The 269,875-nt window shown below is 38.6% G+C and overlaps 6 protein-coding genes across 13 annotated transcripts; all 6 read left to right on the forward strand.

Moving 5' to 3' along the window:
- The first annotated feature begins 32,358 nt into the window (after positions 1-32,358).
- rpl38 (ribosomal protein L38) lies at positions 32,359-38,316 on the forward strand. The gene is made up of 5 exons (XM_067430042.1): positions 32,359-32,409; positions 32,589-32,614; positions 32,933-32,993; positions 35,089-35,211; positions 38,170-38,316. Exons 2-5 carry the CDS (start codon positions 32,612-32,614, stop codon positions 38,193-38,195), a joined length of 213 nt encoding a protein of 70 aa, XP_067286143.1. The 5' UTR covers positions 32,359-32,409; positions 32,589-32,611; the 3' UTR covers positions 38,196-38,316.
- A 1,368-nt stretch (positions 38,317-39,684) lies between these two features.
- On the forward strand, positions 39,685-117,372 carry ttyh2 (tweety family member 2). Of its 5 annotated transcripts, none has more exons than XM_067430153.1 (15): positions 39,685-40,120; positions 70,413-70,588; positions 86,369-86,480; positions 98,289-98,509; positions 99,749-99,844; positions 101,575-101,647; positions 105,201-105,270; positions 105,874-105,929; positions 107,226-107,330; positions 107,974-108,066; positions 108,185-108,327; positions 109,621-109,806; positions 110,080-110,158; positions 112,947-112,973; positions 115,062-117,372. In XM_067430153.1, the coding sequence occupies exons 1-15, from the start codon at positions 39,992-39,994 to the stop codon at positions 115,140-115,142; spliced, it is 1,647 nt and encodes a 548-aa protein (XP_067286254.1). In that variant the 5' UTR covers positions 39,685-39,991; the 3' UTR covers positions 115,143-117,372. The 5 variants fall into 5 exon arrangements, with proteins under 5 accessions (XP_067286254.1, XP_067286256.1, XP_067286255.1 ...); XM_067430155.1 differs by having other exon boundaries at positions 112,959-112,973; XM_067430154.1 differs by having other exon boundaries at positions 107,238-107,330.
- Positions 117,373-117,488: 116 nt separating this feature from the next.
- dnai2b (dynein, axonemal, intermediate chain 2b) lies at positions 117,489-125,090 on the forward strand. 3 transcript variants are annotated; one of them, XM_067429734.1, is made up of 14 exons: positions 117,489-117,600; positions 117,998-118,018; positions 119,244-119,431; positions 119,601-119,762; positions 119,906-120,033; positions 121,069-121,211; positions 121,309-121,422; positions 121,793-121,932; positions 122,018-122,140; positions 122,221-122,444; positions 122,578-122,713; positions 122,995-123,141; positions 123,928-124,152; positions 124,745-125,090. In XM_067429734.1, exons 3-14 carry the CDS (start codon positions 119,249-119,251, stop codon positions 124,805-124,807), a joined length of 1,788 nt encoding a protein of 595 aa, XP_067285835.1. In that variant the 5' UTR covers positions 117,489-117,600; positions 117,998-118,018; positions 119,244-119,248; the 3' UTR covers positions 124,808-125,090. The 3 variants fall into 3 exon arrangements, with proteins under 3 accessions (XP_067285835.1, XP_067285836.1, XP_067285834.1); XM_067429735.1 differs by lacking the exon at positions 117,489-117,600 and having other exon boundaries at positions 117,963-118,018; XM_067429733.1 differs by lacking the exon at positions 117,489-117,600 and having other exon boundaries at positions 117,965-118,261.
- Positions 125,091-126,812: 1,722 nt separating this feature from the next.
- kif19 (kinesin family member 19) lies at positions 126,813-179,458 on the forward strand. Its single transcript, XM_067429353.1, has 20 exons — positions 126,813-127,121; positions 129,379-129,459; positions 159,083-159,193; positions 159,354-159,441; positions 161,173-161,309; positions 166,064-166,189; positions 166,953-167,147; positions 167,913-168,059; positions 168,144-168,266; positions 169,029-169,185; positions 169,697-169,871; positions 170,046-170,244; positions 171,261-171,531; positions 174,607-174,728; positions 175,024-175,187; positions 175,436-175,529; positions 176,765-176,888; positions 177,114-177,499; positions 177,772-177,937; positions 178,940-179,458. Exons 1-20 carry the CDS (start codon positions 127,083-127,085, stop codon positions 179,071-179,073), a joined length of 3,039 nt encoding a protein of 1,012 aa, XP_067285454.1. The 5' UTR covers positions 126,813-127,082; the 3' UTR covers positions 179,074-179,458.
- A 2,468-nt stretch (positions 179,459-181,926) lies between these two features.
- Positions 181,927-223,173, forward strand: abca5 (ATP-binding cassette, sub-family A (ABC1), member 5). Its single transcript, XM_067430152.1, has 39 exons — positions 181,927-182,063; positions 187,276-187,424; positions 196,824-197,013; positions 197,202-197,369; positions 198,114-198,211; positions 198,646-198,872; positions 198,976-199,117; positions 199,799-199,987; positions 200,215-200,362; positions 204,681-204,858; positions 205,906-205,964; positions 206,196-206,306; positions 206,428-206,603; positions 206,853-206,972; positions 207,065-207,203; positions 207,286-207,376; positions 207,468-207,607; positions 208,012-208,131; positions 208,277-208,478; positions 209,274-209,440; positions 209,551-209,678; positions 209,876-210,013; positions 210,107-210,220; positions 210,472-210,642; positions 210,772-210,885; positions 211,123-211,260; positions 211,348-211,416; positions 211,498-211,589; positions 216,590-216,713; positions 216,795-216,912; positions 216,995-217,086; positions 217,192-217,367; positions 217,966-218,041; positions 218,142-218,236; positions 218,383-218,502; positions 218,613-218,765; positions 218,910-218,989; positions 219,074-219,129; positions 220,164-223,173. The coding sequence occupies exons 1-39, from the start codon at positions 182,051-182,053 to the stop codon at positions 220,302-220,304; spliced, it is 5,022 nt and encodes a 1,673-aa protein (XP_067286253.1). The 5' UTR covers positions 181,927-182,050; the 3' UTR covers positions 220,305-223,173.
- Positions 223,174-226,673: 3,500 nt separating this feature from the next.
- Positions 226,674-242,663, forward strand: LOC137056241 (uromodulin-like). Of its 2 annotated transcripts, XM_067430263.1 has the most exons (9): positions 226,674-227,095; positions 231,094-231,176; positions 236,060-236,170; positions 236,861-237,045; positions 237,147-237,292; positions 237,387-237,632; positions 240,440-240,599; positions 242,207-242,312; positions 242,423-242,663. In XM_067430263.1, exons 2-9 carry the CDS (start codon positions 231,128-231,130, stop codon positions 242,524-242,526), a joined length of 1,107 nt encoding a protein of 368 aa, XP_067286364.1. In that variant the 5' UTR covers positions 226,674-227,095; positions 231,094-231,127; the 3' UTR covers positions 242,527-242,663. The 2 variants fall into 2 exon arrangements, with proteins under 2 accessions (XP_067286364.1, XP_067286363.1); XM_067430262.1 differs by lacking the exons at positions 226,674-227,095; positions 231,094-231,176 and having other exon boundaries at positions 235,458-236,170.
- Positions 242,664-269,875: the final 27,212 nt, after the last annotated feature.

Consider the following 269,875-nt stretch of genomic DNA (forward strand, 5'->3'; position numbering starts at 1 on the left):
CACAAACCAGTGTTCATGATATAAGCACAAAATGCACAAATGCTGTAAATAAAGAATCGCCTTCCTAAACATGCAGACAGCATTTAACAGGAGTCAGTGTTAATGTCTTCAGACAGTTCATGAGTAGCTGAAAAATGTCTCCCAGTTCGTTTGACTTTAATATGAGACCAAATTTTCACTAGACGGTTCAAACCTACCCAAATCATGAGCCTGCATAGCCTTGTTCTCAAGCTGCTTCTTGGCTGTCTTTGTAATTTGAGCAGGAGCATTGTCTTGTTGAACAATAACACCTGATCGTTCCTCAATAAAGGAAGCCATTCTGCAATATTCTCCTGCACTCCAAAATGAAACGACTTTTCACAGCGAAGTAGCTCACCAATACCAGCACAATGACACCTCTTGCTTTATGCTTGTGGTAGATGCATTTATTATTATATTTCCCAGCAGATTTTCAAAAATAACCCTGGGGCATCAAAATGCAACGCTTGTTTCATTGGGATTCATCACTCCACACAAAACTTCCCATATTCTGAAATAGTTCATTTTTTTTAAATATCCTAATTTCTGGACCAATAAATTGTGGTGAAGACTTTTTAAAAGCTTAGTGTTTAGCCATTTTAGACTTGTCCCAAAAAAAAAAAATTTTTTTTTTTTTAAGGAGTAAAATATGACTTATTTTGCTGTCAAGTTGCATAGTTCAGCAACCACTACTGGAAATCAACACACGAACACTGGCATCACTGGGATTTTAAGTAAGGGATAATGTACCCAGCCGGTTGTTATCGCAGAATAAACCCCGACAGAGTGATCAGGACCCCGACGTGAAGCGGAGGGTTTTTGCATCACTCTGAAGGGGTTTATTCTGCGATAAAAACCGGCTGGGTGTACATTATCCCGCTTATTACACGGCTACTAGTCTCAAATAAATAATTATTAGACACAAAACATTGTCTCGAGATTAAATATTTTATCAGCTCTTACGCAAAGCTTCGGCGAAGGAAAACAGTTCCAACCTGCTTTAAGCCTTTATCTATTGCTGAAGATTTGCCATATGCCCTTGCTAAATGTTGAAAATGAATGCTGAAAGGGTTAGTTCACCCAAAAATGAAACCAAGCCTATGATTTCCTCACCCTCAAGTCATCGTAAGTGTATATGACATTCTTCTTTCAGACAAATACAATCGGAGTTATATTTAAAAAGTCCAGGCTAACGTTAATCCAAGCAGTTGTTGTTGTTGTGTTTGAAGTCCATAAAAAATGCAGCTGTCCGTCAAATAACGTGCTCCACACGACTCCGATGCGTTAACAGAGCCTTCTGATTCGAATCGATGCGTTTGTGTAAGAAAAAGATCTATATTAAAAACGTTATAAAGGAAACCTGCCTTGAAGTCTTCCATTGTAACCCACGGCTGTTTAAGCCACAAGATGGCGCCAGCGTTAAGAATAGAAGTAGTACCGGTCAAGATAACTCGTAGTACCCGTATGAGCGGGTGTTATCTGGAAATAACATACCGCTGGAATGCGCGATTGGCCAATCAGAATCAAGTATTTCACAGAGCCGTGTAATAAGAATCAATATCAAGACCATTCAAATGAAGGTCGTTTTACCCAGCACTGATATTTTGATACAGCCAGCAATCTCCCCTATTTTTACTAGCCTCTCTTTTTTGTAGGATCCTGGGCCAGCCAGTCCTCTAACATTATCTACACAGGGCCATCTGTTGGATCACTAGCTCAAGTAACAGTTCATTCCAGAGTCTCGTCCTCCTGGCCTGTATGGGAATTGCTTTCCATGATCTCTTCAACTCTGTCTGGGTTGACTGAAGTGCTGAAGATGAAGAGCCACTCTTCTCATCCTCTCAGTTTCTACTTCTTCTGAAAGTGTCTTAAGGTAAGACCGGCTAGTGCAGTTTAGCAAAACAAGCAAAAAGTCCCTCATGGCTATTAAAATCATATCAGGTCTGAACCATTAGCCATAGGTTGAATTATTCATTTATTTATTTATTTATTCCTTTGCAAAGCTGTTATTAATAATATTTCGTATTATAATATGTTTTTAAACCTGCTGCATATTATATTTTATGGAAATTTAAAAACACATATATTCAGATTTTAATGTTTCTAAAGTGATGTAAATACTTTCAGGTTAGCTGCTGTCAGTAGATCCATAACTATTTATGCTATTTTTATGGGTAGATTTTCTTAATTTATCCACCACTATCCAAATGCAGGTTCAAATCTAACTGGTTATAGCCCAATGCCATTTCAGATAGTTATTAAGAGAGTTGAAATATTAGTTAGTGTAAAAAATATTCACAATATAACCAACATATAATTCATCAAATAAGTAGAAAACGTCTGGCAGAGATGAACATTTCAGTGGGTTTGGAAAAAGTACAAATTGAGTATAAATGGAAACAGATGTTGCAATTAAAAGTGAAAATTTCTACTTGGCAGCAGATATCGGACCATTGATCTACATTTAGAGGACAGTAACTTTATTTATGTATGTGTGTGTGAGAGAGACTTCATGTGTGTGAGAGAGAGTTCCACATAGTCACACAATCATCAGTTTCATAAATACAGTTTCTCCACAACAATTAAACTGAAATTATCTGCAGCATGTGCATTCCCCAATCAAAAATGTGCAGTTGGGCAAGTCCATTTCTTTTATGACTAATGAAGTTAGTGATTAATGAGTGTGAAGTGGGAAAAGTGTGGCTGAATTATAATGCCTTCTCCTGATTTTGACCAAATGCCAAGGCAGAATTGCGGGCATCCTTCAACGAACAAAAGGACAGGCAATCCGGTTCATTCAAACAAGCTTGATAAAAACAACTCCATTCAAAGGAAGAAGAGAAGTGCTGTGTTGCACATGCAGGCGAGTAAATGATGACAGAATTTTTGTGTACTATTGTTTTAAGGCAGCCCACAATTTTGAATGCATCTGACGAATTTTGCAATTGAACTGAATCAGTTTCAGCCCGACACAATTATCATCTTCACATCCAGCACCACGTTGTTTAAACAGCAGAAGTATTTGTACCCATCTGTTCGCCCATGGGCCTGCTGGTCGCATTGTTACGTGCTGCTATTTTGAGGCTGAAAACGACTGCGCCATTGACCAACAAAAACCTGTTCTAAAGTCTTTTTTTTTCAATAACATTTTGGTTTTATTTAAAGGGTGCGTTAGTAATAGTCGCCTATAGGTGGGCACACAACACGTGTACACTCGGCTTATTACACATTAATACGCAGATTAAAAGAATTAAAACGTAAAAGATTATTATTGTGTACATAAATATTAAAATGCCTACATGTCATAATGGATAGTTATTGCATGTATCAGAATTAGCCTACCTATTTGCAGTAATGGCGGGAGTGCTGCTGGCTTTTAAAGGGAATGGGAGATGAGACTCAGTTGGGCACCGGGTTGGCTGACTATTTTTGCATTGTTAAACTAGCAAAAGTAGATTCGGACAAGTCCTAAGTGTACTTGCGCCATACACTTTAAACCACGCGCTTAGAACTTTATAATAACAACGGCCAAACTGAATAACAACAGTATTGTTGTCTCTTTTGCTGCTTATAGCTGAATGGAACAACATGTCCTCCAACCAATATGCATAGTATATAGGTCGTTTGTCCCTTTCTTGAAATACAACCCAAATCAAAATCCATAACATAAAACAAAGAAAACAAACAAAAGACTTGACTTGACTTGACTTGAACAAACACTCACCAACAATGGTTACACATACAAAATCCAACACGATCTCATGGTCATGCGTATAAATAGTACGAGTTTGCAATCTCGTGGAATGGATACGCTAAAATGAGTTTTGGCGTGCGTATGGTACGCGGTTTTTCGCGTGCATATGATACACACTTTATGGCGTGCAAATGACACGCTCTTGGGTAGGTTTAGGGTGGTGGGGTGGGGGGTTCGTATGTATAATGCGCCATAAAGTGCGTATCATATGCACGCGAAAAACCGCGTACCATACGCACGCCAAAACTCATTTTGGCGTATACATTCCACGAGATTGCAAACTCGTACTATTTATACGCATTTTCGTGAGATCCGGCTCACAATATCAGACAAAGACTGGCAACACGAGGGCTTAAATACACAAGGGCTAATGACAAGACAAGGGACACTTTTGAACAATGATCAAACCATGAACCAATGACAACATGACACAGGAACACATGGCAGGAACACATGAAGCCATGGAATCACATGACAATAGACCACATGACAAAACCAGGAAGTGCATAATAAAACATGACAGTGAACATAAAAACCTTAAAACATGAAACATGGACCCAACACCAAAACACCCTGTGACACATAGAAGCGTTTACTAAAGTCTCGCCCCTATCGACAATATTTTAAAGCTTCAGTCCGTAACTTTTTTGGGTTAAAAATTATCCAAAATAAATTTTTGAGCAAGTACATAACCAGCCAGTGTTCAAAACGATCTGCTTACCGTAGCTCGATTTACAGCAGTAAGCTTGTAATAATGTTTTTAATTCCAGTGGTACTGGTGGATTTCCCCGGGAAATTCAAGCATATGTTTGTCATTACGTCACATCTATTAAGAAGGAGTCCCGGTTAGCAGGCTATCGCATGTGAGGATGTTGGAAGTTTCAAACGACAGTCACCAGTGACAACTGGAGATTCATCCGTTGTAAAATGCAAAAGTTTTCGGACTTTGTAGTAAAAAAAGAGACTTCACCCGGGCGACGCGAAAACAAGGATAATTAAAGGTGGCGTGAAAGGTGGCGGGGTTTTTCAGCTTTTTTTCTGCTGAACAGGTAAGACATTTCAATTGTTGAATTAGGCTATGTAACAGTAGCACACCTGTTCGCTTAATTCATGCAGATAAGGAGTTTTCCTTTATTGTGCCTTTCTCGTTTTGCTATGTGCATTATGGTAACATCAGATATTTTGTGCTTGCTATGAGAGGGAGCTTCACATTAATGTGTTGGTATATGACGATTAGAAATTAGACTGCACAGAAATGGAAACTGTAGGCTACTACAGGTAACCCTAATACACATTAAATGTAGTCATGCAATCCTGATAACATTAACAATTTGAAAAAATATAATTTGGAGTTTGACGTGATGTGATAAACGATTGTTAGATATCATTGCGATGGTTAATCTAACGATCGTTTATCATATCACGTATTGCAATGCTTTTTTCTCCTTAGTTGGTCAGAACAAAAGTGGATGTTAGCTACTTACTTGTTCAGATGACATTATAATGTCGGTCATACTTTCAAACAGTAAAGTCTGTGATTGTGAATAACAGTATCCACACCGGTGCGGTGACTGACAGCCCTTCTCCTGACAGCTGCACATTCTCCTCAAAACATTTGATTCCTCCGCGCTGTGGCGACCGGGGCACTACTCATGTAGAGTTGATAATTCCGCCAATAACTGCAATTGCAGTTTTTGAACAGAGATGGCGACAAAGAGGAAAAACTACGGACTGCGGCTTTAATTAATGAAATATGAAACATAGAAGCAATTTCTAAAGTTGTGCTCTTATTGACAACAGGACACTTTCATTTTAAAGCAGTTTACCCTTTTATCTCCGTAATATTTCATGTTTTGCATAGCTCAGTTGATAAACCATTGCACTATACAACAGCATGTGATCATGCAATCATGAGTTCGATCCCAGGGAATGTGCTAATGAAGTGTGTGTGCACTATAAATCACTGGGTAGGTTTAGGAATGGGGTGGGTGTAGTTGTACATTAAAAAAATATATTCTTGCTAAATGGTGACAAATTGTGGTAAAAAGTCCACACATTGCATTATAATGAACACGCATTTTGATTGGTAATGACAGTAATACGTAAATACAAATGGAACACGACATGCACTGTCATTATTTTGACGTAAATACGTATAGGTCGTAATAAGGTGCTTGAAAAACGACCTATAGTCATATTTTTTTGAAGGACAGTTTGGAATGGAACTCGTTTCATATTTGATGAACTTTGCACAGATATTAAACTGAACTGAATCAACACTGAACTGACTTCAACTAAATAAGGACACAGTTGTCATCTGTAGCGCTGCTTTACTGCAGATATTAAATTTGTCTCGATATTTGATGATGTTTACATCATTGATCGTTATTTTCTTGTTTATCACTGCTTTGAAACGATCTGTATTGAATGAAGCGCTGTAGAAAATAAAGGTGACTTGACTTGACAGCCGCAAACCGACATCTAGGGCTGCACAGCTTTAGTTCCAGAAGTTATGACGTGACAATGAATCAGTAGTTTAAAATCCTTGAAACATTTATATTTGATAGGGCCTTTTGATTCTTCAGATAGGCATGTCTCATTGCTCTTCCTTGTGTCGGGTAATATCAGATGCTCATGCCATTCTTGGTGATGAGTTATTTTTTTGATATGTGCTTCCTTGGAGGTCAATGACAGGCTTTTGTGTTTTTACATCAAACATTGTGTCATGAGCACTGAATGGCATGACTTCTGTACTGAGAGATTAATAGCCTTCTCAGAGAGAGCTATTGAGCCCATTCACCTCAGCCATGACACGGCCATGGCATGAGAGTCCTTCTCCATAATCGTTTCCTTTTTCTCCTGTACAAAGCACAGACATCGCGGCAATCAGGAAACTCATTTTCTGCAGATTGGATTTGACATTTGACATGGGTATGACAAATCTAATAAATACGCTCTTTATGCATGTGACGATTTCACTTGTGCATTCAGAGAGCATCGGCGAGGTCAGCCAGGAGAGGGCAGAGAAGAAATTGATTGTGAAATGTTTCTGGAGACTGTAAGAACAGTGGCTATTGCCACATTAATTATTGAAGTAATTGCAATTCCAGTTCAACATCGTGTGGTTCTTAGCCAAGTTGGTTCGGTTATGGTTGATGCACGATTCGCAGTAGATAAACACATAAACAAAGGTGTAATCCAGACTGAAATTATGACAGGGAAGGAGAAGGAAAGGAGACAATAAAAAACACAACAGCTTTACAAACATACATGTTAAAGGAACTGAATGTAAGAAATGTATTTCAATTAATCATAAAATGGCCCTGATATGTCACTAGACATTAAGAAACCATGTTAATTCCAAATACTTATATCACTGACAGTAGTCCGGCCAGGATATTGTCATTGTAAAGTTATTGTCTCAGCCCTCAACTGATGTTGATGTTTTGTTTTGGCCTGAAGCTCCACCTCCACCTATCGACCAATCACGAAGTCAGTAGTGTTTCAGCATCTGGGTTACCACAGCTGCAGCTACAAACGCTCCTGCTGGATCCTTCAGCCTATTTGGCAACCTTGAGTCAGGGGGAGGGGGAGAGGGGATACACCGCTCTACAGTCATTTGAAAGTGATCGCAGTACCAGTTTTGGCCACAATCTACATACACTTCCTTTAAGACAGTAACTGACAAAAGGCGGCAGTGGTTCAGTGGTTCATGTAGGTTGTCTGCAAACCGGAAGGTTGGTGGTTCGATCCCCGTTTCCACCTGACCAAGTGTCGAGGTGTCCATGAGCAAGACCCCTAACCCCAAACTGCTCCCGACGAGCTGGATGGCGCATTGCATAGCAGACACCGCCGTCGGTGTATGAATGAGTGTATGGATGGGTAAATGTGAGGCAACATGTAAAGCGCTTTGGATGGCCATAGGGTCTGTTGAAAGCGCTATATAAATGCAGTCAATTTACTATTTACAAAAGAACTGAAACACAGGATGGTCACTGTGATTTTTCCAAGGATGTTCCTGGATAAAAATTATTGTCTGAAAATTCAGTCCAAACCATATTCCACCCCCCCCCCCCCCCCCAAACTACCTATAAGTTATCCCGAAAATCATAGAGCAAATTGTTTATTTGTTTATTTAAAAGGATCCCCATTAGCTGACGTCGAGACAACAGCTAGTCTTCCTGGGGTCCAATACATACAATTAATAAAAATGTATACGTGAATAACCCTGATGAAGCACCTAAACCTGGTTGTAAGCCTAACTTTGACATGAACTGTAAACCTGTCCCTCAAATCTGATCATCGGAACATGCATTTAGTAAAATCATACGCTAGATAACGAGGCTAACAAGGAAGCATGTCCTGATTTTGCCATTTTAGATGAGTTCCTAGGTCAACATATTTTGTTGATCCTGGACATTCCTGTTAAATCATAACCACACCCATAACTCTAAACCTAACCCTACCTATAAATTATCCACTCTTTCCAGATAAGTGGATATTTTATATTTATAAATAATTACAATCCAGCATGTTGTCTTTGCCTATATTAGTCATTGCCATCTTGGAAATTACAAACTTTACAAATTTGATGTCCCACCCTGAGTGATGTTTAAATTATTATTTTAAAGTATGAGGTGAGATGGAGGCAGATGATTTGCTGTGGCGACCCTTGAAGGGAAAAGCCAAAAGAAGAAGAAGAAGAAGAAGAAGAAGAAGAAGAAGAAGAAAATATGAGGTGAGATCATTCTGTCTGTACTGAACTATCACTGTTACAACTTCTGTGTTGCGTGGAACTGCACCTAAGGCTTTCACTCACTTGTTGAATTTATGTATATGGATGCGTGATGTAATTTTTTATTTTTTTTTTATTCCTTGCATCATGTGGCGGTGGTTCATGGTCAGTTCAGTTCAAATTCCAATACATGCAATGAAGGAAGCTAATTCATTAAATGCTAAATTTTACCCAATAATGATCCGAAAATATGTTTCTCAATAGAGCATGCTGGTCGTGGTTGTTATAATACAGTTGGTATTCAAGAGGTTCATCTTGGTTATGAAAGACTCCAGACAAACAAGCTCCTCTCTACTGCTTAGCTTGGCCTCAGGCTAAAATCTCTAAATCTAAAATGTTCTTCTCATTTCTTTTTTGGGTTGCTTTCATTTTATTTTCACAGTTTGTGGCCATTGAGTTAGTCAGACTTCAAACTGCAGGGTGTGGATGAGCTCATGGGTTGAGTGTGATATAAATTATTATTTACATTTGCAATCATTGAATTACAGTGCATGAACAAATATAAACTGTGATGCTAAAGCAAGCCCATTAAGTCTGTGGTTATATCACACTGAGCATGTTCACTGTAGGTATTACCAGAAGTCTTAAGAGAGGCCTCACTGCTATCAAGCTCTTTTCTCATTAAGAAAGAGATGAAAGCATAATGGCTGCTCCGTGCACACACTCCTAAGTGTAAAAAGAGGCAAGGCATATCAGAATTAGTAGCCGATGGGAATGTGGTCTCTGTTTCTCAATGCTGCATTGTGGCCTTCCTCTGGCTTGTTCTTGCACATAGCTCCCATTGCTCCTGTTATATATCTGTTTTCTTTTCCCCTGATCAGGACAGAAGCCATTATGTTAACACTCTAAATGGATGTTTAATCCCACACTGCTATGTTTCAAAATGCCATACGGAGTGACGATCTTTTGAGCCGTCTCATTACACCATTGTGTCTTTAAGTCTATGAAAAGTAAGACACATTGAAAAGACCAAGGGGGGCATAGAGGGGGACCTGGGATTAAAATTCTCACTCTGAAAATGCATTCAAATTATATGCTTACACTTTATTTTGATGGTCCACTTCAGACGTTCTACTTACACTGAAAAAATATATATTTTTACTGGTTGTTCAAATTGGTTCATTAAAATTAGCTAAAGCAACAAAATTGCTATACATTTTGCCCTAACCTAATTTGATTGTGTTCAATCCACTTAAATCTAAGTCAAATTGAAGTTTACTTAATCGGTTTGTGTTGAGATTACATTAATGTTTTGTGTTGGATTAACTGAAACTGGACGGGGCTTGTTTGTTCCCAGTGCATTTGGTTAAATCAAGAGAGAGTAAATGTTGTTATTTTATAGGTAAAAGTGTTATTTTATGTATTTTTGAGCAAGTTGAGACTTGATTGTGTTTAATAGCGTTTAATATTCAATTATGTTTGAATTAACAATTTAAATTACAGTGGGTTTCTATTTTGGAAAAGAGTGAGCATTGATACAGCTAATGCCATAACGGATTTTCTGAAGGAGCCTTCAATGCTTATAGCTTTTAAGACGCTGATGTGTGTTATTACTTGCTAAAAGTGCGTCAACTAGCTAGTGAAGTATTATAATTCACTTGTAGAACATTAAAGTATTTGAAATTGAAGTGGATGAATTAATATATGAAATTGAAGGCCCGAATCATGTCAGGGAAACATCTAAAATTCACTTTGAGATTACTTAATTGGTTCACTTAAAATATGTTCATTTTATGATGACGGGCAACATCGGGCTGTTTTTGAGCATCAATCATTTTTTGAGAGTTGACGTCATTCACCAATGTCGCTTTTTCAATATCGTACAACTGGCATTGACGGGATTATCCGATCTGTTCACTTACATGGCAGACACAAATACACGTATCCGATTGATCTCAGATCTATTTCCATATATGAATGAGGCCTGGGGCTGGAACAGATCTGAGAATATCGAAATCCATGTGCTTTTTTCCTGCTTACACATTTGTGGATCATATCTGATCTGTGCATGGGAGGAAAAAAATCTAATTGGGTCACTTGAATCATGTCATTTAAATGTGACCAAATAGCAACTTTGCAACTACATGTCAACTAACTCTCATTTGACTATTAGTAGACTATAGTAGACTGTAAGACTAGGGTTAGGTTGTAGGATTGGGTTAGTATTATAAGTTTTGCAATGTTACTTTTAGTCTGTAGAATGTCTGTTGGGGGAGCAACAAAATACAGGCCCTATCATACACCCGGAACAATGCGACACAAGGCGCAAAGTGCTTTTTTTATTAGTTTCAGCCCAGTGCAGTTATCATTTTCACATCCAGTGCCATGTTGTTTAAATAGCAAATGTTCCCCCATCTGTTCGTCCATAGGCGTGCTGGTCTGCATTGTTTGCGCGTTGCTATTTTGAGGCAACTAAAAACAACTATGCCATTGACCAACAAAAAACTGGTCTAAAGTCGGTGCAGTATTTTTTTTTTGTGTTGTTTAAAGAGCACAGTCTGATTATTAAACACACAGAGATGCTCAGCACACTACATGTTTAAATATTAAAAATAAAAGCATTCCTCTCTGGTGAAGCGTTCAGTCTTTAGTATTCCACCATGTAAATAGTGAATCTGCCATGGTGCAAGCTCAACTGGCCTTTAAAAGGGTATGGGAGATGAGACTTTAATTGGTTTATTGCCCATTACGCCCAAAACACACCTATGACTTGGGAGACTAGGTATAACCATCTTTGACCACGCGCTCATTCGCAAATGAATAACGTTGTTTTACACTGTGCAAAAGTCAACCAGTAAGTAAAGCATATATACATAGACATATACTTTGACAGAATGTATATATTAAATGGACAGAAAAGTCAATATAATATTAGTGATTTATGAGAGTCTCAAAGGTCAGGGCTAAACTTTGAGTCAGTTTTTACTCTTGAAACATGCAAAAAGCATCTGCTTTCACACACAAGCAGTGGGGTCTACACTATTGAGTTAAACATCAATGAGTCACTTCTCCTATAATGATCCAAAACGTGTTGTGAATCCCCATCCAAACCCTGCGGATGATTTGAGAAATTGCTTCCTCTTGCTTCTCTCTTCGAATCCACGAACGAGTTAATTACATATTAGTCAGCCTCGCTGTCATGAAGACACTGATATTTGCCTCGAAAAAGCCATGCTGTGGTAATCCCTCTCTGTGTATGTAGCTGGGTAATGATCATACCGAGCCGGCTAATCTGGATTTAGAGTTTGAAACACTGCCACTTGCGGCGAGTCCAATCCGCGGCTGTTATTTTTCACCCAAAGCTCCTCAGAAGATATTCACCTGGCAAAGAGGGGGACAAGACAACTAAAGGGATGCCAGCTGAGAGACGTCTGGCAGATCAGACTTTCCCGGATTGAGACGGATGTCAGGATTTAGTGAAACCTGCTCGAGGAATTATAGACTATTTATCCCACCAGGTAGACCAATGGTTTTGTGGGGTTCAACCGAGTTGCATTTTTTTACACAATGCAATTTGAACCCTTTAAATGTGATTTTTTTTTCAGCACAATTATATCAGTACATTTCTTTGCAAATAATCACAAGCAACCAAGAATATTGACACCTATTCAGAATATGCTTAATACAATGTAATACATTTTACTTATGAGAAGCTTTCAACAACAAAGAAATGAAAAAATGCTTTCATTAAACTGTAATATATTGCAACATTTTGAAAAAAAACCTGCGAAGACCTTGTTTGGTCATTATATTATGTACATTGTGTTGTGCATAGATTAACCCCCTTTTTTTTTTACTTAGCACCTGCTTATTTATTTTGAATGCATGCACACTACTTTGAATTGATACACTTTCAACAACAACTAATATTGAATTACATGTGTGTGAATGAGAGAGACCCAAGTGGAACAGTGAGGTTACAGAGAGAAGATGTAAAGAAGGTGCAGGATTTTAAGTACTTAGGGTCAACAGTCCAGAGCAATGGGGAGTGTGGAAAAGAGGTAAAGAAGCGTGTCCAGGCAGGTTGGAATGGGTGGAGAAATGTGTCAGGTCTGTTGTGTGATAAAAGAGTACCAGCATGAATAAAAGGAAAGGTGTACAGGACAGTAGTGAGACAAGCGGTGTTGTATGGTTTGGAGACAGTTGCACTGAGGAAAAGACAGGAGGAAGAGCTCGAGGTAGCAGAGCTGAAGATGTTGAGGTTCTCTTTGGGAGTGACGAGGATGGATAGGATCAGGAATGAGTACATCAGAGGGACAGCACATATGAGATGTTTTGAAGACAAAGTTAGAGAGGCCAGGTTGAGATGGTTTGGACATGTTCGGAGGAGCGAGAGTGAATATATTGGTAAGGATGCTGAGGTTAGAGCTGCCAGGCAGGAGGTCAAGAGGAAGACCAAAGAGGAGGTTTATGGATGTAGTGAAGGAGGACATGAAGGTTGTCGGTCTGAGAGAAGAGGATACAGAGGATAGGACTAGATTGAGGCAGATTATTTGCTGTGGTGACCCCTGTAGGGAAAAGTCGAAAGAAGGAGAAGAAGAAGAAGATATATATACACTCACCTAAAGGATTATTAGGAACACCATACTTATACTGTGTTTGACCCCCTTTCGCCTTCAGAACTGCCTTAATTCTACGTGGCATTGATTCAACAAGGTGCTGAAATCATTCTTTAGAAATGTTGGCTCATATTGATAGGATAGCATCTTGCAGTTGATGGAGATTTGTGGGATGCACATCCAGGGCACGAAGCTCCCGTTCCACCACATCGTAAAGATGCTCTGTTGGGTTGAGATCCGGTGACTGTGGGGGCCATTTTAGTACAGTGAACTCATTGTCATGTTCAAGAAACCAATTTGAAATGATTTGAGCTTTGTGACATGGTGCATTATCCTGCTGGAAGTAGCCATCAGAGGATGGGTACATGGTGATCATAAAGGGATAAACATGGTCAGAAACAATGCTCAGGTAGGCCGTGGCAATCAAAAAATGCCCAATAGGCACAAAGGGGTTAAAGTGTGCCAAGAAAACATTCCCCACACCATTACACCACCACCAGAAGCCTGCACAGGTAACAAGGCATGATGGATCCATGTTTTTTATTCTCTTTAAAACAAATTCTGACTCTACCATCTGAATGTCAGTTACTGGGATTTTCACACAAAACCATTTCTAGGGTTTACAAAGAATGGTGTGAAAAGGGAAAAACATCCAGTATTCAGCAGTCCTGTGGGCGAAAATGCCTTGTTGATGTTAGAGGTCAGAGGAGAATGGGCCGACTGATTCAAGCTGATAAAAGAGCAACTTTGACTGAAATAACCACTTCTTACAACAGAGGTATGCAGCAAAGCATTTGTGAAGCCACAATACACACAACCTTAAGGCAAATGGCTATACAGCAGAAGACCCCACCGGGTAACACTCATCTCCACTACAAATAGAAAAAAGAGGCTACAATTTGCACGAGCTCACCAAAATTGAACAGTTGAATACTGGAAAAATGTTGCCTGATCTGAGTCTCGATTTTTACATTCAGATGGTAGAGTCAGAATTTGGCGTAAACAGAATGAGAGCATGGATCCATCATGCCTTGTCTTCACTGTGTAGGCTGCTGGTGGTGGTGTAATGGTGTGCGGAATGTTTTCTTGGCACACTTTAGGCCCCTTAGTGCCAATTAGGCATTGTTTAAATGCCACTGCCTACCTGAGCATTGTTTCTTACCATGTCCATCCCTTTATGACCACTATTTATATCCTTCCAACAGGATAATGTACCATGTCACAATGCTCAAATCATTTCAAATTGGTTTCTTGAACATAACAATGCTAAAAGTCACCACAGTCACCGTTACTTGACATTATATAATGTAAAGCTTTTAAAAATCAAGTAACGTTTGACACAGGCCTTATTTTACTTTTTACATTTTTTTAAAAAACTGTCTAAACTCCACGGAGAAAATCTTTAGGGAACCAGTGGCAAACAAGTCTTCTAGGTTACCATCACCACTCTGTTTGTTGCTGTCATCAAATCTGATTGGACGAGTGCCGTTCCAAAGCAGCAATATACAGTTCAACAGCACTGGGAATTTTCACTGTTAGTATTACATCGCTATTACATCTGTGTTTGCCCAGTCAGTCCCAGTCTGTGCATTAAGGATCTCAGCGCTTCTTTCTGCAGGTTACATCGAGTTATTTGAAACACTTGATCGACCAAAAACCTTGTGTAACTCATTGTGCTTTGGCTTAGTTTAAAACGATTTTCATTTGTAACTTTTTGCATCAAATTCATTTGTGGCACATAAAAATGTTTCTGAAAGATAACAGTTATAGATTTGTAGTAGTCTGTGTTATCAAGCACTGTGTAAAAATATTGTTACAACTGCTTCACCAGTCACCGCTAGTTTTTCAAATAACTGTCACTGATGTGCCTGAAATGTTTATTATCTACCATATGAATCACCAATATATCCTCCTCTGACTAAATCACATTTGAGTACCTTATAATAGCTTTTAATGTCTCTGCACTGTAAAAATAATAATAATAATAATAATGGTTTAACTTACAAAATTTAACCTGGTTGCCTTAAAATTTTGAATTTATTCAAATTAAAAATTGGAGTTCATGCAATGAAGGAAATTGGTTTAAGAAATAGAAAAATATATATATTATTGTATCTGAACCACATACAAATTTTAAAAAAATCTAAAAAATAGCACAATTTGGCATGTTTCACTGCGTCATCACAAATAAAACACACACAATTACCCAATATGCTTACAAAATCTGGTTATCGTTTCTCAAAATTGTTCATCGCATTAATTTAAATTTTTATTTCAATGAACTCAAAATTTTAAGGCGGCCAGGTAACTTATTATTAAAAAAAAAAAAAATTATACTGTGTAGTTCTCAAATCATGTGTCAAATTCGATAGCTTGCAATAACTTATGCAAGCTTAAATGGCCAGTGCAAACATCCCTAGTAACTTTCCCAGACGTGTCATTTTATTCTGTTCAGGTCAGGAAACCTGGCTCTCTGACACACACAGGTGAGCTGCTTTTATTGCAATCACTGTAACATTGGAATGAGGAGGTTTGAATCCTGCTGGATACAGAAGCAGGGGTCTCTGGGAATTAAATCAAAGTGAGAAATGAGGAAGGAAATTGAATTAGATACTTCAATTAATTTCCCATTTCTGAATTCTGTATCTTAATACATTTAAAGATGACTAATGGAGTGATGGACAGATGGGGGACTTTCATTTGTTTCTCCTCTTCATCCTCAATTAATGATAGATGTATTTAAAAAAAAAAATCTTTAATTAAACTAATGTAGAATGGGATGCAGCTTTGTACATAATGAGGCCTGGAAATATGAAATTAACAGTAAAAACTTCATCTCATGTTAACGTAATTAGAAATAACTAAAATCTCATTATGGTAAAACCAACATTGGCAGTGGCAAGTGAAGTTCTGCAAGTGTTATTTAATCAAAGTATTAGATTTGCATACATTTGCTATTACATTCCCCATCCACCAAAAGGATAGGCAAAAGGACAGTAATGTAAATTGAGTGGTCTTCAGATCCAAACTTTGCAAGGTTGTCTCTTTTTTAAAGACAAGTTTTACCATATGAATATGTAACCATCTGATGCAATGAATGTCGGTAAAATGTCAAGGATCAAATTTGCTTCGTTGAAGATGTCTTGAAAGATTTATTAGAAACCAGTGGGGGGAAAAAACCCTGAAATATTCATTAATATTTTCTGAGATGGCTTTTTATCACTTGCCTTACCTTTTGGAACAAATTTCCTTTTATGTACAGAATTGTGCCCAACGGTATAAAGTCTCTTATACTAAATAAATCATAACTTTCTATTTGATTATTTCTTCTTAAAATAACAGACAGAAAGTTACATGTTGGAAAACTCTTGTAGAAGAAGAAGATATCGTATGACTTCAGAAAACTTGAAATGCAACATGAGTTAATACTTTTATAATGTTTTTGCTCAGTTTTGCAGTTTTGCTGTGTCTGTACTTTATTTGCCTGTTACATGTTTTATGTTGTTGAAAATTGTAGGAGAGTAGGAGTGGGGTCAGTTGCTCCAAAATATGAAAGTAGTCTATAATTATTCATAAAATCATGTCTGCTTTTACAAATGCAAAGAATTAAATGTCTTGATCTGACCCATTGGCAAACAATTTAAAATAATGGATTATTTCTTCTTAAAAATAACAGACAGAAAGTTACATGTTGGAAACCTCTTTTAAAGAAACTTCCAATTTCAAATTGCCACACATACACTGTCACACCGTGCAGAACCGTTCAAATCCAAAACTGATATGCTCCTCTTGATAAAGGAAAGGCTTACATTTTTCTATATTTTCCTGAGATGTTTCAATACTCTGAGAGAAATCACGATAAAAATAAAATCAGACACAAGGATAATCAATTGCGGAGGTTTTAAGAACGACAGAATATTTCTGCTAGGCGCATTCTCAGAAGGGCAATCCTGCATAATATCTTCATCTAATAACTGCCATTTCTTTAATGCGTGCTCTTCCCTACCAGGCTTCTCAAAAAGGGCTTGAATAACTACCTTTCGAATTACCTGAGAGAGTCGTTTCTGTAATGGCTTTTTAATCACCTTGAAAATCACTATTCCATCACAAAACTTTCTCGCACGGTTCTGAAAAAAAGTTTCCTTTGGATTTAATGGTCTTGGCAAAGTGTCTGCTACATCTCTTCCTCTCAATCCCTCACTTACAGTCGTTCCCTCCCTGTACCTCCATCAATCTGCATCAATTCGCAAACCAATCTTTTCAATTTTTGACAAATTATACTGCAACTCCATTAAAGACAAAAGTAATGAAGAGCAGACTATGGATTCAGTCCGTTTGGAGTGCGTGTCTTTGTTTGCGGCTGTCTAACACACAATGCAATTTGAGTTAAATCCATAAATAGATGTTATTCCAATCTCAAAAATCACCAAACTTGTTGATTTGAATCCTCACATAAGGGAAAGTAATAGCCAGTGTGCCACTCTTCACAGATCTCTTTTCTTAATTTCTTTTGTTGATAAACACTCAAACACTTTAATCAGCCCACGGATAAAGAAATCAAGAGAAGAATACCACCGCTTTTGCTCACTTCCTTGCTTTTGGCATTCAGTCAGGGATTTTCTTTAAGATTAGCCTTTCAAGGCATATTTTTTTATGCCGAGCCCCTGAAATTTGCTCTGGTCTTCATTCGCTCATTTGGCAGTCTTTCGACTCATCAGCAGTTTGATCATGTTATGTGTAATTCTGATCAAATATGCTCTCAACATCTTGCAACTATACATATTTAACCAAGCAAACTCTACTGGATTAGAAAAACCGGACAACTGTGGAATGTAAATTGCTTGTTTACTCTGCGTATATGCATATGCAGCATTAACCCCGTTCCTGCCTTGCTTAACATCTTGAAGATGACCGCGGTTGCTCCATTTTTTATTTATTTTGTTATTCTGAAAGAGAATAATTTCATGACATTTGTTTCCATTAACGTTCAAAACGTCTTGTGCTCTTTTACTGAAACTGATGGATCACTGTACAGAAATACTCTGAATATTCTAAAATGTGTTAGTCTGAATTAAGTTTGTTCTCACTCACAATGCATCAAAATCCGTTCAAGTGCCTTACGTGTCACAATAAAGATGTGTGTGTGTGTGTGTGTGTGGGGGGTCTCCATTGATTTCAAAGGGAAACCTTTGGCATCATACACAGACAAGTTGGGCATGGAAACATTATAATCATGATGAAATTACATTGGGTTAAGATTTTGCCATTATGATATGTTGGAGAGTGATTCTCAGTTTAATCATCCAGCATCTTTTTATTTATGCTATTTAGACACGTTTAAACATGTAAACCAATCCCATCCCTAAACCTATCCATTTGAGTATTATATGATATAAAATACATGATCAAACTGCTGATGAGTCGAAAGAATTTCAGGGGCTCCGCATTAAAAAAATATGCCTTGAAAGGCTAATCTTAAAGAAAATCCCTGACTGACAAGGAAGTGAGCAAAAGCAGTGGTATTCTTCTCTTTTGAGTTCTTTATCACGAAATTTTCCTTTTCACGCCCACTTTAAATGTATGACCAATCACACAATAGTTCTCGGACACCCGCAATAAAAAAAATTCTGCTCAGGCGATGTGTCAAGAACAAGCTGCAAGAACTCCCAAACCAGGGCTGCAAAATGACTTCATTTTGTTCTCGCAGCCTTGGGAGCAAAAACTTTACTCTCATTTCTTGCGAAGTATGTTGTAGCCGTTACACATCACTTTGAACTTCTGCAAGAACCAATGAGGTTCATTCTTGTAACGCATCACGTTTAAACTTTCGCAAAAAAAAACAATATGGTTCACGCTCATGTTACACAGCACATTTGAACCTCCACAAGAACCAGTGAAGTTTTTTCTTGTGTGTCAGATATGTTTGCAATGTTTATATGTGAATAATAGCCTAAATTAAATCTGTTCATAATAATAATTTTCTTCAGAAGATTTGGATTAAACTTCTCCATTCATATGGATTTATTTAACAATCTGTTTATTAATTTTTTGACGAGTCAAAGTGTCAGTTGCTTAGCATGGAATGAAGGTGAGTAATTAATGACAATATTTTTAGGTGAACTAACCCTTTAGGAACTCGTAAAGAATTGATCATTTTTATGAGAATGAGCTTTCCTCACCACCTGTCAGTTTTAAAAGCTAACGTTGTTAAATTGCTCATTATTGGCAATATTTCAGATGAGCTCAAAAGCTTATATGAGGTTTACACTGGTAAAATCAAAGAATTTAAGAGTAAAAAAAGCACTACAAACTTTGCATGCACCTTTAGTTCACAGACTTAATGGTAATACAAAAAGAACACTGTCTCCCACTTTCTCTGAATCCACCAAGTCACTGTTGACAGGACAACCTTTGAACATTTTTGGGAGAAAATGATTCTGCCCCGGGCTTCAGCCCTCAGAAGTTTGTGCGAGGGAGCTGAAGTTTGGAAATTAGTGTGTCTAGTGTTTCTTCCCCATCATCCAATTGTTAGTGGGTCAAAGTTTGCAGGTTAGTTTCAGAAAGTTAACCAAACCAATGCCACAGAACTAGCCCCCACCACCACCACCACCACCACCAAACTTTACACTTGGCACAATGCATTCAGGCAAGTACCATTCTCTTGGCAACTGCCAAACCCACACTCAGCCATCAGATTTCCAGACAGAAACGGGTGATTCTTAACTCCAGAGAACACGTCTCCACTGCTCTAGAGTCCAGTGGCGGCATGCTTTACACCACTTTGCATTGCACTTAGTGATGTAAGGCTTGAATGCAGCTGCTCGGCCATTGTAACCCATTCCATTAGCTCTCTATGTTATTGAGCTAATCTGAAGGCCACACAAAGTTTGGACGTCTGAAGCTATTAACTTCTGCGCACTGTGTGCAACCCTGATCACTCTGCCATCTTATCATAATGCCAACATACAATATTAAACTATAATGCAGACCAAACAGATTGCAAATCCATGTTATGCCACTAATGCTGCTAAAATGACACAATTCTATTTGAAACGGTTTAAAATACCTCAAAATCAATGATTTCTCACTGGAATACTTATAGAGTTTCCATTTTCAATCAACTTTTCAAACCCAAGGTCATCGCTCCAGGTTGTCTTATGGAGTGCAATTCACCAAGCACTAGAAGTCAGAGACTGTGGGACTAAAGCTGGTAAATAACATTCTTAAAGACCATAAATATTTAAAATGTTAGTTCCTGTGCAGCAGAGTAAAACAGGGTAAAGGTTCAGCTGGGTTTGGAGATGATGTGGAGACGGAGATTTGACTGGCTCAAAGGAGCGGCAGGCTACAGCCGAATGCAGAATTACCCCGTGTGTGATATGGAACACTATATCAGAATGTCAGCGGCCACCACATCACAAGGCTGTTTTTATTACTGCAGCACAGTCCTTCTGAACTAAATGATATGCTTTCCAGTCTCCAGTCAAACGTAATAAATGGTAGATATGGTGTTTTATTTTGAGTATGAGGAGACTTCTTAAGTAAATGTGAATCTTGACTTTTCAGAGAGGGGTTGCATGCCACATTTTATTGACAGAGATTAGGAGAGGGGACACCATTCAGGGAGTCTGAGAGGTAATGGAAATGGGACACGACACACTGCTTTTCACTTTAGCACCAATGTGCTCAGAATTACTACTAAGCCACAGATCAGCTCAGATTAAATATGGCTTTCTTTTGACTTGAGTTAAAAAGGTATATTTAGACAAGATCGAGTTCATTTTCTACTTACCCATAATCATCAGCACAAATATGTACACTGTAAAAAAAAAATGTTGTTGGTTTTTGTTGGTTTAACTTAAAAAAGTAAGTAACCTGGTTGCCTTAATATTTTGAGTTTATTGAAATTAAAAATTTGAGTTGATACAATGAAGGAAATTTGTTTAATATATAGAAACTCAAAATATTATTGTATCTGAAAATGTATCTAAAAATTGTGATAAATCATGAAAATAGCACTATTTGGCATGTTTCACTGCGTGATCAGAAATAAAACATTATCCAAGATGCTTACAAAATCTTTTAATAATATTTTAATAAAGGTTGTCGAATCTCAAAAAATGTTCATTGTATTAACTCAAAATTTTAATTTCAATGAACTCAAAAATTTTAAGGCAACCAGATAACTTTTTTTCAAAAAATTTTTTTACAGTAGAATAATTGCGTAATGGTGCCAAATACTTCAAATACAAGGAAATGGATTTCTTAATAAATGGCAATTTTAAATATATATATTTTTAAATAAATAAATATTTTTTATTTGATTAAATGTATGTATTTTTTTATCACAATAATGAAAAAATATATAAAAAATGTCTTCCTGCACACAGTAATTTTAATGCAAAATATTTTTTAGAATGCATTTTAAATAATTAAACAAAATATGTTGGCTATATAGTATTTTCACATTTTATATATAATCAATTTATTTATTTTTTTATTTTTTATTTTTTTATCCTGTGAATACATTGGCTTCAAATTATAGTTTTACAGCTTTTACCAACTGCACTTTTCAAGGCTATGTCTCCAACTCCCCTCACTCTGTTGCTTGCATCCATTGTTCAAAACCTATCACTTGACCTTTGGCCTATTCTAAAACCATGATTGGTTGGTGTAAGTAAAGCAATGATGAGTTAGTGTGAGGCACTGATGAATTAGTGTGGCATTTTGATGTGGCTATGTTTGAAAAAAGAAATCAAGAGACTTCCTCTTAGATTATGTTTGTTGCATAGAGAATTAGTGTATGGTTTTGCAGATTTGGTGTGTGGTCCTGTTGTTTGAGTGTCAGGTTTCAGAAATTGTGTGACAAGTACGGATTTTGTGTGTAAGCAGCTGGAAAAAAACATAAAGTATGATAATTATGAATTTTAATTTGAATATCCCAGTCCTCAAAAGAAAGCCCTGTTATAGTGCAATACATTGTCCAATTAGAGCATAAGTATGCCCAGGAGATGCCTGGTATTACAAGGAGTAATGCTCCACTATATGCTATAATGTGAATGATGACATATATGGATATATGTACATATAAAAGTCTGATTAGCTAAATGGAAACCTGCTGGCTCAGCTCCCTGGTTCAGGTAATAAGAAAAACACTTAGATGGGAGACAGTGATTCAGAGAGGCAGTCAGAGAAAATTCAGGTGCCTGATTCCATTAGAGCTGCAGTTTCTCATCAGAGAACAATAACCCCAACACTTTTCATCTTTTTAAGCTCTGATTCAGCCAAATGGATGATAAAGACGGTAAATGTGGCCAAATCTATCATCAGATGTCTCCGGCGTATGTCAGTCCAGTGTGTCAGATGTACTAATACAGTATAAATTCTGGTGCATACTATATATTCAGCAACTCAGGCATTCCTTTTTACATTAAGTGGTGCCGGCAACAGAACGCTCCATTTCAGCCAAGAGCGGAACAGACAACTGAAAAAGTCCTGCTGTCGACCAGAACTGACAAAGTGGGTAGAAATGCTGGAAGCCAGGTTCTGGAAGACTGACAGGCACATGGACGGTAAGAAAAGCCGGCAGGCACCAGCATAGATGGGCGGCTTCAGGTTGGCACATGGCAGACAGCTAAAGACAGGAAGTGAGGAGAGTGTCACTTTGAGAAAAGGATGCTGACAGGATGCTAAAATACTAATGTGTGGAGAAGTGAAAAGTAGCAACTAAAATGTGATGATTTTTTAAAAAGATGTTTTTTTTCCTTGAGTAAATAGGTGCAATATTCTTTAACATCATGTCTTTCATGTCTTTATGGTTAACATTAATACTGCGGAACACATATGGAAGACTCCAAATTTGCATGTAACAACTATTTCTGTATTTTACACAAGAAGAATGTAAACACCTTGGCTTTACCCGTGAACATCCTGATGTGATGACAAAACCATCACAAAAAAAACAAAAAAACAAACTCCTTTTGGGACGCAAAAGTTTCGCGAGGAAACGTCAAGTTTTATAGTTCACCACATGAACGATATCAAATACATCTGTGCAATTTGTTAACAACAAAAAAGTGTTGATTAATGATTAACATCCTAAATTTGAATCATACAAAATAAAATGTAAACTACTGTCTTAAAGTTTAGGGTTAGTATACATTTTGTAATGTTTTTGAAAGCTGTCTCTTATATGCTCACAGACGCATTTATTTGAACAAAAATACTGTAAAAAAACTGTTATATTATGAAATATTATCACAAAATAAAATAAAAATCTTTTTTGTTAAATATATTTTAAAATGTAATTTATACATGTGATGGTAATTCTTCAGTGTCACATGATCCATTAGAAATCATTCTAATATGCTGATTTTCTGCTCAAAAAACATTTTTAATTAGTTTATGAATGATTAAAAAACGTGCTGCCTAATATTTTTATGTGGAAATGTATTTTTCCAGGTTGAACGAATAGAATGTTAAAAAGAACAGCTTTTATTTTATTTTTCGTAACAATATGAACATCTGTCACTTTTGGTCAATTTGCATCCCTGCTGAATATTTTTCTTAATGTTTACACTGAAAAAAATTTGGAGTGACATTTACTTAAAAAAAGCTAGGAAACTTTTTCCACACAGAAAGTGCTTGTAATATTTACTCGGGCTATTCTAAGTAATATTTATTTACTAGAACCACTTATTTTTTATGTAAAATACACAAGTAAATTGCACTGGCAATACTCATCTATAGATTGTAACTTTCGCTCAGATTACCATTGCATCCAATTACAAACCCAAGTGAATATTGCTGATATTTCTTAGTTTTGCATGATGCTCCCAGAATGCATTGTGGCATGAAGCATGTCACCATTGATGAGATTCTTAGGCTGAATCTTGATATCTGTGTGTGAGAAAAGCTTGCAGATGTTCAAAGTGCTTAGTGTACAGTCTGTTATAAATTGTATTCAACTTTTCTGGTTAAAACTGTGCTGGATCTTTTCTAGAATAAAACAAGGTTAATAGTATATTGCTCATATTCACGTATAAGATTGGTGAATTAAGCCACTACACAATGATCATATTCTGATCATCAAGCGGCCAAAAGCATCTGATCATGTTTTCTCTGCTTTTCTTGCCATAGCAAACTCAGTCACAGCAGTGAGAGAAACATTAACATTAAAAAGTCGCCAAACTGCCCAACTAAAGAAAACACTAATCGCCATAATGGTGACATAAAAAAAAACTCTATTAATTCTCAATAAGAACTTATGTAGCATTGGCTACCTTTATTGTGATTAATACTCACGTTCAGTGAAAAGTTAAAACTTATTGAGAATAAGTCAGCCACATAAAAGCAACATCCCAAAATGACCATCTCTGCCACCACTGAACATGTTGGATCTTTGCGAAAAATCTGTGCGCATTTTCAAATGCACTTTGCTTTTCAGAGTAAAATTTACTTACTATTTTAGGTGAATGTGCTGTGACTATAAAACATTAAATATTATTTGTAAATATATGATAAAATTTACTCTTTTTTCTCAGTTAAGTTATTACATGAATAGACTGTGTACATTTTACTTAAGATATATAGTTCCAACTTAAACTTAATTTTACAATGTAATAATTACATGAATTAATGTAATAGATTTTACCATACCACAAAGTCATTTTTTTCAGTGTACTTGGTTCCAGCAGTGATTGGCTTGTGATGTTTCATCATCACATGATGAAAAAGCCTTTCCTGTTCCCTTGCAAAAATTACGTCATTCGTCCTCTGAAGTCAGTATGATTGCTTTCAGATAACATCTTATAATCCAGGATGTGAGAATCAATACTTCCCGATCGATGCACATAATGCATATAAAGATGAGGGAAAATCCCTTGTCAAAAGTAGTGTATGAATTCATCCCTGTTGTGGAACTGTTTAAATATATACGGAAGAAAATGTGCGTGTAGGCCAAGAACTCACGGGAACGCTTACATTTGGTTCGATTCCGTATTTAAGTGTAAAATCCTCAACCGATCCTATGCAAACCTAATTGAGAATTCCATTCCACCAGTGCTATTTCCACTCCAGGGGCTCTTGTCTTATTCCAGTTCCAGACATATACATTACCATCCCAGTGTAGCCCTACAGCGCTACAGGTTTGAAATTAAGGATGAAATTAAGTTGAGCAAAACTAATGATGGTTGGATGAACCCTGCTTCTTATTCCTATTTATGGTTCCAGCAGAATCCAAACTATGATTGATGCTGGGCCAGCACCACACATTACTTCTGGCTATACACACTGTAAGCTTGTGTTTGTCTCACCTGAATGGCTGAGTGATGGACTGCGTATCATTACAGACGATGTACGTTAGTCAAAATGGAGCCTGAAGACTTGGCACGCATCTTTTCTAATGGCTCAGACGGTGTGTAAGGAAAGCCCCGTGCTGCTGTGGTAGTCAATTGTGAATAATGCCTAAGGAGATTATTTTGTTGCAAAGATTCATTTTGAAAAGTGAAAAATAAATGGCAAAAAAAAAAAACATTGGAATTGAGCACCATGCTAGCTATACAAAAATGAAATGAAAGGTAAAATAAAGGATTAAAATGGATTTAAGTGAATAAAGAAGTGTTACGTGCTTATAAGATGTAAAAGGAATGATGACGCAACATTTGTGTGAGATATGACTGTTGAGGTGTAGGCAGCAGAAACAGCCACAAATAATGATATAAAGATAAGGATAAAGTATTTAACAGGTATAATTGTCTAATTATAGCCCAGTTGTGAGGTCATCCATTTAAACTCTTTGCTAATAATATTTTGCATCGCTGTTACTGTGGGTCATTAAACATTTCCATCGTAAAACAGTTGTTAAATATTAAATGCTTACGCTGGAATTCACACTCGTCTTCAGTGAACATTAAGCCCCAGTGTGTTTGATCTGATTGACCATGATTTTGACATTGAAGAGCGCTGTTAGATCGCTGAGGCAGACTTTTTACTTTTTAAACTGTCTGCCATCCTAACAACAACAACACAGTCTCATTCCCTACTCGTCAAATGTCTGACACTGGGTCAGGACCCCTCTGTGTCACTTTTTAACGCATGGGGTACCCATTTAGCGTCATTTTTTTACGTGCAGGGTGTTCCATTCATTTCAATTGTTTCCCTATAATGCTCAGATCAAGACGCATTTAATTCTTTGCATTTGTAAAAGTAGATATGATTTTAAGAATGTTTATTGGCTACTTTTATATTTAGGAGCAACTAAACCAACTCCTACCCTAAACCTACTCACTTCTCAACAATATAAAACACGTAGCAGGTAAATAAAATTAGGTCGCAGGTATTGATTTCACTATTAAATCTGATGTAAAGTTTCTTCGGGGCGCATATTTTAAAAATATTGATGTGTGCATGATCTTCAGTGGATGGAGACGCTGATCGCATTTGAGGATTTTCTTCACACAAATCAATAGTTTTGTCCTTGGAAAACTTGGAATATTTGCACTTTTTGAATAAATTATGCATGCAGTCATATCTGCCTTTTATAGCCTGTGTTTTATATCATATAATACACAAATGGGTAGGTTTAGGATGGGGTTGAGTTACATGTTAAAACGTGTCTAAATAGCTTAAATATATATATATATATATATATATATATATATATATATATATATATATATATATATATATATATATATATATATATATATATATATATATATATATATATATATATATATATATATATAAATATACTCAAACATGTCATGATGGCAAAATCATAACCCAGTATATAATTTCATTATGATGGTATGCCCAACGCGTCTATGTATGATGCCAAAGTTTCTCATTTAAATGAATAAAGCATCCTGCTCATCAACAAAGGACGCTAAAGGGGTACCCCGTGCGTTAAAATGTGACGCAGAGGGGTCCTGACCAAGTGTCAGACATTTGATGAGTTGGGAGTGAGACTGTTGACAACAAACAAAGCTGTGCATAATGGAGAGCAACATTAAGAATTGTCAAATATTGGGAGGACAGTTTGACCATTTCTAATTATTGGGGGAAAAACCAGTTTCGTGTCCAGAGATCGGGTCGTGGGGGGCCTCGTCTTCAACTGTCGCCTGATCCACTACGCACCGACCCCATACGATCCCTCCTCCAGGTGGTTAGCCCACGGGAGGGTGGACCCACGTCGCTCATTGGGGCTGAGCCCGGCATACGAGCCCCAACCCCGGGCCTGGCTCCAGGGTCGCGCATGCTGGACAACATCTCAGTCCTTGTTTTTATTTTAATCATACTGGTTTTGTGAACTTTTTATGTGGATATATATTAATGATCAACTTTATTGGTGTTGGACTCTGGCAGGGCTACCCTTTGTCACCGGTTCTGTTCATCCTTTTTAATGGACAGAATTTCTAGACGCAGCCAAGGGCCGGAGAGTTTGGAGACCACACGATTTTGTTGCTGCTTTTTGCCGATAATGTTGTTGTGCTGGCCTTCTCAGACCAGGACCTTCAGCGTGCACTGGGACAGTTTGCAGCTGAGTGTGAAGCGGCTGGGATGAGAATCAGCACCTCCAAATCGGAGGCCATGGGTCTAAGTTGGAAAAGGGTGGCTTGCCACTTTCATGAGTGAAGGAAGGATGGAACGGGAGATTGACAGACTGCTCGGTGCAGCTTTTGCAGTAATGCAGTCGATGTACCGGTCTGTCGTGGTGAAGAAGGAGCTGAACTGTAAGGCGAAGCTCTCGATTTACAGATCCTTCTATGTTCCTACTCTCACCTATGGTCATGAGCTGTGGGTCATGACCGAAAGAGCAAGATCCCTGATACAGGTGGAATGAGCTTTCTCTGCAGGGTGACTGGGCGCTCCCTTAGAGATAGGGTGAGAAGCTCAATCACTCGGGAGGAGCTCAGAGTAGAGCCGTTGCTCCTCCACATCGAGAGGAGCCTGCTGAGGTGGCTCAGGCATCGCTTTCAGGTGCCTCCTGGACACCTTCCTGGGAGGTCGTCCCACCGGGAGGAGGCCCCGGGGAAGACCTAGGACAGGCTAGAAGGATTATGTCACCTGGCTGGCCTGGGAATGCCTCTGGGTTTCTTCTGGAAGAGCTGTAGGAAGTGGCTAGGGAAAGGAATGTCTGGGCATATCTGCTTAGACTGTTGCCCCTGCGACCCGGCCCCGGATAAGCGGAAGATGATAGTTAGATGGAAGGATGGGGGGGGGGGGGGGGTTTGTAGCCTTGTTTTGACATACAGTATATTTGAGTGACACAGGATTCTTGAACAAGAAAAAAATGTAGTGCTGGACTTGATTTAATGGGCCTAATTTTAACGATCTGAGCACATGGTCTGAAGCGCATGGCGCAGGTGCACTTAGGGCATGTCAGAATCAACTTTTGCTAATTTAATGACAGAAAAAACTGTTGGCACGCCAGGTGCATGGTCTAAAAGGGTTGTATCTAGTCTCTTAATGAGTAATGGGTGTGTTTTGGATGTAGCGTGCAAAAAATTAAACAAAAAAATCAGAGTCCCATCTCCAGTTCCCTTTAAAAGCCAGTTGCGCTGGTGCCATGGAAAGACTGAATGCTTCTTCAGAGAGAAATCCTTTTATCCTTAATATTTAAAAATGTTTGTGTGCTGCTGCCCTGTGTGTGTGTAATAAGCAGAGTGTACACACATTGTGCACCTAACTATAGGTACATATTACTACGCACCCTTTAAATAACACACACACAAAAAAAATACTGCATTATTGTCTTTAGACTGGGATTTTCGATGGTGCAGTTGTTTTCAGTTCCTCAAAATAGCAACGTGCCAACAATGCAACTGAACACACCTCCTTTTCTGACCAGCATGCCCATGAACGAACAGATGGGCGCGAGGAAGTGAATATTATAACTGCATCAAGCTGAAACTAGCAACAAACACTTGCATCACGCTTAGTGATATATTAGGCCGGGTGTATGATAGGGCCCAATTTATCCATGGGGATTTGATGATTGGTGGACCTGTGAGTGAAGGTTGTCCCACCCTCAGACCAGTAAACACATCATCAGAGAAGAGAAGAGGCCACTGTAAGAGGGAGGGAAAGTTATTTGAATTAAAAAAATATGAGGGCACATGAATAAAAAAAAATCTGTAGACGGATATAATAAATACTGCTATATTCAACAAAAAATAATTTATTGATGGTGACATTTCAAGCTACATACCGCCAGTGACACAAAGCTACAAAGTGGCACGGTTCCATTTATATTCAATGGAGAGCTGGAGACTTCTGGTGACACTCTCCAAATCACCCCCTATACCCTAAAATAGGGCACTATTTGAGGGCACAGCCATAGTGGTATCCGAAAACCATAGTGGACATTATCAAGTGCACTCATTTAATCCCATAATTCACCGCTATAATAAATCTTGGGTATACAACTAATAGGCTGCATCGCATACTTCCCTAGTCAAAAAATAGTAGGCTATGTGACAAAAATGTATGTCTGAATTCACAGTACTCATAAAAGAGTAGGCAAAAATACCCAGATGACCTACTTTTTCTGGCGGAAATCCGAAGTGTGCATACAATGGATACTTTACTATCCCATGAGGCAACAGGAGAGGAATAATGAATGGCAGTGAATGGCAGCTGACTCTGGTAGGTCACTAGTAGGTCACGTGATAATGACAGCATGGCGAATGTTGTACGTCTGCATTACATACCCACACTAATACTGTAGAACAAACTTTTTTTATTGGTCGTGAAGTGAATACTTATTCAAAATAAGTACCTATTTAAGAGAGAATGCGATTTTGGACGCAGCCATGTACATTCAACATGTACCCATAATGAGTGTTGTGCCGAATGAATTCCCACACCTCACCAGAAGGCTGCGCCCGCAGCTCAATCATCCATACATTCATTTTCCAAACCGCTGGTCCAATATGGCTACAGCTAAATATCATACAGGTATAAATTCTTTCTTTATTGATTATTGTTGTTGTTTGGTTTATACACTAGACGTGACATTGTGAACGGGGCTCAATTTTTCATGACGGTATACGCTTATGGCAGCTTCATGTAAGTTATTGGCTATTTCATGCAAACACATTCAGAAATCTGACCCTGAAGTCTGTATCTCTCTTGTGGGAATTAAAGATTCCCAAGGTAAGCATTTTGAACAGGTTGCTCAATGAATTTTTTTTTTTTTTCTGAAGAAAATATGCCTGCCCATGCAAACCTTGCTGCCAAGATGATCATTTCTAGTATATTGGTCTGATCCCTCGGGTCCCTGTATAGCGATTCAAAGGAACGTTATCATCAGCAATTGAAAACGTCTGATCCAAAGGGTCAAGGTCTGCAACTGAAATGAACGAAGATGCTAGCAAATATTTTTCTCCAGGTATTAGACATCCTTCCATAATAGCACACCAATCAGAAATAATCAGCTTTCATTTCTTTAAAATTGAGGAATGGAGTCAGATGACTGAAATGAATTGTGGAAATGATGGAAAATAAAGGCTCAGTAACTGGTCAGAGAGTGCCCTCTCTCCTCTCTTGCTCTCACGCTTCATGCAGCACTCGTTGTTTCATGAGCATAATCTGCCATCTAGTGCCATTGCATCAAAGTGTCTGCAAAAAATATGGAAAGGTAATATAGAATGATAAAATATAGTATTGTATAAGCCTGCGAGCACTGTAATCCAAGACCAATGAGGACTTTTGCACCTCATCAACCATCTGATGCTTTTCAGATTTTAAGTTTTAATGCAGAACCTGCACCAAACCTTCGTTAACATCTGACTGAGGTCAGACAGGCTTTAATAAATTCCCTGAATGGAAGCGGCAAATAGACTGAGCCAAATGAACCTAATCAGCATTCTGCTCAGTGGAGGGAAGCGAGCTGTGGGATCTGCCCTATGCCTTCTACGTGGGCCGAAACACATATGAGCCATTGGGACAGTAATTAGAGTGTGGAGGGCAACGGTGGTGTCTACCTTTATTAATTAAGTGCAAAGAGCTGCAGATGTCACTCAAGAATTCAGCAGATGAGGTGAAATGAATTCAAAAGCCAGATGTGTGAATTATAGATGCATGCGCATGCATGACAGATGTGCTTAACTTGTTTGAACTGAAAAAGAATCTGATCTCAAATCAACGATTCACTCGTTTATGTTGGTTCTTCTAATATGAATGGTCTATAGGCACAGTACCAGTCAAAAGTTTGGAAACTATTGTTTTTAATGTTTTTTTTCTCTTTAAGCCGTTTATTTGATCAAAAATGTCTTCAGTGTCACATGATCCTTCAGAAATCATCTGATACTCAGTTATTATCAATGTCGAAACAGTTATGCTGCTTGATATTTTGTGGAACCTGTGGTATTTTTTTCAAGATTCATTGATGAATAAAAAGTTAAAAAGAACAGCATTTATTTAAGTTAGAGATCTTTTCTAACTAAATATTTAATATCAATTAACTATTTACTATCAAAATAACATATCCTTGCTCAATATTATTTTATTTCAACAACAAAAAAAATGAAAGAAAAAAATAGTGCCCCCAAACTTTTGATATTGTTACAAAAGATTTGTATTTAAAAAAAAAAAGTTTATTCATCAAATAATTCTGAAAAAAAGTATCACAGGTTAAAAAAAATGTATTAAGATGCACGACTGTTTCCAACATTGATAACAAACTATCATATTAGAATGATTTCTGCAGGATCAAGTGACACTGGAGTAATGATGCTGTAAACTATATATATATATTAATGATATGTGTAACACACATATGAGATTTAAGGAATAATGTATACATGCCTCTGCCCATACAGGGGAATGTAGCCTACCAATTATTATTATTATTATTATTTTTAAACTATTACTATTATTATTATTATTATTATTATTATTAATATTATTATTATTATTATTTTAAGTGATCTACAATTTTAATTTTCTCTTTTTTTTTTCAAAATATGCAGTGTAGACATAGCAACAACAATATAACAACAGCAACAATAATAACAAGTTTTTTAATATACATTATTATTTAATAATTAGCCTCATGGTGACAACTGTTTTTTTATTGTTCAAAATTCAAAATAGTCTCGATTAATGTCTAATGTACAGTTAATATATGACATGAAAATATATCCGTACTTATCCAGTAGATGTCACTGTGAGTTTTGATTTGCTGTACAAGCGTCCCTCTCGAGCCACCGTATGCTGTTTATAATACGGAATCACGCGGAAGTCCCGCCCCTTTTCCCCCCTCGCTCGCAGGACGTGTAAGTGTTAGCATTTTAGCTCTGTCATAACAATCCGTGTAAATCTGCTTCCATCCATCAATATACACATTTAAAAAATGTACATTGTGAAAAAACATGTATAAGTTTGTCATTAAACGGAATATTTGCCGGAAGTTCTGTAGAAAAGTTACAATAAAGCCTGTTTTGTTCCATTGCAGGGTCGAGCCGCACCTGAAACAAAATGGTGAGAATGTGTTTGTATTTGCATTTGTAGTGTTTTACAAATTGATAAATTCATATTTGTATCTGTTGTAGAGGCCATTTGTTTAAATTAATCTGCTAATATTGACTTGAAAGTAGTTAATAGGATCTCTGCAACGCAGAAGGTGGCTAATGGTTAAAAAGATTGTCGCGCTCATGGGTGATCTAACGTAACGTTAGAGATGTTGGTGAATGAGAAGCAAGCGGGAAAGCTGAAGTTGTTGAGAAACCGTAATTAAGATTCTAACACATTGAGAATAATTTGACTGCTATTATATGGGAATGTTCTCTTTCTTTACAGCCACGCAAAATTGAAGAAATCAAAGATTTCCTGCTTACAGCAAGGAGGAAGGATGCAAAGTGTAAGTTTAGTTTCAGATAAAGTTCACTAGTGAATTTATGCTCTCTGAGGAGGCTTTTCATTTCATGTGTTTCTGGTTTATGACTGTATATTGTGACTATACGCCTATGTGGACTGTTGATATCTCAAATCTGATGGCAGTGTATCTCATTCATGGTGGACTTAACATTTTGAATGTCTGACCCTCCTCTGTTTAAAGTTAAACTAGCCAAAAACCACAAACAATGAGACTTCTTCTGAACTGTGTACTTCCATCATCCCAAATGTTTCCAAGAATGTTTAAATCCTGAGTAATAAGCCATTTAAACCAGTACACAGACCCTGTCTGTGTGTCCCCTATCAATGACATCATACCTGCGTTACCCTTGCTTTCTGGTTTTATTTGGTAAAAACCATGAAAACACCAAAGATGCTTATATATTTTTTTTTATTAGACAGGTGAGTCTATGCTGCTTTCATGCGCTATTAGAAATTTTGTAATTCCCACTTTTGAAGCTGTGATTATGACTTCGTTGCATTGAAGTGGGTAACTCCAAAAGGCATTTAGATGTAATTATTATTACTAATTTAAGACCATTATGAAAACTTATGCCGACACAAACATGAGATGTCTATGCAAATACATATGACTATTAAAAATAGCTACTAGATTATGATGCATAAATGTCTTTGAAAAAGAAACAAAATAACCGACTCTAACCTCTAAAAAATATCGGACATTGTATTTGAGCTGAAACTAAATACACCACCCTGCATAACTTAGCTAGCGGATTAATAAACTCCAAATACGTCCTATATGAGATTAATCAGATATACACAATTTACATCTGCACAAAAGGATGCAAATGTGCACGTGAACTTGGTCATGCTAGTATGTTACAGGCTTGATAGGGAAACTCATTTTGAATGATCTCTTCCCTTAACATTATTTCTCTTTAGCAAAACTGACAGGAAACTGCTGGCACAACAATGCTGGAATAATCATAGGTATTTGTGTGTGAGATCACATGACTAAACGTGTCATTGTTTTCACAGTCCTCACTACGTGAAATCAACCTTAATATTTATCCACAAATTACAGACAAAAACAGCATCTCTTTGTGGACAGAACGCCACAACTGAGAGAAAGATGAAATTGTGCTAGTATGGTCAAGGCAAGGGCCATAGTGTGCAAGATGTCCAAACACTTTGGGCTTGTTCTGTGCCCACTGTGCATTTACACGCTTGCTAGATCAATGATGGACCAAGTGCTGATTTTCACATTACTCTTGAGATTTCAGTTCCACCGGTTCACCAACACTTATAGCTGTCTCTGTTTAAAATGAGCATGTTAAATAAGATAGACCTTCAAAATGTGCAGTACTGGGATCTTTCAGGAGCTGGGTAGACAAGCACTGGCTAAGGATTGAACAGATTTTGTACTGTTGGTCTAAGGGTGCTTTCACACTATAACTTTTGGTGCGCACTCAGGTTTGATTGACTTTAGAGTTCGGTTAGTTTGGATGATTTGAACGCTGTCTTCTGATCTCTGGTGTGCACCTGCGAACCGTACCAGAGTCTGCTTAAAAAGGTTGTCTGGGGTTTGGTTTATGTGAAATCCAGTAAGGTTGCTGCTGGTGTGATCGTAAAAAATCTCGGAAGTGAACCGCTATTGATGACATGATTTTATTAAAATGTGTTTTAATCATATACCTAAAGTCACTGACATACTGCAAGCAGAGAGCTCTATCTCATTTCTGCTCGCCTTCAGCTACATTATGCATTTTGCTGCCTTCACGCTTGCTGTGATTACTAAGCAACGGTGTAAACAGCTGCTGCTTTGCAAACAAACCCCGGTTTGGACCCAAATAATATATGACCACAATCTAGTGGGGGCAGAGGAAGGGGCGAGCAATGGAACCAAGTGTGAAAGCACCCTAAAAAGTCCTAATGTACAATAAGGACTGAACTGCGGATACCTTGAGTTTGTGACGCCTGATGGGCAAATGATTCTGCACCTCAAACATTTTTGAGCATAATCAACTTCTGCATTAGCTCTTAGAACAATGTTCAATATTATTTAGGACTTCTCTAAAAATCACGCGTCGTTCCAACAGCTGTCAAGATCAAGAAGAACAAAGACAATGTGAAGTTCAAGGTCCGCTGCAGCAGATACCTGTACACATTGGTCATCACAGACAAAGAGAAGGCTGAGAAGCTCAAGCAGTCCCTGCCACCAGGTCAGTCTTCAACACCGAATGAAATTACAGTGATGAAATTTAAATTTGACAGATCTAATAGTGTTAATGGTTATTGCAAAAAAGATCTGAATCCATAATCTGGTGCTTAAGTGCAGCATGATGTTTTTGCAGAAATGTTATATACCAGTGGATAAACTTAGCCTTTGACTTTATGGCACATTAAGTCATCTTGGTGTTTGTGGCCCCCTGGTTTAGAATCACAGATTTAGGTAACACGTTTGACTGTAGGAATGTCATTTTTGTTGGATATATATTATGTATTAGGGCTGGGATAAACGATTATTTTTTTAACGATTAATCTAGCGATTATTTTTCGGTTCATCGATTAATCTATCGATTAATTTTCCCTGTCCGATTCGGTTATAATTCGATTATCTCCCCATTAATTGCCTAATAGCAATTTATACATGTTGATTTAATTATCTGAATGAAAAAAACTAATTCCTTAACATTCCAATATATGTTGATTGCTTTTAAAATTCCAAAGTAAAAGACTATACAAGAACAATGCATTCAATAAAATCACAACAAAGTGCACACACACAAATAAATAGCTAAGTATAAACCAATAACAAAGAAACACAATATACGATTTTTCTATGTATGCAACTCAGCCTACAGGCTATGCCCATCGATTAAATATCAACAAGTTGGTTAATCAAATCCGGGGACACTGAAGCGTGCCGTGAGCGTCTCGGCTGCGTGGCGTGTCCGTTTTTGTTTCGGCTCCCACGTAAACAGGTTGGAGTTTGCACACTGCTTGTGCCGTCAATATCATAGATATATGGTATATATGATATAGGCTACTGCCGACGTTGTCTTTGCTGTGTCAGTAGGCTATTTATGTTTAACATTAAGAATAGGGCTTCCCTCCGCATCAATAGCAGCAGCAGTGCCGCGTCAGCCAACCCGCAAGCCTTGCACTTCTGAAAGTCTGAGGAGCCACTCGTGTTGTTACCATAGATATACATAATAAAAAATATACTTAATTACATAATATACTTAATTATGTATATCTATGGTTGCTACTACTCTCCGGCGCCACCATCTTTATTTTGAGTCTGACGAATTGACGCGCATATTTTGCGTCTATGTATTTTTTGCGTCGACATCATCGATGACATCGACGCGTTGTCCCAGCCCTATTATGTATCCAACAAATTATGTATTGCCAGCAGCCATATCACCCTGCAGCCCAAGACTGGTTTCCCACTGAAGCTAAGCAGGGCTGAGCCTGGTCAATACCTGGATGGGAGACCAACTGGATAAACTAGGTTGCTGCTGATAGAGGTGTTAGTGAGGCCAGCAGGGAGTGCTCACCCTGTGGTCTGTGTGGGTCCTAATGCCCCAGTATAGTGATAGGGACACTATACTGTCAAAGTGCACCATCTGTCGGATGAGACGTTAAACCGAGGTCCTGACTCTTTGTGGTCATAAATCCCAGGATGTCCTTCGATAAAGAGTAGGGGTGTAACCCCGTCATCCTGGCCAAATTTGCCCACTGGCCCCTGTCCATCATGGCCTCCTAATAATCCCCATATCCTGATTGGCTTCATCACTCGGTCTCCTCTCCACCATAAGCTGGTGTGTTGAGCGTTCTGGCGCAATATGGCTCCCGTCGCATCATCCAGGTGGATGCTGCACATTGGTGGTGGTTGAGTAGATTCCCCCTTCTATGTAAAGTGCTTTGAGTGCCTAGAAAAGCTCTATATAAATGTAATGAATTATATTTATTTTTTATGTAGTAGGGCTGTCATTTCGAGTTCGAACAGAGATCCAATATCAAGCAATGTATTCGTATACATACGTGACAACTTAAACAGCAGCAGGAGTACGGCCTATAGCCTAGCCAAATTAATTTTTATATTGTTTGATAGAAACACATCGATCTCCTTGATCTGGATCAAGTGTGGCTCACGCTGTCCTCTCCAGCAGCTGGAATGTGTTCACAGATGCCATAGCAACTCTCAATGACCATCAGTACTTAAAATGGTTTTATAAAAGCTATTTATTTTGTTGTAAAGTGCAATAATCATAATAAATAAAAATAAAAATCTGTCAGGCGCAGTTGAAGTAAAAAAGTGCCTGGGACAAACGCCTGGAGAGCCAGGTTGTGTCTGTCATTATTCCAACATTATCTTCCTAGCTTACGAAATAAAAAGTTAACCCCTCAGAAAAATGCACTTTCCCCTTTTGTCAACATTATAGCCTGGTGAGAGCGCATCACTGCTCTTCAGTGGTGAAGGCGTGCGCTGTGTATCACGTCATATAAGGACACGCACTGAAAAGCAATCAGCTCAGGGCGTTTACATAGTAACATTTTTCATTTGATCGGTTCATGAAAAAGTTTATCCCACCCCTCTCAAACCGATTACGATTTCATTCGGTTTGGGCGTTTTTATTCAGAGATGTTTATATGGAGCATTTTCATTCGGATTGGATTTTTAAACTGATTAGACGCACCTATAGACTGTAAAAAAATTACGCTATATGGCACTTTAAAAACTGGATAGTTTATTTATAGTTCGATTATGGATATTTAACGTCATAAATCACGTCAAATAAAAAGTGACAGCCCTAATATGTAGTGGACCTTGTAATGTGAATTCATCATTGAACCCAGAGTTGAGTCATTTCATTCAAAAATTGGTTTGCATTGTATTTATTTATTTAAAGATCCATTAAATGATCCCAGCTGACTGGAAACATCTGGTGTTTGTGGGGTGTGTGCAAGTTGTCCAAACACTTTGGGCTTGTTCTGTGCCCACTGTGCATTTACACGCTTGCTAGATCAATGATGGACCAAGTGCTGAGTTTCGCATTACTCCGAGATTTCAGTTCCACCGGTTCACCAACACTTACAGCTGTAACACCTTGACTCAGTCCCCTCACCAGAATTCCTGTTAATGTGACTGCTCTCTCTTTCTCTGGTTTCAGGTCTGGCTGTGAAGGAGCTGAAGTAGATGTCTCTCTTGTACAAAATGTTGGAATAAAATTGAAAGAAAAAAAAATGAATGCGTTCTGTGTTTCTATACTGGTCACAGTTTTTGATCTGTTTGATAAAAATAATAATGGTTTAGGTTGTGTAAAGTACACACTCCCATGAAAAATGTTATGTTCAGTATGTGTGTATATATAATATAAATAATATATACATGAAATGGGTATTTAAGGACACATTAAATTTGTCCGCACATACTAGCATTTTTACAAAAGCAATCTTAATACTACTCTTTTTAATTTATCTAGTTTCTTTAAACTTAACAATGTTTAAAATATTTTTTTTGTAAAAAAAAAAAATTAAATGTTTCTAAATTGATCAAATACATGCTTGTCTTGATGAGTATAATAGACTTTTGTACTTTGAAATTAAGCCCAAATGCTTTAATTAAATTGTGAACGTTTCAGCTGAGTAATCACGTGCTGTATACCCTAAACTCCTAACACAATTGCAATCTCTTATGATGTTTAGGTAGACTTTATACCAAATACTATTTAGTCTAAACCAGGGGTCCCAAGACTCTGTTTTGGAGGGCCGCTGTCCTGCAGAGTTTAGCACCAAACCCAATCAAACACACCTGAAACAGCTAATCAATGTCTTACTAGGTCCTAAAAAGGAATTGTTTAGCTCGATGGTTCTCAAACCTGTCCTGGAGTACCACCAGCCCTGCACATTTCGTATGTCTCCCTCATCTAACACACCTGATTCAACTCATTAGTAGAGACTGCAAGACCTGAAATGGGTGTGTCAGAAATAGGGAGACATACAAAATGTGCAGGGCTGGTGGTAATCAAGGACAGGTTTGAGAACCACTGGTTTAGCTGTTTCAGGTGTGTTCGATTGGGTTTGGAGCTAAACTGCAGGACAGCGGCCCTTCAGGACCGAGTTTGGGGACCCCTGGTCTCAACATTTAGAAAACTGCCATAGATGCAGTGAAAATGAAACTTTCCCTCATGTCCCTGATCATGGACACTTCAGTATGTCTATCTTTGAAATACACAGGTTACTTTTTATGGGTGGGTCATTGGATGGAATGGATGTAATTTCCATATCTATGTATTGTAAAATATTTAAAACGTTGATTCTAAATAGCATTAAATCATCTTAAACTAAATAAAAAAATAAGATTCATTAGCAATTACTGGCCTTCTTTTCAAGTTCACTGCTGATTTGACAATGCAATAAATTTTGATCTTGTGTACTAATGTCTGCACTTACTTGACTTGCCCAATAGATGGCAGCATTGTGTCATTTTTATTTTTAACATTTATATATTTTTCAAACAAGTATTTTATAGCAACTCCAAATCCAATAATATATTCAATGTCTACTTAATCTCGTTTATAACGCTAATAAACCACCACAAAAAAAAAAGAAAAAGAAAGAAACGATCCTCTTTCTATCCAGGCGCGGCCCCGAGTCCCATTCGTGCGCTCATTCAAGCTCGCTCCCGCGTTACAAGCCGAGAATGAGCGTACAACACGCGCAGGAATGGCTGCAGCACGAGACCAGGATTTAATGAAATAATTCCACTATTCCCGTGAATTCCCATGGGCTACGATTTGGGTGAAGTGTTTAGAGGTCTTCTTTTGTCCCTTTCAGCACTTTAGTTTCAGTACTCAGTCTCTCTAATGCCAAAACCCATGGCTTTTGTTTGAGAAGACGAGACAGCGGAGAGTTAACGGGAAAGAAACACCCAAATTGTCCGACCGTCTCTATCTGGGAAAGTGATTTATTCGTCTCCTTGACTGCTGAAGGATGTCGTCTGCACGGGTTGATTATATCGCTCCTTGGTGGACTTACTGGCTTCACCAGTTTCCTCATGTGAATCTACGGTTTCAGCCGCTGGATCACACATTTAAACCGCAAGAGGAGAACTACCAGCAGGTCAGACCTTCTGTTTTTACTATCTACAGAGATTTATGGTTCAAACACAGTCAAGATGAGCTTTACGCACCGTACTATTGTACTAGTTTATATTTTGGGACTCCATGTCATAGTTCATAAATCGAGCAACTTGATAACATGTTTCAGAAGTCCTCAGTGAGAGTGGTGACCCCTTAACGTTATAAAACATTACCGTGCACAATACACTCTTGTCAGTTTGGATTTGATTATTTCGATTATTTTTCCAGTGTGTTTTGGACTCAAATTTGAGTCCACAAATGCTACTATATTGGACAACATTTTGTGGTTCAACAGATGATTAGAGCTTCAATTGTATGTAGTTGTCATTTGGGTTTTGAGAGAGAGCCCAACCATAAAGTTAAGTCACCTGAATATAATGAACTCTAGACCAGTGTTACTGTAGTAGCCTATCATTAAGATCTACTTTGTATGACTATTAGGGATTCGTTTTTAAATGTTCCGTTTTGTACAGTTTTATTTTTACATTTTAATTTCATCCATTTTGTTGCTGACACAAAATAAGACTGCATTTTATGTAGCTACACAGAGAAAAGGGGTGTCACAATTGTGCCTTTTAAGGGTAGCTACAACAGCCTGTCACTGGGGCAGTATAGTCTTCTTAAAAGGACATATTTTGTTTTAACGACTAATATGCACCTTTTTAGGGGTAAAAGAAAAGCTACAAAGATGCCCTGCCCCAGTCACAAGCTGTTATACCTCTAAAGGTACAATTTTCACTGTGTGGCCATACTTATGAGAGAGGTTATAAATAAAAAAATTCAGACGTCCTTGATTAGAGAGCCCTTATGCAATATGAACAATGAATGAAATGGAATGCATTTTCACATGGCGTTAAGCGTCTGATTTGTTTGCACACTGAACACAAGTCATGTTTCTACCCTGGAAAACAGCCTCTCTGAAAAGTGCATGCTTTCTGTTGCAACGTGGTTAAAACCTCAGTAATTTTTATCTGCGGGGTTTTGATGGGTTCGAATAGCCGGGACAAATTAAGTAAACTATACCTGCCTGAAAATCACAGTCATATCCAAATTTCACAGCACAACTGGATCCTATTTTGAACCAGATTCTTCTGATCGGGTCACTAAAACACCCATTTCTCACCCAGACTAAGTTGCTTGAATCTCGCCTCACATGTCTTTGTTATCATCAGGATGTGGTTCTTCCACTGACCTGTGTCCATATCCAGTTGATTAGAGAATGAGTGAGGAGAATGTGTGAGAGGATGGAGCGGCAGAGTGCTCATTTCTGTAGCTGTCTGTTTCTATTAAGGCAGATGGTGTAAATGGAGGCAGAGCGAGACCAGATGCTGTGGTGTGAAATCAGGCGCTCGCACTGGGTCCTCCGCCGTCTCGGAATCAACACCGGGGCGTATTCAGTTGGCCCGGGGGATCCTCCTTCATAACCCATTTCCCCCCCAGTTTATGAATCTAAATGCTCTGTTCCCGCTGACACTGCTCTTTGAATCCTAATATGGATTTTCAGAAGCACAGGAAACTGGTGGGATCTCTCTCTTATATGGGGTTTTAGGCATGGCCTGGAAGACCCTGCATATGAGCTCTGCATGGCTAAGAGACTGATGTGCTTGATATCTAATTGCAAATGTTTATTATGAGCACCAGGCAGATGATGTTCTCTCTTTAGAGACTCACTGTTTTATAATTTCAGAAATATAGCCAACACTAAATGTTCCAAATGATTAGGAGAGAGACAGACTTGGTAAAGAAAATTCTGTTGGGACCATTTCTGTGTTCCATTGCTTCTTTTGGAGACAGATTATAAAAGGTTTCCATTGGTCTCAATTAATTTAATAAATCACAACAGTAACTTAAAGAATTAGTATGCCAAAAAAACTTTTTAATAAATCAAAACTACAATAATAAAAAAAAAAAAAAAAAAAAAAATATATATATATATATATATATATATATATATATATATATATATATATATATATATATATATATATATATACACACATATATATATATACACACATATATATATATATATAGATATATATACACACACACATATATATGTGTGTGTACATACAATATTTTTTATATAAGCATTCTATAGAGTATAAAATCAGTATTTTTTATTTTAATAATCTGTTAAAAATGTTAAAAAACATTTCAGAGTGTGAAATAATTGTATTTGTGCATATTTATTTATAATTATTTATGTATTTGTTTCATACATTTATATTTCAAAAAATATATTAAAGTATAAAATGTTATTTTATTTGTTAATTTAAATTAATGGAATCATTGTTTTAAAATATATTAAACTCTTGTGAGTATAAAATCAGTTATTTTATTTATATTTATTGAATTTTTATATTTATTTATTTGATGTAATTAAATTTAAAACAATATATTAAAACAGTCTAGAGTATAAGTTCTTTTATATGTTAATTTCTATTTAGATTTATTTAATTATTTAATATATTTAAATTTCAAAATATATTAAAGCATTCTAAAGAGTATAAATCTGTTATTTTATTTATGAAATATAATTTATTTTATACAGTTTAATTAGTTTGCATGCTTTCACTCCTTATTTGTCGCCGACCCAAGTGAAAATATTTTCTGCTCCATGTTTAGACCTTCCCCAATGAACAGGCCCAGATGGATTCTGCAGATGGTTTCTGTGCATTTTCTGTGTTGATTTTGGGGGTAAATTTGTGGAATACATTTAAATATGGATATTGTCCAATATCTTAATAAATGCATGCTGCTGCTTTTGTGGGGGGTTGTTGATGCAGATCCCTTTTCGGTCGGTCACTGAGTACAGCAACTAAGTAGACGTCAATTCTAGAAAGGACCAATCGTCAAGTTATGCCTGGGTGGATATGTGTTTGTGCGTTAGATGTGTTTAAGGTCATATGTCCATATGATTCACTTATTTCCTGCGGGAATGAATTACTAACAGCTGTTTTTTCTCCCCATCCCAGACAGAGGATGCATCTGTTTGATTCACACCACAAAGGGCTGTTTGCCCATGCATTTATTTAAAGACACCATATGTAATTGCTGTTTTTGTGGTTCAGGCTACTGTAATCTGCAAGAAATTTGACTTTTTAATATACATTTTAATTAATATGTTTACTCTGGGTGATTGCCAGAGGGTTGCTATGCAGTTCCAACTATGGTCTGAGTAGATTTTAGTGTGTTGCTGTGAGGTTGTGGATTCTGGATGGTTGTTAGGTTGTTGTTTACTGGCCTTTGTCAAAATAGATGAACGTGATGTTCCTTATAGACTTTTGATGACCTCTCCTAATCAAGCCGCATGATTTGAGGTACCATTCATTTCTGTATGAGTCAATTGCTTGTTTAATAAGTTCAAATCCATGCGCATGAGCAGCAGTAATATTGATGCTTGCCTTGGCAAACACTAAAATGATGAGAGATAAGGGTTATTAATTTTAGATGCAGATGGAGATCTGTGCTTTAGTGACCTCTATACTGAAATTCCTTTTAACTTGACTCATCTGACCCTCAGGTGTTGTAGCCTATTTCCTGACTTTTGTTGTTGTCGCTGTTTTCTCTTTCATTAATTTGTTATACATATAAAGACACAATTGGAATGATATGGAAAGAACTCAATAAAATGTATCAGTAATCTCACATGCTGCATTCCATTCAAATTGGAACGTCCAACTTCCTGCTTGGAAAAGTTCAATTGAACGGCACTTGACATCAGGCTACAAACTTGGATCAAGAGTTTAAACCCTTACTTCAAGATGTGACTGTATAATGAACATGGCCAGGGACTTTATGGAGTTAAGGGTATGACTTGACGAAGAAAAAAAAACATTTAAGAACTGTCGTTGTAATCCATGCAGTTGCAAAAAGTAGAAACAGATTTTGGAACTGAAAAAAGTTGCAAACACATCATAAAGTTCTTTCAAGTCATTTGTGCATTTAGGCTAGCAGTAAACAAATCTGTAAATACATTTCCATCCTACCTCATCTCCTTGTTTCATAGACCATAAGACATCTTTACATCCCCGTAAATGAACATTAAGTGGAAGGAGCAGTTTAATGATCATAAGCTGTTGTTTTTAAAGCGTGATCCTCAAAAGAAGAGGCACATTAGCCATCCAGTCACACACCGACAAGACCATTGTCTGACTTGATAAAAATAGAAAACACTCGCTGGAAAACAGCCACTTGAAGATGATCGTTCACGGCGTCTTTTCTGTTTGATTTATCCGATCAAAATAATAAATAAATAAATGAATTGTGAGGAATTTTTCCTGAATCCTCTACCCATTTTCATTGTTTTGGACAAAGAGACAATCAGGCTGGTTGGGATGTTGAAATAAACAGAAGAGTTTTATAGCACCCTAGTGTTTCACTTTTGAACCTACAAATGACAAGCACATTGTAAGTTGTGATGTGGGATTTTATTTTAATATATTGATCAGGTTTTATATTATGATGAACAACACAGATTATCTCTTCATCATGGCACCTATAAGCAAACATCATGGCACCAATAAGCAAACATTTTGCCCTCAAAGTTGATGTGTTAGAAGCAGAAAAAATGTGCAAGCATAAGGATTTGAGCGAGTTTGACAAGCCAAATTGTGATGGCTAGACGACTGGGTCAGAGCATCTCCAAAACTGCAGCTTGTAGGGTGTTCCTGGTCTGCAGTGCTTTCTATCAAAAGTAGTCCAAGGAAGGAACAGTGGTAAACCGGCGACGGGGTCATGGACGGTAAAAGGTTAATTGATGCACGTGGGGAACAAATGCTGGCCCGTGTTGTCCGATCAAACAGACAAGCTACTGTAGCTCAAGTTGCTCAAGATAATGGGCAGGATAATGTGCCCTGCCACAAAGCAAAAATGGGTCGAGTTGTTGACTTGATCTCGATCTTGAGCATCTGTGAGATGTGCTGAACATACAAGTCTGATCCATGGAGGCGCCACCTCACAACTTACATAACAAACACAATAATGTTATCCTTGATTTAAAAAAAACACACTTCACCTTTCTTTCTTGAAGAAATATTTGCTCAAAGGCAAAGTCTTGTGAGAATAAAACAATTCTTTGTGATTTATTTTTCTTAGAGTAAATATGTGGAACTTCCCCTGTGTTCATGTTGATCATTACTTTCAGAAGGGCGGTCGATATTTCAGTTTGGACAAAAACCTGTCATGCAAGATGAATCGTCAATTTTGCTTTGTTTTTCAAAGTCATCGCTCGGTTTATATGAATAAAATGGGTTATGGAGCATTTGAGGTACATGTAGAGGCCATCATTTTTCTAAACGGCCATTTATATTCAGTGCTTAACACTCACATTTACCCTTTTTCTAACAAATCTGATGTTTGGGCAATATCTATTGCTCAAGTCTTGACTTTGGTGTGTTTTGTTTGCTGATAGTCTTTATTTATGGTCTCCCCTTAAGGCTCTGTTTTATCACTTCAGACCTGAACCATGGTGCTGCACTTCAATATTAGATGTAGTATGAGCGAAAAGCTGTGCTCTTGATTTATCAGCAGTCTCTTTCATTATTATTTTTTCAAGTCTGGTTATGTCAGCACCCCTTTTAAGTGTTTTATGCAGCCAATTCTGGGTGGGCCAGGTTGCTTAAAAGTTAAAACCACAAAGATTTTCTCATCAGGAAAAGGTTAAAAAATCTCTAAAAGGATGTGAAAACTGTGACCACATTACTAAATCAGGCTGATCAGATATTTCAGAGATCCACAGTTTGCTTTTGGGTAGTGTAGAACAGAAGTATCTAGTTTTTGTTTGACATGTGGTAAGTTAAGAGCTCAGTGATCTTTTGCATTGCAAATAAGCAGTAAAACGAATGGCATTACATCTTGACCATAATTATACACATAGTATCCCAGGGTCACGTAACAGCCATAAGCTGTGTTTCCACCGCACAAACTTTCCCCAGGAACTAGGGACTTTGGGGTGGTATTCGGTGTGTTTTGACTGCAGACACCAGGGTCTAAATGAAGCTCCGGGTAAAATTTTCCCCCTCCAAACGGCCTTGCTCACGAGGTAGTACTTTTTCAAATTTCAGGAGGTACTTTCGAGGTTGGGACCTGGGCGCGCTGAACATGCTGATTGGTTTAGCTCACTGTAACAAAGTTCGATAATGGAAGGAAGGAAGAGGACACGGGGGTCGGCTGGACGGTTGATGCTTGTCTTTTATTCTTTGTATAACTCAAATCACAATGTTCACACTCCAGTGTGTATCTTTCTCATAAGCTCAATGTTCACTTCCGGGTCGGCACTTCCGGCTTCCGGTACTCAGTCTCTGGGTTTCAGCAACAACCGTCCGATCTCTCTCTCTCTCCTTGATCTCCGGTTCCACCGATGTTTTATACCCTCTCCGCGCTCATTACTGGAACGAGAGACAGGTGTTATTAATCTGCTTCCAACCCACTCACTTACCGCTTGTCCCGCGGCTCTCTCTCCCGCTGCAGACCTCGCTGAACCACGCCCCCCTTGACACATACCCCCACCGCCCGACTCAGGCCGGGGAGCCGTCCGGCCTGCAGCCCCCCCCCCCCCCCCCCCCCCCCCCCCCCTTTCTGGAGAGGAAGTCGGCCACAGCCATCTGAGCACCCGGCCTGTGGACCACCTGGAACTTAAAAGGCTGAAGAGCTAGATACCAACGGGTGATCCGCGCGTTGGTATCCTTCATGCGGTGGAGCCATTGGAGAGGAGCGTGGTCCGAACAGAGGGTGAACTCCCGCCCCAGAAGGTAGTAGCGGAGGGTGAGAACGGCCCACCTGATGGCAAGGCACTCCTTTTCGATGGTGCTGTACTTAGCCTCTCTCTTCGAGAGCTTACGGCTAATGTACAGCACCGGCCGCTCTCCCCCCTCCACCTCCCTCCTGGACTGCGCCCAGCCCCCTGTCCGACGCGTCAGTCTGCAACAGAAAAGGGAGAGAAAAGTCAGGGGAGTGTAAAAGCGGCCCGCCACATAGAGCAGCCTTAACTCGGGTGAAGGCCTGCTGGCACGGCTCCGTCCATTGGACCGTATCTGGTAGCCCCTTTCTAGTAAGGTCAGTCAGAGGGCTGGTGAGGTCCGAATAATTTGGTATAAACCGTCTATAATATCCCGCCAGCCCCAAGAACTGCCTTACCTCCTTTTTGGTCTTGGGTCTCGGACAGGTTGCAATTGCGGCGGTCTTATCAATTTGGGGACGCACCTGCCCATGACCCAAGTGGAAGCCCAGATACCTTACCTCCACCCGCCCAATTGCACACTTCTTCGGATTGGCCGTGAGCCCCGCTCCCCTCAGCGACCTCAAGACCGCCCTGACATGCTGCATATGCCGCTGCCAATCGTAACTGTAAATCACGATATCGTCCAGGTAGGCAGCAGCATATGCGGCATGGGGACGCAAAATCCTGTCCATGAGGCGCTGAAAGGTAGCGGGTGCCCCGAACAAGCCGAAGGGAAGCGTGACGAATTGGTGCAATCCAAACGGCGTGGTGAAAGCTGTCTTTTCTTTGGACAATGGAGACAAGGGGATCTGCCAATAGCCCTTTGTTAAGTCCAATGTCGAATAAAATCGAGCCGTGCCCAGCCGATCAAGCAACTCGTCAACCCGCGGCATTGGATACGCATCGAATTTCGACACTGCGTTCACCTTGCGGTAGTCCACACAGAACCTGACCGAGCCGTCGGTCTTAGGGACCAAAGGGATCGGGCTCGCCCAGTCACTGTTGGACTCCTCTATTACTCCCATATCGAGCATTGCCCCTAATTCTTCCTGAACTACTTTTTTCTTGTGTTCAGGTAAGCGATACGGCCGGCTGCGAACTACCACGCCCGGCTCGGTCTCGATATGGTGCTGAATTAAGTTGGTACGTCCCGGTAGGGGCGAGAACACGTCGGCGAACTCCGCCTGTAGTTTAGAGAGATCAGTGAGTTGGGACGGTGAGAGGTGATCTCCCCCAGGGGCCAGCGCGACTAATTGTGCTTTGATGCTCGCCTCTGGCCCGAGATCATCCTCTCCCCCGATCACCGTCGCCAACAACACTGATTCCACCTCATTCCATTTCTTAAGGAGATTGAGGTGGTATATTTGACGTGCCCCGTTCCTATCGGACCGTATCACTTCATAATCGAGGTCTCCAACCTGTCGTGCGACCTCAAACGGCCCCTGCCACTTCGACATTAATTTAGAGCTCGATGTAGGGAGTAATACGAGCACTTTCTCTCCCGGTGTGAATTTGCGTAGTCTCGTACCCCTGTTATACGACCGGCTTTGGCGGTCCTGGGCTTGCAACAAATTCTCCCTAGATAGCCGCCCCAAGGTGTGGAGTTTTGTTCGCAAGTCCAGCGCATATTGAATTTCGTTCTTGGCCAAAGAAGGCCCCTCCTCCCAAGTTTCTCGTAGGACGTCCAGCACCCCCCGGGGCTGCCGTCCGTAGAGAAGCTCGAAGGGGGAAAACCCCGTGGAGGCTTGCGGGACCTCCCGCACAGCGAATAAGAGGGGTTCTAACCACCGATCCCAATTTTTGGCGTCTTCCTGTACGAATTTACGGATCATGGATTTAAGAGTGCGATTAAATCGTTCGACCAAGCCGTCTGTTTGTGGGTGATAGACGCTTGTTCGAATGGATTTAATACCCAATAATCCGTACAATTCGCTTAACGTGCGTGACATAAACGCCGTGCCTTGATCAGTGAGGATTTCCTTCGGAATCCCCACTCGGGAGATTAAACGAAACAGTGCGTCCGCAACACTCTTCGCAGAGATGTTGCGGAGAGCCACTGCTTCCGGATATCGTGTTGCGTAGTCCACGATAACTAGCGCAAAACGATGTCCGCGTGCGGATCGCTCTAATGGCCCGATGAGGTCCATCGCAATTCTCTCGAAGGGGACCTGCATTAATGGTAGGGGGCGCAATGGCGCTTTTGGAGCGGCCAGTGGGTTTACCAACTGACATTCCGGACAAGACGCGCACCACCTGCGCACATTGTCATGAATGCCTGGCCAAAAAAATCGGGTCATTAAACGATTCAGCGTGGCCGCCTGTCCCAGGTGGCCCGCCATCGGGTTAGAGTGAGCCGCCGGGAAAAGCATTTCCCGGCGGCTCTTTGGTACTAACAACTGGGTTGTATCCACTTTTGTCTGAGCGTCTTGGGTCACTCGATACAACCTATCCTTAATTATGGCAAAATAAGGATACGTGACGGGCAATGCGGGTTGGAGGGACTGACCGTCGATAGTGCGGACCTGTTGGAAAGCATGTTTTAGAGTCTCATCTTGGGACTGCTCCAGAGGGAAGTCATCGCGGTCCGAGAGAATCAGTCTCTCGACCCCGCTCTGTTCCTCTGAAGCGGTTCCCAAGGGCCCCGTATCAGTCTCGCCAACCTGCACTTGCACCGCCCCGTTCCTAGCCTTGTTCTCCCAAGCGGCATCCGCGCATAACGACCCCAATAACGCCGGAAAGGCGGGCCAATTTGTCCCCAGAATTAGCGGATGCCGGAGGTGGGGACTAACCGCCACCTCAACACTATGATTTTCTCCCCTAAACTGTATCGTGACTGGGACAACCGGATATTCCACCACATCCCCGTGCACACACCGCACCTTAACCATGCGGCTTGTATCCAATGCCCCAGGCTGCATCAGGCTTTGATGGATCGAGGTTTGGTTACATCCTGAATCCACCAAGGCCTGATATGTACCCCCCTTGATACTCACAGGAATTTGGTACTCTCCTGCTTGATCAGGGGTGGTCCGCTGGAAGTCCGGGACCCGGATCATTGTCCCGATGTCCATCATCGGACATCGGTCCACAAAATGGTCCGGGTCGCCGCACCGCCAGCAGGCCAGCCCAGGCCTGCCCGCCGCCCCTGCGGGGAGTGGGTTGGAAAATGAGCGCGGAGGGGGGGTGGAACCGGAACCGTTATCCCCGCCCGACCCCAGCAGCCCCGCCCCCCTGGGCGGGGCCCTCGAACTCCCGTATTGCCCTGGGCCCATTCCACCCCGGCCTCTGGGGGGAATACGAGGGGGCCCTGGAGGGCGGGACCTAGGGAGAGGGACAGGGCGAGAAGGAGAGACAGAGGGGGGAGAGAGAGAGGGAGAGGTTGGTAGAGGCTCGCCGACCCCCGGGCACGCCACCAGATGGTCCTCCGCCAGGTTGATGGCCGTCGTCAGCGACGTGGGCCGGTGGCACTGGACCCACTCGGCGGTCTTCTTGGGTAGCCGAGCGATAAACTGCTCCAGTACCACCAGATCGACGATGTGGTCCACGTCGCTTCCACCGGCCAATAGCCATTTGCGGCACGCGTCCCGGAGCTGTTGGGCCATCCCGAAGGGTCGGCCGGCCTCGCCCCACTCCAGTGAGCGGAACCTCTGGCGGTGCTGCTCTGGGGTCCGGCCGACCCGCTGGATGATGGCCCTCTTCAGGTCTTCATATTCCAGGAGGTTCGCCACCGGCAGTTGTTGGGCGGCCGCCTGGGCTTCTCCGGTCAGCAGAGGAATGAGGCGCACCGGCCACTGTGCCCGGGGCCACCCGCAGGCCTCCGCGGCCTTCTGAAATAGGTCTATGAAGGCCTCGGGATCGTCCTGTGGCCCCATCTTGTGTAGGGGCACGTGGACCGGTGCGCTGGCGAGCCCGGCGGCTTCGGTGCGAACCTCCCGGTCTATCCAGCTCCGGAACCTCTCGCGGTCCTCTTGCTGGCCGCGGACGATGGCCTCGAAGCGGCGCTCCTGGTCCGCCCGCAGGTCCAGCATGGACTGGTGTTGTTCCTGGTGGAGGGCCGCGAGAGAGGTGATGATGTCCGCAAACGGCGAGGCGGAGGGCGTTGGTGTTGTCATGGCGGCGGCGCGGTCCTACTTCCTTCCCGGGTTTCAGCACCACTGTAACAAAGTTCGATAATGGAAGGAAGGAAGAGGACACGGGGGTCGGCTGGACGGTTGATGCTTGTCTTTTATTCTTTGTATAACTCAAATCACAATGTTCACACTCCAGTGTGTATCTTTCTCATAAGCTCAATGTTCACTTCCGGGTCGGCACTTCCGGCTTCCGGTACTCAGTCTCTGGGTTTCAGCAACAACCGTCCGATCTCTCTCTCTCCTCGATCTCCGGTTCCACCGATGTTTTATACCCTCTCCGCGCTCATTACTGGAACGAGAGACAGGTGTTATTAATCTGCTTCCAACCCACTCACTTACCGCTTGTCCCGCGGCTCTCTCTCCCGCTGCAGACCTCGCTGAACCACGCCCCCCTTGCCACACTCACGCAGCATTTTATTTCAACCAACATTATTAAAAGTCTTTTGCAAGGTTCATTCTGCGTTCAGTAAATAGTCTTGCTCTCACTGTCTGATGGCGCGCATTCGTCCCAGCCATCTCATAGTCAATAATGTTCGTAATAGCCGATAATAACATAAATCTAGCTTTACAAGCTTTCAGAATACCCTTTAGTATCAGTGCTCTTTTCTGCGGTTTTGTTAATTACCTCTGAGTAAACCAATACATAAGCAGCAAAGCTTGAATCTCCTCTATACTTGTTATTGTTGCAGTGTTGCGCAAAAATTATTACTGTCCATCGCTGACTGGGAGGAGCAGTCGCACGGTCGTACATCACCGGACTAATTTGCCAAATCTTCACGGTAATTTAGACAGCGGTGGAAACGCAGACAGGAGCAGGTCTGGGGAGAAAAAGTTCATGTAAAAAGTTCCTGGTACAAATTGTTCTGGGTAATTTCGGTGGAAACGGGCCTCAAGATATTGAGGGGGATAAGTCCCCCTGAATAATTTGAAATGGAAAAATTTCCCAATTTTCAACCTGAAGCTTTATTTATAGCAGTGAAAGAGTGCGTCTTAAGATGTAAGTATAGCTGAACGTTTGACAACTGTTTTATAATATAAACCTTCAAGCAAGATTTTTACATATTAGGCAGATAAAAGTAAGAGTGATTATGTGCATATTTAAAAAAAAATATTAGACATGGTTTCAAGCTTCTAGTAGCTAGCTAGCTAGCAAGAGAAGATTTCCAGCAGATATTGTTAGATTAATGATTATGTTGTGGCCACGTTAGGAGAAAAGATGATTGTCAGCTTTTGGAATGTGGGTCAGAAATGTTAGATAGGACCCGGGGGTCTCTGTGAATAGTGTTATTGTACACGTAATGGAATGCATTTCATGTTTTCCAAACCCACTCATAGTCATCATACCATTACATCGGGTGTATGTATGGCTGCTTGTGAAAAACTAAACTTCAAATACTAATATTATTACTAAAAATACATACTTTTAAAGTTAGTTAGTCATTTTTATTACTACTCTGGGCATTTTAATGTCAGTGCATGGGAGCGTGCATGTATTGCATGGCATTTTCATTTTCCATACAGCTCAGAGGCAGAGTGTTTCATCAGTTTTGTAATCCATCACTTATAGTTCATGTCTATATCAGGTCCTCATGGCATTTTTGATGGAGTGTTTTCTTCAGATGTGAAAGAAAGTTACTATACATTTTAGCCAATTAAATGACTCCATTTACATACCCTTTTTTATTTATTAACCTATTAGCATATTAATAATATACACTGCATGATCATTATATATAATTAATAAATATTGTGCCTTTATTTCATTTGGTCTTTTTTTCATAATAACTTGAAGAGGGTTTACTACAGATATATATTTACAGAATATCCATTTTCAGTGTCACATGATCCTTCAGATTTGTTGTTGTATAGAACTATTACTATAAACTATTATTATTAGTAGTAGTATTACAGTTGAAAATGGTTGTGCTTCTTAGTACTTTTGTGGAAACGAACCACAAATTGTTTAATACTAGTGTATATAACAGTATTCTACAGTGCACTTATCTTTCTTTCTTCCTCTCTGTGTCTCCTTCCTGTTTCTTTATTCACCCAAAGCCCATGACCTGCTCTGCTCAGAGTTAATGATGTCCCAGCTGTGAGGGTGGGACGGTTCATCCGAGCGCACTGTGTTGGAAAAGCCCCCCGAGGTTGCCCCCAAACCTCTTACTCCTTTTCAAAAGCAGTGTAGGAAAGATGAGGACAGATTCGAGTGAGGTTGACTGCTCTGTTGAAGACCTTCCTAAAGGCTTGCCTCTGCTTTGCTGTAAACTCTGAATCGTCCAGGCCCCTCATGGCTTTGCCTTGATCCAACCCTGGAATCTTCTCAAATATGCTGGTACATTGTTCACTGAAACTATTGAAACTACAGAGATCTTGGAAATCACCTGGAGATTGCGTTAGCATACATATTTTTTTCATTGACGTTTAATTGCTCGTGTTCCCACAGTTTTAATACATAATGCACTGACGTTCCCTGAGGCATGTTACTCCATTTTATCATGTAAATTATGTAATTATCTATCTCAAAGAGCATAAAACTGTAAAATTGTAGATTTCAGATCAAGAGGTTGATGTGTCACTCTTCAATGAGTCTAGTTCTCTCACGACTCCCAGCAGATGGACGCCAATGTGCTCCACACAGCTGTTCTCCACCTGCTGTGATCAGCTGAAGTTTAGCTCAGAACTTCCACAGGAACCACATCCCTACTTAGCTCTACAAATGATGGCTACGTCCCAATTTGTACAGAGGCATTTGATTAATGCTTTTTTATCACGCCTCTTGTGTATAATATACCTCCATACTTGTGTATATATTACCTCCATACTTGTGTATATACCTCCATACTTGTGTATATATTACCTCCATACTTGTGTATACCTCCATACTTGTGTATACCTCCATACTTGTGCAGTAGAAAATACAGAGCAGACTTCCCAGACCAATGTTCAAATTTAAATTGAGCTTGGTCTGGTGATAGCAGACAACCATTTGATTGTACTTTTAAATGAGAAATAATTGCAGTACTCTGTTCAACCAATATAGAGTTAGTATCGCTATAGTGTTAGAACCGTGAATGTGGTTTATAACCTATAAACACATTCACCGGTAGAGAGAATAATGTCACATGTAAAATTTAATATAGAGAATGATGTGTGAGCGGCAGCGATTCATGTTTGCTGTCCAAATAGCTCAATATGAGAGCCAACGTGAAGAACTTAAAGAAGAGTGGCTTAATTGAGAGACATCCACATTAATTGGTGGAAAAACGGATGTTGGGCACAGCACCGTAACAGAACATTTACACAAGTGTAGCGTGTTCAAAACTCAAAACCCCAGTAACACATCAGTTTAAATGTGTGTGTGTGGGTTGGATTTCAGAGATGTTTAGATAACTATAAAAGAGTTCAAATGTTCCCTTCAACATACTTGGCTATTAGATCTGTTTAATTACTTCAGGTTTTTTATTTATTTTTCACAAATTGAAGCATTTAAACTGATATAATAGTCTATATCAGTTACAATACTTAAATTAGTTGTTATATTATATTATAGGATGTTATAATTATATTATATTATATTGTAAGCCTAATAAAGAACTGATCTCACAAGGTGATTGTTTTTATGGATCCTTGCAATTAAAACATTTTTTTTCTAAGGGTTTATGTAAACACAAATTTCTCACTGAAAACTTTTTGAGAGACTTATATTTTTCATGACAGTTGGAGATTTTCAGCAACGTGAGTGAAATTGACCATTGGAGATGAGAACTAAGTTGAACAGCTCGAAAGTTTGGCAACCTCTAGTGCTGTCAGTGTGAATGGCGCTTAACTGTTTTCCTTAAAGGTGGGGTGAAACACTCGGTTTCAGTCAATCTCACATCAATCTTGAGTACCTATAGAGTAGTATTGCATCCTTCATATCTCCGAAAAGTCTTTAGTTTTATTATATTTATAAAAGAAAGATAGGCTGTACCGAGTCTTTCTGGGGGAAAAAACGAGCACATGGAGGCGTATCGTTTGGGCGGAGCTAAAGAATGACGAGCGCGCAGCTACTACACGAGAGATTGCTGAAAGCTGTCATCCTCAAGCGTGGAAAAGAAAACGTTACTCTCATAAACCATGGCTATCAAACAGATTCAACTAATACAGATATGAACCAGAATCAGATCCGGAGGATGAAATAAATTGAACAGGAGAAACAGCAACAGCAGGACGTCCGTCTCTGTGGTATGTACTGCATTTAGTGGCCTGTCAACTTTTGTGTGCGTTTACTCGCGGTTTGTGATGACATGATTCAGTTTATGGACTATTGTATGCGACTAAACCTTAGCAGTAGCAAGCGAAACGGTTTTGCACGTCAGATAGTGTATAAAAAAACAATGGAGTAACGTTAGCGCATTTGAATGAAGAAGCACACTTTGTGAGAACGTAGCCTAGCTTTATGTTTGGGTGGTAAACAAACTGACAAATTAGTCAGCTAAACAAATGTATTTAAACACACACCATACGTTGCATGCTCCATTGATAAATTAACTATACACGATCGTGTTGTTTACTGATTACTTACACGACGATAGCCAACATAGACATGATTTGGTGAAGTCCTGTGACACCAGAGACCAGAGATCCACTATTGCGACACAACCGAAGCGTGATGTGACGCTTCCCGTCATTTCTGCGTTCAGATCGGTTCAAATGCAGCGCTGCCTTCCCGGAATGCTGTGTGGGCACATTAAAGTCAGTTGACGTCACCCATAGGAATAAAGTGGAGCGCAGCGCGACATAAGTGTTGCACGGACGAGTGAATCTGCACCTGAGAGCAGTGTTTATGGGCGTGCATTTCTTCTCTCGCTCTAGTCACGCGCACGCACCCTTCTGGGAGAAGAGCCGTACGGCCCATACAAGGACCTCCCGCTCTGTCGATGTCAAGCCGACCCATACTCGAAAAAAACTCTCAGAAACTTGTGAGAAACCGGAAGGAGTATTTTTGACACACAAATACTCCATCAAACGTCCAACTTAGGGTGCATTCACACTTGTCATGTTTGGTTCGATTAAAACGAACCCTGGTGCGATTGCTCGTTTAGCGCGGTTCATTTGAACATATGTGAACGCTGCCATCCGAACCCTGGTGCGCACCAAACAAGCGGACTGAGACCGCTAAAAAGATGGGTCTCGGTCCGCTTCCAGACGAACTCTGGTGCGGTTCGATTGATATATGAACGCAACACGGACCAAAGACATGTAAACGGACCAAAAACCGGACGCAATGTCACAAGATGGAACGCATAATGCAGCTGATTTGACGACGCGGAAAGATCGGTGTATCCAAAATGAATAACTTTAACGTTAGAGGGCAAACGTGGAGCAACGAGGAAGTGCCTCATCAATATTTGGTCCGACGAGCATGTTTCGAAAATGCTAGAAAAAACACACAAAAAGCATACCTGGCTCTTCTCATCAAAGTTCCTGTGTTGCCCATTATTAGTCGGTACAGACGACAGAACGGCCGTCTCTTTTCTGCACAACGGAGGAAATCCTGCTGCTGTTTTGAATGTTTTGAACATTTTATGAGCTCTTCATGAGTTCTCAGCGGGTAAAAATAATGCCACATGTACACGCATAAAATTGTCGCGTTTAATCCAGCACACAGCGTTGTTTTGAATATTTTGAGCATTTCATAAGCTCTGAGTTCTCTGGTAAAAAATAATGCCATATGTACACGCATAAAATGCCTGCGCGTGTAATCCGCGCACAGCGTTGTTTTGAATGTTCGGTAAGCGAACTCCTATGTCATATAAGCCGACCAATCAGGTTGTTACCGTCTCCCTATGCCTTTGGTTCGGTAACTTTAGGTTCGCTGTTAAAAATGCCTGTGTGAACCCTAAGCGGACCAGGACGATTATGTTTTGTTTTTGTTTTTTGGTCGGGACCAAACGAACCAAACTAACCGAACTACAAGTGTGAACGCACCCTTAGTGTTTGAAACTAAGAAAAATGTTTAGGGTGGGAATCCAAGTCTTTAAAGGGGGGGTGAAACACTCAGTTTCAGTCAGTGTCATGTCAATCTTGAGTACCTATAGAGTAGCATTGCATCCTGCATATTTCCGAAAAGTCTTTATTTTTTTTATAATTATATAAGAAAGATGCGCTGTTCCGAGTCTTTCCGAAAAAAGCCGAGCGGGTGGGGGCGTGTCGTGTGAGCGGAGCTAAATAATGACGTGTGCAGCAGCGCGCTGCAGTGAGGAAAGTGAGCAAGTGATTCGCTCTGTGAGGAAAGTGATTCGCTCTGTGAGGAAAGTGATTCGCCCGCCGCGTGAGGAAAGTGATTCGCCCGCCGCGTGAGGAAAGTGATTCGCCCGCCGCGTGAGGAAAGTGATTCGCCCGCCGCGTGAGGAAAGTGATTCGCCCGCCGCGTGAGGAAAGTGATTCGCCCGCCGCGTGAGGAAAGTGATTCGCCCGCCGCGTGAGGAAAGTGATTCGCCCGCCGCGTGAGGAAAGTGATTCGCCCGCCGCGTGAGGAAAGTGATTCGCCCGCCGCGTGAGGAAAGTGATTCGCCCGCCGCGTGAGGAAAGTGATTCGCCCGCCGCGTGAGGAAAGTGAGTCGCCCGCCGCGTGAGGAAAGTGAGTCGCCCGCCGCGTGAGGAAAGTGAGTCGCCCGCCGCGTGAGGAAAGTGAGTCGCCCGCCGCGTGAGGAAAGTGAGTCGCCCGCCGCGTGAGGAAAGTGAGTCGCCCGCCGCGTGAGGAAAGTGAGTCGCCCGCCGCGTGAGGAAAGTGAGTCGCCCGCCGCGTGAGGAAAGTGAGTCGCCCGCCGCGTGAGGAAAGTGAGTCGCCCGCCGCGTGAGGAAAGTGAGTCGCCCGCCGCGTGAGGAAAGTGAGTCGCCCGCCGCGTGAGGAAAGTGAGTCGCCCGCCGCGTGAGGAAAGTGAGTCGCCCGCCGCGTGAGGAAAGTGAGTCGCCCGCCGCGTGAGGAAAGTGAGTCGCCCGCCGCGTGAGGAAAGTGAGTCGCCCGCCGCGTGAGGAAAGTGAGTCGCCCGCCGCGTGAGGAAAGTGAGTCGCCCGCCGCGTGAGGAAAGTGAGTCGCCCGCCGCGTGAGGAAAGTGAGTCGCCCGCCGCGTGAGGAAAGTGAGTCGCCCGCCGCGTGAGGAAAGTGAGTCGCCCGCCGCGTGAGGAAAGTGAGTCGCCCGCCGCGTGAGGAAAGTGAGTCGCCCGCCGCGTGAGGAAAGTGAGTCGCCCGCCGCGTGAGGAAAGTGAGTCGCCCGCCGCGTGAGGAAAGTGAGTCGCCCGCCGCGTGAGGAAAGTGAGTCGCCCGCCGCGTGAGGAAAGTGAGTCGCCCGCCGCGTGAGGAAAGTGAGTCGCCCGCCGCGTGAGGAAAGTGAGTCGCCCGCCGCGTGAGGAAAGTGAGTCGCCCGCCGCGTGAGGAAAGTGAGTCGCCCGCCGCGTGAGGAAAGTGAGTCGCCCGCCGCGTGAGGAAAGTGAGTCGCCCGCCGCGTGAGGAAAGTGAGTCGCCCGCCGCGTGAGGAAAGTGAGTCGCCCGCCGCGTGAGGAAAGTGAGTCGCCCGCCGCGTGAGGAAAGTGAGTCGCCCGCCGCGTGAGGAAAGTGAGTCGCCCGCCGCGTGAGGAAAGTGAGTCGCCCGCCGCGTGAGGAAAGTGAGTCGCCCGCCGCGTGAGGAAAGTGAGTCGCCCGCCGCGTGAGGAAAGTGAGTCGCCCGCCGCGTGAGGAAAGTGAGTCGCCCGCCGCGTGAGGAAAGTGAGTCGCCCGCCGCGTGAGGAAAGTGAGTCGCCCGCCGCGTGAGGAAAGTGAGTCGCCCGCCGCGTGAGGAAAGTGAGTCGCCCGCCGCGTGAGGAAAGTGAGTCGCCCGCCGCGTGAGGAAAGTGAGTCGCCCGCCGCGTGAGGAAAGTGAGTCGCCCGCCGCGTGAGGAAAGTGAGTCGCCCGCCGCGTGAGGAAAGTGAGTCGCCCGCCGCGTGAGGAAAGTGAGTCGCCCGCCGCGTGAGGAAAGTGAGTCGCCCGCCGCGTGAGGAAAGTGAGTCGCCCGCCGCGTGAGGAAAGTGAGTCGCCCGCCGCGTGAGGAAAGTGAGTCGCCCGCCGCGTGAGGAAAGTGAGTCGCCCGCCGCGTGAGGAAAGTGAGTCGCCCGCCGCGTGAGGAAAGTGAGTCGCCCGCCGCGTGAGGAAAGTGAGTCGCCCGCCGCGTGAGGAAAGTGAGTCGCCCGCCGCGTGAGGAAAGTGAGTCGCCCGCCGCGTGAGGAAAGTGAGTCGCCCGCCGCGTGAGGAAAGTGAGTCGCCCGCCGCGTGAGGAAAGTGAGTCGCCCGCCGCGTGAGGAAAGTGAGTCGCCCGCCGCGTGAGGAAAGTGAGTCGCCCGCCGCGTGAGGAAAGTGAGTCGCCCGCCGCGTGAGGAAAGCGAGTCTCTCTGTGGGGAAAGCGAGTCTCTCTGTGGGGAAAGCGAGTCGCTCTGTGGGGAAAGCGAGTCGCTCTGTGGGGAAAGCGATTCGCCCGCCGCGTGAGGAAAGCGATTCGCCCGCCGCGTGAGGAAAGCGAGTCGCTCTGTGAGGAAAGCGATTCGCTCTGTGAGGAAAGCGAGTCGCCCGCCGCGTGAGGAAAGCGAGTCGCTCTGTGGGGAAAGCGAGTCGCTCTGTGGGGAAAGCGATTCGCTCTGTGGGGAAAGCGATTCGCTCTGTGAGGAAAGCGATTCGCTCTGTGAGGAAAGCGAGTCGCCCGCCGCGTGAGGAAAGCGAGTCGCTCTGTGGGGAAAGCGAGTCGCTCTGTGGGGAAAGCGATTCGCTCTGTGGGGAAAGCGATTCGCTCTGTGAGGAAAGCGATTCGCCCGCCGCGTGAGGAAAGTGAGTCGCTCTGTGAGGAAAGTGAGTCGCTCTGTGAGGAAAGTGAGTCGCTCTGTGAGGAAAGTGAGTCGCTCTGTGAGGAAAGTGAGTCGCTCTGTGAGGAAAGTGAGTCGCTCTGTGAGGAAAGTGATTCGCTCTGTGAGGAAAGTGATTCGCTCTGTGAGGAAAGTGAGTCGCCCGCCGCGTGAGGAAAGTGAGTCGCTCTGTGAGGAAAGTGATTCGCTCTGTGAGGAAAGTGATTCGCCCGCCGCGTGAGGAAAGTGAGTCGCTCTGTGAGGAAAGTGAGTCGCTCTGTGAGGAAAGTGATTCGCTCTGTGAGGAAAGTGATTCGCCCGTCGCGTGAGGAAAGTGCTAATACAGATCGACCGCCGGCCTATCAGTGGGTAAGTCAGTAGCTACTGGTTATATCACCTGTTTAGCATCCTACAAGCCAGCGCTTTGATGGGCGTAGCCTGTTGCTTTCACTCTCTCCCTCGCTCTCTCTCACGCGCTTCCGGTAGAATTGTCCATAAGGCCCATACAAGGAAATTCCGCCCCCGTTAACGTCAAAGGGGACGCATGATCTCAAAAAACTTGCCGAAACTTATGACTAACCGGAAGTAGTATTTTTGACAAAGAAATACTCCCATCAAACGTCCACCTTAACTTTTGAAACTTTGTCTATGTTTAGTATGGGATTCCAAGTCTTTAACAGTGTAAAAAGATCAGTATGCATGAAACAGCATTTCACCCCCCCTTTAGTCACAAGTTATGAGTGATGAGATAATCTTAGTTTCTCTCTCTGGAGAGTTTGGTTGCCCCAACCACAGTGGAATAAAAAAAATTGTTCCACATGAATGCATGTTTAGCAACAAAAAAAACAACTCATTGTCAGATTATGTTCAAGAGTAGACAGAAAGTTTACATTTCACTAAAAACGTGTTTTTGAAAGAAGTCTCATGTTCACCAAGGGTGCATTTATTTGATCAATTATATTAATTGTTGAAAAATAATTTGAATAATTAAAAATATTTATATATTTAAATACATTTAAAATTGTATTTCTTTCTTTTGATTTTCAGCATCATTACTCCAGTCTTCAGTGTTGCACGATCCTTCAAAAATCATTCTAATATGCTGTTTTCATTGCTCAAGAAAAGTTTTTTTTTTTAATGATTTCTTGCAAGGATGCGCACTTTAAAAAATACACTGGAAATGGTACACAATCTGGTCTTTTTTCACATACTATTCTTAACGTGCCATGAGTTGAGACACACTAATGCTAATATTTCATTCTATATAGGACACAACATGTGGGAATTAGGATTCTGCCTGTGTTTCTTATAGTGTTCATGGTTTGTGATGCTAGGATAGATACATAATGGTTTAACCAACACTATCTCACGCGACCAATTCGTACATTTGTAAGAAGTCTCTAATTGGTATGAATTTGTACAATCTCACTCGTATAAATTTGTACAATTTGTTGAAACCGCAGTGAAGGGTTTCGGGGTGGGGTTACAGGGAGGTAATTCGTACGAAATCATACAAATTGGGCAACTCGTCAAATATGTACGATTTAGTAAAAATCATAGTGACATCGTACAAATGCGTACGAATTAGCCACCTTGCAAATTAAAATACCGGTATGTACAAATTGTTGTGAGATCGGCTTGATAACACAAGTCTCAATATTGTCCTAAACCTGTTTGGGCTCATCTCTCTTTCTCATCATATCATGTTGGAGCAGCTTGCTTTACATTCTTAGAAACCTGACTTGGGATCCATCATCCGTTTCCTTCAGGTGAAAATATTCTGTCCAGGCTTGTTTAAAGGTCCCAAACTCCAATGTTATTTGACTATTGTTGCTTCAGTATAGCTTTCCCCTCAGGCAGCAAACTACTTGATTCTGCCCAGTTTGTTCCTCGAAGCTTACAGGCTTTGTCTGTGGAACCTCATTTACGTCCAGTTTTACAGCCTGCCTATTCATGGCTACGGTGTGATTGGCATTTGAAAAGCGTGTTTTATCCAGGCCTGTAGCTGGCTATGCTCAGGTTGAGCTGTATGTCGATGACCCCAAGGGAAAATCATTCTGTAGTGGACACTCTATGCAAACAAGCCAAAGAACAGGACAGGACTTTACTGAATCACTGAACTGAAATAACCCAGGTCTGTTTGTGTTGAAAGGAATGAAAAGTATTTGTACATGAGAACTGGTGTGGTTGATGTTAATGTTTGTATATCATTTTGAAATCAGATCCATATATCCGTTTCCAGAACTGCAACAGCATGCGAGATGGAGAAAACTGCCATTTGTTTGTATTATGTATCAGGTTTGATGCAACTTTTTTAATGACTTAAACAGAAGCATTTTGTAATTGGTTAATTTGTTGTCAATAAAAACGCAACAACAATCATTTATTCATTAACTTGATCCAAAATTTAGACATTGGACAGCATATGGATGGACCTATTGAGGGTCAACTGCTATACAGTCTTCAGAAAGGATGCTGAATGGGCATATAGTATATATGACCCTGTCATCACATTCTGAATGAATAAGCTATCTTTCAGCAGTCATTTCAATAAGGCTTCAATTAAACTATATTATATTGAACAAGAGAGATGCTGAGCATTTAATTCCTGGAGAAAGACAGCAGTGTTTTTGACCGAGTGGCGGTGGGTGGTTGTGAGTGAGGATGTGAAATTACATTCACATGGGCTGTCCTTTGTTCTCTTTGGTGGAGATTCCACGCCACTTCATTCCCATAATCCTCTGTTTGAACCTCTTTCGCCCCTCCCTTCTCCTTCCCATTTTTTCGTTCACACTATCTTCTCCACCCTCCTTCTTAGCTCGCTACTTTTGTGTTTCCCCACCTCTTTACTGTCTTTTCTTCTTCCCCCTTCATTTTCTCCCCAGGCGCCCATCTCTCGCCTGTCCTCTTTCTGTCTCTTAGACGTCTCTCTATATGCCTTATGGATGCTATAAGATGGATGGACTACAGAAATGAAATTAAAAAAGCATAAGAAAAAAAAGTGTATTTTTTTTAACTACAGCAGAGCAGAAACGTATTACAACATTATGGAAGACCTGTCAGCAAAATTTCCCTTATTTACATTCAAAGTCTTAACAAGCACAGAATAGCATAGTGCTTTCTGAGGGGCTTCAGGGTCAGCCCTCGCTCATCCGGATTCAACAAGAAGCACTGTTTGCAACCCATTTTCCATTTTATAATCTAAATATTTCTTGCGAGTGTGACCTTACAATTTTGATAACTTTTGGACATGCACCCATTATGAATCATTCACATTTTTTTTTTTTTTTTCATTTTTTTTTTTAGAAATAAAAGTAATTCAATGAAATTTAGTTTTCAAAATCATGTTGACTTTAAAATGCCCCTATTATGCTAGCTTAGCTTAGCATAATAAATGGAATCCTATGTTGCCAGCTAGCATGTCCCAAGTAAAAGTGATCCACATATAGGAAAGAAGTTAAATAAGCCCTATTTCTAAAATCGGTGGAGTTTTCCTTTAAAGGGCACCTATTATGCCCTTTTTTTTTTTTTTCAAGATATAAAATAAGTCTCTGATGTCCCTAGATTATGTAAAGTTTTAGCTCCAAATACCCCACATATAACTGTTCTATCGCATGTTAAATTTGCCACTTTTTGAAGGGGTCAGCAACAAACACTGTTTTTGTGTGTGCCTTTAAATGTAAATGGGCAGCTTGTTCTTTGTCCACATTTAAGAAGAGGGCAGGGCTTCAATAGCTCATGCAACAAACAAACAGGTTTCCATGTTTCATGTTTCCAGCGGTGCTAAGCCTTATATATTCAAGTCAGACAATGATAGAGAGCAGGGAATATATACTGCACTGAGTTTTACATGGGGTATTCCAGAAAGCAACATTAACTTACCATCACACATATACCTTGAACTTAAATTTCAAATTTAAAACCAAATGTAAAATGCGCGCTGCCACTCTGGCATTCATAACGGAGCAGTGCGGAGCAAAGCGAGTGTTTTTAATGAATTCCTAAAGTTAAGCCTCCATAGGCATGAACTTAAAACATGCCAGACTGGACTCGCACCGTGAATGAATGCCCTTGTGGCAGTGCTTGTTTTACTTTTGGTTTAGAATTAGCACCAATTTGGAGGCGGATTGCTTGAATGGGTTCATTAGCCTCTTGTGAGTTGCAATGGCTATATACCATGAAAGTTACCGTTTTCTTGGAACCAAAAGTTGAGTTTATCTGTTTACTTATCCTTAAACATGTCACATAACCTGCTTTCTGGAATACCCCACAGCTAAAGTTTAGTTTAATTACAGTTTTAGCTTCTGTTGTCATCTTGCTTTTATCCACTATTAGTATAAGCCTGATGTGGACCCTGTCTGAATGATGGCCAAAACTTTGCTTTTGAGTCTTATGAAGTTTATTGTACAGCACACAGAAGATGATGTGTCTGTTTTTAGAAAATCACTGTATGAGCTGAATAAAAGGCAGTACGGAGAAGTGCGCACTAATCTTATCCATGAACACTCTCTCTCCTTTGCATTATCATCAGCATAACAAACTACACAACTTTACTTACAAATAACAGTAAACAAATACCAGTCCTTCTCAAAAAATTAGCATATTAAAAATATAAAAAAGCATATTGTGATAAAGTTCATTATTTTCCATAATGTAATGAAAAAAAAATAACTTTCATATATTTTAGATTCATTGCACACCAACTGAAATAATTCAGGTCTTTTATTGTTTTAATACTGATGATTTTGGCATACAGCATGGCACCCCAGACCATCACTGACTGTGGGCACTTGACACTGGACCTCAGGCATTTTGGCATTTCCTTCTCCCAAGTCTTCCTCCAGACTCTGGCACCTTGATTTCCGAATGACATGCAAAATTTTCTTTCATCCAAAAAAAGTACTTTGGACCACTGAGCAACAGTCCAGTGCTGCTTACTTGTAGCCCAAAAGTGGCTTGACCTGTGGAATGCGGCGCCTGTAGCCCATTTCCTGCACACGCCTGTGCACGGTGGCTCTGGATGTTTCTACTCCAGACTCAGTCCACTGCTTCCGCAGGTCCCCCAAGGTCTGGAATCGGTCCTTCTCCACAATCTTTCTCAGGGTCCGGTCACCTCTTCTCGTTGTGCAGCGTTTTTTGCCACACTTTTTCCTTCCCACAGACTTCCCACTGAGGTGCTTTGATACAGCATTCTGGGAACAGCCTATTCGTTCAGAAATTTCTTTCTGTGTCTTACCCTCTCGTTTGATTTTTTTTAAACCGTTTTATCTAAACAACCTAGTTGAGCTGTAATAAAGTGTGCTCACCCTTTATATCTCCATTATAATGTATGCTCATGAGTCATAGCAATAAGTAAAATCATGACAATTCACAGACATTTTTATATACAGTATTTTTACTCAGCCAAGACATAAATGCTAGACATTGCATAGACAAGATTGCATAGTGAAATCTTAAAAATGACTTCATACAGTTATCACAAACGGATAGAAGTGCCATGGAAATTAATTGATTAAAAAAAGGTGTGGGAACCCTGTGCTGTAATTCTGTGAACATTTGTAAGTATCAGGGGCGGCTAATTGAAAAACAGCTCTCAGTCTTGTTGTGTCCTGAATGTTTGTGTGTTTGAATGACAAGGGAATAAGGGTGGGTGGAAATGACTTGGTGAAGAAGTGTGGGAGTGTGTAAATAATTCCTCTTTGCTTTATTTCCATAGAGGATAATGCAGGTGTTCCATTATTCATGTCTGCCTGGTATTAATGCACACTCTTTGTGTGTGCGTGCACATTGTATTTGTTTGACTATTATAATTACACGCTCACTTTTGCTGTGCAAGTGTGTGTGTTTGTGACAGAGAGAACATTGGTAAAGCCAGATAAGGCTGCAACAGGGGTTGTTGTTTATGCGCTTTTGGAGTCTATTCCAAATGTATTCTGAAGCGATTCATAGTATTCATCATAATAATGCCTCTGAATCTTTATTGCATGATTTATCTTCTCTGTCCGTCTCCCTCTCTTTTGCGCAAACACATGGAATATTTTTCTCTCCACTTCTTATCCTCCTTCTTTACACTCTGCATCATTTTGTGGGCTTCAGTTCTCGATTTTATTACCTGTAAATCTGTGTGTAGGGCATGTATTATGCAACGGGGGAGATGTGTCAAACTGTATCTTACTGCACTAAATATATTGGCTTGGAAATAGGCAGGACTGCTTCATTTAAACAGGGGTTGTCTTGTGACCATCCATTTTATAATATTTGTTTTATTGTTTTGATTCTTACATAATGTGAAGGTGTTTTTGCACTCATGCCAGACATAATCATTGGTTGTGACTCATTTTATCTTTTGGTCTGCATCCATCAGACTCCAGTGAGAAGGACATTAAATAAATATACTCTTATGAGTATCAAGGCTGTATTTATTTGAACTCAAATAAAATAAATATTGTGAAATATTATTACAGTTTTAAATGTAGTTTATTCCTAAAATGGCAAAGCTGAATTTTCAGCAGTCATTACTCCAGTCTTCGGTGTCGCATGATTCTTCAGAAATCATTCAAATATGATGTTTTGAAGCTCAAAAGCATGTACTTTTATTAATGGTGTTATTATGTAAATGTCTTTACTGTTACTTTTGATATATTCACTGTGTCCTTGCTGAATGAAATGTCTATTTAAATCCATTCATCCATCCATCCCTTTTGTTAATTTTCTGCTAAAATACCAGTATTATGGTGAATGTAGACTATGCTGCCATGATATAGGATTTTGCTTATACCACCCATCGTTAATCTCTTAGGCTTTTCCCAGTTGGACAGTACAAGTTTCCCGTAGTTCACGAAGATCAGTGGATTTAGTCATGGCAATTCCAGTCATGTAGTCACACACTGATTCATTAAAATAGTCTATGATAATTCCTCTTTTCATTTTGTCCCAGGACTTAAGTACAAGGGCAGTGAGGACCTGAAGGTTTCCATGGTGATGTTTATTTGTGTGTGTGTGTGTGTGTGTGTGTGTGTGTGTGTGTGTGTGTGTGTGTGTGTGTGTGTGTGTGTGTGTGTGTGTGTGTGTGTGTGTGTGTGTGTGTGTGTGTGTGTGTGTGTGTGTGTGTGTGTGTGTGAGAGAGAGAGAGAGGGGGGTTTTTTTGTTCTTTTTTTCCTGTCTGGCCAAAAGCAGTAAACATAATGCCAGTCTCTCTCTCCCCTTGTTTCCACACCAACTGCTACACACACACACTCCATAAATGTGCCCGACCCCCTCCCATAAGACCCCCCTGTGGCAGTCTGTGTACCTCCTCCCCCCATTTCCTCATCACAGTACCTTCATCAACCCCTATTTACCCTTCACAAAGGCCTGATGGGAATTCACCATCCTCAAAGTGGAGGAGGGGTTTACACAGACTCATCTTTTCAGACAGTGTGACTGAAATTAGACACTGGGTTTCTTCATTGCTTTTTGCTTATATCAGACATTTAATAGTTAAATATTGCTTCTGATTGTTGGTCTACTACAGCACCGGTCAAATTGTGTTTGTGTTTGTTTTACTGTCTCTTATGCTCAGTGGGGCTGCATTTATTTATTATCAATAATAATTTGTTTGATATTTTTCAATATAAAATAAATGTTTTCTATGTTAGTTTTCTTTTTTTTAATGTAATAATTCCTTTGATGGCAAAGCAGAATTTTCAGCAGCCTTTCCTCCAGTGTTCAGTGTCACTAGCCTAGGAATCTAGATGCACCCTAGTGGCAGCAAATCTAATCTGCCACGGGTGTGTAGCAACTCTCAATACACGTCTGAGCTGTGAAAACTAATCTCTGGTCGGGCCAATTGCATCGTGTATAGAGTCGGTGGGCGGAGCTTAACATGATGATGGCAGAGTTGCGCTTGTGTGCTACTAGTAAACACAGAAGCTGGCGAACGGCGGTCTTTCGAATCAGCTTTGACCGTGACTCTGGAAGACTTGGAGTTAAGCTTTTCTCTGAGAAAAGAACAGCACTGAAGTCATTCTTAAAAAGGGAAGATGTGTTCGGAGTTTTGTCGACCAGATAGAGTGAAAGTTTAATCTGTCATCGAGCTCAGCTTCACGTTACTCTGGTTGTTTGTAGCGCTATCCAATCACGTCCAGAGGGAGTTTGAAAGACAACCATTTATCCCGCCGCTCGGATTGAGCCCTGTCAATGGTGAGTTTCCAGACCAAACATCTTGATGGATCTGGCTTGTCAGGCTAGTGTCACGTGATCCTTCAGAAATCAAAAACAGCTTATTAGAATTTTTTTAACAATGTAAAAGTTTCTACTGTCACTTTTGGCCAATTTACAACATCCTTCTGAATAAAATGAAACCCTAGTGACCCTAAACGTTTAAACAGTAAAGTATATTAGCCAACTGATAAATTATATTGTATTATAATTTTATTGTATTATAATTAATCATCCATTTTGATGGCAGCACTATTAATTACACTGGTGTAGTCTGAGTAATCATTATTACAGAAAAACAATGAAATAATTGTTTAACTAAGTTTCACTGCCGATGACGCTGCCTATTGAGTTAGGCAGTACGACCAAGTCAGAGCTCTCAGACAAATCAAAGTTTACAAGTTGTAATTAAAGTTCTACGAGGACATAAACACCCTTTACAACTACAAATTGCAATGTTGTAATTACGGTAATTTCAACATGCTGTAAATGCACCTTTATGATCATTGTGTTTATCAATGGCCAACGCTAATTGAGTACTGGATGGGTCAAGATGGATCCAGCCATTAGTTATAATTTTTACACGTCTTAAATAATCTCAAATTAAATTCTATTGTATAACATAATTCTTTATTTTGTCCATTGTGATTTCTGACTAGTTTCTCTCACGCAGTGGATGAATGCAGCTACTGGAATTGTAGGTAGAATGGTTGACTTATTTAGTCTTAGCGTTAATAGATGGGGGTGAAGCAGATGGCTTAGGATGTCCCACCATCTACAGGATGAAAGAGACCGTGTTGAATGTAACCAAGAGAGACAGACAATGCAAGAAACAAGGATGGTGATGCAGCAAATATAGACTCTGGGCTGCTTGCTATAGCTGTCCTACTTTCTCCATCCCCTTCAGAGCAGAGAGGAGGATGGGATAAGACATGGTGTGTGTATATGAGTGTGACGTTGTCGAATAATTGTACTGCCCAATCAGTTGTCTTATAGTCACTGCTTAAAATCCAGATTCCTGTCTGTGTAAATGTTTTTTTAACCCAGTTAAGACCATTTTCAGTGCCATAAATGACATCATGCTCCTTTAACTATGGTGTGTATGTAGTTCTAAGCATACCCAACACACTACCTTGTGCCCTCATTAAAGGCTGTGGGACTAAAATAGCTACAACACACTATATGACAGTGTGTTACAACCAGAAATGACCTCTGTGTTATCAGTGTATTGCATTTGTTTGTGTTTGGAAAAAATCTCAAGAGGTCATGACTTCATTGTGAATTTTACCAAAATACTTGTCAAGGTCAGTCATGGGATTAAGAGAGATCAATACAAGGTCACGGGTAGTAGTACAAATGGGAGCTTTATATAAAGCAAAATGTATTGGCTGTTGTTAAAATTGTAGTAGGATTTAGCTCCATATTATGCACCTTTATAATAACTTTTTTATTATAAAAACCTTGAAGTAACGTTATATGGTTAGACAAGGTTTTTGCACCATCATTTCTTATATTTAATTTTACATGGCCTCTCTTCCTCTGAATTATTGTACCTGTGAACAATACAAGTTGACACCATTATGCTAAAAAGTATGCATAGAAGTATTTCCTACTAAAGCAACTAGTGGTAACCATATCAGTAGCAGACTGAAAAGAAAATATCAATAGCCGACTGGTGGGAGTGGCTGTGGGCGACAACATGCCCAGTGTATTATGGTTTTCTGACCTATTACCTTACCTATGAGGCAAGACGACAAACTTGTTTGCTGTTTTCTCTAGTTAAGGGTATTTGATAATCCATTATACTTGCATAATCAGACAATTTCACAGTGAAACTGGGAAATCAATGAGGAAGATATGTTGGATGGGGATTGATTTTATCCAGTAGAAGTTGATTGGAAATGTTTTTTTTCCGTAATGTCGTAATTCGTAACCCATTTTGTCAAATCATCAGCATACATAACCCATTATACTTGCATAAACAGACTTATTTCACTGTGAAATAATGAATACGGGGGAAAAACATTTTTTCATCTGAATTTTTTTTGTCCATTTAGGTGTTGATTGAATCATGGAAAGAAAGAAAAAAAGCATGGATAATTTGTACACAGTTGTAGAGACCAATTTCTGTTGTTATATTATGTAAATATGGTTGGTCATTTGTTGAAGTTCAGATATCACACCAGTGACACTTTCTGAACAACTCAGATAGTAGTTTACATATGTGGTCTGATAAGGGAGCTTTGTGTTATGAATGGCATATGATAAACTCTTATTTCAAATGAACAAGAGAAAAAAAATCATTTTTGCCTCAAATGTCTCTCTTAATAAAGAAATTCATATTTTATGTATTTCTGTGTTTCAGTCGCTGATCTTCCTGGGCTGTGTAGCAGCAGCTGGGCTTGGTGTGAATCTGCTGTGCCTGGCCATCTACCTGAGCTGCCTGTGCTGCTGTCGGAAGGATGAGGAGGAAGAGGAAAGTAAGAAATCCAACTCTTGCTGTGTCACTTGGGCTGCTGTTGCTGCCGGACTCATCTGCTGGTACGTACCACCCACTGTTCTCACACTGAGAGGATAAACCCGCTCAAGATGCGGGCAGCATAGTTAAACACTCAAGTGCGGGTGTAAGAAGTATATGGGAGAATTATGTGGTTATATGTTCGTGTTTATTTATTTCTGTCATGGTTAATCAGAATTTAAAATGGAAGATTGTTGTCATCTGTCACACAAATTGAAATGAGTGATGAATCAAAATGGCAACTACTAGCAAAATCCCTTTTGGCTAATTACCTCACTTCTGGCTGACATATCTACTTCATTATGTCCCCACCTCTTTTTGGTTTTTATTATTATTTTGCTTTGTGTCTCTTCCATCCATTTCCTCTCTTCATTTCTCTGTCTGAGAATTGGGATGTTTTCTTCTTTATCGGTTCCCCTATTAGGCCGGAGACACACTGCAAGCGTGGCGTTTCTGTTGCGTGTCAGTCGCGGGGCGGCTGCCTGGCGTTTTCTCCTTCTTTGCACACCAGAAGCGTGTCTGACGCAGCGCTGCTGCTGGTATTGATGTACAGGGAAGCCCTATACTTCATGTTAAATATAAATATATTGCCTATTGATACAGCAAAGACAACGTCGGCAGTAGCCTATTGACCATACATATCTATGGTATTGACGGCAAAATAGGCTATTTCGTTGTGTATTGACAGGTTTAATATTTCAAAATCGATAATTATGTAATTTTTTATTATTGCAATTAGGCCTATATCTGCATTTAAGTTAACCTACAGACTTTCAAACATGAAAATGTCATTTATTAATATGTATTCGTGTCAAAATGGCATATAAACATCTTTTCCTATGCTATTTTGCCTAGAAACGCTTCGAACACTGCACGCTTGCAGTGTGTCCCCGGCCTTATGCGGTTTGCCCCAAGGGTCAGTTTTAGGACCTTTTCTTTTTTTCACTTTATATGCTACCCTTAGGTGCCATCTTTAAGAAGTATACGATCTCCTACCACAGCTGACAATACACAATTTTATCTGCCAGTTAAATCTTATAATATTTATACTTTGATTGTGCTTTGCAACTGTTTCAACTTTTGAGGATTAAATGTTTGATGGCTAGTCATTTTATGTAAATAAAAGCGAAATTTAGATTTTAGGCCCCCTTTAGATGTCCTTCTGTGTTTAATTTGGGTTATCTTTCTGACCGTGTTCAACCTTATGTAAGAAGTTTTAGGGCACTATTTTAACGGTCTAAACACATGGTCTGAAGCGCATGGCACAGGCTCACTAAGGCCGTGTCCAAATCCACTTTTGCAACAGTCTGCGAATTAGATGCATGGTCTAAAAGGGTTCTCCCTAGTCTCTTAAAGGTGCACTATGTAGTATTTTTGCAGTGAAATATCCAAAAAACACTAGGCCAGTGTTATACATTTTGTTCAGTTGAGTTCTTACAATATCCCAAATGGTTCCAACTATTTGTAAATTGTGAGAAAATTGCTATTTTAACCAAGGAGCCGGGTCATCTGAGCATAGCGTCTGAGGTAAAAGCGCTTTACTCTTAGCAGTGTGAAATAAGTGTCACAGCAGCCACTGAGCAAACGCACAGAGTAACATCATAACATCATTTTAAACACACTTTAATGTATCTAATATGATAAACAGAGCTACATTACTGTCCCGACTGTCCCGTCATAATAAAAGTCCCGCTGCTTGTGTGCCGTTCATCTCATTAATCACTCCAGCGGCCTTGCTTAGCTCCACAACACTCGGTCCTGCTCTGCTTCACACTACAGTAACGTTAATGACCACATCCATCAACATGATTTCTGCCTGAGCCCTATTTTCCACCAGCTGTGAAGTGAAGACCACATGTCCCAAGATTCTGAGCTTAAACTTGGCGTCATTAAACTATGGCTTTGTTTTGAATAGGTGCCTTCTAGAGGACGGAAAAATTGCATAGTATGCCTTTAAAGAGTCATGGTTTTGTTTTGAAAATAACATGCAATAAACCCACCAGAGTCTCATCTCACATTCCCTTTAAAAGCGAGTTGCATTTACACAATGGTGGATTTGCTATTTACATGGTGGAATTTGTTAGCAGAAAGACTGAACGCTTCTCCAGAGAGGAATCCTTTTATTTTTCATGCACTGCGTGCAGAATTATTAGGCATACTGATTTTCTGATCACAGTTTTTTTTTTCAGGCGCATTTTACCAATTCCAAACGACATTAATCGTAATGACTATTCATTTTGAAAAAAGCCTTTAGGTTTTGTTTACTTATTAAGGTGTGCAGAATTATTAGACATGTTTTCTTTTACAGATAAAATGAGCCAAAACAGAGATTTAACTCAGACTGAAAAGTCAAAAATAATTAAATGCCCATGAGAAGGATACAATAATGCAATACTAGACATTGCATTTAAGGTATGACCCTTGGACAGTGAAATGCTCAGTAGGTCAGTAAGGTCATACAAAAACAGGTGAAGAAAAGACAAATGTTAACTGCAAATTAATTAAGGTGAGGAATTGAGTGTGAAACCATCAGGAACCGTTTGGTCTCCAGTGCCACCATTTTCTAGTACTGCAACCTACCTGGAGTGTCAAATAACAGGAGAGTCTCAAATAACTGCTCCATTTTTATTGACTGTAGAGATTTAACAGGACACCTAGTAAAGGGACAGCCTCTGTTTCTCCCTCACTCTCATTTGCACTCAATTTCTTTCTCAGAGGTTCAGTTTATTCTCTTGCTCTATAAAAACGATGGTTCACTTGTTCACTTCGGGTAGTGCTGCTCTGATGCAGAGAGCAGTCTACATTCCTGTCTAAACACCATACCCCTGACCGGCGATAGAAACAATCCAGTTTTGTTTTGGGCCACATTGTCCGTCAGGTCTGAGTTGGAGGAGGGGTTGTGGGAACGCTCAGAGTTTGACTAGTGTTTAGGACTTTAACAGGGGGTTGAATAGCCTTGGACATACCGAGACGGCCCTTTGACTTCTGCTCAGACACGGTGCAGTTTTCTGCCTCCGCCATCCATTAAGAGCAAGTGGTATTCACTTCTTCACAGCTTCTGTTCTTGGTGACCATGGCTGTCAAGCTCCAAAAAGGACCAAAAAAAAAAAAACAGGTTAAAAGTACTAAGAAAGAAGTCCATATGACTTAAGCCATATTATAATTTTTTTTACAGTGAACAGAAACCGTTGATACTAAAACTGTTTCAGCTCGTAAATATCTTTCTCCCTCTTGCATTTGTAATGATTTGGCAGTGGAAAGTATCAGTGACATAAAGCTATCTTATGACTTCAGAAGACTTGAAATGTATAGATCACTTCATTGCTTTATGTAAGAGGTTTTCAAATCTTTTGATGGCATATACCCCAACATTTTATGACCTTTTTGTGAGGGGCCATCTTTGTCAAAACTATGTATGTGTATATTTCATGCATACATAACATTTCATGCAGGAAGAAGAAATGGAGCATGATTATATCATAGACGTGTTTACACATAGTTTACATAGAAACTAGAGTAAGGTTTTGTTTCATGTTCTGAATTGGTCAGCACAAATGGATGTCTTTGCAGACAGCCGAATTCACAGTCTTTCAAGGTCTTAACTCTTGGGAGCTTTCGTAAAGGAAACAGTTGTTACTTTGACATGCTAATAGCAGAAGGGGAGTTAGCTAATCTAACTCTATGCTCCAGTGTCCCAGCAGGCACTATCCCGGTTGTTACATCACCCAACTCTGCTAGAGAAATGCTGAGGCCTAAAGTACTAAATTGAATTAGTGCTGTATATGAGTGTGTGTGTATGTTTATGAGGACACTATCCTCTCTCTTAATCCCATGACACTCATTTGTGCTGATATTAAGTTAGCGTTATGACTGTCAGTATTCTGAAACCTTCGGTTGTGAAACAGAGCCCACTGTTGGGTTAAATGCAGAAGCATGATCAGAGTTTAACATCAGGAATTTATTCAGGATGTCATCATCTTAGGTGTTGATGCAGAATTAATTTAGTATACTTGGATTGGGTGATCAAAATCTCATGTCACCTGTAGTGATATATATTATAGCCCGTTATAATATCCAATATGGCCATTACCATATCTGAAATTTAGCACTTGTGTGCGAACAGTAACTATGGTGTAAGTTTTTCATATAAATTCCAGCGCAAGTCCCCATTGTTTGAAAGTGTATGTAAAGTGGGTTTGCTACTCTTTCAAAGCAACTAGCAACTCTTTTCCAGACCTCAGCTACAAATACAGTGTTTGAAGGCGAAAGTGTTTGAAGGGTCAAAGTAGATGCAGCCTTGCTTTCAGGCAACCAATGAAGACAATATGCTGGCATTGTGCAAATGTGTTACATTTTTATATACAGCTATGGAATAGAAGTGAGCTGATTATTTGTTTTAGCAGTTCAGAATCGATTCTTTCTTTTTAGGGGCCAATACTTTTACTTTTGGATTACATCATGTGTCATTCACCGATTAGAAAACTGTACAATGTTGCTGTTTGCAAATAATATTTAATGTATAAATCTATATTTATATTTTTGCATTACATTTCAGTGTTAAAATTGCTTAATTTTATTTTCCCAACAATCTCATTGTAAATAGATATTATGAATATTAAATATATCACCTGCCACTAATACATTGTAGCTTCATATGAAATCATCTTAAATTTGAGTTACAAATTTGAATACAGTCATCTAACCTCTAACCTCTACTTCTATTATTTATGTATGTTTGCTCTGTCTCGGTGAGAGTCTCAGATCATGCAGTATGACATGATGGAGCTCTTTAGGGTCTTAGATTGCTCTCAGGTGAGATGTTTCGGAATGATTCGCTAATACATTTGGTTAGATATCAGATCAATATAAATCTTGTTTGGCTAAAGCATCTGTTTTTAAATGATATTAAAGGGGTCTTTCAATGTTTTATTTTTAGGGGTTCATATCATGAGTAAATAAGTTTTCCTTTTGAGATACAATTTTATTTCAGTATAAAAACATACTGTAGCTCTCAGAACTCCTTTGCAATAACACCACAATTACTAATATTAACTAGCCCTAATCGCAGATGGTGCTTTCCAAGATGCCACTCTAGAAGTACAGTCATTGTGACTACATAATGTGAAAATCTTTTTTTTTTCTTCACCATTATATTGCTGAATACCAGGAGTTGTGCAATAGCTTCTTTAGTATTTAGATGTTTTGGTAATCTACAGCTTGTGTTGCCATGGTTCCCTGGCGCTCGGATATACTACTCCTGCTCCAGTGCCGCAGGTGCCATTGTTTTTGAGCCTCCATGTGTTTCACGGTCCACCTCATGACATGACCTCCACATATCTCATAGAATCTATTACTGACAGGTAAAAGAGAAGAGAGAGAAATCTCACGTCCTGCTGTGCTTCAACTGCATATGCGCATGTGTACGTTGACACCAGTGGTTTTTTGGCATGCACACCTGCTCTCTGACATCTGTAACCTATTTTCAGCTTCCTGTTTGACGTGTGTGAGGGCCTAAGTCAGACACCCACTGTTCAGCTTATGGCTGATGGCCGTGATACTATATCAGCACACTTTAGCCTAGTCATTAATTTACTCTTTATTGACTGTTGCTTCGTTTCACAACACTTGTCATAATAAACCTTTCATAGTTTTCATAAAATTGTTACTATTTTCAAATCAGTGGTTCCTATTCGTATTTGACTTTGTAAAGTGCATACGCAAATGAACTTGTTCTTAACCTTGTTTTAATGTTGATGAGTATTCTAACCGTGTGCCCAAGGTAAGTAATTTACATAAAATATGCCCAAACCATATCCATATAAAGGCATTCCGCTAACCTTTTGCTTTCTTTACTCTCGGTAAACATAACGCTCTCTTAACTTTAGAGAGCGATATGTTTACCGAGAGTAAAGAACACATTCTCGCCTCAGCATGCACAACAAGAGCCTTGAGCAGTTCAAATGCAATAAACACCTTTTATACAGACATTACAGAACTCTGATTAAGCTGTACACATTCACATCAGCTACCTCACAGTTGGATTTATAATGCAACTTTTCTTGTTTTATATATATATATATATATATATATATATATATATATATATATATATATATATATATATATATATATATATATATATATATATATATATATATATATAAGGAATGACATAGTCACCCAACATCAATGTGAAATTTGGGGAAAATGTTGTCAGTAGTTCATAGAATAAAACAAAAATGTTAATTTTACCCAAACACAGACTTAGTAAATTAGTAAAACCAGAGAAACTGATAATTTTCCAGTGGTCTCTTAATTTTTTCTACACTGTAAAAAATTATTTAAAAAAAAAAGTTTTAAAATAAAATTTTAATTAAAATTAAAATTGAGTTAATACATGCAGTGAACATTTTTTGAGATTCGACAACCTTTATTAAAATATTAAAAGATTTTGTAAGCATATTGGGTAATTGTATGTGTTTTATTTCTGATGACACAGTGAAACATGCCAAATGGGGCTATTTTCATGATTTATAAAAAAATGTATGTGGTTCGGATACAATTATATTTTGAGTTTCTATTGATTAAACAAATATCCGTCATTGTATCAACTCAAATTTTTAATTTCAATAAACTCAAAATTGTAAGGCAACCAGGTTACTTACTTTTTTAAGTTAAAGGGTTAGTTCACCCAAAAATGAAATTGATGTCATTAATGACTCACCCTAATGTCGTTCCACACCAGTAAGACCTTCGTTCATCATCGAAACACAGTTTAAGATATTTTATATTTTAGTCCCAGAGGATAATGCAGTAAATGCCCACTTCACTGTCCATGTCCAGAAAGCTAATAAAAACATCATCAAAGTAGTCCACATGTGACATCAGTTGGTTGATTAGAGTCTCTTGAAGCATCCAAAATACATTTTGGTCCAAAAATATCAAAATCTTTATTCAGCATTGTCTTCTCCTCCATGTGCCTCCAAAAAGAATCAAACGGTTAACGAATCAGTGAATCGATCAATGATTCGGGATTCCAATGTCATGTGATTTTGGCAGTTTGACGCGAACCGAACTGCTGAAATCACGTGACATTGGCGACCTGAATAATTGATCAATTTACTAATTTGGGGTGAACTAACCCTTTAAACCAACAAATACCAACAAAAAATGTTTACAGTGTAGAGCTGTATATCAGAGGCTTAAGGGCTTTATTTCTCAATTCATCACCCCTTTAAAGCAGGTACTTAGGTATCCTATTGCTATTGTATGGAAGCTTCTTTCACTACAATAGCTTGTTGACTGAATAAAAAAAAAAAGGTAATTGTGACTATTTCGAAATGCAGAATTGAGCACTTTTAACGCACTTCTAACACAATACTGGAAAAAAAGGAAAAAGTTCTGACTTTTTTTTGTTGTTGCAAAATTTATATTCCACAATTTTGAGTTTATATCTTGGGGGGACAAATTTGAATTGTGAGATTAAAAGACATAAATATCTTTTAAATTGTTTTATTTTGTGGCGAAAACAAGCTTCTTTTACTATTGTCAATAAATATGTAAGAAAAAAAAATCCTCAATATTCCTTTTAATCTCGTAACTTTACAATTGTATTCCGGTAACTTTATTTACTTTATTCCCAAAACATTGCATTTGTCTCTTATTTTGTAAGAAAAATGTACTATTTTACAGTGGCATTGTGTTGATACTATATTTTCTCTGATGTAAATATCACCAATTACTGTAGATTTCATGTAAATGATGATTTTGATAGAAGTTCTTTAAAAATCAAATAAAGAACTTGATGAAACAGGAAGTTGTGGCCTACAGTTTGAGGGTGAGTGACCAATATGGTGTTCATCAGTCATGTTCTAATGAATCATGCAGGACCAAGATGGCTTGACAGATGGTTACAGCTTCAGCAAACAAGCCTGCCCACCCCCTGCAAAGTAATGTGGGGCTCTTGTCGTTTTGAAGCCCTGTGGTGGCATGAACAAAGAACCCAGCGAGAGAATAAACGAAAGCAAATCTATCGTAACCAAACACTGCCCCCTTCAGGAGAGGAGACATCTAAGGATAAACTGAAATCATATTCTGTGAAAGATATTCCTCTAATTTACTTTATTTAAAAACACATACTTTTCTCAGTAAAGCCACCTTTTGTTTTTCTCCATTTAGTTAAAAGCACAAGCTCAATTTAGACATTATTTATGTGCCTGCTTTCAGACCTGGTTTTTGAGGCCAGAGTAGAGCTTTTTAAGGCTCTGTGGGTCTTGTAAAAATATACAGCATTAGTGCTTTGGTTCTATTTTAAGGGCTCTTAAGTTTATTATTCAAGCTGTTCAAGCAATTTTTAACTGTCAATTTGCCATGCATGCATTTAGTGGGTGAATGTTACAATTTACCATACAGGTTTTTTTAAATGTTATTTTTGTTTTGTTTTATAAACGATATACACTGCCGATCAAAGGTTTGAGCTCAATAAGAATTTTATTTTATTAAATTAATTAATACTCTTATTCTACAAGGATGCATTAAATAAATTGATGATAACCGACAATAATGGCATTTATAAAATTACTCAATTAATACAGCAATAATGGAAGTAAGAAATGTTACTTGAGCAGCAAATCAGCATATTAGAATTATTTCTGAAAGATCATACGCCACTGAAGACTGGAGTAAGGATGTTGAAAATTAATTATAATAATTTAGTTTTTGTTGTATTTTTGCCAAAACAATTCAGCCTGAGTAAGCCATTAAACACTTAGAAACGGTTGTATATAATTAAATTTTAATGTACTTTTTGGAGCCCAGTCTGCCAAGATTGTCTCATGTAATTTAAGGACAGTCAAAGTCCATTTAAGGCAAGTAATTTCACTCTGCAGGCCATCTTTGAACTGCCTCTCAGGAAGCAATAATTCAGTCTTGCAAGTACAACTCATCTCTTTGAATGGGGAAACATCCAATTCTCCAAAGCTGTTCACCAAGTTTAAGATTATATCTATGACAAAAAAAAGCTTGTCTCAAAAATGTTGCTTAAATGGCATTTAAAAATGCGAGTAAAATTTTACGATGCTCGTGATAACTTTTGTTAACTCTACATTAAACTATGTAACTTTTCTGTTCGCTAGAGGACACCTATTCAAAACAAAGCCGTAGTTTGATGACGCCAAGTTTGAGCTCAGAATCTTGGGACATCCTCGCAGCCGGTGGAAAATAATCGGGATAGGGCTCGGGCTGAAATCATGTTCATTGATGTGGTTATTAACGTTACTTTAGTATGAATCAGAGCAGGACCGAGTGTTGTGGAGCTGAGCAAGGCTGCTGGAGCGATTGTTAATAAAATGAACGCAACACACACCTCATGAGCAGTGGGACTTTTATTATGCCACAAACAAAATACTGTAAATAACACTGGCCTAGTGGTTTTTGGATATTTTAATGGGAACTTTTTTTTGCATAGTACACCTTTAAGTAAAACTTCTTCGACAGCGGCGACGCCATATAATTATACAGAACTACCACAAAAACAAAAGTTCAAACACAAAATTCTAAAGATTGCTGCACGTTTGTTACTCTGCCGCATAAGGTCTATAGCAGGCAGAGCTGGACAGTAACAGAGTACATTTCCTTGAGTACAGTAATTAAGGAAAATTTATAGGATCTGTACTTTACTCAAGTATCATTTTTTTAAGGAATACTCATGACTTTACTCAGTACATTTGAGAGGTAAATATTGTACTCTTTACTCTACTACATTTCTATACATTACCGTAAGTACCCATTAATTCTTCTTCTTCTTCAAAAAAAAAATTAAATTACATTTCAGAAACCCTCAATTTGTTGTTTCCCTCTCAAACGTGATTTGATCGTGCAGGCTCCATTAATTGGGACAGCCTATCAGCAATCAGCTTCAGCTTTCGCCAAAGTCAACTCCATGGTCAGATTTAGATAAGAGACGAAACCATGGACAAAACAATGGATAAAGACGCAGCAGGTCCATCCAGGAATCTGCCAACCTGTGATGTTCTTGAGTATGCAGTGTGTTTAACACGGTCAGGTTCAAATGTGATCCATTAAAACTCTAGCAGAGGTTTGTCAGAGTGTTGCCATCATGCTATTGACTTGTGAGCAAGTTAGAAATGTCAAATAATGCAACATGGTAAAAAGATGAGAGAGAACTTGATTTTACTTCAATTCCTTTTACATTCTCCAAGGTATTAACATTAACATTTTTCATAACTCCATGTACGATGTTTCTCTACATAAATGTAAGCAGTGTGGCAGTAGTAATGCAATATCTAGAAAATGTACTCTTGTACCCTTGATACTCAAGAACTTTTAAAAACAAGTACTTCAGTACTTTTACTTAAGTAGACATCTTACTTGTACTTGAGTAAAATTTAGCAAGGGGTATCTGTACTTTTACTCATGTAGCATGTAGGTCCGCCTCTAATAGCAAGGGTGGACAATTCCAGTTCTGGAGGGCAACTGTCCTGCATAATTTGGCTGCAATCCTAATTCATGTCTTACTAGAAGGCTGCAGGCAGGTGAGTTTGATCAGGGTTGGAGCTAAGCTATTTTACATTGGCTGTCTGAAGACCACGGGATTTTTCATTCTGGGCTGTAGTAGCTCTGCTGAGTGTTTCTGATTCAGTTATTCCCCGGCAGCCATCTACAATGTTAATAATTTGGCTAATTCATCTTGCAGAGTGCAGCAAAAAGAGCTGTTTTCTTCAGCTGTCTCTTCCAAACAGGTCGAGACATTTGAAGTGTTTGGTTAAGCACTGAAAGATGAAAGCGCTTTGTCTCATGATTTGTCTGTGTGTGTGTGTGTGTGTGTGTGTGTGTGTGTGTGTGTGTGTGTGTGTGTGTGTGTGTGTGTGTGTGTGTGTGTGTGTGTGTGTGTGTGTGTGTGTGTGCCCTTGTTTATATTACATTGTGGGGACTGGGGACCAAATGTCCCCATAAGAATAGCAAATCCTGAGATCACCTATTGTGGGGACCAGCCATCGGTCCCCACTTTTCAAAAGGCTTATAAATCATACAGGATGATGTTTGTTTGATTTTTAAAGTAAAAGAATGCAGAATGTTTCCTGTGATGGGCAGGTTTAGGGGCTGGGGAAGTATAGAGGGATAGAATGTACAGTTTGTACGTATAAAAACCATCAAGTCTATGGAGAGTCCCCACAAAGATAGTGAACCAGATATGAATGTGATCATATGCGTGTGTGCGTGCAGTGTGAATAAATCTGTGAACAAATCCATGAAAGGTTTCAAATTTTGGTGTTCTTAGGCTGTGTTTATACTTGGCATTAACATGCGATCACCGTGATCCGGATCATCAGCCAATCAGATTACGGAGCATTTACATTTGTTCACATCAAATGGTTTCTGTATCTTGATAACAGATTGGATTTCTGTTTCCCGGAAAATATTTAAATTAGGTCTGTAAGGGCCCTTTATTGTAGAAAGTAAAACAACTTTCACTTTAACCTCTAGGCAGTGCCTATATAGCACAGGATTTTTATAATTTATTCATATACACTCACCTAATCTACCAGTTTAAGTTTTCCAACATTTATCTTGTATGATGAAACAAAGAAAAAAAAATCGACACGAGTGTGCAAGCATTAAATAGGTTTTTTTAGGCTATGTATAGGTCTATGCAGAAAATGTTAGAATCTGACCACCTTTTTACCAAAGAAATACAACATAACACATCACAAAGCATTCATTAGAACTAAACAAGGTTAGGCTAATATATATGCAACACATGGTTTATTATATGATGGTACAAATTAAACATTGCTATGCTTTCATTCACTTATGCTAGGCTACAATCTCTAGTCTTAGATCTGTAAGTTGTTTAAATGAAGAAATATTTCCAAAGTTGATTATTTAGCTGGGTTTACCATGTTAAATGAGTCATTTCAGGTTTTAGTGCTAAGATTATTAAAATAACTTGATTATTTCATATAATCTACAGTTAAGCCTATATCTAATTAACTTACTAAGCACTTTCAAATGTAGTCTTCCCACAGATTGATCCATTAATTTTTCCTCAGAACTGCTCATTGCAGCAGGCCGATAACTTGTAAAACGACTTTAGCTGCATGCGTGTGAATATATTTACTTGAGCTTGGGAAAAACAGTATGTGAGCCCAGTAGTATGTCAGTCATTCATTAAACAGAAGGCGGATCCCTACTATTTCTGTCAAGATTCTGTAGCATTCAATGGAAACTTTAGTCATTTGTGAATGGAATTGAAGTGACGCAACTGATGGCGTAGGTTACATGACAGTGACACTTTCTTTGTATATCTAAAAAGTGAGTTTAGATATACAAAGACAGTGTTCTCGTATCACATTTACAACTACATCGCACTATTCTCATTAAAGTATTAGTATACTGTAAAGTTAGTAGAATTAGTTGACATGTTTACATATTTTAGCATTAACAGTAATAACATGCGCTATTAGTCAGCTCTCACCATTTGTATGAGAAAGCTGACATCTCTTTCTGTCTCTGTCTCCTTCCTCTCCCCAATGCAGCTACATTCATGCACTTTTTTTAAGTCATGATCAGGAGAATGATGCAATTTGGCTAGAGGCATCCAGCTAATGAGAATTCACTCTTCCCATAATTTTAATAAAGTCCCCTGTTCCAGGCCGCACACATTCTCATGCGTGTCGTTTCGGCGTAAGACTGCACACAGCCTCAGGGCACTGTGCATTCTTTATGTATTTTTTTTGTGGTTGTGTGTCTTTATGACTCCACACCCACTCCAAAGGCAAGAAGCTTTGGAGGAATCATTACACTTCACTTTTTCCCATGAGTCTCACAAATCAGTCTCTACTCTTCAGCTGACACAGGACAGAGAACAGATTTTGCATTTGCATTACTCTGCTCGTTATGGTCCCAAACGGTAAATTCAAGTTTAACACAAAGGAGGGTGGGTCAGGGATAGACTTTAAAGGGCACCCTATATTCACAATGCAATGCAGGATATGACCTCACTTCCTGTGCTGTGTTATTGACCTCATTGTCCTCTGGGGACTAATGAGCCAAATACCGAGAACAGAGATGAGCCAGGCCATTTTGATGATATCATTCTTTCTATGAGAGATGCTTCCTGTTCCCAGTGGGGAGAAGATTGCGGCTTGGTGTGGAGGGAATGGGATCTCTCACGCTGATATTCTCTGTTTCATGCCAAACACTCATTAACTTGTTTCTCTGATATTGGAGATGGGCTGCTCAGTCATGCTTTATCTCAAATGGGTTGTATTTGGACCATTGTCTGAATTTGAATAGCTGTTTGGGAGAAATTGGTTTGGAGAGAAGACTGTTGTTTGCAGTGAAATATCATGAGTATATCTTCACCAGTGCAATATTACTGGATATGTCAGGTCAATTACTTTTAATATAAAGCCCAAATAGTGGTAGAAGCTGTCTAGAACTTGCCGTTATGATACTAGTGTGTTGTGGGTGGTTGGTAGGTGGTTGTTTTCCAGCTTGAATACTCTGACATTCTAGTATCCAGATATGGCCGCTCTTTCAATGTAAGTTTTATGAGATTCCCACCCTTTATTTCTCAAATGAAGTCAAACAGGAAAGAAATGCAAGTTTGAAACAACATGAAGTTATGATAGAAATAAAACAATTAATCTGTGTTCACAAGGAATCATTTCAGGTTGCTAAAATGGTAAGGACTGGGTTAAATGCTAAAGTTCTAAAGTTATATATATATATTCCGTAGTTTACTCACTCTCAAGCCATCCCAGGTGCATTTGACTCGGAGGACATTCTTCCACCACAACTAGACTCGCATACGGCTCGCATATGAAAGCCAGTGATTTATATGGATATTTTTCTTACAAAAACGCGTAATCCATATGGCTTACTTTTATGATGGATGGATGCACTTTTTTGAGCTTCCAAAACTTGATCTATTCACTCCCATTATAAAGCTTGGAAGAGCCAAGATGTTTATTCATACAACTCATATTTATTCATATAAATAAGAAGGAAGTCATATTCACCTAGAATAGATTGAGGGTGAGAGAATTATGGGATAATTTTAATTTTTGGATGACGTAACCCTTTAAATGTATGGGGTGTGTTCCGAATAGTCTATTTTCTATTTCACCCAAAAATGACAATTGTCATCAATTACTCACCCTCATGTTGTTCCAAACCCTAAGACTTTTATTCATCTTCAGAGCATAAATCAACATATTTTCAATGCAATGAGAGATTTCTGTCCCTCCATAGAAAGTATGTTCACCCAAAACTAAATCCATATGAATCAAGTGGTTTAATCAAAGCCTTTGGAAGAGACGTGATTGCTTTATATAATGAACTTTTCATTTAGGCTTTTACTCGCATATAAACATTGATCAGCAAACATAAACAGAAGCTCAACCAAACATGCTTGGTGTGAACAGACCTGACTGGTTCTTGCGAAAGGTCAATTGTGCAGGCATGACACAAGAATGAACCTAACTGGTTCTCGTGCATCAAGCAAACATGCCTGAGCTGCTGTTTACAAAAATGTAATGTTATATGCTATGCATGTTCTCTGATTATTGTTTATATGTGAAATATAAATGAAACCTTTTCATCCTATAAAACGATCATGTCTCTTCAGAAGACTTGGATTTAGATGCTTTTATACAGTCTACAGTCTATTTATAAATGTTTTGAACCATTAGAGTTTTGGGTAAATAGACTTCCAATGGAGGGACTGAAATCTCTCAGATGTCTGTTTAAAATATCTTGTGTTCTGAAGGTTAACTAGTCTTCTGATTTTAAATGATATGAAGTTGAGTAATTGATGACACAATTTTTATTTTTGGATGAAATTAAAGAAAAATGTAAGAGTTGTGATCTAAATATTAGTGATTATATTATTGTTCTGAGAACTTGGTTATCTTTCCTCCGCTTTCACTGTGCTTGTGTGTTGTTCTCACAGGCAGAAGGCACCATCTTTTTGTAATTTCCTCAACCCTTATGTTATTTGTGTCTGGTGAACATTAGCCTCTGGCTCAGCATGGCTCCTGCTGAATATTAAAGACCTGCATGTGGTGTCGTGTGCACCACCCATCGTACCACAGTGCCTTTATTTTCCAGTCATTTAACTTTAGATCCATATAGAGCCTCTTCGGTCCAAAATGATATTTATCTAAGCTAAGGAAACATTTTCTGACATGGCTTACTTAGTGGCTGGCTTGTCCTAGATAATGACTTGAATGCATTTGTTACTGTTAAAGGTGCACTATGTAACATTTTTCAGTAAAATATAAAATAAAATAAAAACACTAGACCAGTGTTGTATATCACAAATGTTTCCAACTATTTGTAAGTCATGAGAAAATTGCTATTTTAACCAATGAACTGGGACGTCTGTGGAAGTTGCCTGTCAATTGCATCATATCTGCGTTACACGGTATCCGGTTTTATTCTGCAGAAACGCTTTACTCTTAGCAGTGTGAACAAGTGTCACAGCAGCCGCTGAGCGAACACACAGAGTAACGTCATAACATCATTTTCAACACACTTAAATGTATCTAATGTGATAAACAGAGCTGCATTATCTCATACACATGACCAGAATAGCGGAAATGGTGCCAGCAACTGTGGCATAATAAAAGTCCCGCTGCTCGCGAGGCGTGTTGCGTTCATTTTATTAACAATCGCTCCAATGAGTAAAACTCCCTCTGCAGATTTCTGCATGTGAATATTCTGTGAGTGCCTGATGATTACAACTAATTGTAACTTTTCACCTTTTGACTTTGTAGTGTTGCTGTGGGAGTTGGTTTCTATGGGAACAGTGAAACCAATGATGGGGTGTACCAGCTGACCTATTCCCTCTACAATGCCAATCACACACTGGCAGGTGTGGACAGTTTGGTAAGTACAAATATAGCAGCACTGACTATAAATAACACATTTAGTCTGTTTTCGAATTACTAATCAATTTTAGTCTTCAGCTGAAATGTCCCAATAGTCTCGCTGACTTTTCCCAACCATATGTACTCCTTCGAAATGCTCTAACATTCTCTTTTCCTTCCCTGCAAATAGTTCTGCACTTTCTATCAAAGCGTTCCTTCCAACCAAACCTCAGCCAGATGGTCCCTATATTCTCTGTTCAGTTGTCTGCTTCTGTTTTTTTTTTTTTTTCCTGCCAATCAAAACTGCTAAAATTTCATGGGTTCCCCCACTGTGTACATGATTGATTTTCTGACATCCTTTGCAGTAGCAAGGACACCATTGAAAGAGATATGCAGTTACATGACACTGCATGTCTCTTTGGAAAAATGTTCCTCCCGTTAATGACGTGGAATGTATATGTGTGTTAGAAAACACAGGCCCGTTTTAGTGTGTTCCTGTGATATGGAGTGGTTGGAGAAAATACCTCAAATTGGTTTTTACAGCCTTTTATGTTTGTGCAATTATTAAGGCCTTTTTTCCTTTTGTCATTGTCCCTTTCAAGGCCCTGAAGGCTGGGGCTTGAATGCAACCTAATTCATGCATCTTCAGCCAGACCTATTTATATCCATCTCCGGTTTTCTGATTCAAATGCGTAGAGCTGACAGTGACACTAAGACGCTTTAATCCTGCTTCACGCGCCAATTTCATGCACTCGGTCGGGCCTTTCATGCCTCTGGTTGTGAGTTTTAGCTATTTCATTGCCTGGTGGACTGAAAGACTGCAAAATCAATGATTTGTTCAACTATTTCTCCCTTTAAAGGTGAAGTGTAATTTCAGCAGTAAAAGTATAGTCTAGTCTAGCAAAAGTAGTTTATCTGTCGCTTGCTTTGTCTCACTTGCTCACTCTATCTGTCACTCGTTCACTCTGTCTGTCTGTCTGTCTGTCTGCTGCTCTATTGTTGGTTATGTCCATCTTTCGTTTTGTCTATCATTCTGTCTGTTGTTCTCTCCTGTCTGGCATATCTGTATATGTCAATCCCTGTTTGTCGTTCTTTTTGTCTGTCTTTGTATCTATATCTGTCTGTCTAATGTTGTGTCTGTCTGCCTGTATATATATATATATATATATATATATATATATATATATATATATATATATATATATCCAGATATCTGTCTAATTGTCTGTTGCTCACTCTGTCTGTCGCTCGCTCTGTCGCTCGCCTTGTCTGTCTGTCGCTCGCTCTGTCCATCCCTGTCTGTCGCTCGCCTTGTCTGTCTTTCTGTCACTCTGTCTCTCGCTCGCTCGGTCCATCCCTGTCTGCCGCTCTGTCTGTCTGCCTCCCGCTCTGTCTGTCTGCCAGCCTCTTGCTCTGTCTGTCTGCCGCTCACTCTGTCTGTCACTGTCTGTCGCTTTTTCTGTCTGCCATATCTATATCTGTCCATCTCTGTCTGTCATTCTGTTTGTCTATCTTTGTATCTATATCTGTCTGTCTAATGTTCTGTGTGCCTGTATATATCTATCCGGATATCTGTCTAGCTGTTTGTCGCTCGCTCTGTCGCTTGCTCTGTCTGTCACTGTCTGTTGCTCTGTCTGTCTGCCGTATGTATATCTGTCCATCCCTGTCTGTCTGTCGCTCACCTTGTCTGTCTCTGTCTGTAGCTCTGTCTCTCGCTTGCATGGTCCATCCCTGTCTGTTGCTCGCTCGCTCTGTCTGTCTGACACTGTCTGTCGCTCGCTCTGTCTGTCTGACACTGTCTGTTGCTCGCTCTGTCTGTTGCTCGCTCTGTCTGTCTGACACTCTGTCTGTTGCTCGCTCTGTCTGTTGCTTGCTCTCTGTCTTTCACTGTCTGTTGCTCTGTCTGTCTGACACTCTGTCTGTTGCTCGCTCTGTCTGTTGCTTGCTCTCTGTCTGTCACTGTCTGTTGCTCTGTCTGTCTGACACTGTCTGTCGCTCGCCTTGTCTGTCTTTCTGTCACTCTGTCTCTCGCTTGCTCGGTCCATCCCTGTCTGCAGCTCTGTCTGTCTGCCTCCCGCTCTGTCTGTCTGCCAGCCTCTTGCTCTGTCTGTCTGCCGCTCACTCTGTCTGTCACTGTCTGTCGCTTTTTCTGTCTGCCATATCTATATCTGTCCATCTCTGTCTGTCGTTCTGTTTGTCTATCTTTGTATCTATATCTATCTGTCTAATGTTCTGTGTGCCTGTATATATCTATCCGGATATCTGTCTAGCTGTCTGTCGCTCGCTCTGTCACTTGCTCTGTCTGTCACTGTCTGTTGCTCTGTCTGTCTGCCGTATGTATATCTGTCCATCCCTGTCTGTCGCTCACCTTGTCTGTCTCTGTCTGTAGCTCTGTCTCTCGCTTGCATGGTCCACCCCTGTCTGTTGCTCGCTCGCTCTGTCTGTCTGACACTGTCTGTCGCTCGGTTTGTCTGTTTCTTGCTCTCTGTCGCTCGCTCTGTCTGTCTGACACTCTGTCGCTCGCTCTGTCTGTCTGACACTATGTCTGTTGCTCGCTCTGTCTGTTGCTCGCTCGCTCTGTCTGTCTGACACTCTGTCTGTTGCTCGCTCTGTCTGTTGCTTGCTCTCTGTCTGTCACTGTCTGTTGCTCTGTCTGTCTGTCGCTCGCTCTTTCTGACACTCTGTCTGTTGCTTGCTCTGTCTGTCACTTGCTCTGTCTGTCACTGTTTGTTGCTCGGTCTGTCTGTCGCTCGCTCTTTCTGTCTGACACTCTGTCTGTCGCTCTGTCTGTCTGCCATATCTATATCTGTCCATTCCATCTGTCATTCTGTTTGTCTGTCTTTGTATCTGTATCTGTCGGTCTGATGTTCTGTCTGCCTGTATATATCTATCCCGATATCTGTCTAGCTGTTTGTCTCTCGCGCTCTCTCGCTTGCTCTGTCCATCCCTTTCTGTTGCTCTGTCTGTCGCATGCTCTGTCTGCTGTCTGTCTTTCTGCCTGCCGTATCTATATCTCTCTATCGGTGTCTTGTCGTTCTGTTTGTCTGTCTTTGTATCTATATCTGTCTGTCTAATGTTTCATCTATCATTCTGTCCACACAGACATACAGCCACTCCTGCAAACTGTTGTATTAACAGGACATTTTAAGAGTCACACCTGTTAGTAAAACGATCTTCAATCCTGAATACAGTGAGTTTGAGGTCTATTGGATATTAGCCCAGCACTAGCAATGGCTTCATCAACCATCACCATATGTTTATTTCCAAGTGTTTGTCTGATGCATCTGTTTTCATATAGAATTTAACAAAAAAAAATTATAGATTTGTGTGCAAACATTCCACAAGCTACCTGTTCACCTGTTCAGCTCACTTACGCCTCTTAAATGAGCCTTCAGGGAAGCTTTTATGCTGTGGTTCTGAACCGAACAGAGTCAAAAGGCGCTCTGAGCATCTGCCTGCTTACACCATTGAGGAGTTGAGGATTATCTACCCATCTGCACTAATGGAGATTAATGCATCTGTTTCTGTCTCACTCTGAATTATGAGGCACACACTTGTCTGAGGTCAACTTGATCCTCTCAACACACAGACTGAGTCATCCCAAGCCAAAAGGCAAATCTGACCTAGGAACTGCACTTTTGCGGTAGGAATCAGTCATAATTTTCATTAGCATTCTGCCTAGGTAAGAGTGCTGTGGTGTGAAAAAAAAAAAAAATGATGTAATGGTGCTCGGGAGGGCTGGAGATTTTTTTAGGTCTTCAGGTCATGACCTCGGATTAATGTACACTTTGATAGCTTCAATAATCATTGATACGTTTATCTAAGCCTGCCATTAAGTAAAAGAGATCCTCCATTCTTGGATTGCTCCTTAGAGACCAATGGCACAAAGTGTCCACTGTCTGAAAACCCTGCATGCAATGCACATCATTAGCCATGAACCTTGCGACAAAGGCTTTGATGAAGTCACTTGTGAAACCTTCGACTTCCTGATTGAAGCTCTTCAATGGTTCTGCCTGCCTGAAAACAATGACTTAATTTGGCATCCATTGCACGCAGATGCTGAGCCTCACACACACACACACAATCTTTTTGTTTGGAATCACTGTGCAGCCCTTTCAAGGGAGTTAAGAGAAGCAACTGATTTTTTTTCTTCTTTTTTCTGGAGTGTTGAGTGGTGACTGCTTGGTTTTAGGGTTTATTGGTTCTGGGCCATAAGGTCTCCTGTTCACCTCCTCTCAACACCCCCCTCTGTGCTTGCAAATGAAGTGTGTGGTTTCCTGTGGGGATCTGTTTTATGTGTACAGAGACACCTAAGGATTAACAAGGGCATAAATTACTTGGTTTGTGTTACAGAAGAGGAGAACCATAATGATTTAGATACATTTAGGCGCAAAATTTTCTGTGTACAGTTGTATACATTTATTGTTTAATAATTCATCTTTTTTGATTGTACTATACTCTCAATAATATAGAATATGAACATTTTAAAACAGATTAATTCATTTAATTTAAAAAAATAATTAAAATTTGTATTATTATTATTTTTTCTATTTATTTTATTTATAATTTGTATTATTATTTATTCATACAGAGATTCATACAGAGTGATGGGAAAAAAAGAGATTGGAAGAGAAATTATATGTCAAACCAACATCAGTTCTCATGCAAATGTTTTGCCTTTACGATAAACTTTGCATTCACTTGAAAAAACGTTGGCGTATTTTGAGAGCGTTCTATATATATATATATATATATATATATATATATATATATATATATATATATATATATATATATATATATATATATAAATATTATTATTTTTATTTATTTTTCCTTCCATCTCATATTTTATCCACCACCATGTCTCTTTAGGCGCTCCATAAATTCTCTGTATTATTGTTTTCATATTTTATTTTTCTAAAATCAGTGTCAGTAAACAACATGGTCATGGTTGTGACAACATGCCCCCCACAGTTAAATTAACTGTATTTTTGGAATAATTGTAGAAATGTCCAATAATTTTGTAGTAAGTAGAGGATAAGAAAATATTTTCCTTATTTTTCTTTTTTTTTTCTTTTTTTATGAAGGTGGCTATAAAATAACAATGTCAACCCAGAGCTCTGTTTTTCCATAAATACCCGTTTGTTCCCTGCTCGGGTGTGACATGATGCAGAGTGCTGGGTCAGTTTGTACCGTCCTCTCAGCTTGTGAAGGTCACTTTTTTATGCTTTGAATAGAAAGCAGACGTTTTCTGGACTCATGCCAGCTGCTTAACCATAAAAATGTTTTCCTCAAATGTAACTATCCAGATGTTGAATTTTGAGTGAGAAGTAGTTAGTGAAATGTTTGACAGCATAGATTAAAATGTCACATTTGTGGACATTTCAGCTTAATCTAAAGGCTTCAAAATGACTTGCTCAAGAAAACCTGGAGGAAAGTAGTTTGAAGGCAGAGTCTCTTTGACAGGGTTGTGATTTATAGACTACCTTTATTTTAAATCTGTGGAATGGAGGTTGACTGAGCTCTCTGTCGGCTGGGCTCCAGGTGCAGGAGTATGATCCACTTTAGTGCTCTACATGTATATATTAACCTGCTGTCTGCCCTGACTGTTCAAGGCAGACAACATAACTTATTCAACTGTTTATAGAATTGTAACTTTTTTCTTTTCTTTTTCATTTTTGATTCCATTTTTTTGTTTCTTTTAATTGTATTGTTAATGCTGGTAGGAGATCAGACTGTAAATCATTTGATTATTAGCAGTTCAAGTGACAAGTGGCAATATTAGACCACTATAATGCTAAAAGTTTAGGGACTCCTGGCTTTACATGCACATGAACTTTAATGGCATCTTAATCCGTACGGTTTACCACGGAGTTGCACCCTTTGCAGCTATATCAGCTTCAACTCTTCTGGGAAAGCAATCCACAAGGTTTAGTGTGTTTATGGGGATTTTTGACCATCCTTCTAGAAGCACATTTATGAGGTCAGACACTGATGTTGGACGAGAAGGCCTGGCTCACAGTCTCCACACTAACTCATCCCAAAAGTGTTCTATCGTTGAGTTCAGTAATCTGTGCAGGCCAGTTAAGTTCCTCCACACCAAACTCACTTATCCATGTCTTTATGGACCTTGTTTGTGCACTATTGTTGGGACAGGAAGGAGTCTTGGTATACTGAAGCATTAACAGTTCCTTTCACTGGAACGAAGGGGCCAAGCCCAACCCCTGAAAAACAACAACACATCATAATCCCTCCCCACCAAACTTTACACTTGACACAATGCAGTCAGGCAAGTACCGTTCTCCCGACAACAGTCAAACCCAGACTCGTCCATCGGATTGCCAGACGCATAATTTGTCGCTCCAGAGAACACATCTAAACTGCCCTAGAGTCCAGTGGCGGCATGCTTTACACCACTGCATCCCACACTTTGCATTGCACTTGATGTAAGGCTTGGATGCAGCTGCTCGGCCATAGAAACACATTCCATGAAGCTGTTTGGGGATAACAGTTTAGGGCCCAAGACCAGTAATGAAAAATTAAGACCAAGAGTCAGGAGTGCAATTAATTAAATAAAAATTGACTAAAGAATAGTTTGCAGTTTTATCAGCAGGAGCCAGCTTCAAGTCTCACAAGGAGCACGTAGGCCACGCTCCCTTTCTACCGGTCTCCTCCTCTGCTCTCTTACATACAATTCTCCCAACAGTTATACTGTTTTCATGTTCTATCACAGTCAGGTGGATGATTCTGATTAGCTCCGTGCAAATGAACAGTCATGGTAAATTTCCACACATTGTCAGTAAATCAGATGCATGTGTCCATTAATCACTTGTTGATGCTTTCACGTCGGAATTAGGCACGTAGTATCAAGTGCCAGCTTGCCCAGAACAAGAAATCCACCCACCTCTTAAGATTCCCGTAATCCACCTCCGATCTGTAACACAGAATATTGCACACATATACAGTCTCTCCACGGTTGGATGAGCTCTGGGCCGATTCAGAACGTTTTTCAAAACATACTGATAACGTGATTTCTATCAATGAGAGGTATAGACAGTTCATCTCGATTCTTTAGTGTTTTGGTAAAAGGAAATATAAAATGAATAAAAAACGAATTAAAGAGAGGCAAATCCATATTTCATATCTGGAAGCCTGGCTAAGTGAGCAAGCTCTGTTTCTGCACTGATACTAATAGCTCCAAAACTCAAACACACGACAACATGTTGCTATCCGATCACACATTCTTAGGCCAGACCCTCAGACCAAATACATTTACATTTATGCATTTAGCAGACAATTTTATCCAAAGCGACTTACAACTGAGGAGTACAGGAAGCGATCTGTCATGAAGAGGCAAAGAAACACAAAAAGTGCCCTAAATACAATGATTTGAATACTACTAAGAGTAACAAAAACCAGAAAAGGGAGGGAAAAGAGAAATATATATATATATATTTTATATATATATATATATATATATATATATTTTATATATATATATATATATATATATATATATATATATATATATATATATATATATATATATATATAATAAGATTAAGTGCTCATGGAAGAGATGAGTTTTTACCTGTCTTTTGAATGAAGCGAATGATTCTGTCGTGCGTATGGAGGACGGAAGATCATTCCACCAACCAGGAACAGTGAATGAAAAAGTTCTGGAGAGGAATTTCGTGCCTCTCTGTGATGGTACTTCAAGTCTCCGCTTGCTAGCTGAATACAAGCTTTAGAAAACAAGAAACAATCAGTGGTTTCTGATTTAGTATAAGATCATACGTGGAAAGAATCATTAAAATCATTATAATAATATAGGAGGATAGAAATTGATTAAGGTTTTGATTATGAATTTAATTAGGATATATACAGGTATATAGCATGCGCTGACCCTACTCTGTGATTGTACGTGGTCTACCACTTCATGGCTGAACATTTGATTGTGGAGTAGTGAGTAAATTTCACGAGTGGACTTTCTGCACAGGTGGCAAGTTGCAACCTATGGTACAATGCTTGAATTCACTGAGCTCCTGAGAGCGATCCATTCTTTCCCAAATGTTTGTTGAAGCATCTGCATGCCTAAGGGCTTGATTTTACACACCTGTGACCATGGAAGTGATTGCAACACCTGAATACAATTATTTGGAGGAGTGTCCCAATACTTTTAGCAATGTTGTGTGTATTTAATAAGATGGAACTTGAAATGTTCAAAGATGCAAGAAAGGTGTTTTTCTGAAGAGTTTTGAAAGTTTTTGCTAGTGGTTTGTGGAAAAGTTGTGGGATGCTTACCATTTCAAACATCCCAAACACTCACTGAAAGTCTCACCCAGGAAAATAACCGCAATTCTCTTGATATTCTTCACACACATATCAGTTAACTGTGAGAGACAACTGATAGAGAGTAATATACTTTTGTGGAGCTGAGAGCTGTTTATCCATCACCCATGAGGCAGTTAATCAAACGTTTGCTGAAGGTGAATTTGATTGTTGAGCTTGAGCTCCTGAGATTGTATTTTTTTTCTGCTTCAATGTCAGACAGGTTTTGAACCCCAAAAGCTCAAGTTTCAACCCCCTGCTGCTCGAATCACATCTGATTTGTATTGTAAAACATCCTTGTAGTCTTTGTTCCATTGCAGGTTTTTATATGTTCATTTTTGGTTCTCAGTAACTATCTTGAGAACCTCTGAACTAGTTCCACCAGAAAATCCCCAGGCATTGCCAAAGCCATTATTAGAAGACGACCTGTAAGCAGTAAGGTCATAATTCCATTTTGTTCTCTCTCTCTCTCTCTCTCTCGCTCTCGCTCTCGCTCTCGCTCTCGCTCTCGCTCTCGCTCTCGCTCTCGCTCTCGCTCTCGCTCTCGCTCTCGCTCTCGCTCTCGCTCTCGCTCTCGCTCTCGCTCTCTCTCTCGCTCTCGCTCTCGCTCTCTCGCTTTGCTCCCTTCATTTTTTGTCTTGCACCCCCAACCAATTTAATAAGAGAAATAGAAAATCATAATATCTGGATATAGGGCAGGCAGCACCACTTAGTGCTTGTGTTCCATTTCACGCTTCAACTCTCCCATTCAAATTTAATTGCAGAAGCTCAGTGCCTGCAGAAACCAGAGACAATCAATTAGAGCTGCAGCGCTGGGAGAAAAATCTTGGTCTCGTATCTTAACCACTTCCTCATATGCATTACAGCTGTGGCTTAAGAAATACAGCTCGGATGTCTAGCGTTTGTTCATTAGCTGGATTATTGGATTATGTTCAGCTGAGATATTAAGGAGGTTTTTGCAGTAAATGGTAAATGGTAAATGGACTGCATTTATATAGCGCTTTTATCCAAAGCGCTTTACATTTTTGCCTCACATTCACCCATTCATACACCGACGGCGATGTCAGCCATGCAAGGCGCCATCCAGCTCATCGGGAGCAGCTGGGGTTAGGTGTCTTGCTCATGGACACTTCGACACTTGGTCAGGTGGAACCGGGGATCGAACCACCAACCTTTCGGTTTGTAGACAATCTACATGAACCACTGAGCCACTGCCGCCCCGTAGTAGTGGCCACACAATAAAGAAAACATACAAAATATTCAGTGCAGGGATATTTAATCTGAAACTGTCACCCTCAGACCTTAAACCAACCCAAAACATCAGGACTTATGTATATCAAGAAGATAAAAAGGTTCAGGAGAATGCAGCGCTTTTGTGAGATCAAAGATCTTGTGAAAAACGAGTCCGATCAAACTAAATAATCAATGTGGAATTGAGTTTCTCACAGCTTTGGGCATGAGATCACTACACTGGAGTAGTGATGTCATAACCCAAAGAAGGGCTGCTGGGAATTGAGTGTGGGCCATGAGTATTTGATTTCAGGATGTAGAGCATTTGTCTGGGAATCCCCTGATCCTGTGCTGTTTTTAGCTTTTATTGAACTTTAAAAAATGCTGTATGTACACGCACCCATCTGCACTCATCAGTTTTCTTTTTTCTAACATAACCCACTATTTCAAAACCTATTTGCTTGGTTTCTGTTGTGTTTATCTGACTAGTACAGCACTACTACGGTCAGTCCTCCTCAGACGGTTTTTAAATGTGATTTATAAGACTTGAACTAGAACTATTTAATAAAGATTTTGGGTGGGTCCATGAGAGGATGAGGGAGCACAAATTTGGTTACACACAGGCTAGTTTCTTTGTGGCTGTTTGCACAGAGAAAAGCTCTTTTTAGAACTGGCGCTTTCCTCGTGCAGTATTTTCTCACTAGCCTACTTTGACTTTTTCCATTGCAAAAATAGGAGTGAGTTTATGTAAATAAGGACAACATGTTAGCCTGACGTCATCATACTCAATTCTAGTCAGAATATGAGTCTGATACTGTTCCATTGGGCTGTAATTATGGGACGTGTTTCAACTGAACCAGGAAAGATTTTAGAATTACCTACAACCAATCAGAGCAACGGAGCGATGCATAACCTTAAGGCTGCAACATACTCCGCAAGAACAGAGAAAAAGTTTTTGCTCCCAGGGCTGCAAGAACAAAATTGTCATTTTTTTTTTTTGAACTTTTTTTTTTGCGGGTGTCCGAGAACTATTGTGTGATTGGTCATACATTTAATGTGGGCGTGGTTAATGCGGAGAAACGCAGATGATCGGCACCGGCTTTTCTTGTGAGGTATGAATGTACTGGTCAAAACAAACTTTGTTCTTGTTCTTGCCACCTCGAGAAAGCGAACACATTTCTTTGTTCTTGCAGAATATGTTCCAAGCTTTAGTTGCCAAATGTCACCAGATCTCAACTGCACTGTGTTGCCATGTCTGCTGTTTTCCCACGGGTAGTTTTCCATGTCCGCGGGTTGAAGTGACCTGAATTATGTGATATATATAGAGCCAGGAATGCAAATTTTGGCAGGCAGCCTTGCCAAAATAACACACTTTTTACCCCCCAAATGCAATTTATTATCCGGAGAACCCCCTCGAAAAGCTATTTGGTTTGTTTTGGGCTAGTAGTTGGTGGGTTTTGTTGTAAAAACTTGGCAACCCTGTCTGCTTGCACGCTGGAATAAGCAACATTAGAAGAAAAAGATGTGTAAACAATCTTTGCCAGTGTTGTAAAAAAAAAAAAAAAAAAAAAAGGATACACAGTGTACTTACGGAGCGTTTTTCTCTTTCTGAGAGAGATAGTAAAGTTGAATGCATATACGAATAGTTCTCTCGTTTAAGATTAGAACAAATATAATCCAAGTGCCTTTGATGACGTGGAGGATTATGTTACCGTTTCTCATCTGTCCATCATCGTCTAAAGCCCGCCCTGACAATTTGATTGGTCCGAACAGTTTCTGTTCGAGCATAAATACTCCTCTATGGATCAAGACCGAACTGCCCGAGCTCAAATGTTGTGGGCGGCGCTGAGTTCGGCTGGCATCCAAATTAACAACATGTATTTTTGTGTTCCTATTCGTTCTGCATTTAATGTGCATGCCAAATAGACAAACATATTGAAGTTACATGTACAGTGTGACCTCTAAAAGCTTTCAATTTAATACATTCTTACATTTTAAATTGATGATTTTCAGTAATGAAAAGTAAACAAGTATTCTGACATTTTGACATTATCCAACCTTCAGTGTCATCATCCTTTAGAAATCATTTGAATATGCTTATTTGCTGCTAAACAAACTTTTCTCAAGTTAATGCATCCTTGCTGAATAAAGATATAGAAAATGCATTAAAAAAAAGCTTACCCTTTTTGAATGGTAGAATATGTCGTTTATAAACCCACCAAAGTATTTCTGATTGCACTAACAATGATATTCACCTTCACAGGTGACTGGTACAATGGGCGGCATGCAAAGAGGCCTAAATGAACACTTGTCTCGACTGGGTGAGATCTTTGCCGCACGGGGAGACTTTGTGCAGACGCTGCAGTTCATGCAACAGATGTCAGACAACATCATTAAGCAACTACTAGGGCTTCCTGACTGGGAAAAGGCAAAAGTAGACCTGGCCGCCATAGCTGATCAAACTGCATATGTGGAGTATTACAGGTAATGACGAGAGCTGCCACCTTGAATTCTACCTTTATGTACCTCTTCTATATTACATTATCTGTGGAATGCAGGTCTATCTTCCACCCTTGCTTTGTAGCAGGAAAAATCTTGACTCCTCGTATTCTGTGGTTAAGTAAAGTGCCATAGTAGTCCATCAACTGCTAATGCATGACTGCATGTGTGTACAGTCTGTTTTTATAGTTGCACTTAAAGTCACAGTTCCTTGTGTTAGGCACTGTATATCACATGTTATTTACTGCTGCAGCTTCACCGCTGGTCATTCATCAAAACATCCGCCAATGCTGGTTTTATATTCCTGTCATCATTCCACATTGCAGATGACAGGTTGATAAGTGATGCCACAATTCTTTAGTTTAGGTTGCCAGAAAAGTTGATCTTTGATAGGAAGCATATTAATATTGCTGACATGTGATAGTGATAATGTGAATGCGTGTCAAATGTGCCTAAGAGTGGTTTATAGGAAGAGACACGGTCATCTTTTCTCCTTTGACAACGTTTCAGTGTATGAAATATTAATACATATAGAAGTTGTTCATCTATTATGAATTATTTTCAGAGACGAAGAGTTCTCTTGAATGGCTTCGCCAGCACACACACAACAAGATTTGATCACTTTTGTAGCTCAGGAGAGTCTGTCATTTTTCACTAAAGTATAAAACTTAAAATGCAAACTAACATTTCTTAGGAGAAATAAAAATGACACATGAAACAATTGTTGCCATAAAATATGAGTATAATGTAAATGTGGATAGCATAAAGAACTTGGTCTTGAATCTGATAAACAATGTTTGAGTTCGTATTAAGAAATGTATTTTATTGCAGACTTTGAGGTCGATTTGAGAAAAGTTTGTTGAAATATCTTCAGAGAATCAGGAGCCTTCTTTAAATGCCTCTATTTGGTCTATGTGAAACAGCAGAGAAAATAGAGATTTCATGCGTCTTTTTGAAAAATAAAGCTTAAAAAAAAAAGTCTATTGAAAGGGCTTTTCACACTTCGCTTAACCCCAGGTTGTTGTTGTTCTAACCCCCGCTTTTAACCCTGGGTTATAAATTCCTGGTCCAGAGCAGTGTTAGCATAATTTTTGATCAACAGTTTCTAAACTTGGTAATATATTCTGTGAATTCTCTCCAGCATCTCGGATCACGGCATGTAATGTTTTTTTCATTCATTGCTTATAAAAAATGTCCATCTGTTGGTTCCTCTTTTTTCTATAGGTGGTTGACATACCTCCTGATACTAATATTGGATTTGGTCATCTGTCTTGCTGCTTGTCTGGGTTTGGCCAAACAATCCCGCTGGCTGCTCACTACGTGAGTACATTACATTACACTGATAAAAACTATAATTAAAGACATCTTTGTTTGAGAGATATTTTGTAGCCTGTCATAGAGACGCACAATTTTTTGAAGGGGTTATATTTCTTTGATCTTTTGAAGTTCATTGTACTATCAAGATATCCTTTAACATTCAGAAAACATTCTCTCAATGACCGTTTATTTCATTTTAAGGTTCAAATCGGGCAAGAAAGAACTTGATTAACTTTATCTGTAGGAGAAACTTTATCTCAGGGAAAAAAACTATAAAAAATGTATGATATTACCCCCTTTAAACAAGTTAATTAAAATAAAGATCAAAGCGAAAAGAACAGCAAATAAAATGTTCTCCTCTTTTCTCAAAGGATTGTCTGAAGGAATGCTGTACACCTGGAAATATGTTGAGTTTCACCACAGTTCTCATTTAAATGACACATTTATAAGGAAACTAATAAGTAAGGCATGAGTAGTTGTTTAATTTATCAGATGGAATAATTTATTTCTAGTGGAAATCATTTTGCACAGTGCATTTCTAAACAAAGAAGGCCTGCTGTCATGACTCATGCTCAATATAAAGCATTTCAAGTGTTCTGCAGAGATTATGTTATGAGAGAGATTTAAAATTGAGTTTAGTGATGGTATATATGGTACAAAATCATTGTTTAGAAAGGGGGACAAAATCTGTGGAATAAGCCTAGTTGTCCAAGAGTGGTACTGTCCATCTAAATGTCCTATACCTGCACTTGGTTGTATCTCACCAAACAAGGCCAATTCACCATCCAAAAATAGCTTATTGAATATAGACTATGGCGGTGTAATTAAATGCAGTCAAGTCAGCCTTTTACAAATGCTGTGGGTACGTTCAAATGTAATTTTAATGTGGTTGTTTTGAACACCATTTAATTTGACAAATAAAGTGACATGCATAAGTAGTAATGTATCACTAAACATTACAGTACTCGCAGCTAATTCATTCAAATGAAATAAATAGTCGATAAAATGAATAATTATGATCAAATTTTTCATTACCTCATCCATGAAGATGATTTGTGTGTCCCGTCGGATTGATTTTACATTGGCAGTGGAGGTACAGATAACATCTACCATCATTTCACGCTCCCTCAAAGTGTCTTCAAGCTACGCCTTTACTGTTTTCAATATATGGTGAAAATTACATTCTGTGCCTTTATTATTTTGTTTCTAAAGTGCATTCATTTCCAGTAGTTTTATGACAATTAAGTGCTTTAACACCCATAGGGCCAGATTTACAAATAGCTTGCAACAGCACAAACCCTCTTGGCGTTAAAAAAACTGCTGTCAGGATTTACTAAAGATGTACAGTGACAATTTAGAGCTTAAAAGACGCAAAATTCATGGGAGGAGAGTATTTAAAAGAATCACGCAAGGTGATTTACAAAGGTTTGTGCTTGTAAATTTATTGGGGTTTGCTCCATTGTTTACAGCTTATGAAAAATGAAACCAGACACGATGGATCTGTGGTCATTAATTTGCTTGTCATCAGTAGTTCTTGCGCAGAACTGTCCTCTCCCTTCTGTGCTTTTAATGAATCATGCTCTCATATTAATTTGCCCTGTTCAGTAAATTTGGCCCATATAGTCATATTTTATTCTCAACTGGTTTCTCAGCTGGATTTTACATTGGGCGTCAAGTGGCCCAGCACAGTACCCAAATTGTTTATCATACTGTATTATTTATTGTGTGTGCAGGATGATGGTGTTCGGGGTTCTGACTCTGATACTGAGTTGGGCGTCTCTCGGAGCTGATGTGGCCACTGCAGTGGTGAGTGTCAGCCATCAGCCCTGTTGTTCAGTTGGTTCAGATCATTATCTGAGGTATAGAAAGTTCAAGATAAACACATTATCAGTTGTGTTTCAATCCAGAAACACTGCATGTCATATAGTGTGTATGTGACTTTTTTTTTTTTATATGCACTTAAGGGGGGTCAAAGTGAGTCCATCCCTATCTAAAGCTTGTTGATGTGGCAAAACATGACAAATACTAGTCAAATGGTATCTGCTTGCCTGAAGAGGGTGATAATCTTCCAGTTTATTGTGTATGATGTGGGTGTGTGTGTTATCAAAATCACTGTGGTTTTTGTGTTTATTGGGAAAAGGGTAAAATCCGGCAGATTTCATTAAACCGCATCAATGAAGGAGGGGGGAATAAAAGAGTGTGCAAGGAATGCAAAACCACTGTTGGATTTCTCTCTTTACAAATCACACATTGTCTCTGATCTTTTCCAATTTAGTAAAACCAAACCCTTTTACCTTTTCATTTTGTACTCTAATAGTTGGGTCTCAGTAAACCCCTGGGAGAGAAATCTTAGTTTTTGTCCTTTTAGATATGAAAATAAAAAAACATGTCAAACTGTGAAAGCTGAGCTCCTCAAAAGCATTGTCCAGATCTCTTTTTGTCATGCTTAATGTGACAGCATGCAATAACCTTCAGCTAAAAAGACCCAGTGACTTTTTTGATTCAGACATTACTTCCAAAACAACATTTTTTGACAGCCTAGATGAGTTTAGTTTATTGCAAATCACATTAATTGCATACAATCTGGCTGTGTGGATGAGCTGTTCATAGCTGCTGCTTCTTTTTTTACTTTTAGGCTCTTATTTTAGACTCAGAACTCTGGAAAAGTTCCCAACACACTACAGTAAAGATATTGTAGCTTTTCCCTTTCAAACAAATTCTCTTACTCACTCACCCACTTATTCTCCTAGTCTAACTCTAATTGGCAGGTTATTAATACATTCAAATGGCTACCCACAAACCAATTCAATCCATCAATAAAGCAAACAGTATGGAAGAATCGTGTGTGCGTGTGCGTGTGCGTGTGCGTGTGCGTGCGCGTGCGCGTGCGCGTGCGCGTGTGCTTGTTATATTACATTATGTGACCAGCCAGCGTTCCCACAATATAAATGCATTCATAATTTTTTTTTATTTATTTATTTTTTTTAATGTAAAAATGCAGAATGTTTCCTGTGATGGGTAGGTTTAGGGGCAGTGTGGGGGGATAGAATGTACAGTTTGTACAGTATAAAATCCATTACTGGAAAATCCCCATAATTCACAAAAACACAAAGCGTGTGTGTCTGTGTGTGTGGCAAGAGATTTTTCTGTGTGAGAAAATACTATTCATGTGTTATACTTACCAATATATTTCCAAATACACAGCAAAGGCTGGCCCATGTGGTCCGATCAAACAGACGAGCTACTGTAGCTCAAATTGATCAAGAAGTTAATGCTGGTTCTGATAGAAAGTTGTCAGAACACACAGTTCATCACAGCTTGCCGTAGACCAGTCAGGGTGCCCATGGTGATCACTGTCTATCGCCAAAAGCACCAACAGTGGGCACGTGACAATCAGAACTGGACCACGGAGCAATGGAAGAAGGTGGCCTGGTCTGATGAATCATGTTTTCTTTTACAACGTGGTTGGATGGATGCGTATGCCTCACTTACCTGGGGAACACATGGCACCAGGATGCACTATGGGAAGAAGACAAACTGGTGGAGGCAGTGATGTTTTGGGCAATGTTCTGCTGGGAAACTTTGGGTCCTGCCATCCATGTGGATATTACTTTGACACATACCACCTACCTAAGCAATGTTGCAGACCATGTACACCTTTTCATGGAAACAGTATTCCCTGCTGACTGTGGCCTCTTTCAGTAGGATAATATGCCCTGCAACAAATGTTATGGTCTGTGAGTTAGCAGACTGAATTGAATATTATGACAAAGAGAGACGGGAAAGGAATGGAAACTTTCCATTGTGCCCTTTTCACTGGCTGTGTTTAAAAACAAACAAATATTACTTTTATAGTCTGATTTTAAACTATCATTTGACTCATTTCCGAATTATAAGCTATTTAATAAAATATGTTACAAAAATATATTTTTTGATTGATAATGTTATTTGCAAACACTGAAATGCACACTCATTCACACAACACACGTTCTGTTTACAGATATACCAATCTATGTTCCTCTGTGTGTGACTAATTTAGTTTATACTTCCAGGTAGCAAATATTTCCCCTATCAGCTCATTAAGAGAGAAATGTGGATGTACCACCTCTTCAGCATCAGTGGACACGCTCAGTTCGCTGTAATGAACTCATCTTTCCTGCAGGCGTTAGACACAGTAGCATAGGGCTTTGATCCTGTCTTCACAACTAATGAATTAATGCATAACAAGGTATTGAGCCTCAGGAGTTCAACAGGATGTGGACTTGACTTTAAACTTCCCTGCTCTGAGACAGGATGAGGGGAATGATTTCAAGTTGATAGATGTGTATTACTGAATGAAAAAAAAATACTCTCCTAAGGAGTCGCCATGTGATAAAGGCCTAGATTTCTTTGTACCTGAGGAATTTCCCATTTAGAAGGCAGAGGCATTATTTATACTGTGGACTTTTGAAATGAGGAGGCAAAGTCTGAGTTGGTTGTCTCACTTTTTGTAATATTTATTGTATCATTTATTTTTGTATCTATGTATTCCTTTTTAGTATTATAATATATTTTTTAGCATTTTGCATCTTTTCTGTACTGTCAATTTCTCATCTGATTTTTATTTTTATTTTTTTTTGTAATGTGTTTTTGAGTCTTTTCTTCAAATTTATTGTTGACTGAAATATATGTTCCTTTCACCGCCCGAGGATGTTTATGAGCAGACAGAGAGTGTGTGCTTTGTTTCAGCATCCTTTGACACACTGCTATAATGTCTATCTGCACTGCAACACACTTCCCGGTGCATATACAGCATGTGTGAAGACTGTGATATGACTCGTCGTACATTCCTTCCTTTCTGAGAGATAGCTGTTTATTTGGACCTCTGAGTTTATTCTACTAGTAACATATGAGCGTGTGTTTGCTTCTGTGTATACTTCCTGTCTGTGTCGATTTATGTCCCTTTACCTATTGCACCAAACATCCTGCAGTAAGATGAGTGTTTAGCTGAAATACAACTATACAAGCATTTTTAACTCTGTATACACTTGACGTGTTGATGCATTCATTGGTCAATAAGTGACAGTAAAGACTTTTACATTGTAAATTTAAGCAAATCAGCATATTAGAATGATTTCTTAAGGATCATGTGACATTGAAGACTGGAGTAGTGATGATTAATTCAGCTTTGTTAATAAATTACATTTTAATATATATTAAAACAGACAAGATATTGGAAATTGAAATGTTTCACAATATTACTGGTTTTGCTATGTTTGATCAATTCAGTGCAAGCTTGGTGAGCATACTATACATTAAGTAAATTATGTAATATTTTATGAATTATATTTTTTTCTTTTATGTGTGTTTTGCGGCCTAGGGCACAAGTGATTTCTGTGTTGCACCAGACAAATTTCTGATGAACCAAACAAAAGATGTAATCAGCTCAGGTGAGTGTATCTCTTATTCTTAATGTCTTTTTGTTTGAAGAATAAACAGACATGAACATATACACGCACGCATGCAGCCATGGCGGGCTCATTTAATCTTATTTTATGAATGGGGATTATGGTTCTTCAGTGAACACATTTGCATGAAATGGCATTTTTACACTATCAAGTGCTTGAATAGTTTAAAGGGTTAATCTGAGAGACCTTTAATCCTGCTCCATAATCACTGTGACTGAATACATCTGTAAAATGGCCATTCCTGTGATTATGTAACTTTAATCTTGTTCTCAGCCATAATATGTTTCTGCACTACCAGACAGACAGAAGCTCCCTCAGGTGCTCGAGGACAGAGTATCTCAGAGGAAAAAAATCATTCCTCAGAGGCTGTTTTGTCATAGCTCACAAGACTTAAAGGAATAGTTCAGCTCAAAATGAATAAAACACCACAGCCTGAATGGTTCAAGTGTCTTGTAGGTATCTGTCAAGTGTAGTCATGCATCAGAAGGGACGTTTAATCTCAATGATAACCAGAAGAAAAAAAGATTTTGGTCTGTATGTCATGCTGTTCATAATGCACTTCACTCTTCTTTTCTCTTCTTCTAGATATTGTGCATTATTACCTGTACTGCAGTCAGACTCTCCCCAACCCGTTTCAGCAGGTACTATGGTTAATTGCACTTTATGCTCTTTAATTCTGTTTTGCTAATTAATTCTGTTTAATTATTGTTTATCATGGGAAAGTGAGAAAAGTGCTTCGTAACAGTTTGTTCACAAATCGGAGTACACTTGTTTCAATATGCAGTACAATAGAAAGACATGCATTTTGTTATCTTTTGTATTATTCTTTCTCATCAGGTTCATTTCAGTCTGCAAAGTTGCGAATCATAATTAATTTTATCCATGGAAAAAAAAAAAACTATGATGAGCGACCAATTTTGGATAAAGGCCTAAAAATGAATAGCACATACAAGTGTTGGCTAAAATAATAGATATTTAAATAGCTTAAACCATTTTTAGCAATAATTTTCTATTCTGAATTAATTATAATTACATTTATCGCACTTTAGCCACCATTGTGGATGGATTCCTTTTTCCTTTTTTAAACAGCCAACAGGAATCAGTTCTGGATTCCAAACTGCAACTGCCCTCTTCTCGTACTTTACCCTTTCCCTTACTCTGTGTCTTTCTCCCTCATGTATCCTGTCTCTCAGCATCTCTCAGGGTTTTTAGGTCAGGCAGTAAAAGGCCAGTGTCCTACATCTTAGCTTGCTGCAGTTCAGCTTGACTTGCTGGAACAGAGTAACTGTAGACATCTCTCTCAGATCGATAGAGTTGTCACAGGAAAAAGAAAAGAAAAGCAAAGATGTTCATAACAAGAGCTCAGTTGCTTGACATTTATTTACACACAGACAGAAATGTCAGTCCGTAGGGCATCATCAGCTCCCTTCTCTTCGTGTTATATTCTTGGTCTCATCTGTTTAATTTCTAATTGGTGTTGATTCAGACTTGGACAGTCTCTCATTCTCTTTTTTTTTTCTTAATTTTTTTTTGACTGAATAGTTCTTCTGTTTTATGTGTTTCTTGCCTCTCTTTTCACATTGGGTCTGGAATGGAGATGTTTTCACGGTGTATTAATTCACTCACATCAAGACAAGAGGGTGAAAATTGTACAAAGTGGATTAATCTAATCACTTTATAGATTTTTTTTTAATCTGATGTTCCACCTGCTGGTGAATCTTGTGAACAAAAGTCTGGGTTATATTTCATCACACAATTATTTTTCCATGCATTATTTTCATATAGATTTGAGAGCTGTCAATAATGATACCAGCTCAGTTTGTCTGTGGATGGCACAGTTTCTCTCTCTGCTGGTAGGGAGTGGAACTGCACATCAGAACCAAACCTGTGACTGTTAACTTAGCCCTTAAACAAAAAACAAACTGATCCTGAATTAGTTTGTTTTGCAGTCGCTGACTGTCTTCCAGAGATCGCTGACCACCATGCAGATCCAGATACAGGGTCTCCTGCAATTTGCAGTGCCTCTGTTCCCCACAGCTGAGGTGAGTGTGCCTGAGGACAGAGAGCATACGATTCTATCTGAGGAAATTTCACATAAAAAATATCTAGGTTGAATTTCACACCCTAAATAACAATTATTTCCATGACCGTTAGGACAGTTTTTTTTATTATTATTTTCTATTTCATACTGTATTACACAATTTGTATGTATTATAGTTAAAACGTAAAAATAGAAATACATTTATGTTTTTTATATATATTTATATATATCTCAATCAAATTTGGGACCAAAATTATTCAGACACTTTGACCTGACTCGTGTTTTTCCTTTAATTACTAACCTTTTACACCACAGTTAGGTAATTGGTTGACCTAAATTGGTATTATCTAATTGTGTACTTACATTTAACAGCTGATTGGTTAATTGTAATCCATGAAATACATTTACTATCAAAGTTATCTGACATTATCAAGATGAATTTGTTCTGACACAGTTTAACTCTTGTTCTTGTCATATGTTATTACCGTTTTATAAACTATAGCGAATAAAATGTGAGAATGTTGACCTGTCTGAATAAATTTAGGTTTGACTGTATACAGTGTGTCTATATATACGGTAATAACATGTATATCTTTTTTTTTCTTTTTTTCCCTTTCATATATGTTGTGTGTGGTTCTTTTCAGAGGGATTTATTGAGTATTCAGCATCTATTGAATAATTCAGAGGCCAGTTTACATCAGCTCACTGCTCTACTAGACTGCCGAGGGCTCAATAAGGTAGCGGGCACACAAACACACCCCACCTGCTTCTCATTAATCGCACAGCATCATATTAGACAGATTTCCACAATTAGTCAAATGCGTCTAATCTCTTGTGACGCGTGTGTGTTTGCAGGACTACCTGGACGCGCTAATGGGTGTGTGTTATGATGGGGTGGAAGGTTTACTATATCTCTGTCTATTCTCTCTGCTGGCGGCATGTGCCTTCTCCGTCATGCTGTGTGCCATCCCGAGAGCGTGGCGACAGATTGCCAACAGGTAGAGGACACACACAAAATGTATTACGATAAATTCACAAAAATTGGTTATATTGACTTTAACGCTAATCAAACATCCATAAACAAGCAAATTAAGTTATTTGGCAGTCAGTTGAAAGTTACAGACATGTCTCTTAGAGCTTTTGCATGAAGAAAGCAGGATTAATTTGATCAAAAGTGACAATAAAGAAATGTATAATGTTACAAAAGATACATATTTGAAGTAAATGCTTTTCTTTTTAACTATTCATCAAATATTCCTGAAAAAAATAACATATTAAGCAGCAACACAACTGTTTTTCAAGTAATGATGCTGAATATTCAGCTTTGCCATCACAGAAAAAAAAAATAGTAAAGTTGTTTTAAATTGTAAGTATATTTCACAATATTACTGTATTTGGGATTAAATAAATGCAGCCTTTTATGAGCATAAGATGCTTCTTTGAAAAACATTCTTTTTCATTCAACATTTTTTTTAAGTTGCCAGCCACTCCCAGCAGTTTTGTTCAATTTGTGCTGAATGAAAATATGAGCTTATATCAACAACAAAAAGTCTCTGATTTTAAAGAATTAAAAGAAACTTGTTCTAGTTTCATACATTCTTTTTTATCAACACTCAAATGCAAGTATTCATAATTAAAAAATATATAAATGTAGTATACTTGTTTCAAAAACTACAACGTACATAAGTACTTTTCTGCCGCTTTTTTATGGGTGTTGATCCGGAGATCCTGTACTCTTTCAGAAGTTGCGTAATTGCAACTCTACCTTGTGACAGTGAAACACAGAAAGCTGGAAAATTCTTTTATGAGCATAAGATGCTTCTTTGAAAAACATTCTTGCCAGAGTTTTTTTTTTTTTTTTTAAGTTGCCAGGCACTGCCAGCAGTTTTGTTATTTTTTGTGCTGAATGAATATATGAGCTTATATCAACAACAAAAAGTCTCTGATTTTAAAGAAATTAATGAAACTTGTTCTAGTTTCATGCATTCTTTTATATCAACACTCAAATGCAAGTATTCATGATTAAAAAAATCTATATATTTTTGAGAAAAAAATGTAGTATGCTTGTTTCAAAAACTACAACGTACATAAGCTATGCTTTTATCGCTTGTTTCTACCGCTTTTTTATGGGTGTTGATCCCGAGATCCTGTACCCTTTCAGAAGTTGCGTAACAGCAGCTCTACCTTGTGACAGTGAAACCCAGAAAGCTGGAAAATTCTGTCAATGGCCCCGATTAAAAATCTTTCCGGCCCCAGATGTTTGAACAATGCTTCTCTTTCTCTTTCCACAGAGATCGAGATTACGATGACATCGATGACGGGGACCCTTTTAACCCACAGAGTCGACGAATAGCTCCCCACCATTCACACCAGGCCAACATGCACAGCTTCTGCAGCTACAGCAGCAGCATGGGCAGCCAGACCAGCCTGCACCCTCCGACACAGGCCGTGTCCAACGCACCCCTGTCAGAATATATGTAAGTGTCTCCCTTTAAACATGATTTATTCTTTTTCATATTCTCCGATTTCCTGTTCTCAGATGGATGCATCTGAATTTTGTGTGAAAGCTCAACTCAATAGCATCTGGATGTTATAAATGGGAGCTGTTGATTGATTTCTCTCTTAAAAGAATATTAGATGAAGTTCACTGTATTACTTCTAAAATACTTATTTCTTTTCTTCCTCCTCAGTTTGTCTTGAACTCTCCTCATCACTTTCTCTTTTCATTCATCGCTGTCTTGTTTTGTCAGGAACCAGTCTGCGCTGTTTGGCGGAAACCCACGCTATGAGAACGTGCCTCTGATCGGGAGGGGATCTCCTCCTCCTTCGGTGCGTTGGGCTCCAGAGGCCCAGTGCTTTTCATGACCACACATACACTCATGTTTACACAATGCCAATAATTTACACCAAAGATTTAACCCTTTATTCAAAACAAGGATGCAATATTTTAAAGCCTACATGAAATCCAAATTGACCATCTTTATACTACTGTTTTGGGTTGGTAAGGTTTTTTAATTAATACTTTTATTCAGTAGGTGCACATTAGATTAATCAAAAGCGACAGTAAAGACATTTATAATGTTACAAAAATAACTGTTTCCACACAAAAAAAAATTAAACAGCTCAGCTGTTTTCAATATTGATAATAATAATAATGCATTTTTTTATAATACAAAATTCAACATTTCCGTCAGAACCAATTAGAGCAATTGGCAATTAGCATATACTTTGGATTAACGGTATGGTTCTTGGCAAGAACTCCCTGCGCATTCATGCAACCTAGCATGGGTGAGAGCAGCAATAAACCCCCTTAGGGTAAACAAAACAGAACCAGCAATGTATTGCAGATATCATTAATTTCAGTATTAAAATGTACAGTATTAAAATTGAGGGATTTAGTCTGATTCAGGGGGAATTAGAATACCAAATCCTGACTGACAAAAGAAGGAGCTGGGGATGGAGGAGGGTAAATGAGCTCTGGAGAAATGTGATAACTGCTGATAATACTGAAGGAACATACAGTGCCTTGCGAAAGTATTCGGCCCCCTTGAACTTTGCGACCTTTTGCCACATTTCAAATCAATTCGGTTTTTGATTTTAACAAATCAGTTTTGCACATCGAGAGACTGAAATTTTGCCCATTCCTCCTTGCAGAACAGCTCGAGCTCAGTGAGGTTGGATGGAGAGTGTTTGTGAACAGCAGTTTTCAGTTCTTTCCACAGATTCTCGATTGGATTCAGGTCTGGACTTTGACTTGGCCATTCTAACACCTGGATATGTTTATTTTTGAACCATTCCGTTGTAGATTTTGCTTTATGTTTTGGATCATTGTCTTGTTGGAAGACAAATCTCCGTCCCGGTCTCAGGTCTTTTGCAGACTCCATCAGGTTTTCTTCCAGAATGGTCCTGTATTTGGCTCCATCCATCTTCCCATCAACTTTAACCATCTTCCCTGTCCCTGCTGAAGAAAAGCAGGCCCACACCATGATGCTGCCACCACCATGTTTGACAGTGGGGATGGTGTGTTCAGGGTGATGAGCTGTGTTGCTTTTACGCCAAACATAACGTTTTGCATTGTTGCCAAAAAGTTCAATTTTGGTTTCATCTGACCAGAGCACCTTCTTCCACATGTTTGGTGTGTCTCACAGGTGGCTTGTGGCAAACTTTAAACAACAGTTTTTTCTTCTTGCCACTCTTCCAGAAAGGCCAGATTTGTGCAGTATACAACTTGTTGTCCTATGGACAGAGTCTCCCACCTCAGCTGTAGATCTCTGCAGTTCATCCAGAGTGATCATGGGTCTCTTGGCTGCATCTCTGATCAGTCTTCTCCTTGTATGAGCTGAAAGTTTAGAGGGACGGTCAGGTCTTGGTAGATTTGCAGTGGTCTGATACTCCTTCCATTTCAATATTATCACTTGCACAGTGCTCCTTGGGATGTTTAAAGCTTGGGAAATCTTTTTGTATCCAAATCCGGCTTTAAACTTCTCCACAACAGTATCTCGGACCTGCCTGGTGTGTTCCTTGTTCTTCATGATGCTCTCTGCACTTTAAACGGACCTCTGAGACTGTCACAGTGCAGGTGCATTTATACGGAGACTTGACTACACACAGGTGGATTCTATTTATCTTCATTAGTCATTTAGGTCAACATTGGATCATTCAGAGATCCTCACTGAACTTCTGGAGAGAGATTGCTGCACTGAAAATAAAGGGGCCGAATAATTTTGCACGCCCAATTTTTCAGTTTTTGATTTGAAACAAATGAATGAAACAAAAAATTACAGTTTCATATCATTGTTTGAAGCCTGAAATGTGGCAAAAGGTCACAAAGTTTAAGGGGGCTGGATATTTTCGCAAGGCACTGTAAATATGCATGCTGTGATAGACGTCATATTCCAATAGGTAGACGTAATCAGCTGATGCGAGCTTGACTAACATGACCTGCCAGAACAGTATTGACTATCACAGGAATAAGTGTGTGTGTGTGTGTTAATGTGTATACTATATACATAAAATCAGACAAACTATACTATATACTATACATACTATATACATATATAAGACACAAAAAATCAGCTTTATATATATATAAACTGTATGTATATATATATATATATATATATATATATATAATATACACATTAACACACACACACACACACACACAATTTAAATTACAATATTACTATTTTAACTGTATTTTGGATCAAATAAATGCAACCTTGGTGAGCATGATACATTTTGCTCACCAAAAAATAGTTTGAACAGAAGTGTATTTTATTAGTACTTATTCCTGATGTTATTGTTCACCGTTGATCTTTGCTCATAACAAAAAAATAGACCACAGAAATGTATCTTAATATATTAGATGTATTGAGTAAATGAGCTAAAGGTTGATTTCATGTCGACTTTAAACTCTTACCATGATTATTTCTATTCTTAATCTTCTATTTGCTCTTAGTGGCTTTGTACTGTCTTCTGCTAATAGCTTCTTTTACGTTTTTTCTTTGTTTGTTTGTATGTTTCTCTGTTTGTATGTTTCTGTTCTTATTTTTTCTTCCTTATATAAAAACCACAAAAAAACAACAACAACAAAAAAAAACAATTCATTTTGGAGCTTTACTCTCAGCCATATATAAACCGCGTAAGTTGCTGTATGATTGCAGTATTATTATCCCAGTCCCTCTGTTCTCTGATCCTCCCACCGAGTTTTCTGTTATTTCATCCCTTGTTTTATAATACATTTTGTTTGGGTGAATTTTTTTTTTTCCTTTTCACTTCTGGCATGGATCCTCATAGACACACCCACACATGTTGTATGTTAGAGACAGATGAGTTATATAGAGCACGCCCCTGTTGGTAGGAGGTCGGAATGTATTTGCAAGAGCAAGTTTTCTGTAATTCTATGTCTAATTGTAGTGTTGTCTGGTCACTAGCATGCCTTTTCTCGGCTAAAAACTTCATACAGGTTTAGAGTGACATGCGGGTGAGTAAATGATGACAGAATTACAACCTTTCAGTTATTAATTAGTTAAATACCCACCTTGGTGTTATAGTTAATCTTTGGAAGCTTCTTTTCCTCCAGGGAATATAAAATTAAAAAAGGTAATTGTGACATTTTAGGCTTTTTTTATTGCAGTTGGGAGTTTATACAGTATCTGACAATTCTGACTTTCTCAGTTTTGTGACATAAGTCAGTTTGTCTTTTGTGGCTCCTCGACGTCATCATGAACGTTTACACTATGAAAGCCGTCGGTTTTCATTTTTGAATACCTCTGGAAGTGGGCAAGCTCAAAATGTTTTAGACCCCATTTACACCTGTATTTAGTTATATATAATTAATTTCAAGTTATAATAAATATAAGTTATAATGTGTGAATTGCTACTCGCAATTCTGAGAATTTTCTTGCACTTTTCTGACTCTATAACTCTGTGGCAAGCTTATAGCTTTCCGTTATGAGTAGAAAGTCAGAATTGTGAGATATGAGCAATACTACATGAGTTAGCAGTGCAATATGGCTGTATATCAGCCCGACTGAAGTCTATTCACTATCACTAACATACCAAATATGACATATTTATATAAAAAAATATTTATTGAACAACAATATTTAAATGGCCAACAATAGCCATCATAAAAGACACTAGGAAAGCAAGCAAATAATTCAGTCAAATGTACAAAAGCAGCACTCTAGTACAGGATTTAAGTTAAAGCTGCTGTCCCTAACTTTTTTGTGTTCTAGATTTACAAATATTATACAATGACAATGTAGAACATGAATCCATTTTCCAAACCGCGTTTTTGCCTTACCCTGAATCATTATGGTACACTTATAATAAGTGTTTATATTGGGACTATTTCAGGTCAGACTGGTAGGTACCGCTGCGGAGGAGTACAGTACCTGCGTAACTCGCCATAGACATAAACAGAGAGAAGTAGCTCCGGCTGCAATGCTCCTCAGCAAGACGCGTGCAGTTCTGTTTATTAATCGCTAAAGTGCAACAAGTTACGGACTGCAGCTTTTAAAATACCCTAAATATAAAGTTATGAAAAGTTATTAATAAGACCATAGATTACAGTTTGATATATCCGAAATTAATTATATCTCAAGTTTAACCAATATCTATATAAGAGCCAGTGACAAAATCCCGAAGGACTGCTGAGATAAAACAGGCACTATATTTATAAATGAGTCACATATTTGAGGTCTAAATAACTATTTTCGCCTTAAAAAAAAACTCTTAAAGTTACATTTTGTGATGCAACAACAGTTACAACAGGTTCAGTGTTGACACTGGGGTAATTGCACGGCTCTCAGCCAATCAGATGTGAGAACCAGAAAGAACTGTACGTAAATAGTCAAATTGTGGGATATAAACTTGCAATTGAGAGAGAATTTTCTCAGAATTGAGATAAATAAACAATAAAATTAACTCCTGACATTTAAATTGCAGTTGCATGTTTTTATCTTGCAATTCTGACTTTTTGTTTTGAACTTTTTGCAACTATTTGCAAGTTTATATCTCCCAGTTGTGAGAGGTCACAATTACCTTTATTTACTTTTTATTCTGTGGCAGAAACAAGCTACCGCAGAAAACACTCGTGTAGTCCACAACGAGCACAAGAAGTGCAGTTCATTTTCATTTCACTCTTGAGAAATGATCCTTGTTTGCTTCAGTTAGCCATCTAGACATTGTGAGTTTGTGACTCCTGTGTTGATGTTCTCCGCAGTACTCTCCAACCATGAGAGCCACCTACCTCTCCATGACCGAAGACCAGATCAGGCACTTTGGGGAGGATTTCAGAGCGTAGAACTGATCCGTTTTCTTCTGTCATGCACACGTTTTGTGTCTGGTGTGATTCTTTACACGCCGGAGACATGGACACATGAAAAACACTCACGCCAGCATGTGTGTGTGCGCATCTTTCTGTTACAGGACCACAGTCTGAGAGGAAAACACCATGTGTGTCCGTACGGGTGCTTGCATGTATGTATGAATGTGTGTGTTTGTCGATTTATGATGATGGTGCGATGCATCTTTTCCCTCACTACTGACGCATTTGTGAGGTTCTGAAATATCCTCTCTATAATAATCTGAATTATTTGTATGTTTACATTATATTTTTCATCAAATAGACTGTTGGGCTTCCCTATTGCCTTTCAATTGCAGACACTGTTCAGTGTGGGTAACAAAAACTATTTTGGACCCACTTTATATTAAGTGTCTTTAACTACTATGTTCTAACTTTTAAATGAATCATTTGATGCAATGCACTTATTGAATACATACATTTTGCATTGTCCTTATTTAAATACATGCATGAAATTACATCTATTTGTAATATCTGTAACTACATCTATTACAATGTTGACTTAACCTACCTTTAAAACTAACTATACCACAAAACCTGTCTCTATAGTTGCCCGTATCCCACTTCAATAGCAGCAAAAGTACATGGTACCTACAATCACTGTTATTGTGCTATTATTTACCATTTAGGTTACACTTTATTTTACAGTGTCCTTGTTACACATAGAAATAACAGTACATTATGCATGCAACTAACCCTCAACCTAATCCTATAGTAAGTACATAATTTTACGCAGCACTTTAATATATAATTACTCTGTAATAATGACACCTTAAAATAAATTGTAACCCTTTATTTTAGGGTGTTTACAGTGTAATTATACAATTTAATACTGAGTAATATTGATTAACTGCATGTACTTACTATATAATTAGGTTTAGGCTTTGTTGCTTTAACTAAGTTACATTTAAATTATGCATATTTGCATGCAGCCAACCCATATTCCTAACCCTATAGTAAGTATATGTAGTTAATTATTACTTAAATATATAATTACACTGCAACATGGACACTTTAAAACTAAACTGCTAAAAGAATAAAAATAATATTGGTTTACATAAGTGCATTAGAAGTTTAAGACCCCTAATATCAAGTGGGACCTTTTTGTTTTTTTGCATAGAAATTGAGCTTTTTTTTTTTTCTTTTTTTTTTTGACCGGAGTACCTTATAAAGGTTACCTATTTGTCATGTTAAAGGTTGTACATATAAGTGTGGACACTGGTTGAAGTATTAATATTCTGTCCATTGGACATTTAGTCCTACATAGTGTACAGCATTTCTGGGGTCAACATAGTAGGTTTGCTAGGTACTTTTCCAAGCGATTGTTGCTCATGAAAAGTTGTCTTATGTTGTTTTTTTTTAGCTACTGTGCAGTGTGAATTTCATGAACATGTCATCACTTTTTATGATGGCTTACTGTACAGATACTAATGCATTTGGTCTTCTTATTTTGAAGTAAAGTCTTTTGTTTCTTAAATGTCTTATGTGCCAAGAATGGAAGCATGTTTTGTGCCTCTAAAGCCTTTGTTTTCATTCCCTTTCAGTGCTTTATTCACTGTGTGTATCTATGATTAGCAGGGATGGGACATAGAGAGGGGATAAAAGCTTTTCTGTTTGTTTTATGCATGTAGAGGCATTTTAAAGCACAACGTGATCACTTTGGGTTTATATTGACCAAACACAGTCACTTTGTACCACAAATGATGTTTCTAACATACTGAGACTTTCACCCCATTTCCAGCCAGCACAAATGAGGGGTCATTTTACCTGGACCTTAAAAGACCTTCTTTTCATACCAAGTGTACAAAGCACACTGAGCCAATTTTCTCCATGCTGCAAATGCATAAGCTTTGAAATAACATGTTGAACAGCTGTAAATAACTTGTATGGTAACAGATGTTGTGTGATTTATTTGCATTTCTTCCTTTTGCTCCATTCTTGTGTGCCATTATATTTGATAAAATCAGCTACTTGGACAGATGCTCGTGTCCTCATTTGAGACTGGTGGCTTTCGTCTGGTTTATTGCATAGTGTTTTTAATAAAAAATTTAAAAAATGATTTTAATACTTGGTGCATGAATGATGCTTTTGCAGACACTGAGGTGGTTCTTGATTTCTGTCTAACTTCGAGTACAGAAACATGGATATAATAAAACTATTTTTAATTGACTTTAGGCCTTTTGAGTGAAATATTTATTTTAAACGTATAGATATAGTAAAGTGAATGTTTATGAACATAAAATATCCTCCTAAGACCCAGGAAAATGAAGTCTTTTGAAATTAGTAGTTTTTCATATCATTAGGCCTACACTGTTTAGAGCATAAGAACCAAACATGTTCAGGCAGAAACAATGGCATTTTTTTGTCTTTCTTTTTTTATTCACCAATCAATTTTCAGGTTTTGTTTAAATATTATTTTTTATTTATTTAAATGTAATGAAAGATAACAATGCATTTATAAAACATTTTTCTTCATGCAATAAGTGGGCAAACTTGTCATGGGTTTTCCCATTCAATGCAATGTACAACGCATATAATTTGCATATTGTGTTCTTGGAGCAGCATGTTATCTTTATTATTTTCATAATAATACTCTTGAATACAGTTCAACGTTCTGGTTAATAGCTAGGCCTACTGTTATATAACTATAGGCTATGTTACATTTATTTAGCCCTCTTATGTTCCGCTTAATTCATGAAAAAAAAGTTTTAATCTTGTTTTTGTTGTTTTTTCTCATTGAACCGTATGAGTGTTGATACATGGCGTCCTCTACTGGCTTTGTTGTCGAATTTCAGTAGAAGAGCCGAAAGCCTGAGGTAAAACAGCCAACAATGTCAATTTCATACTAGTTAAACGTTATAAAATAGCGCACATGTACAATTTCCTAGTAGAAGCCAGTGCTGTTATTTTATAGAAGCATTAATATTAGCATTATTGAGGAGAGTAAAGTATGTCTGCAAACGTGACGTCACTTGGCCGCCGCTGCTAGGTTACGGTAAACTACTACAGACCACTGCACCCCTAAAACCATCAAAGTCCAGAAAGCGCCGCAAAATCAGGTAATATCCATGTCTTATTTAGAAAAGAAAAAAAATCCTTCATACGGGTGCCTGTCAGGGATTGATGCATGCTTTTATATGTAATGTTTGTGTGCTGGAGTTTGGTTGGCTTCCCTAACAGTAACAGTAACCCAGCTGACAGGGACGCTCTCTAGAAGTTTGGCTAACATTTTCTAGCAAGGTTCTCTCAAAGTTGTGAACAAAAGTTTTTCTAGTATCTAGAGAACGTTCGTTTAAAATTACGTTATCAAAACATCAGCAGATTTGTTTTATTATTTACGTCATTCATGGAACGTTTTCTCGGATACATTTTAGAACGTTCGTCTAATGTTCTTTTAAAACGTCACATACTAACGTTACTTTTTAGATGTAACAAATGGCATTCAAATGTAACGTTCCCATAATAATGTCTTGGAAAAATGGTAAAAAAAATAAAATAAAATAAAACATTTAAAAATTGGTTCTGTGAACATTCAGAAATAGCCTAGTGTTGTTGTAACTGAGGAAAACGTTACTGCAACTTATGTTTTTATTCGCTGGGAAAGAAAAGGAGGTGCTCGCTCCTATTATAAAAGATGCAAATCAGATTTTATTGAGGTGTTTGTTTGTTTGTTTTGTTTGTTTTTGTCTAGTTTATTAGTAAGCAGGCAGTCTTGTGGGTCTTTGGTAACCAGCTTAGTATTATTATCTGAAATAATTAACTGTAAAACATCTCTTACAGTAATTGTTTTCATCATTACAACATAATGTTTGTTTTCAGAGTTTCAGCTTGATTGTCTCATCATTAAGTGCGTGTGACGCACACAAATACAACTTTTTTAATGCAGAAATCTTAAATCTTGATGTATAATAACAATATAAACATTTTGTGTCACCCTACTAGATCATTAAAAGTGTACTTAAATAAAATATCATTTTAACCACAACTTTTTTTTAAATGTATAAAAATGTGCATTTGATCATGAAAACTGTTTACTTTTAGCTAAGATGGAGATTGTGTACGTGTACACAAAAAAGCGCAGCGAGTTTGGCCGCCAGTGTAACTTTTCGGACCGTCCGGCTGAGCTGCATGTGGACATTCTGCCTGACCCTTCCCTCGCTGCAAACTTCACAGTGAGAGATCCCTGTAATGTAAGCGTGCAGTGTGCAGACGACATGTCAGAGCATGAGGTGAGACCAGCATTTAACTAACACAGCAAAGGATGACATGAACAAAAAGTTTTTTGGCATGTTTTTTTTTTTATCTTCATAAAATATCATGAAATGTATATATGAGAATTACAATATTTTAATGAAGAAATCATAGTCTGAATTAACTTGAAATTCTTGTCCTGCTCAGGTGAACACAGAACGCTTTGAATCAGAGTCACGAGGAATAAACCACGTGGAAGGAGGGTGGCCGAAAGATCTCAATCCAGAGGACATGGAGGCAACCATCCGCTACAGGAAGAAAGTGGAGAAGGATGAACACTATCAGAACACAATTTTGCAGATTGCTGGTGTGAGTGCCTTAAATTAGGCATTTGAGATGAGAAATCATGTGATGGACTTCTGTTTAATCATGTGTTGTGAGCTTCCTCTCAGAAGAAGACATAATTTTAACTTCTTTATTGAAAAAAATAGCTTAACTTTTACCCATTGCAGCTCATGGAACACTGTAGCAAGCAAAACAATGCCACTGACATCTACCAGGATTTTTTTGAGGATGAGGGTGAGGAAGAGGTGGAGGAATCTGAGGAAGAACCATCAGCGAAGACAATCAATGTCTTCAGGTGAGCGCACTCACCTCTAGTGATAAAGCAATGTCAGCCAGGTCACTTGCACAAGTTTTGTGAATGAATAAAACATTTGAACTTTTCAACAGATTTTTTTAGGACATTTTGGGTAAATATTGTGCTCATTAAAAAATGTATACACGAATCAGGCACTGATTATCTCTTCATCACGGCGCCTGTTAGTGGGTGGGGTATATTAGGAAGCAAGTTAACAGTTTGTCCTCAAAGTTGATGTGTTAGAAGCAGGAAAATGGGCAAGCGTAAGGATTTGAGCGAATTTGACAAGGGCCGAATTGTGATGGCTAGTCGACTGGGTCAGAGCATCTCCAAAACTGCAGCTCTTGTGGGGTGTCCCATGTGAACTGATTAAAAAGACGAAAATTTTATCTTTGCCATCACAGAAATAAAATACATTCAAATTTGCCTCCTCATTTTAAAACACCACAGCACACCAAAAAAAAAACAATAAAAAAAAACATATTACAAAAAAGAAAGACCGAATGCAATTCTATTTTTACACTAACTATGGAATGTTCAATTGATCAAAATCTAGTTACTGTTTTTATGCATTTTAACATTAAAATAATAACTAAAGTCAGTAACAATTTAAACAGTATATTTAATTTTTAAACGAATGTTCAGCTTTTCTTTATAATGGTCAACCTATTTTCAACAGTCATCAAGCTTGTAAACTCTGGTCACAGACACAGAAACGAAGATGTACCTTTAATTTCCCCAAGCTGATTGCACACTAAAAACCCAACAGTCATCATGTTTTCAGGCCATTTCAAGTTTGATTTTGACATGACATAAAGCAAAGATATTTAAGTGTGGCTGAGCTGTTTACTTACATTTTATATTAGTCTTCCCATTGTCTTCATTCAGGCTGAAGAGAATGCGCACGGAAATAAGAGGCGGAATTTATCGCACAAACCAATCTTAGCGCGATTTCTTTCTTTCCATTTAAAGACTTATTACTATTGAGTCATGTAGTACTTAATAATTTAGGTATCTGTGTTTGTTTTTTTCTAGAGACCCCAATGAAGTGAAGCGCACAGCCACAAGTTTATCATGGCACCCCGATGGTAATCATAAACTTGCTGTCGCCTACTCTTCCTTGGAGTTTCAGAAGGCACCCAATGACATGAGCTTCGACTCCTACATATGGGACATTGGTAAACCATAAAAAACAGCACTTTTTTTGTGACATAAATGAGTCGCCACACTTAGAAAGGACAAAAACATTGAACAAAAAATTATTTTCACTTTCAGAAAATCACAATAAACCTGAGATGACACTGAAACCTGTATATCCACTTGTTTGTCTGGAGTACAACCCAAAAGATTCACACATTCTCGTTGGAGGAAGCTACAATGGACAAATTGGTAGGTTTTATCGGCCTGAGCACCTCTTTAGAGTCACAATTAAACATGTTCTATTCCAGCTACCAAAACACTTATGACCATCCGAACTCTTTCGGTGGCGTAATTAAATTGGCCTCAGTTGCTCTGGGCATTTAAAGTACTCAATTAATCATGGGTGATAGATAAAAAGTACCTTTGACCTTGTCTAAATAGTGTTTGATAGATGTGTCTCTTTTGTAAAGTCGAATAGCTGAACTAAATGTCTTTGCATGCATAGTTAAAATGAGTATGCACTTTTGAATGGCAATGTTGTCATGGTGTAATTGTACACGAATGTCCTTGTGTGTTTTTGTAAAATTATGCATGACCACCTTGTTTACCCTGTTACCAGCATACTGGGACACACGTAAAGGCAGCCAACCAATAGAGATGTCCACCATTGAACACAGCCATAGAGATCCTGTCTACAAAGTCATCTGGCTGCAGTCGAAGACAGGCATGGACATCTTCTCAGCTTCTACAGATGGTCAGGTTTGTGTGCAATGACATATAAGTCCAAAAATAAAGAAATAAACCAGTCCTCATAGATAAAAGATACTCATGCATCTGACACCAGGTGCTGTGGTGGGACATCCGCAAGATGAGTGAGCCTACTGAGAGACTCGTGCTGGACCCCAGTAAGAGGGGGAACCTTGATAATGCCCTTGGTGCAATCTCACTGGAGTTTGAGACCACTATGGTAAGACTGCACTTTTTTGTCCCACTGCAAGGAGAAACCTTGTTGAGAACTTAAACATCCTTTGTTTTTGATTACACAAGCCTACTAAGTTCCTGGTGGGCACAGAGCAGGGTCTTGTGGTTTCGTGCAATCGCAAAGCAAAAACCCCAGCTGAGAAGATTGTATGCACATACGGTGGACACCATGGTCCCATTTACGCTTTGCAGAGGAACCCATTTTTTCCTAAGAACTTCCTGACCGTGGCTGACTGGACCGCGCGCATCTGGTCAGAGGACATCAAGGAGTCCTCCATTATGTGGACCAAGTAAATTATGTTTGTTGTTCAAATATAGCTAAACAATAGTAAAAAGTCTCAGTGTTATGTACAGTTCCATTCAAAAATTTGGGCTTAGTAAGACAGGTGCTAATTTGGTGTTTCTAATCTATTATTTTTTCAGGTATCACATGGCCCATCTGTTAGATGGCTGTTGGAGTCCAGTCAGACCCTCAGTGTTTTTTACAGTAAAGATGGACGGCACCTTGGACGTGTGGGACATCTTGTTTAAACAGAACGAACCCACTCTCAGCCTCAAAGTTCGTGCTCATTGTCTCCTCTTCGTACTGAAACCGATTGTACTGAAACGGATTATGATCAGCTTTCCTATAGCTCAAACAGTAGAGCGTGGCGCTAGCAACGCCAAGGTCATGGGTTCGATTCCCAGGGAGAGCAAGAACTGACAATAATGTAAAAAATGTGTACCTTGAATGCAATGTAAGTCGCTTTGGATAAAAGCGTCTGCCAAATGCGTAAATGTAATGAAACCATCGCACAGTCGAACATTGCAGCATTATCTGTTTTTTTCCCTCTCTTACAGGTTTGTGATGAAGCCCTGTACAGCATCCGGGTGCAAGAAAACGGCCGTTTCCTGGGCTGCGGCTCTCAGCTGGGAACCACCACACTGCTGGAGATTTCATCAGGCCTGTGCACACTGCAGAAGAATGAGAAAGTCCTGTTGTCAGAGGTGAGACACAAACACACCTGAACTCGTGGGGATGGTAAGGTTTGTAAATGTTTTTTTTTAAAGTCTCTTAGGCTTGCTAACTCTGCATTCATTTGATCAAAAATACTGTACAGTAATATTGTAAAAGGTCATTTTGAATCTTCAGTGTCACATGATCCTTCAGAAATCATTCTAATATAAATATTTCTTATTATGATCAAAACAGTTGTGCTGCTTGATAAACCCCATGCGCATTAATTTAGATTATTTGATAAAGTTCCACACCTGTAAGACCTCCGTTCATCTTCAGAACACAGCTTAAGATATTTTATATTTTAGTCCAAGAGCATATGCAGTCTATGCACACTATACTGTCCATGTCCAGAAAGCGAATAAAAACATCATCAAAGTAGTCCATATGTGACATCAGTTGGTTAGTTAGAATCTATTGAAGCATCGAAAATACATTTTGGTCCAAAAATAACAAAAACTACGGTTTTATCCAGCATCAGTCTTCTCTTCCACGTTTGTTTTCAATCCTCAAATAAAGATTCAAACGGCCATAATCATAAAATCCCTTTCTCAAGATTTCTTATCTCAAACTTTAAGCTATTTTTTTGTCAAATGAAATTAAAAAGTAATGGAGCTCTGTTGGATCGTGTTGACGTGTTTTGTTTTCTTCAATTTATTCCTTAAATTTTCTTTAATTGGTCTTAAAATGATCTTAAATTTACCTTCATAAAACGGACGGACGGACAGACAGACAGATGCACTTTGCTCTTTTTAAGCCTTTTTCGTTTTTTCTAGATGTTTGAACGCGAGACCAAACGGGAGAAGATTCTAGAAGCTCGGCACAGAGAGATGCGTCTGAAGGAGCGCAGCCGCTCCGAGCAGAGCCGAGAGGATGATTCGAAAGACGCAGACGGGGAGGAGAGCCCAGAGGAGCTGGTGGCCCGTGTAGAGAGGGAGTTCTTAGACATGTTGGAAGCCGAGAAGAAGAAAGAGAGCAATGAGGAGAAAGAAAGAGATAAGGTTAAAGATGTTCCACTTCTAACATCTTTATGCTTTTGTTTTTAAGCGTCAGATTTGACGTCTGAAACCTTTAATCGAGGTTTTTAACCACACATCTGTGTGTTTTGATGGGTGTTGTCATATGTGTGTGTTTCAGAACGGCCTGTCAAAGGAAATTGCCCCCCTTTGTGGAGCTTAAACAAATTGTTCCCCATGTTTGGACTGTTGCTCCAATAAGATAAGGGTCCTGAGCGCTATATATAACCCTGATAGCTGGGGTAAAAACGTTCTATTGTCAAAGACAAAGAAAGAAAAATCAATAAAGTCTACTTTGTCTGTACCCAGAATGCTTTATGCTCCTCTGTGATTGGTGTGGAGAAGTGTATTGCATCAGAAGTGTATCGCTATAGGTCCAGCCACTCAAAGGCTCATGAGATTAATGGTTTTGGCCTTTTCAAGCACCCGAGTTATTTGATAATAAAGAGGGGGTTTATAATTAGGTTTGTCTCTTGTGATTTCTATGGGAAAATAATTTGGCAAAAAAAAAAAAAAAAAAGTTTGACTGGTCTCTGATCTGACTTTTCTAAGATGATGTGTTTCTTATTGCCTGCAGGAGAAAGGCGTGTGTGAAGAGAAAGATTTCCAGGAGGAGCAGGAAAGAATGTATTTATCATGAATTGTTTGGATTGTAAAGTAGGCATTACACACCAGAATGGAGTCAGGCGGTCGGAGTGGAGGTCTGCAAAGTAGTTTCAGAGGTCGAGCATGTTTGCAAGTCAGATTTTCTAAAAGGAATAAATACAACTGAATTTCCTTATGTTATATATCTCAAAGTGTCTAATTAAATACATTATGTTGGAGAATTGATTTGGATTTAAATATGCATGATTATTTCAATTAGTCCAACACTTGTCAGTGTTGTTTCTGATGTTCTACTTTGTTCTGTTTTATATCCTCAAAACAGCACCAGATTATGTTCTCTGAATTTTTTAGTTGTTGTAATAAAATGTATACAAATGTTCATAATTTGTGTCACTATATTCTCAACATGTCTTATCTTAAAATACTGGTATTGCGTGAATAAGTCAATAATGTGACAATCATATATATATACACACACAAAAGCCTCTAAGCTCGTCTGACGGTTTTCTTTAAAATAAGCATTTTTGTTTATTCTCCTATTGGTTTCTACCTAAGTACTGGTAGCAACTTCTGAAAGGGCTGAGGCTGGGATTTGTGGACAACTTTTTGAATTTGAAGGTCAAGATAAATTTTACTTAATTTTGTCTTCCCAGAAAACATTTTAATATCTTCTGTTGTTTATAAAAGAATTTTTTTTGTACATCTTTATCCTGTTTCAATGTTTTCACATTCCGGCTCTTGCTGGGATTTTTCTGAAGGAAGTTGGGCCGTTTAGTTACTCAGGACAAACAAAAATGAACATCCATCACGAAAAAAAAAAAAAAAAAAAAAAAAAAAAAATATATATATATATATATATATATATATATATATATATATATATATATTATTATTATTTTTTTAATTTAATTTTTTTTAACAGGATCATTTTTATGAATATTTTATTTTTCTGGACTATATTTGAGAATGTGTTTAAATGTGTAATTGTGGATAATTAAGTTTAAAAAAAGGCAGACATTTTAGAATTAAAAATAGCAACAACAAAAAAAGTAAAGAAAAAAAGAAATCTTAAAAATATATTTAAAAAATAGCAAAACATGTTGTATAATGCAAGCAATATATATTATATTAGTTATATTATTTAATTATTATTACAGGGAGAAGAGGTAAAGAAGGTGCAGGATTTTAAGTACTTAGGGTCAACAGTCCAGAGCAATGGGGAGTGTGGAAAAGAGGTAAAGAAGCGTGTCCAGGCAGGTTGGAATGGGTGGAGAAAAGTGTCAGGTCTGTTGTGTGATAAAAGAGTACCAGCATGAATAAAAGGAAAGGTGTACAGGACAGTAGTGAGACAAGCGGTGTTGTATGGTTTGGAGACAGTTGCACTGAGGAAAAGACAGGAGGAAGAGCTAGAGGTAGCAGAGCTGAAGATGTTGAGGTTCTCTTTGGGAGTGACGAGGATGGATAGGATCAGGAATGAGTACATCAGAGGGACAGCACATATGAGATGTTTTGAAGACAAAGTTAGAGAGGCCAGGTTGAGATGGTTTGGACATGTTCAGAGGAGGGAGAGTGAATATATTGGTAAGGATGCTGAGGTTAGAGCTGCCAGGCAGGAGGTCAAGAGGAAGACCAAAGAGGAGGTTTATGGGTGTAGTGAAGGAGGACATGAAGGTAGTCGGTCTGAGAGAAGAGGATACTGAGGATAGGACTGGGGCAGATTATTTGCTGTGGTGACCCCTGAAGGGAACAGCTGTAAGAAAAATAAATCATTTAAATATTATATTAGTATTATATTATATATAAAAATTTTGCTACTATCTGTCCAAATGCTATTAGTTAATAAAATAATAATTCTTCACTTCAAAATGTATCGAAATACACTGGGAAAAAACGTTTCTTTTTCTTTTTGTCTATTTTTCTATTTTTGACATAAAAAAGCACAAGGCCTGACCAGCAGGTTTCGCTGCTGCCTCAGAGTCTGCGCGTCCGCCCACCTGAGTGAAGCATCAGCCGCGGTGAATGAGGCTCCTCTGTCGGTGCGCACTGCACTACTGCTCATCTCTAGGGACATCACAAACACAACACACACGCGTGCGCGCGCTCGCGCACTCAGGGTTTACTGTAGGAGGAGAGACACACATCCTGCTCAGACATGGACTGATCATTCACTGTGTTTTATATGAGAGAGAGAGAAGCGCAGGTGAATTAATAGATGAACCATGACTTCGCGGCGTCTGTTGCGCGCTCTTCACGTGACGCGCATGTTTTAGTTTACGAATAACCGCTCAAACGTCCAGAAAAACATTACGATGAAGGACACGGCAGAATCAAAGGATCAGCAGCTGACAGTGAGTCCACTGACTTATTATTTACCTGCACTCGCGGCTGTTTGTAATTTCTGTTCAGCCAAAAAAGTGTAGGCTATTCATGTAGAGTTTGTAGCTGCATAATTTGTGTGCGTATCTTCAAATATGTGCTTAATTGATTTATATCATTTTCAACCATTAATACTAATAATTGATGTCTATTATCATACATGTAGGCCATACAATACATATAATCTACATTCTGAAGCACTTGTGTAGTTTGCATAACGTATTATGAATTATAGATTATATTTTATCTGCGTAAAGTTAATCATTACAGTTTTTAGAGTGTGCTGCAAGTTATTGTATACATGACGTGTGTGACGTATTTAGGTAGTTGACATGAAATAGTTTTGTTGACATTCCATCTCAACTCCATTTGAAACAGCATTTTGCCCGTAGCTTTTATGAGCTTATATTGAGAGACTATATAAGTATTTCTATTTCTAAAAAATATATATTTATTAAACCACAGGACCATTAACATTAACAATGGTATTCTGAGGCAAAAATGTGATTTCAAAGTTGTGACAGACTTAATAGAAATGGTTTCCAGTTATAGGAACTATGAAATATACTCGGTGTTAAAAAATAATTAATGAATGCATTATGCATTAACAACTCACAAGTGCATATACTTTCATACCACATGGAAATGTCAGTTTAGACTGTTCAGCCAATAATGTTAAATGCAAATATTTAGTAGACATACATTATATATATATATATATATATATATATATATAATGTATGTCTACTAAATATTTGCATTTAACATTATTGGCTGAACAGTCTAAACTGACATTTCCATATATATATATATATATGCATATAGAATGACTATAGAGTTGAATAAATTCTTAATTTCATTCCCTCACAGCCTGTCTACTTAACCCCAGGACAGATTTCAGTCTGACAGACTACACTTGTTATATTTAGATTCTCTGGGAGCTTAATACCTGTTTTCTAGTGATCTTTTGCCCCCCTCTCAATAATTCACTGGGGCAGTTTAAGTTCCCTTTCTCTTCTTCCACTTTAAGACATCATTCCAGTGTTTTAGGGAATGTAAATGTGGGACAGTGATGTATATTTCTATTCCAGATTCTCCATTATCATAAAATCAACAATATGAAAAAGAAGTGAAGAAATTTACTGTGACTTTATGCAAGTATTTGCTGAGAGCAACAAAACCGGTTTAGCCGCGTCCTGTTAAGCATATATTAAATGTTTAGACAGCATTTTTACTCTACAAGCAATAATACCTTCCAGCTATAATATTCATACTTAGCTGCCCAGATTTGTGAGCTGAATCGCTGCACCATTGCCCTTCAGTGTTTATTTCAGTGTATTCCCCTGCAGGCCAGCTGATTTGAACACAAATGTCCTTGACATACAAATTAATATGAAAATTGTACTTGTATTAGATAAATGTATCCTGCTGCTACTATCTGTCCCAAGGATACATTAATCACTGCCTCTTAAAGGGATAGTTCACCCCCCAAAAATGTCAGATGCTAAATTTAGTAACTCTTGGAACAATATAAAGTTAAACTTGATCAGTTTGAAATGTATTACTGAATTGCACGAATGTTGCTTTGGTAAAAAGTATCTGGAAAAAGAATAAATGTACTTTAAGCAGAACTTGATGCTAATAATATGTGGAAATGTTTTATAAAAATTTGGCTGATCTGGCGGAAGCTAAATATTTTTCTTAATAAAGTTTTAAATATGGATAATTTCTTAAACAAAGCCAGCGATTCACTACAGAATGCCTTTATTAACCCCCCGGAGCCGTGTGGATTATTTTATAATGGATGGATGTGCTTTTTTGGGCTTCAAATTTTGGGCTCCCATTGCCATTATAAAGCTTGGATTAGCCAGGACATTTTTAATATAACTCTGAAAGAAGTTTTGTATATCTGTCTGAAAGAAGAATGTCATATACACCTATCCCTTTAACGACTGTATATCACTTAATATTCTTGATTCTATAAAACATTGCAGTTGTCTTTCACAGTCAAGTTCTGACTACTCAAGGATCTTTTTTGTTGCAAGGGCCTCATTATTAGTGAAGATAGAGTGACCGATAATGCTGTTAAGCTTTGTTTTGAATAAGCAACCTCTAGTGGCAAAAATGACATATTGTGGCTTTAATGCAGTCATTCATACATTTTAAGTGTAGCTTTAGGGTTCAAATACTTTTTGAGGCCAGAGCATTACCTTCTTTTATTACTTCCAGGTGGCCCTGCGGATTCGGCCATTGAGTGATGCTGAACTGGAGGAAGGAGCGACGGTTATAGCCCACAAAGTGGATGACCAGGTCAGAGGAGACAGAGGAGTGAGTGTGTGTGTGTGTGTGTGTGTGTGTGTGTGTGTGTGTGTGTGTGTGTGTGTGTGTGTGTGTGTGTGTGTGTGTGTGTGTGTGTGTGTGTGTGTGTGTGTGTGTGTGTGTGTGTGTGTGTGTGTGTGTGTGTGTTTGTGTTTGGCACAAAAACAGCACTGCATGTTACCATGCATTCTTCTCACTGAAGAATATGCATAACTGCTTCAACATGTTTGGGATGACAATTGCTTATATGTGTATTTGTGTACCCAATCTGCATTGAGTACATTTTGTGTACTCGGCCTAGATTTGCTTTCTGGTCTTTATGTGGATATCTGACGTTTTCAGTCTAGGGGCTAAACAGGTGACTCAGGATATTAAAATCAGCCAGGTTCTGGATACAGCATTACTTTAATAAGTCCAGCGCTCACATTATTCTGAAAAAATGCTTCAATCAGGTATGCATGTTTTGTTGGTCATCTAGTCTCTTCCTGTTTAAGAGGGCGGTTCTTGGCCAGATTAAAATGTGATGAGAACTAGATTTTATGTAGTTTTTGCTATGCAAGACTTGTGCATGGTACCATACCTGTATGCATTTGTGGATTTAAAAATTTAACTTTTACATTTTATGTATGTACATATAAGAAGGGCTTAGATGGTGTCTGTTTTTCCTCCATTGTCTAATTTTAGGAGTCTTGTTCTAAAATTGGTTGGAAAATAAAATGACAACTTTGAGGCTTCAAAAAGTTCATAGATTCTGTAAAACGAATCCATATAAATTCAACGAATAAAATCAGTGTTATATTATAAAAGTCCTGGCTAATCCAAGCTTTATAATAGTAGTTGTAAAGAAATTGTTGCTCTGTTTTTGAAGTCCATAAAAATGCCTTTGTCCGTTAAATAATGTGCTCCACACGGCTCCGGGGGTTAATAAATGCCTTCTGAAGAGAATCGATGCGTTTAAGAAAAATCCATATTTCAGACTTTATAAAGAAAAGTTTCGGCTGATCACCTTCCGTATTCAGTTTATGGGAAAAGTGTTGAAAGTGCCTCTGCAGTTCAAAGGCTTATGCGACCAGTTGCGTTCTTCAGACGTCGCGTACACATCTTGAACTCTGAAAAGGCACTTTAAACACATTTAAAAAATCGCGATCGGAAATATGGATATTTTTCTTACACAAACGCAACAGTTTGCTTCAGAAGGCCTTTATTAACCCCCCGGAGCCGTGCTGAGCATGTTATTTGACAGACAGATGCATTTTTATTGACTTCAAAAACAGAGCATCAACCCCTGCCATTATAAAGCTTGGAAACATTATAATCGCATCACGTTTGAGCTTCTGTGAGAACCAATGAGGTTCATTCTTGTGGTACTCATCACGTTTGAGTTTCTGGAAAAACCAATGAGGTTCATTCTTTTGTTACGCATCATGTTTGAGCTTCTGGAAGAACCAATGAGGTTCATTCTCTTTATATTTCGCTGATTAATGGGGGGGGGGCTGAAATGCTGTTTCATGCATACTGAGCTTTTTACACTGTTAAAGACTTGGATTCCCATCCTAAACATAGACAAAGTTTCAAAAACTAATTTTTGGCATTTGATGGAGTATTTCTGTGTCAAAAATACTCCTTCCGATTTCTCACAAGTTTCGGAGAGTTTTTTTCGAGTATGGGTCCGCTTGACGTCGATAGAGCGGAAGGTGCTTGTATGCGTGTGACTAGAGCGAGAGAAGAAATGCACGCCCATAAACACTGCTCTCAGCTGCAGATCCACTCATCTGAGCAACACTTATGTCGCGCGCCGCGCTCCACTTTATTCCTATGGGTGACATCAAACAACTTCAACGCTTCAGCACAGCATTCCGGGAAGGCAGCGCTGCATTTGAACCGATTTGAACGCAGAAATGACGGGAAGCGTCACATCACGCTTCAGTCGCGTCGCAAAAGTGGATCTCCACGGTCACTGCTGTAACAGGACTTCACGAAATCAACAGTTACCAAAGAAGTGTGTTTTTGACAGAGCGGTCCCAACGATAAAGGTTCATGGTCGTGCGCGGTGAGTAAAACTGCTTCAAATGTCTGTGTTGTTGGCTATCGTCGGGTAAGTAAACATCAGTAAAAAACACGATTGTGTATAACGTTAGTTAATTTATCAATGGAGCATGCGATCTATGGTGTGTGTTTAAATACATTTGTTTAGCTGACCACTATAGGTGTCAGTAAAACCACCCAAAATAAAACTAGGGGAGGTTCTCACAAAGCGTGCTTCGTCATTCAAATGCGCTAACGGACTCCATCGTTGTTCTCTGTATAACGTTACACTAGTCTGACGTGCAAAATCGTTTCCCTTGCTACTGCTAAGGTTTAGTCGCATACAATAGTCCATAAACCGAATCATGTCCTCATAAACTGCGAGTAAACACACACAAATGTTGACAGGCCACTAAATACAGTACATACCACAGAGACGGACGTCCTGCTGTTGCTGTTTCTCCTGTTCAATTTATTTCATCCTCCGGATCTGATTCTGGATCATATCTGTATTAGTTGAATCTGATTTAGGGTAGCGTTCTCTTCTCCACGCTTGAGGACGTCACCGCTTTGTGAGCAATCGTCATTCTTTAGCTCCGCCCACACAATACGCCTCCAGGCGCTCGTTTTTTTCCGGAAAGACTCGGTACAGCCTATCTTTCTTTTATAAATATAATAAAACTAAAGACTTTTCGGAGATATGAAGGATGCAATACTACTCTATAGGCACTCAAGATTGACATGAGAGTGACTGAAACTGAGTGTTTCACCCCCCCCCCCCCCCTAATGTTTCTGTGAGTAAAAGCCTAAATTCATTGTGTTCATCCTATAAAGTGATCGTGTCTCTTCAGAAAATTTGGACTAAACCGCTCAATTCATATGGATTAGTGGATTAGTTTTACAATCTCTTTATAAACTTTTTGAACTGTCAAAGTGGATGTTGTGTAGCTGTCAATGGAGTGACAGAAATCGCTAAGATTTCATTAAAAATGTCTTTATTTGTGTTCCGAAGATGAACGAAAGTCTTACGGGTTTTGAGGAACATTCGGGTGAGTAATTAATTGCAGAATTTAATTTTTTGGGTGAACTATCCCTTTAAGAGTCTCTAAAGCTGGCATACACAGATGCTAACCTGCTGTTATGGGTAAATAGGTACGGTGGTAGTGAATGAGGCGAGTACGGTCACATATTCAGTCTCAAGGGTCTGAGTCACAAAGACAATTAGCCAGTGCTGTGAGACCCCAGCACAGCGTGACATTTCATTTACAGTACCCACGTCTGCAACTGCAGAGAATCATTATAATTATTTGAACCCATTTAAATCTGAGCATGGATTGATTAATTGTTATATTTATTACTTTATTTGCTGGCAAATAAATGAAGGATGACGTTAAATTGAGTTGTGCAGTTTAAAAGTCATCAGATTGAAATGTATTACTGAACTGTATGAATGTTGCTTTGGTCAAAATATCTGGAAAAAGAATAAATGTACTTTAAACAGAACTTGATGCTAATTATATGTGGGGATTTTTCATAATTTGGCTGTAACATGTTGCTGTGCTAATGACACTCTAACAGGCACAAAACTACACAATTTTAACAGTAGTAACACATTTATATGAATACATTTTGGTATTTAAATAACTAATTATATTTCAAAAGTACATTTTTCCAGCTTTCGCCGCCACCATCTTTTATTATGTTTGTTGCAAATGCATGATAGTATTGTCAAAACACATTTTATTATTGTATTTACCTGCAGTGTAGCATATTAGCAAGTTGTTGATGATGTTAGATGCTAACTTAAAATGCTCTTCCTCTGTGGCCACTGGTTGTCAGTTTGATGTTGTTGAATGTCTAAAGTTGACTTTAGGTCCATCATGGACTGTCAGCTGACTGAGGTGGTCATGTTTACGTTCAAGCACTTGGACTTAACAATGCAAACTGGTTATACAAGTGCTGATGGGATTAGTAGCATGTAGAGAAAGGGTTTTATGCTGTGTATTATGTTTGTGCACTCATCCTCCTGAACAGGGAAAGAGAGAACAAGACTGCCAATACCAACATATAATGAGGCTGTGTAAGTATAGAGAACGTTATAAACAGGCGCTCAAATTCCCACACGCATGTTTGCTGGTGACCAGCAAGACCAGTTCATGCTGGTCTAAGCTAGTAAGTAATTATCCAGATTCGCTGACAAAACAAAGTAACCACCCTTCTTATCTGTTTGCGGCCAACACGGCATATGGCAGCACCATCTACGAGTAGGTTTAGGTGTGTTTTTTTATTAGTGGTCCCCGATGGCAGACACTGATGGAAGAGTAAACCTTAAGAGGATGAGCTCACCGACAGGGGCTTTGGGTGGCTTAGACAGCAGCCACCTGCTCTTCTGTACTTCTAGCCACCTGACGGCTATAGGATCATGCCAGCGTTGGTGCCAATGTGTCATTTAAAGCTAAATCTGATGGGTGCATAATGTTTTCAAATGATTAATTGGATGCGTGTGCATTAGCTTCTTTCATTAGTCATTTAATGACGCCTGGATTGCTTGTGCAAATCCTGCGCTAATTCTCTATTTTGACATAGCGATAGACTTGGACAAATTGGCATTCATTAACCTCTCCACATTAGCGTGTGGGTCAGCATTAGTGTGTGGTTTAAATAATTTACCAAGAACAACACCCTAGGATCTCACGGTTCTCTTTAAGGTGAGGCGCTTGCAATGACGTCTGTGTGTTGCCAGACATGTATACCGATTGGTTGGCGCAAGACTCTCATACATACATAAACACAGAGGCACAACCTTGCCGTAACCTCTCCTTTACCTGTGTGTCATTATACATTGATGATACATATCAATGAGGCAACTCGGCACCTTGCCGGTCTACAGCAACTTTTTTTTCAGTAGCATTACACTAGGGTTGCCAAAACGATGGGGTTCCCTGTACCAATTTTGGTTCCAGATCATAAACTGTTTGAACTTTATTCCCGGTTTGTCTTGTCCATTGTTTTTCACGGTCAATCATCACAGTTTCCGATTCAATCACGTATTTAAATACAGTTGGCAATCTTGAGAGAAGAGCCTCCCTTTATAATCACTGAGGCTGTCAATCTCTTAAGCGCAGTTCTAATAAAAAGTTGTCTTAATTGTACATCGAATGTCTTTACATCGCGCTTGTCGGTTATAATGGAAGGATTCTCGAGTCTGCAGCTCACGTTGAGCAAACAAAAACTTGTGCGTTTTTAGTGGTGACCAGCAGATTCTGACTAACTTACTGATTTGCCTCTATAGGCCAGTGCATTCACGCGCTCAATAGATATGTTCGTGATGTTCGTCCACTGTGAATAGAATGCGTTGACGCTCATAGAACACTCTCTAATAAATATGAACAAGAGCATTTGAAAGCATTCGGTACTGCCGGTGCAGAAATGCTGGTACCGGTGACTTGTTGCAATTTTTTAATTTTTTATTTAAAAATTTGTACCGGTGGTATGTTCCACAACCCTACATTACACAAAAGTTTTCATTAAAAGATGGATTTATGTTAATGTTAATGTTAATGTTAATGTTAATGTTAATGTTAATGTTAATGTTAATGTTAATGTTAATGTTAATGAAAGTATCCCCGTACTAAACCTCAGAATGCAATGCAGATAAACATTCATGGCCGCCCGTGACAAGAGCCATAACGCTCTCATAATCGCATAAGCTCATTATGGAGCATAAGCGATTAAAGCTTCATCTTCAACTTGACTGTTCTCTTGTTATTGGTGAGACGGTTTTGTTTTTCTGTGTTAAGCCTGATGTGTCCGGTATGCTGCAATGACCTCACATTTGGTCGCTTTTGACAGTACATGATAATGCAAAATTATAAAAGTACACTTTCTCAACAGTTATGCATTGAATGTAAATGTACTCAGAAATATTCCCTAAATTCCTTGTGTGAAATTTTCTCAAATATTAAGCTTTAGTAAAATTAATAAAATAACAAAACTGTTTATTTTATTGTATTAATTTTATTCTGTAAATTAAAGGTTTTAAAGTTACAGTAAAGACGTATAATTTTGCAAGGAATGCTGTTCTGTTGAACTTGCTATTCGTTATTCAATTGTTGAATCAAAGTTTACACTAAAATATTAAGGTGTTTTTAACATTGATATTAATAAGAAATGGTTCTTAAGCTCCAAATCATATTAGAATGATTTCTAAAGGATCATGTGACACTGAAGATTAATGATGCTGGAAATTCAGCTTTGATAAAAAAAAAACTAATTGTCAAAATACTTTTGAATAGCAGTGTATTGTATTAAAGTACTGCTGTTTATGCATTGATATATATATATATATATATATAAATAACTTTATTGTGTTTCAAGCAGCGGGCATAGTCGCAAAAAACGAACATATCTATTGTGCGCGTGAATGCACTGGCCTATCAAAGCAAATCAGTAAGTTAGTCAGAATCTGCTGGTCACCACTGAAAACGCACAAGTTTTTGTTTGCTCAACGTGAGCTGCCCACTCGAGAATCCTTCCATTATAACCGACAAGCACGACGTAAATAAGACATTCGATGTACAATTAAGAAAACGTTTTATTATAATTGCAGAAAAAGCTTGCGCTTAAAGGGATACTTCACTGCCTTTTCATATTAAACTATGTTATTCCCTTAATTTAAACGAGTTGATACATAACTCTCTCGTCTCAGTGTGTGCTCTTAATCTCTCTGACACGCAGTGACGATCTGATAGCATTTAGCTTAGCTCCCTAAGCCCAGTTCATTCAGTTCGTTCATTCACTATGGAACCACACAGAGATCAAGTTAGAAGTACCAAACACCTCAACGTTTCCCCTATTTAAATACAGTTACACGAATAGTTGAACGATCAAGTATGGTGACAAAATAAAACGTGGCGCGTTTCTAATCGGATTAAAAAGGAGAACTATAATGTATGGCGGAATAGCACTTCTGAGAGTACTTCGGCTCGGCCCAGTAAAAAGTCCCGGCCGAAACATCTTCCCTCACATCTCCCTATTGACAGAAATGAGAGAGTGAGGGGGAGGTGTGAGGAAAGATGTTTCGGCCGGGACTTTTTACTGCGCCGAGCCGAAGTACTCTTAGAAGTGCTAATCCGCCATACATTATAGTTCTCCTTTTTAATCCGATTAGAGAAGTACTACGTTTTATTTTGTCACCATACTTGATCGTTCAGCTATTCGTGTAACTGTATTTAAATAGGGAAACGATGGAGGTGTTTGGTACTTCTAACTTGATCTCTGTTTGGTTCCATAGTGAATGAACTGGGCTTAGGGGCCTAAACTAAATGCTATTAGATCGTCACTGCGTGTCAGAGAGATTAAGTGCACGCACTGAGACGAGAGAGGTATGTGTCAACTCGTTTTAGTTAAGGGAATAACATAGTTTAATATGAAAAAGCGGTGAAGTAACCCTTTAAGAGATTGACAGCCTCAGTGATTATAAAGGGAGGCTCTTCTCTCAAGATTGCCAACTGTATTTAAATGCGTGATTGAATCGGAAACTGTGATGATTGACCGTGAAAAACAATGGACAAGACAAAACGGGAATAAAGTTCAAACAGTTTATGCTCTGGAACCAAAATTATATGCAAAATTATATGCATTGATAATTCATATAAATTATTAAGCACTATATATATATATACATATATATTTATATAGACACATGTTGAGAGTTTTAAGACAAAAAAGTCATATATATAAGGTTATATTTTTGTCTTTAAACTCTCAACATGTGTCATGAATTCTGTTTTTTATATTGTCATGTAAAAGGTACAGTAACTGGCAGAAACTGCAACAGGAAGTGTTGCAGGAAGTCTAAAAAATCACTGTGGCCATAATTAAACACTCAGTATGTTCCTGACAACATATTGGCAGTGAATGAGACTTGGATGTGTTGAGGGATGTGTCTCGTGTTGCTTTTAAAGGCTGTTAACTGTTCTGCTTACTAGCGTGTCTGATTCCCCCTCAATCCCACCAACAGTGGGCTGTGCCCTGTCACCATGGCAACCCACAGACAAGGTCAGGGCCATTGTTAGTTTTCCTTTACTCGTTCCCCTTCATGAGAGAACTAAGTGGTGATGGACTTGAAGGATGTTGGGTCTTAGATTGCACACTAACAAAAACAGCTAGTTATTCTGATCAAATGCACTTCAGATTGTTGTTACATGGGTTCATTTGTAGATAACCGCTGGCTCTTGAATTTTTTTTATTGATGGTACAATATTTACCCATGATGCATGTCTTTTAGGGTAGCACGGGTGGCTTGGACACTGCTCCCTCAACAAAGAAAAGTAAGCAGTGAGAGGAAAAATAGACCTCAGAGTTTCCCTTTAAAGACCTTAGCGGGTAAACAAAGCCCTGCATTCATCCGAGCTCGGGTCGTACCTGATAACGTGGCAAATTCCCTCCATTGTGCACAACAAAGCCGCCGCTTTGGCCCTTCTGTATTCAGTTTCTGCCATCTTTCTCCTCCTCGTGTGTCCGTGAGGACATTCAAATTGCTCTCACCTTGAGTCTTATAACGGAAAAATCGAATTAGCCGAAACAACCTCCCTCATGGCGTCGCTCTTGCCACCCCACCGCTCCACACGGATCAAAGATATTCATCTCCGGTGTAATTATGGTTATGGGTTTTCAAAGCGCTCACCGCTCCCTAGGTCCTTTCTCCTAGTGTTCTCAAGGTTTGCACTCGACGGCCGGGCTGTTGTTTTCTAGGCTAATTTTTGGAGGGAGGATAATAACTTTAGGGCCAGTGAGGGCTGAGGGAAGAGTCTCACAAAATAGTGTTTGGTGTCTTTTACAGGCCTTCTGTTTGAATAGGCTCAGAGCTGGGCCGAGAAATAGTTCTCCAAACAAAACCAGCCTTCAACAGACAAGATTTAGGCGTAGCGCTCCTGGGGAAAATGCCAACTGTTAGACTCAGCTCTTTTACAGGTTGACTCTCTGCATTTGTGTTTTATAGTGTACGCACCCTGGCCTGCTCTGTAAATGTCCATCACTGGAATACAGCGCTATTGGCCAAATACAGGGGGCCATTACAGCCCATATAGTGGTTTTCCACTCACAGGTTTTATTAAGACTCTTATCTTTATCCATGAAAAAGTCTTTTTTTTTTATTCCACTTTATTCATAAACCGTAAGAATAAAAAAGTAGATTTTAAAGTTTTAGAACATTCTGTTAAACTGTTTTTCAGCCCAAGCAACTTCTTAAAAGACTTCATGAAACCATTTGATGAGCAGGTTTCTTTCCTTTGTTAATGTATTTTAAGTAGGACATATTAGAGGGCTTTTCCTTTTAAAGGTACAGATGTAGTGACAGCTCATTTCCTCTGTATTGTGACATATATCTTATATGTAGATATAAAAATATGTAGATAAAGGCAGATTTGAATACGAGCTTGCAGTTGATTGTAAGAAAGGGGCAGGTTTAGATGTATATGGCATGAAATAAATAGGCATACACATGAAATATACATAACTTAAAGAATCAATAATAAAATTAATTTAAAAAATGTGACAAATAGTGCAAATTTCGGATAATATTTTTGACGTGCACCGCAAACAAGCCTGCGGAGAAAGAAAAAACCCAGAGACGGCAGAAAGCGACATTCCTGTTTGTTTTCTTTATTTTACAAACGCAGAGTAACAAGACTTTACAAGAAGTTTCAAATGATGTCTGTTTTTGCTGTTATAATGAGAATTTTTCTTCTGGCATTGTGCCGTAGAAGTCTTTTTCTTTAAGTCGGTTTAATATTATTTTAGTTTAAATGACTTGTACAGCCAATTTGATTATATTTAAAAATAATAAGAAATAATAAGGTAACAACTGAACTTGAAGTTTAACTAAGATGACTTTTTTGTGCTATTTCTTCCAAGTGGATTGTAGAAAACCAAGAACCAAATGAGCTAAGTTGTTGGTCTGGTCTATTTGAAATACTGACACTGAAGAGTGTTAAAAATATGCCATTGTTTACATCGTGAATTGAGAAGATGAGCGGATGGGTAATGCCGCACTAATAGACTGTCTGACCTTAGAAAAGCTCTTCCTGGCGACGTGGGGTTTCTTTAAGTGGTTTAACAAATGCTCTACTCATGTATACAGACCCATCTTTCTCTCTTTCTCCTTACCTCTCCTCTTAATCAGGTACGGTAGGCTCTGTTGTTAAGTCTTGAGGTTGAAGAGGATTGCAGTGTGCTGAAGAGGTCTGGAAAAGGCAGCATGTGAGACCTCCTCGGCCATAGTCTTGATTGCCTCTGTTTCTGAGCGCACCTTTGGCCTGGGAGAAATGTAGGTGGCAAAAAGCACTCAATTGAGTTCTCATGCGCTAAAAGTGCAGTGGCTTCATGTCTCGGAGAACGCATGCTTATACTGAAATGAGTTGTCTTTTGCTACTAATTGTGCTTCACTGGTTTAAAGTCACCTGTTTTTTAAATCAGTGCTTAAAATGCATGCAAACAATGAGCTTTCGTGACCATACATCACAGAAACTTTGCGATAGAGACGATCCAAAATCTCTACCAGTTGCGAAAAAAAAATCTACCGTTTTATTATGTCCCCCCGTAAATCGCCCACCCCTATTTCCCAGAGTGTACTATCTGTGTTGAAATTCCTCTTACTGTCTGTCTTTCTGAATCAAATTTAGAACAAAATTACAAATCAGTAAGTTATAAAAATGTGTTTTGTGAATGCACATGTTCTCATTGTAAATGTTCTATTCTTTTGGACTGTGTCCAGATCTCTGGCTTTGGGGCAGCCAGTGAAATGTAGCTGGATCCGTCTTATCCCATGTGGCACTCAATACCTGTTACACAAGCTATGGTTTGGCATAGCTTCAACTAAACTCTACCTGAGCTCTTATTCTAGAGAGAGAGAGAGAGAGAGAGAGAGAGAGAGAGAGAGAGAGAGAGAGAGAGAGAGAGAGAGAGAGAGAGAGAGAGAGAGAGAGAGAGAGAGAGAGAGAGAGAGAGAGAGAGAGAGAGAGAGAGAGAGAGAGAGAGAGAGAGAGAGAGAGAAAGAGAGAGAGAGAGAGAGAGAGAGAGAGAGAGAGAGAGAGAGAGAGAGAGAGAGAGAGAGAGAGAGAGAGAAGAGGAACAACTGGGAAATCAAGACAAATGTAATTAAAAAAAAAATGAAGGGACAGAGAGCGCATAAGCTGTTGATCCTGCAATACGCCAGAGAACCTAAATGTCAGGCCCAGGACAGCAAGACCCCATAAACACGGCCTTTTACACCATCAGCAAAACTCATTTACAAGGTTTTTCAATTATGAGGTTTCAAAAGTTGGTCATAAGCAGCCTCATTGCAAGGTTGCAATCTATTGCATTTAATTTAATTGATGGATGGTTGGATGGTTGGTTGGTTGGATGGATGGATGGATTGTAGTAAATTTTCTAAACCCAATTTGAGATAACAGGGAGCACAACTCAGCGGTGTTAGTCATTTCTATCTGGGGTAATACAGCTATTTTGAAGCTCTCTATGGTCTAAGAGGACTTATTATGGGCTGTTATTATTATCTTGCACTGGACTCAGTCCCACTGCACCTTGCTGACCTGCATGCTCTTAATAATGAGGCTCATGTTTGTCTCACACTTTTGCACTTGTTAGCCAAAATGAGCGTGAGGCAGATTGCCTGTTTGTTTTTTTCTTATCATTTGCGTCCCATAGGGAGGAAGCATGTTGATTTCTCCTGCTGATGAGTTTTGATGAAAGGGGCGTGAATTGACCTGTGCATGTGAGAGGGATATTTTCAAGGTCAGATATCCTGGGTTGGGGAAGAGGTTATGCTAGTGTCCTTTCACCACGTGGAAGATGATAATCAACATTAAGAGTTCTGAAGATTTTCTTCCAACATGATTTTTATATGATTCTGGACAACTTTTTTCACAAGAGCTGTCGGGTAATGTCACACTGACCGAAGCAGACAGGACAAAACAGTGGTGATGGAGCCATTTCGTACCTGCTCAGCCAAGTACAATAACTCAACACGTTCCAGATTATACTTGATCGGGGCCCAGAGAAACCCAGCTGGACCGTTTCAACTCAGCTATGAAGTTTTTGTTTTGATTTGAGTTCAGATGTGTGTGTTCTTGAAATATTTGAAATATTTTATCAGCAGGTAATTTTCTTGGATTGCTAATGGATTACTGGTCAGTATTTGGTGATAACAACACAATTGAATATATCTTGAAATGTAATTATTAATCTAGGATCTCGTTCGGGAAAAGAATTTGCCCATTGTTGTCTGTCCATCATGGCCTCCTAATCATCCCCATACAAACTGGCTTCATCACTCTGTCCAGCTGGTGTGTGGGGGGCACTGTGGCACAAGATGGCTGCCGTCGCATCAACGAGGGGGTTGCTGCACATTGGTAAATTTGTTTCACGTAAAGCACTTTGAGTAACAAAGAAAAAGCACTATATAAATGCAACATTATTATTATTATTAATCTAATATAAGTATAAAATAGCAGCAACAGTAATTTAATAAAGCACCAATGCTCTTTATTATTATAATTGATTTAATATTCTATGTATATTTAAATTATAAACATTTTGTACGCATCACAAACAGATCCAATCAATGCCAAAGATAAGAGAAAAATACTCTTATCAATCAATGTTATACTTCTTTTGTTTTAATAGCATTGGTTTCTAATCTCATACCTAACTTTCTCCATCCAAAATTTCTTGCCACATAAAGTGTGGTCACATAATTGACAGTGATTTCTTATCGATATAATTGTATTCATACTGGAGCATTGTTATAATCCTGTATGATAGGCTCCAAAGTTGGAATTCCTTAACTGCCAGTCGTACAGTGTTATGTGGAAATGTTGTATCCTTTTGTGTTAATACAGCCTGCGCTGCTGTTTTTGTCTTTCACTGCACTTTGTACAACAGTTTGTTGACAATACACTTAAAGTGTCCAGGCCTCAGGGTGCAAATCTCTGTGATGTGTTCTCAGCCATCGGTCATGTCTCACTTTGTTGTGCAATGCTGACCTGAAAGTGGCCTATGACCTTGTTCTGCACTGAGTGGATGCCGATCATCCCCGCTGGGAAGTTGTATAAATGCCAAAGTAATCTCTGGAAAATAAGGTACAATACAGTATGGGACGTCACTTAGTGTGTGCGTTTCCGGTTGTGTCTTTATTTTGATCATCTTTAAAGTCCATCAGTGACCATGGAGATGGAGACTCTATTGGCTGTTATCCTTCCAGTTCCAACAAGGATATTTATTGTTTTTCAGAGATCGTTAAAAGGGTGGTTCCGTGTTTTTTTTCTAGGCTTGGTTGTGTTTATGGGCCGCATTATAACATGTCTTAATACTTTCTTTTTTTTAAACGCCGTATTTTTCTTATATTTGACCTTTATTCCACACCGCTGTTTCCACTATCCTTTGAACGGCTCGTTTGCTTCCTGCTTCTATGAAGCTCATCCCTCTGAAAAACGCAATGGTCTTAGATTGGTTAGATGGCCAGATGTAGTTTCATGTATTTTTATTGGCTGAAGTGCCAAGCACAGTTTGTCCAGAAACGCCACGCCCCTTACCATTACGGGCAGAAGTCACATCTGCGCTGACTAGCAAGGGTTTATGATGTCACCAACCCGGAAAGAAGCTCGTTGTGATCCAGATTGGCCGTTTTTGTAGGCAATAAACTGCCGTAACTTTAAAAGACAATATCTCTGTTTGCATTGAACTTTCAGCGCTGTAAATTTGCAGATACCGTTTATGCTCACGCAGCAACATTACACACTAACTAAATTCTCATGCAACCACCCCTTTAAGTTTATGAAGTTTTCCAAGTTTAATTTTTATCTCTGCTTGGATTGTGTCGGTGGCTCCCCTGGCCATTCCCAGGCATGTCAGGGCCTGCTTATTTGGTGATGTTTTTCCGCCTTGATGTGACCTGATGCATTGGTGTGTAACACAAATGTTGATGCACAAGTAGAGCAGGAACTTCTTCAGTGAATAATAATCTTGACCACATGATCTTGATTTTTGAGTCAGTGCCAATGATATTGACATGGTATTCAGATTAGAAGTGTTATAAACTCCATCTCTATAGTGTTTTGACCAAGTTGCCAGGAAACTGAATTCAGGTGAAGGACAATGTAAATGCATGCACATGGGCCAAGCCAAGACAAACATAAACCAAGACTCCATTTCAGTCCCTTTGCGTTTTGACAAATGGTCAAATATTACACAGTTGGCTTGTTTTAGTGGAACAGCCATTATTTCCTTTATTAACATTTGCTAGTTTTAGACTATACAACACTATCTGTCAATTTCTCAACCAATACAGAAGTACACTATTTTGTGAAAGTATTGGGACACCCCTTCAAATCATTGAATTCAGGTGTTCCAGTCACTTCCATGGCCAAATGTGAATAAAATCAAGCACCTAGACATGCAGATGCTTCTACAAACATTTGTAAAAGAATGGGTCGCTCTCAGGAGCTCAGTAAATTCAAGCGTTGTACAGCTGTTTTTCCACAAGTCCATTCATTAAAACGTCCTCACTACTAAATATTCCACGGTCAACTGTTAGTGGTATTATAACAAAGTGGAAGCAATTGGGAACAACAGCAACTCAGCAAAAAAGTGGTCGGCCACATAAAATCACAGAGCGGGGTCAGCGCATGCTGAGGTGCACATTGCGAAAAAGTCGCCAACTTTCTGCTTTCTGAGTCAATAGCTACAGACCTCCAAACTTTGTGCTGCCTTCAGACTACATCAACAAATTGTCAAAATGTCCCATAAACACACTCCTAAACCTTCCCAAAAGAAGGGTGGGCCAACTCCATTAGGGTTTACACTAAGCAGCACGGCTGCCTTGTACCATGCCCGAGCGGGATTGTCCCCCCTCCCTACTCCCCCACTGGCTTGCACTCACACTTGCAACTAACGTTCTGGGCCGGAGCACTGTTTATTACATATTATGATAGTTGTTGTTCATATTGCAGAGGTTCGGAAATGAAATATCTGGTGAGTGGCACTATAACTTTAAAACGTGTTTAAAAATAATGCCAAACCCTATTCAAACCAGGTGTTAACAGAAGCAAATGTGAGATAAAAATGCATTTGCTGAAGCACCCATCATGCCATTTTAGCTTGCTTCTACAAGTATTTGAGATTTTGTATTATGACTTTTGGGTTTAGTGCTGTACCAGGTGAGCTAAAGAGCAACTTTACTAAAAATAAAAATAAAAACTTGCAAAAATAAGACTTTATTAATTGGTTATCGGTCCCGTAATCACATTTTGTGTGAAAAAGAATGAAAGGTTTTACTGGAAAAGATGGTGAACTGTATAGGTACATTTTTGGCAAACTTTCTTGGTGTCTGTTGTCTAAAAACACTAAATCTTGAGCTGCCTAGCTCAGAGTTTTCTACCTATTTTAAATCAACTGTTTGAATTCAAAACTTCCTTTTTAATTCCTCTTGCAGGAGGCAAGTAAAACATTCAGGTATTGTTTCAGGTGCCTGTTTCTTGATAACTAAGTATTTGGACACCCAACTTATTTGACCTACTGTGTTTTTTCCTTACTTGCAGGGACACGAGTATGTTTACAGTCAGCTAGCTTAGCCTTGCGTAGCCCAGCAAAATGGAGTTTAGATGGGTGACATTAAAAAAGTAAAGGAACAAGCACCACCAAGTAGCATGTATCAGGTTGGCAGCACTAGAACAGAGGAGGCACTCAAGGCCCTTGTAAGAAGAGACACTATTGTTGGGGTACCGTGTCGGAGAAGGGACGAAGGGATGATGAAATGAAAGAGTGGAATGAAGGGGGTGGCTGGCCCATCAGATAGCTTTCACCTTCTCAAAGCACAGCTCTTGGCTTTGAAAGGGCCACTCAAAGGTCACAGCCTTTTCAAGACTCAGAGCTGCACGGTTTGTGTTTGGATCTATTGTTTGACGCTGACTTGTACGTCAGGCCGCAGACGTCACGTATGCAGAGTGGACGGCTCGGTGAATTGTTTGATTGTGCTATCTCCAGAGTTCAGGAGGAAGCGGTAACCTCGTGTTCAGGAAGGTGTCTGCGCTGTTTCACAGAGTTTCTTGGTGAAGGTTAAAGAGATAACTATTGATTCTGTTCCTTAGGAACAACAATGTTAATATTTTTCTCAATAGGTCAACCATATATTTACACATCACACTAACACATTTTGTTTTATTTTATTTTATTGTTCATTTGTCTTGTAATGTAGTTTCACATAAGTTGTAGAATAAGTTCCCTGTCTTTGAGCCAGATAAGTGAAGCTCATTGGTGAGGAGAGTGATGTGTCGTGTTGAAGTGTGAAACTGATCCACCTGATATAACACATCACACCTTCAGCTGCTGTGACCAAACTCATTAAGCATCATTAAAGGTGTGAATGACATATGACACGTTTGTCTATGTGTGTGTGTGTGTGTGTGTGTGTGTGTGTGTGTGTGTGTGTGTGTGTGTGTGTGTGTGTGTGTGTGTGTGTGTGTGTGTGTGTTAATTAAATGCAATCTGAAGATCCTACCAGGGTGTCTGTCTTCCTATTAAAGGAATGAAGTCGCAAAATGAGAATTCTGTTATTTACTCACTCTTAAGTTGTTCCAAACTCAAATTACTTATATGGTGTACAATGGAACTATTCTCTCATTCCTGCATAATAATCCAGGAACTTTGCTGCAGTACCATGGGTATATTACGCAGCGCCTGAAAGTAGTCCTCAGCACACTCCCTGTGCAAGCAGGTTGTCATGTTGGTTATGTTGTAATATCATTGCCCTGCTGCACCCATGGTACGGCAGCAACATTCCTGGATTATTAGCATAGACTGTAAAAAAATATGGATGTAGTGTCTGTGACGTCACCCGTAGGATTCTGAAGAGCAGTTTTGAAGCGTAAAGTACACTAGGAGCTGGCCTTTGCCATCTTAGCAGCGTGTCATCACGCACCACGCCCGGATAACAGAAAAAGAGGCGGTATGTGAGTGGAGCTGAGGTGACGTGATGGGTAAAAGACAGCGGATAAGTGGCTATCCACCTGTCAATCAAAGTGGCCACGCCCTTAATTATGCAAAACTTAAGGCATAAAGGGGTGGCTCTGTGTTTTTTTCTAGGTTTGACTGTGTTTATGGGGAGCAGTATAACATGTCTTAATATTTCTTTTTTTTAACTGTGTATTTTTCGTTTATTTGACCTTTATTCCACACCGCTGTCTCCACTGTCCTTTGAGCGGCTCGCTTGCTTCCTGCTTTTATGAAGCCCATCCCTCTGAAAAACGCAGTGGTCTTAGATTGGGGAGATGTATGTCTGCAACACTCTAGCCTACTGCAACAGCTCTCTCTTCCGTAATGGCTGTGACGTGGCTTCGCCCACTTTGTTGCATGTTCGCGGGGGCAGTGCTTATGTTAATAGCAAGGGTTTATGATGTCTTATGATTGTCTTTATGATGGTTATGATTGTAAAGATATTTTATTCTGAAGCAATATTCTGACCAGTGTTCAGTCAGTTTTGACATATTTTAAATCTGCATATCTGTGATATTTTCACCTTTTCTAAAGGTCATTTACCCCTAATCTTATTAAATATAGGCTATGCATCGGCTTTCATTTTAGATTCTTAAATTTGATCAATAAAATCAACTAGAATAAGAAACTATAAAACTATTACTAATCATATGAAATAATTTACATTGAAAAATGAACACTGCATTAAATAATATTATGAGATTGTTTGAAATATTTTTGGAATATTCAAATAAGAAAGGTTGGCAAAGAATGTTTAAACATGAAACCCAAACTCCAGTGGGTGGCGGCAAGTGACCGTCTTGATGTTAGTTAGTGAGTCATTGAGTCGATTCGTTGAAATGGTTAAATCATTCAAGAATGAGGCAGTCGTTTATTAATGAGTTATTGAATTCAAAACACTGAATCATTTAGTAACACACACTGTTGCTATGAGATGTTATGGTTCTGCTGTGATCTTTGTTTGGAACTATTTATTTTCGCTGCTGAAATAGAACAAAAACAGTCAATATTGCATCTAAAATGTAAGTGACTTGATGTTAATTAATTGTTTGTGGAACTGTCATATGAGCATTATTGTCGAGGCCTGCAACTCTCTTAATTCTTCTATAATGGTGCTTTCTATTCTTTTTGGAGCTTGACAAATGTGGTTTTGTTTTCGTGATCTAACATAAATAAAATAATGCAGGTTTGGAACATACATGTCAGTCAATAAAAATGTAAATGTTAGGGTGAAATTTTCATCCAAAAGTTTTTAATATTAGATAGTGAATGGGGCATGACTGAAGATACACCCTTTTAAAGAACACATCCCTTCTGCTCTCCTCCTCTTTCCTTTCTCTTCGTCTTGCCACAAGTAAGGGTCTATTCTCCCATATCCCTAACCATTGGAGCAGGATAGCCATCTGTCAGTGATATATAGCTTGCAATGTATGTGTGAGAGTGTGTGACAGTGTTACAGTGAGTTACAACCCTGCCTGTGTGTGTGTCTTCTCCCATAGAGGCCCCTCTTACAGCTACCCCCTTCGTCGCCATTCTCCATCAGGCTAATAGCAACAGGTGTCGGAGTTGGTCCACACCCGCCTTTCCGTAGCCATGACAACTAGCATGTCACGGGATGCCACACCATAAAGGGAGGGGACATAGTATCTGACATACACATAGATGTCAGTGCAAACACACCAGCATTCATGCATGCTTTATCACCACCCTGCACACACATGCATCTCCATGGGTACACGAGCAAACAGTAACCTGCGCATGATGGAGAGAGACATAAAGACAAACATCTGTTGACGGATCTTCAGCATGTCAGATGGCAGAGATCTCACTTCTAAAGCCTGGCTCATTCACCATATGTGATTCGCCTGTCTACAAATTAGCTTGTTTTGCTCACTCTTTAACCAACAATATAGTGACATTTCAAAAAATATTATTTGTATGCCATTCTTTTTTTTAAAATAAATATTAAATAAATACTATTATTTATAATAGTTTCATCCAGATGCAGATTTCCTCTTCATGTCCAGCACCACGTTGTTTAAATGGCAAATGCTTTTGTGCCCATCTGTCCGCCCATGGGCTGTTCTGAAAATCAGGTGTTCAGTTGCATTGTTGGTGCGTTGCTATTTTGATATTTTACTTTATAAAGTTTTAAATATGGATATTTTTCCTACACAAACCCATCACTTTGCATCAGAAGGCCTTTATTAACCCCCCGGAGCCGTGTGGATTACTTTTATAATGGATGGATTCACATTTTTTGGGCTTCAAATTTTGGGCTGCAGTGTTTTCAATGCCATTATAAAGCAACTCTATAAGTGTATCCGTCTGAATGAAGAATGTTATATAGTATACTGTAAAAAAAATTACAAAAGGAAAATGTACTGGTAATTTTCTGCCAGTACATTATCCAGTAATTTTACGGACATTTCCGTTGACCCTTAAAACACAAACTAATGCAATGTGTAATTCAAAATATAGGTAAAAGACCTGTAAAAAAAAAACTGTGGTGTGGCAAGCAGCGGGGCGAGGGACCGCGAGAGGGGGCCGGTGATGAGTGGTAATGAGTACCAGCTGCGTGACACACCGGTCTCGTCTCGCGGCCATGTGACGGGAGCATAAAAGGAGGAGCCAAGGCAGCGGAAGACGAGAGAGGACCAGGCCTGGACTTTATGTTGAGTTTTGTTTACGTTTTATTGATGTGTGTTTGGGCAGTCGTCCGTGAGGGGCTAGGTCAATACGGAAAATTCCTTCATATTTATACAGTACATTGTGCCCTATCTTTACAGATTTTTTTTTTTTTTTTTTTTTTTTACAGTGTATAATGGCTTGAGAATAAGTACATTTTTGGGTGAACTATCCCTTTCATTTTCCTGTAAAACACATTCCCATAATCCTTTTTACAACTTCAAAAAATAATTTCGTAGCGTTTATACTTTATAATAAGTAACCTAAAATAATGCTATTTAAATTAATTTTAATAAAAAAAAAAGTATCATGTATTAAATTTACAGATTTTTTTTATTTTTATAAATTATTTCTTTTTTTTGCTTCTTTTTTTTTTACCATAGCAGTGTTTCATTTATTAATCAAAATAAAATGCCATATTTCTTTAATTTGTTTTTGTTTATTGGATTAATTTAAAAGTCAGCAATTGGCTTTGGTAGCAGTGTAAACAATGAAAGGATACCTAGATTTGCCACACTTCTGTCTTTTCCGCTAATTTTGTTTTGTGCATGTTTCAGTAGTGCCTGGCTGGTGTTTTCATATCCCTGAGCTGTGAGAGTCAGCCTGACTTCAGTGGATTTGCCGCTACGGGTTTTATTTCCCAAGGTAACATTGTGTGGGCTGTATTACATCACAGCTTTATCAGTGATGATGCCATGGGGAACCAAACTCTCTTATGATAAAGCATGGCTGAGTTTACGCACATCACAATGCCTGGATCAGTAATATGAACAGATCGTATCGCTCTGTCTGCCTCCGTCAAGTTGTTGCATAATTGTGGGGTCAATCTGACACCTGCTCATATGTGCGTTCTCCTCATTGGCTTCATGTAACCGCACAATCAGTCGCAGTCGGTAGCTCATCTTTCTCTTTCATTTTCTCCGTCTTGTTTTTCTCTCTGTTCCTCTCTTTGCCCATCAGAGAGAGTTGAGTTTAATTCATTAAGAGGCCTGCCATGTTCTCCCCTATGGTTTATACTCAGTCAAAACACAAAAACAATTGGAGCCACGTGGTTGGTGCATGCATTTTAAAAGCAGAAAAATGTGTTTGCAATTTGTTTGAGCATGCAGAGAAAAAGAAAAATTGCCTCCAACAGTGATTGAGTTTGGGGAAAAACTGTTTGTGTGAATAATGGAAGACGGAAGGGAAGGAGGAAATTTTGGTGTAAAAATTAGATGCTTTAAAATGACCGAAAGCCACTAAATTGTATAGTATTTAAAAAAATGGTAATATTACCAACAACACCTTACACTACAGCAAAGGAGCTTATTATCTATAACTTTTTCAGTTATAGAAAAATGGCAACATATGCATGACACTGCATTTTTTTTACTTAAACAATGAAAATCCTGTCCTCCTTTACTCACATTTACATCAGTTTCTTTCTTCAGTTTCTTTCTTCTTTATTCAGTATTTAATTTTTAATTACATTTATTTTAATGTATGTCTTATGTAAATGTATTTGTACACTGTAAAAACATATTGTTGGTTTAACTTAAAGTAAATAACCTGGTTGCATTAAGTTTGAGTTTATTGAATTAAAATAAAAAGTTGATACAATGAAGGAAATTGGTTTAATAAATAGAAACTCTAAATATTATTGTATCTGAGCCACATAAAAAAAGATACATTTGCACAATTAGGCATGTTTCACTGCGTCATCACAAATAAACACACACAATTACCAAATATGCTTACAAAATATTTGAATAATATTTGAATAAAGGTTTCGTGATTCTCAAAAATGTTCATTATCTGAACTCAATTTTGTTATTTCAATGAACTCAAAATGTTAAGGCAATCAGGTCACTTATTCTTTACAGAATAATTTACTTTTTGTCACTTGACAGGATGATTTTGATTTGACATATTTAAACTTTATTTGCTTGTTTGTACATCTGACACATTTTTAAAGTAATGGGCAAAAATAATAATCTAACCCAACATTGGTAAAGTGCATACATTTAGTACATAATAAAATCGTGACAATTGATAGTTAGCTCATTTTAGCTGCCTCTCGTTGAATATTTTATAAGCTGAATAGGTTTAAGAACTTTTTTTAAGATTTAAAAATATTCAATCAGACATGTTGAAGAGATGCTGATATAATCATGTCTTTTGTCAAACATTTGAATAGACATTATTCAGAGCTATGACAGATATGAAAGTGAAGCTGTGAGGGATAGATAGAACGTGTTTTCAGTGGCATCCATCCTAGATCACTTCTAATTTTTCACAGCTCATGTTGTTCGGAGTTTTTTGTCTACTGAAATTTCTTGGAAAGATTGTTCTGCTGACAAAACACAGCACAAATCTTCTAAATGCAAAAATACCGTAAATAACAGTATAAAAGATGCCGCTCTTGAGAATAAGGTCTATAGGAAACATTTCTTTTCTGAACAACCACAGAAGAAAGAATCCTATTGACGAAAGCCTCGCCTTTAGTATAAAAGATTCTCTACTTTTATGGAGTACACTGACTGAATCTGACCTCAGATTTTTGTGTTACGGAGTCACAACAGTTCATTGAGTCCAGTGTCTGTTTGACAAAAAATAATTTTTAGTATCCGCCCACACAAGCCCCATCTCTTTTATGATACATTACGACCACTGCTGTGTTTTAATCACTTGGATAGATCCCAACATTCACCTCCCTTTGCTGCTAATCTTCCCCCCATGGTTAATTGGTAACTCAACCCGGCTGGATGACTTGGACTGTCGCCCCCAAACGACCATGCCTTTCTTTGTGCTTATTTAAATAACACCATATTGCTAATTGATTTCATGTCGGTGCATTAGCAGGCTGTTGCAGAGACCCTGGCTGATCTTTGACGCCATTTAATATTTTACGATCACTCTCCGCTTTTAATTTTAGCACCCTTCATTCACGCATGGCTCGTTTTGTTTTTGTGCACCGGCTCGGTGAAACCTTTCATTCGAGCAGATGTGCTTGTTTCAGATAAGTGCGCTTCAGCAGCATCTACAATGAAGGCGCTGGCTTCTCAAACAAATGGGGGATCATTTGATTGCCATTTCATAAAGTATTGTGCACTGTAATGATGCCTGAAGGCTTTATGAACTTATAAATTAGTAAGTGGACTAGTCGAGCAGTTAATGTCGGGCCAGGTGAATGCACTCTGTCTTTTATGCAGGTGGAAACCAAAGATGGCTTTTCCGAATAACCTGCAGCCCTTTAATGGGGCCTCTTTTGCTCGCTCCTTTAATGCAGTGAGAATTAGAGGACAGGCCTCAGGAACAGACTGCTGGTTTCAGATGGTTGACCAGTGATTCTCATCAGTCACAGACAGGCTTGTGTTTTTCGCCAGCATTGTGACACAATTTAACAAGATTTAGATTTTTTTAGACATGTTGTGTTTGTGTTGAAATGGTTGATTTAAAGGGTTACTTCAGCGATTTAGCATATGGCTCTCTGTCAGTAGAAACCCAGGAGTATATTCAAATGATCGACTGAGACAAGAGATTTATGTATTTTATTTCTGGAAAAAATCGTCTGATGACACAAATATCGTCATTTTGTGTCTTCTGAGGATTTTTAAAGACTACAGCCAGTAGAGGGAGCTATTTCCTCATGTTTTCAACCTGTCCATGGGGGAGGGATCGCACTCACAGCGCTCGGCTCGGGCAGCTGCGGGCATTCATTTAAGCGAAGCAGAGCAAAGTGAGTGTTTCAACTTTTCAAATGAATTCCTATGAAATTTAAGCTTCCAAAGGCATGAACTGAAAACAAGCCAGACTGAAGGTGCTGTGAATGTATGCCGCGACCGCGCTTACCTCAGCTCTCATGATGAATGTAATCTGACTCCTGCTGCGACGCTCACATATTGAACAGACACGTTCAGTTTTGAATTGTAGTGTCTGTTCTCTAAATGCGGGCATACATGGTGCGATTTTTGCTGTCGTACGTACTCGCAGACGATTTATTTTCTCGGGAGAAATCGCGTGGACATCGTGGATGCTCGTACGGTCGCAGCTCGCACCATATGAGAGGACATACGAGACGAGCCGAGCATGTTAAAGGTCCACTGAAATCAAAATTTTTTTTTTTTTAGTTATGAATAAGCTGGTATGTTCCAAAACTATATAAGCATTCAAAATTTACAGTCTGCCACTTACGCTAAACCGAATCTCAGATTTTGGTGACATCATCGCAGACTTCACTTTCTCGTCAAATCTTCTGTCCAATCAGAATGCGCTCTAGAATCTAAAGCCCGCCCCCTACACTGCTGAAGCTGAAATCGGTCAGTTAACACACATTTACTCATTTCTACATGGTGAAAGGCACATAGCACACTATATATGTGATAGGAAACGATTCAGTGTGCTTTCATTTGAGGCGAATAAAGTCTGTTTTCACGTTAGTTTCACGCAGCCGCGCACACACCCCAACGGCTCTGGTCTAAATTTAGACCACAGACACGACAGCACAGCGCGGATCTTATGTGCGAGTCTGCGCAGACAACAAATTTGAATTCCCATTTGAATTCTGCACAGAATGCTGCATTTTAAAGCGATATGGAGGAGATTATGATGGTAAACAGTGTTAGAGGAAACTGGCTTTACCAAAAAGAGAGAGAGAAGGTCTGCTCTTGCGCTCTAGTCAAACTGTATATTAACAAAACGCTATTGGCTGTTTCAAAAAAGGGGAGGAGCTGCTAACAGCTGGAGCCGTTTCAGGGGAAATTACGTCAACACATTGAATAATGCGGCGAGTTTCAAGGCACTTCAGTGGGCCTTTAAGAGCACCTCCCGACCTTACGATAATTTTGAAACACAAAAAGTTCGGGGAGTCGGCCCGATTTTTACCAGCATATGACTGTCCCCTATTGCCAAATCATGCACAAGCTCGTCACATAGGCTCAATCTATGAGTATTATTAGCTCAGTGGCTGCAAGCATACTGCGTTCACACACACACACTTTCTCTCTCTCACGTGCACCCTTCTCTCTCCCTCTGGTTGTTTCGGTTAAAAGGAATGGCTACTACTGTTCTCTGCTTTTCAACAAATCATTTGCACGCATTTTTTCTTTATTTTTTTGTATCTGAAGCTATAGCAGCAACATTGAAAGCTCCGTTGTCTGTGTTACACGAAAACTCGTGTGATCGCGGCTGGCTCACGGTGCAAACAGTCGTGCCGTGTACCAGCTGATTTGATGCGATGATCAAATTAAATGACTCGTAGCGTCTGTAATATCTCACGACCTTCCAAGTGTCCGAATTCGCACAGTGTACGCCCGCCTTAACTGAAATGATTTGATGAAAATGATCGCGGTGGGAAAGTGATCCAGTAATCCAGCGGTGGCTTTGGGAGTGGCTTCATAGGGCAGCGAAGCAAGTACATTCTGGAAGTAGTTGTCTTTTTCCCCATGAGAAATTTTATCCATTAATGGATAAATTATATTAATGACCTAGTTTAAATACAAAGCTTAAGCCCCTTTCACACTGCGATTCCGGCAAATACACGGATAATGTGTCCATTCTAGATTTGGTCCATTCACACTGCCAGCGAAATACCGTAATATTTGCGCTTTCACACACAACCCGTAACGGTCCCGGATCGAGTTGACATGTGACATCCGGATGTGACGTATAATGGCGAGCGGTCTCAGCTTCAGCGCGGATAGTAAGGAGCTCCGTGGTCTCGACTTGTGTCCAGTTTGCGCACATTTCTTGATTGTTAAATTTTAGTTTCTTTTGTATACGAACACTCTGCGTTTAAAACACCGACTAGCTCTTCTGGCACTGCAGGGTTGTATTATTGACAAAACAAGCTCTAGGAGTCGCACGATAACTACGTACACGTTGCGGCATTAGTTTTGGCTTTTGTTCACACAGCGCTCGTCCTGGATCGAACCTCGCAATGTTACTAGGTCCCCGACCCGGGTTCAGTTCGGTAATCAATTCCGGGACGTGGTTGCTTTCACACAGAAGGCGACCCGGCAATGTTCCGGGAATATTGCGGGTCCGACGTGCAGTGTGAAAGGGGCTTTAAAAGAACTGTGTGTAAGAAAAGTATTTAAATGAATCATAAAATGGCCCTGATATGTCACTAGACATTGAGAAATCATGTTACTTTTAAAAAACTTATATCACTGACAGTAGTCCGGCCAGGATATTGTCATTTAAAAGTTGTTGTTGCAGCCCTCAAATGATGCTGATGTTGACATGTTGTGTTTTGGCCTGAAGCTCCACCCTCCACCTATCGACCAATCACAAAGTCAGTAGTGTTTCAGCATCCGGGTTGCCAGATCTGCTCTATTTACCACATCTGCAGCTACAAACGTTCTGCAAGATCTGGCAACCTTGAGTCAGGGGGGAGAGGGAGAGGGCATAGTGATTGCAGTACCAGTTTTGGCCACAATCTTACACTTGCTTTAATGCTAAATTACTTAAATTTAAACTTAAATCTCAAAATTTGTGTTGGTCTGAGGTTGCTTTTTTATTGTTTAGAAGATGTAGTGGAATCAGGGATTATGTTTCAGATGTTTCACAATTCCTTAGTAAATGAAATGTCCAAATAAAAACAGACAGTGGGCAATTGTTGGCATACAGACTATAAAGCTATAAAGGGGATCGTCTTATGATCAGGGTCGTCTAATATCTGGAACAATAATAAAAAATCAATAATGTTTACATAACTGTGTGAGGATTTAAGATACCTGATATTTTTACTTCATTTATATACTTCAGTCCGATACTAGGGTTGGCCTGTGGTCTTATCTGGATGTGTACTTTCCTGCTTTCCTGTAATCTGTCTTTTAGCTCTTAATTGAATGGTTGCTTAGCAGCAATCAAACGTCTTTTGGAAAGAACTCTGTGACAGTGGCTTGTCTTTTCCATTGGTCCTCACGGTACATTGATTGTCATAGATTGTCATTATTTGCACAGGTATGATTAAACCAAAGCACTCCGGCACTCCAGCGAGAAAAGTAATTAAACGACCAGTGGAAGATGAATGTCTTTCTAACCTGCAGTGCCTGTTAAGTTTCATAACGACACTAAGCTTTTTATGTCTGAGGGTCTAACTATCTGTTAAAGGTTATTGACTATATTCCCATCAACTCTATTAGACCCTTTATACAGTGCTGGCATTACATGAGAACATACAGTAGGTGTACAGTACTGGCCTTTATCAATAGCAGGGACCATTTCAGGTGAGTGGAACCTGATCAGTGACCCCGTACTGATTACAGTGCGTCATTCTCTCGTGCCACGTAAACTATACTGGCACTGGTATCTTAAGAACATTAGGACTGGCCAAACTGCCACTCTACAGCTGTCACTGTGTGAATGATGAGATAACATAAACTCATGTACCATATGGCTGAGAGCACGATCACTGCACCCATCGTAAGTAAAACCCGCAGGAAAACCCGCACATGGTGCATGTAGATCGCGCTTCTGACTCGTGTGTCTTCATATTCTTGGAAAATGATTTCTTAAGTGACACAGGAGACAGCGGCTGGCATTAAGATAAGTAGGTACAATGTAAAAAATTATTTAGAAAAAAAGTTACCTGGTTGCCTTAAAATTTTGAGTTCATTGAAATTAAAATTTTGAGTTAATACAATGAACATTTTTTGAGCTTCGACAACCTTTATTAAAATATTATTAAAAGATTTTGTAAGCATATTGGGTAATTGTGTGTGTTTTATTTCTGATGATGCAGTGAAACATACCAAATAGTGCTATTTTCATGATTTATCACATTTTTTATGTGGTTCAGATACAATAATATTTTGAGTTTCTATTTATTAAACAAATTTCCTTCATTGTATCAACTCAAATTTTAATTTCAATAAACTCAAAATTTTAAGGCAACCAGGTTACTCACTTTTTTAAGTTAAACCAACAAAAAAAAAAATTTTTTTTTACAGTGTAGCTAAAGAAATCTGCAGATATAGAGTACAGTGCACACCACCATCCAGAACTGTGGGGAAGGTTTTTTGAAAGCAGTCTCTTGCTGACCAAGGTTGCATGTATTTAAACACCAATACAGTAAAAACTGTACAATTGTCAAATATTATTACAGTAAACTGTGATAAGGACCAGACTGAGTCCTCACAAAGAGAACCGCACCAAGGTGTAAACACAGGAGCGATGTTGGCGTCCAAAAAGTTGTTTACTAAAGCGGATGTGCTTTAAATTAAAGAGAAATAAAACAGGTTATCAATAAAACATTCTAAAACTAGAACTGTTACATGCTAAAACAGTACAACTTTTCCTTTTCATCTGAGGACGGTTACAGTGAGCTCAAGAAGCACTACAATAGAGCAGGACAGGTATGACGTCACTTTGTAGGTTAGCATCACGCTAGTTCCCTCGAGAAAAACTTTTGGATTATTGCTAAAAACAAGCTCTGTGATCAGCAAAAGTTTATAATACTTGATCAAGATCACAGATAAACATAACTTTTATGCATTTTGAAGTCCAAATGCTGTTGCCAAAAGTAAAAAGCTAAAGGTAGGCTAACGAATTACACCACATTCCTTCGTATTCAGCTTTTGACAACTCCCAGAACATTTGAGTTAGATTAGTTTGAGCATACTATACACATAATGAGGCTGTAAAAGTGTAATCCCATGTAGCTGCTTCAAAAAATCATGAGGGGGGTAATCCTGATGTATTTTATGTTGTAGAATAAAATGTGAAAGTATCTTGAGCTTGTGTTCACCAAAAAAAACCTTATTTCAGCCATTTAACCAAAACCCACTTTAGGAAGCGGGAACCGGGAACCGGAAGCGCTAAAATGCTATCTTGGTTCCGCGTTTTGGCCTTCATATAGCGATGTCATACCTGCACCACTCTATAACCTTGTTCAATTTCCCTCAAAAAAATATGATCTGTCCTCCAGTCGCCCTTCCACTATTGACGGCTGCCTTAGATACACATTTTCAAGTTTACTAATTGGAGCGTACCAAAAAAAAAAAATGCTCTTGCTTTACCATGATTCATAAATACACAAAATGATTAAGAATAAGAGATTAAAACATGTCAGTAAATACAATTAATAGGATGGATAAAACCAACACATTTGCTCAAACAATTCCATAATAGCTCAAATGAGCGCTCCCTTTTTTAAGGCCATGGCCTGTTTGTCCTTTTCACCTTTTCTCCACCTTTCTATCGTTCGTTTCCTCGCCCAGTCTTTTCTCCTTCCTCTGTTTGTAGAGAATGTCTGTATGTTTGCATTGTGCGCCGCTGTAATTGGCCTCTTTTAAAAGTCAGATCTCCTCTGCTGCATTTCAATTGCAAGCCTTCAAAGAGAACGCTGTGTTTGTGTGCTTGAATGGGCCATCAAACGATATGGGTGTTTTCACGAGCCCCTACTGATTAAAACATTGGCTTCCAGATCCCGTAGGATTCTTGAAGCAACAAGATTAAGCGTTTTGGCTACATCTGGAACCATCCATGGGCTCCTTTGAACAGCGTTGACCTCCATCAGGACCATTTTTTTCTGAAATGTAGATGTGAAAATGGAAACTAAATTAGGTTTGGTGTCTTCCATCATCATGCTCTTATACCTCCTGCTTTTAGGCCACTATAGCCGTATCTTTCATGTGGACCCATTATGAAATGTTTTATTTAGAGGTGTTATTAGGACACACTGTGTCACTATAACCCAAGCAAAGGGCCTTAGTAGTTAATGTGAGGTGATAGCTAGCTGTTATTAACAGTGCAGCAGGTTGTCAGGTGGCGAGTAAAAGGCTAAAATGGTTTTATAGGTTATAAAAAAAAAGCTTAAAACTTGTAACCAGTACTCTTATTCATGTTTTTCCCCCCTCCTTTTCAGATGGTGGTGTTAATGGACCCCATGGAAGATCCAGATGATATTCTTCGAGCTCATCGGTCCAGAGAGAAGACTTACATGTTTGATGTGGCCTTCGATTATTCCGCCACGCAGGCAAGCCTGTTTTCTGTTTTTTTGTCCGTGTATGTTTGTAAGCCAGTGTATATACAAAATTTAACATGCTTTCAAAAGAATCCCATTTATTTGCCTATATGTGTATGCTTTTTTGTGCACTTTTGGCTTCTGTTAAAATGTTTCAATGTATATTCCTTAGGACGAGGTGTACAGATCCACCACTAAAGGCTTAATTGAAGGTCTCATATCAGGCTATAATGCCACTGTTTTTGCCTACGGACCCACAGGTCAGTACCCGGTCATATATTGGGCTAAGCAATATTTAATTCACACTATATAGTCTATGTATAGAAACATCTGGAAAGGGGGGCAGGGGACAGCAGCCCATTTCCATTTAAAGGTACACACACTAAACCCATATAGGGGCAAATTGGACGTGCTATAATGAATGATATGTGGGGTATTTTGAGCTGAAACTAACACACACACATTCTGGGGACACCGACTTATATTACTAAGTTACTAAGATTATTTTCCATTAATTGGTTTAAACATCTGATTCAGTGATTTTGTTTGTATACTGATTTATTCAGGGAAGTGGCTGGTGTTTTTTTTTTTTGGGGGGGGGGGGGGGGGGGTGGATGGATAATAAATACACGAATAGCCTGATGTTGTCATACTCAATTCTAGTCAGAATATGAGTCTGATACTGCTCCATTGGGCTCTGATCATGGGGCATGTTTCAACCGAACCAGGAAAGACCTCAAATAGACAGACCGCCCTAAAGCCCGCCCTATGACTTTAATGGGTCCGGACTGCTCCTGTTCGGGCATAGTTGCTCCACAACGAATCAAGTCCAGAACTCAAATGTTGTGGGCAGGGCTAAATTCGCCTGGCATCCAGGCTATTAAATAAATAAAGTGGTTTATTAATATATTGTTATTTTGGTTCATAAAAAAAGTAAAAAAAAGTAACATTGTCAGACTCTACTCACACACAACCAAACAACAGCATTACATGTATATTTTTAGTGAAGTATAATGAAGTATGAAATATTATGTGTAATATATAATATTATGTTCATTAACACATTGTTCTGTTTGCTGTATACATGTGTGCGGGTATATCCTGAATATCTTTATGCGTGTCATTTAAGTTCAGCTACATTATGCCTGGTTTATTTACCGGGCATAATGGTAAATATTAAGGCATAATTAAAAAAAATTGATTTTATTGTTATGTTGTTCTTACACTGAAATGACGTCCACAGTGACCATATGGCCAAAGTAGTAAAAATCATAGACACCCGGGCACGACTAGGACACACAGATTATCACTCTGATCTTCTTTCCTCCTGCTTAAGGAACAGCTTCAATCAACAAAGTCTGATTCCACAAAAAGACCACTCTGCCAGTACTAACTATAGCACATGATTTATTGATGTTTCCAAATATGATTTATATGTGTTATGTTCACCGATAGCTCATTGAATTCCATTAGGTAATATTTCACCCCTAAATACATTTAAGACATTTGATGCTCCTTTAAATTTGATAACAGTTCATTCCTGGAAAGCAGATGTCTGTCTGGTTGTCTAATCTGCCCTTAGAGTGACTCTTACTGACTGTTCTTGTCTGTGGCCGTGGCTATATAAAGCTGTGCTCAGCCTGACGGGGATAAAAGCCACCTGTAAACATTGTTTCACTCACTATGACTCATCTCACACCTGTGCCATGTTTATGTCATGCTGATGAACATATGCTAATTATCTACAATTATTTCACTTTTATAAAAAGAGATGTAGGCTAGTTATGTATCACAGACCCAATGAAAGAAAGGATTCTAAAAGCAAGTAATGTTTAAGCACATTTTTATTTATTTATTTATTTGTAGTATGTTAAACAATTTCAGTATTATATTGGGTCAATATTTTATGATTTTTATAATATTTCTTTGATTTTCTATTCTATTTATTTACTATTTAATTGTGGTCCTATTAAGCATGTATTTGTGTACAGGTTGTGGGAAGACTTACACTATGCTGGGAACTGACCGAGAACCTGGTATCTACGTTCGCACGTTAAACGACCTGTTCAAAGCCATCGAGGAAACCAGCGATGACATGCAGTACAGCGTCTCGATGTCCTACTTGGAGGTGAGATTTTCATTTGCTTGCTAATTAGGATTTAAGCAGCCACTTGTTTTTTTCCTCCAGTATCACCTGGAGGTTTGATACAGACCATGTAAAGATACCTTCACCCAACTCCCATGCTAAAAAAATGCACATAGGAAAGTAAATTGCCCTCATTCAATTTTAAACATTTTAAAAAAGGGTAACGGCTTAAGTGTTATATGAGAAGATAATCATCAGGCCCGCTTGGATCGACTAAAAGCACGTCTGTTTATCAGCTCTGTTTGCTTGAGGGAGGGGTAATCTTTTTAGTGTGTAATCTTTGATTACGGTGATGTTGTATTGATACAAGAAAGCTTGTTCCCCTACTGAGGTGGGATGGACTTGTTTACTCAAAACAAATACATGCATCCTTGATCCCCTACTGTGTTAGCCTAAAAACAAATCATGTTTTAATGTGACTGCCCAAATAATGAATAGATCTATTATTGATGACTCTGTCACACTTATAGCTACTCTATGTAACATTTCCGACCGCTAGATGGCGCCTATTTAAAACAAAGGCGTAGTCAGATGACTCCAAGATTTAGCTCAGAATCTTGGGGCATGTGATCTTCACCTCACAGCCGGTGGAAAAGAATTGGAATAGGACTTTGGCAAAAATCATGTTGATGGATGCGGTTATTAACGTTACTGTAGTATGAAGCAGAGCACGACTGAGTGTTGTAGAGCTGAGCAAGGCCGCTGGAGCGATTGTTACGCAAACACACGCCTCGCGAGCAGTGGGACTTTTATTAGGACGGGACACAGTCGCCGGCGTCATTTCCGCTTTTCCATTCTTGAGCAAGGGGGTAATCTAGCACTCGGAAAGCTTACCTCCCATAGGGGCGGCCATTGCTAACCAAGCCATCACCTGCTGTTAGCATCCCATTGACTCCCATTCATTTTTGACTCAATTTGACAGTGAATAACTTTACATCTGAGGCGTTTAAAGACTCCATTTGTCCATTGTTTATTTCTAAAGAAACACGACAATGTATAAAAGGCTCCATTGCCTTGTATCTTGCACTATCGCCCCGTAGAAGCTGTTTTTGTAAAAATAGGCTAACGATTGCGTCATAACCAACGCGACTCTGTCGCACAGTTAAGAAATTACTGTATAGACAGGAGGAGACGCTCAGAAGCAATCTTTTACTGTCTGTAAGGCAGTCGGGGGGAACGTGAAGACATAAAGTCTGATAAAGTCAAGGGAGAAGAATGGGGAAGGGGAAGAATGGTGATTTGAGATTTCACTTTCCACAACCTACAGTCAGTTTTATTACATTAAGACTTACAACTGTCAGACAGGTTGCTTACGTCACATCTACGTCGTCAAGCTCAGTCTGAGCCTGCGCATTACTCTCAGCCATCAGGAAGTGAGTGCTTCTAATTGACTTCATTTTCCACCGTTGAAGTCTATGTGGTCGCTGTGTCCATTTATTTTACTGTCTATGGTCGTGAGTAGAGGTAATTGTAACCCCTACTGTTCGGACCTGGGATTCGAATCCGGGTCCGCCGGCATGAGAGTCGGACGCTCTAACAAGGAGGCTAAAGGCTGCAACCTCTAGCGTCAGTCGCTAGAGCGTCTCTTGAGGTCAGAGGAGTGAGGTTTACTCGCACAGCAACTTCTACTAGCTGGCCTCCGTTACATAATGCAACTCTGTTTATCATATTAGATACATTTAAGAGTGTTTAAAATCATGTTATGACATTACTCTGTGCGTTCGCTCAGCGGCTGCCTTGACAATTGTTGCACATTGCTAAGAGCAAAGCGATTCTGCCAAATAAAACCAAGGTTAACGCAGATATGACGCATTTGACAGGCGACTCCCTCAGGCGGCCAGTTCCTTGGTTAAAATAGTAATTTTCTCACAATTTACAAATAGTTGAGAACATTTGGGATATAGTAAGAACTCAGCTGAACGAAATATAACACTGGCCTAGTGTTTTTTTTTAAATATATTTTACTGCAAAAATACAGCATAGTGCACCTTTAACAAGCCTCTAACTGTCTTTTTTATGTATTTCATCCAAGATTCATGTATATGTTACCAGGTTTTTTACAATTGTCTCAAGTGCTGTGTCCCACACTTTGTTACATTATGTGGACAGACTAAGGGCCAGATTTACTAAATAGGGCAAATTAGCTGTTATTAGCAAATTAATGCAGATAAGAGTGGAAAGTTCTGTGCGTGATCTACTGACGATACTCAAATTTAAAAACACCAATGCAATCGGATCATTTCCATAGCAGCGTCCAAAAGCAGCATCAAATTAGCATCTGGTTTAAGACATGCTTTTTGGGCGGTAAATAATGGTACAAACACCAGAAAATTGACTTGCATAAACCTTAGTAAATCACCTTGTATGATAAAGTTGAATACTCTCCTCCCATAAATTTGGCTTCTAAAAGGGATGCTCCTAAATGCATATGCAACAATGTCAGCCGCAGAAATAACCCTGTCTACGCCTTTTCAGCATACATTTTAGTGTCTTTTAGTAAATTCTGAAGGTTTTTTTTTTTCAACTAAAAGTGGGTTTGCTCTTGTGCAAGCTGTTAGTGTATCTGGCACTGCGTTTTAAGCCGTGAAACTTGTCACATTGTGCCTGGTTAGGACACACTGTAAGGTTCAAGTACATACAAAAAGAAAAAAACAGTCAGTCAACTTGGTTTCTACCAAAGACCAGAAGTGATAATTGAACACTGTGTGCATGGATATTGTTGCACTTTCACCACTGTAAAGGTGAAATAACACATTGTCAAGCATCAGTGTCAGACACTAGAGAAATGCTGTGGAACAGACTTTGATTGACAAAATGGGCAATGAGATTGTCAAGAAAATATGTGAGACAGTGAGAGGTGGGAAAAAAGACTGAGAATTGAAGTGATGCTCCTGTCAGCTGGAATATATGATCTCAAATGCACATGCATCAGCTGTCAAAACAGGACTTTGAAGGCTAAACTGGAGCGCTGGGAGATAAAACTACAAAAAGATTTACATTGAAGGAGGTACCCAAGTCATATCTAGAGAACATAATATATAGACTTGAGATTGAGTTCTATTGACTTAACCACCTCGCAACACAACAATCACTCAAAATTCCTAACTGCATTGGGAGCAATTCACTATGCTATAAGGAAACATTTCAATTAGTTCAATGCAGTTTTATAATAAAACCATGCACTTGCACACACACACACACACACACACACACACACACACACACACACACACACACACACACACACACACACACACACACACACACACACACACACACACACACACACACACACACACACACACACAACACAGAGAACTGTTTGAATTCTTTAGGTTAAAGGGGTGTTTGGGATGTGCAGACCTATGAGTAAGCCACTCCGTCCACAGGGAAATAGCAACCTTCAGTAAATAGCACAATGCTCTCCTGTCCTCCGCTTTTCTTACACCTTCACATTAAAACTCCTGTTTACTTTGGGCCGTCCAAATGCTCAAGAGGATGCTTCCCTGGAGAGAACGCGTTTTTATTCTCAGCTTCTGTGGTTTAGGTTTCGACCTCCCAGTTTATCCTTTCGATTTTTTCTCTTTCCGTCCATCTACATCTGTAGCAGGTCTTCTACTCTTCCTCTGTCAATGGCTTCTTTTCATACCGTCAGCGTCACCCTAAAATTATCACATGCTTACGGCACATCACAGTGACCTCACTGACAGAAATGAAATATTAAGTTCGGGGCGACTTAATTTGAGAGCTTTTGAGGCGACCGCAGATGGCGCTCAGGATGTGGCCTTGTTCTAAACCGGGTTGAATGAAGCTTATTGAAATATTCTGAAATATGAAATCCCACATTCATCTCTCCACTAGCATCCTGGAAGTACTGTTTACAGATTCAGATTTTTTTTTTTATTAAACATTGAAATGTGTGGATTACTTAATTAATGTATTGTTGATTTAATTAGTGTTTTGGCAATGAAAACCTAATGTGGTACTAGATGACTTCAGATCTTTCTCTTTACGAAAATGCGCCATGATCTCGCTGTGTACTAAATGTTCATTAAAGAGTTAGTTCAACCGAAAATTTAAATTCGGTCATTAATTTCGTACCCTAATGTCGTTCGACACCCGTAAGACCTCTGTTCATCTTCAGAACACAAATAAAGATATTTTTGTTGAAATCCGATGGCTCAGAAAGGCCTTCATTGACACCAATGTTATTTCGTCTCTCAAGACCCATAAAAGGCACTAAAGACGTCGTTACAAAGCCCATCTCACTACAGCGACTCTACAATAATTGTATGCAGTGACGAGAATAGTTTTTGTGCGCAAAAAACAAAATAATGACAAATAGTGATGGGCCGAATTAAAAAGAAAGTTTCGAACCGTTATGAATCAGCTTATTGATTCATGAGTTCTTACGGGTGTCGAACGACATTAGGGTAAGTAAATAATGAGATAATTTTCATTTTTGGGTGAACTAACCCTCTATTTAACTGCTCTTTTGTCAGTAATTCCTTTCAAATTTCACAAATTATAGCCTTTCTTCATGTGCTCTTGTACAGCACGGTTCTAGCAATGGAAAGGTCACAGATGGCACATTCTGATATTTATGCACGTCAAGTCAGCTCAGATAAAAGCATCTGTCAAATGCATGAATGTAAATGTCAAGCGCATTAATGTTCATGCATAAACAATGGTGTCGATCTTGAAATATAAGCGTGGTCTTCAATCTTGTGTTTCAGATCTACAATGAGATGATAAGAGACTTGCTGAATCCATCATCTGGGTTCCTGGACCTGAGAGAGGACTCAAAGGGAGAGATACAGGTCGCAGGAATCACAGAGGTCTCCACTCTTAATGCAAGAGAGGTTAGTGAGACACATTATTGTGACCCCATGTTACGTTACTAGCATTTTGATATAAAGATGTAACTTTTTTAATATAAATAAATACTGACACAACAGTCAGTGTTTATTACATTAATTTCCTCCCAAAAATAAGTCTTCATCACTCATCTTTAGATGGGTGAGATTAATAATGAAATGAATATGATATATATATATATCCTTACTGACCACCTTACTGACCACAAACTATTGAACTATATAAAATACAAATATTACTGCATTAGGACCATAGTTGAGGGTAATTTCATAAGAAATAAGAACAGAGAATAGCAGTTTAATGCGCTTATATTTGTATTTTAATTAGTTCAATAGTTTGTGGTCAGTAATTTTTTTTTTCAGCAAGTTGAAAATGTATCAAAAGTGACAGTAAGGACATTTATAATGCTACAATATTTCCATTTCCCATTTCCATTTTGCAGTTTTCAAAAATGTATCATAATTATACATTTTCCTTGAGCACCAAATCAGCATCTTAGAATAATTTCTGAAGGATCATGTGACTGAAGACTGGAGTAATGATGCTGAACATTTTACCATCACAGGATATAAAACTAGAAAATAGCTATTTAAAATAGTAGTTACGTTTGAAAATATTACAGTTTTTACTGTATTTTTCATCAAATCAAATTCATCAAAATAATATTGCTGAGAATGCCGACCCAAACTTTTTTGAAAAAGTGACTGTGTATAAATGTAGTTTTCTCTTTTTTTTTCTCTCGCTCAGATTATGGAGTTGTTAGTGAAAGGAAACAAGCAGAGAACACAAGAGCCGACGGCAGCCAATCAGACGTCTTCTCGCTCTCACGCTGTGCTGCAGGTGGTCGTGCGACAGCAGAGCCGATGTCGAGACATCCTGCAGGAAGTGCGATTTGCACGACTCTTCATGATCGATTTAGCAGGGTCTGAACGTGCTTCACAGGTATGATGTGTTTGTGTGTGAGAAGGTGGGATATTTGTGTGAGCGAGACATAAAAGTCTATTCATCATTCAGGCACTACGTAAAAGCACAGTTGGTGGGCTCAGAAGTATGTCCGTTTTGATTGTAAATTTGATATCCATTAAAAGCAAAGCTATCAATCTTTCTTCTTACATAAATGCTGGCACAGTTGGCTTCAAATATATTTAGAATCATAAATCAGCCAGTGACGAGGGAACAATTGCAAGAGTGATTTAACTATTAGTGATAAACTAATGGAGGGAACATGGAGGGGAAATTAAGCTGTCTAAAATGAAATAATTTGTTCATTATTAAAATACATTATGATGCATGAGGCACCTGTCCATTTAAGAGTTTTTGATAAAAGACTTATGAATCATGTTTTATATTAAAGTGTCATTTCCGCTCACAGCATGAGACTGGAGAATATTACATGAGAGAACACATTGTGAGCATGCCATGTATTTGCTATGGAAACAGTTAAAAAAATCACCCAGGCATCCTGTGAGTTTTAACATGCATGTGACAGGCACAAAAGGTGATCACTTTGTTTCTGGTTATGGGGTATTGTTGCTCAGAAACATGAGTGGTTATTTGTTCTCTATTGATGAGGAAGACAAGCCTGTTGCACAACTATTCAGAGACGTATGAGAGCGCCCCCTGCTGGATGCTTTAACAGACTCCCTAACCCACATGTAGACGGTCGGTTTAGCATCTTGGTGCAATAACTACTGTTTCTACTTTCAGACACAGAACAGAGGTCAGAGGTTAAAAGAGGGTGCTCATATCAACCGTTCTCTGCTCGCGCTGGGGAACTGCATCAATGCTTTGAGTGAAAAGAACGGCAACAAATACGTCAACTACAGAGACAGCAAGCTCACACGATTGCTCAAGGTACAGATATATGATTCTTCATGAGCAGAAACACTCGTGGGATATTTTTCTTGTTGTCTTACTGGGGTTTGCACATGTCTGCAGGATTCTCTCGGAGGAAACAGTCGGACGGTGATGATTGCTCACATAAGCCCTGCATCTCTAGCCTTCGAGGATTCAAGGAATACCCTGACTTACGCCGACCGTGCCAAAAGCATCCGCACACGGGTTAGTTTGACTCATGATAAAACAACGGACAACCTAACCACCTACTTGCTCTACTCTTTTAAAGTTTGGTGTCAAAATATATAATCTATATATGTCTAATATATTTAATAATATATAAAATACAGCAAATCAGCATTTTACAATGATCTCTGAAAGATCATCATGTGACACTGAAGACTAGATCAATGATTGCTGAGAAATTTAGCTTTGCCATCACAGGAATGAATTATATTTAAGTTCAAGTTCCATTTAGTTTATACATTATATATTTAACAATATTAAAAATAAAAAAATTAATATTATACACACACACACACAGACACACACACACACACACACGCACACACACACACACACTTGATCCATAGGTATAAACAAGTGGTTAATACACAATAACAAGAAGCAGGAAGAGAAACAGAACAGTTGACAGACAATAAAGAGCAAAAAATGATGCGGTTTTAAATTACAGCGATAATCTGTGCTTTGCTTTCGGTGTTGTTTTTAACATCACCGATGCCGTTGATTCTCAGTGTGTGGGTGATGTCAACATGTAATTGAGATTGACGGAAATGTGGAGGTGAAAAATGAACAACACATGCCAGGGCATATACATACACAAAAACACACTTCCATGCTACTCATGCAGACCGTTTTGTTAAAGCTTGAGTTAGTCTGCCTAAGATTGTTAGTTTTTTTGTGACACATTTTGTGTTTGGTTAGATTTGAATTTTATGATTGTTATAATTTACTCTTCTTTTGCAGGTAAAGAGAAACCTGTTGAATGTGTCCTATCACATCGCCCAGTACACCAGCATCATCTCTGACCTGCGCAGCGAGATTCAGCGGCTGAAGAAGAAGATAGCAGACCAGGCCAGTAGACAGCTCAACCCGGACCGAACAGACATCCGCCATGTTCAAGGTAACACCGGAAGTGATATTTACCATTGATGCCACCTCTATTCTATTCTATTCTATTCTATTCTATTCTATTCTATTCTATTCTATTCTATTCTATTCTATTCTATTCTATTCTATTCTATTCTATTTAGATTCTTTTTCATTCTTTTTTAATTGATTCTGATCTAAAAGATTATTTTCTAATTGATTCTGGTCTATTCTATTCTAATAGATCATTTTCTGTTCAATTATATTTTATGTTCAAGTGATTTTATTCTTATAGATTATTATTTTTTGTTTGATTTTGATTATTTTCCTCTTGATTCTGTTTTATTCTGTTTGGTTAAAATTGTTTTGTATCTATTCTATTCGGTTCTATTCTATTTCTGTTTGGTTTGACTAGATTCCTTCTCATTGATTCAGTTCAATTTTATTCTAAATGATTATTCTATTCTGTTCTGTTACATTTATTCACTGTTCTTTTTTAAGTTAGATGAGTATTATAACATTATTGTTCTCTGTTTTGCCTCTAGCGGAGGTGCAGGCTCACTCGTCTCAGCAGAGCCGGGCTGAGATGGACCAACTGCGGGAGCAGCTGATCGATGCGTTTAGACAGCAGATGGACATCAGGAAGCGTCTCATGGAGCTGGACAACAGCAATATGGAAATCCAGATAGACACATCCAAACACCTGCTGACAATTGCAGAGTGAGTCTTTATTCAAACTCAAAGATTTTCAAACTTTATTCAAACTCAAAGATTACAAATAAATGCTCAGTGGCCCTAAAAGTTTATGATTTTGAATTTTGTTGATAGTTGTATTAAATGCGTGTTCAGTTTTTTTTATTTTTTTTTATTGAAATATTGTCTGTCTCCGTCTAGCTGGGAGCAAGAGCGCTTTAGGAGAAGAAAGAAGTGGCAGGGGGAGAGGAGGAAGGAGACTTTTAATAAGGATGAAAGTGAAAAAGACTCAGACTCACCAGAGTCTTTGCCTGACAGCACAGAGACACAAGAAGTGGCCATTGCCAGAGAGAACCTCGTCACGCTTATGACCGAGCAGAAGAAAATACAAAAACAGAAGGTAATGTCATTAGTAACCACTAGAGGGCAGATCAGCACCTCAGAAATCTCATATTCCCGCCCTGGACCAATAGTATTGAGAAGACATTTTAGCAACTCAATTTGTCAAACTTTTTTTTTTTTAACTGGTTCTCATTCTGTTTTATTTATTTTTTTAAAACATCACACAAAATTGGGAATCATATGTTTCATGCTCTAGTGATATAAATGAAAGAGTTTAAAATGTTTATGATTTCAGTGTCATACAGTTTTAAGTTTCTAGAGTCCAGTCATTTTAATTTACTTGGTGAATCTCTAACCAAATCATTATTCATTACAAAAATTATTTGTTTGCGAGACATGTCTATAATTACAGCCAAGATGAAGCGCTTAGGATTCACTGTTTATATGGAGAATTTTCAATCTGAATGCTTCTCCCGAGAGGAATCCTTTTATTTTTGAAAAATGTTTGTGTGATGCTGTGCGCTCTTGTGTGTATAAGTAAACAAAGTGTGCGCGTTGTTGACCCGCCTTTAGCCCATATTAATAATGCGTCCTTTAAATAAAAACAAAATACTGCATTTTTGACTTTAGACTAGGTTTTTGTTGGTCAATGCCGCAGTCGTTTTCAGTTCCTCAAAATAGAAACGCGCCAACAATGTGCCTAAACACACCTCGTTTTCAGACCAGCACGCCCATGGACGAACAGATGGGCACGAGGGCATTTGCTATTTAAATAACTTGGTGCTGAACATAAAAAATGATAACTGCACTGGGCTGAAAATAGCAAAAAAACACAGGTCGTGACTGCCTTCACATTGCACTGTGTGTATGATAGGGTGCTTAATCTTGTAATGGAGAAAAATATTCAAAAGACATTAGCTCTGTTTCAAAACATTCATTTGAAACACTCTGCATAAGCAGTGCATTCTGGGATTTCCTTATCCACGCATAAGCAGAGATAAATTGTACATGACTAGCAGTGTTAATAAAGTCCCTCATCATTTTAATTGACCATAGTTCCCCTGTTCTCTTTAGGCCGGAATGGAGCAGCGCCTGGCAGAGCTGAGAGAGAAAGCTCGACGTCTCGAAGAGCTTCTCCCCCGCCGCGTGAGCTCAGAGGAGCAGAGGGAAGTGCTTTGCCTCCTTTGCAAGGTCCACGAGCTGGAGATTGAGAATGCAGAGATGCAGTCCAGCGCTCTGCTTAAGGACAACGTGATCCGACAGAAAAACGTGGTAGTGCAGCGTTTTGAACAGCACAGACACCTCTGCCATGAGATCATCCAGCAGCAGAGGCAATTTATCGATGGTGAGTCATTCGCAGGAATACAAGATGGCACAGAAATCTTAGCCAGAGATGAATCGGTTGCAAAGTTTTTCAAATGATGCAAAGCAGAAACAGAAATAGTTACTTTTGTAATGCAATTGATTGAATGAGTGAATGAATGGACGAATGAATGAACAAATAAATAAAGTCCCCCTTTAGTCAAACATTTTATCCCTTAAAACTCATCTTTGATCACCAAAATGACTTGCATTAAAGTATACTAAATAAAGCAAGGGTGTAGATACATTCAGGATATGCGGAACAAGAATATGCAAATTAGCCCCGCCTCCACTCACTCACACCAACTCAGAGATCCACTCGGTCAACTTTACTGTAGCAGACGCTACACAATAACAAGTAAAAATACTGGTTTAATTCAGCCATACATGTTTGATTCAGAAGAAGTAGAAGAGAATTATGCATGCTCGTCTATAGTCGATGCAGAAGAATGATAATGCGCTTTATGTATTGCTCTCTGCAGTGTAGGACATAAAACTGTAATTAATATGATTAGCCTTTGGCTTGATTACGTTATCTAACAGCTAATAATGTGTTGCTTATGTTACACAAACCATGCTACCATTCTCCATCTAAAAATCAGCATCCTTAGAAACGTCAATAGAGAAAGGCATATAGTTTATTATAACGTCATGTTATTCATCATATACATAATTCACCTGCTATGTTGCTGAATGTACCCTGATTTTTCATTTAAAAAGAAAAAGAAAGCCAGTATTACATGGCTTCTCTTGAGACTTGAGAATAGTTAAAGGGAAATGCTGTTTCATGCATACTGAGCTTTTTACACTGTTAAACACTTGGATTCCCATCCTAAACATAGACAAAGTTTCAAAAACTAATGTTGGACGTTTGATGGAGTATTTCTGTGTCAAAAATACTCCTTCCGGTTTCTCACAAGTTTCGGAGAGTTTTTTTCGAGTATGGGTCGGTTTGACGTTAATAAGAGCGGAAGGTGCTTGTATGGGCCGTACGGGCTCTTCTCCCGGAAGGGTGCGCGCGCGTGACTAGAGCGAGAGAGGAAATGCACGCCCATAAACACTCGCTCAGCTGCAGATCCAGTCGTCCGTGAACACTTATGACGCGCCGCGCTCCACTTTATTCCTATGGGTGACATCAAGCGACTTCAACGCTTCAGCACAGCATTCTGGGAAGGCAGCGCTGCATTTGAACCGATTTGAACGCAGAAATGACGGTAAGCTTCACAACATCGCTTCAGTCGCGTCACAAAGTGGATCTCCACAGTCACTGCTGTCACAGGACTTCACCAAATCATATAATTCGATAAAGGTTCGGTCCTGCTTTGGAAGCAGCTGGTGAGTAAAACTGCTTCAAATGTCTATGCTGTTGGCTATCGTCGCGTGAGTACACATCAGTAAACGGCACGGACTCCATTGTTCTTCGGACTCCAGAAGTTCTTCTATGTATAACGTTACACTAGTCTGATGTGCAAAACCGTTTTGCTTGCTACTGCTAAGGTTTAGTCGCATACAATAGTCCATAAACCGAATCATGTCCTCATAAACTGCGAGTAAACACACACAAATGTTGACAGGCCACTAAATACAGTACATATTTAGTGACGGACGGACGTCCTGCTGTTGCTTTTTCTCCTGTTCAATTTATTTCAGCCTCCGAATGATTCTGGATCATATATCTATCAGCTGAGATCGATAGCCATGGGTTTCTCCGGGAAGTCTCCGCTTTGTGAGCGCTCGTCATTCTTTAGCTCCGCCCACACGATATGCCTCCAGGCACTCGTTTTTTTCCGGAAAGACTTGGTACTGCCTATATTTATTTTATAAATATTAGGGGTGACCCCGAATAGTCGAAGATTCGATGCATCGATATGCAGAGCCTGATTCGACCACCGATCTCACGGTCGAATCTTCGCGGGTGTTATGAAACGAGGATCATACCATTTTGGCAGTATGGGGGTGCTCAATATTTTAAAGACGTGTCGCTAAAATCCTGCTGCAATAAAGAGCGCTTTCGTGCAGCTCATCTGTCAGTCAATTCAAAATTGAGCTCGCATTTATATAATTTGCGCGTCAGGTGGCGGTGTGAGTGAGGGGCTGAGCTTCGCCTACATCTTCACCTGCTTTAGGCACAATCGGCTGCAGAACGTGCATGTAAACACACTCAAAGTGTTCTTTTCCTCTCTAGGCAGGTATATTTTTAAGTTTATTTATCAAAATGTTCTTTTATATATTTGTGTGATGTTCTGTATTTTGATCGCGGCTTTAACGTGTTATGAGAAAACGGTTTATTAATGTTTATCCACCACATTACCTTTTAGGCTATTTAAACCTAAATAAGAAAGCCATTGTCAGTTCGTCTGTCAATTGGCAGGCAGTTTTGGTCGCTTTATTAAAAGTTGTTGCTGTGTGCAGTAATAAAAGCGTAATAATAAAAGTGTAAAGGAAAATAAAAATAATTTCACCCTTCTGCTGACAGTGTCGTGCTCCTCCCAACCCATTCACACACACAGATGATTCGACTATCAGTCGGCCATAGAGAGATTCGACAATTCTGATTCGATTGTCTACATCCTTAATCGAGGACAGCCCTGATAAATATAATAAAACTAAAGACTTTTCGGAGATATGAATGATGCAATACTACTCTATAGGTACTCAAGATTGACATGAGATTGACTGAAACTGAGTGTTTCACCCCCCCCTTTAATGATATACTAAAGGCCGCCCACAAGTTGACATGATTGGTTACAACGTAGTTTGTGATTTCAAAAGAGTTTTTGAGACTGTCTTTGGTTCACTGCAGAGTTATGGATTATATTGTCCGCATTGGTTTAACTTTGAATTGATTTAAATACCACAAGAAGCTTATTTAAATCCCACATAGACATATAAACAGCACTTTAAAACTTAATTTTCCCCTCAGGGGGTCTTTAATATAAAAGTATTAGGTTTAAATGATAAATTATTACTTTAATAAATAAATAGGATTGATATATAGATTTTTGTATGCAAGTTAAAATTTGGTTATGAACATTGAAGGTGAATGATGGTTTTGCAGATCACAGTCTCCTAGTCCCTCCTCATCTTCAAGAGCTGTATGAGATGTATATGAAGGAAATGGATGAGAAGAACTTGGACAGAGTTGTGGCCCTGGATAAGTTCACCATTCGTACTCTTAAGGTACATCGAGCAGGCATTTTTTTGATTGCAAGTCAATATGAAATCAACCCTGACTGCATTTGCTTTCTGAGTACACATTGCTTCTCTTATTTTGCATATTATATTAGTGCACATAAAAAAATTTAATTAAAAAAAACCTGCCTAAAAAAAACATTTTCCTTGACTTGAAAATGCATCCTAATGTGACAGTAAAATGAGTTTCATGTTGACCTTACAAGCACTTCAAGAGAAAAACCTGATAAAATAAATAAATAAATTATTATTTTCACATGTTTTCTGACATATATCTCTTTAGGAGGGTTCCTTGCCCAAGATCACCCTCCCCAGTAGAGGTCGTGACCCCTTGCAGGAGATGGATTCAGACCAAGAGAGTGTTCGCACATTGGGCTCAGACAACAGACAAGGGCGAACAAAGCTGAGGAGGCACACACTGCCTCCGATTCTCCCAGAGCCTGATGGGTAAGAAGAGCTCTAAGCAAAATCATTTTATACTCTTTTGACATTTCCCTCCCTGTACATAATTGATATATTACCTTGTATGGAAATCTTTAATGGGCAAAAATATTTTGTGATCGTAAAAATAAAAAGAATCTTGGAAAATACACAACTACACTGCAGACATAAAGAGAATTGTAATAGTGTTAAAAGGGGTCTAAGTTTGTTCACATACTGTAACTTAAGCTGAAATTCTTCTCCTGTCCATACAGAGACCGAGTGTTTAAGAGCAGTCACAAACAGATGAAGAACTCTGTAGTAATGACTCCCCCACCCATTCACATCAATGGCCAGGGCAACAGAGAGGTGAGACACTGGGAGTTTACATTTGCAGCTTATACGGTAGTTTTTCTAGCTACAGATTATACACTAACTTTCAAAAGTTTGGGATCAGTATGTTGTTGTTTTTTTTTTTTTTTTTTTAAAAGAAATTAATACTTTAATATTAAGCACACCATTCCATCAGTTTACTCCAAAATTGATACTCATTCTAAAGTGAAAGTATAATATGTGCGGCTGCACAGGAATTCATAACAGTGCGCATTATGAATGCAGACTCCATTCTTCATGAAAGATAAAGATAGAATTGCTCACAGGAAGAAAAAAACTTGCAAAAATTATATACGATCCGCCTTATCCTGGCTAAATCAAAGAGATGTCGATTTGCACGGGACTACTATTATCACAGGACCTCGGTGTTCGGTGAAATATGGTAGGTAATTTGCGTGGGAATTTTTACTTTACAAATTACAGACATGGCCGATTCGCACGGGATTAAGATCACAGACATTCTCTGCAGTTATTACAAATCACCAGAGGTCCCCAGATAATACTAGTCCCGTGTGAATAGGGCTTAAGTGTTCAACCAAAAGTTTTTATTAAATCAAATATATATATATATATATACAATATTTTTGGCTCACGTCCCATTTGATTACATGGAGAGGGTGGGGTTTGACGCAATAGACAGGCGACTCCCTCAGACGTCCCAGGTCCTTGGTTGAAATAGCAATTTTCTCAAAATGTACAAATAGTTGGAACAATTTGGGATATTGTAAGTACTCAACTGAACAAAATATATAACACTGGCCTAGTGGTTTTGGATATTTTACTGAAAAAAAACTACATAGTGCACCTTTAATAAAAAGAACAAATGTTTCTTGAGCACCAAATCAGAATATTTGAATGATTTCTGAAGGATCATTTGACACTGAAGACTGGAGTAATGATGCTGAACATTTTTTCTTTTGCCATCACAGGAATACATTACATTTTAAAATATATTATAATAGAGAACAGCTATATTCAATTGTTATAATATTTAACTATATTCCTGTTTTACTGTATTTTTGATCAAATAAATACAGCTTAACTGAGTATAAGAGAGGAAAGTAAAACATTCAAACATCTTTCAGAACCCAAACTTTTCGAACAGTAGTGTAAATATTCTTTTTATTTATTGTGATTGGTTTCTCAGTTTTTTAGATGAGTGTAATGAATGAATCAGTGTGTCTGACACTATGCTGACTGTTCCTCTGCAGCTGTTGCCATCTGTCCTGGATGACGCTCTGAGATACAGCCATCTCAGTCACAGTATGAGCAGCCATCTGGACTCCTCACCTGAGAGCAGTGAGAACGGCACAGATGCCCCTCTGACTCCTAAAGGTAAGAGTTCCTCTGCTCTTTCATCTTTGTGCTTGTGCACAGCTCTCTGGAATACTTCACTGGTCAAATGAGGCTTTCTACGGGATGTTATTTTTGTATAGTGACGACTAAACTATGGCAACCAATTTCCTACATAGCTTCTTGTAACACAACACAGTAATGCCAACTAATATATACACATGTATACAATCATAGTATTAAAATCCCTGAACCATTTTCTTCCAGAGAGACAGCAGATCCTAAGAGGCGTGCAGAACATTGCGGTCAAGGCTGCTCGGCGCCGCTCTAAGGTCTTGGAAATAGATGCCTTGCGATTGCCTCCGCCACCTTCACCCCTAGACCCCAAGAAGCACAAGACTAACCTGTCTCTGTCCGAGGCACCCCCTAAAGGCTCTGTGCTACGGCGCGGGAGGCAGCCCAGCCCAGAACTACGCCACGCCACCTCTGATGACAACCTGTCCAGCAGCACGGGAGAAGGCCCTGCACCCAATGGCACGTGGACCCGGCCACGGAACCGCCAGGCTGTCAAGAACCCCGCCCCACGGGAGCAGGACTTTGAGGGTCGCAGACGCAAAAGAAGATCTCGATCATTTGAAGTCACAGGACAAGCAGTGAGTTTTCCATGCACATCTGTGTTAATGGATAAAGCTCACAAAAACCTGTTCGAGACAGATTTAACCCCAAAATTGAAAAAAATATGTATTTTGTTGTATTTTAAAGGGTTAGTTCACCCCAAAATGAAAATTATCTCATTAATTACTTACTCTAATGTTGTTCGACACCCGTAAGACCTCCATTCATCTTCGGAAATCAAATGAAGATATTTTTGTTGATTTATTTTATGATTATTTTCAACAAACTCAGATTTTTTTCCACCCTACAGTTGTCTCAGGCAAAAAACACCAGCCAGCGGTTTCGTCCCCTTGACAGCACTTCTGACCCCCATCTGCACATTAACGGTCACCCTCCGGCCCCCATCCTACGTCCCCAACACAGAGCCCAACCTCAGCTTGCTAAAGCTCGACCCTCTCACAACATCCACCAAACAGGTATGATATCACAATTTTAGTTTTCTTTCAGTAATAGAAAAGTAAAAATATATTACGGTAATAACCTTACCATTTGAATTTTTCACAAGTTATTATACAACCTATTTTAAATTAATCCAATGTGCATTCACTGTAGACCAGCGAGATTTAATAGCATTGTTTTTTTTTGCCGATGCACAGATGAATTGTGTAAAATGTGATCAGGAACTTGTATTAAAGGCATTTCCTTACTGTGTGAGCATTAAAAAGGTCTGCAGACTTAGAAAGTGCCAATTCTATATAACTCCTCATTTAAATAATTCCAACCCAAGGCATATATGAAAAATAAAGGGGGTATGGTAAGGTGATAAAAAACAGACAGCGGATATGTGGCTATCCACCTGTCAATCAAAGTGGCCACGCCCTTAATTATGCAGAACTTTAAGGCTTAATATAATGTAAACTATACAAAAAAGTTATACAAAAAATCACCCCCCACACAGTTGTCATGAAAGGGCAAAATTAGCCGTATAGACAAAAAACACAATTTGTACCAGGCTGTAAGCGTTTTTTCTGCTGTAAAGTTGGGCATTTTGACATGGAGCTCAATGAGATTGTGCTCCCTCCTGGAGCCTGTCCCTAGTGGCCAGTCGAGGAATTGCAGTTTAAGTTACTTCCATATTGGCTTCAACAGTAACTGGGGGAGGTTGCCACTTGGTTAAAACTCTGGGTTATGGTAAGGGGTGTTACATTTCTAACGCGCTCAAAGTGGTTGGCCAAACAAAACACACACGCCGGCCAATCAGAGCACATTGCGGTTTTCAGAAGGCATGGCTTCATAGATACCGGTATGTTACTGGCAGAGAAGAAAAGTGTTGCAACAATGTAAAATGTATGAAAGATGTGTTTTTTGAACATTCAAGCATGAAAACCAAAATCAACTAACTTTGTAAAAGGGCATAATAGGTCCTCTTGCAATGCATTTTGACTTCCTGTTGAGTTATCTTCATTCATTCTCCACAGGATCAACAGCAGATGTCACTTCCTCCAACCTGCCCTCACACCTCATTAAGCGTGGCCCCCAAACCAGGCAACTTCAGCCCCTCCTGTACGTCACAACCACTGGAACTGGGGGTCAGCGCACCCGCAAACACTGAAGAGGACCATAAGCCCTGCCCTGAGCGTAGACTGTCTCCTCTCGACCCCAGCATCAGCACTATGGACACTGTGGAAAACATGTAGAGACAAAGTGGAAGGTTTCTTCTTTTATCCAAATGGAAGAGCTGTACCATGGATGAAAGAACACGAACGAAAGAACTACAAAGACCATGTTGCTACAAAAACCTATTTTGCTACCTGGGTTTTTGCTAAAATGCTCCTAGCTTTTCTGTGAAGACAGGCAACTTGCCATGTCTGCTTTTAATTTTTCGAGTCCATTGGATTCTCTAAGTGGCTAAATTGATTCAATGGCCTTGACTTATGTCAAAACTTCTCACAATGACATGCAAACATATTCCTTTAAAGCCGAGCCAATGCGACAGGGGATAAAACCTGCCTCAGATGCCTTCTGGTTGAATATTCATATCAGGCCTTATAGTGACAACTGTGATTCATTAAACAGTTCCCAAAAAAACATATATAAATCTGCAGAACTGAATTGGTGATGCTTGTTTATGCGACTGAGGAATCAAATATACCCCTCAGATTCCCCAGGGAGCAATATATATTTCACAACTTCTGCGACTGTGAAAGTATTACTTCCTCAGGCCTTGCACAAATGAATATACTGTCACATTGCTTATGATTCATGTGTCTGGCTTCTGTGACCGTTTCATTTACTGATGTCATTTTGTGTTTACTGTTAATAATCAATGTAAATTTGCCTTCACTGTCATGCAGGTTTCAGCGTAGCTGTTTTCTCTAAAAATCCTTTTGGGTTTGTGTTAGTTTAGTACCGGACAAGATGGGATATTTAATGTAGTTCATATCCTCATTTGAATGTTTTTAATCAAAAAAGAAAAAAACAAAGAATTATATGGCTGCCTTTTCTTTGAAAAGACTGTATTTTTTTGTTTTTCATAATTATACATGCATAGACACTTTTTCTACTCTTAATTTTATACCTTTTTTTGTAACCAAATAAATTTGATTGACGAAGTGATTGCAATAGTGTATGCATTGTGCATGTCACCATCAAAAGACATTATTTAGTGGTAAACTTTTTTTAATGGTAAGTTATAAGGGCAGTGTGGCGAGCAGTGGAGGCTGAGGGGCGTGAGAACGTGAGAGATAATGAGCGCCAGCTGCTGACTGCACCGCGCTCGTGTCTCACGGTCCCTCGGCCTCCACTGCTTGCCACAGACGGCCTCTATATCTGTTTTCAGGAACAATATTCCTGACTGCATTCCTGTACTGTCAGCACACTGAAACGTGTATCATATTTTCTTTTTCGGCACCCACTTAGTGGATATCAGGACTACATGTCAATATTTCAGTGTAAACAGTTTTCTCCTGTTTCCTTTCACCAAGCAAAACAATGCAAACATAGCACAATATCCAACACAGTGAGCATTGCATCATTAGGTACATAGGCTATTGATAAAATGCATTGGATTTTCTTCTAAATTGGGCTTACAACAAGCATATATAACATATGATATAATATGATGATGATATATGCTATGATATAATATAATATGATATATAATATAATATAGCTAAAATAATACAATATAATATGATTGATATGATAATATGATGATTGATATAATATTATATAATCTAATATATTGTATATCATTTAATATTTAATATAATTATAACATAATACAATATGATATATAGGCCTAATGATAGGATATATTATATATATGATATGATATAATCTTATATGAGATATAATATGGTATACAATATGATATAATTGATATAAGCTAATATAATACAATATAATATTGATATGATAATATATGATATAATCTAATATTACATCCTATTTGATATAATATAATAGGGCTGTGCAATATTGCGAAATTATCGAAATATCACAAATGTACATATCGCAATATGCATATCGAAACGACACGCAATATCTGAATGATTTTAATAGGCTACTTCAACATTGTGAAAAGTGTCCGTTTTCGGTCAACGCATATAGCAGTGAATAGACTGTGCACACGACTGTTAGCCTACTTGTGGGAATTGCTTGATGTTAAAAATATTTTTATTTAATTTTAATTTTTTATTATTAAACACAATAATTTGCGAAAAAACAATAACTTGCAGTCTCGCGCTGTCTGACACACACACACACACACACACACGCACACACACACACACACACACGCACACACCGAAAAGTGAACAACACTGCTGGTCACTTTCAGAAGTTGTAGCGATGCTTTCTTTTCCCAGAAAGTCTGTGAAACACAAATGGTTAAATTCTCAGTTTTGAAATAATATTTTTAAAATATAATTTAAATAGATTTTACACATTAATTGCAATATCGTATCCCATATCGAATATCGCATTATTTAACAATACATTGCATATCGCATTTTTCTTCAATATCGCACAGCCCTATAATATATTGTATTATATCATATAATATCATTATTATAATGATAATGATATAATACAATATGATATAATACAATACGATATATAATTATAATATATATAATATATAATATGATATATAATATATGATACTATTTGATATATGATATAATATAAATACAATATAATATATGATATAAATATACAATATAAATATATTAATTCATATAATAATACAATATTCAGGGGCGACTAAAACAATCCTCAACAACTCAGACCTTCAGGTCAAAAGCAGGTTGTGTGAGGACGTCAATCATAAAACACCGAACCAATCAGCGCAGTTCTACAAGTTCTGAGGCTCGTGAATGGTTTGCTTGACTCCGACAAATCACGAGTCTCGTAACTTGTAGGTCTGCGCTGATTGGCTGCCTGACTGGTCGGTTCAGCTGATAGCAGCAGAGGCGCAAGTAGTGTTGACAACGCCGCCCTGGATCTCTTCTTCTTTTATTTATTTCCCAAAGGTTATTTATTTGGAGAAACATAGCCAATCTGGAGGAAAGGAAAGACATGTCTTAATGTATTTCATACGTAAGTGTGCTTCCTTTTTAAGATTGAGGGAAAGCTGTTAGCCAGTTAGCGTTAGCTGTCAGTGTTTACGCACCGAGAGAGCAGCGAGCAAAACTCATATGACAGCTTGCACATTTGGCTCTAATATTTAATGTTCATTAGAAGAACGCATATGTAATGTCTGTGTATTAAAGAAAAGGTGAAGGGGCGAAAGCCCAGCCCAGCCGTTATTGACCTGCACAGCGCGCGCACGCGAGCACGCGCAACATGTCAGATGCGCGCGTCCTCTTGCACGCGCAGTAAAAAAAATGGTATAGAAATTACTAAATTTTTTTCCGGAAAGGTAACGTTAACAGCACTCTGGTGCACTTTACACGCTCCTATCTCATATTCATTACATTGAATTCACTGCGGCTACCTTTGTACTCGCATTCCCCAAGGTGTCATCAGTCTTAACATGAAGTATCTGGAAACAAGCTATGTTTATTTGTGATGACGTTAGTTAATTAATGTAATATTAAATATCATAATTATTTACGTAACGTTATTATAGTTGTTCCCTAAAAGACAAACAGAAGTATTCAACTATTACTACTATTACTACTATATGTAACTGTTTATTTTGATACCAGAAATTTCCTTGTGTCTACTGTTTAAACGTTTGGAGTTACAGGTTTGTTTGATAAAATATTATAAAGTTCTTAAAGTATGATAGGCAATGCAATTCATGCTATTCATTATTAGTCACTTTCTACTACATTGTTAGTCTTTTTCTTTCGATTGTTTAAAGGTGCTGTATGTATGTTTTTCACTTTACTATAGCATAAAAATACAATAATATGCTTGCAGATATGTAGGAAACCGCCCCTGGGAGGAGGGAGTGGGGGAAACAACTCTCTAATAATAATTATGGCTCTGTCCCAAATGGCACCCTAAACCCTCACGGTATTCCTCTGAGTCCGCACTTTCATGACATAATACCGCTTTGACTGCTGGGAAGAAGTCCGCTGCGCTTTGACTGCTGGGAAGAAGTCCGCTGCGTAACCCGCACCAGTGAGGGCTCGGCAGAAGTACGTGCAGGGCGCATATCGACCTCAAAGGGTGAGACCTAAAATGACAAATGGGACACCATGTGGTCTCATGGACTAGGGCTGTCAAAATTGCTCAAAAATGACGTTCGAATATTCCCTCTAAAAAACACGACTATTCAAACTATTCGAACATCTGGGTGCGCATTTTGTCAATGATGTGCATTACGTCTAGCCTAGAAATCTAGACGCACCCTAGCGGCAGCAAATTTAATTTGCCCGCAAGTGTCGTCTAGGAACTCTCAATACCCATCTGAGCTGTATTCCTCAGAATCTGGACGGCCCAATCACATCGTGTATAGAGTCGGCGGGCGGGGCCATAATGATGACGGCCGAGTTGCGTTTGCATGCTTCTAGTAAACACAGAAACTGGCGAACGGCGGCGGTCTTTCGAATCAGCTTTGACCGCGACTCTGGAAGACTTGGAGTTAAGCTTTTCTCTGAGAAAAGAACAAAGAACGGCACTGAAGTCATTCTTAAAAAGGGAAGATGTGTTCGTAGTTTAGCCGACCGGATACGGCGAATGTTAAAACAGTCAGCGAGCTCTGCTTCACCTTCATGTTCCTCTGGTTGGTGTAGCGCTATCCTATCGCGTGCAGAGGGAGTTTGAAAGACAACTGTTTATCCCGCCCCTCGGATTGAGCCCTGTTTATGGTGAGTTTCCAGACCAAACATCTTGATGTGGGTCTGGCTACATTACGTCAATAACAGGACAAATTAATACAAAGAGACATTAACTACTTGTATAGTTTGTCAATTTAAGTTTATACATATTTGACAACAAAAACAAGTAGATTATTATAAATTATATAATTATTATTATATATAATTATATATAAATTAACTAATGGCCAAGACGGCAGAGCACAGACCTCTCTCTCTCTCTCTCTGCAGATAACGATTTAAATGAACAAACTTTGAGTGCTGATCAAGAGTTTTTTGCAAGCAATTTAAGGTCACGAGACTCGCGACTCTTGTCCCAAATATAGCAGGCTTCATTCAGTGATTGAAGCAAATATTAATTTATATTAATTGAAGTTTTACAGCATATTGAGTGCTCCGAGCGAGCTGTGGTGTGCTAAACATGGAGCTTTTCCTTGAGAAGGTAAATAATCACACCAGTGAAAGCAGTGCATTTATCCTTTATTCATGCAATATCTCTTCAGTCAGTACAGTAGCCTACACTTTAGTACTGCTTCTGTTTATGTTAAATAAAATGAGGCATGGTATGCTAACTGTATCATAGCTTGCATATAACTTTATCTCGCGGCTCAACAATTTTACCTCCTACCGACCAAAATCCAGCGTACTTCCAGACATGGCTTTTTAGATTATGGAATTAAAATCTCTTTCTCTGCTGCGGTCGAGTTGGGCTCTGCACTTTCTGCCATCTCCCCTGCAAGATGCGTCCACTTTCAGCAGTGACAGTGCGACTCCTGTGACCTGTCCCTGAACCCCAATGCGTGCATTCACTCTCAAAGCAGACAGCCACGTCTCTACAACCGCGGTGGGGGATTTTTTTCTGCTTTTTTATTTTATTTTATTTTTTAAATTCGAATATTAATTTTCACCTTCGGAATTCGTTTTTTTTTTTAACTATTTGAATATATATTCAAATTTATAATATTCGTTGACAGCCCTATCATGGACTTAACAGACATGCGCACAGACAGTGGTGGTTGTAAGTCCACAAAACCGAAGGTGCACAACATGAAGTGTGCCATTTGGGACAAGGTCTATTTTGAATTTGGAGTGTCGATTTAAAACACTAGGTCATTTAATGTCAATCCTACATACCGCACCTTTAATATAAATGAAAGATCAGTTAATATGCTGCTGTAATACATATTTATCTGAAAGACTCGACTTACAAAATGTGTCACTGAGGCACCAAAATACTTTTTTTGGGAGGAGACTGCTCTAATTTAGCTCTAATTTCTACATTTCCATAACTTCCGTTCACACCGACATGATGAATTGTTCTGCATCTGTGAGAGTGTGGGCGGGCTTTTGAGATCGCGGCTCATCTTCGGTCCAAATCTAAGAATCGGTCCAAAATCAAAGATGTCAGTGCCGTATTCTGACGTTGGCAGCTTCACTTTTCTTCAGTGGAAGGGAGTGAAGGTTTTTTTCTTTTTTTAAATAGATGGTTGGATCATTTAAAAAAGGTCAAGTTTGGAGTGTCATTATCACATGCTATCATATCTATAACCTTTTATGATGAATAAAGAATATGACCTATGAGTTAAGGGACACCGTAAGGCCATCCTTAAAAATATTTTGGTTTGCAGTAACAGTAAAAAATAAATAAAAAAGGGTCGGTAGGTAGGTCTATTTTTTTTTTTTTTCAATTTTAATACAAAAAAAAAATGTACATTTTTGGTGATGGTGATTACGTAGGTATGAATTTAAACAAATTGGCATATCGTGACATCACTGACTGGGTCTTCAAGCTGTGCCTTCGGGCGTGTAGGCTAATTGCAGGCTATATAGACAACAAACAAATTGAAATATATGTCAAAAACATGTTTATTGCATAAATTTCAGGTGCATTCTTTAAGAAAAGGGTCCAACCACCAGCTAGCTGTCATTGACTCAAAGCTGTCAACCCTCCCTTTTTTTCCGGGTTTCTCACGTATTTTAGCTCTTTTCCCGCTGTCTTCACGTTTTAGTATTTTCCTGTGATATGTTTCTTATTTTTATGCTCGATTGTGTTAACTCAGAACACGTAACTATCTGTGTCTCTGAAGTGGCTTGCACTTCTTGCCAGACCAACGCATCTGGTGATATAGACTAGTGCATTTGAATATTAAAAAGCAAAAAGTTGTTTTTATGAATTCAATTAATTAAGTAGCTATAACCAGCTATTCAATCAAGAGCAGTGAGTGAGTCCTTATCTTTTGTTTGACAGACAGCAGTAAAGGCTACTGCCCCTTTAAGACCTAATACAGAGATATGCATCGTCTTTCTCAACTGTATAAAGTTCTCTTAAGGGATATAGACTGTCTGATGGATACTCATCAAGATCGACATGTTGACATACTTTTTGTGTGAGTTTATCCGTTCAAACGCAAGACTTGAAATAACTCAATATTTGCGCGCTATGAGACGTGCGTGCGCTGCGCACAGAGAGAGATCTTCTCTCTCTGCAGATTCGCGTCTTCTGGCGAATATTCTGAGTGATGATGGCGAAAATGACTGGTCATACGGCAGCACTCGCATGCATTGAACACAGTTTACAAATATAGACCGTTTTGCCCATGTTTTCTTTTATTATCGCTGTTGTAGTGCACGTGTATCCATCGACAGAACCATACATAAAGCATTATTTTTCAAGTTACAACCAGTGCCGCCGCTCCCACCACGCGCTGGGTTCGAGCAGAACACACGCTACCCATAGCAACGCGTTATGACAACGACATTTCAGACTGACAGAGACAAGATAAACGGCTTTTCCGCCATTTGTTACTGTTTTGTACACGTTGTTATATTAATTATAATTCAAAATCTGTTTTATTCGCCACAATATAGTAATGATAAATGTTGAGAGCGGCACTTTTGATTCATTTTCAAAAAGGGCAGGGGCTCAAACTAAGCCCTCCCTTCTGCAGTGCACTTGCCCGGTGTGTGTAACGTGTCCATGGTTTTGACTCCTGTCACACGGCGAAATCTCCGACAGGGCTTTAACAGTCTAACGTTACAGTGAATGAGAGTATGAGCCGAGCCGAGCCGAAACGAACGCACGTGCAGGCCATAGTGTGACATCCGTTAACCATAGTGTAAACATAGATGACGTCACGGTTTTTTCTATAAACGAAAGAACGTAGCCTTCGTTTGTATGGCCCAGGCAATTTATACATTTATAATACTTACTAAAATATAATTCATATTATTTTATTACTGTTTTATTAGTTGTTTGAAAAGTAAAAAAAGAAATTGGTCGGTCTTAAAGCCAATTTACAACCGGCAAGTCGGTCGGACTAAAAGGAAAAAAAAAATAAAAAATTGAGTCGGCCCTAAATTGACAGGGTCGGTCGGGTTACGGCAAACAAGAATATTTTTAAGGATGGCCTAAATTTGGCCTGGCAAGTTTAAAGCAAAACTTTAAAGCCCATTTGAAATGAGAAGGTTGTTTTGTTTTGCAGCTGTGTCTGATCCATGTGCCAGTCAGCTGAAGCATGCTGGAAGAATGCAGCCCATAACCAGAAGAGATGCCGGAGTCTGGCATCAGACGAGGAGCCTGATCTACAAAAACCTGCTGATCAAATGGAGGACCAAACAACAGAGTCTCCAGGTGCCTTTCATCTGTCACTCACATGCTTTCTTTTCCCTTCCTGTAGCTGCAAATCTGTTGCACTATTAAAGCTTTTGCATGTCGTCTATTCTGGGCACGTATTGAACTCTCTCTGACATTTTTACAGTATAAGGAAAGTTTGAAGCTTAAAGCTTGATTTGAATCTGTTAACGTAACCATGAAATCAACTGAAATTTCTCAGATTTTACAGAATATTGCGGTATTTATTATAAGGCAGTGACTATTTGTACTGTGCAAATGGCAATAAATGCTATTTACACAAAGTGTAAATGGCAAGTAAATTATGGGTGCTTTCACACCAGCACTTTTGGTGCGCACAGGGGTTCGATTGACGTCAGAGTTCGGTTCGTTTGGATGATGTGTATGTTGTCTTCCAAACACTGGTGCGCACCCGCGAACCGCACCCAAGTCCGCTTAAAGAGGTGGTTTGGGGTTCGGTTCATGTGAACTCCGGTATGGTTCGCTGCTGATGTGAATGCAATCGTACTAAATCGTGGAAGTGAACTGCTATTAATGACATATGAGTTGATAAAAATATGTGTTTTGTGTGTGTTTAACTCATTTACCTGATGAGCGTGACTGAGATACTGCAAGCAGAGAGCTGTAAATATTATTTCTGCTCGTCTTTGGCGTTATACTTTAGCTGTATATATTTCTGGTGTATTATATTATTGTATTTAACCATTCAGTTATTTTTGTTATTACAAAAATAGTTCTTAAAGCTGTAATGCTATGACAACACTTTTTTTGCAACTTATTTCAATATCGTATACCGTGATAAAAGCTTCAGCAATTAATCGCAACATGAAAAATTGATATCGGCACATGCCTATAATCTTTATATACGTTATTTTGAGAGATGCATACTATTCGCTCCTTAGTATTTTTGTACATTAACAGAATGCAATAATAAGTGTGTAAACAAATATATTTATTAATTTTTAAATGGATGCTGCCTTAATGGGACAATAAAAGCCCTCCCTACACCTTACCCTACCCAATAAATACTTTCATCAGGCACTTTATTTCTACTTTTAAAACATTTTCTTCTTTTATTGTAAGTAAATGCCTTTCCTATGTAATGGGAAAAGGGAGAAGCGCGAGCTCGGCAAAAGGAGGATTGGAACCCTAGTCGATCGCATCAAAACCAAGGACCTTAAGTCTTATTTATACTCGACGCGTCCACACAAGCGCGAGGGTGCGCATGGCAAAAATGACTTAGCCTTACGCTCTACTGACTACGCCTCTGAAGATTATAAAACACGTGTCTTTTTTCTTGTGTGGCCCATCTTGTGTGGCCCAACCTGGTAGTGTTTGGAGGAGCTAGTGTAATTATGACTTGCCAGTAGGGCTGTGCGATATTGAAGAAAAATGCGATATTCGATATGCGATACGTAGGGCTGGACGATATGGCCAAAATTTATATCACGATATATTTCTTAATTTTGGTCGATACGATATAATTTCGATATCGATATGAACTATATAAAAGCTTTAGAAAAACTACCAAGAACTGCCACAAAGGATTTCTGTACCTACAAACTTCTGACAAATTAATTTGCCAAGTCTATGAAACCTCCTCCTATAAAACTATATAATATTTTAGAAATAAAAACGGTACAAATAAATTAATGTTCACCTTTTATTTGTATTTAGCCTTTATACGAACAAGAAATGTGAAATCACCATCAAATAAACAAGACTCTTACTTCGCAGACGCAGTTTAGAGCATTTTCTTTTAAGTTTTAAATTTCAGTGAAGAACGATTCATAGCGCTATAGTCTCCTTTTATGCAAAACTATACCTTTATCTACTGATGCACAAAAATAAAAATAAAATAAGACTCAATTCAGTGGCCTATTTGTGCTCTGTTTGAGATGAGTGCACGCTGCTTTTTGCAAGGCTTTAAACAGGAGAAAATTATACATTTTCGTGAAGCCATCTGACCGTCTTTCACAAGCTTTGAAAGGTAATTTAAACGAGAATGAACGCATTGGTGTTAATACATGACATTGTGTGCAAATGTGGAAAGTATTAAAACAAATGTGCCACTTGCCTCTTGCATAAATAGTCTACATGGATTATTTGTAACGCTTGGCATCGTATTGTTAGACATTAGATTGATGCATCTATGTCGATGTATTGTTACACCCTAGTCGGCACCTCTCCGGCACAAGTTTAATATCAGCCCCATTCGCACGGGATTCGTATTATCGGGGGACCTCTGGTGATTTGTAATAATTGCAGAGAATGTCTGTGATCTTAATCCCGTGCGAATCAGCCATGTCTGTAATTTGTAAAGTAAAAATTCCCCCGCAAATTATACCTACCATATTTCGCCGAACACTGAGGTCCTGTGATAACATTAGTCCCGTGCGAATCGACATCTCTGTGATTTGGCCAGGATTAGGCGGATTGTATATACTTTTTGCAAGCTTTTTTTCTCCCTGTGAGCATTTCTATCTTTATCTTTCACGAAGAATAAAGTCTGCATTCATAATGCGCACCGTTAATTCCCGTGCAGCCGCGCCCACACGGATTATACTTTCACTTTAGAATGAGTATCAATTTGAGAGTAATCTGATTGAATGGTGTGTTTAATATTAACATCAATACTGTTCTGAATGAAAAACATAACAGAACAGTATAGTACAATGACAATCTTGTTTAAATAGGCGCTTTTACATTTAGTTTTGAAACTGAATCTTCCGCCGTATTGTCAGCTTCCTACTCATGATAAATGAAATCTGATTCCTGCCGCTGGTCTGAGCTCAGTTCATGGCGTCTGTTCGCTAACTGAACGAAATTTATTTATTAGGCTACTGTAAAATAATCAAAACGATATCGATGCCTGTTTATGTTTTCATACAGCTATCTATAACGAACATCATATCCGGGAGAAGTCAGTAAATTCGAGTAAAATCACAGGCTTTGCTTATCCCGTGCGAATGCGCCACGCAAAACTCAGATGTGGAGGAGTCATTTCTAAATCACAGAGGTCCCTATAATACTAATCCCGTGCGAATAGTGCTTTAGATAGACGAACCACTTCCACGCCACTAAAGAAAGTTAGTCTTTCTTCTCTTATCAACTATTTATTTCTCCTTACTTGTGGAAGCTCGTTCAGTCACATTTGTGTTGCGGTCAGGGAAACTCTCTTTGTAGCTAAAACGTGCTTCGTTGGATCTATCAGCCTACTACTGCTGAGCACTGGCTGCGTGTCCGTGGTGTACGTCATCACGCAAGAAGCCAATCGTGTTCTGCTCTTTCTGATGGCATGCGCCCTGAACGTCAGTCATATCGAAATATCGGAAATGTGTTTAAAAATCATATCACCGTTATTGAAAAAAATTATATCGCGATATATATTGATATTGAATTATTGTCCAGCCCTAGCGATACGATATTGCTATTAGTGTGTAAAATCTATTTAAATTATGTTTTAAAAATTATTTAAAAACTGAGAATTATATTATTTATGTGTTTGACAGTCTTTCTGGGAAAAGAAAGCATCGCTACAACTTCTCAAAAGTGACCAGCAGTGTTTTAGCAAAAATGAATGTCCTAAATCTGACAAACAAACAATGTATCAGACAAAAAATGTAATGCAAATATATAAATACCATAAACTCTTTACTTGACTTTGGTAATAGTTATATCAACCTAAAAGTGAACATCAAGAACATCCAGGTAAACAAAGACTCCTGAACTTGGGGTGGACAATTATTTTTGTTATTTTAATTTATCTTTGTCATTAAAAATAAGAACTAAAAACAGTAGTCTTCACATAAATTAAATATACACTGATACATGATAAAGCTACATAGGTTATTTAGCCAAGAGCACTGAGTGATTTTTCTCTTGTTCTTCTGTTGTTTGACAGACAGCGGCCTGTTTACTTTAAACTCGGCCTGGTCACTTTAAGACCTAATGCACAGATCCTATTGACATGTATTCGGTTTCTTTCCTCAACCAACATCCTTCATTTAAAGCATAACTGACTGTTTTTACATGGATACTCGTCAAGACAGTCGTTGTGACATAACTGTGTGTGTTGACAGTTTTGAGTGTGTGACAAGAAACAAGCTGAAGGGATCACATACTTTCAATAGAGGTGGATGGTACGCACGTTTCGGTGTGTCTGTCAGGCAGCGCGAGACTGCAAGGAGTTGTTTTTAATAAGTTATTGCCTTTATTAACTCTTTTTTTTTATTTATTTATTTTTTTTAACATCAAGCAAGTCACAAAAGTAACAGTCGTGTGCCCAGTCTATTCTCTGCTATACGCATCCCCCAAAAACGGACACTTTTCACAATGTTGAAGTAGCCTATTAAAATCATTCAGATATTGCGTGCCGTTGCGATATGCATATTGCGATATGTACATTTGTGATATTTCGGTATATTGCACAGCCCTACTTGCCAACAAGGTGCACTTCTTGCACTTGGTGTAAATAGACACTTATTATTATAAAGACATCATTATTAGTATTATATAGACAATCATTATAAATGATTTATCACTGCATATCTGTTTATTCATGTGCCTTCGTAAGCTTTAATCAAAATAACTTGCCATCCTTTTTTGCCAACGATTTCTCTGATGACGGATTTACTGGCTCAAGTAGCAAACCACAACCATCCAATCAATTCCTAATGGACAAAATCAAGTCCCACCCTACATTTGTTCTTGTTCTGTCCGCCATTTCATTAGCATATGTTACAAAAAGGGGAGAAAAGATTATCACAACTTCCGTTTCCTGTCGACTTGCCTTAGGGGTTACTTCAGGAAGCTTTGTAGTGTAGCAATTGTATGTACATTTGATAAAAGCAGCTACTAAATGAGTAATGCAAAATTCCAATTACCCAGGCTGCTTTTTAAAATAACAAGACTTAGCAGACTTAATATTACCATTATGTAGTAATTCCGCTACATCTGGATGAAATCCTCTTCCATCCACTCTGCTGACTCTTGACGACCCAGCAAGTTTTCTAGGTTACACTTTATTTTAAGGTGATGTTGTTGCATTCATAATTGCATACATACTTACTTAAATAAGTGCTGAGTAATATTTAAAAAAAAATTCGATTGATATAGCACTTTTCAAGGCACTCAAAGTGCTTTACATTGAAGGGGGGGAATCTCCTCAAACCACCAATGTGCAGCATCCACCAGCCATATTGTGCCAGAACACCCACCACACACACCAGCTGATTGGTGGAGAGGAGAACAAGTGATGAAGCCAATCAGGAGAGGGGGATGATTAGGAGACCATGACGGACAGAGGCCAATTGGCAAATTTGGCCAGCATGCCGGAGTTACACCCCTACTCTTTATCGAAGGACATCCTGGGATTTTTAATGCCCACAGAGAGTCAGGACCTCGGTTTAACGTCTCATCCGAAGGACGGGTACTTACCGTACTTACTATAGAGTTACAGTTAGGGTTTGGTTTAGGGTTAGTTACTTGTAATTATACATGATTTACTGTTATTACTATAGTAAGTACATGTGTAAAATAGTGTTACGTTTTTTAAAAATTATGTTTTGATACATAAAGTAAAAAGAAAAAGTCCTACACAAGTTGTGTTCCCGGTTTCTTCTGTTCATGTGGTCATGTATTTTTTATGGTTGGGTAACTTTCTTTAATGTATTTTTAATGCCTCTCTGCTTCCTGTTGGTTTTGTGAAGGGCCATATAAGAGTCTTGCAGAATTAAAAGGCTGTTAATGGATTGGTGTTCCACCATAGTTCATCCAGTCAATACTCTAGTACTTTTAAACTGACTCTTTAAAGCTCATCGTGATCCATTATGAGAAGCAGTCAGAAATGGAACAAAATGAATTGTTAACCAGTTGTCATGGTTGGGCTTTTTATTCAACAAGTGTCATCTCTGTATTGGTTTTCTTGGAAGTGGAGAGGCTGAAGCTTGCTTTTATTGTGCTGAGTCCTTGGGTGTAGTGGGCTTCATGTATTTAGGTCAAACTCAATTTAGTCAGTATAGTTGTTAATGACCTATGACATTATTATTATTATTATTATTTTCTTCCAATATGTAATTTGTCTCGGGTGTCCCCAGAATGTGTCTGTAAAGTTTCTGCTTAAAATACTTTACAGATCATTTATTAAATTAAAGTTGTAAATACCCATTTTTGACTATAGTCAAGAACCGGCTGTTTTTGTGCATGTGCCTTTATATGCAAATGAGCTGCTGCATGCCTTCCCTTCTCCACTCACTCAAACTGATTTTCTGCCAAATATTAACAAGACGCTTGGTTTTGAATATTATCTACATTGACCCTCTATTTATTATTCTCATGGATGGCATCGTTCTTCTTCCATCATTAAAGTGTATTATTATTATTATTAGCTATATTAGTTTAAACTTCTAATGGATCATTTTCTGAGCGCACTTATCTGAAGCACATGCACACAGACAGCTGGTTGTCAGAAGTCAAGCCTTGTGAGTAATGCTGCATTCACACTGTGTTAAAGTCTGCGCTAAAGCGTTAGTTCACCCAAAAATGTTAAAGGGGGGGTTAAATGCTGTTTCATGCATACTGATCTTTTTACACTGTTAAAGACTTGGAATCCCATACTAAACATGGACAAAGTTTCAAAAGTTAAGGTGAACGTTTGATGGGAGTATTTCTTTGTCAAAAATACTACTTCCGGTTAGTCATAAGTTTCGGCAAGTTTTTTGAGATCATGCGTCCCCTTTGACGTTAATGGGGGCGGAATTTCCTTGTATGGGCCTTACGGACAATTCTACCGGAAGAGCGTGAGAGAGAGAGAGGGAGAGAGCGAAAGTAACAGGCTACGCCCATCAAAGCGCTGGCTTGTAGGATGCTAGACAGGTGATGTGCACATAACAATGTCACCAAAAAAGTGCGTTTTTGGTTGCCAGACCAAGACAGTCCTGCACAGATTCCCCCAAAACCCCGCGTTAAGGCAACAGTGGATGTAATTTGCTTTTCCGGATCAGCAACTGAGTTGCGCGAATGTTTATATCTGTTCGCTGCAATTCGGTGCCGACTGTTTCATAAACAAGGCCCAGCTCGACGCCGAATTTTCCCGATCGCCTAATGCTGAAGGATGGAGCAGTCCCAACGTTAGAACCGCAGGCAGTGAGTGAAACTGCTTCAAATGTCTGTGTTTTTGCCTATGCTCATCAAGTAGCCCAAACATGATCACGTATAGTTAATTGATCAATGGAGCATGCGATGTGTAGTGCGTGTACATTTGTTTAGCTGGCCACTATATGTGTAACTTTGTTTGTGTATTGTAAAAGCACTCCAAACAACAATACACAAAGAGGGGGGAAATATGTTGAACTAAATAAGCACGCTTCTTCATTCAAATGCGCTACTATTCCGTGTCTTTCTATGTAAACACTAGTGCAAAACCAGTCCGCTTACTGTACACAAACCACGCGTAAACACACAAACACACGTGCACAGCTGCACTTCCCACATGTACACCTTCAAAGACAAAAATACGACGATATAATTCAAGTATAAATATGTAAATAACACAAGCCACTAAGCATATTATATAGTTAGTGTATAACTTGTACCACATAGAGACGTCCTGCTCTAGTCGTTTTTGCTGCTGCTCCTGTTCAACTGCAGCCTCTGGGTCTGATTCCGGATCATAGATGTATGGCTGTATCTGATTAAAAGCCATATTTTTATTTTGAATAAAGTTTTTTTCCTGCTGTTAGGGATGACGCAGCTTTACGACGCACTCGACTCAACACAATAGCAGCAGCAAGCACACGTCATTATTTAGCTCCGCTAACACGACACGCCCCCACCCGCTCGGCTTTTTTCGGAAAGACTCGGAACAGCGCATCTTTCTTATGTAATTATAAAAAAAATAAAGACTTTTCGGAGATATGCAGGATGCAATGCTACTCTATAGGTACTCAAGATTGACATGACACTGACTGAAACTGAGTGTTTCACCCCCCCTTTAATTACTCACCCTAATGTCTTTCGACTCCTGTAAGACCTCCGTTTATCTTCAGAACACAAATTAAGATATTTTGTTGAAATCCGATGGCTCAGACAGGCCTTCATTGACACCAATGTCATTTCCTCTCTCAAGACCCATAAAAGGCACTAAAGACGTCGTTACAAAGCCCATCTCACTACAGTGGTTCTACAATAATTTTATCAGCCCAATGAAAGCCTTTCTCAGCCATCGGATTTTAACAAAAATATCTTCATTTGTGTTCTGAAGATTAAAGGAGGTCTTACGGGTGTTGAATGACATTAGGGTACGTAATTAATGACAGAATTTTCATTTTTGGGTGAACTAACCCTTTATTGTTTCTCATTTACTTTGAATGGGTGACATCATGTGTTGCCGAACTGAATTGCGATTCGTCGTTTCATTCGCATTGCAAGCGGCAGAAGTTTTTCAGAAATTTCTCAGCTTTTAAAGCGCTAACACAGGCGACCTCAATAAGTTCGCCCTTTGCAAATCCCCCAGAGCAGATGCTAACTAATGGTTCATGTAACCCTAGACCAGACGTGTGATTGGCTGTTGTCACTGACAGTCGCATCAGCATGAAGCTACAGCCACACTCTCCGTCAAGTGTTAAAGCCGACACCCCGTGTGAATGCAGAGTAACTTGTTTTTGTTTTTTTAAACTGTCAAATACATACAAGGGTCTTGTTCACCATTCTCACAAAAACAAAATAGCAGTGCCATGTGTGGATTTCAGGATTCCTTGATGAATATAAATCATTTTCAAAAATAATGTCAAATCATTTATTTGACATTTTTGCAGTAACCATTTCTTTGAAAAAAAACAGTTACTTTTTTTGAATGGTAGTGTAAATATGCAGAAACAGATTTATAATAGTCTGATCTTGTTTTTAAATGGAGGGTTTTTTTGTTTTTGTTTTTTAACCAGAATCCAGTATTCCAGGGAAACATGAAATCAATGACTTTTTCAGTGTGTTCTTAAGATGAAATTCCCATGACCTTTTGCAAAAATATTGTAGTGAACACCCTCCAGGCACATTAAAGTCTAAACTCATGTTATGGTCTAGCAAATAAACCCAGAGGGATGATCCCTCGCTGGCACTCATGCATTGATGGCTTCCCTAAAGCAGTCTCTTTAAAAATACTTTGTATGATTTAATTCTAATACATTTTATTAATATTATTAGTATTTACATTATAAAAATCTTTTATTTATATATATATATATATATATATATATATATATATATATATATATATATATATATATATATATAAATTTAATAATAAAAGTGTGTTTTTTTTTTGTGTGTGTGTGTGTTTAGAACTATGTTTTCCTGCCACATTTCGGCCAAATTTGAAGTGTTCCTCTTCTCTCTTTGTAGGAGCTGATCTTGCCTTTGCTCCTCCTGGGCCTCCTGATTCTCATCAGCACCCTCAACCCTCATGTCTCGTACGGCAGTATCAGCACTAAGGAGCTGGAGTATGAACGGGACCTGGCACTCAAAGGTCTTGGCTACACCCCCATCAACAATGTCACCAATCATATCATGGAAGAGGTGGCACGGGAACTGCGTAAGGCACATTTTATTGTCCTTTTACCATTTTCTATTTAGCTTAAGCTGTTCCTCGTTTTAAGCAAACCACTAAGTAGCATTGCATAGTGAATTTGGTATGTTCTGAATGCTTTGATAATTTATGATGATGCAGCGTTGACTTTGTTGGCAATGTTTTTATTTGTTCCTTGGTGTTGATTTCCTCAGCTATGAATGAGCGATTAGAGATGTTCTCCACTGAGGAAGACTTGGAGAATGCCAGTCTCTATGAACCTGATGGCTATGTGGGAGTGGTCTTCTTGGATTCAATGTCATACCGTCTGCGATTCCCATACAACCAGCTTCCTCTGCCTAGTGACTTCACTGAGTCCATAAGTGAGAATCACTTAACACTGATGTCATAAATCCACAGCATCTGTGGCACCTTATTAAGCTTTTTCTTTGGTTAAATGGTGACTTGCTTTTTGATGCAAATGATGCAAATTTTGATGCATTTAGTTTTTAATTATTTCATCTGTAATGCAAAAACTGTTGAAGTAGGGCTGGACGATAAACCAAGACTGAAAATTCAGAAACTCAACCAATGATTTTTCCATATCGGTTATTTCGGGTTTTTTAATACTGCTACACGCGCGCACACACACACATACATAGCCTTGAAGCAAGATCACTATAGACCTCATGCAAGTTTGTTAATTGTATGTTTAAAGGCTTGACCGTTAAAAACATTCATGCTACTATACTCCATTCAAGTACAACAATAGGGAAAACATCTCCATGCTCCAAGCTGTTTTCTGTGACACAGCGAGCAGTGTTGTGTCCACAACCGGGTTGTGTATCTAGCACATACATCCAGCTATTTTTGTTTTAGTTTTTTTGGCCATGTTTAGCATGAGAAGTGTAAATAAGTCAGAATGTGTAATAGCATTAGAACCCCGCCACCTTAAAGCTTTTTTTCCTTCAATTAGGAATTACAAAACTTGTAATTTGAACTATGAGCACACAAAAAAAAACACACAAAAAAGTAACAAAATAATGGGTTATTATTTGTGATGGATATGTTAAAGAAATAACACTTAAGACATGTTTTGCTTTTCTTTTTTCCCCTCTGGTCCATAGCAAGCTGTTACACGAACTATGTCAACTGCCGTGCTGCCAACTATTGGTACTCTGGATTCGTACGGCTGCAGTCTCTCATTGATGCTGCCATTATACAGGTTTGAAAAGACAGATGAATAATGTATTGGTATTGTTTAGTTCATATTCAGCACTTAAATGTGTAATTACACTGTAACAGGGACACCTTGAAATAGTGTAGACTATTTTTTATTTTAAAAGAAGTTTCCAAGTCTCACCAAGAATGCATTTATTTGCTCAATAACTGTAAAAAAATAACTGTATTCTATTTAATATATTTTGAAATATAGTTTATTCCAGTGATGGCAAAGCTGCATTTTTAGCAGCCATTAATGCATTAGGTAATGCATTTTTATTTTGAAACCTTTTGCGAAATCCTTTCTTTCAGGATTCTTTAACGCTGTTCAAAACAACAGCTTGTATTAAATAGTTTATTTTATAATTGGGAATAGGAGATCCTGCTGAGCAATTTTGAGACCATTTTTGTTTCAACAATTGCTTCATTCTTCTGCAGATGAAGACCAAACGTCCGGTGTGGAACGATTTAAAAGTGCGTGCAGTGATGATGGGACATCCTGGTTCAGTGGAGGTCCAGAAGTTCCCTCACGCCCTGATCTCCATTTACCTAGTGCTGGCATTTACACCCTTTGTGTCCTTCCTCATTGTCAATGTGGCTGCTGAAAAAGAGCAGCGTCTCAAAGACACCATGGGCATGATGGGACTGTATGACTCTGCCTTTTGGTAAGTGTTTCTACTGTAGAGCCTGAAATAAAATTGTAATTCATAGCTAGTTAAAATAATGTAAAAGTGGTCGGTCTTTAAAATTGCCTATTGCTTTCTTTAGGCTTTCATGGGGCCTTCTCTATGCAGCACTAGTGACGACCATGTCTATTCTCATGGCTGTTATAGCAACCTGCACGCCCCTGTTCTCCAACAGCAACTTCTTTGTCATCTTCCTCCTCATTTTCCTCTATGGAATATCCTCTGTAAGTCCTAGAAAGCCTTCTGCCACATCCAGTGACGGTCTAAACAATAGCCTTAGCGAGTGCAAAGCTCTTTAAATGGGTGTGCACTCATTTGGCCTCAGGTCTCAATTTCTGCCCACAGTGAGAGTAGTCATGTGAATGATGGGCTTATCTTCAACTTCATATTGAATGTTATTAGTTTTCATTTTCCAAGGCTAAATTGCTTTTAGCTGCGTTGGTATTCTTGTGCGTCAGAGGGTTATTACTGTACTGGAAAAATATCTGACAAAATGCAAATTGCTTGATTTTTAGCTTGAATATATTTATGAAAATATGCTGTTTACATGCAGAATTTATTTATTTATTTTTTATTTTCAAAGAAAGCATTAGCCACAAGGTTCGCACATCAAAGTGTTAGCATTAAAGTGCATTTTTCACCAAGTCACCATGAAACTACATTTGCAAGTTATTTCCATAATGTGACATTTTTGAATGGAGCAGATAATCAGTGATATCAAAATTCAGGCCAGCTCTTGGTTTTCTCCATTGCAAATTGGTTGTAACATTAAAAAGAGGGGCTTATTAGGGGTTAAAATACACGAGGACATTCACTAATCACAAAATAAGACCAGTAATGTTAAGTTTAGTTTGTTGACTTCTCTACAAAAGTCTCCATTTTCTTTCTAACTCTCAATCCCACAGATTTTCTTCTCCTTCATGCTGACCCCTTTGTTTAAGAAGCCCAAGTTTGCGAGTACAGTGGGCTCCATGCTCACAGTGGTGTTTGGATGTCTGTCTCTTTTCACTGTGCTGATGAGAGATTTCCCTCAGTCAGCTGTGTGGCTCCTCTGCCTTCTGTCCCCAAGCGCCTTCTCAATCGGCATTGCCCAGGTAACACACTTTATAACATGCTCCATTGTATAACAGCGATCACCTAGGTTACGGGACCGTTTGCCAAGAAATGCATATGAGAACAGTGATCATTCCTTTGCTGACAAACTTCAGGCATTCTATGTATTCCCTAGGCATAATACACAATGCTGGGTTTCACACTTTGGCAGTAACGTATATAAAATGTATATTATGATACTATTTTGTGTGCGTGTGTGTGTGTGTAGGTGGTGTATTTGGAAGCTCAAGGGGATGGTGCAGTGTTCTCCACTCTGGGCAGTGGTCCTCACGCCCTCTATGTTCCCATGGTCATGCTGTTCTTGGACTGCATTCTCTACTTACTTTTAGCCATGTATCTGGACCAAGTGCTACCAGGTGAAAATTAGAGTCAAAGCATTTTACATTAACCAAAATCGAGGTCCGACCCAATGGCATGCTCCACATAAACTGCGCTACACAAAACCCAAGCCATTCGAGAGGAATGAGTGTAGGGATTTGCGTCCTAATGTTAACTTAAGTACGGTATACATTTTCTTGTCATTTGAGGTGAAACATAATGCTTGTGAGTAAAAACGGTGTAATGTTGCCAAAGCGATTAGAGAAAACCATCTAAATGCAGTTGAAGCCAAAGTAATCAACTAAATAAAATTAACAAATTGTTTTGTTTTAAGGAACATATAAGACGGGGAAAATATATAACAGTGTTTTCCACACATAGACTAATTTGTGGTGGTCTGCCAGAGAATCAACACCGGCTGCCACATATTGCTTTTGTCATTAATTTTTTTACGTTATTTAAAAGATGTACGCATATTCGTTCAGCTGCATTTCTTTAGCTCTCCTTCCGCCTCTCGTGCATCTCACTCACTCACTCTCTCACTCTCTCTCACACTCACACTCACACAACAAATAGCTTTTTGGCGCACTTAGTGTGACATAACAGTTAAAACCAGAGCCGTTGAATAACAGAGTTGCGACATGCATTCATTTCGCGGCAGTGCGGTCACATGGTCACGTTGCTCTCAATAGTTCTAAACAAACCAGCGCTGTGTCAACACATTTGAATAGACAACAGTTTAACTATACAGGTATTTGCAGCAGTTTTTGGTAAACAGTACAGCATAGTGTACATATGATTACACTATGACAATGTGACCTAACACCTTAACTATTTTTAAATTAAATAAATGTTATTAAATAAGCTATATTTTAGTTTAGTAATATTTATTTAATATTTTGAGGAGATCTTTTGGTATTAAATACTATTTGTACAATAATTATGGTCCATTAATGACCACTTAAAATATTTTTCTTCTAATATTTATATTATTTATATTACAATTAGTGAAATTTTTAAAATGTTAAATAACACCCGTGGGAAACACTGTATAGACATGTTTAATTTCTGTATATTTTCAAGGTTTTCCTGAAACAAAACAATTTGTGCAACTCTCTCTTTTTTTAAAAATTGATTTCTGCACGTCGGGTTTGGGTAACATATAATTAGGTCAATTCAGGTCTGGTACAAATTTTTGAAAAATAACACAGATCAGTTCTTTAGTTAGAGTTCCAGTTGGGAGTGTAACGATTACGTTAAACGATTCATCGCGATATAAAAATATGACTATATGTATCGTATCGTTGATGGAAACGATATGATTCGCGATATAGAGTTGTTTTATCCAAGGCTCAACTTGCTGTAGTAGGCCTATTTATAATGTATGATTCACCCAAACACAAATGAACAAATGTAGACTACCACAAATGTAAACTTTGTCATCATGTACTCACCATCATGTAATTTTTTTATTTAACTTCCAAACACAAATGAAGATATTTTTTATGAAACCTGAGGGATTTATGTCCTAATCAAGTAAAAAATAACTAATCAAGTTTACAATCCAAATCTTTTTTAGTCTTCAAGTCTTCTGAAGAGACACAATGGCTTTATGTGATGAATATATTTAACACGACGCACATACTGTAGTAAACACCAGTGTTGCCACAGTTACTTTGAAAAAGTAATCTGATTACTGATTACTCCTTTAAAAAGTAACTTAGTTACTTTACAGATTACTTGATTTTAAAAGTAACTAAGTTAGATTACAAGTTACTTTATTAGTTACATTCAGCAGTTGCCGACAACACCCCTGCCGTCTCAAAATAGAAATGACAACCGTTTTTGGCAACACACTTTATTGCATTTATGCCCGAGACTGACGGCCCCGACTTTTTTACGCCCCCTTTTTTAGGCTTCTCCTTCGTTTTATATTTATTTTAATAATTAAAATGAACAATGAGATGTGCTGGTGGAAACAACATGAGACCATGATAGCTTGCGCCACTGTCAAGATATGGCTCGCGCAGGGTTAAAGAGTCCGTTTCTTCAGTGCAGCTGCTAGAGTTATGGCCTTTTTACAACTGGTTCCTTCATTCATTTTCTCTGACCAGGTATCTATCTGATTGCGAAATGACCAGGAGTAGGCCTAAATGCCTTCCGAGAGTCTTTCGAGACGTATTTAATTCCGATCACTCAAACAAACCAATTCAGAAGGTGCATGAAAGCATTTCAAACTAAACCGGACAAATGTAAATATATCTGGTTGTTTAAACCACATGTGTAAATTTTACTCCTGGCAAATAATTAAAAAATAAATGTGTGAGAGCGTGTTATGTTGTAGTCAGATAGATATGATGGTGCTACTGCAACATCGCTGCAAATGAATTAAGCAAGCCAACGCATATGGCCGTAAATGAAACTTTAAAATAAGTCACACAAAACACAATCATCTTCAATATAAATTAATGAGACTAATGATCTTACCAGTGCTTAGGTCTCTCTCTCTCATATTGCGATCTTTGAATTTGAAATGAGCTGCTGAATAAAATGCTGGAATCTTTTGCTTTGATGTGAACTCCGTTAAATGAGCATATGCGGGAATTGAAGATCGGATTTATATTAATTTTGCTGAAGTGTAAGGTAGGCTATAAGACAACCTGCATGTACTTTTTTTTGTTTGTTTAGATTGTGTAGCCCGTTTCGGTTTTTTTGAGCGCCGTTGCGAGCAGTAGGCTAATCTATCAGCCTGCCTCAGCTCGTCAAAAATGCCTTTGTGGTGGTATAATAACTAGCCTACTTTGTTTTTAATGTCAAAGTAGTTATATTTCGTTTCGTTTATTTTTTAAGTTCATTTAGAAAAATGTTTAGAGCAAATTTTGTTTGTTAAATTAAAGTTTTAATTTTTTTATGTGACGGCCCAGTGAGTTAACCGCATGTTTAATAGCCTAGTCTCTCAAACCAACTCTTGAATTGTCTTGCCTATATAAACTTTAATTTAACAAACAAAAAATTGCTCTGAACATTTTCTAAATTAGGATAATAAAAAAACGAAACGAAAAATAACTACTTTGACATTAAAAACAAAACTGAACTATTTTAATGGCTGCAACAATGTAAAAAGTAAAATAAATAAATAAAAAACACGGCTCCAGCCCCCGGGCTGAGAATTTTGATAAGCTGTCGTTTTTAACTATGGAAAATTACTAAAATAGTAACTCACAGTGACTTGGATAAGTAACTTTAATCTGATTACTGGTTTGGAAATAGTAACGCGTTAGATTACTCGTTACTGGAAAAAAGTAGTCAGATTAGAGTAACGCGTTACTATGTAACGCGTTACTGGCATCACTGGTAAACACGGACGTTCAAATGATTCCATGACGCGTGAAAACATCATGAGAGAGAGGGAACGCAGAATTCAAATTCTTGGATGAACTAAACGTTTACAGTTTGAGAGCGGTCATTCTGACGAGCTGTCTTGCGTTTAGAATGGCGGATTGCATTGATCATCTGAAGTGTGCGCGCTGCCGGAACGACGCTTCCCAGTGAGAGCGCAAACTTCATTTAAATCACTTCATCATTCTTACATACTGCATTAATAGCAGGAGTGGCAGGGCATAGCAGGCGAGGGGATGCCTGCAGTGAAAGTGTGAATAATGCGTGAGGGGAAAAAAGCAAAGTTTCAGTGACATAATAACATTAATAATATTATTACATGGAATCATACAACTATACATAATGTTGAATATAATGTATAATAATGCAATGGGGGAATATTTGTGGGTCCTGATAATAAAACACAAATAATAATATATAATAATTAAAAAGTACAAAATAAAACCTTTTTATTTTGCCTTAAAATATCGGGATACATATCGTATCGTGAGTTCAGTATCGGGATACATATCGAATCGTGACACAAGTGTATCATTACACCTCTAGTCCTTAACATTGTTTATATTCTGGCATTGTATGCTAATTTATACCAATGGAAAATAATTTTCTCAGCATAATAACAAGAAGCTTGTTTGTTTACTGTCCAGTTAGTGTAGCTCCATAAAGTATTTTGATGGTGCACTTTTTTTTCTTCTTTTTTGACATTAGATAAAATAATAAACTAAGTGGCATTTCTTAAATAAAAGAGGGCACAAGTACACTTTTGAAGCTGAACACTTTACAAGTAAATACAACAGTTAGTTCTGAGAAGGTTTAACTGCATTTGCAAATGCCACTTCATAAAATCCATACATTGTGTGTCTATTGACTGCACACATAAGTATTTGTTAGTCATCATTTCACTGAGATGGAGGCATTTTGTGAGCTTCTCACTTAAATAACAATTTCTTCCTCCAGGCGAGTTTGGCACAAGGCGCTCGGTGCTGTACTTCCTACAGCCATCCTATTGGTCAAAGCGGAGGAAGCGCTATGTGGAGGTGAGCTCTGTGTACGAGGGCGAGGTGAATGGAACCCCCATGACTGATGAATCAGTGGAGCCAGTTTCTCCTGAGTTTAGAGGCAAAGAGGTTATCAGGTACGGACTTAACATGACTCCTTTATGGCCAGTGTCTATTTTAATTTATTAAAATACACATTGTGCCATGTTCTGCATTGTATCCATTGATTGTGGTTACAATGCAGACATGTTCGGTGACACACTTGTTGTTTGGAGTGTTTTTTGGACTTTTGATAAAAAGGCTACCATGGTTCCAAATGCCATAACTTTGATTTATTTGAGATATAACATTATTTGGCCCAGATGCCGTTTACATAATTGTCAACAAATCTTAACTTGACTTTATGACCTGTCATATATACTTTTCTAATAGTCATTGTCAAGCATGAATAACACAATAAATCAATAAAATACATCGCTACTTTGTCTAGGGTTTTCTCAGCAGTTGTAACCTCCAAACATAATCTAGATTCTAGATCGATTATCTTCAAAATGTGTGTAAGGTTTTCAGTCAAACTGGAGACCATTACCCAGTAAAAAAAAGGAAGAAAAAAAAACCGTTATAAGCCATTTGAGATGGGAAATCATTAAACAGTGACTGCCAACAGAGAGCTTTTTCGATATTAGCCGATCATGATGACTAGAAATCTATATCATCTGCAAAAATCCTGATCGCAGGATCACAATTATTTGACCTCAATTTAAACATTTTATGAAAAAAACCATGAAAATTCATTAAAAGACCCTGGGGACATGGATTTTGATGTTATTTATTTGAGTAAAAGTATTTTTTTTTCTGCAATGCCCTGTCAGTGTTGGTGGAAAAATAAGTAATATTTGAATACATTATATTTAATATATGTGTATGTATGTATATATGTATGTTGTGTGTGTGTGTGTATATATATTTTGCTTCTACTTTTTTTCTTTTTTTTCTTCATGTTGTACCATGGTATTCTGAAATCAGACCAGAGAAGTTATTTAGGGAGCAGTGTTTTTAGAGCAGATGTTGAAATCCTTCAAAGCTTGTATAGATTTGAGCTTGAAGAGAGCTGGCATGCAGCCAGAATGACCATTTAATATCCATCACATGCTTTCTGTGTTTTATATTTTTAATTTTGTTAGGATCTGTAATATCCGTAAAATCTACAGAGAGAAAGACACCAAAGTGGAGGCTTTGAGAGGTGAGACTTCCATCCGGTGTCCAAATTGTGACGCTTCTGATTTTATGCATGAGCAATGTACATCATCTTGGTCAGTATTTATGAATCTAAGGACTAAATTGCAGCTTTTATGCTGCAGGTAACATCCATACTTTTATAGTACTAAATCTCATAGTGCACTTGATTGGTACTAGATTTATGATGACGAGACTTCTGGTTCTGACGTATAGGTGAATGTTTTGTGATCTAAAGGTTTGACTTTTGACATCTATGAGGGTCAGATCACTGCCCTGCTGGGTCACAGTGGAGCAGGAAAATCCACCCTCATGAACATCCTGTGTGGCATCTGCCCCCCTACAGAAGGTCAGACAAGTGATGCATAGATGCTAATTTTGAAAATCACACATTTACCACTTCCTGAGTACCTGGGAAAGATTTAATCTTCTGCTGCCTCACACTCTGCTATTGTGTGTTTTATGCATAGGCACGGCAACCATCTATGGCTCTCCTGTGGCAGAGATCGCCGAGGGGGCGGAGATGAAACAGCTGGTTGGTATATGCCCCCAGTTCAACATCATCTTTGATGTGCTCACTGTAGAGGAACACCTGAGGATCTTTGCTGCCATCAAAGGGATCCTGCCCTCTGATATTGACGGTGAGGTAGGAATTCCCACTGGATCTAGAGACATCAGCTGACTTCCTGTTGACTCATTGTATAGGAAATTCAAAAGCAGCCACGCACATATATGCAGCTAGAGAGACGATTTGACATCAGCTCTGCCCTGCATATTTAATTATGTTCATTATAGAGTGCAACAGTGACTACCCTTTCAGTGTTCTAACGAAACTTTTTTTATTTCTTAAATAAACTAATGTTCAATACAAATTGAAAATATCTCTCTTTTTAAGGTGAGGAAGGTTTTAAAGGATCTGGATTTGGAAAAGATTATGGATGCCCAGGCGAAGAACCTGAGTGGAGGCCAGAAGAGGAAGCTCTCTGTGGGCATAGCAATTCTTGGAGACCCAAAGGTAAATATCTGACCACTTATACCTCTGACTTCTTGATCTGTTTGCTTATCTATCCCACTCCCTCCATGTCTGTCTTTTTGCTTATGTATCAGATCCTTCTTCTGGATGAGCCTACAGCTGGTATGGACCCAGTGTCTCGGCACCAGGTTTGGTCCTTACTGAAGAGTCGTAAAGCAGGCAGAGTTACTGTACTCAGCACTCATTACATGGATGAGGCAGATATACTTGCAGGTACTTTTTTTTTTTCTTTTTTCCTCTTCCATCAGTTAACTATCTCAATCTCACCTACCTCTGTGCATTTTCTGTCACACAGATCGTAAAGCTGTCATCTCTCAAGGACAGCTGAAATGTGTTGGCTCCTCTATGTACTTGAAGACCAAATGTGGGGTTGGCTACCATCTTAGGTCAGTTCTATATTAAGTAAACATGTTTTTTTTTTCTTCCTGTCACCCAGGACATTACAACATTAATGTTGTCATTCTAAACTTCCTGTAGAATGTCTGTGACTGAAGGCTGTGAGGTGGACAACATCACATCACTGGTCAAGAATCATGTTCCCAAGGCTCAGTTGTCAAGGCAGCAAGAGGCTGAGCTTACATTCACGTTGCCTTTCGAGAGCATGGACACTTTCCCAGGTCTTGCTTCTATTTGCCCTCATGTCACCATCTGCTATGCGCCATGCTGCCACATGCCCTGCGGAGCAACAGATTGTGTCATGCTGTTACCAGGACTGTGGTGGCATTTATTGGGGCAGCTTTATTTATTTTTATATAAATTTATTGTCTGTAGTGTTATATGAAGGCAGATGTTGTTTGAGTGTTTACTTGAAATGTAGTTTGATGTGCTCCCGCTTATGTCATTCCAAACCTGTATTACTTAATGTATTTTGTCTAGTACAAGGTGGGTTTGGAATGACATGAGGGTTTTTTTTAGGGATGCTTTTGCTGTTTTTGATTGGTTATCTTGATCACTAAGCATTCAAAAATATTAACATTTTCCATTGTTACTATTCTCGCCTCTCACTCACGTTGTACTGCAGGGCTGTTTGCGGAGCTGGACTGTCGACCTGACCTGGGTATCATTAACTATGGTGTCTCCATGACAACGTTAGAGGATGTATTCTTGCGTCTAGAGGCAGAAGCGGAGGTGGATCAGGCTGGTAAGATTGCCACTTACCTAAACCGGTTCATATCATCTCAATTCAAAATTAGATGGAAAAACTGATCAGTGTTACAATGAACCAGCACAGTGATGTGCTCAATATGCATAACACCCACTCTGTCTGTGTGTTCCTTCACTGGAAGACTACAGTGTGTTTAACCAGGATAAGGTGGAAGAAGAGGGAGACACATGCTCTCTGGATGACACGGACCAGAGGCTGCTGACGTTTTCAGACAGCAGGCAGGATGCTGTAACCGGTCATGCCCTCTGGAGGCAGCAGTTTAGCACGGTGGCCTGGCTGCACATGCTCAACCTGCAGAGAGAGAGAAAACCTGTTATTTACAAGTGAGCGAATGCTAACGAACTAGTTGATCATGTTTGCATTTTAGTAGTACACAGTTATTTACTGCACGCTCTTGTATTTCTGAGTGTATAAATAAAGCCTGTTTAGTTTAAATTTCAGTTTATACACTTGTGGCCATACAGCAATGTTTCAATTTATTTTTATATAGCACTGAGAAGTGTGTGTGTGTGTGTGTGTGTGTGTGTGTGTGTGTGTGTGTGTGTGTGTGTAAAATATATATATATATATATATATATATATATATATATATAATATTTGTTTTTAAAAATGTTTTTTATTTTTTTTATAAATGCTGTGATCCTATGACGCTGAATAGCGAGTAATGGCTGCTGAAATTCAGCCTTGCCATCACAGAAATATATTCATTTTATAATATCTTAAAATGAAATACACTTAATTGGTAGTAATAATTAATTATATTTCAATTAAATATCACTGTGTAATTACAATATTATGGGTCACTGTGGTTAACATAAAATATTTGTTTTAAAAACATTAAAAGATCTTTGAGCCCAAACTTTTGTTTGGTATTTATTTATATGGAACATGACCCTAGACCATATTCAAACCCATACAATTACAATTGATGGGGACATATAAAGACTACAAATTAACTGTTAAAGTATCTTATTCATATGACTCAGATGTTATACATGGCCATAACTATTTTCATTATTTTCCTGTTGATCACTGTAAAGGTGCTTTTGAAACGATCTGCATTTCACAAAGCACTATACAAATAACTTGACTTGTCACTTGTCTTCTCTTTTGCTCAGTTTGACGCTCTTCCTGGTTTTCTTGTCTGCAATGCTGATTCTATCCGTGGCCACAGGAAACATTCAGATTCATTCTCCTGAAAGACTGTTTTCACCTATATACCTGCTGCACCGCAACGAGGCTCCTCGTAAATACACCACCAGCCTGCTTGTGCAAAACTCCACCGGTCAGTAACACCTCATAAAAATAAAGCTTGTTGAGGATATTTGAAGTCATTGTTCAAATTGATTTGATGCTGAATTGACTTGGTTAATATGAAATATGTGTTTGTGGTAGATTCTGACCTGTCAGGGTTCATCCACAATCTGGAGTCTCAGAACATTAAAGTGGAAATGATGAGAGAACCAGACTACATGTCTGCTGCACCTGTCAGTGCTGCCATCAATGTGACAAGATCTGGAAAGGTAAGCAAGATAACTTTTTTTACCAGTACGATTCTTTAACCTCTTTACACTCCACTTTACACTTTACACTCCATAATTTGATTTATGCATATTTTTTTTACACAATGATTTTCTGCTGAGAAATAACTTAAATGCTGTTTGTTCAAAATGTTCCTCTTCCTGTCTTCTTTCGCTGTTACTCTTTATGTGAATTCCAGGATTTTACCTATATATTAGCGTTTAACAGTACCACCGTGCACTCCTTGCCCATGGCTGTCAATGTGCTCAGTAACGCCCTCCTCAGAGGCTTTAACAGCACTGGACTCATTAGAACATGGACTAAACCTTTTGACTATGTAAGTGCAGTGCATTAATACTCTGAAGTCACTGCATATACAGTACTGTGGTCTCTTGCAAGTGTCTATAGATGTATTCTGTCTTTATTTTAGCAAATCCCAGATAAGACGTCCTACGCCCTGGTTTACATTGAGTCTGTTATTCTTGGGATGCTGGCTGCTGGGATGCCAGCCTACTTTGCAATGGACCACACAAGAGACAGAGAGGTACATATGTAGGTTGTAACTTCATATACTGATAGTTTGGCTTTTTTATTTCAAAGTTTGGGGTCAGCGTTTTACATTTATTGAGCAATGGTGCATTTAAATTGATAAAAAATTACAGACATGTACATACTGACCCCTTAACCATAATCACCGTGATAATTTGAGGGTGCTGCAAAAGCTCAATTTTATCAGAGTTGTTATAAGTGTTTTTACATTGAATGCAACCGCTCTCTTTACTATATTTGTGTCAGTTGAAGTGCCGCTCGACACTGAGGATTTCGGGTCTTGTTCCTTCGGCGTACTGGTGTGGTCAAGCAGCTATTGATGTCCCTTTCTATTATCTCATCTTAACCTGTATGACCAGCACCCTGTTTGCCTTTCATTCTACAAACCTGCTGACCTCCCATAATGTCATGTCTGTGGTAAGAAAACGCTTCAGCTTACAGCAATTGGCTGCCACTAGACCTTCTGTAATAAAAAGTTTGTTTAAGCTTAAAAAAACAGAGCACACAATGACTCCGACACGACGACTCTCTTTTCTGCATTTTTAGGCTCTGTGTCTGATTGGCTTCTCTCCAGCCATGATTCTCTTTACATACTGCGTGTCATTCATGTTTGTCAGAGTCCAGAGCAATAGGGACTTCTTCTCAGTGCTCTCAATGATGGTAAGTAATAATAATTTCATATTCATATGGAAAACCTTGAAATATCAGGCCATTGTGAAATTGATTTTTTTTTTTACTTGACGTTATTTAACTGAAAAATTCCTGTAGTGAAATATTCATATTTTAATAATTTTAAGTTCAAAAGTCATGGAAAGTCATTGTTCCAGGATTGTGGACAGTTATATTTTACATTACACTAGGAGGGTATTAAAGCTCTTCTTTTTTTTTCATCCATAGTTGTGTGTGGTTTCTGCGTCCATAGTCCAGCTGGCTCTTGTGAATGAAAATGCTGCTATCGCTCGCCTCCTTCACAATGCATTGTGTTTCTTCAATCCACTCTACCCTCTTATGGGCTGCCTTAACTGCATTACCATGGTAACACTTTACTGCTCACAGGACTATTTAGTTTTTAGAGTTTGGTATATGTTGAATATATGTTGAAATGTCTATTTTTTTCCCTAGGTCACTTTCCTTCAGTCCCCTCATGATGATGATTTCCTGTGGAAGAACCTCTTCATTTCTGTTGTGTCTGTAAGTTAAATATAATTTTACTTTCTCAGTCTGTTTTACTGTTGTCTTTTACGCTATTAATCTTTGTTGTGGTTTCCATAGCCGTATATTCAGTGTATCCTGCTGCTCTTCACCCTGAGATGGCTGGAGATCAGATATGGGGGGAAGACCATGAAAAATGACCAACTCTGCAGGTTTGACTTCATAAACTAAATGTCTAAGTATTTTTTTTTTTTTTTTTTTTTTTACCAAAGCCTTCAATCAGTAGTGGTGATTAGAATAACATCTATGAGCTCTAAAGAATATTTATGAATCAGGCAAGACATGATGCAATATGTAGATGTATTACTTGTATATTACATCTGTAATATAACAAGTACAAATACTGACGTAATTTATTCCTTGTGAATTTAATAAATGCATTTTAAAATACATTCAAATATAAAACAGCCAAATATTAAATTGTAATGCTTCACAATATTATTGTTGCTTTTACAAATAAATGTTTCTGAAGTGAAAATCTTACTAACCCCAAAATTTTAAACTCTATGCAATCCGATGCTCTCTATTGACTTTGTGTTGCCTGAGGCTGCCTCCTTGTCATTTCGGACTTATTACAAAAAACAGAACAAAAAAAGCTGATATGTGACGAGGTGCAGCAAACAAACTAAAAAACACATAACTATGTTTTTATAAGGTGTGGACTCTAAGTCTAAGAGTATGCCTATGTGTGCAGTAAACATTTGGTCAAATATCCAAATGTCAGTTTTATTTTATTTCCTGTTGCTGATCAATTTCCCCTCCAGTGGATGTGGTTCTCAGTGTAGTCTCATGTGTTGTGCTCTGTCTCATTCACTTTTATGTCTTTAAACCCTCGTTTTTTGGGGGTGAACACTTCTGGGTTTTTTTAGCTTGTTATCAGTTTTAGACATTGTTAGTTTTTTTTTGTAGTTATAATTTAGAAGTCAGTCCATGGTGTTTACTGATGTAGTTAATTGACAGATTGATGTTACAACTAATGCCAATAAAAACTTTTTCTGTTAATGTCGTTTTGTCAGTGATACGTAACACAGTGGCGTAGCAAGTCACTCCCGGGCCCATATGCAAAATAAATTGAACGGGCCCCCCTAACCCCGCCCCCAAAGTACACCGAAAATAAATGAATAGATGTTCATTCTATTAAGAAAATACTGTATAATTAATAAATACAAATAAAACATATTTCGTTATTACGACATAAATGAGTGGGGAAAAAATCTCACCGTAAAAACACACTCTACCCAACCATTTTTCACAACCAGAACAGAATAAAACAAATAATAATAAAAAAGCTCAGCCAATGTCAATAATAAATGAACTATAGCCTACTGATGGCACGGCGGCCCAAAATGTAAAATCATAAAAACTCACTCATTTTAGTTGCATTCTCCGGGCCTTTCTTTCGGCAAATTCACCCACGATGTCATTGGTGTTTAATTCACGGCTTCGTGCATTCTCGATGGAAAGAATCGCCAGTCCCGAGAGTCTGTTTTGCGACATGGTGCTCCGCAAATAATTTTTTATTAGTTTCAGTTTTGAAAATGAGCGCTCCGCCGAAGCAACAGTAACTGGGATTGTAAGAAAGAGAACTAAAACAGTGCATAAGTCACTGAAGCTAGATGTGATAGAGTTGTTCTCAACCATCAAAAAACTGGCCAGATCTTGAACTGTTTTCATCCCAGAGATTTGTCTTTTAAAGGCCGCACGGAATGCGATCAATTGTTGTGGAAGGGCTGGAGACAAGTCTTTGTTGTATCTCTTTACTAACCTCTGTGCCCCTTCATATATTGCGTTCTTCTCCTCCGTTGCAAGTATGTGTGGCTGGATCACTCTGAACAAAGCGGCAACTGATCGCAAAGCCGAAAATCGCAGACTCAGCTGGGAAATTATGATGTCTAGGCAAGCGTTAAAAACATTTACCTTAAAGTAACTTTCAGCATCAGCCAAACGCTCATCCTGACAGAGCTCATCGAAATGGCACTTTGCCCTTCTAATTCTTTCCTTTTGAAAGGTTTGTTTCACTCCCCACTTCTCAGCCATGAATTGTGCGGTTGCTTTTGCCTCCTCGAAATTTTCCCTGAACCTTTTCAACTCCGCGATGGCAGTGTCAAGTAATTCTGTAGTTTTAAGAAGATCAGCATCCTTCGCCTGTAACATTTTTGAAATGACACTGATCTGCTCCAAGACTTCACTTTGAAGAACTATAATAAAAACAAAGTCAAATCTTTCCATCTGCTTTATCAAAGCCATGGACTCGGTGCGCTCATCTGTCTTTTTGCTGGTGAGTGAAATTTTGGTCAGGGCCTTCAACACGTCAACATATCTGTATCTGATTGCAGACACGGCATCATTGCGCGATGCCCACCTAGTAGCGCACAGTTTTTTCAGCGTGATGCCCGGAGTGGGTTTCTCAGTGATCTCTGCCAATACATTCCACCTCTTTATACTGTGTGCAAAAAAAACGTACAATTTTTCCATGGTGTTGTAAAACTTAGTCAGCTCTGTTACTGACTTAACGGAATCATTGAGGACCAGATTTAAGTTATGGGCAGCACAGTGTACATATGTGGCATTTGGTTGTCTCTCCTGTATCCTTGCCTGAACTCCCGTGTATATGCCACTCATGTTCGCAGCCCCATCAAATCCTTGGCCACGGCATTTTGAAATATCGAGACCTTTTTCCTCAACCAAACGTACAATTTCATTGGCTATTGTGGCAGCGGACGAGTCAGGCATTTGCTGGAATCCCAGAAAAGACTCGTTGATTTTCACTGCCATTGCAGCACCCTGGCTATCTCTCTCTATGGTTACATACCGAAAGATTTGACTCATCTGATCCACTTTAGATACATCTTGAGTCGTATCCATGATCACTGAGAAAAACGGCGCGGCCTTAATTTCACTAGTAATTTCTTTCTGGACAGACTCAGAGAGAACACCAATCAGTTCATTTTGGATTTCTGGGCTGAGATACTTCACTGAACCAGCAGGGCGACTGAGCAGCTCCTTCAAATATGGATCATACTTGGCCAGTAGGTCAATTATGGAAAGAAAATTGCCTTTGTTGACACTTTCAGTGTCTTCGAAGTGTCCCCGAAATGCAAGGTTGTTTGATGCCAGAGTTAAAGTGACATTAATGATCCGGTCTAGAACCTGCCTCCAAAAATTAACTTGTTGACGGATTTGCTGTTCTGACACCTCGTCGATAGTGCCATGCAGACGCCACTGATCATAAACACTGCAAGCTGCTACATGGTACTCTGCGCTCTCATGCTTGGAAATTTTATTTGACAGGGTCTGCCATGTTCTTATTCCTTGTGTCCATGCCATGTTGTAGCTTTTGTGACTGCGGTCTGCAAATAACCAGCATGGTTCACAATATGCAGCGTCAAGCTTTGGCGAGTAACACAGCCACGATCTCGGTAGCTGAATACCAGCTTTTGTTGTGGTTGAGTAAAAACTCGTCGAAAAGCATCTATCTCCTTGCAGTGGATCTCGAGGAAAGGGACCGGGGGGTTTGCATGAACCTTGCGACACAATAAAATGCTTTACTTGCCCATCTGTTAGTGTGTCTGGATAGTTTCCTTTATCCGTTGGGTAACCCGCTGACAAATTTCCCGCCGAATATCCAGCTTTTGGCTCGTCTGCAACTGCTTTTTCGCTCGTCAAGCTGTCAGCAGTTCCATTATTGTTCTCATCCAAAGACGTGCAACTGCTAATATTAGCTGACAAAACTTCTCCCTCACCATCGACATCGCGCTCATTCGCACTAGGTCGGCGCAAAAAACTGTCAATTTTTGGTAGTTTTTGTGTCGTGACTAACTTCTCCATCCTCTCTTTTCTCTTTAAAGCACCACTTTTGTGTTTGTAGTTGTCCATCCTTTAATGTTCAAGTCTAGCAACCTCATATACTGTTTTCTTTTTTTAATTTGGCGCGGCGATGCAGCGTCATATAAAAATGACGGAGTGAGTATCAGTTCTACGGCAGCCGCGGGGTGCAAAAAATAAACGCACACAAGAAATCACGGAGAAATTAGACATCACGGAGAAACAAGAAATTACTACACAACATAGATATACACATATATTTTTATTGTGGCCATGAATTAAAAATAAATTCCCTCTTTTTAATTAAAAATTCCCCATGGGCGGCCACGGGCCCCCTATTGGCCCGGGCCCATTTGCACGTGCATACCCTGCATGCCCAGACGCTACGCCACTGACGTAACATTATCTATGCATTGTAATAACTGTTACAACAACACATTTTTTTGACAGTGACAGACACCATTATAAACCATCTACATAATTAAGCTTAGTGTAACGTTAGTGTTACCACGTCCACTTTAAAACCAGAATACACAGTTTGTAATAACACAATAACCATAACCTGTTGTTCGTTAAAAACGTGGGATTCTAAATTATATCAAGAACGTCATGCATAGAAAGCATGCCGTAGTTAATCTTACCCACTTTAGCCGCATTTATCGTGAAGCATTTCAAATTACACTCACTTCTGGAGGGGCAGCAGGAACACAAAGAGCTGGTACAGATCTGAATCCTTTAGCCAGGAGCAGCTTCTTAGCAAAACCTGCTTTATAAGTTACTCACCTTCGGTTATAAAGTGGTCTGGGTAGAAATGGTTCTAATTTCGCGCAAACATAAAAGCATTGACGAAAACAAAACTCAGCCACTGCGTCTTCAACGGATTGAGGAACATCAAAATGATTGCTGTGTTCATTATTACACCCAAGAACAGAACACAACAATCGATTAGACGGCATACTGCTCCAGCGTATCAACAATGGAGGACTATGACGACGACAGCTTGAGCTCGCTCAGGGCGGGTCTGAGGTGAAATGCTGCTGTCAATCAACAGTCGTGAAGGGGCGTCCAACCGTGTGACCTCACACGGTCGAACAGCTCGATTTGAGAAAGGAGAAAACATAAGGAGATAAAAAAAAAACACTTGATGGATTTTTATCATTTATAGGATTGTTGTGTACAGGCACTGCCAACACGCATTTCCATACAATCAGCTTGTAAAAGAGCATCTACCATTATATGACCCCCTTAAGACCTAATGAATGGCTGGTGCAGCTCTACCCAGATCACTAAGAATAGGAGCTTGATCTCTGAACTCTTTGTTTTAAAGGATTTCCTCCCAAGCAAAGGGCAAAGCTCAGCGGAACCCAGAGGAAAACATGAGTGAAGATGAGGATGTTCAGATGGAGAAAGCTCGCGTGAAGGAGGCATTGAGCTGTCAGTGCTGTGAGGAGGTACACCCCACTCTTCAATAAATCTCATCACAAATCACATGGTCACCTAACTACACTTAATATGGAGTAATTTCTTTACAGAAACCAGTGGTTGTAGTGAGTAACCTCAGGAAACAGTACAAAGGCAAGAGGGAGGGCTTCTCGCTCACCAAGAAAAGGAAAGTGGCCACTAAGAACGTCTCCTTTTGTGTTCGCAAAGGTAGAATTTTCCTCTGTTTGCTGTACGGTGAATTATGTTAGAAAGTGCAAGCAGATGTTAATGAAAAATGACCTGTTTTCAGGTGAGGTTTTGGGTCTGCTGGGACCAAATGGAGCAGGAAAGAGCACTATCATGCACATGCTGTCTGGAGACACTGAACCCACTGCTGGACAGGTTTGTGCAAAAAAAACATTTTTGTAGAGTTTTCCCTGGTTTTGAGTTTTGAACATATAAAGCTTGTTTGGTGTTTTCTGACTATAGTGTGATACTGGTTTTTAGATTCTGATGGGAGATTATGGCACAGATTTCCAGCCAGTGGAGAACCCCTTGGAGCATGTAGGGTACTGTCCTCAGGGGAACCCTCTGTGGCCTAGAATCACTCTACAAGAGCACCTGGAGATCTATGCTGCCATCAAGGGGATACGTCAACATGATATCCCAAACATCATCAAGCGGTACAAAAAAATCTTCTTAAGAAAAAAAAAAAAGTATTTTACACTTAAGCTACTATTCTAAGGCTTGTTAAGGTTTTTGAAAGAAGTTGCTTATGTTCCACAAGGGCAAGGCTGCATTTATTTTGATTAAAAATTAATTTAAAGTAACATTTGAGTTACACTATATTAATATATTTAAAATATAATTAAATCCTGTAATGGCGAAGCTGAATCATTACCCCCTCCTTTAATGAATAGAAAGTTCAAATGAACATGAAATATAAAATATTTTGATATTATTATATATTATATATGCCTTTACTGTAACCGTTGATCATTTTGCTAAAAAAAAATAGATTTTTAACTGGCTTCAAACATTTAGCTTTAGCTTGGTATATACTTTATATAGTTTGCTCTATTAGTAATAATAATATTAATTATATATAAATGCACTTTTGTAACCCCCTTAAGAGTCATTTATGGATGGAAAATGTTCTCAATTCACAGGCCTTTGTCGGGTCAATTCTCACTGCCTATCAATATGACCTCTTGTCCATCACATTATATAGTATGGCCACCACAGCAATTTTCAATTTTTAAATAGTGTTTGTCTTTTCAGTGTTGTGAGTGCTCTAGAGCTAAAGGATCATCTTTACAAACAGGCAAAACACTTGTCTGCAGGACTAAAGAGGAAGGCAAGTCAAAAATGCATATAAATCAGTATTGATAATATAAAAGCATACTTTGTCATGTACTTTATGTACTTTTTGTTCTTCTTTTTTTTCTCCATGCTAGTTGTGCTTTGCACTAAGCATGCTGGGAAATCCTCAGATAGTTCTGTTGGACGAACCATCAACAGGGATGGATCCCAAATCGAAACAGCGCATGTGGTAAAAATTTACTACACTACATTAAATGTCCATGGCTTTTGTTTACAGTTTTTGTGTAGTGCATACTACGGTCCATATAGTCATTTAATAAATGTGTAGATATGGAGGGACGCAAAAATTAACATATCAGTGGCTCATTCCAATAGGAGGGCAATCCGTGCTGCCTTTAAAAACAAACAGCGAGGGGCCCTTTTGACCACCCACTACATGGAAGAGGCAGAGGCTGTGTGTGACCGTGTGGCCATCATGGTTTCTGGTCAGCTGAGGTGAGAGGCTGGGACAGATAACGGTGTCAATTGAAAAAATACATATTGAGAATTTGGAACGAGCAAGTACAGAAAAGAAAGCATGTAATATTTTATGTCACTCCCTGCAGGTGTATTGGCTCAATTCAGCACCTGAAGGGGAAGTTTGGAAGAGGCTACAGCTTAGAGATTAATCTCAGGGAGGAGCTCACAGGTCTCCGGCAGGTAGCGCTATTGCATAAAGAAATACTGAAGATATTTCCCCATGCTGCTCGTCAGGAGAGGTGAGACGCGTCTTCATAAATTAATTGGGACAAACTGAATCATAGTGAAGCACTAAACTGCAAATGTTTGACATAAAAGTCAAAAAACATCTGGAAGTTACCGGTAGAAGGGGTTTTGATTTAACATTTCATGGATCTTTGCAGTTTTGCCACTCTGATGGTGTATAAAATCCCAATGGAAGATGTGAAGTCACTAGCCAAGTCATTTGCCCAGTTGGAAAGTGGTGAGAAATGAACCCCATAACAACCACAGAGTTTTTGTGAAGAGTTAAAAATACTATTTTGATCATTCATCTTTGTCTTCACAGCTAAACAGAACTTTAACTTTGAAGAGTACAACTTCTCCCAGTCAACCCTTGAACAAGTATGTCACTATTGGATGTCCTTTAAAAATATTTATTTGAACAAACAAATATTTAGTTATGACTTATGCTTCAAAAAAATAAAAACTACCAGTGTAAGGATGTCACAGTGAGGACATTTTCACACCAGTAAATAAACTTGCAACTGCATCGGTATTACACAAGATGGGGTGGGGTTTATTGTATATAGTTTGCGGGTGTCTTGAGAGCCGCTTTCATTTATATGCAGGGTATTGAAATTGCTTTTAAATAATTTACGTTCATCAAGTATTTACTATCAAGGGTATTGAAATCATTGAAATCAAGATAAGATATTAGTCAATAGCCACTTTTTCAACATGGGACCGAACAGTTCGGATTGCGTAACCGATCCATTTGGTGGTGATCCGGGCCAGCTGATACGGTTCTGGTTTCGTTTTGCATTGTGGGGCTGATAACTGCCACTCTTTGGAATGTAATACAAAAGCATCAGTCATTGCCTTGGTAAGGTAACGCTTTACTGATACTATGAGATGTAAATGACTGCATTATGAAGGATGATCAGATATTTCTTAATTTTATTATCAATTTGTGTTTACGTCGCCCAAATTGAGCACGTAGCCAGGTAACAGACAAGTGACCAATCCTGAGTGGCGAGGAAATTGTCAACTTCACGGATTCTACCAGCACGATTAGACCGCCGTCCTGAGAATTACGGGTGTGCCTACGCAATTGGATAGTCCTTCAAATAATCAGACCACAACAGGCCTGATCAATGGGCAACGACCCATCGTTTCTCTATCTGTCATTGTGTTAAACCCACCATTAGCACGCCATGTGGATAAGCCGGTCTGAGTGGTTCCCTCAAAAGTTTAATCGAAGCAGTAGAAATGAATGTACGGGTTTCCAGACTGAGTTGCCGGGCAAAATCAAATCTCCGGCAAATCAGGCTGGGTTTACCCAGTCTATCTCTGCCTTGTTTTCTAATAAAAATTAGATCTCTGTCTACAGATCATAGGTAATTGCATTTCTTTAAAAGCATTTACCTGTTTTGCAGGTTTTCATGGAGTTTGCTAAAGAGCAGGAGAATGAGGAAGAAGAGGTTGGATCGCTTAGCACAACATTTCAATGGCAGAGACTAAGACAGGATGGCCCAATATCCATCAATCACGCTGACAGCATAGTGCACCAGCTATGAGCCGATCCTATCCTGCCTTCCCTGAAGTGGTGTGCCCTTTTCTCTCTGTCTCTCTCTCCGCATGTGCCGTCCTTTGCCTTAAAGAGCCATACACTAACAGGACTCACAGGACAATAGAGTGTGGAGACTCCAGTGGCCAGTTGCACACAAACGTGTGTGTGTGTGGGGGGGGGCTGTGATGCTTGCTTTGGCTCTGGTACTGGCACTTGCTCAGATATTGTCTGACACACGACTTGAGTGTCAGCTGTAGATGCCGAGCTAGACTTGGCGGTTCTTTTTGTTGTCGTCGTTGTTGTTTGTTTTTTTTATCAAGATATTTTATTTTTTAAAGTCTCACTCTGTAACTTCTTACACCTTCTTTTCACTTGTTGTGCATCAAGCTCACATTCTGTTGTGTGCATATACACATCGTCAGTCACTGGGAAAATAGTTGCATGGAGCGGGTTCCACATTATCGAAGCGGTACCAAAGTCTCACTCACATCGACGCCAATACAGTGCTTTTTGGTGTCTGTAGCATGGGATATAAACTTGCGTCTGTGTGTGTACAGCTATATAACTTTATTATCTATGCGTACTGTTGTAAGGTGAGTTTTCAGACGGGAGAATCGTATTACGGCTGTGTGCAAACATAGGCAGCATTAACACTGAGATTTACCAGCATGTAGTGGGCTGCTCTCGATTCTTGTAACCCTTTTTAGGGCGGAGCGGCCCTGCAGGTGCATGAAGCCTCTTCTGTCTCTGCTGCACCCAGGAGATCTCCCAGACTCCTTTCTCAAACACCAGCACGTGTTTCAGGCTTTCACACAGAGCTCTCCAAAGAAAAACAGGGCTAAGCACTCACAGCGAGTGGGTTGAAATCAAGACAATGAAGAGCTTCTCGCCGTCATCCCTTTTCCGTCCCGTCGTCAGGTGGCCTTGCTTTAGGAGCAGTTTAAACATTTAAAAATCAGCGGCTTCCTCACAATCCGTACCAAACCATGTAGCACTCCAGATTAGTTGCATACTACTGAGTGTTTTTTTTTTTTTTTTTTTTTTACTAATGCTTATTGAACAGTGAGCATTGAATGTACAGTGGAACTTTTTGCTGACGTTTTGTGGTGAACCTTCAATTGTGGAAGATTTTGGGCACCAGAATGGGACGTTGGCATTCAGCTTGGGCTCATTTTAAGTTGGTTATTTAAGAGGTTTTTTTTTTTTTTGGTTGTATAAACACAAAAACGAGAGGTGATCATCTCTAAATGAATTTCTCTGTATTGCAAAGGACAGCATTTAAGAATACTGTACCTTTCACAAATTAATCATTTACAAAAATATCTAAAGGAATATCATTTTATTTTTTCACTCTTAATGGGTAATACTTTAAAATAAGGTTCTATATACATTCATGCAATAGCTATACGGAATAAAATATACTTTTACAGCATTTATCTTATTTTCATAATATATTTTTTTATTCTTGATGGGGTTTTTTTGTTGTTGTTTTTTACATTTTAGGTTTAATTAATTTAATGATTTATGATCAAGCATGCATTAACTAATGTTATCTAATAGGGGATTATTGTGAAGTATTACCAATTAAAGTTGTTCTGCCATTCTCCTTTCTCTCTCTCTCTCTATCTCTCTCTCTCTTCATGTTGGTTACAGTATTGAAGCTGATACACCAATGTATTCTACTCTCACCTGAAAGTGTTTTAATTTCAGAACTCTGTGAACGTCCGTTTACACTTTGTGCATATATCTGGTGAGTTTCTAATAATACTTTGTCCAGTAGATTTGTCCTTATCCAGCTCCTTGCGTATGTGATGCAGAACCGTATGTTTTTGGCATAAAGATCTCTGCCCCAAGTGCTGGTTCTCTTGTTGGTAGAACTTCTGACAGGCGTTAGCTAGATGTTTCATGGTTACTCCTGAGCAAATCTGTTGTAGATAGTTAAGTTTTCGGCTTATACTCTGTTGGAAATAGGTACTTGTTAATTTTCTGGACATTTAACCCTAGTTGAATGTGAAGGGTTGTATATAGTGTTGTGTGGAGCGGTCCTCAAAAATTGTAATCAATGCCAGTTTGGCATGTTTTGCGGACTATATGCATTTTATTTGTTTGGCCTCATCTTCCTAAGTTTGATTTTACAGCAAATCAAATCTTGTTGTCTTGTATTGTCTATTTTTTAGAGACAATGCAACTTCTGTAGCATCTAAAGTACCACAACGTTTTTAAATGAACAAAAATATATATGATTGAATCAGATTTTTTGGGATAATTATAAGACAGATTTTTAAGGGATGATCTGAATTTTTGCACAAATATAGCCCATGTCAGTAATGTATAACATTTAACACTGATTTACAGTCTTTACACAGTTTAGTCTTTGCTGGACTGTGATGGTATGTAAAGGTTATATTTAACACTATGTAACATCTATTTAGCCAAGACCTTTATTTCCTCCAAAGTGCAATATATGAATACTTGTTTGTGTGAGTATTTAATGCATTATGTAGACAGTGTCATTGCAAACTGCAATTTTAATGTTGTCTCTCTTGTGATCTCAAATGTGTCTTGCAGTACAATGTAGCCACAAATAATATAATCTTTTAGAACGCTTTACACTCTCTTCCCCTAGTGCCCATTTTCTGCCATTTGTATGCAACAATTGTTTAAAAATAAATTGTATTCAGGATGTTAATTTTTGGAATGTGAATAAGTTGCATATATTTCACTAGAGTGTATAAGATGAAGTGCATTGATTATTTTATTTAAGCTTGTTTTTCAAATGTTTTCCCCCACTGAGATGGTTAACACTCCAATGAATTATTCACCCTTTGTTCCACAAAAAGTATCATGAGGTTTGAAATAAATAGGGTAAAACTTCACAGCTGCTGATGCTGTTTCTCCTTACTTTAACTTTAAAGGTGCACTATGTAACTTTTCCATCTGCAAGAGGGCGCCTATTGAAAACAAAGCCGTTGTTTGATGACGCCAAGTTTGAGCTCAGAATCTTGGGACATGTGGTCTTCACCTCACAGGCGGCGGAAAACCAGTCAGGATAGGACTCGGGCAGAAATCATGTTCATGAATGGGATTATTAACGTTGCTGTAGTATGAAGCAGAGCACGACTGAGTGTTACGGAGCTGAGCAAGGCCACTGGAGCGATTGTTGACAGGGCTTAATCTGAGGGCCGGGATAAATGGTTGTCTTTCAAACTCCTCTGCACGCGATAGGCTAGTGCAGTGAAAGTGGCGCTAGATTAAACTTTTGCCGTATCCGGTCGGCAAAACTCCGAACACATCTTCCCTTCTTAAGAATGACTTCAGTGCCGTTCTTTTCTCAGAGAAAAGCTTAACTCCAAATCTTCCAGAGTCGCTGTCAAAGCTTTTGTGTTTACAAGTAGCACACATCTCTGCTGTCATTATGTTAAGCCCCGCCCACCGACTCTATACACGATGTGATTAACAAGACCAGAGTTTGGTTTTTCCAGCTCAGAAGTCTATTGGGAGTTGCTAGACAACACTCGCGGCAGATTAGATTTGCTGCTGCTAGGGTGCATCTAGATTTCTAGGCAAGCAGACATGCTTCAGATCTTTGAATTTTTCAACACTAAAGTGAATTCAGCAGAACAATAGCCAAAATGCATAATTTTCCTATCAATTTTCCTATAAAGCTCCTTTGAAACAATCTGTATCAAAGCACTATATAAATAAAGGTGACTTGACAGGGTATTTAGAAGTCCCCAGGAGCGCTGTAAATTTTGCATTCTGTATTGTTTTTAGGTGTTGTACGTGCTTGCGCTCAGTGGCAAGGCTGGACTGGGGCTAAAATTCGGCTCTGGCATACCCAGCACATCCGGTCCATGAGTTCCCCGTGAATGTTTTTGCTGGTGTTGGGGTCTTAAATTGGCGTATATAAATAAAACTAGGACAAATAATGATAGATATTATCGAATTTGCTGCAAATGCAGATAAACTTAATATTGCTTTTTTGGTCACACAGAAATGCACTTAGCAGTACAGCACTGATGATTTTGAGCTAGGATGCAGTAAAGTACATTTACTGCTTTTAAATGCTGTCATCATTTACTCACTCTCGTGTCGTTCCAAACCTGCATGACTTCTGGGAAACATAAAATAAGATGTTTTGAAGAATGTTGGCAACCAAGCCATTTTGGTTAGGCTACCATTGAATATTGTATGAACAAAAAAACACTCAAATTATTTTATTTTATGCTACACAGAAATAAATTCATTTAGGTTTGGAATGACATTAGGGTGAGTAAATGATCACATTTTTGGGTTGAACAATCATATTTTTCAAGAGTTAACACATCATTTAAGTAAGACACTGATATCTATCTTTCATGAGGCTATTACATTTCATTAAATCTATTAAAACAAGTTAATAAAACTTTTAAAGAGGAAAAAAAAAGCTTTGTCCTTTATTTATGGGATCTAAACTTAAAGCTGTTTTATAGACTAGTTTAACTGTAGACCAGTTTCATTTAAATGTAAGATCATGGTAGTCACAGGGTAAAAAACATACTGTACAAACCTTGCTCCTCATTATATGGCTATATTGTTTCCAAAACTATATAAAACGTATATAATAAACTTATTTGTAAGTTTAAAAAAAATGTAAACACCTGTAGAAAATACGAAAACAGCCTCTATAAAAGTGATTTATATTCTGCAATATTAATTTATGTAATATAGCAACATTTTTAATAAATGTTTCTTCCTAAACACCATATTTCTTCGCTGTTAGTAGCTGCAGAGTAAGTTGTGGTTGTTCTGAAGTGAAACGTTTGTGTGTATCGCCGTTTTCCACTTTACCTCGTCATGAATAGGCTACGTATGATCGCGGCTGTTTTCAGCTGATTCACCACAGAACTGTAATGTTTCCATATCACACGATTGTATAAAACAAAATAAGTCAAAGTGCCGTTCATAGAGCAGTATTTAAACGCAGCGTACGTTCGTCAGCGGCTGTGCTGTGTGGATATTCGCCTTTTGCAGTTCAATGTGCTCAAATAATAAAAAAATAAATAGAAAAAAGCGCCTAATATGGAGGGGAGGTCTCTCTCGCTTCGGCTTGTCAATTTAGAAAACAAACCAATGGGCTGCTGTCGCTGCATGTTGTCAGTGGTAAAAAAACACTATACCGGCCCCAAAAGTGCGTCGGCCCACCGGGCAAATGCCCGGTATGCCAGATTACCAGTCCAGCCCTGCTCAGTGGCATGAGTTATGACACAACCCATTCATTTGCACTTTTATTTCCACAGAATCAAAAACAAAACTCAGATGACCTGCATACTAAACATTTCTTTTGCTGCAATGCAAACATTGTTTTTTTGTTTTGGTGTACCCTCACACCCAAATACTATCCCTGCAAATAGATGAAATTCCCCCAAATTCAGCCCCACACCAAATGTATATTGCTTAAATTTGGATGCAATAAAACTTGAGAAATTCATAAAAATCAACTTATCCATATGTGCATGAACCCTCCAGGTCAAGGCATGTCAGGATCAGGATGATTCCCTAACATACTGAATTCTCAAACCTAGTGTGAAGATGAAGCTGAAGGATTTTGTGGAAGTTTGTGTTGATGAATTTGACAGCTGTCGGTTGATTTGACATTTTGCGCTATACCTGTGGATGATCCTCATTACTCTCTCCACTGGGACCTCACTGTTAGAAGGTAAGAGGTGTTTTATCTCTCTTTATTTTGCTCTGTACAAAAAAAATGCAGTTTTTCTAATAAATATAGTAATTTTCTTAGAAAATCTTTATTGAATACTTCAGATAAAAATACGACTCTTATAAGTATTACTTTACAAACGCCATGGTACGATTTTTTTTTTTTTTTTTTTCTTTGAGCAAAAGAGATTTTGGGAATCTCTCACTCTTATTCTCTCTCTCTCTCGTGTTCTTAGAAATATTAATAAAAAAATCTTGCTAGACCAGTCACAATCATTTATGACTAAGCTCTTCCGCCGTTATGCAAAATGTTGCGTGGCAGCATTTGTGATGAGAGACATGCTTATTCCATCTCGTTTCTTTTTCAATTTTGCAAATACAGTAGACGTGTCTGGTTTCTTTTATTTTAAGCGTTCAATATCTATATTGCTTAAGAATTGCCCTGCCTCAGCTTGATGAAATGGCGCTCAAACCAATGAATTAATCTTGACTTGGGATTTCTCAGTAAACAATGTAAAGTTTGTGAATAGTACAGATTACTAGATTTTTACAAATAAGACATTAATAAGTAAAGTTAACTAAAAGGTTAATTAGAACAATTGTTGGATTTTACAATGATCTGAAACATTTTTTGTAACTAAAATGTAATTATAAAACCACAAATGTAACTCTGATTTCTTTCAGTTAAATAAAGCAACAGTCCAAATGTATCCTGGCCTATCCTCAACCTACAGTCTCTAAAGAAACTTGACAAATACTAACAACTATATTCATGTCCATAAGTAAAATCTTATGAATCTGTAAGACTGTGAAAACGGGAAAACTGAAAACACTGCAACACACGTACTGTACTTTTGAGTGGTTGTCAATGGATAAAAATGGCAATTGTGTACAGTAGTTACAACATCTCCCAGCAGGGGGCCTTACAGGGCCATGCTAACAGGCAAAACCTTGATCCCTTGGTTGACACAACATGGTTGTCTTTTCATCTGTATTTTAGTACTGTGACTGAACACCACCATAGAGAGGGCAGATCTGTGGACTTCCATGACAGCGCTTCCATACCCATGGGTCCATTGATGTGGTCTGACAGTAACAAAGGTGACTTATAAAACAATAATAAAAAATGTATTATTATAGTTCATAATTTATTTATTATTATAAAATAATTATGTATATCTGAACGTCAAATGAGCAAGAGCATTGTAGTTCAACCTCATTTCCACCTGGGCCCTCATGTCACTGTGGCGACCTAAATTGAAGTCCATGTGAGGAAACAAACCTATAAATCACACACAGAGTTTTTGTTTTAAAAATGCAGAAAGTGATGGGTAGGGTTAGTATAGGGGAATCTAATACATAAACCATTATGAGGAGTCCCCACAAAGATATCAAACCGTGTGTGTGTGCGTGGGGTCCTGGTAAACCCATAGGTTATGAGGACAAACTTACATTTTTGCTCCCCATGACGAAAACAGATAATGAAAATGCAGAAAGTGATGTGTGATGAATAAGTCTAAGGGTAGGGTTAGTGTAAGGGGATAGAATACAGTTTGTACAGTATAAAAATCATCATAAAGCAGCGTCATACAACTGTGTGTTTGTGTGTGTACATTTGACATGTTTGGAATCCTCGTTTTTAATTCGCTCAACCAGTCATGTCAACAGAATATTTGCACAGACGTTTTAAACATTGTTTTGCAGCATTTTTTTCCGACAGCAGTCATACATAACAAACATGTTGTTATTTTCTTGCATATTGTTTCTGTAATCAACTTTGACTGGTTTCTCTTCATTCTTTACGTATGCAAATGTGATTTCACCACAGATTTCTTATTTGTACTTTTATTGAAAAACATTAGGCTACATAAGAATCCATCAAACTGATACATTTTTAATTCATGCAGCATAAAGATTTCATCATTTTGCACACTCATTAAAGGTACACTGTAACTTTTGCAGATTGCTTAATAATCCTTAATAATCATTTTGCTAAAGAACATTGTTTGGTTTGCTTTTTTAAATGATAATGATGTTTCACCAGAGGTTGGAGATTTAACTGCTCCATGTTTCTCACTCGTTGTGACTAACCTGCGACTAATCTGTATAGATATGACGAGATAAGGCATTCATAATGATTTTCAGTTTTGTTCAAGGTAATTAAAGCAACAGTTTTTCAATAATGGGACAATATGTAAAAGTATAGTATTTGGGATGTGTATATATATATATATATATATATATATATATATATATATATATATATATATATATATATATATATATATATATATATATATATATATACATACAGTCTTGTTCAAAATAATAGCAGTACAATGTGACTAACCAGAATAATCAAGGTTTTTAGTATATTTTTTATTGCTACGTGGCAAACAAGTTACCAGTAGGTTCAGTAACAAATGAGATCCAGCATTCATGATATGAACGCTCTTAAGGCTGTGCAATTGGGCAATTAGTTGAATTAGTTGAAAGGGGTGTGTTCAAAAAAATAGCAGTGTCTACCTTTGACTGTACAAACTCAAAACTATTTTGTACAAACATTTTTTTTTCTGGGATTTAGCAATCCTGTGAATCACTAAACTAATATTTAGTTGTATGACCACAGTTTTTTAAAACTGCTTGACATCTGTGTGGCATGGAGTCAACCAACTTGTGGCACCTCTCAGCTGTTATTCCACTCCATGATTCTTTAACAACATTCCACAATTCATTCACATTTCTTGGTTTTGCTTCAGAAACAGCATTTTTGATATCACCCCACAAGTTCTCAATTGGATTAAGGTCTGGAGATTGGGCTGGCCACTCCATAACATTAATTTTGTTGGTTTGGAACCAAGACTTTGCCCGTTTACTAGTGTGTTTTGGGTCATTGTCTTGTTGAAACAACCGTTTCAAGGGCATGTCCTCTTCAGCATAGGGCAACATGACCTCTTCAAGTATTTTAACATATGCAAACTGATCCATGATCCCTGGTATGCGATAAATAGGCCCAACACCATAGTAGGAGAAACATGCCCATATCATGATGCTTGCACCTCCATGCTTCACTGTCTTCACTGTGTACTGTGGCTTGAATTCAGAGTTTGGGGGTCGTCTCACAAACTGCCTGTAGCCCTTGGACCCAAAAAGAACAATTTTACTCTCATCAGTCCACAAAATGTTCCTCCATTTCTCTTTAGGCCAGTTGATGTGTTCTTTGGCAAATTGTAACCTCTTCTGCACATGCCTTTTTTTTTAACAGAGGGACTTTGCGGGGGATTCTTGAAAATAGATTAGCTTCACACAGACGTCTTCTAACTGTCACAGTACTTACAGGTAACTCCAGACTGTCTTTGATCATCCTGGAGGTGATCATTGGCTGAGCCTTTGCCATTCTGGTTATTCTTCTATCCATTTTGATGGTTGTCTTCCGTTTTCTTCCACGTCTCTCTGGTTTTGCTCTCCATTTTAAGGCATTGGAGATCATTTTAGCTGAACAGCCTATCATTTTTTGCACCTCTTTATAGGTTTTCCCCTCTCTAATCAACTTTTTAATCAAAGTACGCTGTTCTTCTGAACAATGTCTTGAACGACCCATTTTCCTCAGCTTTCAAATGCATGTTCAACAAGTGTTGGCTTCATCCTTAAATAGGGGCCACCTGATTCACACCTGTTTCTTCACAAAATTGATGACCTCAGTGATTGAATGCCACACTGCTATTTTTTTGAACACACCCCTTTCAACTAATTCAACTAATTGCCCAATTGCACAGCCTTAAGAGCGTGCATATCATGAATGCTGGGTCTCATTTGTTTTCTGAGAATCTACTGAACCTACTGGTAACTTGTTTGCCACGTAGCATTAAAAAAATATACGAAAAACCTTGATTATTCTGGTTAGTCACATTGTACTGCTATTATTTTGAACAATACTGTATATATATATGATGGAGAGACTCGAGAATAAGTGACATTTAGGGTGAATCTGAAATCGCCCCCTGAACCCTCAATCATTATTCCCCACTTTAGTCCATTAACTGAAGGAGTGAATGAAAATAAGTGCGTGAAATCGCACAGCCAAAACATACATCTTCTGTTATTGCTGCAATATGTGGGATTGAAATGAGTGCACTCGAACATGTCCACTACGGACACTACTACAAATAGCTGTCCCCTCATATATTGCCCTATTTGATGATGATGAGGCGATTTCGGATTCAGCCATAGAATGCAACAATGCCCCTGAATGGTTAGTTGATGAATTTATTTAGCCGATGTGGAGTTAAATATCTTCAAATCATTGATTAGCATATTCTGTCATGATAATCTCACCCCTTTTGTTGCGTGTTCCAATCCCGGGGGCATGGTTTATGCAAATTTCAGGAAGCTTGTGTTGTCCCTACTAGCCGTTTGTTGTAGTCCTTAAAAATCAATTTCTTTCAAATAAAATATCTCCCTTTGCATTGATCTTTGGACGTCGTAACTTTACAGATGTTGTTTATGCTCAAACAGCAACAATACACACTAACTAAATCTTAAATGAAATCATAATCAATCACCCCTTAAACGAACCCTGACAAAAAGGTTGAACAAGTAAATCAGTTATAGACTGAAGAATTTGTCAAAACTGCAGCGCACATCATTAGCCTACAGACATACTATATAGATCTCCTCACACAACTGTAGGCTATAATAAAAAAAAACTGGTTTGAAGTACTTAGAAATAACTTGGGTCCGCCTACCATTTATGAATTTTAATAATCTGAAACCTGCTGTTTAGCATCACTGTATTCTGCTTGAACTGTGGAAGAGACAATTTCTGCAGCCACATTTTTTAGCTCAGGTAGGCTACAGTTAATCTCATCTGTCTCTGCTCTACACTCTTTCCGTCAGTGCTTTTAATATATATTATTATACAACAATTTTTTTACACAATTTTTTCCTTTTTTGTCTTAAATACTGCGGTTTATTGATTTTTTCCGGCGAGCCCTGTTATTAAATAATGAAAGTGATGTAGCTATTTATTCTAAATTATAAATGATCCTGTTATATATAATAAAATAGCTATAATTTTTTTTTTTTTTTTTTTTTTACAGATAAGTTTGCCGTCTTTACCCGCAGTCTGCAACAATGAGGTTTCTAATCTCATTGTGCGTGACATTACTACTGCTGAATAATGGTACGTTTTTTATCTATAAAGCATTTTCGAATGTCTGACAAAATTCAAGAGAACTGACTGGGATCTTTTGTATTTAACAATTGAAAGGATCGATGGGCTAATCACGCTTCTACTTTGGGTTTGCTTCATCATAAACTACAAACCTTAAATTCTTCCTCTTTCTATCCTTTAAAATATATTATAAAAAAATAAAAAAAGATTCACTAGTACTTCTAGACCAGGACTGACAAAAAGCTCCAAAAGTAACCTAAAACCATTTTTGCAGTAAGTTTTAAACAATCATTCATATGGATGTTTAAATCTGCAATACATTTAATGCACTTAGCACCCAAATCAACAAAATCTGTCAGTTGTATTGAGGCATCTAAGGTACTCAACCTTCTTGTCTGAGTCGAGATACAATATTGAAAAAAAATTCAGTCATCAGTCATTTATTCGTTGGCAAAACAAACCAAATATCAGTTCAGAAAAGCAATTACAGTTTGTTAGTGTTCCTCTCACCTTTTGACACTATTCTCTTTGCGCACTGATCCATGCTTTGAATATACAGTACTGGATAATGTATGGAGAGACATACGTGGTGATCAAGGCAACCGTAATGATGACACTTCTGTTGAATGGAACGGCTGGTATCAGCTGTATTTGAATGGAGAAAGTGCTCAGATGTGTGTGACTGTCGGAGGATGTGGTATTGGTAATAATGGACTGTATCTCAATGGTTCTCATCCACAATGGGGTGGTGACTCGTGACACCTTAGAATATCATCCAGGGGGTCAGTGTGATGAATTTACATCCACCCCATCCAAATCAAGGCCTCTGCAGGAGATTATTGAGTCTATAAACTTGTCAGACCTGATGAATCAGTTCACATTCCTTCATACTGCGCAGGTGTGACATGTGACAACACAGAGTTCTCAAAGTGCAACAATGGAAAAGGAAATAAAAAGAAAAATATAGAATGGTACAAACAATCAACCAACACATAACAGTTAAAAGCTTTTCTGAACAGAAAACAGAGCTGATGGTGGAAGTCTCTGTAAGCTCCAGTACACTGTGGTCCACTCCATGTTTTACATTTCTCCCAGCACTAGAGGCTCTGTTGCCACATAAAACCCAGGGTCATTAAAGTAAAAACACTCCTCTATCGACATTTTTGCAAAACTCAAAATAAAAAACATTCAGTACCTAAATATAAATCACTGCAGTTTCCAGCGGAAATAAACAGGCGGGAAAACTTTTACTCCTTTTCAAACAACAGATAATAGATTGAAGACTTATTTTTGCGTGGTTCCTTGCACTTCACGCCAGCTCCATATGGCTTTTGTGACACAGATAGTGAAGTTCAGTAGCTCCCCTAGAAGAGCACTGGATTTGTGATACAGAGCACTCAAGTCCATTGAAAGACATGTCCACAATAAAAGCACTCAAACACTTGAACAAGCAAGCTTCAGCAAATGCTTTTTATCTCATGTATTCTTTTGTTAACACTATTGGTTAGGTTTAGGGGATCCTCTCCCATCGACTGATTGACCGACCGACCGGTGATTGCAACACGGGCTGTGGGTCTGGGAGGCTCCTGGTGTTTTTTTTGTAGGTGTAATGTTAGTTTCAAACATAGTAGAACATTTATTTTAGCACCACACACTGGACATTACCTTTCCAAACTGTTGCGATATGTACAACAACCGACGTAATAATACAACGTTGTTCGAAACATGTCAGTCAAATGAGGACAACTATGTCAAATGCTCTCGTAGCCATTTGACAATACACTGTTTTGTCAAGTGGCTACCATTGCATAATCAGAGAGAGCTTTTGCCAACATTCAATATATATTAAAATCTAATATTGATCAAGATACTGCAAGATGCAAAAGTATCTTGTAGCAGCCACCGAGCAAATGCAAAGAGTAGCATTAAAAATATCAACATACTCAAATGTATATAATATGATTGTTGAACTTACACAATGTGCCTTTAATCATCTGTTGTTTTGCCAATGTTTGAACAGCTTGTAACAAGTTTAAAAAAAGATACTTTCCCCAACTAGGCTGAATATGAAAGCATGTCGACTGATTTTTATGTGAAGGACTCTGGCTGGTTTCGCTGGGAAATCCAAAGGATGTGACGGTTATGCGCACTCCCGAGAACCTCTCTTCCGCTGACACTTAAAATAATGAATCCTTATACAGCATTCAGGATAATGGCAAAAGAGCTATTCTGTACTGTCAATGTATTCTGCAAAGAAAAGGGATTGATACAAACTATGATCTCACAGCCTCTCAAATATACTCTGAACTATCATAAGTGTCATTTTAACTGTTGCTATCAAGTGCATGAATGGCTGATGTTCACTGCAAAGGTAGGCTATTTCCAAATGTTTACTTCAAAGGGAAGAACGAAAACGTTTTTAGATTGATTCATGATTTGGATCGCGTGTCAAACTGCTGAAATCACGTGACATTAACGATCCGAGCTGTTACATGATGTCTATGGCTCTTATTATGACCAGTGCAGTTCCTACAGATCAGACCCAATCAAAGTCAAAGCTGGAAATTACCATGTCTACAAACTGGTAAGACTGAATCGAATGATCCCAGTCTCCGCATATTGTGCAGCTACAGCCATTCTCCTGTGTCTTTTACTTGCTCACAAATTAAATTACGAGCTTTGCTAAAGATTGCATTTACAGACTTCATAAGAATAATGAATTTACTAATTCATTCAACAGTTCATAAAACTTTAGGTAGGGTGTCAAAATGGGAACATGCCAATGTAAAAACTCTATTATAGGTTATTGTAAAGACAAAATATTTAAAAAATCACCACAATTTATAAAACGGTGAAATATAAAAGGTAACATATTATATAAATAAATTTTGACCAATAGTTATTGTGGTTTATGAAGTGTAACATTACATTTAAAATTATGGAGACACTTAATGTACGCGCAAGAAATAAGTGCATTAAATACTTGGTAAAGCTATATATATATATATAAGTTCTCTCTTTAATTTTCTTAAACAGCTGCTGTCGCCAGTCCACCGAGTGTTGACCCCTGCTACAGTTATAACAGTCTGGATGAGCCGTGGAGAGCAAATAAAACTTCGACTGGTGTTTACCGCGATTCCATATGTGATAGTGATGTCAGCTGGAATGGCTGGTACAGGCTCTTCTACAATGGTCAGAGTGCTCAGATGCCAGAGTCATGTGTTGGTTATGGCATGTGTGGTACATATCACCCAATGTGGCTCACCGGCCCTCACCCACAACTAGAAGATGAAGTGGTCACCCGGAAGGTCTGTGGGTCCACAGTGAATGACTGCTGTGGTTACACCTTTCATCCCATTCAAGTCAAAGCTTGTCCAGGAAATTATTATGTGTATGAGTTACTTAAGCCAACATACTGTGCTGCTTATTGTGCAGGTAAACATGTTTATATTTATTTATGGACCCACTTTATATTAGGTGGCCTTAACTGCTGTATTAACATTTAAATTACTCATTTGACACAATCCACTTACTGTGTTCATGCATGTTTTTACATTGTAGGCTACATACATTAAAATAAAGACCTGCATGTAATTACATTGTTGACATTTCCCTTACCTAATCGCTTAAACTTACCCATACCTCAACATCTGTCCCTAACTTTATCCTCATTCCACCTCAATATCAGCAAAAGTGTTTTGCAATGCAGTATGAACACAATAAGTAATGTACATGTTTTTTTGTTGTTGATGCAAGCAGTTAAGGACACCTAATTATAAAGTGGGACCTTATTTATAACTAAGAATGATTGACATTTAATGTATACATTTTTCCCATTTTAGAAGTCACAAACCTTACAACAATATACACAACAACAGAGGCAATCCCAGTCACAGAAAGCAGTGGTAAAGTATTTTAATAAGAGTCTAGAGTTTATGCCACTATATTGCACAGATAGATTGAGATATAGCACAGATAGAGTTATATTAAATGTTAAGCTACTTATTCTGTATCACTGTAAAGAGAAAAGAGTTTCCTAATATCAGATGTCCCAATCTAGAGCCCTGCGCGGGGCTGTTTTCTTCATCCCGCTCCCGAAGAAATTTTGACCATTACCGCCCGCTCCCGCAAAACTCTGAGAATTTATTCCGGCACAATAATAGAGATGCATTGATTTTGTGTCTTCTCCCGTCTCGCAGGGAAAAAAACACGTATTTGTATTGATATTATTAAAGAGATTCATTGGGGTTGTTTGTTCCGTTTCTCGCCTGCATGTAAAACATTAAAATAAAAAAAGACAAAACACACAATACATTCAAATATAATTTCGTTTTTATCAAAAACTTTGCACATAGAAATAGAAAAAAAAAACATAATATGATTAACTGGGCTACATGAAAACTTTGACCGGGGAGAACAGAGCATGTGTCGCCTCAAACCAGACGTGCCGTATTTGTGCCCATTGTAGATGAGTATTTTTGCACATTTGTCACAATGAACAAAGTCCAGCTCCTTTCCATCTTTATCACAAACAATTGAGAAACTTCTCCAAATGTCAGACTTTCCTTGCTTAGCTTTTGTGCTGTAAATACCTGAGGTTCTTTTCTACATCATCTATCGACATCTCTATCATGGCGCTAGGTAACCTGCCTATCCCGCGGTGTTTTTTTAGCCGCCCAATCCCGCCCGCAGCAAAATTCAAACCACCCGCTCCCGCGAGATTTGCGTTGGGTCCCGCGGGACTCAATCCCAATGCAGCCCTCTATCCCAAACCTTAAACCCCAAAAAAAACGTACTTCATTACTCAAGTGATTGTACAAATAATGGCTAAATGAGGTCAAGCTTAAACCCAGATTTTGTCATTAATCAGTTGGTTCTCCTCTTATGTGAAGGAAACCGCTGTTCTGAGCTAAACTGCACTGAGGATGAACGCTGCGAAGAGGAAAATGGTGTTTACGGCTGTTTCTGCAAGGACAACCGTCACAGATCTCAGCATGACTTTGGTTGGACTAATTAAAAATATACACCACTCAGCCAAAAAAAAAGTCGCTGTTTGGATTTAAATCAGCAAATGCTTAAGAGTCAATGATTGGATCGTTATTGCAGTGATTATGTGTTTCTGGCAACAGTTCTTCTGACCCTAATTGATGGAGTGTGTAGATTTTCATTTCTTAAACAGCCATGCAGGAAGACACATCATGGCTATATTCCAGGATGACAATGTCAAGATTCATCAGGCTCAAACTGTGAAAGAACTTGTGAGGGAGCATGAAGAATCATTTTCACGCATGAATTGGCACCTCTAAGTCCAAAACTTAAATGTATTACAAATATGTGGGGTGTGCTGGATGACACTTGACAGAGTGCTAGACTCTTGCATTGGCAATACAAGATGTTGACCAAAATGTATGCACCTCTTAACGGAAATGATGTTTCCATACAAATGTGTCTTCCTGACATTGTCATCCTGGAATATGGCCATGATGTGTCTTCCTACAGTTGTTTAAGAAATGAAAAGCTACACACTTCATAAATTAGGGCTAGATGAATTGTTGTAAAACATAAAAACATACTAGAAACACATCACTGCCATGACAAAACAGCGACTTTTGGCCAGGCAGTCAATATTCATCATTGATTATAGTTTTGTTTTTGATCATAGCTGACATTCTCTTGACTTATTTCTCTCTCAGGTTTCTTTGAAAGCTGTGAAAGCGGCTCTGGCTTCATGTCTCTGTCTCGCTGTCAGCTCTTTGAGGCTGGTTTTCCTCCTGACATCTTACACCTCAATGATCCCAGCTGCAGAGGAACAGTCCGGAATGGCAGAGTGGAGTTCTATTTTGATAACAAGGACCACATCTGTGGTACAAGTCTCATGGTAGGAATCATTGCATACATGCTCAAATGGAATGAAATACAACAAATATAATTCTTAGCAATCATTTAAAGTACAAATATTCAAACATTATACCCCAACAGGCCAATGGCACCCACTTCATCTATGATAACTTTATTCTGGGGGATTCTGGATCTGAGGCTATCATCAGCAGGGAAAACAAATTAAGGATCCATTTCAGCTGTGTGTACTCCCAATCATTCTCCATGAACATCAACCCTCTGGAGAGGTGGGACTCACTTTTTAAGAATTAATTCATTTTAAATGCATGCATAACACCAAGTCTCTGAGTTGCTTTTAAAATGTGTTGTTTATTTCAACAGCATTGTGCACGGGATCCTTCCTGCTGGTCAAGGGACATATCAGGTCCGGATGATTCCCTTTCAGGATGCTGAATTCTCCCGCCCCTTCACTGGCAGTGTGAACGTGGAGCTGAACGAGCGTGTTTTTGTGGAAGCTCGTGTTGATGGAGTTGACAGCCGTCAGTTTGCCTCAGTGATTGACAAATGTTGGGCTACTCCTGTGAATGATCCTCATTGCTCTCTACGCTGGGACCTCATCAATGATTTGTAAGCCTTGTGTTATTTTATTATTATTTTTAAATAAATAAATGTTAATCTTAAAGTATGCAAATGGTGTGTTTTTGATATATGTGCATGTGTTTATCCAGTCTAATCGAAGTGTGCATCTCTGCCCAGACTTTCCCAAAAAAAAAGCACTTTATGGCATATTATACGTACGAACCTCCCACCCCACCAACCTAATCCTACCCAAGAGCGTGTCATATACACGCCATAAAGTGTGTATCCTATGCATGACAAAAACTGTGTATCATATGCACGCCCAAAACTTTATATCATAAAACTCATTTTGGCGTATACATTCCACGAGATTGCACACTCGTAGCTACTATTGATACGCATTACCATGTGATCATGTTGGACATTACTAAGCTATATGCTTTTAAAAAAGGATGGCCTATTAAAAAGGTAAATCGGGCATTTTGTCCTGCGTCATCTTTATTTCAAACGACCCGATCGACCGCGACCCGAATATCATTGCAAATATACGGGTACCCGTAGGTGACCGCAGGCACCCACTCGTGTTGGATCAACCCGCGCATCACTGATGGACAGTGTCCGTGAAGTCACCCATAGGATTCTGAAGAGCAGTTTTGAAGCGTAAAGACGAGCTGGCCGTTGCCATCTTAGCAGCGCATCATCAGGCATCACGACTGGACAACAGAAAATGGACAAAGTGGCAGGACGTGGACGGTGCTGAGGTGACGCGATCACTAACAGACAGCGGATAAGTGGCTATTCACCTGTCACTCAAATCCACGCCCTTAATTATGCAGAACTTTAATGCTTTATACACTGAAACATTACTGCTTAATTAAAATGAGCTAAAGCAATACAATTGCTATACGTTTTGTCCAAACTTGATTTGATTGTGTTCGATCCACTTAAATATAAGTCAAATCGAAGTCAAACTTAATCCGTTTGTGTTGTTACATAAATTATTTGTGTTGCATTAACTGAAACTGGGTGGGACTTGTTAGTTCCCAGCATTCTTTGTATGTGGCTAAATCAAGAGCAAGTAAATGTTATTTTATATGTAAAAGAGTTTTTTTAATGTATTTTTTTGCAAAATGAGAAAGGGGTTGTTTAATAGAGTTTAATATTCAATTATGTTGTAATTATTTGAACAATTTAAACTATTGTGGGTTACCATTTTTGAGAGGAGTAGAGCATTTGCTTAGGCTGTGAACTGATTAAACTAATGTTATAACGGCTTTGCTGAATGAGCTTTTAATGCTTAGCATTTAAGATGTTTAGTGCTAAGTGCTATTGCTAGCTAAAAGTTTGCGAACTAGCTAGTGCAGTATTATAATTCAGTTGTGTAACATTAAAGTATAAGAAATTGAAGTGGGTGAATTAATATACAGGATTTTGAATGTCTAAATTATGATGGAGTCATACAATTTACTTTGAAACTACTTAATTGAGTCACTTAAAATGTATTCATTCTATGATGTTGTAGTTACATGAACATAGTATGTTTGCTTAACGTAATTGATTTATGTGGGACCGATGTACACAGTTAAATAATGTAAATCCAACCCACCTTTTTTAAGTGTATAATGTAAACAAATAAGTTATAAAACCCTCACAGTTGTCACAAAGGGCAAAATTAGCCGTATAGACCAAAGCCACAATTTGTACCGGGCTGTAAACACTTTTTTTCTGCTGTTAAGTTTTTAACATGGGGCTCAATGAGATTCTGCTCCCTTCTGGAGCCTGTTTTCACTTCCATATTGACTTAAAGGAGGGAGGTTGCCACTTGGACAAAAGTGATATATATCTACACTCTAAAATTATACAGCTCTATAAAGTTTATTAACAAAACAGTGCAAGTTTAGATTTTCTTATCAGTCTTCATCAGGCACAAACCTGATGAATGAGTTGCAACTCTTTATGAATGAATCCATTAACTTATATTTGGTTCATATAAATTAACAACAACAACAACAACAGCAATCATTTTGAATATGCTTGATTCCATTTTTTTTTTTTTTACACAAATGTAGGTAGAGATAGAGCACAATACTAACTTGTTCTCCGCCAATACCAATTATTCAGAATGATATCGTCCCATATCTATACCAATATTTAGATTTTCTTTAAATAAAAAAAATAAAAAAAGTTGTTGCACTCTCAGTTGGAAAAATTCTCTTTTCCTTCAGGTGCGTAGAACCAATGAGATAAACTTGAGCAAAACAGAATAAATGGCTGGCCGCACACCGAATACAAAAAAAGACTGAAGTCTAGGAAAATACAAAATTTATTTTGTCAATTGCATGGTGCAATAAAGTGCAAAGTGCAAGTGAGTTAAAAACAGAGGAGCTCGAGGCTGCGTAACTATTTAGCATGCTGGAGTCTCGTTCGTTATCGGAATGGACCAGACAAATCGCTTCACCAACTAAGAACGGCCATGCACCACCACCCACAGAATCGAGAAAGAGCTATCAATCTGTCAATCCTTTCCGTGTCCGGGCCGTCCAGAGAATCCGGCATGCTAAATAGTTACGCGGCCCCGAGCTGCTCATGCTCCTCTGTTTTTAACTCACTTGCACTTTATTGCACCATGCAATTGACAAAATAAATTTAGTATTTTCCTAGACTTCAGTGTGCGGCCAGCCAATTTTTTTTTCTGTTTTGCTTTAAAAAAAAAAAAAAAAAAAAAAAAAACTCTTACTGAACAAATACCTATTATTGGTACATATGTGCATCCATTGTACCAAGGCACCCATCAAATGACTTTTTTTCTTTTCTTTTTTAAATGTGTTGCTCATTATCATTCTCAATATGTCCAGGTGTCCCAGTCCAAATGTCAAAGTGGAGCTTCTGCAGAGTGGTGTTTCCACATCCAGCCGTTTCTCCTTCAGCATGTTTATGTTGACTGCAAACTCCACAAAGGTTTACCTGCACTGCACCCTTCACCTGTGCCTTCTGTCAAACAATCACTGCCCAGTGGTGAGTTAACAAATCCTGCAACAAAATGTTTCATAAATGGAGTTGTTGAAAAGGAACAGTATTTTCTGATTTGATGCTGATTGACAGATTAGTTTTGGCCAGCCCAGAAGATGGCCAACATTTTAGACTGCTTGCTATAGAGTTGCCTTTATTGTGTGTGTGTGTGTGTGTGTGTGTGTGTGTGTTCAAGAGAAACACAGCACACATGCCATATGTATGTGAGAGTATGCATAATAAATGCTGTGAAGCATCAGTTGAGCATCAGGGGCGTATTCCAAAAAGCAAGGTTAATTTCCTGTCATATATTGAACTCTCTGTTGATTAACCCAAACGTTGCTTGCTCAAGGTATGCTGTTTCCAAAAACGAGTCCGGGAGTAAGTTCAGCCAACTCAGAGTATGTTTCAGGTTAACTTCTGGAGCAGGTTAGATTCAGAGAGTGAGTTGCCATGGTTACTCATACCCTGAAAGTTACCTCCGTTTTTGGAACCGAAAGTTGAGGTTATCTGCTCACTTACTCTTAAACATGCCCGGATATGTCACATAACCTGCTTTGGAATACCCCCCAGTCGATCATGGTTTTGTGCGTTCTCAATGCCGCCTGGTGATCACAAATCAAAACAGCACAGCCAGTACAGTCCCTTAAAGTCCCAATGAAATCAAAATTACATTTAGTATGAATATGTTAGCCTTACTGTTTGAGGGAGGGAGGAGGGAGGATGTTTCAGCCAGGACTTTTTACTGCGCCGAATCGAAGTACTCTCAGAAGTGCTATTCCGCCATACATTATAGTTCTCCTTTTTAATCCGCTTAGAAAAGCACCACGTTTTATTTTGTCATCATACTTGATCGTTCAACTATTCGTGTAACTGTATTTAAATAGGGAAAACGTGGAGGTGTTTGGTCGCTTCTAACTTGATCTCTGTTTGGTACCATATTGAATGAACTGGGCTTAGCGGGCTAAGCTAAATACTATCAGATCATCACTGCGCGTCAGAGAGATTAAGATTGCACACACTGAGATGAGAGAGGTATTTATCAGCTTGTTTTAGTTAAGGGAATAACATAGTTTAATATGAAAAAGCGGTGGAGTATCCCTTTAAAACTTAGTCTCTCACTTCCGCTAATAATTGTTCGATGTCCAATGCTATCTAACGCCCAATTTGTATGTATTTTATATTTGTACGACCTCACTCGTACGAATTTGTACGTTTTGTCTAAACCGCAGTGACGGGTAGGTTTAGGGGCGGGGTTAGAGGGAGGTCATTTGTACATATACGAATTTGGCAACTCGTTAAAAACGTGCGCTTTAGCAAAAAAAAAAAAAAAAAAAAAGAGAACAGATTCATATGAGCGAGGTCGTACAAATTAGCCACCTCCTAAAATATGTATGAATTGCCGGGAGATTGGGCAGATATGTCCTGTCCTGTCTTCCTGTTTCAGTGGAAATTACGTCAAAATACTAAATAATGCTGCTCTTTTCAAGACACTTTAGTGGGCCTTTAATTAGCAGGAGTTCACATACATAACGGACATAATGGATTGTTTTTGTTTGCTGATGAAGAAGATGAGGAAGAATGCCTGAATGTTCTTTGTTTGTTAATTTTAGCTCTGTGACTCTGAACAAGGTGTTGTGAGAGAGGGCAGATCTGCGGTTATCCATGACAGTACTTACATATCAATAGGTCCATTGATGTGGTCTGAACATAACAAAGGTGATCTATGGATTTAAAAAGACGAATTTCAGTTGTTCATGCTATCTGACATAGTTCATGTTTGAATTGCTCACAAATCACGCTATATACTTTACACTGACTCTTCATAGGTGAGCAGCTCCCAAACCAAGTGCAGGTGTCCAGGGCTCCAAGTCTGTGTGCTTCTCTGATGATTTTACTCATTTCTATGACGAGAGTCTTCATATCCTTTTAGAATAATTCCACTAAGAATCATTTTAGGGATTCTCCCTGTAATCTCTTTTTGATTGATGTTTTGTTGTAATCTCTTTTTGGTGAACATACTGACTTTACTGTATGTTATTAAATCTCCTTATGTTAAAAAATACTAATTTGCAGACATTGTAGAACTGATTTCATTTGAATAAAGGCATACTAGTCTCTTTACTCATATGGGATGGACTATTCAAAATAAAATGTTGTAACAACAAGCAAACTGATTTTTGTGTGTTTTTGGAGATTTACAAGTCAATTCAAAATCTGTTTTCATTCATGAGCCAATAATAAGTAAACCTGATTTAGGCCATATCTTGTGTTCCAAACATAAAAATGCATGTCATTTACTGTAAATAACTAATATTCTTGACAAGCCATGTTTCACAAAAGCATTGTAAGCATAAGACACTTAAGACGTTTTGAGAAACGCTGTCCATTACATTAAGAAAATGTTTTTTATTTTATTTTTATTGTTTTGCTGCATTTCGCCAAAAAAAAATTGTCCAGAAGTCAGGTTATTTCTGGAACCAAAACATCCTGCACTCTAAATAGTAAAACAAGAATTGTCAGGTTTCTACTTATTCATTATTGTGTTCGGTGGAAGCTTAAGGATGGTCCTTCATCACAATTGCAAGAACACAAAACAATAATCAACATGCAGAACATAATTAAGCAGTCATTTTACTTCAAAGTCAAGTCTGAAGGGCATTTCTTGCTGTCATTTTACTGTCATTAAACCACCAGCAGAATGTGCTCAGTCCACATACTGCTGTTGCACATATCTCTGTTAAGAGGTTTGGGTTCATTCTATGAACAAGAGTGAAATCTGGGATTACGTGTCTTCCTCAAGGCTTTAGTGGATTTAGTGTATAACAACCTTCAGGTTATCATTCAGACATTTTACCTGTGGATCTGGTAAACCAAACAAACACAATAATAACTTACAAAAAACTAAATATACCAAAAGGAAAAAAATTAAAATAAAATTAATGACAAGGAACAAATTTTGTTTTATTTTGTGTCACAGAATAGGCGTATTATAAAATTGGAAATGTATGCAGTCCATCAGTAACCATTACACAGTATTTCTTTCAAAATGACAGAATTCCTACCATGGGTCTGCTATGTTGCATGAAAGGAAAAACTGGTTTGATCATTTCAAGTTATGTTAAAACTAAATCATAATAGTTGCTTCTATTCATTTCAAGCTGCAGTCCGTGACCTTTTGGGTTAAAAATGATCCAAAATAATGTTTTGGTCATGTGCATAAAGACCCAGTGATCAAAACTATCTGGTTAACTTAACTCGATTTACAACGGTAAGCTTGTTGTAAGCTAATAATGTTTTTAATTGGGGTGTTACTGGTGGATTTCCGCGGGAAATTCAAACGCATCTTTGCGTCATTACGTCACATCTGTACACATGGCGTCCTGGCTAGTAGGCTATCGCGTGTGAGGATTAATAGCCTTTTCTCGCAGCACTTGATATAATTAAACTTAACAATCTGATGGCGGATCCAGAAAGGTTCAAACGACAATCACCCGTGACAACTGGAGATTCACCCATTGTAAAAAGGCAAAATACTTCTGACTTTTGGAGTGGTTACAGAAAAAAAGAGACTTCAGCCGGGCCCATGCGAAAACAAGGATAAAAGGGCTTTTGAAAGGTGGCATGAACTCGTGTTTTTCTGCTGGACAGGTAAGACATTAAGGTTAAATTATATAACAGAAGCACACTTGCTCGCTTAATTCATAGAGTTATTAAGTTTTCTATATTGCGTCTCTCTCGTTTTGCTGTTTGTTATAAGTATTGTGCTAGCTATGAGGGGGAGAAGTTCACCTCCGTATCACATTGATTTGTTGGCATATGACAATTAGAAATTAGACTGCTCAGAAACGGAAACTGAACTACAGGTAGCCCCAATACACATTAAATGTAACGCTAACAAGTATGATTTGCACGGTTTGACTTGATATGTGATCGTTAGTTTTAATCATCGCGATTTATTGCAATGCTTTTCCCCCTTAGTTGGTCAGAACAAACTGTGATTCTGAACAACCGGCGCGGTGACTGACAGCTGTACATTCTCCTCAAAACATCGAATTCCTTCGCACAATTCACCGCGAATAACTGCAATTGCATATTTCGAACAGAGATGGCGATAAAGTGGAAAATAAATACTCAAGTTAATGTGTTAAACTTGAGTGCTCCACTTTGAGTGCTCCAGTAAAAAAAAAAAAAAAGGAACAGGAAAGTTTAATGAGAGAATTTGTGGCATGAATAAACCATGCTTCTTAGAAAGCCCCGAAACATGTTAGTCGTTTTTTTCTTTCAAATATTACTTAAGTTTGACAAATTTATCAGGAGGATATATCTCTTAATTCTTTTCTAGTTTTTTTATATATATATATATATATATATATATATATATATATATATATATATATATATATATATATATATATATATATATATATATATTTTTTTTTTTTATATTCTCAGTTAAGGTTTAGAACCAAAACTGTCAGGTACTAACGTAGAACTAAACAATCTAATCTAATTAATGATTTTCAAAATGAAATAAGCACGACAAGCAAACTTGAACTTTTCAGCAGGAGCAAGGTTCCACCTTGTGGTTCTTTGGATAAATGCAATCATGCTTATGCATAAGGTGCTGTTTGTGAATCAATCACACAGTTGCTTGAAGTTGACAGTAAAGACATTATGCACAAATGAGAGAATATTTCTTTAAATTATATTATTTAATTTATATTTGTTAAAATATAATCATCAAACAGAATTCTTAGAATTCAAAGAACACTACAATTTGTTGTTTTTTTTTTAGGTTAAAAGGTTATGGTTTAGGTGAGATCACACCCCAGCAACTTTTTAAAAAATGTAATGGCATAAACTTGAAATTATGCCCATTAATAAAGGCCTTCTGATGTGAATCGCCTTCTGTATTCAACTTACGAAAAAAGGCATAACTGGCACGAAGGGTGAAGTAGGGCTGCACAATATATTAAAATATCGCAAATGTCGGCTACATAATGCGATATGCATATCGCAATAGCACGTAATATCTGAATGATTTTAATAGGCTACTTAAACATTGTGAAAAGTGTACGTTTTAGGTCGTCCACCCCTCAGGTGTATTTGTTTACCTGGATATTCTTGATGTTAAGTTTTAGGTTGATATAACTATATTACCAAGTCAAAGATATGTGACAAATTTTTGCTGAAACACTGCTGGATACTTTCAGAAGTTGTAGCGATCCTTTCTTTTCCCAGAGGAAAAGTGACACACATAAATGGTATCATTCTCCGTTTTTATAAAAAAAAAAAATATTTTTTTTAAATAGATTTTACACACTTAAAGCAATATCGTATCGCATATCGAATATCACATTATTTAACAAAATATCACACTTTTCTTCAATATCTCACAGCCCTAAAAGTCAGATGTAGTATAAGCGTTTTGAACAGTGAGAGACGTTGCACTTTCTTTGAATACGGAAGGCGTTCTGGCAGAGGATATTTTACTTAATAAAGTTTTTCATATGGATATTTTTCTCACACAAACCCATCGATTCTCTTCAGAAGGCCTTTATTAACCCCCTGGAGTCGTGTGGATTACTTTTATAATGGATGGATGCACTTTTTTGGGACTCAAAGTTTGGGCTGCAATTCGCTCCCATGTTAAGCTTGGATTTGCCAGGACATTTTTTTTTTAAATAACTCAGATTGTGTTTATCTGAAAGACACCTAGGATGGCTTAATAATTTTTTTTTACTCTTATAAGTGGCTTTTTAAATTGTTATTAAGGCATTTCAATAACACACTAATAACTCAAGACTCAAGTCTTTTAATTAGCATTAAAGTGAAATACTGACTTGCAGTGAATGCCTCGATAAAAGAAGCAACATTTGTTTACATTAGCAACAAAGTTATTTTATTGAATAAGTAGGATATGATTAAAGGTGCACTATGCAGCTTTCCGTCCACTGTAGGGCGCCTATTCTAAACGAATCGTAGTTTGATGATGCAAAGTGTGAGCGCAGCATCTTGGGAGATGTGGTCTTCTCATCACAGCCGGTGGAAAATAGGACTCGGGCAGAAATCACGTTCATGCATGCGGTTATTAACGTTACTGTAGTCTAAAGCAGAGCAGGACCGAGTGTTATGGACCTGAGCACAGCTGCTGGAGCGATTGTTAAACAAATACCCGCCTCGCGAATACCAGGACTTTTATTATGACGGGACGGGAGACAGTCGCCGGTCGCCTGCACTGATCAGCTCTTCCGGTTATGATTATGAGGTAATGTAGCTCTGTTTATCATATTAGATACATTTAAGTGTGTTCAAAACGATGTTATGACTTTACTCCGTGTGTTCACTTGTTCACACTGCTAAGAGTAAAGCGCTCCTGCGAAATAAAAGCCGAAACCGAGGGTAACGCAGATATGACGCAATTGACAGGCGACTCCCTCAAATGCAATGTTGAAACGTCCCTGTCCTTGGTTAAAATAGCAATTTTCTCACAATTTACAAATAGTTGGAAACTTCTGGGATATTGTAGGTACTCAACTGAACAAAATATATAACACCGGCCTAGTGATTTTTGGATATTTTACTGCAAAAATACTACATAGTTCACCTTTAATATTCATTTTTTATCAATCACAGATGATGGAAAATTGGTGCATGCTTATTTAATTTCTTTAACATTCACTGGGCCATGTCCTGCTTTACAGATATTTGGGCTCCAGAACAAGTAAATGTGTTGATCTGTTTTTTTCATTTTTTTCATTTTTCCATGTCTTGTTTCTGTAATGTATAGACAGACTGGCATGATAGTCCCCGATATTTCTTCATCTTTAAACTGCACTCTGAGCAATGAACATTAGATGGCACTGCATGCAAACACTTGCATGCTGAGCCTCGAGTCACTCTGAGGCAGGGTCTTACATTTATATCAGCATCATTTTCTCAGTTCTCTGCAGAACAGACATTTGTATCTTAATGGTGCAGTGTGTAACTCTGTGTGTGTCTCTGGCGCTGAAAGAATCATGTTTGTCTAACATGATCGATATGCATCTCACCTCGTCAAGCTGGGGATGAAATTGAAATTGATTTGGGAACAGTGTTATTCAAAAGATCCACCCTGAGTAGCAGCTCCTTTGTCTGCAGTGACACAAGTCTGGGGATATAAAAGGGTCACGACGATTTCTCTGAGACTTCACTTCCTTGATGTTTCAAGGTTTGTTGTACTCTAACATTATCATCAAACCACACCTTCTCTTGCATACATTTTTCAACAGCAGATATTATTCCATTTGTGGTTCCATTACTTTGAGTAATGCATCCTAATTAGCTAACTATAAAGATGAAACACTTTTTCATTTATTATGCATTATGATTTTTGCATTTTTAAAATGTGAGGTGCACCTCACTCCATTAGGAAAATGAGAGCCCATGTTGTTCTTTTGACACTGAATCACATGTAATATGATGCCAACAAGCCCAGCATTTGCTCTCTGGTACAGTGCCTGGCAGACCGATGCCCAAACGCTCGCCAAGGCTTTCAGATAGCACGTAATTACATTCATGCATCCCGTATCCTCCTCATATGAATGTGTTAACATTGTCAGTGCTGTAAAGGAATACTGAATACAGACCACAAAATGAGATATAGGCAGGATGTTCATGCCGCTCTTTTCCATTCAATTAAAGTGCGGTTTCGCACAAGTTTCGGAAAGTTTTTTTTTTTTTAGAGTATGGGTCTGCGTGACATCAACAAGGCCGTACGGGCACTTCTCCCGTCAAACAGAGCGAGTGGGCGAAAGCAGCACGGCCATCAAAGCGCTTTGCTCGGCTTTAGGGAAGTCGTCGGATGCGCTGCACGAATCAGAGGACTTCGAGAAATCAACAATGTCATCAAAAGAGTGTGTTTTTTGGTTGTCAGGGCAAGGCAGCCCAGTTCAGCTTCCCAAAGGATCCAGTGTTAAGGGAACAGTGGATGCAGTTTGCATAGTTTAAAAAAGTTAACTTTTTTTGTGCATTTTAGCAGGGCAGGTAAAAACTGAACCGTATTTCCAGGAAATAATCTTAGTGTTGAACTGATATTCTGTTGAAGGCACAGCTAAACGTGACATTTATTGCAATGGCTTTATGTGAAGATTGTTTTAAGTTCACTTAAATTTCATGTTGTTTATATATATATATATTAGAGCTGCAACTAACGATTATTTTTTCTGTCGACTAATCTAACGATTATTTTTTCGATTAGTCGACTAATCTAACGATTAATTTTTTTACCCTTTGAAATTTTTCAAAATTCTATGGCACCCCCTCGCATAAGTTACGCTAGAGGTGTAACAGTACAGACTGCTCACAGTTCACTTTGTATCACGGTTTTAGGTTCACGTTTCAGTACAGTTCGGTATTTGCTATGTTCAGGGGAAAAAGGACTACTGTCAAATGAAAATAAAGAAAATAAGAACAGATAACTTAAATAGAAGCAGCAGCACAAATAAATACTATTGAGCAAAGATGAGAATAAAATAAACAATGCTTTTCAGGATTTTCAGGTAGGTCTAACATTAGTTTTTAGGTAGAGAAATGGAATTAAGTAATCAAAAGTAAAATAACCACACATTTAACTGTTTAAAATTAAAAAATAAACCTTATTAAACTTACAAAAGCTATTCAGTCAGGAGCAGTGAGTGATGTCTTTATCTTTTGTTTGACATTAAACAGACAGCAGTGAAGGCTACTGCCCCTTTAAGACCCACGGATAGTCGTCATATTTTCTGTATAAAGTTCACTTAAGGCATATAGAGTAGGCTATGACATTTTGACATACTTTTTGTGAGTTTGTCCGTTTAAGCACATGATTTGAAACTCATTATTTGCGCGCTTTGGGACGAGTGCACAAAGACAGATCTTCTCATTCGAGTCTCCTGGCTAACGTTACACGGGGGTGATGACGGTGAAAATGACTGCTCATATTCGGACGTACAGCAGCACTCGCATGCGTTTTATAAAGTTTACAAAGAGAGACCGTTTTGCCCACGTTTTTCTTTTATTATCGCTGTTGCTGTAGTGTACCTGAGGAGTCAGCACGTGTATCCATCGACAGAAACATACATACAGCATTATTTTCAAGTTACAACCCATATTAAAGATGCGTCATCAGATGCGAGATGAACCGAAGTGTAAGTGCGTCCCCGCAACTTTTGCTCGGGATCCCGGTTGGGAAACACTGGTCTGTATTGATTGATACCGCGCTGGTTTGTTTAGAATTATATGAGCGCCGTGACCGCGCGCTGCCGCATGATGAAGGCTTGTCGCAACTCTGTTATTCAACTGCTCTGGTTTTAAAAGCTATGTCATACTAAATGCGCCAAAATGCAATAAAACTTGTTTTACGGTCGAATGCAACGCGTGTGTGTGTGAGTGTGTAGACGCGCAAAAGGGCGGAGAGAGAAGTTAAGGAAATGCAGCTAAACGAATATGCGTGCGTCTTTTAAATAGCGTAAAAATGAATGAATGACGAATGTGGCGGCCGTTATTGATTATGTGGCAGTCCGCCACAAATTAGTCTATGTGTGGGAAACACTGTTTGGCCTCTGTTTAAAGTATTCCCATACTTTTGATATTTGCGGTCTAGGTTTTTGTGATAGAACCAGGAGCAGAAGCCAACATTACGCGAGATGAACGTCTGACACGACGCGTCGACGCATTTCACGAACGTCGACGTATTTCCGTAGTCGACGTCATCGATGACGTCGACGCGTCGTTGCAGCACTAATATATATATATATATTGAACAGTTCGGTACCGCATTCACGGTTCAATACGCGCTGGTGAATTTAGTTTTTTTCGGTTTTGCATTTAATTAATTATTTCAATTTCTCTCCGTTTGAAATATTTCTCTGTTTATTTCGGCTCTTTTTGAGTGTGCCTGTGAGTCTACGCGCTGATATGAGCAAATATCCAATCATATGTGCTAACGTTAGGGGGTGTTTAGCCGCGTTGTAAAGCCTTGCCGGTTAAACATTTCATTCGCGTGCTAATGCAGTGTTTTGCATTGAGGGCGCGAACTAAACGTCTGTCAAACACACGTGATTACTGGACGGTCTTACTGCGCTAATACTGTCAAATACACACAAGGTTAACAATTAAACACAGTCGGTTATGTCTAAAGTGAAAGTAAAATTGCGTGCGTCTATGAGATGCGAGCAGGTCGTAATAACGCTAGTCTTAAAGGGACAGTTCACCTCCAAAATGATTTTAATAATTAAAAAAACACCTTTAATACAGTTGCTTTTAATCAATGTTGTATAATTGAAGGATATGTAGTTTTAATTTTAGCCTACATTTATTCATTCAAATTCATACTTAAATGCTACAGTACAGATTTCTGAGCTGAAATCTTTATATTTATTTTATATTATACAATACACTGGGAATGTGTACAAGGGTTTAAGTTTAAGTAAGGGTTTTCAAGTCTTTTAAGTGAAATAAAGAGAGTATTGCAATACAAACATTTTCTCCTTAACCCTTTTCTGTTCCTGTCGCCTAAGAATAGAATACTAAAAAAACCGAACTGAAAAAATGTGGTTAAAAACCGAGGTATGTATTGGACTGTGGACTAACTGTATTGTTGCATCCCATATTTATTATTTATATTTATATATATATATATATATATATATATATATATATATATATATATATAAAGCCTATTAAATGTTAGATTCGATAGCTCTCTATTATACTGTAATGCTGAATGTCTATAATCGACACAATTGAGAGAGAAAAAAAAATCCATGTAATAGAGATATCATTATTGGTATCAATACTGGCCTTCATTCATAGAGCTCAGTAAAATATTGTTGCTTCTACGTTATTTTGGAGATTAAATGAGAGTATTATAACATAAATATATTAAAAACTTGAATGGTGTGACTAATTATAGAAAAATGTGATTTCATATTTTTTTTTTTTAATCTTTTTGACAGCACTACAGAATATTATGAAAGTCAATGGGGCGAGGCTTCAGGGTGAGTAAATTTTTTTTTTGTGAACGATCACTTTTAGTGCACCACTTTTAGAAGAGTGCTTTGCCTTTAAGATTTGCTTAGGTTTTTAGTTCATTTATCAGTTTTCAGCCATAACATTAAAATAACTATTGATTTGAATCGGTCGGTGCATGTTTAATTTCAGTAAAGCACAAGAGATTGTATGAACTACTTGTATGGTGCTATTTGTAATTTTTGGAGCCTGATGGTTCCTTGTCATCCATTCACTTTCATTGCATGCATGGGAAAAGAGTAGCTCTAGCATTCTGCCCAACATCTATTGAGTGAATGGTAAGTAAATGATGGCAGAATTTTCTTTTCTCAGTGAACTATCCCATATATATTCCATGTTACATGCATATATATGCAGCTTGACTAGGTTTGCCAAAGCCTGAGTTGGGTGAATTATTATTTAAAGGCCAGAGAGATGAACTAATCAAACAGAGGACAAGGGCCATTACCCAGCCATGAGAGAAAAAAAGAGAGGGGGAGAGAAAGATTAATAACGAGCGTCTGTGATTCTACAAATGCCTGTTTGTCTGCAACTCAGTGAAGCTTTAGAGATTTTAACATATGATGTTACAGAGTTGTTAACACGGATAACGAACACACCAAAAAGTTCAGCTCCGAGTTCAGTTTTTCTTTTTGTTGTTCGCTTCAAGTATTCAGCCCGAAACCAGAGATGAAAGAACTGTAACGTATCATCACACATGATATCCCCTCATACAAAAAAAACGATTTATAATGATAGTTAAATGTTCTGTGGAAGAACGACCAGGAGAAGTCATTGTGTCACAGATGTACACACTCGCGCTCAGACACGCACAGACATTTGCTGATTACTTTTGGCCCGGACATTCATTCATGTGTCTATGTGGATTTTCTATCTGCATTTTCTCCATAATGAAATGCTGACTTTGTGGCATGTTTGATTTAAATGATTGTGGCATACATTGATATCCTTGGAATGTGAAATGTGATCTACGCAGAACTCATTAAAATAGCAAAAACTAATATCAAGGATACCAATAGGACATTACCTGTACCTGTCTCCTCCGGAGAGCTGAATTATCTAGGAAACAGGGTCGTAAACAGGAATCCAAGTTAATGATGCTATAATGATTCATGAAATAATGGCCTGCGCTGCTGTATTTAACCACCCCAGTGCAGATACAACCGTTTTTGAACGCACTGTCTCTGAAACTTGTTTGCCAGTGATTCATAGACACAAAATCAGGGCTATTTCTCTGAGGAGGCAAAATAAGACTTACTCGAGTCGAATTTATAGGATGTCCCTGATCATGTTTGGGGACAATACAGCACTTGCATTTCTGAGATTGTGTAGTTGCATGTGAACATGTATTTTGCATGTCTATGGCCACACATTGGCCACAAAAACAACACTCGTTCATTTCATTAGTGCGATTTATCTTTTCATTAGACATTTTCCCCTCCAGAACTATTACTGGCATTGGTGTCAACATGGATTTACATCTTGGTAGTACAGTATTTACATAGCGATACACATGATTTTACTGTATTATTATTATATATTTTTAAATGTACATGACACTTTTATGGCTTCTAATAAAATGCATGGGTAAAACTTTACAATAAGGTTGAAATCTGAATGTATTAGTTATCATGACAATAAATATAATGTGATCATAATACCATATATATAATAATAAACAATTTACAGTATGAATACATTTGTGTTAGTGCTAATGAATAAATGTTGGCCTACTATTTTTTTTTTTTTATTAAGTCTTTGTATAGTATAATTCAAAAGTTTGGGTTCTGTGTTATTAATAATAATAATAATAATAATAATAATAATAATAATAATAATAATAATATACAATTTGTTTTTATGATCAAAAAAGTTGCATTTACATGATTGAAAATACATTAAAACAGCAGTTTATTTTTATTGTAATATGTTTTCACATTTTATCATTTATCAATGTTTAAAATAGTTTAATATAAAAAAAAATTTAAAAATATTTTTGTGAAAAATGTATGCTTTTTTGGGTTATTTAACAAATAGAGTAAAGAACAAATTGTACTGACCCCAAACCTTTAAAGGGATAGTTCACCAAAAATGAAAATTACCAAATGGCTTACTTGCCCGTGAAATATTCATTTTTAAAGCTTTATAAAGTAAAATATTCAATTTGAATAGAAAGAAATATGAAGAAAGTGTGACGCGCCTCGCAGTTCACGCCGACTCACGCCGGTTACGCTTTTTCATATTCCTTCAAATTTTGGGCTCCCATTCACTGCCATTATAAAGCTTGGAAGAGCCAGGACATTTTTATATAACTCGTATATAACTTGTATTCTTCTGAAAGAAGACTGTCATATACACCTAGGACGAATTAGGTAATTTTCAATTTTGGGTGAACTATCCCTTTAAGTGATAGTGTATTACAGTAATTAATGAAACTGTATACATTACCTGAATATATAGTATATGCAGAAATGCACATTACACTGTAAAAAAAATCAGGTCTCCAACTGAAAATGTTCTAGTGACTGGTCACATCTATTTTTTTCAGTTTGCCAAATTGAATTTCTGTGAATTAAATTGTATAAATTTAAAGAAATTTAATTTGGCCAACTTAAAAAAAATTAGATAAGATCAGTCAATATAGAAAATGTTGGAGAGGCCTGAAATCTTTTACAGTGTAACCTATAGATTAATACATTCTGCAAAAACATATGCACAAACAACTTGTTGAACCTCATTGTAGTTACCACAGTATATTACAAATATAAAACAGTATTGGTTGCTTTTTAAAAGTGTTTGTTAACTGTAAATGCCAAAACCATGCCATCTCCGTCCTAATGCTCCAACTTGCAGTTGTCAGTGTCTGTTTTGATGAATGATATCCTGATATACTCACTCACAGTTGCATGTGCTCATCGACGCTCACTTGTCTTTGTGCGACGGAAAAGTTGTCATTCACCATCAGCTGTCTCTCTTCCAGCTTACAGAACATAGGTGAAGTTCTCTTCTGCGCCTCCATCTCTTGCACTCCATCTCTTTCTGATGTGACACGGCTGACTACCCTGACTCTCCCATTAAGGCTGCACATATACCCTGCTCTTCACTGGCAGTCGTACTTCTTTTCTGCTCCCTCTCATCCTCCTCCTCTTTCGTGTTTTCTTTGCATTGTGTCATAAACTGACGGCTACTGGTTTTTGTTCTGTCTCTTCTGACAATTGAAGCAAGCTAGAAGACATGCAAGGCAAGAGTGGGCACGCATATGTCAGACTATGCTCCTCTTATTGTTGAGAGGCAACGGTTTATGAAAATACAGAGAGCATAGCATATTATCATTACTTCCAGGCATTGATTTACGCAAGAATCCATAAAGATGCACTTGCTTTATATCAAATACAAACATTTGTCATAGATGACCATGATTAAAAAACTATATTTTCTAAAGTGATTCATCACCCCGTTCTTATAATAGCTGTGGCTTTATTTAGCTCTGAGTCTAATTACACCGTTCCTTAGTGAATGAGGTGTTGTGCTTCGATTCTGGTAGTTTAACAGAGGGAATTGTCGGCTTCAGAGCAATATAAGCTTATGACTGATCACAGACCGGTCCAGATGCTAAGCTTATCCTTGGAAAGCCCTGGTTGGCATGGCAATAGGCCCTAAAGCACACCCTCCATCTTTGTTGGCGGCTGGGAGAGTTTTTTTGGGGCTAACTCAACAGATGCTTCTCGGACTGTGAACTGCTCCAAGGGGGTTGTAGAAATGGGAATGAGCCCTGGATTACTCTGAGGTGTCTGAAATGTTTTGAGGTTTATGACTGTGTGCGCGGACCATATGGAGGGTCGCTAGTTTGAGAGGTCTCTGGGACCGAGCTCAATGTCTTTTGGTGTTTGTTGTTGTTTAATAATGACTGAATCCAAGCTCAGAGAACTGATTCACAGTCTTGATCTGTCCGCTTCAGACTGAAACATCTTAAAGGTAGACTCGGTAGTTCAACCCAAAAGGATTTATTTCTATTGACTCGCCCTCATTTGTTCATTATTCATACTGTCAAGCAAAAATGACAAATGAACCATAAGTATATTTCATATGACTTGTTTTTGTTCCAAAGTAATATAATAGATTTGTGTGAGGAAATTGCATTTTCTTTCACAAATCACATTCTCCATCCGTCTTATAGCATGTCACATTTGATTCAGTGTTATTTTAATATTGTTTATAGTATTTATTAAGATTTTGAATTAGCTAGTTTTTTTAAAAGGTTTTTATTTTGTTTTGTAGAGAAATTTGTTTTTTGTTTTTTATTGCTGTCAAACAATTAATCATATCCAACATGTAATTTTGTTTACATATATGTGTGTGTGTGTGCTGTATAATTATGTATATATTAGGGCTGGGCGATATGGAGCAAAAAATATATCTCGATATATTTTGCTATATCTCGATATACGATATATATCTCGATATCTTTACAGGAAAAATAACCCCCTAAAAACTATACAGCAAAAACAAATGTGCCAAATACCACAAAAACTTTTTTTTTTTTTTTAAATTGAAGTACAAAGAGGTAGTCAAGTGCTTTTGCGACATTTAAAAAAAAAAAACTCCCTGATTACATAAATAATAATAATTTAACTGTAAAAGAAAATAAATAATATTGCCTTCTTTTCATTTATTTCATGCTTTCAAAAGATGAATCAAAGACTCCCTTTTTTACAGTTAAAGTAAACAGTAAGCATTTTGCAGAAAGATGGGGGCATGACTGAGATATAAATAAACTGATTTTGTCATAACACCATTTCCTGTTAAATTTGTATCAAAATTCAAACAGTGATGTTTGTCATGAGTTTGACAAAATTCAAACTCATCATGCGGATCATGTAGGCTACACATGAGCTGAACTTCACTTCTTTTCCAGTTACAGAACGAAATATGAATGTCAGAAGGTAGGCTATATGATAATATGATACAGTACAACTTACAGAAGAGCACTGTGTCTCAGGACACCCGGGATGAAGCGTATTTCCCTCTTGGTTAAAACGTGAATAGACCTATTCATCATAATCCCGTGATAAAGCTGACAAAATAATAATAGTAATGATATTGCAATACTTTTTAAATGTTTTCAAATGATATGCGACCATTTTGACATTTTAACCGAAAACTATGCGATCAGTTAGACACAGATCATAAACTGGCATGATTGCGACCGCTTCTCGCACCAGTGTCAATCATCTGACTGTGGGTGAAACGTGCGATTTGAACTATGATGAACATTAATATTTCTTTATGAATTTTATCAAGCAGTTGTGTTAGAAGGAAAACATGGTCTCTTAACTGAGTCCTGAACAACGCGCGCGCTTGTCAACATGATAACTAATCCTCACCTGGTTGCGGAAGCAGCCGTGTTCAATGAGACAACACGCGAGGGGAGGGGGAACAAAGCAAGAGGCGGGAGGCGCGCGAGGCTCCGCGAGCACAACACAGAGAAGGCAAACAAGCAAAGTGGCGGAATCAGAATTAAATATAAACAATATATCGATATATACGATATGTCCAAATCCATATCGAGCTGAAAAAATATCTCGATATATTTTAAATATCGAGATATCGCCCACCCCTAGTATATATGTAAAAAAGTTTGTGTGTATATGTATACGTGTACACACACACACACACACACACACACACACACACACACACACACACACACACACACACACACACACGTAATATACTCTCACCTAAATTATTAGGAACACTATACTAATACTGTGTTTGACCCCCTTTCGCCTTCAGAACTTCCTTAATTCTACATGGCATTGATTTAACAAGGTGCTGAAAGCATTCTTTAGAAATATTGGCCCATATTGATAAAATAGCTTCTTGCAGTTGATGGAGATTTGTGGGATGCACATCCAGGGCATGAAGCTCCCGTTCCACCACATCCCAAAGATGCTTTACTGGGTTGAGATCTGGTGACTGTGGGGGCCATTTTAGTACAGTGAACTCATTGTCATGTTTAAGAAACCAATTTGAAATTATTTGAGCTTTGTGACATGGTGCATTATCCTGCTGGAAGTAGCCATGGTGGTCATAAAGGGATGGACATGGTCAGAAACACTCAGGTAGGCCGTGGTATTTAAACAATGCCCAATTGGCACCAAGGGGCCTAAAGTGTGTAAAGAAAACATCCCCCACACCATTACACCACCACCACCAGCCTGCACAGTGGTAACAAGGCATGATGGATCCATGCTCTTATTCTGTTTTTGCCAAATTCTGACTCTACCATCTGAATGTCTCAACAGAAATCGAGACTCATTAGGCCAGGAAACATTTTTCCAGTCTTAAACTGTCCAATTTTGGTGAACTCGTGCAAATTGTAGCCTCTTTTTCATATTTGTAGTGGAAATGAGTGGTACCCGGTGGGGTCTTCTGCTGTTGTAGCCCATCCGCCTCAAGGTTGTGCATGTTATGGCTTCATAAATGCTTTGTTGCATACTTTGGTTGTAACAAGTGGTTATTTCAGTCAAAGTTGCTCTTCTATCTGCTTGAATCAGTCGGCCCATTCTCCTCTGACCTCTAGCATCAACAAGGCATTTTTGCACACACTGTTGCATACTGGATGTTTTTCCCTTTTCACACTATTCTTTGTAAACCCTAGAAATGGTTGTGCGTGAAAATCCCAGTAACTGAGCAGATTGTGAAAAACTCAGACTGGCCCATCTGGCACCAACAACCATGCCACGCTCAATTGCTTAAATCCCCTTTCTTTCCCATTCTGACATTCAGTTTGGAGTTCAGGAGATTGTCCTGACCAGGACCACACCCCTAAATGCATTAAAGCAACTGCCATGTGATTGGTTGATTAGATTATTGCAGTAATGAGAAATTGAACAGGTGTTCCTAATAATCCTGTGTGTGTGTGGCCATGTTTTTGTGACATTTGAGGATTCAAATGTGTATAATGACTTGAGTATGACATAGGTATTACAAGGAGAGGGTGAAATATAAGGACATTGGCCATATATCCACTTTTCAAAAGGCTTATAAATCGTACAGGATGAGTTTTTTTTTTTTTTTTTTTTTTTTTTTTTTTTTAGAAAGTAAAAATGCAGAATGTTTCCTGTGATGGGTAGGGGCAGTGTAAGGGGATAGAAAATACGGTTTGTATGGTATAAAAACTATTACGCCTATGGAATGTCCACATGTCACAAAAACAAGTGTGTGGGTGTATCCGTGTATCCATCCATCCATCCATCCATCCATCCAAACTTATTTTATATCAGTTAGTTGTCAATATTATTTTAATTTATTTTTCACTTTTTCATATTATTATATTAATTATTTTATATTCAGTTGTTGTATTTTTTGTATTTATTTTAACTTTATTTTAATTAATGAACATTACTTTTAATAGTAGTTCTAGTTAACAATAACAACTGGTTTAATTACAACATTTATGGGAAACAATGACATTTTGACATCAGCCAATGGCATTCACAAACAGAAAACAAAATTTATCAAAGAATACAAAATTAAGTTTCTCTGTTCTCACACAAAGCCATCATATGGCTTCGGGGTTTGGAACGACATGAGGTTGAGATTTTTAACTTTTACTGACGTTCTCATTGTTGGATTTAGTGTGTCCAAATATTGAGAAGCATCAGAGAGACTCTTAATCACTCTGGCTGTCAGTTACAGGGAGAGAATCGGGCCCTCTCATGGAGATTATACCTGACTAATGTCGGCTCTCCTCAGGTTTTGCAGAAGAAACATTAGGACAAGCGCTGCTGGAATAATGAATGGCGCTCTGGTGTCGCTGCATGTTTCTCTGAGCTCCTCACCTCTCATCTCCAACACTGTCATCCACCGTGAGGCGTGCTTCATTTCAGCCTTCCTTCAGCTGTCAATTCACATTCACATGAGGACAAGGACTGAAAGGAGCCGCCACACACCTACCTCAACTTTTAATTAGTCTTGACTGTCTAATTAACTACACCATCATTGGAATATTTGTACAGCATGCTTGGATGATGGAACTATGTATCCATGTTCCCACATAGAAACACAGACTGCTGGTAGAGAAAAGTACCATTTGTAATCACTATTAATGGCAGGGTAAGCGATTTGGTTCCAGAAACATGTTTTGTTATGCTGGTTGAAAGTCTCTTCAAATCCTGATAATCACTGAGTTAAGAAATCTAAATGTATTTATATGTATATACAGTATATCGTCTGTGGAAGATATGGGACCATAAAATGTTGGTCCAAATTAAATCATACATGTCCTACCTGTCAGAATATGTATTTTCACATTTTCAATGTGTTTTATGCTATACAGAGTTAGATAGACATCAGGCACAGAGCACCACAGCCATGACTTTGTGGCTGTAATTCATTCATTCAGTATTCATTCATTCCGTATTTATTCATTCATACATACAGTAGTCAATCAATCAGTCAATCATCTTTATTTATATAGCGCTTTTACAATGACGGTTGTTTCAAAGCAGCTTCACAGTGTTAAACAGGAAAATATTGCAACAATTTGATTTGGCTGTACAGTCGTTCTGGAGAAAAGTGTTGTCAGCTTATTTTAATTTATTATATAGCGACAATGTTGGCAGATCAGTATTATAGTTTATAGAATTAAATAGGACCTAATTAATTAATTCATTTTATTTGTATATTTAGTTGAATAAATTTGATCATAATTTTAGTGTCCCAAACTGACCAAGCCAAAGGCGACAGTGGCGAGGAACCAAAACTCCATCAGGGCATGATGGAGAAAAATAAACCTCTGGAGAAACCAGACTCAGTCGGGGTGCCAGTTCTCCTCTGGCCTATTAACACACCGTGTAAGATTATTATTCTGGCAACCTTACAGGTCAGAATAATATTAGATCGGAATATTCAAAATTTCTGGGTATCACGCAAGAGACGGGTTCATTTAGGATGTTGCGTCGATTACACAAGAGTATGAATACTTGAAAGATCACAGTTATTACGCTGGAGACGGGTTTATTGAGGATAACGTGTCGATGAGGCAAATTCAGAAGAGACACCAATTGACACGGCCTCAACAGACACTCCAGGATGTGCTGGTCATGTCTGGGCATAGGTCCACCATCTGATCCGGACACGGCCTGGATCCGGCCGACTGCAGTAAACCTCGGGATAAACAGAGAGACTAACATTAGTGTAGATGCCGTTCTTCTTATGATGTAACGAGTACATCAGGTGTTTCCGGTTCCGGCTGACCTAGTTAATGCAGCCTAACAATCAGTCGATTGATTTGAATAATGAAAGTTAAAAATATTCTATGTGTATGCGATAGTAAAGAGATGTGTTTTTAGTCTAGATTTAAACTGACAGAGTGTGTCTGCTTCCCGAACAATGCTAGGAAGACTATTCCAGAGTTTAGGTGCTAAATAGGAAAAGGATCAACCGCCTGCAGTTGATTAGTCATACTTCATTCATTCGTTCGTTCGTTCATTCATTCACACACACAGTAGTCATTCATTCACACATATATACAGATACATACATATATACATTAAGCATTCATTATTCATTCAATCATTTATATTGATTCATTCATACAGTCATACAGTAGTCATTCATTTATTCATTTAGTAGTATTCAGTCATTTATTCAGTCATCACTATTTTCCCCAGAAGACAAGATTTCAGCCGTTTTGTGCAGATTGCAGTGGATTTCAGGTGTGAGCTTTTTTTCTTTTCTTTCTTCCTCACTGAGGGACAGTGAGTACATCCTGCTCTCTCTTGACACAGAAGCAGAGAGAAGGGACCGAAGTAGGACATCCCTGGAGCAGACAGATGGGCACATGAGCAGTGGTTAAAGGCAATTTTCCAAGCAAGATTAGAACCTGAGGTTTTCTGTTCATCGGAAGGAACTTCTTCCTCTTTGCTATAACCATTCACCACCCCAATGAGGCCGCTCTCATTGGCACCTGCTGTAAAGACATTTGAATTTTCCAACATTCTAGTTAACAACTCGCTGTAGGGATTGATAAATATTTAACATGTTTGATTCATTTTTTATAATGTTATTTGATAAACATTTTCCAGATGCTGTTAATCACCACAAAAGTTCACTTCTGCTGGGATTGTGGCCAGAAATAACTTGTTTTGAAGTCTACCACATAGAAAAAGTGAATAAGAAAAGGTGAGGATGATAACAACAGTTTGTGATACACTACCCTAATGTTTGGGTTGGTAAGATTGTTTAATGTTTATGATCTGCATTTCATAACAGAAACAGTAAAAAACAGTAATACTATATATTTATATTTAATGTATTCTTGTGATTGTAAAGCTGACATTTCAGCAGCCATTATTGGTGTTATATGATCCTTTTCAATTTTACGTGTCCTTTCTGAATAAACGAATCTGACTGATCCTACATTTTTGAACAGTATAATGTGTGTTTATACCCTAGGTTTTTGGTCCCATAAGGAAAATAGCTTCATAAATCATATTAAGTGATGTTTTTTTAAATGTAAAAATGCAGAAAGCTTTCGGTGATGGGTAGGATTAGGGGTAGCGTTAATGTAGGGCGATAGAAGATACAGACTGTACAGTTTAAAAATCATAATGTCTATGGAAAGTCCCCATATATCATAAAAACACATGTCCCGGCGGGGGCAACCTGAATGCAAGCTGACTTATGGGGACTCGTGTCACCGTGGGGACCTAAATTAAGGCCAAACAAGCTTAGTGTTTTTTTTTGTGTGTGTGTTGTTGTTGTTGAAAATGTAAGAATGCAGAGGGTTTTGTGTGAGGTAGGTGTAGGGTTAGTGTAAGGGATGGAATATACAGTTTTTACAGTATAAAAAACAATTATGTCTATGGAGTCTGAGAGTCCCCATAAATCGTACTTGCGTGAGTGTGTGTTAAAATGCAAAAGAGTTGTCCTGAACCGGCTGAACATCTGGCACTGAGATGAATGGGATTGATAGACAGGCCTGGAAAAGTCATGGTCATCTGAAATGATCACCGCAAATTCATGGGACTTTTATGTAGTCTAATTCTTTGTATTATTCCCTGGTCATTTTTCAGGCTCAGCTCTAAAGAAGAAAGAAAAGAAGCATATTATATTTTCATAGATTGTCACTAAATCGCTCAAGTGAAAACTGCTGTAATTTACTCTGCTGGGTAATCCAGGCTTCGTATCACATCATCCATGGCTTCTAAAGTTCAGATTCAGTCTGAAGTCTGATGATAGTCAGGGATTTCTCTGACAGACATCCGTCATTATAAAGCAAAGCCAGACAAAACAAAATCCATCCTCGTTGAGTCTGTCAACCACCATTAGTTTGCTGTGACAGAGCGGATCACTGACAGTTTAACCAGCCTCGGGAAAGTGACGCAGCCAACTGGTGACACATCCGTCATGGAAGTTGTCGGATCTAACATGGCAATGTGGAAAACCACACATTCTGCAAGTACATGATAGAAAGAATGAGTGAAGGATTGATAGCTCGCAAAGAACAAAGTGACGTTTATTTTGAGAGGTGACTGAAGGCTTTTCGTATAATTACCACACTGATGGTTGTATTGATTGGCTGAACTTTTGATTGACAGTTCTGATTATCTTTCAGGACATATTTGGGACCTTGTAATTTTGTTTATCTGATTATTATTATTTTTTTCTTTCATACCTGTCATTTAAGAGACATTTATCATGGTCACAGTGTAATTTGCATACCGATGTGGAATCATCTGAAGCACTGGTATTAATGAGGCTTAATTAGATTAGGTTCAGCCTTTCGCTCTGCATCAATTAACTATCAGTTAACTTTTGCTGAGATCAAGGAATATTCCATTTATAATCCCTGTATCAATACATTTCTAAATTAATTATATTTAATCTGTTATCTCAATCATTAGCATTTCAATCAAAACGTAGAAAGAGAATAAATCAATTATAATGAAATTGTAGATTGGGCTGGGGAAAAACACATTTTTTGTCCTTCCATAAATCCTAGTCTAGTTATTGAGGAGAGTGGGGTAAAATTGTCTACTTTTTAAATCTAGTCTAATGCCAAATTTACACAGGCGTAAGCATTTCTGAGCTGGCATTTAGGTGTCTTAGATGTGAAATAAATTAATTTACACAGCGATCTCAACTGTATTCTTTAATACCAGGGGCTGAGGTTTGTCTGAGCAGGCATGATTTGGTCTGGCTTTTATGAGGCATAATGTCTTTCTTTACAAAACATGCACAGAGCAGTCTTAACTGTATAATTATATTTCAGGGTGTCTCCTATACGAATGACAAACCTAAAGGGGTGGTTGATTAGGACTTTTCAACAAAAGCAAATGTTTTACTTTAGTTAGTGTATATTGTTGCTGTTTGAGCATACACAACATCTGCAAAGTTTATGATGCTCAAAGTTCAATGCATAGGGAGATATTTTCTTTTAAAGAAATCACTTTTTAAGGACTACAACAGATGGCTGGTAGGGACTGCAACAAGCTTTTTCATGGGTTAGTGCCATCACTAACCCTAAAATTGACATAAACACTCAAAAAAAAAAAATCTTGTAGTAGAGCACATTTAGGAGTCTGCTTAAGCGGTCACATTCGTCTTTGCACATTTATTGCACTATGGTACGTAACACAAATGCATTAGCATGTCATAAACGAAAGATGACAACATAAGTTATAACCGTAATTAAACTAAACTGTTCTATCTTCATAGAGCATTTATTATATATTCTCTGGCTCCAAATAACAGTTCCCATATGAACAATTTATAGATTACCATGACTGAATATGCTAATCAATCCCTTGAAGATAGCTAACTCCACATCAGCTACATAAATTCCTCAACTAACAATTCCGAAACGTCCTGCTGCATTCAACATGTTGTCACTTCTTCTTGAGTCTCTCCGTCATTGTCTGACTCCGCTTTGAACATAAAATGTTGTACAGTTTTGGACATTTTCAGTGCGTGTCTGTGTGAGGTAATCGGAGCTGCTGACTCAAGATCTTGAAGCCCCGCCCTCTTCCTGAAAGGGGACCAAGAGCAGCAGCTCATTTGCATTTAAAGGGACACTTTTTCTCATCCTCAAAAAGTAACTTATTTGTGGGGTATTTTGAGCTAAAACATCACATTCACACACTGGGGACATCAGAGACTTATTTCGCATTTTGTAAAAAAAAAATGGGACCCCTTTAAAGGAATCATCTTGAATGTTTTTTTTCACAACAGAGCTTGTTGCAGAGCATTCTAAATTGCCTGCATTGAAGCATAAATGCAATGGTGCCTTAATGCTTTTCCGAAATAATCCATCTTAAAGTAGCATCATGTTGCCGGTGACCTTTTGAAATGGGCTTCGCTTTGGGAGGGCTTCTATGATGCCTCAAAATGAAGCTCTCGCAGGCAGCTCTCTATGTTTTAGAACAGCACCAGTTTTTAGAGGAACTTTTGTTATCATTCCTACAACTTTACAGACTGCAGGACATCATCATGTTAAGTGCAAGTATTAATGACCTCTGACAGCTAGTGAAGTTTAAGTCTAATCAGTATTCCAGTCAAGCATGATGGGAAGGTCATTACTGAATGCAGATAAATGTTACAAAAGATAAAGCACTGACCTCAGATCAGCATAGGAAAATGAAGAAAGGTCAGATTTACATTTCTTCTCCCTCACAGTCTTCCTGCACCACTTCACCTCCGTCCTCTCTCTCTCTCTCTCTCTCTCTCTCTCTCTCTCTCTCTCTCTCTCTCTCTCTCTCTCTCTCTTCTCTTTCTCTTTCTCTTTCTCTTTCTCTTTCTCTTTCTCTTTCTCTTTCTCTCTCTCTCTCTCTCTCTCTCTCTCTCTCTCTCTCTCTCTCTCTCTCTCTCTCTCAATTTTTTTTTTTAATCATATAAAAACAACACTGTAAAAATGATTGTTGGTTTAACTTTTACCTGGTTGCCTTAAAGCAGCACTTGGCTGCTTTTGCTCTCGGGTCCCCCTACAGTTTGGAAAAAATATTGTCCTCAACTACTGTCGTAAGATCTGTCATCCTACAACAGGGGATGCCATCGCGCGTGCATTTGTTGACATGACAACCCTGATAGCCCTGAATTAGGGATGCGTGGGTCGTCTCATAACCCGCGGACCCCGTATGTCTATTTAATGGTCGCGGGTGCGCGGCGGCTTGTAAAAATATATACAGTGGTGCGGGGCGGGCCAAATAACTTCATTAAAGTGGCGCCGCGGGTTGGTGCAGCACTAACAGTTAACCTGAACACTGCAGGACGAGTTCAGAGTTCTTCTGGCGGCGCGTGTGAAATGTCTTCATCCCAGGTAACGTTACAGTCAGTGGCATGTTTCAGCATGTCATATGAATATAATTTCATGGGTTTTATTTTTTTCAAACGCCGAATAATCACGATGCTCACGTTTACAAGCCAGCGTCATTATAGTAGTCTATTGGTTACCGTTTTACAGAATCTATATGATACTTCAGTTCAATGTTTGAGTGGTAGCTCACCGTAACAAGCATGACAGCATCGGTCGGGCACGCCTCCTCCAGCTCACCCCGACGAGCAAACGCTGGTCACATGTTGATCCTCGTCCTGCCTTTAATCCCATCACTTTTTCGTTTCCTCTTATTGCTTTCCTCCAACAAAACCTTTTCTTTCTTATTTGTCTCTGCTGCTTCGGACATGACTATATTATCCGACGAACAAAGTTGGGCTCGCACGTCCGAATGTAAGAAAGTGTGTGTGTTGGTGGAAGTGACGTATATGCCGTAAAGCAGTCGAATTTTGTAGTTCTTTTTTTTTCTCGGGTTACTACCCGAAACCCAAAGTTTAAAAGTATGATTAAAAACGATACAGAGCCCATCAGGCTATGGCAGACCTGTCATTCTACCTATTGTAAGTCGATTTATCATCACAAGAGTCTTAAAAAATATATTATGGTTGAAAAGTTACCTAGTGCTGCTTTAACAATTTTAGTTCATTGAAATAAATACAATGAAGGAGATGCATAGAAACTCAAAATATTATCTCAACCACATTAATTATCTAAGTTGATTTGACAAAAGATTAAAAAAAGTCGTGAAATAACATTTTTACTGTGAAGAGGATCAGTGATGTTCATTACAAACTGCTCATAAACTCTTACGGCTCAAGTAATATGACTGTTTGGATGCTTCGCTTCCTTTCTGCTAATGCCAACCACCCCCACAGATGGTCTTTAATATTATATTTAACTGTATACAGTGGGCTCCAAAAGCTGGAGACCACACTGAATATTCTGCATTCAAAGTAAAAATCTAAGAACAAAAGATGAAAGATTCAGTGTCACATGATCTTTCAGAAATCATTCTAATATGCTGATTTGATGATTCGATGAAAAGTCACACAGCTTAATATTTTTTGTAGAAACATGCTGCTTATATCAAGTCAGTTACAAAACAGCAGCCACATATCCCTCCTTAACTACACAACATATCTTAAATAAGCTAGACCAATCATATTACAGATCTTTCATGTCTTTACTGATATAACAATGATAGCTGATGGACTGATGTGCTCAGACCATAGATCAATATAGGACTGACAGAAATGTTAGCTGATGATGCTGTGGAAAATGATGATTTATCTCTTAAAAGCTTTTGACTAATTATCAAAGTTGCTATCATCAAATATAATCATGACAGTTTTAGATGCTATCATTTTTTTTGTTCAATTTGTTTAAACAGCGGAGAACACCATAAAAGGCAGCCTGCTGGGTGAGATATTTGTACATTTGCAGTCTGCAGTCTTAACATCTTTAGTGCAGTGGAAATAAACTGTGGCCTGCTGATGATCAAACTAAATGTCTGGGGATTTACTAGGTCACATGGTCAAATAGTGGATAAAAGAAGGAAATAACCTTGTGCTCTTCTCGCTCTATTTTTCTGGCGCCTTCCTTTGGCTTGTCCTTCTTCAATGGCTCTCTTTCCTAAGTGAATGAGATGAGCAGTTCACACCTACCCTAAATTTGGATCCTTTTTCCATAATGGTATTCCCTAGCCATTTTAATTAGCATCACTACATTTTATGCATATGCTGAATAAATCTGTCATATCTGTCGGTCAATCCATCCATCTATCTGTCCATCCAGCAGTACATCCATTCATCCGTCTGTCTGTCCAACCATCACTTTAATCCCATGCAGGTTATTCTACTTTCCATTCATAACATTCATGCTTTGGTAATTTTTCTCGCTCTGTTTTTCTGCCGTCTTACGTTGGCTTGTCCTTCCATGGCTCTTTCTTAAGTGAATGAAGGTGGGCAGTTCACGACAACCCTAAAATAGGATCCTTTTTCCATTTCTAATGGTATTCCCTAGTCATTTTAATTGTAATAGCTTCACTATGTTTTATGTATATGTTAAATAAATCGTCCATCCATCCTCCCATCCATCAATATCCTTAGTACATCCATTCATCCTACTGTCCGTTCATCACTTTAATCCCAGGTTATTCTACTTTTCATAACATTCATGCTGTGGTAATTTACTTATAGCAAGTGCAAAATAATTAATTTGGCCTCTGTTTGGTTCATATTGTACTTGGCCTTAAAAAAATATTCCTTATGGATTGAAATGCTTGATTTTTGTACTTTTTAGGGTGCTTTCACATCTCTAGTTCGGTTCATTTGGTCTGAACCAAGGGCAAACAATTATACATTGTTGCATTTTTCAGATTTTTTGGTTCCTTTTCACACCACACTGATTGCTTTGGTCCGAACCAGTTGAAACGAACCAAAACGCAGGCACGTGACAACATCCACATCACTCCTTGGCCATAGCGTATTTCCTAAACTGCTCTTCAATTGGTCAGACTTTACGTGTAGAAAAATTCCAACAGAAGAGGCAAAGCCAGCAAACTATAATAACACTATGAAGAGACGACTGCGCAGGCCAGTTTTGTCCCTGGCCATAATCTACTACACTGTGTGTATTTACCACAGTAAGCAAACAAAACATTTCTATAATGAAGCGCGGATGCGACATGAAAAAAAACGTTCTAATGTACTGCAGACAGCGAGCGCGCATCGCTCGTCACTTCAAGAGGAGGCGTGCATTAATTATTAACTCTTGACATGCTCATCTTCCGAAAATATTGCCAACGATCTATCAGGTAATAATATCATGCACACAATGTCAGCGCAGCTAACTACGGCAGCTGGTTCAGTCGCAAAAATGATCAGTGCTTTTGCAGTTGGTTCTGTTCGAGGTCGGATCACGTTCTCACCACAAACGAACCGCTCCAGAGTTCGTTTGAAATCGGACCGAGACCACCTCTTCAAGGAGGTCTCGGTACGCTTGTTTGGTCCGCTTTTGGTGCGCACCCGAGTGCGATTGCTGCTTTCAGACCTGACCAAACGAACCGCACCAAAGAGGAAAACGAACTCTAGTACGATTCAACCGAACTAAATGAGGCAGGTGTGAAAGCACCCTTAATCCATTTTTTTCATGATACTTGATATTTTATTTAGAGCAATCAATCAAATAAAATATTCAATCACAAATTCACTTTTGCACCTAGGTGTTTAAATCATCATAAAGCCCTCTCAAAGTGAAGCTGCTGAAATATTACAATGAAATAGGCCTAATATTACAAGAAAATGCATGTTTTCACAGGCCATTCTGAGCCTTGCATGTGTCTGCGCCTCGAGATCTGAGCAAACTGCCAATAGGAGTCAGTCACACCTCATCAGCTGTTTTTTTTTTTCACTTGTTCTTCAAGCTGTAATCAAATGTGTGACTTCTAGTGTGTGTACTAAACAAGACCATTTCTTGTGAAATACCAGTCTGTGAAGGGCCACCTGCCACTGTGGCAGGTAGAATAAGCTAAATTACCCACATTAGGCTGGGGGTGGGTTTTAATTACGCACCCTGGTGGTGACAAATACGAAACGCACATTATAGGCCTCTGGAGTTTGTGCTCACTGGAGTTTTGCTGAAATGAGTTGGAGGTTCCTTTAGTCATTCAAGCCTCACAACAAGAAGAAATGGACTATAATATTGTGAACTTGCCCACCTATTGTGATTTAAAAAGAAAAATAGTTTGTTTTGATGGGATTACCCAAAATTTCACAGGTTTATATTTGACCTTGCAAATCTCAGCAGAGAAACCTTGATGTGTGAGTTCCAAAAGAAAAGAAAAAAATCCCACTGAAAACAATTACGGCCCTCATGTTCTGGTGTAAAT

This window comes from Pseudorasbora parva, chromosome 21 (assembly GCF_024679245.1).
Source record: "Pseudorasbora parva isolate DD20220531a chromosome 21, ASM2467924v1, whole genome shotgun sequence".
In the NCBI taxonomy this organism is placed as follows: Eukaryota; Metazoa; Chordata; class Actinopteri; order Cypriniformes; family Gobionidae; genus Pseudorasbora; species Pseudorasbora parva.

Bases quoted from the DNA above. Each gene is read 5' to 3' on its own strand.
- rpl38 (XM_067430042.1), top strand. The intron at 32,994-35,088 runs GTAAGTTTAGTT...TCGTTCCAACAG, and splicing joins AAGGAGGAAGGATGCAAAGT to CTGTCAAGATCAAGAAGAAC. The intron at 35,212-38,169 runs GTCAGTCTTCAA...CTCTGGTTTCAG, and splicing joins CAAGCAGTCCCTGCCACCAG to GTCTGGCTGTGAAGGAGCTG.
- ttyh2 (XM_067430153.1), top strand. From the start codon at position 39,992: ATGTCGTCTGCACGGGTTGATTATATCGCTCCTTGGTGGACTTACTGG. The intron at 86,481-98,288 runs GTAAGTACAAAT...TCACCTTCACAG, and splicing joins TGGCAGGTGTGGACAGTTTG to GTGACTGGTACAATGGGCGG. The intron at 112,974-115,061 runs GTAAGTTGCTGT...TGTTCTCCGCAG, and splicing joins CTCAGCCATATATAAACCGC to TACTCTCCAACCATGAGAGC.
- dnai2b (XM_067429734.1), top strand. From the start codon at position 119,249: ATGGAGATTGTGTACGTGTACACAAAAAAGCGCAGCGAGTTTGGCCGC. The intron at 122,445-122,577 runs GTAAATTATGTT...TTATTTTTTCAG, and splicing joins TCCTCCATTATGTGGACCAA to GTATCACATGGCCCATCTGT. The intron at 123,142-123,927 runs GTGAGACACAAA...CGTTTTTTCTAG, and splicing joins AGAAAGTCCTGTTGTCAGAG to ATGTTTGAACGCGAGACCAA.
- kif19 (XM_067429353.1), top strand. From the start codon at position 127,083: ATGAAGGACACGGCAGAATCAAAGGATCAGCAGCTGACA. The intron at 169,186-169,696 runs GTAACACCGGAA...TTTTGCCTCTAG, and splicing joins AGACATCCGCCATGTTCAAG to CGGAGGTGCAGGCTCACTCG. The intron at 176,889-177,113 runs GTAAGAGTTCCT...ATTTTCTTCCAG, and splicing joins TGCCCCTCTGACTCCTAAAG to AGAGACAGCAGATCCTAAGA.
- abca5 (XM_067430152.1), top strand. The intron at 187,425-196,823 runs GTGCCTTTCATC...CTCTCTTTGTAG, and splicing joins CCAAACAACAGAGTCTCCAG to GAGCTGATCTTGCCTTTGCT. The intron at 211,261-211,347 runs GTAACACTTTAC...TTTTTTCCCTAG, and splicing joins GCCTTAACTGCATTACCATG to GTCACTTTCCTTCAGTCCCC.
- LOC137056241 (XM_067430262.1), top strand. From the start codon at position 235,999: ATGAGGTCAAGCTTAAACCCAGATTTTGTCATTAATCAGTTGGTTCTC. The intron at 237,293-237,386 runs GTGGGACTCACT...TTATTTCAACAG, and splicing joins AACATCAACCCTCTGGAGAG to CATTGTGCACGGGATCCTTC. The intron at 237,633-240,439 runs GTAAGCCTTGTG...CAATATGTCCAG, and splicing joins TGGGACCTCATCAATGATTT to GTGTCCCAGTCCAAATGTCA.